Source organism: Sciurus carolinensis, chromosome 1 (genome assembly GCF_902686445.1).
Source record: "Sciurus carolinensis chromosome 1, mSciCar1.2, whole genome shotgun sequence".
Taxonomy (NCBI): Eukaryota; Metazoa; Chordata; class Mammalia; order Rodentia; family Sciuridae; genus Sciurus; species Sciurus carolinensis.
This window is the reverse complement of record NC_062213.1, coordinates 76,164,198-76,452,555: the sequence shown is the minus strand read 5'-3', so window position 1 is coordinate 76,452,555 and position 288,358 is coordinate 76,164,198. Positions and strand designations below refer to the sequence as shown.

At 38.0% G+C, this 288,358-nt stretch overlaps 1 protein-coding gene and 1 non-coding gene across 4 annotated transcripts; both read left to right on the top strand.

Annotated features, from left to right (window-relative positions):
* Nucleotides 1-18,012: 18,012 nt before the first annotated feature.
* LOC124968743 (small nucleolar RNA SNORA40) lies at nucleotides 18,013-18,139 on the top strand. The gene has a single exon (XR_007105831.1). It is a non-coding gene; the product is annotated as a small nucleolar RNA SNORA40 (small nucleolar RNA).
* Nucleotides 18,140-92,198: 74,059 nt separating this feature from the next.
* Nucleotides 92,199-236,694, top strand: Fam110b (family with sequence similarity 110 member B). Of its 3 annotated transcripts, XM_047529249.1 has the most exons (5): nucleotides 92,199-92,522; nucleotides 127,746-127,846; nucleotides 152,521-152,570; nucleotides 175,077-175,164; nucleotides 233,805-236,694. In XM_047529249.1, the coding sequence occupies exon 5, from the start codon at nucleotides 234,132-234,134 to the stop codon at nucleotides 235,233-235,235; it is 1,104 nt and encodes a 367-aa protein (XP_047385205.1). In that variant the 5' UTR covers nucleotides 92,199-92,522; nucleotides 127,746-127,846; nucleotides 152,521-152,570; nucleotides 175,077-175,164; nucleotides 233,805-234,131; the 3' UTR covers nucleotides 235,236-236,694. The 3 variants fall into 3 exon arrangements, with proteins under 3 accessions (XP_047385205.1, XP_047385213.1, XP_047385221.1); XM_047529257.1 differs by lacking the exon at nucleotides 127,746-127,846; XM_047529265.1 differs by lacking the exons at nucleotides 92,199-92,522; nucleotides 127,746-127,846; nucleotides 152,521-152,570 and adding an exon at nucleotides 170,091-170,316.
* Nucleotides 236,695-288,358: the final 51,664 nt, after the last annotated feature.

Here is a 288,358-nt window from a genome sequence, read left to right as displayed (position 1 = left end):
TCCAGCTTCTCGGAGCAGGCCCCCCAGTGAGAGCCTTTCTACACAGAGTCAGCCACGAGTCACCAAGCCAGCGGAGAGCTCCGACCCGCAGGCAGCCTCTGGGACCAGGGCAGGGCACCCAGAGACATCTCCAGGTGGCCCTGCCCCCTCCGGCCACAGGGTCTTTCCACGGGATGATCCAAGATGGCAGACTAGAGGGTGACTGCATCTCCAGTCGCTCCAGAACCCAGGATTCAAGAAGGGGAGGCATTGAGAGACTCGGACTAAAATAGAGCCACGGGGTGAGTCTCCCTCACCAGGTGAAGCTCAGCCTGGGCAGCAGGCACGGATAGGGGCTGCTTATCAGAGCAGGACAGGGCAGCTAGAGTCTTCCCCAGGTAGCCCTGTTCACTCCGGCAGTGGGCTCCTCCCACAGGGCCAGCTTCTCGGAGCAGGCCTCCCAGTGAGAGCCTTTCTATACAGAGCCAGCTCCAAGTCCTGGAACCAGTAGCGGGCTAGGGGCAGCTTTCTTCGGAAGCACTGCATTATCAAGTTTCTCCAAGACTTCAGGCTACTGAAGACTGGGAGGTGATAACTAGAAATCTACAGGGACACTATAAGTCAATAGAGAAAATCTGCGATACCTCAGAGTCCCACTGACATCTGACCAATATGAGAAAACAAGGGAAGAAAATGTTCCAAACAAACCTAGATACTATATCAATAAAACCCAATGACAACACTGCAGAAGAAATGTCAGAAAGGGAGTTCAGAATGTACATAATTAAAACAATCAGGGAAGCAAATGAGGAGATGAAAGAGCAAATGCAGGCATTGAAGAATGAGATGAAAGAGCAAATGCACGCATTAAATGATTGCACCAATCAACAGTTAAAAGACAAATACGGGAAGCAAGAGATCATTTCAATAAAGAGTTAGAGATACTTAAAAAAAAAAAAAACAGAAATCCTTGAAATGAAGGAAACAATGAACCAAGTTAAGAACTCCATAGAAAGCATAACCAATAGGATAGAACACCTGGAAGACAGAACTTCAGATATTGAAGTCAAAATATTTAATCTTGAAAACAAAGTTGGCCAAACAGAGAAGATGGTAAGAAATCATGAACAGAATCTACAAGAAATATGGGATATCATGAAAAGACCAAATTTAAAAATTATTGGGATTGAGGAAGGCTTAGAGAAACAAACCAAAGGAATGAACAATCTATTCAATGAAATAATATCAGAAAATTTCCCAAGTCTGAAAAATGAAATGGAAAACCAAGTACAAGAGGCTTCTAGGACTCCAAATATACAAAATTACAACAGACCCACACCAAGGAACATTATTATGAAAATACTTAACATACAAAATAAAGACAGAATTTTAAAGGCCGCGAGAGAAAAGAATCAAATTACATTCAGGGAGAAACCAATAAGAATATCAGCAGAATTTTCAATCCAGACCCTAAAAGCTAGAAGGGTCTGGAACAGCATTTACCAAACCCTGAAAGAAAACGGATTCCAACCAAGAACCTTATAACCTGCAAAACTTACCTTCAGATTTGACAATGAAATAAGATCCTTCCACGGTAAACAAAAGCTGTAGGAATTTACAAAAAGAAAGCCGGCATTACAGAACATTCTCAGCAAAATATTCCATGAGGAAGAGATGAAAAACAACGATGCAAATCAGCAATGGGAGGAACTAGCCTAAAGGAATAGCCAAATAAAGGAGAAACCAAATAATGTCAAAAAAAAAAAATGAGTCAAATGACTGGGAATACAAATCATATCACAATAATAACCCTGAATGCTAATGGCCTGAACTCATCAATCAAAAGACATAAACTGGCAGATTGGATTAAAAAGAAAAATTCAAAAATATGCTGCCTTCAAGAGACTCATCTCATAGAAAGAGATACCCACAGACTAAAGATGAAAGGATGGGAAAAAACATACCACACACACGGACACAGAAAAAAACTGGAGTATCCATCCTCATTTCAGATAATGTGGACTTCAAAACAAAACTAGTTAGAAGGGATAAAGAAGGACATTACATACTGCTTGAGGGAAGCATAAATCAGGAAGATATAACAATCATAAATATCTATGCCCTGAACATTGGCTCATCCATGTACATCAAACAAATCCTTCTTAATGCCAGAACTCAAATAGACCACAACACAATAATACTAGGCGATTTTAAACACCTCTCTCACCACTGGATAGATCCTCCAAACAAAAATTGAATAAAGAAACCATAGATCTCAATAAAACAATCAACAATTTAGACTTAACGGACATATATAGAATATACCATCCAACAAAGAACGAATACACTTTCTTCTCAGCAGCACATGGATCATTCTCTAAAATAGACCATATTTTATGCCACAAAGCTACTGTTAGCAAATACAAGATAGAGATACTATCTTGTACTCTATCAGATCATAATGGATTGAAATTAGAAATAAATGACAGAATAAAAAACAGAAACTTCTCCAATACCTGGAGATTAAATAATACACTATTATATGATGAATGGATAACAGAAGACATCAGGAGGGAAATTAAAAAATTCTTAGAAGTAAACGAGAACAAAGAGACATCATATCAAAATCTCTGGGACACTATGAAAGCAGTACTTAGAGGAAGATTTATTTCATGGGGCGCATTCAACAAAAGAAGTAGAAATCAACAAATAAACGACTTAACACTACAGCTCAAAGCCCTAGAAAAAGAAGAGCAGACCAACAGCAAAAGTAGTAGAAGACAGGAAATAGTTAAAATCAGAGCCGAAATCAACAAAATTGAAACAAAAGAAACAATCGGAAAAATTAACAAAATAAATAGTTGGTTCTTTGAAAAAATAAAAAAAAAATTGATAAACCCTTAGCCACACTAACAAAGAGAAAGAGGGAGAAAATTCAAATTACTAAAATTCAGAATGAACAAGGAAATATCACAACAGACACGACTGAAATACAAAACATAATTAGAAGCAATTTTGAAAATCTATACTCCAACAAAACAGAAAACATCAAAGACATCAACAAGTTTCTAGAGACATATCAATTACCTACACTGACGAAGGAGGACATACACAACTTAAATAAATCAATTTCAAGCAATGAAATAGAAGAGGTCATCAAAAGCCTACCAACAAAGAAAAGTCCAGGACCAGATGGATTCTCAGCCGAGTTCTACAAAACCTTTAGAGAAGAGCTCATTCCAATATTCCTCAAAGTATTCCATGAAACAGAAGAGGAGGGAACCCTCCCAAATTCATTCTATGAAGCCAATATCACCCTGATACCTAAACCAGACAGAGACACATTGAGGAAAGAAAATTTCAGACCAATATCCTTAATGAACTTTGACGCAAAAATTCTCAACAAAACTTTAGCAAATCACATACAAAAATATATTAAAAAGATAGTGCACCACGATCAAGTGAGTTTTATCCCAGGGATGCAAGGTTGGTTCAACATCAGGAAATCAATAAATGTCATTCACCATATCAACAGACTTAAAGTTAAGAATCACATGATTATTTCAATAGATGCAGAAAAAGCATTCGATAAAATACAGCATCCCTTCATGCTCAAAATACTAGAAAAAATTGGGGTAGTGGGAACATACCTTAACATTGTAAAGGCCATCTACACTAAGCCCATGGCCAATATCATTCTAAATGGTGAAAAACTGAAAGCATTCCCCCTAAAAACTAGAACAAGGCAGGGATGCCCTTATTCACCAATTCTATTCAACATCGTCCTTGAAACTCTAGGCACAGCAATTAGACAAACCAAAGAAATTAAAGGGATACGAATTGGAAAAGAAGAACTCAAACTGTCCCTGTTCGCTGATGACATGATTATATATTTAGAGGAACCTGGAAATTCCACCAGAAAACTTTTAGAACTCATAAGTGAATTCAGTAAAGTAGCAGGTTACAAGATCAATGCTCATAAATCCAATGCATTTTTATACATAAGTGATGAATCTTCAGAAAGAGAAATTAGGAAAACTACCTCATTCACAATAGCATTGAAAGAAATAAAATATTTAGGAATCAATCTCACAAAAGAGGTGAGAGACCTCTACAATGAGAACTACAGAACACTAAAGAAAGAAATTAAAGAAACCTTAGAAAATGGAAAGATCTCCCATGTTCTTGGATAGGCAGAATTAATATTGTCAAAATGGCTATACTACCTAAACTGCTATACAGATTCAATGCAATACCAATTAAAATCCCAATGATGTACTTACAGAAATAGAGCAAGCAATTATGAAATTCATCTGGAAGAATAAAAAACCCAGAATAGTTAAAGCAATCCTCAGTAGCAAGAGCGAAGCACAGGGTATTGCAATACCAGATCTTCAACTCTATTACAAAGCAATAGTAACAAAAACAGCATGGTATTGGTACCAAAATAGACAGGTAGATCAATGGAACAGAAGAGAGGACATGGACACAAACCCAAATAAATACAATTTTCTCATACTAGACAAAGGGCCCAAATATATGCAATGGAGAAAAGATAGCCTCTTCAAAAAAAGGTGCTGGGAAAACTGGAAAACCATATGCAACAGAATGAAATTAAACCCCTATCTCTCACCCAGCACAAAACTCAACTCAAAATGGATCAAGGACCTCGGAATCAGACCAGAAACTCTGCATCTTATAGAAGAAAAAGTAGGTCCAAATCTTCAACTTGTTGGCTTAGGATCAGACTTCCTTAACAGGACTCCCATAGCACAAGAAATAAAAGCAAGAATCAACAACTGGGATAGATTCAAACTAAAAAGCTTTCTCTCAGCAAAGGAAACTATCAGTAATGTGAAGAGAAAGCCTACAGAGTGGGAGAAAATCTTTGCCACTCATACTTCAGATAGAGTGCTAATTTCCAGAATCTATAAAGTACTCAAAAAACTCTACACCAAGAATACAAATAATCCAATCAACAAATGGGCTAAGGAAATGAACAGACACTTCACAGAAGATGTACAAGCAATCAACAGATATATGAAAAATGTTCAACTTCTCTAGTAATAAGAGAAATGCAAATTAAAACTACCCTAAGATTTCATCTCACCCCAATTAGAATGGTGATTATCAAGAACAGAAGCAACAATAGGTGTTGGCAAGGATGTGGGGAAAAAGGTACACTCATACATTGCTGGTGGGGTTGCAAATTAGTGCAGCCACTCTGGAAAACAGTATGGAGATTCCTCAGAAAGCTTGGAATGGAGCCATCATTTGACCCAGCTATCCCACTCCTTGGCCTATACCCAAAGGACTTAAAATCAGCATACTATAGAGATACAGCCAAATCAATGTTCATTGCTGCTCAATTCACCATAGCCAGATTGTGGAACCAACCTAGATGCCCTTCAGTTGATGAATGGATAAAGAAACTGTGGCATATATATACAATGGAATATTACTCTGCCATGAAGAATGATAAAATTATGGCATTTGCAGGCAAATGGATGAAATTGGAGAATATCATGCTAAGTGAGATAAGCCAATCTCAAAAAACTAAAGGATGAATGATCTCGCTGATAAGCAAATGAGGACATAATGGGGGGTGGGAGGGTTTAGCATTAGGGTTAGGGTTAGGTTTAGGGTTAGGGATAAGGAGGGTGGTAAGTATTGAGGAAGGAAGGACTGTATAGAGGGAAAAGAGGGGTGGGAGGGGTGGGGGGGAAAGGAAAAAAATAACAGAATGAATCAAACAACATTACCCTATGTAAATTTATGATTACACAAATGGTATGACTTGACTCCATGTACAAATAGAGAAATAACATGTATCCCATTTGTTTACAATAAAAAAAATGGCCATACTACCAAAAGTGCTATACAGATTCAATGCAATTCCAATTAAAATCCCAATGATGTACTTTACAGAAATAGAGGAAGCAATCATGAAATTCATCTGGAAGAATAAGAAACCCAGAATAGCTAAAGCAAACTTTAGCAGGAAGAGTGAAGCAGGGGGTATCACAATACCAGAACTTCAACTATACTACAAAGCAATAGTAACAAAAATGGCATGATATTGCCACCAAAATAGACAGGTGGATCAATGGTACAGAATAGAGGACATGGGCACAAACCCAAATAAATACAATTTTCTCATACTAGACAACGGGCCCAAAAACATGCAATGGAGAAAAGATAGCCTCTTCAACAAAAGGTGCTGGGAAAACTGGAAATCCATATTCAACAGAATGAAACTAAACCCCTATCTCTCACCTTGCACAAAAATCAACTCACAATGGATCAAGGATGTTGAAATCAGACCAGAGTCACTGCATCTTATAGACGAAAAAGTAGGCCCAAATCTTCACCTTGTTGGTTTAGGATCAGACTTCCTTAACAGGACTCCCATAGCACAAGAAATAAAAGCAAGAATCAATAACTGGGATAGATTCAAACTAAAAAGCTTTCTCTCAGCAAAGGAAACTATCAGTAATGTGAAGAGAGAGCCTACAGAGTGGGAGAAAATCTTTGCCACTCATACTTCAGATAGAGCACTAATTTCCAGAATGTATAAAGAAATCAAAAAACTCTACACCAAGAGTACAAATAACCCAGTCGACAAATGGGCTAAGGAAATGAACAGACACTTCACAGAAGAAGATCTACAAGCACTCAACAAACATGAAAAAATGTTCAACATCTCTAGTAATGAGATAAATGCAAATCAAAACCACCATGAGATTCCATCTCACCCCAATTAGAATGGCGATTATCAAGAACACAAGCAACAATTGGTGTTGGAGAGGATGTGGGGAAAAAGGAACACTCATACATTGCTGGTGGGGCTGCAACTTAATGTAGCCACTCTGGAAAGCAATGCAGAGATTCTTTAGAAAACTTGGAATGGAACCACCATTTGACCCACCTATCCCACTCCTCGGCCTATACCCAAAGGACTTAAAATCAGCCTACCACAGAGACACAGCCACATCAATGTTCATAGCTGCTGAATTCACAATAGCCAGATTGTGGAGCCAACCTAGATGCCCCTCAATTGATGAATGGATAAAGAAACTATGAGAAATTAATATATATACATATATACATATATATATATATATATACACACACACCATGGAATATTACTCAGCCATAAAAAATAATAAAGTTATGGCATTTGCAGGATGCAGGTAGAGAATATCATGCTAAGTGAGATAAGCCAATCTCCAAAACCAAAGGATGAATGATCTCACTGATAAGCAGATGATGACACACATAGAGGGTGGGAAGGGGGCAAGAATAGAGGAAGGAGGGACTCTATAGAGGGATAAGAGCAGTGGGAGGGGTGGGAGGGGTGGAGGGGAGAAAAAAAATTAACAGAATGAATCAAAACCTATTACCCTAGGTAAATGTGTGATTACACAAATGGTATGCCTCTACTTCATGTACAAACAGAGAAACCAGATGTATTCCATTTGTTTACAATAAAAATGAATTTAAAAAAAAGATAAGGGACATGAAGCATGTGGAGTGAAGGGAATATAGGAAACCCTGAGAGGGAAGTAGCATCATTACTAACTTAAAATGTTTAAATTGATGTAATTTCACATGCCTATCTTCCAGGTCTTCCAAAAAGTTTTAAAATAACACTTAATTTTAATCTCCAATTTTCAGGGGGATATAATGAAGAGAGAGAACCTGAATACTAGGTTCAAAGTCTTCCCCTCTCCCAATTTTCCTCAACACTTATTTTCAACACATAGTATAGAAATAGGCTATCTTTGAATTATATCACTTACTCTCTGTCGTACTAATCTAAGAGGTGGCTTTAAAATCTTTCACATGTACAACCATCTAATAAGGAAGCTACTACAAATTTAATGTAGGCCCTATTTGCTAGACTCTCATGTCCACTCTGTTCCTTTGCAATACAGGGAACTTTCACTTAAGAGATTTCCTGTGCCTTAATTTTTCCAGCGGAGGTTGAGCTAGAAATAGTATTACATATGAGAGGTTCTAAGGTGAGGTCATAAGGTCTATCCAATCCATGGAACACAGGTCAAATACTTCAGCTAATAGTAATTGCTATGGTTTGGATCAGGGTCCACTTGATTCCCAATCCATGGTACTACTGGGAGGTGGTGGAACCTGTAAGAGGCGAGACCTGGTAGGAAGTGTTCTGGTATCAGGTGTATGCCCTTGAAGAGAATATTGGGACCTCAGTTCCCTTCTACCTCTCTCTTCGCTTCCAAGCTAGTGAATGTGCTTCCTCTACCACATACTTCCACCATGATGTAGTGCCTCATCACAGACTCAAAATCAATGGGGCTAACCAACCATGGACTGAAATCTCTAAAACCATGAGCCAAAATAATCCTTTTCTCTTTATAAGTTGATTATCTCAGGCGCTTTGATACAATAATAGAAAGCTATCACAGTAACTTACAAATCTCTTTACTACTTCATGAAGGAAAGTAGTTATGTCAGACATGATCCAGCTGGTTTAACTGGGATACAAGTGGCAGTCATTATTCTTCAGGGAAGATGGATCAGTGCTCAGACTCACCTCTTTGAGTTTTGTACTAGGGCTATTTGCAGTTCAAATGATTGTATTTTTCACACAGGTTGAGACCTGTCATTAATGAGGCAAGTTTTACAAGTAGGCTCTAGAGGTGGATGTCAAGACAAAAATGGTATGCTACAAGGAGCCCTGAAAAATCCAGCTTCTGAAAGAACATTGGCATCATCTTACTGCCTTCTCTTCAGCCTTAGAAGAGCTCAAGGTTTGACAACTTACCCATCAAGCAGAATGCAAAGGCAGCTTCCATATTGAAAATAAAAGGGCAAGAAATGAAGGCCCTCTTCTCTCTTCAAACACCAGAAAGTAACAAGAAATAAGAAAAATAATACAGTAAATGCTACCATTGAGGACACAAGTAAGCCTCTGTCACAAAAACACAAATGCAAATGAAGAAGGTTGTCAACTGCAGCAAAAACTTGAGCAGTGAGCAGAATACTGATGAAAAAGCCCACCTAGCACACATCCCAAGCAGATCTGAGAAAGTACCCTCATCTCCAAGGCAGGCAGTACCACAGAGATCTGAGACTGTATGCAAGTTTTCAACAAATAGCCAATAAAACTGTAAAAGATGCTTGCCGATACTTCAAAATGAAAATCGGAACAGTCTCACTTCTGAGATTGGCAAAAAAAAAAAAATTAAGTTGGATAATCAAGTACGCAGTATGATGAAAATATGGAAGAAGGAATACCTGTTATAAGGATGATGGATTGGCGCAAAACTGCTCCATTAGGTAATTTGGCAACAGCTACCAAAATTAAAGTGACCATATTGTCTGAGCTGGCAGTCAAGCGAGTAGGAATTTAGTCTAAGGACATACTCAGACACGTTTTCCAAAAATGCATGTAAGACATTCTTTGTACCATGCATATATTCATTCCGCAATTATTTACTTGGCAACAACAATGTTCAGGGTAATGATTGTCAAAATGTAATTTTCAAAAAAATGAAAAACATGACTTTCAAAAATATAGTCTAAACATGTCACAGATTTTATTCAACTCATTCATTATTAAGACAAGCAGTAATAGAGTAAACCTGGCTCCAAAGAAACTTTGAGGAAAGCTGATTTAAATGATCTTTTTAAAAAGAAAATGTTAGCAGTGTTAAAATGATTGCTAAGGTATATACAGACTGAAATCCCACAGAGAAATGAACTGGAACCTTTGATGTTATTCTTTCTACCAGACAGAAATTATTTACATCTTAACTGGACACAAATCAATAAATTAACATGAGTTCTTATAGAGTCTGAGCCCCTAATTTGTAGCAAATATCAAACAATAAATAAATAATTTCTGGGTGGGTTTATTAAGTGATGTCCTTATGACATTGAAAAAAAATAGGCCATATGATTTGAAGTTATTCCCAAGTACACATAAGTTTCTTAGCATGACCTTTGTTCTTGAGATATAGCAACAAGCAAGGAAAACAAGAATCCACTTTACTGGACCAGGCAATGTTCATAATAGAAATGAAAAGATAAAAAGTAAAGGGAATAGACAATAAAGTGTTCCCATGTAGGGGTCGGTTCTGTAAGAGATAGTGTGTACATTCACTGTGTTAAAATAACTAACCAGGCCATTACACTGAGACAGCACCAGTGTCTTGGGACCCCATGTTAGCAAACCAAAAACCAACTTGGTATAAACCAAAACAAAACTTAAGCTTACCCAATCAGAAACCATCAAATAACCTCTCACCAGGGCATATCACAGTCCAAAAGGATCCATCCCAGCAATCACCTGGTAAGTAGATGGTGGGAATCCAGCAATCAGCAATCTCTGGAAGGACTTGTAGACACTGCAGATGTAAATTGGCACCTCCACTCTTTCCTCACTTTCACTTCCACATCAAGCTGTTCACAAAACCTTGCCAATTCTCTCAGAAATACCTCTCTGTTCCAGGATCACCATCTTTTTATTGCCATTGCTCTAATCCCAGGTCTCATCATCTGTTACTGGGAACCAACACAAAATGATCTATTTATCTATCATCTGTTTCTTTACTACATATGGAGGTCAGAGTTATTATCCAAAAAACCCAGCTGGCTCTTTAATACCTGAAAACTGAAACCCAAAATTCTGCTGAAAAATCTGGCTTATAAATGATCATTTTAGATTTATTTTCACTACCCACCTCTGTATACCCAAACTGAACTCAGTTCTTTTCTTTCTAGACTTTGCACACGCTATTCCCCATTCTTGCAACCCATCCCACCCCATTATTTATTTATGAATTCTTATACATGCTTTAATATCCATATCAAATATCACTTTCTCAGTAAAGCTTTTCCATATCCCCATAGTTAAATTTGTTGCCCCTAATACTGGTGTGTATCAATACTTTTTCAAGCAGTTACAATGTTACAAACTTTTTAAAAAATTTTTTATCATGTGTGACCCTAAAATGTGAGTTCTGGGGCAGAGGAATAGCACATTAGAAGGCACTACATACACATGTTCAAATGAAATGAAATATAAAGAGAACTTTTTGGAAAGGTACAAACAGTCAAGGATATTGAAGCAGAAGATGAATGCTTAAAAATAAAACCTAATTGAAAGAATATTCTGGGTATTTGATTTAACAATAAAAATAGGAGCTGTTGTACTGTCCAAGAAGTGGTCTTGGCACTTGCTACTGCACATTTGTGAGTAAAAGCAGGTCTCCAATATTCAATGTCATATCACAGATTTCTTCAACAAAGCAAACTCTTGGGACCCTCCTGGGGACCTATTCCTTATTCCTAGAGTCCACATTATGCTTTTCTTTTTATAGGAAAGCCCCATGCCCTATGTCATTCCTACTAGTCCCAACTTTTCATAGCCATAAGGCATCAGAAAAGTCTGTGAATGAATACAAAGATAATACATTCACATTTCAAATTTTTTTAATTGTAAAGAATTTTTAGCAAAAGGTTAATTCATTTTTAAATGTTGTTATCTATTACATTATGGTATCTATTTCATTTGTTTGATCCCAAATTCAGGATTCAAACCCACATTTCAATTTTCTCTGGACAGAATCCAGGGAGACTAAATGTTTCTATCTTGGTGCTTTCTAGTCTCTCCCTAAGCTTGTCCACACACTGCAACAATGTGGCTGTCCGGTGCAGAGGCCAAGGGTCAGGAGGAGAAGGGGCAGAGAGTGGTACCATCAGCTGGACCCAGGGCCTAGTCCAGAGTGAGGCAGCTGTCCAGGGAGACCATGGCTCTCAACCATTCTTTTTATCTCTGCAGAAGTTCTAGAGTGCACAGATTCCTTGTGATCTGTATGTATTATCTGAGCATGGTATCTCCAGATGCCTATGTAATCGATGGACAGAATTGCATTGCTGTATCATTGCTTTCTTTTGAAATCATATGAATTTTATTTGATGACTTAAAAACATCATCTTGAAGAAGGGGACAATGGCACAAAGACAAATTTCTGCAAGTATTTTTTATAAAAGGATCATATTTCAGAGGATACTTTGAAATACATTGCAAATTTCATGATAAATGCATTTTTTTCCTCCATTATGTTTTATGATTTTTCTTGTTCATTGCACTTAGTTCATTAATTTTGTAGGATTTCATTGTATGCTTAGGCCACAGATAGTTTATCCCTCTATAGTGAATAGGAAAGTTGAATTCATTGTTTTTGGATAATAAATAGTGCATGAGCAATTTTGAATATGCTTCTTTGTTCACACGAGCTTCTCTTCGACAGCTACATAGACATGAAATATTGCTATGTCAAAGAACATGAATAACCTCAATTTCTAGGACTTGTTTTTAAAAGTGAATGGGATAATTTACAGTTTTATCAATATGCATGAATCCCATTTTTCCCCATTACACCAACAATAACCTATGATTGTTTACCTACAATGTCACTTTGAGAAATTCAGTGTTTTCTCCCAAATGAAACAGGATCTAGAAAGCCAAATATTAATCTCACTGCTTTAAGGTAAGGTTTTTATAAGCTTGCAGGTAGCTTCTTTAGGGACCCCAATATCTCTTTCTACCCAATTAGCACTATTTTTTTTCATTTCTTCTAGGTTTAGAAGAAAAGTGACTAGAAAGTGAACTGCATGCTAACTGATCATAATATTTATTTAAATTCACCAGGCCCAGTTAAGGATTACCTGGTCAATTTAGTGCTTCAGGTCACCCTGTCTATGTGATATCCCTACCTGCAATGCAAAACAAGTCATTTTGTGTTAAGACATTTTACTATTTACCAATATTTCCAAAAAATGCCACACCACCTCATTTTCATAGTAAGTCTTTATGGTTAGAGTTAGTACCCCCAGTGCAAAAATAGGCCCAACCGTAGCCTGACCCAGCAAGAGAGTTCTGGAAGTGGGGAAAAAGGGTAGGGATTTATGTCCCATGCCCACTCTATGCCTCCATCATTGGTTAGCAACAAGCTGCCCATGGGAAGTGGGCTAATACTCCTAGGCATTTGGGGTTCTCTGGCATGGAGCAAATTGGGTCCAGGAGCCTAAGAACAGTCCTTCAGAGTTTTCCACAAATGGCAATCTTTAGAAGAAAAGGTACACAGAAGTTTAGGGAATGGTGCAAAGAAATGGTAAAAGGGATTCCAAAGAACTTGAGTGGAACATGGACATAACCTGCTACAAAGAAACTAAATGGCTTTCCCAAGCAAATCTGAAATTAAATATAGGTCTTTAAACTTAAAATATCACTATTGTGTTGTTTTCCATTGCTTATAAACCTCTTTTTTCAGAACATATGTCCCCAAAACCTGTCACACACTTTGTACAGATCCTATTTGCGAAGATACACCATCACCTATTAAACTCCAAAAGGTATTAAAACATTCCCTGCTAACTTGATTGCTAAATAATAATAATAGTAATAATAATAATGGTTAACATATTTTCTTATGTCACTGGTGATGACTGTGGCTTCCCTCAACATGTCACAGACTGGGACAGGAGACACCAATGACTATTGAAAAAAATGACTTAAATAGAATAGCTAATGCAAGATGAATTCACAGGAAATGAAGCTTCATTAGCTCAGATGCCTCCATATGGAACTACTTGTTGGGTCAAGAGCTTTCCAGAAAACCATATGAAACCCTGGGAAATGTCTGTTTTGGATGCAAGAAATCTCAAGGGATTTTATGGATTCAAATCTTTGTTATGGAAAAAGAAACTCTGAGCTTAGCCTGGGAAGTTTGCGTTCTGGGAGACATGCCAAACTGAAAGCTGATGTTATTTGCAATAACCTAGTTAATCAACCATAAAAATCAAGGCCTTATCATTTTTTAGAGATAATCACACACTATAATTTTGAATAGTAAGACTTATTGTAAGAAAACCATGTGCTTTAGCTAGGGTATATGTTTGTTTAAAAGACTACTAAATGTAAGAATCTCAGCCAAGAAATTTCCTTGTACATAAATATCCAATATATTCATGTCTTTAGACACCATTTGCCCATGTATTTAAAATATAAAGTGACTTGACAGAACAGTCATGACTTGAACTTAGCCTTAGTAATTACAGAATCATTTTTTAATCAGAAAAAGTGACTTTCACTGACAAAAGCAAGAAATTCATTTATCACTTATGTGTAGTATGAAGTTGAATTTTGTATAAACAAACCAGAATTCTGAAGACAAAATACAGGCAGGTACATTCTTACTAGTATGACTCTTTTTGAGACTTTCTCTTAGATAACCAGAAGTTTAACCTTTTTTTTTTTTAAAGACAGATTATCTGTGGTCCTAAGCTGATATTTTATAAAAGGCCTGGTAAAGCAATTTTGAGGGTCTTGAGATCAAAGAGGGTGAAATTGAAGAGAGCAGCAGATCAGAAATGTCAATCCCAAGAGAAATAGTGAAAAAAGCACAGCTGAGCTTTGGGTCCTCTCTGTTACCCACTTCAGCTCCCTCCTTAGTGAAACACCTAATTCTTTGAAGTCACTCAGGATCCTGCAAATATGCCCAGCATATTTGCATATTTTACATAGTGTAAAAGATAAATACAAGTTCCTGAATCTTCAAGTTCCCTAAGCATGTTCTAGATACACTTGGAGATCCCTGAGACAGTATTAAGAGATCATAAGGCAAAAACTGTTTTCACGATAATATTAAAATATTATTTTCCCTTTTCCTTTTATTTTTTTCTTATTTGAGTTTCCTGGAGATTGAGAAATATGTGATGTAGTAGCAGGTTAAAATGCAAAAGCAGATAAGAGAATCTAGCTCTGCTCTCTTGCCAGGCATTAACATAAAACAATGCCACTCTTCTTACTTACTATTATTTCTGTCTTTGAATATTATTATTGTTCATAAATATTTTATTCATGATAACATATGATAGGTTTATTTTTTAAATAAATTAATAAACATGTTCTCAAAATTTCTCAGTGTCACTTTAAAATATGGTAAATATTAATAAATATAATATTAATAAATATTAATAAAGTCAAATGCTGTGTAATGATATTTTGGCCAATAATGAAATATATATATATTTATATATATTGACTGTAGTATATTTATATATATATATATATATACACACACACACACATATATATAGCCTAGGTGTGTAGTAGTCTATACCATCTAGATTTTTGTCAGTGGACTCTATGATGTTCACACAACAAGGAGCTCTCTTAATGGTGCAATTTTCAGAATGCATCTTCTAAGGGACACATGCCAATAGAATTCACATAAACAGGAGTCCTCTGGAGGCTTCAATGAATTTTTAGTCAAAGTTATTTAAGACCAAAATATTTGAGAACTTCTAGCATAATAGAAGTCCCCCTGATGAAAAAACTAACATATTCTTCAATGAAATAAAAGCAGATTTGAAGAGCTTAAAGACAAGGTAGAATCAGGCATCCCAAGAGGCAAGTAAGCATCAAAGCCAGTTATGCTCTAAAGATTCCTGCTTAGTCCTGGAAACATTGGGCTTCTGTTTTGAAGAACATATAGGGGATAAATCTAGGGATATACTGATGTGGAAAGTCAAAGGGAACCTCTCCTGTAAAACTGCTATCCCAACCCGTATCTTCAGTGTTGGCATGAGCATAAATAAATCCACCAATCAGTATGCACTAGTCAAGAAATTTACCCCTTTTGATTTTGTTGTTGAGTGGATGGAAGGAAAGTCCCTCAAGAATTCATAACCACAAATGAGTTCTCATGACACATGGCAGTCCAAACTTATATCACCTGTGTAGTGTGAAAAATTCACATAGAGAATTTAATTTGAAGGCCTTTGGATGGTGGTACTTTTGGACAACTGGCAAACCTTAAACAGATTCTTTCTTGATAATAAAATTTTAATACAATTCCTTATAATGTTTAAATAACCATTGAGCAGATGTGAAAACAACCACATAGAAACTCCAGGAATAATATATATATATATATATATATACACACACATATATACATACATATATATATAATGTTGGTATATAACATATTACTGTAATAATGCACTAATATATATTATGTATAGTTACTGTATTATATATAATCATATAACTTATGAAATATAAGTAATAATATTAATATAAAATTTTATATAAAAATGTTAACAATGATTTAATAATAAATAATATATTAGTATATAGTATTTTAATATATAATAATAATATTATATATATAATAAATCTTAAAATTCAAACAAAGGCTTTCCTGTAGGCTCTATCACCATAGTAACAAATATTCTTGACTCTTCCACTGACTCTAGGGCAAGAAAGATCAGTTGAAGTCACTCATTCAACCCTTCCCAGCTGGTGCAGAAAGGGATTGAAGGTGGATTGATGATCTAGGAGCCTTTGACTGTCACTTCCAGGGAGAGATTAGCAGAACATTTTGGTCTACAGAAGGACAGATGTAGGACATAGGTAAGAGGACAGACACTGCCAAGGCCTGAGAAGGTATCCTGAATGAGGAGGAAGAGAATTCTGCATCAGTCACTCTGGAGATAGCACAAATCTGAGGAAATCAACTGCCACATACACCCTATGCACTATAGTTTGTACCTGAAGATGAAGAGAAATTGGTCAAGAATTAAAAAATTCTTGTGGAGCACATCTGTAAACTGAGTGTCACAGGCCAATAAGGAGTCTATCAAGAGTCAGTCCAAGAGAGAACTGAGTAACCAGAAATTGACAGTCTTCCTTTTTCTCTCCATACATCAGTTCATTAATAATGGGTCATGCCCATATTAAGACTTTTGGAATTAAAAAGCATTCCATGGGCTGACTAATCAATGAACCAGAAACACCTGAAGAGACATTTCATGATATATAAGGCTGATCAGAAGATAATATCCAGATGCAGTACAAGAAGAGAGAACAAAATTAAAAGTACAAAAGAGATTAAGGGTTGTGGAGGATAAAGTGAAAAGATCTACTACAGTCATAATTAGAGTTCTAGAAAAAATTATATAACAAGAAAGAGAAAATATTTGAAGGAAGACTGACTAAGAATTTCCCCAAATTATTGAGAGATATCATCAATCTTTAGAGTCTAGAAACCCAAGAACACATCTAGACACACCATTCCTAAACTAAAGAGCACAGAAAAAAGAAAAAAATAATAACTAAAAGCTATCAGAGAAAATAGGCAGTTAAACAATAAAAGGAAAACTTATATGAGTCACAAAAGGATAAATAGTTGATGATTTCACTTAAATAAATGATCTAAAATCATCAAATCATGGAAGTGGAGTAGAATGGTAGTTGCCAGGGGTGGGCATGGGGAAGTGTAAGTTGCTGTTCAACAGGTGTAAAGTTCCAACAATGTAAAACAAATAATTTCTAGAGATCTGCTGTATAACACTGTGTTAACAATATTATATTGAACCTTTAAAGCATATTAGGTACGTAGATTACAGATTAAGTATTCATGCATCAATATTATTAAAATTAAACAATAATTTGTATTAAAAGTTGAAATGAAATGGAAATTGAAAGTAGAAGAAGAAATGGAATAATATTTTAACCAACTTGAGAAAAAATAACTCTCAAACTCTTATTTTATATTCAGCGGGAACTTTTTCAAGAGAAAAAACAAAATAAAGACATTTCCAAACAAACAAAACCTCGGAGAATTTATTGCTAATAGTTTCTAAGAAAATTCTAAAAGAGATCCTTCAAACAAAATAAAATATGCCAAGATGGAAGGCCTGATATGCATCAGGGTATGAAAAGCAAAGATGCTGATAAATATGTGGGAAATGCAAACATTCTGTGATCATAAAGGACTAATAGTAAGTATGGGGTTTACAGTCAAAGTACAATTAGAATTTTAGACAAAAGAGCATAGAAAACTGGAGAGGAGAATCAGGGTTAGAATTATTTGGTGAGTAGTAAAGATACAGAATTTTCTCCCCATAAATTGCTAAATATGTGCATTAAAACTAGTTAGAACAGTAATTAAATAGTTGACATAAAGCATATAATTTCATAGCACTTGTGTGTGTTTTTGTTTAACTGTGGACAAAGACTTGTAGACAAGTGCAAAAATTAAATCCTCTTTTGAAACCCAGAACTCTTTGTTCAGTATGAGTTTTGATACATATAAGCAGGAATACTATACCTAAGATAGTTTAAAGTGATGGGATATTGATAAATGAAAAGGCTATGATCAGAAAATGATGCATTGGGTTGAAGATATATCATACTGCATTTAACTGTTGAATTGGCATTATTCCACATCTGTACTACTGTTATAATAGGAATAAATATGATTTGAACTCATTGATGTTTAGAAAGTATTAGCACTTGAGAACCAGGAAGATCCATTTACCCCAAAAGTATAAGGCTTTGTTTCTATTGTTTCTGGCTGCTTGCTTCCTCCTATTTGCTCCTAGGAGCCTAAAATCAATTACTTGAAGGAATTAAATCCCAAATATCCTAGATAAAGAATGGTGAAATCATCAGTATTATGTAATTCAAGTGGAAAAAGAATGTGGGCTGTTGGGACAACTAGATCAGCATCAGTTCTTTTAAAAAGGGTATCCTTGAGATGGAGATGGAGAACAAACAAATCACAATGGGAAATGCCTTAAATAAAAATTTATTGAACTTAAATTACAAATTTTTAAAAGAAATAAAACATATCATTTCAAAACAGGTATTAATTTTTTTTAATTCAAAAAAATACAATCCAGAAGAAGGCAAATAAAAATAAGGAAAGGACCTAGGAAAGCAAAGAAATAGGTAAGTATGGAAAAATAGAATTTACACAGTATGAAATAGACCTAAATGCACGAGAAATCATGATAAAAATAAACTATTGAGTAAAAGACAAAAATCAGGTAAAAATATTATTTTTAAGTCATGTGTTATAAAAGACTGAAAGAGGATTGGCAATGATAGCCCACAAGCTGTATCTGGTCCCTGCCTATTCATGTTTCTCTGGCTAACGGTTTATGGTTTTAAACGGTTAGGGTAAAAAAGAAGTATGTGTGACAGAGACCACATGTGACCTGCAATGGTTAAAATACTTTGTATCTGGTTCTTCACAGATACAGTTTGCTAATCACTGCTCTAAAATATAAATCATAAGATCCAAAGAGGAGAGAGATTGGAGCCAGATCTATTAATTTTAGAACACCTAATTCCTGTTAATATCCAATACTAGCTAGATACATGCTCATTTTTCTGAATATCACTTTTGTCAGCCTCCCTTGTAGTTAGGCATGGCCAACAGGAAGTGAACAGAAGTGATTTAAACACGTTCCAGGTCAAGTCTTTAAAACAAATGCATTCCCTTCCCATTCTATTTTCCCTTGTTTTCATAAAAGAGGAAAGTGGTGTTCAGGGTGGGATGTGCCATTTCCAATTATTTGCATGAGGTAATCAATTGAAAGCTAGCAAAACACCGAAATACAAGAATCTTGGATCCCTAGATGGTACATGAACACAGAAGTATCCTACAAACCCATCCTGCCCTTCCCTAGTTCATCAGAGGTCAACAGAAATTGTCTTCTTTCTCACTTAAGCCATTCTTAGGCAGCGATCTGTGTTATTATAATTTAACTTATATCCTAACTAATACTTCAAGCAAACATAGAGAAAGTCAGGTAGCTATCATATCAGACAAAACAGATTTGGAGTACGCAGAGATTGAAAAGTTCATGAATATAAAAGCTCCATTTTATTGGAAGGTGTTAACAACTCTAAACTTGTATAAACTTCAGTTAATGTATCTTACTTCACTTAATGTATCTTCACAGAACTATAAGAATTTTACAAATCTATCATCCTAGGGGAATATTTTACACCTCTCTCAGTAATAAGTAGATAAAACAAAATAAAATTAACAATAAAGTATTTAGAAATAAAAATGAATATGCTTCATTTAGTGAGCATGTAGAAAATTACACTCAACAATTAAAGAAGTTACCTCCTTTAAGAGTACCAAGAGAGTAGTTTTGAAACAACCACAGTTTAAGCCACAAAACTATTCTTAACAAATTTCACAGACTGGCAAAATACAGAACGTGTTCTCAGAGCACAACACACATTGATTATGTCAAAAACAAAATAAACCAAGAAAAGAAAACATATTTACAAATTTTATAAAATTCTGAACTACTCAGATCAAAGAAAGAATAATGCAAATTATAAATTATTTATAAATGAGCAATAAATAAAACACCATGCAACACAACTTGTGGGGTAAATGGACCAAACATCATCCAGACATTGGACTGTACTTACTTCATGTATGTTTTCTTTACTAAAGTCCCTGGGCTGGGGAGTAGCTTTAAATTCCTTTGCAGATGAGAATCCTTTCACTCTTAAAGCTTGGGTAACCTGTTCAGTAACAGAACTTCTAAAGGGCAAGCATGGAGTTTGAAGCTAGGGTTGTTTGTAATACTTAAGCCATGATAAGTCTACTATAACCAAAAATAAGCTAATGGAAATCTTTGTCTTAAAGTCCATAGTCAGGTGGGTGAAGTGGCTTGGCTAATGCTATTAGTTCCACAGCTGGCTTCACAATTTTTGTTTTTCCATGAATGAGTCTTTATCTTTAAAATCAAAGAACAAGGCATGTGCTCCCACAAAAGTCTCCTCTTACAAAAGGAATTTTCATAAATCCTATCTTGATTGGCTCTTCCTAAAGGCAAAGAGTAGGACTTTACAAATCTGGATAAATCTCTCCCTACATGGTACTGTTATGCATGAGCCTTGGCAGCAATTTCTTCTTTTCGAAGCATTAGTATACCTTGAATTCACTTGACATAGCAAGGCATTCTAGTCTGAGCCTTACTGATGAATTATGTCCCCAATGGATTTTTTAAAATAATGTTGAATGAGATTTAATCTGAGAACTCCACCAGCTGGCTTATTTCCTTTCACAAAGTACTAAACCAAATCTTTCTTTTGTCTCCCTTAGTTCTTTTCAGATGAGAATAACCTTTCTAATCAGTTCTATATCATTCTTGGATTTGAATAAAACCTTTAAAGCCTATGTGGTTTAGGATAGTAATAAACTGCTGAAATTTAGATAAAGGAAGCAAAAGTAGAAAGGGCTGCTGTTAGGAAAACGGAAGAGGGAGGGAGTTATTTTATTTCTGTGATAATCAACTTAGGCTTCTATAACAAAATACTATCAGATGGGTAGCTTAAACAACAGAAATTTATTTTTCACAGTTTTGGAGGCTGGATTTCTGTGGATGATTGTAAATTAAGTCTGTCTGACAGGAAGAGGACTTTCCCTGGTGTGCGTTTTCTTCTAGGATTTTAACATAAGTTTACATAACTCTTGATAGTTACTGACAAAGAATATTGCCATTGTCTTAGTAGATATCACACAAATTTGATGCATGAAAGTAATAACTTATGGTAACTTTTTATTCAAATGTTTATTCGCCATCTCCCACTCATCATATCCTAAAGTAAATTCACCAGCTTCCTTGTTCCTACTTTTGCCTCAAGCTAGTGCTCCTTCATATGTTATTTCTCTCTGGCAATGGCCTCACCAACCCCATACTGAACTTCGGAGTCAGCTAATTTTGCAGTGCCTTTCAGAGGAACTATGTAGCTAAGGGAATTGACTTTGGAGTCAGATATCCCCATCCTTTACTGGAAACACCCAGTGATCAAGCTATTTTAACTCATTGGAGCCTCAGTTTACTCATTGTAATACAGGGATTAAAAGTTAACTTTACAGAATTATTATAGGATTAAGTGAGATAAAACACAAAGAATATCCGGCACAGGACCAGATACATATTAGGGGTTCAAAGTTATTTTATTTCTGTGATAGTCAACTTGAGCTGCTATAACAAAATACCATCAAATGGGTGGCTTAAACAACAGAAATTTATTTTTTCACAGTTTTGGAGGCTGGATTTCTGAGAACAGGTGACAGAATGGTCAGGTTCTGGTGAGGGCCCTCTTCCTGGCTTTCAGATAGCCTCCTTCTTGCTATGTTTTTACATGGCAGGAGTGGATGATAGAGGAAAAGGTGAAAGGAGAGGAAGAGAGACGAAGAACACTCTGGTGTCTTTTCTTATAAAGGCACTAATTCCATAATAAGAGTTCTACCCTCATGACTTCCTGTAAACCTGGTTATCCCCTGAGGCCTCTACCTCCTAATACATTGGAGATAGTGCTTTAATGTATGAATTTGGAAGGGGTATGATTTAGTCCATAGCAGTTTCTTATTATGAAGAGAAGACTGACTCTTGAAAATATGCTTGCTTTTCTGTCCAAGTCATGGAGTGAAATAAATCAATCTGAAATCATACCAATAAGCTGCCACAAAACAGAAAAAGCTATTTCAAGGAAAGAACTTAACAGAAAAACTCAATAGGAAGGAAACATTTTGGCTCATATCCACTACTTTAAGTAGGTTGGCCTGGCTGAGAAGAGAAATTGCATTATGCTGAGCACAGTTCTCAAAGTAGGATCTGTTTTGGTGACCAGTCAGTGAAGAAGCATCAACTGGTGGACCCTGAAAAGCTCCAATAACACAATCCTTTCCTTGGGTCTCAAGAGAGGTCAATGCCTATTTCCATGGTATTTTTAATTTTGCCTTTGATTACAGGTTATTTCTTTTCTTTTCTTTTCTTTTCTTTTTTTTGGTACTATTACAGAAACCAAGGATGCTTAACCACTGAGCCACATCCTCAGTCCTTTTTTTATATTTTATTTAGAAACAGGGTCTCCCTAAGTTGCTTAGGTCCTCACTAAGTTGCTGAGGCTGGCTTTGAAGTCAGCCTCCTAAGCCTCTGGAATTACAGGCATGTGCCACTGCACCAGGACCCAGGCTCTTTCTTAGTGCCTGCTAGGTGACTTATTAAAGGTTAATCATATTTGATATTCATAAGCTAAAATGAGTGCATGTGTTTAACAATGACTGAGTCAGTATTCTACTAAAAAGTATCACTATCACTCAAATTCAGCAAATTGATGAGTTAAATTATAGAATTAAAGTTCCTGCAATTTTTAAGTCACTTTGAAATAGGAACACAATCTTCATTTTTTGAGTCATTTATAAAGAATATTTATTTTATGTAATATCTCCCTCATAGTAAGTGTTAATAAGTAGTGATTATCACTGTTATATAATTCTATACAGTCAATTGCCTGCCAAATCCTAGATATCTTCCACAGAAGTTTCCTCTCTCCATTTCTACCACTACCATCTTAACCATCTTAACTGCTCCACAGTTAGATAAGGAAATTCTTTCCTACCAACTTCAGTTACCCTGACCTTTGTCTTAATCAAGCCCACAGCTAAATCAAAATTCCCTGTAAACCACTCAAGAGTAGCATACATTGCCTCTCACTTTCTTAAATTATCTAAATTTAAATACATGTATGTGCCTGATTCTTAGACTACCCTCCATAATCTGTCCTTCCTATACAGCCTTCCTTCATTTCCACAGTTTTCCATTATAAGTTCTCCATTCCCAGTGGGCCAAGCTCTTCACATATTCATGAGTCAACTGGAATTTAGGGGGCGATCCTCTGAGTTGGGAAGACCTGTCTTTAATACTTCAACTATCCCAATCTTGCCAGTCATCAACAACTGCATTTTCTATTTTAAAATGTCTTTCCATACCATTCTAATATTCATTAATTTCCCCTCAAGACCTCAGAACTTTTAAATATTGGGCCATCTAATTCAGCACTTAATTAACTATTGATTCATAAACTTCTTTGACCAATTCATATACACTTCTTGTGTGTCTTTCCTCTCAAAAAGGTGATTTCCCTAAGAATGGAACCTGAGTTTGATTCACTTTCTGCATTTTAAAATAGTCATAGGCATGAAATAAGTTATCATGTAGTGTATAATTATTCTTATTAGGAAAAGAGTTAAGCATTTCAGCTGAATTATTAGTTTAGTATTATTTAGTCAACTTTTTTGCTGCTGTGACCAAAACATCTGACAAGAAAAATTAGATGAGGAAAAGTTTATTTAGGGGTCTCACAGTTTCAGAGGTCTCAGTTCATAGATGACTGACTCCATTGCTCTGGGCCTGAGGTGAGGCGCAACATCATGGTGGAGGAGTTTAGTGGAGGAAGTAACTGGGATATGGCACCAGGAAGCAAAGAGAGAGAGAGAGAAAGAGAGAAAACTCCTCTCACTACGGACAAAATATATACCCAAAGGTACACCCCAAATGACCCCACTTCCTCCAGCCACACCATATCTGCCTACGGTTACTGCCCAGTTAAACCCAGTCAGGGGATTAATGCACTGATTGGATTAAGGTTCTCATAGCACAATCATTTCACCTCTAAATCTTTTTTCATTGTCTCACACATAAGCTTTTGGGGGACACCTTACATCTAAATTATAACAAATATATATAGCAATTCTATTATTTTCATTTTAAAGATGAGTATTCTGAGAATTGAAAACAAAGATACCTGTCCAAGGTTGGAGAGCTAACAAACAGGAAAACCAAGTGTTGACATAAAGAATCGTTGACCTGAGTCTTGTTGATAGCAAGTATTCAACACAAACTTGATTGTCAGCAGCTCTTTAATACCAATTGACTCTAAGGCAATTTCAATAACTGCCACACCATTGTACCCAAAGAAGAGTCTCAATCCTCAAAAAATATTTGGTGGTTGAATGACTCTAGGTTACTGTCATATAATAATCTAACAAACCTTTAATATTTCAAGGAATAATGAAGCACAGAAGCACTGATAATCTTTTCAGCTTATTTTCAAGAACCTGTAGTTCTACATATTTTCCACTTGTAGAAATAAATGAAGACTACCCAAAAGGAACAATTAGAGGCAGGCTGTTTATTCTGGCCTTGTTGGAGCAAGAGAGTCAGCCTTCATCACTTTTGTTTGGCAAAACTCAAAGACAGGCAGAGGAGTGGGAACATTTTGTTTTGAAAAAGAGGAAGATTCAGGGTGTGCCCCACTGGAAGCTGTTGGCCTTGTGTAGCTTGGGACAACTACAGGGAAGCCTTCTATAGTTGGTTTGAGGGCATATTTGGCTTTCTTTGATTGGTCCTGAGTTGTTATGGGTATGACAGTGGCAAAAAGTAGGGCAATTGTCCATCGTTAACCTGACCTTTCTGGGCACATTGTCACAGAGCCCCTGGTTTGATTCTCTGAGTTGTTTTCCACAGACTGTGGATCTGAGTGCTGTCAACATATAGGTTCTGGCTATTATCCATTGGTGTATTCATCCTTCACACTTAAGTATCAGATACATTTTTCTCTAGTTTGTGTTGTGGTTATTTGGAATATTGCTTCTATTTTTGATTATAAAAAAGTCCAATTGAATATATATCCAAAATCATAAGTTTAATGGTTTAATAAATTTCTTTTTAGGGAATTCAATTTTTTGATTTTCTATAGAGGCTCCTCATTTTTAAAAAAGTAAGCTTTTCCTTTAAAAAGTATGAAGAAGCAATTAAATCAAAAGACTACAAAGGGCACTTTTCCTATATAAAAGCACTCCATGAAATTCTAGTGTCTATAAAGAATGTTAGTTCAGCAACCAAAGATTGAGAATAAGTACCCTGGCCTAGTTCCAACCTGCAATGAACCCTCTTTCAAACCTGTACTCAATGATCTTAAATCTATGAAAGTTTTAACATTTGAAAAAAAAATTGTTATTCTTGTCATTGTCACTTTTCTATTAAGTTCTCTAAAAGTTCTACTTAACTTATTTCAGGTAGTATTCAAAATATAAAATGCAAAACCTTATAAGGTCTCATTTCTTTTCTGATAACTCTGTACCAGCTCATTTTAATTTTTGCCAACAAGTTTTGTCAAACCTAGGGATTTAGGGACTTTAACCTCCAAAATGCTTAAGTTTTTTATATTCATTTTACTGAATCAAACTCATTTCCTCCTCTTCACTGTAAATTAAATGTACTACAATTCTCTTTATGCTGTTCACATCAAATTGAGAGTTAATTTCGTTTTATTCAAAAGCTTATATACCTGGGTTCAAGAAAATACAGCACTCCACTCTTTAGAATGGTGCCTGTTATTGTCTACCTGGAAATAAATGGAAAGTCAGATGATTGTCATCAAAAAGATAAGCCATTTTGTTAGGAAAATAGTAAAATGAAAAATTTTTTAAAGTTAAACTTATTCAAAATGGGAATCAATAAGTACATAACACTTTGTGCTTTTGAATCCAAAATGTTGGCCTGATTTTTCAGAAGTTTTGATGTCATCAAGGACCAGTCCTAAGCAAGCACACTGAAACCCCAGGCCCAGCAATAGGTAGAAAGGGGGACATGCGAACTACTGGAATGAGAGATGGAAAAAGGGCAGGCAGAGCAAGCACTAATTACTAAGAAGGAGCTCAATCTTCAGTCAGTTCTTGCTTTACCAGAAGCATTTAGGACCATGATTTATAGTGTTAAGTATTTCAAATACATTCCACACATCATAGGTGTGTGTAGTAACTCATCTGACAACATCTACTTAACTTGGTTTTAATTTCCAAACTCTAAATACTGTTCCTGTTTAAAAAAATAAAAAATAAAAAATAAAAAAATAAAAGCCCTACAGGCATAATTCAGACCCTAAATAGAGTAATAGAAGGGACATTTTATCAATCTAGCTGTCAATCAGACTATTATGCCCAAGGAAAGAATTTGGCAGACTGTCTCCCAACAGTGCTTCCAGAACAATTTTCTTTCTCCCTTTTCTTCTTCTGCCATGAAAAGCTAAAATTTCTTATATATGTGGTGTTATAAAGGCAAGAATATATTAAGTGACATGAGCATACACACACTCATGCCTCCCGCAACAGTATCAGCTTCTTCACAGAGTTGCAAGGGTGAGGGGTATAGTTGCAGGTATAGTTTGAAATTCTATCTCAGTTTGCTTCCTCTGGTTATTACTATCAACTAAGTCATATGCATTTAGTGTCAGCCCTGGGAGAGACAGCAAAAACTGTGTGCCTCCCAGCCACCTTTTCTTGGGGGGTTGGGGAATGCTTTCTCATCTCAATCTCATGCAGTCATCTCTTGGTTTGTCATCTGCCCCACAGTAGAATGCGAGCTTCTCCAAGGCAAGGGCAGAACTCTTCACAGCGAAAAATCGACGTCTGAGGGGTAGGAATCTCCTGTCCTGTTCATCTGCCCTCCTGCATTACATTTTTTCCTTAGAAAAGTCAAACTTTCAACTGGAAACTGTGTAGATTTTTGGCTTCTTGGATCCTGTCAAGTGGCTCCACAATCTTCTGGAGGTGTTCAACTGTGTCACTACTCAGCACAGCACAGTTCCCGCATAATTATTTAAGAACACTAAGTCTGATGCTTCCTGTTTATCAGTACTTGGGGAATAAGATCAGGACCTTGACAGCTGCATTCAGGCCGGGTTTTGATGATGAACTGGAGTAGAATCAGCCTGCCTCTGGGGTAGGACGCCAGGCCCCATCTGCTCAAGGCTGATTATGAATGAGTAACTGACAGTGGTTGACCAGACCGAAGTCATGTTCTGATAACGAGATGGTTTGGAACAGCAAGCACCACTTTTTTCCTAAGTATTAACGATAAATGGTATCTCCTTGAATGTCTGGTTTCTTGTTAGGAGCCAGTTTACATTTTTCTAATTAGAGTGATTCATTCTTGATTTCATTAGTGGCAATATAAAAAGAAAAAATTTGGAAAGAAGACCATACTGTTATGGTAAAGATACTTTAAAGTAAAAACAAATGATTTGAGAAGCAATAATTAAAAGTCAATCACTTTTCTCATTAAATTTAATATCAATACCATGATCAGGAAATGTAGTTAAGAAGAAAAAAATAAAGTAGGAGAGAAGGAAGGAATGAGAGAAGGAATGGAAGAAGGAAGGGATGGGGGAACAAGGGAGGAAGAAATGAGGGGAAGAAGAAAGGGAGGGAGGGAAGGAGAGAAGAAGGAGAAAGTTGATTTTGTATTTTTTCAGGTTTACCTTTCAGTTTTGTTTTTCTCAACACTCTAGCTGAATTATTAAAAGTATAGAATGAAAACCTACATGAATTAAGATGTGCACATTATGACACAGCAACCCAGATATGAGAGAAAGATTGAAAAAGATGAATTATGACACAGAAATAAGGTGAGAATTAGGAATCGAGGTTTTTCCAGTGGTAGATTAGATTTTCTAAGCCTTACAAAGAAAAAATGAAAAGTCTAAAATCAATCAAAGCAGTCAATGATGGACAAGTCTTTTAAAGATGTATCTATAAATTTAAACTTTCCACACACAGTTTTACAGGAGTAGGGTTATTGTCCCCTAATATTTCTAAAATATGTTACTCTGAGCTTTGCTCCATGCTGACAGTTAACTTAAGTTCATATCCATGAAGGGAAGCCTCTCCCTGGAGGGCAGTGTGGGATTTCTAGCAGGATGTCTGACTGTGTAATTAGCATTTTGGTGTCCAATCGCATTGAAGATTATTGAATTTGGATCATCTGTACAATAATTTGACAGCATTATCCTCCACTTTGTAATAATTTTTTTTTAATCTCTTGGCATTATAGGGATACAGATGTGGCTTGGTGGTAGGGCATTTGCCTAGCATGGGGAAGGTTTTGAGTTCAATCCCCAATATCACACAGGAAGAAAGAAAGAAAGAAAGAAAGAAAGAAAGAAAGAAAGAAAGAAAGAAAGAAAGAAAGAAAGAAAGAGAAAGAGAGAGAGAGAAGGAAGGAAGAAAGAAAGAGAGAGAGACAAAGGAAGGAAGGAAGGAGGAAAGAAAGAGAGAAAGGGAGAGAAGAGAGAAAGGGAGAGGGAGAGAGAGAGAGAGAGAGAGAGAGAGAGAGAAAGGAAAAAAGAAAGGTGAATCTCTTCACACTACAAGGATGCAGGGAAACTGAAATATTTCCAACACAAGTTCTAGCTCATGGGCATCTGTTTTTGAATACATATTTTTCATACATACTTGTGTTTTGAAAACATTAATAGCCATCAGCTTCTCATAAAGTTCACCACTGTAGTTTCATTATTCTTTACAATTAATCTATAAAAATGGAGATTGAAGAATCTAATTATAATTTACTTTGAGATAATCTATTAACAGATTATCAACAGAAAACCGTTAAATATGAATTTAGGTTCCTAAAGAGCATGGACTGTCAAAAAATCAGCTAAAGGTGTGTAAGATGTGAGTGAGTGAAAATGCTTAGGCAGAATCCCAATAAGTTAGAAACTTAATGACAGCATCTGTGGCACATGTAGGGTCACAACAGGGACCTGCCACCCAGGTCAGTTACTCTGAGCAGGAAGAGGTAGAAGAGGACAAACCTGTTCATGGCATTAAAAGCAAGATGCCCACTCACATTTCCAAGAAAGTGTCTAGAGTAGAGAAAGCACACACAAAATTTTTATTTGCTTCTAAAAATATAAGCATTTTAAGTTTTTTTTTTATTTAGATTATTTGAGTGAATCCAGTGAAGAGTAAATTTGATCATTGATGCAGATGCAGAGCAATTCCCTAGATGAGTAACATTAGTCAACTATGAAAATTACTGAAGTCACTCATAGCTCTAATAATGTCATTGGATAATCATGCTAAAATAAGTCAAAATCAAAATTAGCCTTGGTCACTTAATGTAGATTAGCAGAAAAGCATGTGCTACTATCAATGCTTGCTCAAAATTAAGTGAAATCAGAATTTGTGGGCTCTCTGCCAGGTTCTAAGAAGTCAAGAAGTCTATCTGCATGTGGTGCTGACTGGCTGCCCTTCTGCTCTGGATTGGATGTGGCTTATCCTCAAGGATTCATGTGTCGGGGCTTGGTTCTCAGAGTAGTGATGTGAAAAGTAGAAGGACCTTTAAGGGGTGGAGCTAGTGAAGGTCATTAGGTCATTGGGAGTGTGCACTCAGAGGGCATGAGGTAGTTCTTGTGATACCTTCAAGTCATCTTAAGAGTGTGTTATTATAACAGTAAGCCCAACCCTTAAATTGCTCTCCATCTTCCTGTTTGACAATGTGACATAACCCTCTAGGTACTGTCATGAGGACCTCACCAGAGCCAAGCTCTGGCTGGTGCCATGCCTTGGAACTTCCAGAATTGTGAGCCAAATAAACCTCTTTTCATTATAAAGTAGCCTGTCTCTGGTATTTCATTATAGTAACACAAAATGGATGAACCTCACTCTATCATTTCAGTCAGAGAATCCTGCCCAGTGGAAATTCAATGCTTCAATTCAAAGTCCCAGTGGAAATTCAATGCTTCCCTGATGACAGCTACCTTATATGGCTGAAGTGACCTCTTGAAATACTCCGAGGTATTCTCTAAAAGTTCCCTGTTCACAGTTTTTCCAATTCTTTGTGGCACCCATCCAAACAGCCTGGTCCCTTGATAACAAAAACTAACTTTCCAGCAGTTTTAAATTCCCACACATCTTTTTAAATTAAAAATTGCAGTAGTTTTCTGGTATATCCTGCTTACCATGGACTAGTGGTGGTCTAGGCACTTTAAGTGTATGAACTCACATCTCATAATGTGCTTGAGGTAGGTAGTATCCCCATTGTTCAAACAAAGAAACTGAAGCCTGATAAGGTTGGGTAAATTTCTCCAGGTCACAGAGTTTAGAAATGCTAAACCACCGCATATCTTTCACACAGAAAGCACCTAAGTCAAATTCATTAATGTTCCTAGATTTCATATTTGACGGAGCAACCAAAATCATCCATGGAGAGTTTACTTAAGTCCCCCTATCCTTAACAGTTGATTCTTGTAAGAGATATGTATGTGTAGGAAATCTATACCTATTTATCCTCATGCCATGCAAAGTAGGCCTCAGAGTGTTAAGACTTCGCACCGGACCAGTGAAGTTCTACCACAGGGGAGATACACCTGATATAGAGGCTTTGAACTACCTGACTTGTTTTTTATAGTGCAACGCTAAGAAGTCATTCCAGCAGTAGTTGCCTCCAGGCTAAACAAAAAAGTCATCCAGTGTGACTATATACATGGCCAACGTGGGATATCAGGAAAAAAAGTAATAGTGTTAGTTTTGGGCTCCTTTTTTTCTTTTTTTTTGGTTTTACTTTTTCTCCCCTTTAGCATATTAGTTCTTCTTACATGGTAGCAAAATTGTTAAGTTTATGCATTTTGTATTCATCTTTTAGTGCGTCAGGAATAAATCATCACAAACTTAAGTAACATGACAGGAATGTATTGGCTCAAAGTTTGCAGGTCAGAAGTCCACCTCATGGGCTCCACTGGTTTTCCCGCTCCAGGCTTTTGCAAAGCTGAAACCAAGGCATCAGAGGGACTCTGATACGTTTCAGGGGCTCTAGGGATGAATCAGCTTCCAGACCCACTCAGGTGCAGCTGCAGCGTGGAGGCCAGGTTTCCTTGCTGGCTGTCAGCTGGGGTCCTTCCTGACTTCTAGATGCCTTCTGCACTCCCCAGTTTATAACTCCCTTGCTCTGCTGTCAAGCCAACAATAACAGTGACAATAACCACAATGGGCTCAGCCTCTTCCACACTTGAAATCTCTCTGTGCTCCCCTCCTGGCTCAGCACTATGATTTCTGTCTTCCCCTTTGTCACTTAAACTCTCATGGAATTACACGGGGTCCATCCAGATAATCCAGGATGATCTTCCTATGTTCAGGTTACCTGATTGGTAAACTTTCATTCATCTGAAAGTCCTGTTAGAGCAGGATCTAGATTAGCTTTTGATTGAATGAGCAGAGGACCAGAATCCTAGGGGGCATCTGTGGAATTCTGCCAACCACACATCAACCCTCAAAAGATAAACAGAAAAATGTTTTCTTAGCCAGAAGAAGTTTTACTTTTTAATTCTGTTATTCCATATTCTGTATTTTCTATGTTACCCATTGAGACTAGGAATTTAGATGGTTAAAATTCTAATAAAAAGATACTTTATTCATCAAGTGTTTTTTTATACAACATTGCTTTTAATTTATAATATGCTGTGTGACTTGAATGTTCTGAGATATATATGATTGATATTAGTTGAATTGGATATAATGATAAACTATTCATGTTTGCATTAAACTATTCTCAAAATTATCAGTGACTGAGAAATATGGACAATATCATTATCTTTAGTGATACATTTGAAAATGGAAAACATAAGAGAATTTATGAAAACACTATACATTACTTTTACTGGCTGCTTTTTTTGACCATCTATAAAACTGCCTATAAAAATAACTTCAACATCATGACTAAAATTTATATGAGATTATGAATGTATCATTAAGATATATTCATGCAGAGAGAGTAAGATAAGGAGGATAAATACATATTTTAGAGATAAGCTAAATTAGCTTGCACTTTGTCAGAGCTATATAATGCTAATGAATAGTTCAAGGATTTGAGAATTTCATGTATTCTAAAGAAGAAGTCATGTGTTCCAAAAATCATTTTGACACTATAGGATATAAAGTAGTATTCAGTTTATGCCACTGAATAAGTGAATGATCGAGATTTGGTGGCAGTAGGAAGTTCACTGATTTGCTCTATGAAATAAGTACCTTACAAAATGATCTAAGAATTAATCTTTGTTTTCTCATCCGGGAAAGAAGATTATGATTTGATGTTGTCAAAGATCCCTTCTAACTTCATTCACATCCATAAGCATGATATACAATAATGTTCAATCCGAGTTCTCACCATTTCATCCAAGATATCCACAAATGTTTATACATAGCAAGAGAGTAAACAGAATGTTTCTGGGCAAAAGTTTTAAAATTTTGTCAGGGATTTTATCAGGAACATGAGAGAGGCAATTTTCTTTCAGTGACAAAATATGTTCAAAATGCTGTGAATTCTCACAAAATGGATCAATAGCTTATGTGGAGGACAGGCATTGTGGTGAGGAAGGAAGTGTCCAGCATTTCACTGAAGGTGTGGTCTTAGGCAAAGCACCTAACTTTTTTTGTGGAAAGCAAAACAAAGGAAAGGAAAAGCACTCCACTCTCCTTGTCTATAATACAGAAAGGGCTCCCTAAAAAAGGGCCATATTATTTAAGTCATCCATCTGCATGGGCTGTTTCCAGTGGCTGACATCTCATAGGAAGTGGGCTGCAGCCTGTCCAGGCTGGCCATGGGATTGGCTCCTAAAATTAAAAAAAAAAAAAAAAAAAAAAAAGATATTTGCAAATTGATGGTATTTATCTTCTACAAGCTGAATGGCATTGTATGCCAAGATCATTCGAAGAAGGCGAGTGTCAATTGTTTAGAAAACTCTAGCACTTATTCCAGTGTGTCAAACTGTGATTGTTCCCATTCCCTCTCCTCTGACTTTTCCACTGCTCTAACCAAAGGGCATTTCCTCTTGTTCTGTCAACAATGGAAATTGAAAACAGCGGCTCACCAATCCTTTGGTTAATAAGTTCTCTGTGTACATTGTGCTGTCAGGTCTTTAAGGTCACCTTCAAGACCAGAAGAGGTCAGAGAGGAGCAGAAATTTTAAGTTGAAAGGGACCTTAGTAATCATCATATGCAACTTCCATCAAGACAAACATCCCCTCTCTAACATCCCCCAGTCTTGGGCTGTACAGATACTTCCAGAGCAGCAGACACATGATTCTCCAAGGCAACACATTTCCTGTTTAGATCACTTGGGTTGTTAGAAAAATCATTCTATATTTCACTGGAATCTAGCAATAGTTTCTGAATGACCTTGCTTTGTTGTCTAGAAGCAAGAGAATTAACTGTTGTTCACCTACAAGAAGAGAGCTCTCCTGTTCCCCCAAATAATTTAGTCCCGTTCAAATAGGATCGCTTCTTCACCATTATATTTGGTTTACATTCCTCTTGCTTATTAATTTCTGCATGCTTTCTATTCTGTGAATGCCTCTCTTTTAAAAAATAATTCTAATAATGGAAAACTCTATTCAAGTTGTAAAAAATAAATGTCCTACAGATACAGACTGACTCTTACAAACTATTCAGTAAAATAAGCAGGACACAAAACAGAACAGCATATTTACATTCATAAAAAGTCCAAAACTAAGTTGTTTAGGCATGCTTATGTAAATGATACAACTGTAAAGAAAAATCAGTTGATTTTTATAAAAGACACAATAGTATTTACCTCTTGGGGAAGAAGAGAAGTTTGATCAGGGAAGGACCTGGAGCTAGGCTAAAGGATATGTCCGAATGACAGCAACGTTCGATTTCTCCATCCTCGTGGTAAAGAAAAGTGCTACCAAAAAAGTAATACTTGAACTTTGTCCCACTCATTCTGTTAGTACATACCTCCCTATTCTAGATGACATGTTTATACTGCTTCCTTGTGTGGCTTTAAACTTTATCAGTTGACTTCCCACTGCAAAAAGTGAAGATTTGCCTCTCCTTCACTAACATCCCCACCCACACTATATTCCTGTCCTCACAGTCTCCCAGTGTAGTTGTAGCACAATTTTGGTTCTAAATATTTGGTATTCACGTTATCATGATGGGGAATAATGATCTCAGCTGAGTCACAGAGTACCTATGCCCCAAAGTCCTTTTTGTTTTCCGTAGAGTTGGTAATTACTTTTGTTTGCTCATTTGCTTGGATTTTAATGTCCCTCACAGTTGTATAGAACCCTTCACAGTTCATTCAGTATATACTCTAATTAACTAACAATTGCTTTATGAAATTGTTCCCAACCTGGAACTTGAGGACTTTATTAAAAGTGAAATAAATCAGTAATAGATATGCAAATACCATATGTTCTCACTTACATATGTAAGCTCAAGCAGTTGATCTTATAGAGGTAGAGAGGATCCCAGGATGAGAAAAGGAGGGAGGGAGAAGACACCAAAAAAGGTTGATTATTGGGTTCAGGATGTGGTAGAATAGGAAGAATAATCTTTGCTCTTTTTAGATACACATGACAGTAGAGTGCAAATGACATATAAGATATTCATGGGGTATAACTTATTCTAATAAGGATCTTATTCTTGTGTTTACACATAAAGTGGAGTTACACTGGGCATTTGTTCATATATGAACATAGGAAAATATGTTCAATTCATTCTACTGACTTTCCTTTTTCTATCTCCCTTCCCTTTCCTTTATTCTCCTTTGTCTAATCCAATGAACTTCTGTTCTTCCCCTCCCTAGCTTCCCTTTTTGTGGGTTAGTGTCTACATATCAGAGAGAATATTTGCCCTTTGGTTTTTGGGGGACTAGTTCATTTCACGTAGCTTGATATTACCTAGTTCCATCCATTTACAGGAAAATGGCAAAATTTCATTCTTTTTTCTGGCCGAGTAATATTCCATTGTGTACATATACCACATTTTCTTGAACCATTCATCTGTTGAAGGGCACTTAGGTTGGTTCCATAGTTTAACTATGGTAATTGAACTGCTTTAAACATTGATGTGGCTGTGTCACTTTAGTATGCTGATTTTAAGTCCTATGGGTATAAATTGAGGAGTGGGATAACTGGGTCAAATGGTGGATCTATTCCAAGTTTTCTGAGGAATCTCTATACTGCTTTTCAGAGTAGTTGCACCAATTTTCAGTCCCACCAGGAATAAATGAGTGTGCCTTTTTTCCCCACGTCCTGGCCAACATTTACTGTTACTTATATTCTTGATAATTGTCATTCTGACTAGAGTGAGATGAAATCTCAGTGTAGTTTTAATTATGTTGTTGGTTTTGTGTGTGTGTGTGTGCCAATACCATGCTGTTTTTATTACTATAGCTCTATAGTATAATTTAACTTCTGGTATTGTGATGCCTCCTGCTTCATTTTTCTTGCAGGAATTAAGGATTGCTTTGGCTATTCTGGATCTCTTATTTTTCCAAATGAATTTCATGACTGTTTTTTCCATTTCTATGAAGAATGTCATTGGGATTTTAATAAGAATCACATTAAATCTGTATAACAGTTTTGGTAGTATGGCCATTTTGACAAAATTAATTGTGTCTATCCAAGAACATGGGAGAGCTTTCCATTTTCTAAGGTCTTCAATTTCTTTCTTCAGTGTGCTATAGTTTTCATTGTAGAGGTCTTTCACCTCTTTGGTTAGAATGATTCCCAAATATTTTTATTTTTTGAGGCTATTGTGAATGGAGTAGTTTTTCTGATTTCTCTTTCAGCTGATTCATCAACAATGTATAGGAATGCAATTGATTTATGGGTGTTAATTTTATATCCTGCTATTTTTCTGAATTCATTTATGAGTTCTAGAGACTTTCTGGTGGAGTTTTTGGGGTCTTCTAAATATAGAATCAGGTTCTCAGCAAATAGGGGTAGTTTGAATTCTTCTTTTCCTATTCATATCCCTTTAATTTCTTCCTTTTGTCTAATTGCTCTGTCGAGGGTCCCAAGGATTATGCTGAATAGGAGTGGTTAAGAGGGCATCCCTGTCTTGTTCCAGTTTTTAGAGGGAATGTTTTCAATTTTTCTCCATTTAAAATGATGTTGACCATGGGTTTAGCATAGATAGCCTTTACAATGTTGAGGTATATTCCTATTATCCCTAGTTTTTCTAGTTTTTTGAATATGAAGGGGTGCTGTATTTTGTCAAATGCTTTTTCTTCATCTATTGAGATGATCATATAATTTTTATCCTTAAGTCTATTGATATGATGAATTATGTTTATTGATTTCTGTATGTCAAACCAACATTGCATCCCTGGGATGAACCCCACTTGATCATGACACACTATCTTTTTAATACTTTTTTGTATGCAATTTGCCAGTATTTTATTAAGAATTTTCGCATCTATGTTCATCACGGATATTGGTCTGAAGTCTTCTTTCCTAGATGTGTCCTTGTCTGGTTTAGGTATCTGGGTAATATTAATTTCATAGAATGAGATTGGAAGGGTTCTGTCCTTTTCTATTTCATGGAATAATTTGAAGAGTATTGGTGTAAGTTAGGAAGAATAATTTCTAATGTTCTATAGCACAGTAGAGTAACTACAGTTGACAAATAGTTGTATATTTCAGATAACTAGTAGGGGAAAGTTTGAATGTTTCTAACACAAAGAAATAATATTTGAGGTCATGGATATGCCAATGATCCTGATCTAATCATCGCACATTATACGCATGTATTGAAATACCAACCTATGGCCCATATGTTCAATGTGTCAATTAAAAATTGTGTGTGTGTGTTTGTGTGAGATCAAACCTGATTAAACCTGATTACTCACTCAAGACCTCTTTATTCTTACTGGGTCTTCTTTTCTCTTCTCTCTTTTGTGGACTTTCTGCTGTCTGCATCCCACAACTTCCTCTCTCCTGATTAGTTCTCATTCCTTTGTACCACATTCCTCTGTACCTTTCTGTAGAGGGGTGTATGGGGAATAACCTATTTGAAATTTGGGGTACTGAAAAATGTCTTTACTGTGCCTTCTCACGTAATTAGTGGTTTTTGTGAATATAGAATTCTAATATCAGGAATTACTTTCACTCAGAATTTTGAAGGTATTCCTCCACTGTCTTCCAGGTTCCAGTGTTGTTACTGCGAACTCTGATGTCAATCTCATTCTTGGACTTTTATATGTAATCATACAGTTTTCTCTCTGACAGATGTTGTGGTCTCTTTTACCCCAGTACTCTGAAATTTCATGAATATCTGCCCTGCTGTGAACCTATTTTTACCCACAGCTATGGATACACTATGGATGCCTTTGGTCTGGGAAGCTGAGTTCTTCAGTTCTGGGACATTGTCTTGAATCCTTTCTTTAATATTTCCTCACCTCTGTTTTCATACTTATTTCTTCCTGAGATGCTGAAACTTCTGGAATGATCTTTTTTTTTTTTTTTTTTTTTTTTTTTCCTCCATTTTCTCTCCTTTGGTCCTCTGCCTTCTGAGAGCTTTTTTCAAACTTATTTCCCAGTCATTCAATTGTAGTTTCCATTTTTGCATTTATATTTTTAAGTGTCAAAATCACTTTTCTTACCACTTTGCATCAATTATGATCATGTAACTTTGTACCATTATGATGATGTAATTTATATATTTTTTTATATTTTAAATTTTTATTTTTAATTGATGCACAATTATTGTATATATTTTCAGGCTATAGTACGATAAATCAATACATGTATATGCAATGTGTAATGACCAAATCACCAAATCAGGGTAATTAGTCCTTCTATTTATCATGTCTTCGTGTGGGGAGTATTTGAACTCTAGCTAGAGTGCTTATTTTGATCCATGAATGTCCCTATTTATTTTTTATTTGTTGGTAACTCCCCATTCTTTTTTTTTTTTTTCAATGGATTAGTTTCCCTTATCTCTCTAATATTGGTTTTCATTTTTATTTTTAAGGTTATCTTCTTTCAGTTAGACACAGTGGTGCATGCCTATAATCCCAGCGGCTCAGGAGGCTGAGGTAGGAGGATTGCAAGTTCAAAGCCAGCCGCAGCAAAAGCGAGGTGCTAAGCAACTTAGTGAGACCCTGTTTCTAAATAAAATACAAACATAGGACCAGGAATATGGCTTAGTGATCAAGTGCCCGTGACTTCATTCCCTGGTACCAAAAAAAAAGTTATCTTCTTTCTATGTTACCTCCAATTACTCCAAATTGCCTTTCTTTTTCTTCTCTTGCTTTGGGCTCTGTGTTTTATATCCCATGATTCCTGGCAAAGCACCAAAAAGTTGATGAAAAGCTCAAGAAAAGCAAGTGGGACTTGTTAATTATGAGTGTCATTGTAGGGCGATCTAACTGAGTCAATCAGGGAACCTCCAATGTTAGTATGCTTAGGTCTTTTATACAGGGACAATTTGGTTTGACAGAGAGGAATTAAAAAACAATTCTCCCTCGAGAGAAGGAATCAGAGGTGGTGGCAACTGGTCCTTCATATTCTGTAGTTGCCTACCTTTCTGTACCTTCCTTGTTTTCAGCAGAGAACATCAGCACTCAGCTCCACCAGTAGTCCTCCTGCTCAGTTAGAGGCCGATTGTTTGACCCTCTCCAGAGACCAGCCTCCAGTCTTCCACCCCAGCAGGAAGGGAATCTGGGAGTTACTGGCTGCTTAAAGACACTTTCATGAAATCTTCCAGGTTCTGGCTCCATCTTTAGTCATCCTCCAGAGGTCCCAGTACTGCCGCTCCTCATTCTGAGGAATTTGTTCCTGTAAATCAGATGTTTCTCAGCTAAGATTCATGTCTTTGGGGTTTTTTAAATCTGTAATCATCTAACCTGCTTTCCAGCTTTACGGTTGTCTTCTCTTCTAATTTCTCTTGTTGCGTGGGTGTGTGTGGCAGGGTGTATGGATGGATGGATGGACGAATGGATAGATAAGACACATGTCTAATTTGCCATCTTAATTGGAAAACACCCATATATTTTGTCACATGATCTTCGTTCAAGTTTTTTTCATATATTTTATTCCAAGCTATTTCTTGAAATAAAAGTGGGCATATGTTATTTTAAATTTTAATCTTGTGCTTTCTTGCTTTTTGCCCATTATCCACTTCTCCCACTTTGTGTGTTGTGCATGCGTGTGTGTGTGTGTGTGTGTGTGTGTGTGTGTGTGTGTGTTTCTGGGGGTTTTACCCACACCCTCAGCAAGTTAGGCAAGTGTTCTACCACTAAGTTTCATCCCAGACTCATCATTTACCTTTTAAGGTCACTTGGAAACTAATTGTGTGATAAGAATGAAAATAATAAGAGGAAGAGGTACCATTTTAGGCATATTGGACACTGTATCAGATCAAAGTAATGTGTACCCCTCATAGTTCTGTGCTGGTCTGCAAATCTGATCATGGTATTCTTTGTCTGTATTTAGGTCATGAGTTGTCACAGTGCAGCCATGGCCTGGCTTGGCCTGCTGCCTGATTTAGAAGTTTTCTTGAGCACAGTCATGCTCACGTGCCTGCATATTGTCTATGGCTACTTTTGCACCTCAATGTCAAAGCTGAGTAGATGCAACAGACCAAACAAAGCCTGAATTATTTACTCTTTGACCCTTTGCTGAAGAAGTCTGCCAACTCCTGCTACAGCTTACTGATAAAACATATCCAATATGACAAGGCTGGACCTAAACCAGGGGTGAAGCACCAAATCTCTGCAAGGATGACATCGACTCATTGACCAGCACACGTAGACTATTAACAGTAAGCCTACCAAACCCATGATTTCTAGGTTATACATATCTAGTACATAAACTAAAAACATAAAACTTAATGCTGATGTTAAATAAATTGTTTTATGAGACGAGAAATTCCTATTCCTTGGTGCACAAGGACTGACAACACTCAAACACTGTAGAAGCTATGCATGTGCAAAATTCCTGAATCTTGTGCTTAGATTTTAGAGGATTCTAAGAATTTCAAAAATGAGTTATAAGAAACATTAGTTCTGCAGAAAGAAAAAAGGATTAGTATTACAATGAATTTGTGAAATATTGTCCACTACATTCTCCTTTCTAAAGAGTTACAATATATTATCATGTGAAAGATTCTAACAATTTTGCAAAAGAAGAATCTAAACAAGTTTATTTATGCAAATATCAGTCACTGGAAGTTACCCCTGGAAATTCCTTCTAATTCTTAGATTCTATGATCCCATCTTATCTTCATTCTTATTAAAAGAAAAATTGGCATTATCTTTGGTAATCGTTATCCTCAGTAATAACTAAAATGATTAATGATGTTTTCCATGGTTTACAGAAACTCCAACCATGTTATGGTTCTCTGTCTAATATATCAGTGTTTTATCTGGAAGCTAGTCCAAAAGAAACCAACAGTGAACAAAGACAGAGGCAGAAGACGAAGGCAAATGGTGTTTATGATTCATGGTCTCCCTCTCCCTTATTCTGTGCCCAGTGGAAAAGAATGAGAGGAAAATAAAAGCAATAGCCCTTTAGCTGGACAAACAGGATCACCAACTGCTGGAAGCAGTTGCTCTGAACCAAGCAGCTGACAAGCAGATAACAAGACAAGCCCTCAGCAGGCTTACTGGCTAGACTCAGACAATACTGACGACTGTATTTGTTCTGTAACCTGGTATACAGGTGTGCTGAGGGTCATTGAGAGATGGCACCTCTGTTATCTCTTTCCTTTGGTACAAAGTTCACTCTATCACACCTTTGTGTTCTGATCTCAGTTATCCCTTCCTGTTACAGGAGAGTCCAGTCATTGAAGAAAAGAAAATTTTTGAGTTCTGTATTTGTGTCACATACTTACATCTTTCTCCCCAATTGATTTTCACTAACACATAAGTTAAGAAAGTGCTATTTTTACCTTTGTTTTCCAGATGATAAAGCACATTCTCTAATGTTCCCTGACTTACTTAATGCCAAAAAGGTGGTGATGAGCTAAAATTTTATCCCAAAGATGATCGATTCCGCTACACCAAGTTATCCTGGGAGGATGTTTGCCCATATCAGGTCCTGGTTACTTTTCTATTCATTCCTAGATGATCGTTTCTCACAGATTTCAATGGTGTTTTGTAATTATGCCTGCAAATTATTTTACTAATTACTTCTTCCAAAGATTTCTTTCTTTTAGAGTTTCAGCAAGTTTTTCCTTATTTCTAAGAATGAAATTCTCTGTGAGAAAGAAACCTTATCAATAAGGCAATTCAGATATGTATAGAAGACACAAAGAGACAAGCTGTACATGTCTGCTTGCTGAAGTACCACTGCTTGTGATGGCTCCAAGCTATTTGCATTCTCTGTATTAAAACTGAATTAAAATAAAACAAAACATAAAAATTTGTGAGATAAAATCAAAGGAGTAAGATAAAGAAATTAAAACTTTAATATTTATATAAGTAAAAAGAAAATTTAAAATAAACAAGCTGAGATCCCACTTTAAGAAATTAGAACTAATTAAACTCAAAATAGAGGTAAGAAAGTAAAAAAGATGAAACAGAATAAATAAATTAGAAAATAGAAATAGATCAATAAACACAAAAGTTGGTTTTCAAATATGCTCAACAAATTATCTCTAGCTAGAATGACTTTAAAAAGAGGAAACACAAATTAACAATATCAGGAATGGAAGAGATGACATCAGGAACTATAGTAGACATCAAGAGAAAAATAAGGGAATACTGTCAACAGCCTTATGCCAATATATGCAACAACATATGGGCAAATTCTTTGAAAAAATACCAGTTGTCAAAACTGAATCAAGAAGAAAGAGATAACTAGAATTATTCTTCTTAATTAAAGAAATTGACTTTGAAGTTATAAACTTTCTCACACACACACACACACAAAATTCAAAAACCTATATCCATAATGTTTTTTCTGAAAAACTGTATTAAACATTTAAGGAGAAATAAAAGCAATGCTCCCACCTCCACCCAGCAACTTTTTCTTTAGAAAAATATAGAAGAAAATATCCCCACCTCATTTTGTGAAACCACTATCACTCTGATTCTTAAACTAAAGGTAGAAAGAATTTTGAAAGTTGTCAACATAAAAAAATGCTAAACATTTGAAGAATGGGTATGTTGAACCTCATGCCAACATAACAGATATATGCATGTATCATAAGATCACATGTACCCTATAACTCTCTGCAATTTTTGTTTTCATGTATTAGTTCAAAAAATAAATTTAAATTAAAAAGAATAGAGTATGGAATGTAGCTCAGTGGCAGATCACTGCCTAGCATGTACAAGACACTGGGATGAATCCCCAGTAACCAACACACATAAATATTGAACAAACAAACCAACAAAACCATTAAAAGGGAATAAAATGATAAGAATATGAAATTCAGTTAGAAAGAATAAATTCAAGAGGTCTATTCTACAACAGAGCAATTATAGTTAATAATACATTATATTCTTGAAAAATACTCAGAGTATATGTAACATATTCTCACCTCCAATATATGATGATGTGAGGGCTGGGCATGTGGCTTAGTGGTAGAGCACTTGCCTAGTATGTGTGAGACCCTAAGTTCAATTCACAACACTGGGGGAAAAATAATATATATGTTAATACATAAGTTAATTAGTTGAATTTAGTCATTTCATTTGAAGGTTGTATACATTCTTCAAAATCTCATGTTGCACACAGTAAATACACACAATTATATCTGTCGATTTTAAGAAATAAGTTTTATAAAAGAAAACTACAGAGATTCTGAAAGAAATCAAGCAGAAATCCTCAAAATGAAGAAATCAACAAACCAAATTAAAAATTCAATGGAACACATCATCAACAGACTAGACCACTTGGAAGACAGATCTTCAGGTGATGAAAATAAAGTTGACCAGGCAGAGATGTTAAGAGACCATGAAAAGAACTTCCAAGAAATATGGGATAACATGAAAAAACAAATTTAAGATTTATCAGGATACATGAAGTCTTGGAGATATAAACCAAAAAAAGGCACAATCTTTTCAATGAAATAATATCAGAAAATTTCCTAAACCTAAAGAATGAAATACAAAATCAAATACAGAGACTTACAGGGCCCCAAATGTACAAAATTACCACAGACTACACCAAGGCACATTATTATGAAAATGCCTAACATACTGTATAAGGATAGAATTTTAAAGGCTGTCAGAGAAAAATGTCACATAATGTTTAGGGGGAAAGCAATTTGGATTTTAGCTGATTTCTCAACCCAGACCATCAAAGTAAGAAGGTGTTAGAATAATATATTCCAGGCTCTGAAATAAAATGGATATCAACCAAGAATTCTATACTTAGTGAAAGATGAAATAAAAACCTTCCATGATGAACAAAAGTTAAAAGAATTCACAACAAGAAAGCCTACACTACAAAACATTCTCAGCAAAATATTCCAAGAAGATGAAATGAAGAAGAAAAATGAAAACAAGCAAAGGGAGAAACTACACTAAAGGAATGGCCAATCAAAGGAGAAACTAATACAAAACAAAAACTACAGTAACACAGCCACATCAGTGTTTATAGCAGCTCGATTCATAATTGCTAGATTGCGGAACCAACCTAGATGTCCTTCAACAGATGAATGGCTAAAGAAACTGTGGTATATATACACAATGGAATATTATTCACCCATAAAGAAGAATAACATTATGGTATTTGTAGATAAATGGATGGAATTGGAGAATATCATACTAAGTGAAATAAGTCAATCCCAAAAAACCAAAGGCCAAATGTTTTCCCTGATAAGTGGATGATGATATATAATGGGGGTAGGGGAGTGGGGTTGAGAGAAGAATGGAGGAACTTTAAATTACATAGAGGGAAATGAGGGGGGGTATGAAAAATTGTGGAATGAGACAGACATCATTACCCTATGTATATGTATGATTACATGAATGGTATGAATCTACATTGTGTACATTATGTACAACAATAGAAACAAAAAGATGTACCCCATTTGTGTACAATGAATCAAAATGCACTCTGTAAATAAAAAAATAAATAAATAAAAAACTAGAAATAAACCAAAATGACTGGGAATACAAGTCATATCTCAATAATAACCTTGAATGTAAATGGCTTAAGCTCTTCGATCTGAAGACATAGTCTGGCAGATTGGATTAAAAAACAAGACCCAAAAATATACTGTCTCCAAAAGACTCACCTCATAGGCAAAGACAACCCACAAACTGAAGATGAAAGGATGGGAAAAAACATATCACTTACATTGGTTGTGTAAACAAGCAGGGATTTATGTCCTCATATCAGATAAAGTGAACTTCAAGCAAAAATCAATCAGAAAGGACAAATAAGGACATTTTATACTGCTTAAGTAAATTATACATCAACAAGACATAACAATAATAAATATTTATGCCCGAAAAAATGGAGCATCTATGTACTTCGAATAAACATTTCTTAACTTCAAGAATCAAATAGACCACAACACAATAATACTGGATGATTTTAACATACCTCTCTCGCCACTAGACAGACCCCTCAAACAAAAATTAAACAAAGAAACTGTAGAACTAAATAAAACAATCAATAATTTAGACCTAACAGACATAAATAGAGTATTTCATCCATTGATGATTGAATACACTTTTTTCTCAGCAGCACACAAATTCTTTTCTAAAATAGATCATACTTTATGCCACAAAGCAACTCTCAGCAAGCCCAAAAAAATAGAGATAATACCTTGTATTCTATCAAATCATAATGGAATAAAATTAGAAATCAATAAAAAATAAAAATACAGGCTGCTTTAAAACCCAGAGATGAAATAACATACTACTGGATGACCAATGGCTAGCAGAAGAAATTGGAGGTGAAATAAAAAAATACATAGAAATAAAAGAGAATAGTGACACAACATATCAAAATCTCTGGGACACTATGAAGGCAGTTCTAAGAGGACAGTTCATTGCATTGAGCTCATTTATGAAAAGAACAGAAAATATCCAAACAAATAAACTAACATTACATATCAAAGCACTAGAAAAAGAAGAACAAATCAACACCAAAAGCAATAGATGGCAGGAAACAATTAAAATCAGAGCTGAAATCAATGAAATTGAAACAAAGGAAACAATTCAAAAAATTGACAAAACAAAAAGTTATTTTTTTGAAAAAATAAACAAAATGGATAAACTCTTAGCCACACTAATGAAGATAAAGAGAAAATTCAAATTATTAAAATGTATGATGAAAAAGGAAGTATCATGATGGACACTATTGAAATACAGTTGATAATCAGAAGCTATTTTGAAAATTTATACTCCAATAAAGTAGAAAATCTTGATGACATCAATAAATTTCTAGCAACATATGACCTACCCAAACTGAATCAGGAGGTAATACACAATTTAAACAGATCAATATCAAGCAATGGAATAGAAGACACCATCAAAAACCTACCAACCAAGAAAAGACCAGAACAGATGGATTCTTAGCTGATTTCCATAACACCTTCAAAGAAGAAGTAACACCAATAGTCCTCAAATTATTCTATAAAATAGAAAAGGAGGGAGACCTTCCAAACTCCTTCTGTGAAGCTAGTATTACCTTGATACCAAAACCAGACAAAGGGACATCAAGGAAAGAAAAGTTCACTTATGTGATGAACATATCTGCAACAATTCTCAATAAAACTCTGGCAAATCACTTGCAAAAGTGCACCATGATCAAGTGGGATTCATCCCAGGGATGCAAGGTTGGTTCAACATATGGAAATCAATAAACATAATTCATCAATAGACTTAAATACAAGAATCATATGATCATCTCAAAAGATGCAGAAAAAGCATTTGACAAAATACAGCACCCATTAATGTTCAAAACACTAGGGATAGTAGGAATACACCTCAACATTGTAAGAGCTATATATATATGCTAAGCCCAAAACCAACATCATTCTAAATGGATAAAAATTGAAAGCAGTACCTCTTAGAACTAGAAAAGGGCAAGGATTCCCTCTTTCACCACTTCTATTTACCATCATCCTGGAAAATCTAGCTAGAGCAATTAGATAGACAAAAGAAAATAAAGGGATGTGAATAGGAAAAGAAGCACTCAAACTATCCCTGTTTGCAGAGAACATGATTCTATATTGAGAAGACCCAAAAACTCCACCAGAAAACTGCTAGAACTCATAAATGAATTCAGCAAAATAGCAGGATATAAAATTAACACCCATAAATCAATTTGTGTTCCTATACACCAATGATGAATTAGCTGAAAGAGAAATCAGAAAAACTACCCCATTCAAAATAGCCTCAAAAAAATATTTGGGAATCGATTTAACAAAATAGGTGAAAGATCTCTGTCATGAAAACTATAGAACACTTAAAGACAGAAAATGGAAGAAGACCTTAGAAGATAGAAAGATCTCCCATGCTCTTGAATAAGCAGAATTAATATTGTCAAAATGACTGTACTACCAAAAGCGCTATACAGATTTAAGGCAATTCTTGTTAAAATTCCAATGACATTCTTCATAGAAATATAAAAGGCAGTCATGAAATTCATTTGGAAAAATAAGAGATCCAGAATAACCAAAGTAAACCCCAGCGAGAAAAGTAAAGTAGGAGGCATCAAAATCCCTTAAATTGTACTACAGAGCTATACAACAAAACAGCATGATATTGGCACCAAAACAGACAGGTAGACCAATGGTACAGAATAGAAGATATAGGGACAAACCCACATAAACACAATTATCTCATACTATACAAATGCAGCATAAACATACATTGGAGAAAATATACCCTATTCAACAAATGTTGCTGGAAAAACTGAAAATCCATATGTAGCAAAATGAAATTAAACCCCTATCTCTCACCCTGCCCAAAACTCAACTAAAAGTGGATCAAGGACTTAGGCATTAGGACAGAGATCCTGTGCCTATTAGAAGATAAATTAGACCCAAATCTCTGACACATCAGCTTAGGTACTGACTTCCTTAATAAGACTCCTGAAGTGCAAAAAGTAAAATCAAGAATCAAAAAGTGGGAAGGTATCAAACTAAAAGCTTCTTCACAGCAAAGGAAACAATCAATAATGTGAAGAGGGAGCCTGAAGAATGGGAGAAAATCTTTGCCACCTACACCTCAGATAGAGCGTTAATTTCCAGGATATACAGGTAACTCAAAAAACTTAACACTAATAAGAATAATAACAACGATAATCACCCAAACAATAAATGGGCAGAGGAACTGAACAAGCACTTCACAAAAGAAGAAATACCAATGATAAAAAATGTATGAAAAAATTTTTCAACATCTCTAGCAATTAGAGAAATGCAAATCAAAACTACTCTAAGATTTCATCCCACTCCAGTCAGAATGGCAATTACCAAGAATATAATAGTAAATGTTGGCCAGGATGTGGGGAAAAAGGTATACTCATACATTGTTAGTGAGACTGCAAAATGGTGCAACCATTATGGAAAGGAGTATGGAGATTCCTCAGAAAACTTGGAATGGATCCACCATTTGACCCAGTTATCCCTTTCCTCAGTTTATAACCAAAGGACTTAAAGTCAGCATACTACAGTGACACAGTCACATCAATGTTTATAGCAGCTCAACTCACAATAGCTTAACTACGGAACCAACCTAGGTGCCCTTCAACAGACAAATGAATCAAGAAAATGTGGTATATATACACAAAGGAATATTACTCATCCCTAAAAAAGAATGAAATTATGGCATTTTCTGGTAAATGGATGGAACCGGAGAATATTATGCTAAGTGAAATAAGTCAATCCCCAAAAAAACCATATGCCAAATGTTTTCTCTAATATGCAGATGCTAGTTTAGAATAAGGGGAGGGATAGGGAAGAATAGAGGTACTTTGGATTAGATTGAGGGGAATAAAAAGAGGGGAGGGGGTAAGGGAGTGTAAAGGACAGTAGAATGGATGGAACGTTAATACCCTATGTGCATATATGATTATATGCCCAATGTAACTCTATATCATGTAAAACATGATGAAAGAGAAGTTATACTCCATATATGTATAATATGTCAAAATACATTCTACTATCATGTTTAACTAATTAGAACAATCAAAACATTTGAAAATCTATCAAGGTAATTACCATATTAAAAGAATAGAAAGGAAAAAGTATAGGATCATCTCAACAGACACAGAAAAAGCATTTGGCTAAATTCAACACCTATATAAGGTAAAGCACTGAGTAAATTAGAAATAGAAGGGAACTTCTTTAGCCTGGTAGAAGACATCTAATTTTTTTTTTAAGTCATAGCTAAAATTGTATGTGCTTACTATATCTTTCTATTGAATGGCTCTGTTCTATAGATTCAAAGTAGTCCTAAACAAAATCTCAGCAGGCTTTGTTACAGAAATTGACAAGTTAATTCATACACAAACACACACTCATGCACACATGTGCACACACATGCACACATGTACCCACAAAAGTAAAGGGCCTGGAATGGGAAGAACACATTAGAAATAGAATAACAAAGTTATGGGATATATGCTCCCTGATTTCAAGAGTTACTGTACAGTAGTAATGAAAACACTGTGATATTTGAAAAAAAAAAAAGGCATATAATTGAGGGAAAAATATATTCCAGAATTAAATCTATGCTTTCTAGTTCTTTCAATAAATGGTGTTGGAATAATTATAGGCACATATGCAAAAATAAAATATTAAAAACAAACCTTGATCCTTACCTCACACCAAATATGTAAACTAACTTGAAATGGATCATAGACTAAAACTAAAAATGATCAATTATACATGAGAAAATCCATTCATGAAGTTGGCATCGGAAGAGATTTTAAAATAGAGCACATAAAAGCATAAATCATAAAATTTTTTAAAATGATAAATTGTATTATATCAAAATAATCATTTCTGATTTTTTAAAATATAGTGTTTTAAAAAATATGTACTGATAAGAAAATGAAAAGGCAAATTTCAGATTATAATAACACTGTGACAATTCACCAGTCTCACTAATAAACTATATCCAAAATATATAAATAAATCTTATTTTTCAGTAACAAGAAAAAATGGGCAAAAGATTTGAATAAGCCCTTCCTCAAAAAAGTCATACTGATGTGCCAATAAGCACATGAAAAACTTGTTCAACATCACTAGTTATTGGGATGTAATTTTACCATGAATTAAATCTATAATGATATAGTATTACACACACACTAGAAGGTTAAGATTTAAAAGACTGACAATACTAGTTGCTGATAAAGACATGGAGCTACCAGATTGCTGTTAGGAATATAAAATAGTACAACCACCTTGAAAAAAAGTTTGGAAAATCTTTCAAGATTTAACCTGCAGTCTCCATATGACCCAACAACTCAATTCCAAGGTATTTACCCAAAAAAGTTACAAAATAAATGTTCTCACAAAGATTTTTGCTCAAATGCAGATTATTCTTCTTCTTCATCTTTTTTTTTTTTTTTTTTTTGGGTATCAGGGATTGAATCCAGAGGAGATTAATCACTGAGTCACATCCCCAGCCCTTTGTTATATTTTATTTAGAGGGTCTCACTCACTGAGTAACTTAGGGCCTCACTAAATTGCCGAGGCTGGCTTTGAACTCACAATTTGTCTACCTCAGAGGCCCAAATAGCTATGATTACAGGTATGCACCACCATGCATGGCATCAATGCAGATTATTCTTAGTAGCCAAAATGATTTTTTTATAATACCTGAATAAGTACCTAAAATATGGGATATTCATACATGGAATGCACTCAACAGTGAAAACAAATGAACTTGATAAATGTAGCAATGTGAGTGAGACTAAAGGTGCATCCTCTATGAAATTCTAGAAAAAGAAAAAAACAGAATACAATAACAAAACAGATCAGTTCAAGCCTGATATTTCAGGTACAGGTGGGGGTTGAGTGAGTATTGAGAAAAGGGAACTTTTGAGAGTGATGAAAATATTATATATCATGGTAAGGGTGGAGATTATATACTGGTATATACTTGTCAGAACTCACCAAAATGCAACTTGAAACAGGTACATTTTATGTGAATGATACCTTAATAAAATTGACATCTTAAAAATGTATATGTAGAAATAGAAAAAAATCAAGAAATACATATATCAGAGTGGTTATGCCTATGTGGTAAGATTATTAATGATTTCTTTTCTTCTTTCTTTTTGGCTTATTGTATAATCTAGTTTTTCCAAAATGATTATATATATATATTAGTGAAAAAGATTAAAATAGAAGTGGCATCTGTTCATTAAATATAAAAAGTCATGTATGCCTTGATGTCATCCCCTTTAACAATTTTCTCTTCTTCTCATGGGAGCATACAGAATCATTCAATGTCTTACCACTTTCAAAACACAGCTTCCTCAGTAGTATTTGATGAGTTCAAGCGAATGTTAGATTCATTATGGTTATCATCCATACCTAGTCTCTAATCTGCTTCTTGAGAGCCATTTAGAATGTTGTCTACCAAATTCTTGTTCTGGGCCATATTTATTGTCCTACAAAGTCACTCAGTTTTAATAGCTCTATCAGGGTGTGTCAAAGAAAACCAGAACTGGACAGTAAAGGGGTAACAACAGATTTGACTCAGGAGCTATTGCAGGAGGAGAGAAAAGAGATCTCAGTATAGATCTGGGCCCAATTCTGAATACAATGAGGAGAAGTGAGATATATAGCCAAAGATCAGGGCACAGGTCGGTGGATAGAACATTACTAAGACAAACAAACGTTAACAATTGGAAGGGAAGAGATTCTGGCTAAACAGACTTGACAGGATTCTTTCTGAAGGCAGGCAGACCAGGACAATACCAGTTGGGAGTGATAGGAGATGAGGAATGAGATATCAAGATGGGGAATTATCACTAACTAATTATCACTAACTAATGTAGCAGAATTCTTGTTCTTGAGGACAAAAGTTCAATAATGGAACCTAGCCAAAAAGAGTTTATAGTGCACAATAGAATGACTATAGATAACCATAATGTAATATATACATATATATGCACATACACAAATAATAAATATACATATAAAATAATTTATGTACATAACATAATATGTATCTATATGTATATATGTATGTGTGAATATATATATAAATAATATATATGAAAGGATTTTGAATATTTTCTCCCTAAGAAATGATAACTGTTTGAGGAGACAGATGTTTCCCCTGGTTTGAACATTTTATGATGTCTACATGTATGAAATCATCAAATAATACTCCATAAATATGTATGATTTTTATCAGTTAAAATTATGAAATTAAATAAAATTTATATTTTTTTAATAGAGCAAGTTACAGAGAATAAACAGGGACTTAAGGAAGTCTGACTAAAGTTGGGTTAAGAAGAGTCCTGTCAGGTAATTTATCTCTTCCTGCTTCAGACTCCAGGTGACTGCCCTGTGTTGCTCTCCTGCCCTGTGAGACCCCAGCTGGTAGCACCCCTGTAGGGAGTCATCCATTGTGATGACAGATGACAGGCCCTTCTGCCAGGACCTGGTGAGAGAAGCCATCCTTCTTCAGATGGTCTTGTTACAAGTTTCCTGGAAGGAACCCCATACGGGATGGGAGCAGCCCCTTTGTGCAGTTTTTGCCTCCTACTCCTTTACCCCTTGGAATCTTTTTTCCTCCTTGGTCTAACTTCTGCCACTGCTTTTTGACCCTGGAATTCTTCCACTGACATAGATTGTTGGATGATATAGAAGTGTTACTTGATCCATTTCACCAGCTCCTTCCTCCAGCAGGCAGAGCAGGTTTATTTGCATCGCTGGCCTTGGGAAAGAGTATCTGGCACATCCTGCAAAGCTCAGGAGGCTCCTTCCAGGCCTGAGTGACAGGCCCAAGGAATTATGTCAGGGAGAGTAAGTATACTCCCACGCAGGGGAAGTACACTTCTAGCACACTGGGTAGCAGGACAGACATAAAGCAGCTGGCAAGTTTCCCTGAATGTCTTACCTTCTCACTCCCCAGTGCCCATACTGTTATTTTTCTATCATAATCTTTTCAAAGAATCACTGCAAAGAATTACTGGAGAAGTGCCACATTTAGAGACTGAGGTCTTGCAACTCTGTCCAGCCATGCTTTTGCTCTTAGAATGGAATGGGCTGGTGAGCAGGAAAGTACACAGTCCTAAGGTCCCTGAGCTGTTGGTGTGGAATTGACTGAAAGCTGTGACTAGTTCAGGGTTGCTGTTTGTTGTTCAGGTGTCGGAATTTTCCCAGAGACAAGTTTAATGGGCGGGATGTAGTTATTATCTGTTAGGTGTCTCCTCTGAAATGCATGGCCTTCTCAACTCTAAATACATGTCTGTGTGTAGAAGACAAGAAACTACAGCAGTCTCTACATACAAAACAGTTGCTAAATAATTTGCAATTGCTTTAGTTGTTTTGGAAAATAATAAATCTGAACGTAATTCTCATAGGAAAATCTGTGGGGCTCAAAATGTTCCAAGCCTAGTTAGGTCACTATCATCATGATCAATATTTGAAAAGAGCATCTGCAATTGATAAAATGGATCTTTGGTGGGAAAACAAACCCTCTGGTCCTGCAGTAGGTTTTCTCTGTGAGTTTCAGGACTGCACAGAGGAGTAAGTATGGGAGAGAAGCACCATTGATGTATCATGCCAAATTCAAAGCCAAAAGCTTGGCAAGCACAAGCCTCTGCTCTTTGCTTTTGTATTTTTTGCTATTGTTAAAGGAAGCCTTCTTAACACATTTCTGTCCAAGTCAGATTTGGGATATACAGACACATTCAACTGAGACAGTTGCTGACTGCTGCTCTTTGAAGATTTTTCATGGGGTCTCTTCCCTTTCAGCTCAATGTTGCTTTGTCTGTATAAGAGAAAGACACAAACAGGTTAATGAGGTGTGAGCAATGAGATTGCCCTTCCTCAGCTTTTAATTAGGTCCAAGATTGAAGAATACGTTCATTCATAGGAAAACCATCATTCTGCCTGCAATACATGACTTTAGAAACCATGAAAAATGTTTTTGATTCAAGATCTTCAGTCACATGAAACTAGGAAATTTATCTATTTTGAAAAGGAGAACAGTATACAATCATACAAATTTTAAAACACCCAAATTTTTAAAAATGCTTTGTTGTTTGTTAACATTTTTCACAGTATTGCAATAACTCAGGTTTACCCTGATAACTCTCAAGATAAATTACTATGTCACTATGTGCAAATAAAATAAAACTGAAAATTTATGTCAAATTCACCAACTTTCCTATTTCAACCTGAAACTATTTACTTTAGGGGTAGAAAATTTAGTAATGTGTTCTTCAGCAGACTTCTTCAAAAAACAAAAATAAAATTGTGCTTTTTAAATATAATTCATGTATTTCTGAAATTACTGATGAATACTTAAATCTATTCATTAAACTAATGAGATAAATAAGTTTGATATGTTGACAACTTAAATGTGTAATTTTCATTTTCATCAAATTTATGAGTCTTCATTCTGAGTGTATAATAAGTAGCTATTCTGGGATTGATTGGCACTTAATATTGAGAAGGGTAAAGTGGGATATGGTTAAGAAATCTCACATCTATGATAATATAAATCTGTCCAGAAAAAAGGTGTTATCAATGACCTAAGTACTAAATAAGAGTACTCTGCACAGATATTACTTAAAAGCATCATCCAGGTCTTCAATTCAGGACAAGTAAATCCTACTTACTGGTGCAACAAAACAACAGCCTTGAATGTTTTGTGTTCTCTATAGCTCATACTCTCCTACCTGTTGGGACAACACAATAATCAACACCATTTGATCTCTACCATAGTTCTGAATAATTGAGAAAAAAGATGATGCAATAGGTCAGATAAAGAATAAGGCATAAGTGTATAGTCATTATGGAAAACAGTATAGAAGTTCCTAAAATAATTAAAAGTTTGACTTATTTTGATTGCATAATACATGGAAGGTAAGAGGTTTCATCTTGAATGATAAATCCAGTTTCTTCTTGTCTTCCTGGAGCAATAGTTGGTCAGGATCCTGAAGACATGTGCATCCTCTACGGTCCAGAGGTCCAATGGATTAGTAATATTTGTACCTCATTGTATATAATTCCAACTCAAAAATGGAAGAGAGTTGTCTGTGGAAACCTAAAAACAAAAGAAAACAAAACACATTTTCTAAGACCTTCAGTTGATGAAGCCAAGACTTTAGCAATTCCCTTTGAATGTAACATTTTAAAAGTACTGAACTCTGGGGGAAAAAATAACAAAGCAAGGTTTAGTTCCATTTAAATTTAAGAAAATTATTGGGGGAAAATGAAGAAGATACATAAGAGTTCAACTCAATTCAAATTGCTTTCCTAGATTCTCTGATCCTCTCTTTCCTCTTCCTTCCATTATTGAAGTGAAATTTTCAATTAGAGTCAAATCTTAGTTTATGTGTGCTGACACTGTTCTTTATGGCTTTCTTCTCCATTTCCCTTTTCTCTTTTTCCTTCTTTTAACCTTTGGTTCCTCTTTTAACCAGCTTACCTCAAGTCTGAAGTATTTAGTTTCTAAATTTCTGAGTCATCATACTTTTCCCTCTGTGTTTAGAAGATTCTTTCCTGTAAATACCCCAGTAGGAGTGTAGTTTAGTGTTACACCACATGGGTAGCATGCACAAGGTCTTGGGTTCAAACCTAGAACAAATAAATAGATAAATAAATACTCCACAAAGGCTACCATACTTGCTGCAGTCATGGCCAGAAAAGAAAGACACTGGATATGCTGCTCAATCAGATGGAGTCCTCTCTCTTCCCCTCTCCCTGCCTCATGAACAGGAAGAGAATTGTCCCCATTTAACCCTCCAGGAAACAGGGTGTGCTTAAGCTTATCTTGATAGAGATTCAAGGAACTTGTTCTCACCTCAGTATGGAAAGAAAAACTTACCTATTTTACCAGGATAGTAGCTTCTGTGAAAGCTTCTCTGCCCTCAAAATCACCTTCACACCAACAGACACACACACATTCACACACTCAGCCTCACACTCCTGGCCAAACACCCAAGCTGACTTGGACTCATATAGCTAAGGGAGTACCACCTACCCTACATTTCAGGAATGCATCTAGAAGTAACTTCCTCACCTCTACCAAGCAAGTCAAGCATGGTTGAATTCGGAAAATTTTCCCAACAGAATTCTCAAACTCTAAACTGAAGTCTCCAAAATCTCATTTGAATCTAATTCATGAATTTTCAATTATAGAAGTGATCAATCCTTTTGCCTCAATTTGTGCCATATAAAAATACTTTGGATTTCTTAATTAGGTAGAAGAGCAAATTAATTAATTTTCCTGCTTGCAAAGTATATGTCAGTTTGTCTAGTTAGTCTAGCCACTGTCATTCACTTTAGAAATATCAGTGTGTTAAACAAATGCTCCTCTTCTGTCTTCATTTCAGTAGTGGTAGAAAAGAAAAAAATCAGTTGAAAGTTCCTGAGTTACACTCAAATAACAGAAAAAATATTTGCAAAGGATTTCTTAGTAAAAATGTTGATGTACTAGTTCTTAGCTGAGAAGAATCCACTTATGAAAATATTTTTAGAGGTCTGTGGAGCATCATTAAATTTAGAAGAAAACTCTTGGATAAAATTGAAGTATCATATTGCAATGCGTAACTTCATTTATATGATTGCTATTGCACTGATTTTCCAATCAATATTTCTGCAAAAGGAAGAAAGAAGTTTGCCTGACTTATAATAAATTCTTAGAACTAAATCTCCATTTCCATATCCACATGCCATTTCCAAACCCACACAAAAGTAGCAAATGAGAAAGCAAAGTTGGACATGAAAATTTCTATTACAGACTGTGCCTGTTATGGTAAGGTTAAAGTTTTAAATTCCTCTCCACACTTACTTCTCACAAATCTTCATTTTGATGCTTTTAAAGATGATGCAATTTTTAAAGTGAGTGCCAAGACTACCAAGAGAGCCAAATGACATTTTTTAATCTAAGGAGGTATGTATATAGTTCAGTGAAAATTAGGGCTTGAAAGATAAGCAGGCATTCCAAGTCTCGTGTTATATAAAAGGGATACTGTAAGCATGATCCACAAATAGCAACTTAATCTTAAAAACTGAACCCTTCCCAGGTGCCATGGTTTGGATATGGTTTGAGTGTCCCCCCCCCACGCTTCATGTATTGAAATATAACCCCCCATTGTGAAGTAGTAAATGGGTGAAAACTGATTCAACTATGGTGTTTGGAGATAAGGTTTGGGGAAGTGATTCAGAGTAGATTAGGTCATTAGTATGGAGCTCCCCACCCCAATTGAATTCTAGTGGATTTATAAGAAGAAGGGGAGAGACCAGAACTCACACATACTCTCCGTTTCTTGGAATATGATGTCCTGCTCCACCTTGGGACTCTGCTAGCAAGAAGGTTATCACTGGATGTGGCCCCTTGCCCTTGGACCAGAACCATGAGCCAAAGTAAACTTCTTTTCTTGTAACTTACCCCATCTGTGGTGTTATCTGCTAGATAAAAATGAACAAAAAATCCCAGACTTCTTGGTGCAGCTCAGTATAATGCTGGAGCTTTATTGGTTCCCTGACCTGTAGCTAAAGTTCAGCTGAGGAAGGGTCCTTTACAAATCCTGAATTTGAGAGTTTTCTCTAAGAAACAGAAAAATGGTGAATGTCCTCCAAGTGGGCTGGCTGGGTATGGGCCTCACCATCTTCAGAATTCAGACATAGTTGTATAGTTGTAAATCCTTCTCTAAATAGCTTATAACTCCACCACAATGCAGGTACACTATTGCTAGCTTAAATCTAAGAATAATAGTAGATGCAAAGATGCACTTGTGCATAGTCTGTTATTTTCATTAACAAACTGATAAACAAAGATTAACTTGGTTTTGTGGGTCATTATTGTTTGATGTCCATTCTGTAATACTATACTAAATGGTTGCCTAATATTCTGATAAAGTTATTCCAGTTAACGCAGAGATGGTGTGGTCATATGTGTGTGCTGGGCAAAGCTGTACAAGCTGCTCTGGCTAATAAGCTTCAAGGTCAGCACACTAATAAACCTTGTTCTGTTCAATCATATCAGCATCAAGGACAGGGCTTTGAAAGGCCTTGTTCTTTAAAATCATAGACCTTGAGAACTTTGTGTTTAAGACCATATCAGTAACTACAAGAACAGAATAAATGAGCTGTACCCTGGGGTTTATCAGAAGGCCAAGCCTGATAACAGTGAGCTACAGTCTGGGGGTAATGGAATTCCTTTCCTTCTCTGATGGAGCCCTTCATCTTTCCTCTTCTGCTAAGCTAATTAAAATCCTGTACATTTAACCAACATGATATATGTAATATTTGCTCACACGTTTGGAGAAACCATGTTGTAGTTTGAATATAACTTATCCCCCAAAGTCATGCAAGAATTGAATCTCCAAAGTTATATGATAAAGGTATTTTAAAAGGATAAAATCTAATAGGAATATGGTGCTTAGAAGTGGGGTCATCAGAAACTGATTAGAATTAGATAAAGTCATTAGGGCAGAGTCCCCAAGAGTGGAGGGAAAGAGACGAAACAATACCGATACACAAACAACCTCTCTGTTTCTTGTCCTGTGCTACCATACACCTCCTCAGAACTCTTCTATTAAGAAGACCACTGTCACATGAGGCCCATGGATACTAACCTCCAGAACTAAGAGTAAAATAAGCCTCTTTTCCTTATAAAGTAGCACACTTCAGATATTTCATTATAGTAATGAAAACAGACTAATATACAGTGTTTCCAAATGCTGGTCTTTCTTGCCCAGCAAATATAAAAAATTTAGTTTTGTCTTTTATTTGACTTTTGTATATTTCTTAATATTTGTTCTATGAAATATATATTTTTTGGTCAGAATTTGATGTGCCTATCTACACCAAGCAGAATAAAAACTTGGAGCATGAAGACATCTTAATGATACCTATTTGCTCTAAGTCAATATCTTAAACTTCTCTGAACTATTATGCAAATATAAATAAAAATTAATCATCACCGGATTCATTTTAGAACTAAATGAATTTTTAAAAACACATAAATATTTGGTAAATTAAAAAGTGCTTACAATTATAATCTGTGGTCACTATTATACTATATAAATGCATTCACTATTTTTCTTTAGATTCTGCCATATAAAAATTAATACTGCAGAAATAGATATTGTAAAAACGCTTATGGATTTTAAAATATAACCTATTATTTTTGAAGTGGATTTTATTTTTCAAGACCCAAACATTCACAAAATTGAGAAAAGAATAAAATACACACATCAATCACTTTTAACTATCATTTTTTTAAACATTTTTAGTTGTCGATGGACACAATACCTTAATTTTATTTATTTATTTTTATAAGGTGCTGAGGATCAAACCCAATGCCTCACACATGCTAGGCAAGCACTCTCCAACTGAGCCACAACTCCAGCCCTTAATTATCAATTTTAAAGCATTATTCACCATCTATGATATTTACTCACATCATATTAGATTTTGAAGTAGGCATACAAATGTATAAAAGATAACTCTTAATCTCAAAGAATATTCATTTCATTTAAAAAATAAGGCCTATCTATATAAAATAGAGGACAGTTTAATAACAAATGCCATGATCCAAACTGAAATCAAAATGAATCCAAATAAACTATTATAAATTAAAATTCAGTATTTCGGGCATTATTTTAAAATAAGAGACTTCTGCCAAGAAAGAAAGAGACCTACTGTGTTAAAAGAAATGACTCCTGAATCAGACTGAAGGCATTAAGATTCTGACTGTTGCATTCCAAGGAAATTATACTTGATAATTATTGTTGTCTTTAAAAAAATCTTTTATATATCTAAAAAACACTCTTTGAAGAAGAAAAATTTTACTAATTTGATAAAGAAACGACATTTTATGATCAAACAAGAAAAAAATTCCTGGGTTTAACAGTGTTACATAAATGTAGTCAAGTACTCTACTTTGATAGCACTGGGTTTCAAACCATAAAAATCATCTTAAAATGAAAATTTCTGGTCCTAGAAACCTATGCTTGTTGAATCAGAAACTCTGGGTAGTTTCCACATAAGTGAATATTTAGCAAGCACTCTGGAGACTCCATTGCAGTTTTTTCAGGAAAACACATAGAAGCACAACTCCAAAGACTGAAAAGAATTGATAGAGGATGTGGTCTCTTATCACTTAAAAGAACAAACATTCTCAAATAGCTTACCAGCTAGGAAAATATTTTATTTAATAGTTAAAAGCTTTACTCAAACCTTTAGAGAATATATGTGTGTGTATCTTTAGAGAATACACACACACACACACACACACACACACACACACACACACATATCTTAAACATGCACAGAACACTTAAAAATGTTGACATGGTCAGTATCAAACAGCAGCAGTGCATATTTATACAAAAAAGGGGAACATTTGAGAAAAATACTTGATATGCTTAGAAAATTTAAATCGTACTTTTAAATAGCAAATTTATTAAAGAAATTAAAGTATGAGGAATTAGAAAATACTATATAATGAAAATTGGAGGATATAGCTTAACCAGCACTTAAGGAGAAAGGCTGAAATTTGATGAGCTTATTGTCAAAGTTAAGATGATAGAGAAAAATAAAAATAACTAATCCAAAGAAAATGAAGGTAATGAGATGACAAAATACAAGCAAAAATTAAAGAAGAGAACAATTAGATCATATCGGGGCTTGATATAGTCCCAAACTGGGATTTTTTTAAAGACTGATAAAGTAAGCAAAACTCTCTACTGATCAAGAAAAAAGGAGATGGTGCATTCACACACACACGAACACATATTTTAACAATAAAAATGGAACAAAACCACTGGAGACTTAAAAAGTTATAATAATATGGATAACTTTATATTGATTAAGTTTAGATAAAATAAGTAGAATCTGAAAAAAGATCAGATCTTTTATCTTTCAGATAATGATCTGAAAAAGATCATTAAATAAGATTGTCTGATGGGGAAATAGTAAAACTAAACACTTTTATAATATTTCAAGAAATTGAGTCAGTACTTAACAAACTTCCCACAAAGAAAATGTCAAACTCAGTTCATTTATGAATTATTTTAATTTTATAGTGAATCTTACAAAGAAGAGAAAAAAAGGGAGCACTCTGAAATTCATTTTTAATACTAAAATTAACTTGGTGTCAAAATTATACAAGAACAGCAAATGAAAAGTAGGCAGGAACGGTGTCGCACACCTGTAAATCCCAGCTACCGAGGAGACTAGGGCAGGAGGATTGCAAGTTCAAGGTCAGTCTGGACAATTTTGTGAGACTTGGCCTCAGGAAAGCGGCGAAATGGCTGGGATTGTAGATCAGTGGTAGAGTGCTTACCTAGCATGTGTGAGGTCCTAGGTTCAATCTCCAGTACCACACCCCCCCCCAAAAAAAAAATGAAAGAGAGGAAGGAAGAACGGAAAAAGGAGTGAAAGAAGGAAATTATAAACCAATTCACTCATATACATCAACTCTAAAATATCTGGTGAAATGATTCCAAGAGGTGTACAAAAAAAGTATAATTGATCATATCAACATGTTACAGTTCAGAAATTCAAGGTTGCTCTAACATTAAAAGTTAATAAAAGAATTCCTTACATTAGTAGATTAAGACAATAATCAAATAATATTCTCAAGAGATTCAGAAAAGTCATTTAGTAAAATGCAAACCCTATCTATTACAAAAGAAATTTTACACTTAGTAAACTAAAAATAGAAGAGAGTATATACTGGTAATTTATATGAAATACTATTTCATGATGAAATGCCAACAATCAGAAGCAAGACAGTGATGTCTTCTGTCACCCTTCACCATTTTCACTTCAAGCAAGACAATGATGTCTTACCTTCTAGAGACTCTAAAAATAGACTTGCATGCATTCTGCAGGAACTTCCAAATGTCACTGATCTAGCAGCTGCTGTGCCAGCCAGCCATCATCACTGTGTACAGACCACAGCCTCCTAGGTTATAGGCAGATATGCATTTAGTACAGAGACCCAGTCCAAAAAATCTCCAGGGATCTAAGCTGATTCAAAATCCTTTACAGAACTGAAGAAGAATTAGACACCTTAAGATCCTTCAAGCAGAATACAGGAGATGGCTTGAATCACTGAGCTTGGTGGTAGGAATAATCCATGTTTATGAAATCTGTGATGTCCAGACAACCCCAAGGGATATGCTGTGCCAGTCAAGAGACTTTATCAGCAGCTCCTCTCCAATCTCTCCACATGACTGAAATTTCCATTTCTGATTTCTGATGAAACACAATCCCATTATATAGTCTGGATCTGGAATGTCCCCAAAGGCTCATGTGTTGAAGTGTTGGTCCCCAATACAGTAAAGTTCAGAGGTGAGGCTTTTGAGAAGTGATTGGATTATAAAGGCTCTAACCTCATCAACAGATTAATCCATTGATGATTCATAGCAGAATGGAGTATTGGGAGTATGGCAACTGTAGGAGGTGGGCCTGGCTGATGCGAGTGGGAACTTGAGGGTGCTCCCTTTGGTACAGTATCTTGTCCCCAGTTCCCTCCTCTCCCAACCCACTTCCTGGCTGTCATGAAGTGAGAAGCCTTCCTATACCACACCATCTCTCACGATGTACTGCCTCCACACAGACCCAATGGGGTCAGCCAACCATGAATTGAAACCTCTGAAACCATGAGCCAAAAGAAATCTTTCATCTTTTAAGTTGTTTTTCTCATGTATTTTGTCATGGCAACAAAAGCTAACTAACACTCCATCACTCCATGACAAAGTATCTGCAACAAATTATCACAAACTGGTGATTCAAAACAACAGAAATATATTCTCCTGTAGTTATAGAATACAGAAAACTGAAATTTGTTTCCTAGGGCCAAAATTAAAGTGTCATCAGGGTGTTTGCTTCTTCTGGAGACTATAGGGAAGAATGTGTCCCTGACTCTTCCAGCTTCTAGGGGTTGCTAGTATTCCTTGACTTGTAGCCACATCACTCCAGTCTCTGTCTCTGTAGACACATTGCCTCCTCCTCCTCTGTGTTTCATCTCTTTCTGTCTCTCTCTTAGGAAAGACACTTGTGATTGAATTAAGGTTCCACCAGGATAATTAGAATAATTTCCCTATGTTAAGATCTGTATTATGATTTGGATGTGAGGTGTCCCCCCGAAATTCTTGTATTAATCCAGGAATGTTCAGAGGTAAAATGATTGAATTGTGAGAGCTGTAACCTAATGAGTTCATCCTAGTTTGAATGGTCTGACTGGGTGGTCATTGTAGGGAGGTGGGGCATGGCTGGAGGAGGTGGGTAAATGAGGTCATGCCCTATAGGATGCATCTTCCTTTCCCCACTCCCTCTCTCTCTCTCTCCCTTTCTGCTTCTGGGTGCCATGAATGGAGCAGCTTTCCTCCACCACACCCTTCTGCCTTGATATCATGCCTCATCTTGGGCCCAGAACAATGGAGTCAGCTGACCATGGATTGAACCTTGGAAACAAGGAGCCAAAATAAACTTTTTCTCCTCTAAGTTGTTCTTGTCAGGTATTTTAATAACAATGAGGAAAAAAAGCTGATAAATGCAATCCATAACTTAATTGCCCAGAGGAAGACTTTTATTTTCCTTATAAGTTATCATTTACAGGCTTCAGGGATTAGAACCTGATGTTGTTGAGTGGTCATTACTCATCCTACTATACAGGTGACCAGGAGCAGTCTCTAAGGTGCCTGGCAAGACTCCACTGGAATTTACCGAGGAAAGTGGCTCAGTACATTTTGCATTGCTGTAACAAAATTTATGATGCTGGGTAATGTTTAGAGAAAAGAGGTGCATTAATCTCAGAGGTCTGGAGATTCAAAGTCATGGTACCAATATCTGCTCAGTTCTGGTGAGGCCCTCTTGGCAAATGGCATCTCAATAAAAGTGTGTGAAGAAGAGACCACACTGTGAGTCAGGATGCATGATAGGTTAATGAATGCTGCCCATCTCACTCTGCTCTCAGGATCTCAGGGCTGAGAACCTACTCCCACAAAAAAGCCTTAGTTCTTCTTTAAAATCTGCTTTTATTAGCCTCTACCTCTTAAAGGCCTCCCTTTCAACATACCACAAAGGAAATCCAGTTTCTCACATGTGAGGAGGTTTTGGGACACAAAGTCAAATCATACCTAAATCATAGCAGAGGGCCACCTACGAGCAGGCAGCAACATTAGGTTCTGCCTCTGTAGGACAATAAATGATAATAACTGTGGCAGCTATCACAGCAATATGCAGTCACAGGTATGCAATTGCTGCTGGAAGATATAAAAAGATACTTACTTTAGTTTAAGAGCACATAAGTACGCTCAGAATTAATTGACACTGGTTCACTAAATAGCACAAAAACTTGACATTTTAATGGAAAGTCTCCGAATGGTGTTTAACTGAGTTAAGAAATGCTGTGTTACTCTGCCAAGGAGATTGGATGTTTTGAGAAAATGGTCCTTGTTTATTTCATCATAGTAAAAAACAAAGAAAACATACCAGAGTACCAATGTTTCAGCAAGGCCTTTTGGGTTCCAAGGAACAGTAATCCATCCACTGAAGAACAGAGGACTGGATTGGGTTCTTTAAGAAGAAACACAATAAGGCTGCAATTGAACACCAGTCAGACCAAAATATATTACTCTTCATTCCTCTTTCAGACCATGTTCATCTGCCTCTATGCCTTTAGGTACACCAAGCTTTTCTTGAAATATGCTCACTTGATCATAATTCTGTGTGAGTGGGACCCATGCTGGTTGCCCTACTCGATTCGTTTCTGTAGAGCCAACTGGCAATTTCCTGCAGGGAAGCTTGCTTCAAAGATGCAAAGTCTGGTTGCATCAACATTTTTTTTTTTTTTAACCAACAATGTATCAGGTGTTATGGATCGATTGGCAGACCTTGGAGTCCTTGTCAATTTCCATCCAAGGGCAGGGTGGGGAAAAAATAAAACAGGGTCATGTGGTAAATAACAACAACAACAACAATAATAATAAAACCTTACCACCTGGGGTGCGAGGCACTGTGTGAGAGGAGGGGGACATCTTCCTCAATCACGTGTTTATATGAGTGAGCAGGCATCCTGATCTGTATTGATTACTATCTTCTGTCAGAAATCTGGGACTTTAAATTCAAATAACTCCTCAGAAAGCCAGAATACATGCAAAGGTTAAAAAACTTAGAAAGCAAAAAAATACCATCTGGTTGGTATATTATAAGCATTTACTGAGGAATGGATTTTTTAATATAATTATGCTCAAAATCTAATGTCACATTCACACTATATGAATATTCTCTCTTCATCTCTGTTTTTTCTAAATCTGCAAGAAATTTACTTAAAATTCTCTTACCTTTAATTGTACCTTCCAAATTCTTTTTCCTTCTCCCAATTGCCACCTACCTCACTAGCCAGGACAGTGAGGACAGGACATCTTTGCTCCACAGAGACCAAGGACCCAGAGAAGGGCTCCTTCCCAATCCTGTACTTAAACTGCCTTAGTCTAAAAAGAAAACCAGATTCTTCACTTTCTTTTTAATGGGTAGACTATTTTTAAATACCAAAGAAGTGACAAAGAAGAGAAACCAGCATAAAGTTGAAAATCCCAAATCACACCAGTCCCATCTGATTGCTGACATTGTGACATCAGCTGACACTGGCTTTCATTCACTCAGCATCACACATTGAGCCCCATCATGAACTGAGGATGGTGCCAGGCACTGAGTTAAGCAGAACAGCCCCTGGTTTTCAAGACCTTCCCCCAGCAATTGAAGCAGACGTGGACCAAATTACTACCCAGCAATGTCTATGCAGAAACAGAAGTTAGTTGGTATTGCATTGGTAGCTTAAAGGATTTGGGAACATGGTCTTATACATTTGGGAGGAATTTTACCAAGCTGAGATTATGTTTGGTCTTTGAATGATATTGAATAATTCCCCAGGCAGAGAAGAGAGACAAAGGGCAATCCCGGAACAAAGAAAAGTATGTACCCACATGCAGAAATACAGGGAGGCTTAGTGGTTTGGAACACAGTGTCTGGAATTTTTAGAATGTATATGAAGGGAGGGGTAAAGAATGAGGAAAGAACTGCAGATGAGGGCCTGGGGATAAAGGACCTGGATAAACAGAAAAAGAGTCTGGATTTACCTCGTAGTCACTGGAAAATGCCAAAGTTTTCAAAAAAGGAGAGATGACCACACTTAGGTTTGGTGAGGCCCAGATAAAACTAGAATGAAGGGAGTTCCTGGGGGGAAATCATATGGGAGTCTTCAAAATAACCACACAAAGAACTCATGAGGCTGGAATCAGGGCTTGGAAATGGATGTGGGTAAAGGAAGAGACTTGAGAGATATTTCAAAGGCAGCAGGTTTTTCTTGCTGGGTGAGAAGAGAAACACATCTTTTACCTGTACTTCTAATTTGATTGGAAGGTGTGAACAATACCACTGGCCAAACTACTCTCAGGAGAAAGGTGAAATGGACATAGGTTTGGAGAAGCTGGGTTGAGCAGAGGAATGGGTGAAACTGATGGTGAACTTGAACTGGATGGGGTAACAGAACTCTATAAACAAAAAGCTGCTGAATATATATTTGAATTATATGCTATATGCTATATCTCAATGAAGTTATGTAACCCTATCTCTTACCATATATATAAATCAACTCAAAATGGATCAAAGACTTAGATGTAAAACTTGAAACAATGAAACTACTAGAAGAAAACATATGGCAAATACTTCTAGACCTTGGTATGTCTTTTAATGAGACCTCAAAATCAGCAACAAAAGGAAAACTAAACAAATCAAACTAAAAAGCTGTTGCACAGCAAAGAAAACAATCAATGGAGAGGACAACCTGAAGAATAAGAGAAAACATTCAAAACTGTTCACTTAATACAGGATTAGTATCCAAAATATACAAGGAACTCAACTCAATTGCAAAAGAAAGATAATAATAACCATAATAGTAATATTTAGAGATGTTTAAGAACTAAGAATGGAACTCAGTGGAACAGTGCATGTTTAATTCCCAGAACCAAAAAAAAAAAAAAAAAAAATCGGAATAGACATTTCTCAAGAGAAGATATGTAAATCTATGTAAATACTGACAAGTATATACAAAATTGTCAACATTACTCATTAGGGAAATGCAAATCAAAACCACAACAAAATATCATCTCATCCATTAGAATGACTATCAACAAAAAGACAAAGAATAATGAATGCTGGTGAGGATACAGAGAAATGGGAGCTCTCTAAAACTGTTGGTAGAAATGCACATTAGTGCAGGTATTTTGGAAAACAGTACAGAGGCTCCTCATAAAATTAAAAATTGATCTACTATATGATTCATACCCACTGAGTATATATCCAAAGGAAAGGGAACCAGTATGCCAAACATATCTGTAGGCCTGTGTTTGTGCCAGTATTATTCATAATAGCTAAGATGTGAACTCAGTCTAGGTATCCAACCATCAATGAACAGATAAGAAATTATGGTAGATATACACAATTGAATATTAGTTACCATAAAAAAATGAAATCCTAACATTTGAGGCAACATGGATGGAACTAGAGGTTCTTACATTAACTAAAATGATGCAGACACAGAAAGACAAATGCTACATGTTCTCACTTACATGTAAAAGCTAAAAACTTTGATCGGATAAAAGTAGAGAGAACAATACTTGTTACCAGAGATTATGAAGGGAGAAGAGAGGGAAAATAGGGAGCTGGGTTACATGTACAAAAATACAGGATATTATAGGAGGATTAATTTCTAATGTTCTTTAGTCCAGAAACATGACTATAATAAGCAATAATTTATTGTATATTATAATATATCTACTAGGGAGTATTTTACATGTTCTTAACAGAAAGACATAATAAATGTTTGAGATTCATAGATATGTAAATATCTTGATTTGATCATTATACATAATATACAAGTATAAAAACATCATGCATACCCCAACAATATGTAGTTATTACAAGCTTGTCAATTTAAATTTTTTTAAATAATAAAGTGTTTTCTTAAAGGTCAGGAAGTAAACATTCACAAAAATGACAGACAAAAGAGAATAGAGAGACTTTCAAGGGGGAGATAAATATCCTTTTTCTCTTTCCCTACTTTCCTTCCTTCCAATTTGCAAATCTCTGCTCCTTTTCTGTCTTTCCTTATTCTATTTTAATTTCAAGTTTCCTATTTTCAAATCCTCAACAGGAAGGGCCTGTAACTGACTCTACTGGGACACAAATTATGGTGACTGATTGAGTATAAATTCACATGTGCCTGAATGTCTCATAAAGGGAGCTGTGAATGGAGAGAAATTGTACTTTTTATTTCATTGAGCATAGGCGGAATGTCACAAAAATTTAATGCACTATAACAAAATGAAATGTTTTGCTTGCTTAATTTTTTTTGTATTGAAGATTAAACCCAGGAGTGCTTTACCACTGAGCAATATTCCCTGACCTTCTTATTTTTTATTTTGAGACAGTTTCTCACTAAATTGCCCAGGCTGGCCTCAAACTTATAATCCTCCTGCCTCAGCTTTCACCAGGATTACAGGGGTTACTATGCCCAGTTTGTTTGCTTAATTAAAAAAATTATTTTGAACAACCATATCAGGGAATTTTAACAGCAAAACTTTTAATTTGATATGGCAGAATCATATATAAATACTAAAATATTGGCTCACAAAATTCTTCATATTGGATAAATGCATAATCTTGAATGTTTTTACACCAGTGATAAAGTATTGATTCATTCATGTGTATATAAGAGACAGGTAAAGTTATACCAAAATAATTTAATATATTTATACATGCTAGAAAGTGATGATAGTAAGTTTGTCACATAAAATAACTAAATTATCAAGAAAATAGCAATGAAATAATAATAAACTTTACTTTTACTTTTTAAAAGGAGGAGGCATTAGAACTGTATGTTTCTGTCTCCCTAAAATTCACCTCCACGATGATTATATAGCATACTATAAGAAAATAAAGACACTGGAGCTCTGTCTCTCTCTCTCTCTCTCTCTCTCTCTCTCTCTCTCTCTCTCACACACACACACACACACACACACACACACACACACACATACACACATACACACACATACATACACACACATACTGAAAACACAGCAAAAAGGTGGCTGTCTATACCAGGAAGATAGCCTTTACCACAAACTAAATTGACTGATACCTTGACCTTGGACTTCCTAGCCTCCAGAACTGTAAGTAAATGTCCATTGTTCAAGGCACCTGGTATTTTTGCTATGAAGCCCAAACTAAAAGACGAGACAGGAGGATAAAACCAAGTTCAAATGCACGTCAGATCATGGTCAGGGTCAGGTCATGCTATTGTTGGAAACCTTCCCAGGCCTTCTCTTCTCATTTAGAACAAAAATCAAGGGTTTTCCATGACCTTCCTGATCCTATGCTCCCTGGGCCATCCTTTCTTTACATGCCTGACCTAGCTTTGCACTCTCTAGTACCCAAATGATATGCACTCTATAAAGGAATAAAGTACATATAAACTTATTTTAATCCAACTTTTGGTCCAGCTCTGTGAGCATCTGTGTATGTACTAAATATCCATGAGAAGCTATTATGAACAGTGAGTAATGCAGAAACTCTATGACTATGTATTCCTGCATAAAAATAACTTTTAGAAAAAAATAATTTTATATAACCTCTTGAGTTCTTCAGCACATGAATATATGCTTCTTTTCAAATAAATTCTTACATTTTCCCATGTATTAAACTTCCTGCATTGCTCGATTAAGTGTGAATGCAGAGAATATCTTTGTATACTATTCATAGATTTTGCCAAATACAGTCAAGGGGATCCATAATATATGTTGCCAAATGTTTGAAAGTATATAAAGACAAGACTTAGAGGAAGCACCATATAAATGACATTATTGGAATAGTCCAGAGACCCTGTCAGGAAGATCTTCTCTCAATTGTTTCCTCTAGTACTATCTCTTCATAGAGCTCTGTTCTGATTAAATAAGCAAATAAATAATTGAAAAACCTTAGTATTCATAATCTTTGAAAAAAATAAATTCCTCAAGAGATATAAGCACACATATGTGCAAGCACATACGCACATGCACACGCACACACACGTGCATGCACACATTTTAATGAGACCTTCCATTTTAGAGTCTAAAGAACATCTGGTTCATTTGGAAGCACATATCATAATCTCAAGAATGTGAAGTGGCTGAAACCCAAGAGAATTAAATGAATGGAAAGTGTATTCAGCATTATTGGAAATGTGTTTTACTGCAAAACAGTAAAGATTTATAACCGAGTCTTGAGGATTAGTAATATAGTTTTCTCACTTTCTTTCATAAATAAATCATATTAACAATAGCTTTGTAAAACATCGGCAAGGTGCAGTATAATTTTTAAGTCACAAAATAAATAGTGACTAAAACATTACTAAACCAATTAAAATTTACATTCAAAATTCCCTAGTAAATTTACCTATAATTATTTTAGAGTCTGTGAGGAAGGTTTCCATCTTGCTGACCTGAATTTAATTACTGTTTAATGTATTTTATACACATCTGTTTAATATAAAAAAGTTTATGTAGATTATTAATTATATATCATATTCTTCCCATCTAGTTGAAGACATATTAAAATAAAGAGAATTAGCAAAGAGTGAAATTTGCTGTATACAGTTTCATGACCTGAATTTAACAGGGCATAAATATTTTTTTGTTGTTTAGAAACTCATTCTTCAAGTATGAATTCTCTGAGCATAAATAGAAGAGATTTATAATGTTATAAAAAGAAGGCTAGCATGAAGCAACAGGGTAATTAACTAAATGTTTATTATGGAAAGCAGATATTTTGACAAAATATAATGAAAGAAATATTTCAGTATTTATAACAAATATTCTGACTATCAATTTTGTATGATTTCCTTTTTCATGGGTTTAAATAATATGTGATTCTCAGAGCCTCAAGGATGGTGGTATACACAAGTAAGTTTTTCAGACCAGTCTCTCTGTACATTGTACCCAACTGAGCCCTGGAAACCTCATCTGTAGGTTCCTTTGTCTCTATGTTATTTCTTTTAGAGAAGTACAATACAAGTAATTTACAGAAATATGATGTAAATCTTAAGCAATGTTCCTCCAATAATTCTATGTTCAGATAAGAATACTTTCAACTAGATTTGCAGTATCTTGATATGAAGTTGGGAAGTATTGGGAAAAACTGTAGTGGGCCCCAAATATAAATTATCCTGGAGGAAGTTAACCTCCTCCATGATGTTTCTCTCATCCTCTTAGCACCAGATTATCACTGACTTCTCATTTAACATCTGTCATTGGAGGGCACTATCCAGGGAAGAGAATTCCTATGGAGAGAACCCTCCAAGTTCATTTGGGGATGGTTTCCATAGGACTTCTATTACCCAGAACCTCCTGAAGTTCTTTCCCTACCCTCTACTCACTTCCCTTCACCATTTGATCTTTTGGAAGCAGGGCCAACTTTATAGAGATAGTGAACTAAGTTGATATTATTCCTTCATGGATATCGGGCTGAATGTCCAGAAATTCACACCTTTGAGTTTCTATAACAGAAACACTAATGGAAGGATATATGTGTGTCTCTAGACTTTTGAGTCTGAGGGAAACAAGGACTACCTCATTTCTTAAAAGTTTAAGTTGCCAGCCTTCCCATTTAATAAGGAAAGGTCTGAGTACCACTTAGTTCACATTTTCCCAAATTTCCATTTATATATCCAGACAATATACAAAAGTACATAAAATCGTATACCTACATAGTAAACCAAGATTGACAGGTAATAGGCTATAGTCTAAGGCAAAAAGTTCACCATTTACTACATTAACAGAGCTCAAGTGAAAAGCAGAATCATAAGGCTGCCCCCATTTAAACCAGTACAGAAAGGCTAGAAGAAGAAATTAAAAGAACTCTTTGATTTACTACTACCACCTCTCCCTAACAAACTCATTTTAAACTTCCATTTCTATTGCCCACCAGGGACTAAAACTGCTAGGAAAAATACAGCCCACATCCTACAAGGCAAAGAAATTTTAAGAAAAAAAAAATCTTCTAGGCAGGAGAATAGAGAAAAGTCCTCAAAGAAATTCATGCTAGGAGATCTCATCTTCTATGTACCAAATCTGAACCAGAAAGAACTACTTCCTAAGCATGGAGAATGCAGAAGGTAAAAGAAACTTCACCTCTCACTTCGTTCTAAAGGAATGGTGCTGAATATATACTGTATTAGCCAAGACTCTTTCAGTGGGAAATGACAGAAACCGCCATCATCTTAAGGGAGGTGTATTGGTGCAGTGAGTCTGTACTGTGAAAGGGCAGAGGTGAAGTCCTCTCGGGGGCAAATGCATCCAAAGATCTCTCTTTCCTCTCCTCTTCCTTCTTCCTTCCCCTTCATCCCCTTTTCCTCCCACTATTCCTGCCTGTCTCTTTTTGCCCTGTCTTCTTCCCTTTCATTTCCACATGGCAATTTCACTCTAAGGACAGACTGATATCTTTCACATAGTGTTGGAACAAATCCTCCAGCACCTGTATTCATATTCTAAGGCTCTAACTGCACAGAGTCTTCTCTACCGGCTCCATTTTTAATCTTAAAGAAGAACATAGCTTGGGTTGCATGCCCCTCTCTGTGGCAGAGGAAAGTGTCATATGACCATCACATCCAGGGTCACATATCTCTGTTTCTATGACTGGAGAGGAAAACAGCAACCAAAAGAAGTGAGAAGTGCCAAAAAAAAAAAAAAAAAAAAAAAAAGGGTAAAAATAATATGTGTTCGCTGTATAGCATCAGAAATTTTGTGAGGTCATTTCTAACTGTTTCAGGTTGTATTACTCAACACTCCATTAGTATAACAAAACCTTAAGATAATCAACTTGTAATAAGAAAATCTTCATTTTGGCTGACAGCTTCAGAGGTTTCAGTCCATGATCAATTTGCCCCATTGCATTTGGGCTTGTGACAAGACAGCACATTATGGTAGAAGCACAGAGCAGAGCAAAACTATTCATTTCATGACCAAGGAGCAGAAGAGAGAGAGGAAGAGACTGGGCCCCATTATCTCCTTCTAGGGCACACCGCCAATGATCCAAACATATCCCACCAGGCCTCTTTTCTTAATGATTCAACCATCACCCAATAATGCCAAATTGGGAACTAAGCAATTAACCCACAGGCCTTTGGAGGATATTTTAAGTACAAACTATAGCATAAGTCTAATTGTTTATTTGGGGTTTTGGCAACTTTATAGTTATGTTTACCAATTAAGTTGATGGCATAATCAAAGTATAATAAATTTTACATATTTAAAATGTAAAATCCGATGAGGGTTTTTGCAGTTTTGTTTTGTTTTTGAGTTGGGAACTTGCTATGTTGTCTAGGCTGTTCTTGAACTTCTGAGCTCAAATGATCCTTTGGTCTCAACTTCCTGAATGATTGAGGCTATAGGCATATGCCAACATGCTGGGCTTGATGAATTCTGATATAGGTATACACTCTTGTAATAATCACAATTATCAAGAAAATAAATATGTTCATCACTCAAAAAGGTTTCCCCAGGCCTCTCTGTAATATGCCACTCCCTACACCTCTTATCAAGGAAACCAGGAGCCTATTTACTATCATTGTAGATTCACTTGCATGCTCTAGGATTTTGTATAAACACAATATTTTTGACTCAGTTTCTTTACTCAAGGTAACAAGTTTGAGAATCATCATTGTTGTAGCTTACATCAATAGTCCATTCCTTTTTATTTCTGGGTTATATTCAATTGCACAGATATGCCATAATTTGTTTATCTACTCAATGGTTGATAGATGTTTGAATTGTCTTCAGTTTGGTGCTATTTCAATTGAAGTTGCTGTATTTATATACAAGCCTTGTGTGGACAGATGTGTTTCTTTCCTTGAGTAATTACCTGGAAGTAGAATGACTGGATTATTTGGTGGGTATTTGTTAACATTTTTTAAGACACTTTCAAATTGGTTCCAAATGTTTTTACATTCCTGCCAAATTCATTTTATAGTCCCACCAGCAATGTATGAAGGTCCAGTTGTTCCAAATCACTGCCAATGCTTAGCACAATCAGTTTTTATATTTTAGTCGTTCAGTTGGATGGATAGTAGTATCTCATTATTGTTTGCAATTGCATTTACCTCCTGATTAATGATACTGAATATCTTTTAATGTGTATATTGTCCATTTTCAGTTATACATTCAAGTATTTTTTAATCAAGTTGTTTCTCTTGGTATTAATTGCAAGAGTCTTTTTCACGTTTTGGTTTTAAGTTCTTTGTCTAACAAGCATTTTGTAAATTTTTCTTCCTGGACTGTAACTTAATGGGACAAAGGTATCTTACAGTGTGAAAGTCTTGAACCTCTTTTGTTAGATTTATTTTATCATTTAGAGTTCAATCAGAGAAGAAAACCTTAAACAGGAATGTAATAGGATTGGATCTAATGCAGTTATGATAATCTCTAATGCAGAGATCTTTGTGTTTATGCTGGAGTGTGAATACAACAGGGCAGGTGAATATGAAAGGTCTAAAGTGGGGAAGAGCAAAGATAAGCTGGAACTCATGACTGCAAATAAGAATTTATCACTGAAGTGCCTGGAACCCACGGGGGCACACTGGGTCCTGTCAGTCCTCATGGCCTTCCCTTAATGAAGTGCTCGTCCTGCAGGGGAAGATGACACCCTGAATCACAGATCAGTACAGACCTGGCTCAGAATGAAAGTTGAAGGAAGATTTGAGGAAACAGCTTCAGCTTCAGGCCTAGGTGTTGCCCATACTGGTAAGAAGTCAACTGAAGAACAACAGAAATGAGCTACAAAAGGTTTCTGCCACAACTCCTCAAATATAAATACAAATAACCTGCTTCTTTACTTCTGCATTCCAAATCCTGCAAAACAACATCTGTGGCTTGCTCTAACCGGAAACACCAGAGAAGGGAATTCTGGGAAACAGTTCATCCTGTGTAAGTTTGCTCATTACATGACCACCCCAGTTCACTTCCTGTTAACTTGCCATCAACACACACCAACCATACTTAATTTCCAAATGGAAATAATAATAAATTCATGTTCACCAGATAGGCAACCAACAACAACAAGGTAACTCTTTTTCCCAAAAGTGGATACAAAGACCTTTCTTTGTCTCAGGTTGATGTTCATTCTTCTGATTCATATGCCTCATTTAATCTTTTGTAACTTAAATATTTAAATACTGAGACATAAAGAAAACTATTATTAACATATATTTGATAGTGTAAATTGGAAAAGAGAAGAAAACAAAAAGTACTAATTTTATATAAATGCAAATGTTCCTATAAAATAAGGAATGACTCAAAACGATTACAGTACTCAGTTCTTTACCTGGTCACATGTAAACCTTCCCACTATCCATTCTATATTTCCTTTGTCCTCAAGGAGTACCTCAGCTGGTGGTGGTTTCTTACCTCCTAGGTAATAGGTAAGCAAACTTTCAGTTTGGAAGTGTCTGGGCATTAGTAGTCCTGCCTGAATTGGGTTTTCCTTATTTCCATTGACTTTAATCTCAGAACTTGAAAGCACTTAGAAGAGCCCCAAGGGATCTCCTGCATTCCAAACATATTGCTTTCTACCCCCACTGTGAGTACAAACTAATTGTGCCTTAAGGGTCTTGATCAATCATTCCAGCCCATGTTCTATCTTCCTTTGCCTGTTGATTCACTGGCTAAGAATTCCAAGATGATCATGTGACAGTCTCAATGTCCAGTCCAAAGGAATCATTGTTGTGGTCCCTGGTGGAAGCTTTACTCCCTTTCAAGTTAAGACCTCTAGATAACAGATTTAGGTTGCAGGAACCTAACCTAACCCTAACCCTCATGGAGTCACAGGAAGACATTCCCAATCCCTGATTCCTCATTTGTGAATCCTGCATAAAATAGTATATGTTATGGCAAATCAGAATTCAAAATGGAAACTGAAATGGTAACAAATTAGACCTGTAAGCACAATTAGTGCACTTTAAAAAAAGAAAAGAATAAACTTACATTAACTCCCTGTTCTTCAAACATGCTGAGTTGATTCCTGCATTACAGCACTTGCAATTAGTTTTCCTTTGCTTGGCTGGCTCCTGTGTCTTGGGATCTTAGTGCAAAGATCACCTCTTCCTTGGAGTGGCTTCTTGAGCACCTCATCTTAAATAGCACCATCAGACCTGTAGACAAATTGTCATATCACTATATCCTTGCCTTTGTTGTGTTTGTCAAAGTCCAGCAGGTTTTCATTTCATGGAGTTAAGTTGGAATATGGCAGATGTTTCTCTTTGCCTGGTGCCCATCTCCCCTACAAGACTCTCTGATGGTGTTCACCAACAAGAGGCTCTTCATTTCTGGAATCTGCCTCCACTCAGTGTGTGCACTGATGATTCTATCTTGAACTTCTTTCCTTTTTCTTTTTTAGGGAGTTGCCCTCTCCAAGTTTTTTCTCCAACCTAGAAAGAGAGCAATTGGTGAAAGTGAGGCAAACAAATAGGGAAGTCATTGCCTGTTCTCTGAATGGTGCAGACTCTTCACTTCCAAGTGGCAGGAAGGGAGGGAGAAGCTGTTGAATTCCAACCTTTATTCTTGCCAGTAACTTTGTTCCATTTCATCTGACCAAATAGCTTCAGGCTAATCATTGCAGTTCTAATTCTACTCCTTTGATTTTTAAGTACTTTATGGAAAATTATCTCTAAAAATTGTCTCAGTCTTGAAATAAGTTGAGAGGCAGTTTGGTCTTTTTATTCTATTTTCATAGCTATTTTAGAGACAGGTAAATAGAGTCAGTTAGGGTTACTATCTGGACAACATTTTACACTTTGACCTGCTCTCAATCTTTGGATTTCTTTGAATGTACTGTTGACTACTTAAAGATAGTTTACTTGTTGTTCCTTGAAACACAAGAGAATAACTTTTTATTTATCAGTATTCAATCTTACCTTGTAGATTTGGTTTACCATTCCAACCTGTTGAGGTTTCTTTAGATTTGTTTCTGTTGTTGTTTTTGTTTTGTTTTTGCTTAATTATATGCAATTTTATATTTCCTGAGATGTAATAAGCTATGTTCATGGTTAAAAAGTTTGAAATAATTTAACCCCTCTCCTTGTACATTTTAAACAAAATTTTAACTGACAATTAGCTTACATGTGCTATTTGCATGCATTTAATTAAAATACAACATATACAGCTTTATACACCTATGTTTAAAGTATAACTTAATATGCAGATTTTATGTGTAAACTTACTAAATTATCACAAACTGAATCCCTACATGGCCATTACCATTGAAGAAACATCAAATTATTAGCATCTCTTAAGCCTCCCTTTGCTGTCTCCCAATTACTTGTGCTACCATGTTCCCCAGAAGTAACACCCATCCTGATTTCTAAAACCATCAACAAATTCTCCCTGTTATTAAACATTATGTAAGTGGAATTCTATGGTATATATTTTTGTATCCAGCTTTCTTTGCTTAATGATATGTTTGTGAACTTCCACTTTGTAGTGATACATATCAGTTGCTAATTTATTTTCACGCTGTTTAGAATTCTGTTTGTACCAAAATCGATTTATCCATTCTACTGCTAAGGGATATTAGTGAGTTAACAGTGTTTGTTTGGATCTTGTAAATATTGCTGCTATGAATATCCTTGGTCATGTCTTTTGGTAACCATATGTACATATTTCTTTTCTTTTGGGTCTATTCCTAGAAGCAGAGTTGCCAGGTCTTGGAGTATGGGAATACTCAGTTTTCTTAGACATGGACAGTTCATGTACACTCCTACCTGCTGTGAATCCACAGTCCAATCATCCCACAAATTGACAATTTTTGTTTGTTTGATTTTTAAACTTTAGCCATTCTGATGTTTTCACAGTGGTAAGTTAATGTGATTTGAATTTTCATTTCCCTGATATTAGTGAAACTGAGAGCAGTTTAAAAATGTGTTTACTAGCTATCTGGATATCCTCTTGTGTGATCCTTTTCAAGTATTTGTGACCATTTTTCTTTGTTATTTGATAATTTCATATTTTGTACATGAATCTTTCTCAGTCATAAGTATTGCAAAAGTTTTTCTTCTTCTGTTATTTGTCTTTTTGTCTTTTTTATTTTTGGTCCTGGGGATTGAACTCAGGGGCACTTAACCACTGATCCACAACCCCAGTCCTTTTCTGTATTTTATTTAGAGACTGGGTCTCACTGACTTGCTTAGCACCTTGCTAAATTGCTAAGGCTGGCTTTGAACTCATTATCCTCTTGTCTCAGCTTCCTAGGCTGTTGGGATTACAGGCATGTGCCACCACCCCTGGCTTGTTATTTATCTTTTTACAAACAGAACTTCCTGTTTTTAATTTTGTATATTTTATTCATTTTTTATCTTATGCTTTAATTGCTATAGCTTTATAAGTTTTGGTATTCAGTAGTAAAATTTCTTCAACTTTGTTCTATATTTTTTTACCATTTATTTATTTATTTATTTACTTAATTATTTATGGTATTGGGGATTAAACCCAGGGGTGCTTTACCACTAGCTACATACCAGTTCTTTTCTTTTATTTTGAGACAGGGGCTCACTTCATTGCCCAGACTGGCCTCAAACTTGTGATTCTCCTGCGTCGGTTTCCTGAGTAGCTGGTATTACAGGTGTGCACTACTGCACTCTGGCTTCTTATTTTTTAAGGTCATTCTGAGTAAAATTGTTGAATTATTGATTGTTTTCTTTGTTCAGTGTTTTATTCAAACAAGTTATATGCCACTAATAGGCAAGACTGCCATTTTTTTTGCCTGAGAAAATGACCTCCAAATTGTGAAATTTTCACATCTATGTGATAACATCTCTCTTCCTCTGTCTCCTTCTGTTAACTAGATTACAATCCTTGCTGGCCCCATAGTGGAATGAGCAGCATTTCTGGTGTACTTTGCCCTATACTCAGTCACATCTGGTAATTGGGAGAGTTTAAGTCTCTCAGTAGACACATAAGCCTATTTTAACATTAGAGGATCCTGTTGTCCCCGGCTTTTGATAGACACTCTTAATTATCTAGAACTAATTGTTCTCTAACTTAGTCTTATAGGGCTATAGGACTCAAAAGAATACTGAAGTATTTTGCTTCTTAAACCCACAAAGGGGTTCTTTATGTCAAAATAGAAGGTTTTCTATTTCTAAGTTATGTTGCTTTTTCGTACCTAATCCTTTACAGAAATGCAGAAAAACCAATCAGTCTTCTGTTTGCCCCACCTTCCAAACTCTCATAAACTTTAAGAGTTTTCTCTCTTCTCAGTTCTTTTGGGACCCATTTTCAATTCCCTTGAACTTGCTACCTTTAAAATGTGGCAATAAAAACTAGACAAAACAAAGTAAGGAAAAGACTCTTTCTCAGACTTTGAAATTAGCCTTTCTTTCAAAATTTGCATTTTCAGTATCATTTTGATGTTTTTAAAAATGAAAGGTCTCAAATCTATTACATATTCATTTTATGAGCAGTTCAGTGAGGTTGACTCTCATTAATGAAATCTAAAGGTGCTTTCATTACAGGGGCATTTAAGCAGAAACAGTGTGACCATTTGCTCATGATTGCATAGGCCCTTTAGGTATGAGGCTCTGTTAGACATCCTTTATGATCTAAGTCCAATACGAAATGACCCCCAAGACTTTTCTCACCCGCTTTTCTTAGTCTGCATTTATACTGTATTTTCTGTCGTCAGCATATTTATCACTTAGGGTTATCATTTTCCTTATTTTATACCTCCACATCTAATTTTCAATCCATCTTCAAGTTTTATTCCAAAAATACAACCTGAATTTATTAAATGTTCCTTCATCTTCATTACTGCAACTTGGTGCAAGATGCTTCCATCTACTTTCCTTGATCACTGTAAGTTCCCAAACTGATCTCCCAGCTTCTATTCTTACTGCCCACACACCCATCCATTTGTGATACTTCAGCTAGATTGATTTTGCAGAAACATAAAGCAGTTATACAACCTCTAGTGTTTTTCATTGCAGGTAAAATAAAATATAAACTCCTTGCTCTGGACTTTTCTCTTTTCCAACCTCCCCAACCACTATTCTTTGACCTTTATCTCAACACACTTAACTCACTCCTGCCCCAGGGGCATTGCAAAAGCTGTTACCTCTGCCTAGAATTTGCCTGCTTCTCATCTTTATATGGCTGGTTCCTTAAGGTCTCTGTTCAAATGCATCTGTACAATGTGATCTTTCTAACCACCTGATCTAATTAAACTTCATACCTCATAGTCACTCTCTATAGCATCATCCTATTTTTAAAAAATCAACAAATAAGCTCAACATTATTTGAAATTATTTTTACATGTATTATTTTTACATGTATTAGGTATACTTTACTTTTATTCTCCTACCATGGAAACAGGTAGTTTCATGAGCATAACAACCTTGCCTGCGACCCTCCTAGCAGCAAAGCCATAGCAGGGCCTAGACAAAGAAGTTTTGCAATATAGGTTAACTAAATGAACAAGGTATTCAATGCATATGAATTGATCTTTTTGTAGTGTACCCATTCATTCTGCAGTTTCCTCTTCTATCTTCCTCACAATCCTGACTTGCTATTTTAAAAACAACATTACATGTAATTTATGCTTATAGTTTGTCAAGTTCTTAACTGTTAAGGTTTCATCTTGCATTGTGAATTTGGAGTCTTTAGAGTCTATTTATGTACAATCATACAAACATTATCTTCCGCCTGCTAATGTTTTAAATTTTTATTCTTTGGTCAGTCACATTGTTATCAAATGACTGTCAGGCTTTGCTTATTTATTATTATTATTGTCATCAACATCATCATCATTCTTTGACATTGAATATTGAACGGAGGGTTCTTTACCACTGAGCTACATCCCTAGTCTTTTTAATTTTTTTATTTTGAAACAGAGTATCACTAAGTTGCTGAGGGTCTCACTAAGTTGCCCAGGCTGACCTTGAACTTGTGAATTCGTGATTCTCCTCCCTCCCACTCTAGCGCCACTGGAATTATAGGACTGTGCCACAGCACCTGGCCTTTTCTTGTCATTTGATTAAGCACCAAAGTTGCTTCCTACTATTGCTGCCCTCCAGGAAACCTTGTAAGTTTACTGGAATTTCTCTTACATAAAATATTTGTAGGTTCTTTTTGGAAAATTTTCTTATCACTGCAAAAGAAAGAAATCCAACTGAAATAAAAGGAACAGAAATGGGAAATATGCAGGCATATTTGTGGTTGTAGTTATTCTACTACTTGTACATTATGTGGTTTACCTCAACATGTGGAAAAATACATTAATTCCTTCATTTTGCAGGGTGTGGTTACAATATCATGTAACCTGCATGGATTTTCTTTCTTGCAAATAGTCTGTGATAAACACAATATGCTGAGATATTTTCCAAATAAGTAATAATTATTAATATTTGCCTAAAAGAATATACATTTTAACACATAAAATATCTTTTTTAAAAAAGTATATTCTTTCTTTTCATCTCTATCCCCAAAAAAGTTTCAAACCCACAAACATGGAAAAAGGCCTTATATTTTATTGAAGTCATTTATTTATAAGAATATTTGAAGTAAGTCAGACTTGCTCAGCAGGAAAGGCAAAAAGGAAACATTCAGAGTTGTTACCATAACAACTTTACTAACAACAGTAAATTTAGAAAATTTTTACTCTAGATAGCATGATTTTTCTGTTTTTATGGGAAAGGGTGAACTAATTTAATTTGTACAGATAATCAGAGTTTAGGCTGCATAGACTGCATTTTTCAATATGAAATATTGAAAAAAAAAGTTCCCAGAAATCATTAAAATCATTTGATTAATTTTTTAACACTTTCAGAAAAACTCACAAAATAAAACATTTTAGTATTAGGAATTTCTGTGTGCATTTATCCAGGGATGACATTTGAGGTGTGGCCAGTGGAGTGGGACAATGTAGGCTATGTGGTTTTATATGTCAACCCTGCAAAAATCAGAGAGAATATTAAGAAAGATATTGTAATGTTTTTAAACTTCAGTGCCCCTCTTAGTTAAGCAGCCTTGAAGTTCTTAGGGATATCTAGCCAATGCATTATGAGTTATTATGTCAAAATGCATAATAGTTCTTATCAATTTATTTAGTAGAAAGAAAAAACAAAATATAAGAATAAAAATTTAATTATTTATTTAAAACACATGTGAATAAAATTGTTTTAATGATAAAGCACAAATATATGACCAGCATCTAAATGTCAAGCATTCTTCATAGGCTAAATTATTTACAAATATACTATAACCATTACAATGGTATATTGTTTATAAGAGACTCACACCTCAAAATAGGAAAACACTTTTGTAATAACATTTCAGTCTTCAACTAAGGCCATCATACAGAAAAGTAAAAATTAATTATTTTTTACTAAATTTATGGCAAATTATGAGTTTTCATATTAACTAGATTTAGGGGGTCATTTCTCAGCTAAAAATAGTACTTTTTAGATATTTAACAACACATTAACATGAAACACATTAATACCTCAATTTTACTATCTCAATTTATTACTATATTATCAGAAAAAATACACTTTCTAACTTAAGGTCTTTTTTGATGTTGAGACATGGGAAGGCAAACATAGTATATATTTTATCAACACCTTACTTGGTTAAATGCGAGGTAATGGTAGGCTGTCTGTTTTTATATAATAACCTTCTCTTATGTATAAAGCCCCGTGGAAACTGCAACATTTCAGATAGGTTGTAGGCTGATGGAAAAAGGTGTGGTGTGTGTGTGTGTGTGTGTGTGTAGGTCACACTTGTTTAAGTAGCTGAGAACATAAACTGTAACTGTAGATATTAACTGCCTCACTGCAGTTATAATAACCCACAATGTATAAGAAAACAAATCTCAGAATCTGACAAGCTCAATAGTTCTTCTGCCTCTGCCCTCTGTATTTGGAGTTTGCAACTCCACTCTGAAAAAACTAAAACTACAACTTAATGAGATGTTAGCAAGGCCACATGTTCTGGGGGTGAGGGGAGGACACAGAAAGCTGAGTGAGCTGTCAGGTATAGCTAAAGAACATCTCTGCCTCTAGGTGCCTAGCATTCTGAAAAGTCTCTTTTCCTGCAGTCTCCCTATAAGGTTCAAGGCCCTGCCTGGGAGATTCACATTTTGTTTGGTTCAAGAGCCATCATCATAACTCTATTTTCTCAAATACAATTTTTGCATTTAGAGAAATATAGCAAAGAATGTCTTGCTATTCACATCCTTAAATATGTGACTTAATGAATCTTTCTGAATCCAAGTAAAGTTAAGATCTGATAATCCCTCATACCCATTCTCTTCTGGATTTTAATGGGTGTTCCAGGTGGGAAAGAAGTCTGGGTGTCTATTGGCAGTTGCACATAGATCAGGGGCTCCTCCAAGATGACAGTATATCCTGTGCTCAGGACTAGGTTGTATAGGAAATGCTGCAGTGGTGCAGAGTCAAACCAGTGCCCAGTGAGGGGAATCAAGATGACTATAAGGTGACATGATAATTATAACATTATCAGAGCACAAATTATTTCACTGAGTACTTGATGAGCCTGTGTTAGCTCCTCTGATTTTGCTAAATAGTGTGGAAATTTTAAACGAGGGCTTAGCTTTAGCTCCTGTTCTCATGTTGCTTACAGTCTGATAAGGTTCATAAGGAGCCATGCAAGACCCATTGGTATTATTAACCTACTTCATTGCATTGAGTCACTTATTAATGCCCAGTGCAGTTTGAGTTCTTATAAATAAGCCACAAAATCCAGTGTCACCTAGGAAGACCTTCTAAGGACAGTATGATTAAGATGTTTACTGAGAGTTTGGGAATTCAGCCAATCCAAAATTCATAAGATTATTATGCTTTATGATTATGAGAAAATTGTACCATTATTTAAAATTCGCACTTATTACTTAGCATAAACTCCTGCATAACAACAAAATAGGAAGTGGAGATTGTTAGATAACCATTATAGTTACACATGTTATTTTTGCAGTCTGTGCTGATTGTGTTCATCTACACTTCCATCAGAAACACCAGATTTTCAATTAATGCCATGTTTTTCTAAAAGATCTCAACATACTGTGATTTAGTCTTCCTGCACACTCTCTACGCTGGAGTTCAGAGGAAGGCTTTTAGATAAGTGGAGCCATGAGCTGGGGAACAGAGACACTTCCTCCCCCACAGCATTCTCTCTTCTCCTGACCTCCTCCCTCCATTCATTTCTCTGCCCCCTTCCTCTCCAATGACTAGCTGGCTAGGAATTTGCAAATGTTGACAATCTAAAAAGATATCTACTTAGAAGTCTTGGCTGTTAAACCAGCAGAAAATTAAGGATGTGTGTAATCTGTGAGTAAATAAGACGAGTCAGTGTCATTGAACTACCACTCAACAGATTGATCTGTGCCAATTTGGGAAATGGAAGAATGATCTTAGACGAGGTAATAAAGAGCACACTTGACTGACTATGTGATTACACGTTCAACTGGGAAAGCTATTGTACTAAGTGCAGATAAGACATGAATGATGAGATGTGTGAGTGAAAACACTGAAAATGAGAGATTTGGTGACAGAATGCGTGAGGGAGGCATGTGTGGGAGAATGAGCTAAAATTCACATCTGTACGAAAAGCACTCTGACATTTTGTTAAAATTTCCCTGTAATTTGCAGGTGATTTCTACAAATGTCAGGAAAACCATTGCTCATCTTTTACATTAATACCCGATGACTGAAAAACAGAAGTTCCTACCTGAAATTCCTCACTAAACATTTAGAAATCATACCATACATATTACACAGAGTGGGGGGAAATATACACACTGAACCCCAAGATTTACAAGTCCGTGCACCTACTTTAAATGTATTTTAAATAGAGGGAAATGGTTATTATGTGTGGGTACCATCTGTGACTCAGAGACCTAATATTCCCTACTTGTCCTTTTCTCCTCATTTTCTCATGCTTATTATCTATTTTACTCATTAGCATCCCTGCTATACAATGGTGAAAGGGAGGAGAAAAGCTTAAATTAGTTCATTTTCCTGGCTACTAATAAAAAAGTGGTTTAATATTTGATTAGGAAGATGTTTGAATGAAATTAGAAAATTCAGTTATTCATGTCACCCTTGTTTTTTGAGTTCAGGGAAAATGAGAATCTCTGAGCTCTGCTCCAAAAAGATGGATTATACTCCTATTAAGAATGTACTCTAATGTTCTAAGTTCACCTCACTGTGAATAGTTTGAAGACCCTCCACATACTTAGTACCATATTTCACATTGTCTACAAGAATATGGAAGGAATGTATGTTAAACCAATATTCCACATGTGATACCAGCAAATTCTAACAGCATAATCTTTTCAAAATATTTTAAAATCTGAACAGGTATAAGTCTTGAGCCAAATAAAAATAAGAGCTCACATATTTATATCATATAAGTGGATAGAGCATCTTGGTTCTCAAGTATAGATTGCTTTTATATCTGAAAAGGATCTGAACAGCTTCAAATCCACTCTCTGTAATTACCATACTATATAGTGGCCCCTCCCTCCCTACCGATTCCACATCTAGGTAGTCAACCAACAGCAGATCAAATATATTTGAAAAAAAATAATTGCATCTGTACTGATCATGTACAGACTTTTTTCCTTTCCATTATTCCCTAAACAGTATAACAACTTTTTACATAACATTTCCCTTATTTTAGGTATTATAAGTATTCTAGAGATGACTTAAAGTCTATGGGAGAATGTGCATATATTATACATCATTTTATATAAGGAACCTGAGATCTGAGGAGTTAGGGATCAGTGGAGGGTCCTGGAAGCAATCCAGAGACCGCAGGATGAGTGTAGGTACTATTTGGCAATCTAGAGTCCCTCAGGAAATCTTTTTATTTTGTTCAGTGTCAATAAAAGAATAGGGAAATCATAATTAAGCAGAGAGTATCTTTGTGCCCTTCAGAGTCTTGGATTCTGGGGGGTTGTCCTTGTTATTCCTGGATAGTGATCAGCTCCAGCTTCCTCCCGTGTCAGTGACACCTGCTTTCTTTACATTTGTTCTTAGGGTAACAGTTTCTTGTCGGTGTCAAAAGGTAGGTGGACTCACCTTTCAGTTTTTGATTTTTCCAATTTCTCTAGCACTTTTTTTATGTAGACACCTGTGTTAGATTCCTTGTTTTCTACTAGCTCCTGACTGATGCATTTGGGGGTAATAACACTTCAGTCATTAGCAAGTGGTAGTGATAAGTATTAGAGGCCTAGATGTGTTAGTTGGCGTTTCATCACTGTGACCAAAGTACACAAGAAGGAGGAAAAAATTAATTTGGCTCATGGATTCAGAGGTTCAGTCCATGGTGGGCCAATCTCATTGCTCTGGGCCTAAGGTGAGGCAGAACATCATGGAGGAATGGTGTGGTAAAGGAAAGCTGCTCAACTCATGGTGGTCAGGAAGCAGAGAGAGAGAGAGAGGAAAGGGCTGCAGAGAAGATGCAGCCTTCCAGGTCTCATCCCCAGGGATCCAACTTGTCCAGTCATGCCCCACCTGCCACCTAGTTAGTCCTCTCAAACTAGGATGGACTGATTGGGTTACAGTTCTCATAATCCAATCATTTTACCTCTGAATATTCCTGCATTAACATAGAAGTTTGGGGGGAATACCCTGCATCCAAACCATAACACTAAGAGAGAAACTGGTGGAGTGTTTAAGCAAGATATACTATTAACATAGACTAGACACATTTGTGTCATTACACAATGTTGGTCATTATAAATAAATTCACAGACTGCATCATTTTCATTGGCATTAATTAACTGAATACTGGATTCATGGTTCACTTGCTAGCCATGAGCAGGAAATCACAGGTTCTTTTATTTTATTTCGGTCTTAATCACTAATATCTACACCACTCAAATCACACATAATGCTTTACACAATTATGTGTGTGTGTGTGTGTGTGTGTGTGTGTGTGTGTAACACATATTACAAAAAAGCTAAGAAAGGGTTCAGAGGGACCAAAGAATTTCAAGAGGTCTCACTAAGAGAAGTCAGAGAACAGATATAAATGCAAAAGAGTCACGGCAGGTGGTCAGATTATGAACCAGTTAAAGAACTTGTTCTGGGAATAGAATTTATTCTAAGCCTGGGTCCAGTTGGCAGGCAGTTTTGAAGTGGACTGCATCAAGCAGGGAGGTGAACCTGAGCTGAAACCCTGGGGAGAGAGTAAGAAGTTCATCTCCTGTCCACCTTGTGATGTGTTCACTGGATGATCTGATAAGATCATGGACTGGTATGTGCCACTGTACAACTATCTTAGGTGCCCTTCCTTTTATGTGTTTCAAGTGAGGGTTTGCATCATTCAGTGGTCTGGTATGTTTGATAAGCTTGTGAGCCTGGTTTCTCTTGTATGGGTTTGATATCCTGCTGCATCCATGTGCTTCTGATGCAGTTCAGTAAGTTCACAAGTGGTTGTTTTTTATTAGTACAATTAATTTATTTGTGAATATGTGTCTTATCATTGTGCTTTACTGTTGGGGGTTATTCTTGTTGATAAATTCTGTAACTCAGGGCCAGGCACTGCTGTTCTGTACAACATGCAGTAACCCAGAAACAGCCTGATCTCCATGATACAGTGTTTGTTTTCTGTGATTTATTTTTATTTTCTAATCCATTGTAGTTTGTCATTTACACAAATACAATAAAATACAGTATCCCTGCAATGTAAAATTGCCATAAAAGTTTCTAAACACAGTCTTTAACTTTCTAAACTAATGTTGTCCTAAAGCACTCAAACAATTCACAGACTACTTCCAGTCCACAGATGGTTTTTGAGTAGCACTGGCCTAACAGAGAGGTAGGGAAAAAGGAAAACAAAACAAAACAAGACAAACAAATGAAACCAAACAACTAACCTCAAGATTATAAATAGAGGTGGAAGTTGGAGTGAAATTCCAGAGTCACAGGTGAATCAGTGGTGTAGTCAGCCTTCCATATCCATGTGTTCTGCATTCTGGGATTCAACCAATCACAAATCAGAAATATTCAAAAAAAGAAATTATGTCTCTACTCAATATGTACAGATTTTTCTTATTGTCATTACTTATAGTACAACGATTTACATAGCATTTATATTATTTTAGCTATTATGAATAATCTGGAGATGACTTAAAGTATATGGACAGATGTGCCTCAGTTCTGTGCAAATACTACACTGCTCTATATAAGGGACTCGAGCATCTGTGGATTGTGGTATCTGTGGAGGGTCCTGGAACCAATCCCTCATGAATACCAGGGGAAGACTATATCTGGAGACATCACAAGGACAGATGGAATCAGGATGGGGACAGAATGTTAACAGGCATCATAATTTAGCCAGTGGCAGGCAAGCAGGTATTCTGCGAGAAACAAGAAATAAAGTTGGAGGTCAAAGATGCCAGAAGGAAGAAGAAGCAGCACAGGCTCAAGAGCATGCCATGTGGATCCATGGAAAGGGGCTCCTTGCCCTATATGCTTTCCAGGGATACTTAGTCCAGTATGATCTGAACAAAGCAGGCACAGAAAAAAATTATACTCTTTAGGAAAAAAATTATGACAACAGTTAACATAAAGGGGTTGGAATAATTTTCTTGGAAAATTTTCAGTTACAGAAAACATTGCCATTAATTGATAATACAGACAACTATGTGAACTATACAACAGAACTTTTTGCCGTGATGAGAATGTTTTATCTTGACCATCTAGCAGGACAGCCATCAGTCACAGATTACTATTGAGCATTTGAAAAGTAGGTATGTGATGGAGAAAATTTTAATTTATTAGCATTTAAAGTTCAAAAGTTGCTGGGTGCTGTGGCATACACCTGAAATCCCAGCAACTCTGGAGGCTGAGGCAGGAAGATTACAAGTTCAAAGCCAGCCTTAGCAACTTAGTGAGGTCCTAAGCAGCTTAGCAAGACCCTGTCACACAATAAAAAAAAAAAAAAGTCTGGGATGTGACTCAGTGGTTAAGGTACCTAGATTCAATTGTTGGTACAAAAAATTTTTTTTAATTAATTAAAATAATTGTGTGTGTGTGTGTTTTTTGGGAACTGAAACCGGGAGCTCATGCATGCTAGGCAAGTACTGGACCACTGAGCCACATTTTCAGCCCTAATTTGATGAGTTTAAATGAAACTCAATTATTTCAAATGTCTTCAAAGTTTAATAAACTTAAATTTAAAGAGTCTCCCATGGCTAGTTGTTATTTCCTGGGATGGATGTTGTGTGATTCATGGGACCATTTTGTTTATAGTAAAAGATATATAGGCTTAGGGGTCACTTGGACTAGCCTTTCAATTCTGTAATTACTAATTCTGTGACCCTGGATGTGTTACTCACCTTCTCTGGGTCTGAATTTCTTGTTTGTAAAATGGACACCATAATATTTATGTTTAGGGCCCTTGTGAAAACTAAAAATGAAGCATGTGAACTGCCTAGCACAGATTAAGGATTTAATAAATGGCAGCTACTAGTAGTAAATGATATAGGTCAGTATTCATGAACATAATTTAGTTGTTTTGATTCCTCTGATCCTCAACCTGAACATGCAGTAGACTGTAAAACAAGCAACAGGAGATAACCACCAGGGGCTGTTGCCAAGGGTGGAGTGGCCTCTGGGTCCAGCGACTGACAATGCTTTTCAGTTAGCAATTCTCTTATCAGTCTTATGTGAGCTGCCCTTTTTCCTTCAGTGTGATTGCTTCTAGCAAATCCTCCTACTCCTGTGCATTCCTCTCCTTACTGCTTTTTCTTTATACAAGGAAGAACGGGAGGCTGTTAAGAAGAAAAGACAAATGGACCTTGTTCAATCAATAACTTTAATTTTACATACAATTCTAAGTAAATGGAGCCGGTCTGAGGACTGAGGGTTTCTTAAGTCTTTTTCTGTGGAAAGAAGAGCACAGATTCACAGATCTTATTTACTTTAACCCTGACAAATTGCTGCAATCTCTTGGGACAAGTTTCTAAAAAATGCAAATGCCTTTTCCTCCTTCCCCAACTTGGAGACCTGACAATGTCAGAGCACTCCAGGTGATTCTGTCATTGTTTGAAAATCACTGGGTTATGCCATCATACTAGGGGGAGTTCTGGAAAGACAGGGCTGTCTGACCTCTAGTTTACTTAGAGATCTCTGTACCATGCTTGGGCAAGCAAACAGCTCAGACATCACAAGGACCCAATCCATAAATGTTGGGGGAAATCTGAATGTTTGGCGGAAGTTCCCCCTGGGGACTTAGAGCCAATCATTCGAGCAAGGGCCACTCAGAATGTGCTTGGATTCCAGAATGCATTTTTCTTTCCTTTTCCTCTTAAGCTGCCCTGTCATGATTCCAGAGATGGTTCACTTCTTTGTACTCTCCTTTTTGGGGGTTCACATCTGTTTATGATACATTATTATTCAGTTCATGGGCTTTTATACATTTGAAATTTCATTAGTGGTAGACAGACTAGGTACTCATACAACTGGAGAAAGACTACTGAAAACTTTATCTCCTATCTTTTCAATATCACATTTTCCCACAATGAACAATTCCAGCAATCAGAGGTTATCACTAATACATTACCTTCATGTCCTTCAGTCCATTCCCACACTAGGACTAGGGCCACTAGTCACAGTGACCTATGAGTAATGGCTAATTAACATACTGATTAGTATGTGGATGCTTGTTTGGGTACTAATCAAATATTGTTACATACTTTTAGGAAAAAAAAAATCTCTGTGAGACAAAAGAATTCCAAGCATAGGCCAATGGCCCACTTCTGAACAATTTTTAGCACAAGAAAATTCCAGTAGAAAAAAATTTAATTTCAAGAGTCCCTTGAAGTTTTATCTACAAAAGAAGAACTATACATCAGCAAACGACGGGGAATATAACAGAACATTTTGTTGGAATAACTGAGAGAACAAAAATTTTACTGGAATGTTCTGGTTTAGATATCTTACTGTTTACTCTCTGGTTCTATAACTGCCTTTTCATTAGCTTTTGGTTTTGGAGAGGGCAACATGAGGATATTAAATCCACACTGGACAATAAAAATACCATAAATAAGAACCTTAATCTATTAAAATTTAGGGCTTCTTGACATATACTTAGGCAAGAAGTAACTTAGGCAATAAGAAGCTAGAACCCATTGGCTACATTACTGATCTTCAAAGCATGGATCATAGGGGAATCTTTTATTATTTTAAAAAGTGAATATTTTGAAAGACATCTACTTCCAAATAGTATGAGGGAGAAATAAAATATATTGGTGTACTTCTGCAGAAGTCAAGGTGCTTTGATTGGTTTGGAAGATGATTGCCTGGAGGGGGTCACTGATGTCATTAAGACTTCAGCCTCCATCACTCACTGAGCTTTCCTTCTAGTTTGGCTTTGTTCTCTGCTAGGTTACCTTCCCTACAGTGGCCTTACACAGCATGATCTCAGGTACTGCCACATCTGTCAGGAAAAAGGTCCCCAGTCTTCCTAATTAGATCATATGTCCTCCCCACTGCCCATCTCTATGTCCAGAGGACGTGAAATACTTTAATTGGCAGGCCTGGGTGACTTGCCACTGAAATGGCAAGGGGAATTGTGTTCTGGTCATGCCCAATGGGAGAAGTGATTCCTAACAGGAAGGAGTTGGGGCAAAGAAGTTTCTTTAAAAACTACTTTGGAGGGAGTAAAGCTGGTTACATTTGCTATGGCAATGATGAAAAATAACTTCATTCCTTTGTGACATGAAATTTGGACTTCTGGAGTAATGGAGACCACAACATAATCTGTGACCACAAGGAATGTATCAGTATGACAAAGGAAAGTGTCACATAAAGCTCTGAATCACATCACTTCTTAAAATGGCACTCTTGTGAATAACCCAACATTTAATACAGAACTCTGAGTTTTATTTATTTGTTAATTTCTGAAATGGAATGAAACAACAGTCACATGATTTAAATACATATAGATGACTTTCCTGAAAAAAAAAAAAAAAAAAGAGATGAATGCCACCATATTTCAAATATATAATAAAGGTGAAAAAAATCTTTGCTAAATATTTTCGAGAAGAAATCATTATTTCGTGAATCCTTACCTTGTTCAGACTCAATCGTTTTGATGAACATGGATTTCATCGTTTAGAATTCCCAGTAGCAAAATAAAAACTAAGTGAGAGTAAGTTTAGCTTTCTCAAAGCAACTCTTTCCCCCAGAGAAAACCAAGTTATTAAGCAAATAATACACTGAGATAAATATGAAGCACCCCTCCCCACTCACATTTACTTAACTTTGAACCGTCAGCTGGCCCACACTCTAAAGGCAGTAGTACATCACCTTTGAGATTTTTCTAAATTCTTTATTAGTTTCTTCAAACACTTGATACTAAAACGCCCATCTGAGTATGTGAAAGTTAGAAAAAAAAAAAATTGCCAGAGATCAAGAGTCTCTGGGCTACCAGGTGCGGTCCTGGCATTCGCAACCAGGCTCCAGTCGCCAATAGGGAGTGATTGGTCTGAACCAGGATGGCAAGCTCAGATCCAGGGGTAGGAGCTGGTGTGCAGGTACTGGTTTGGCAAGGAGGGTGGGATTGGGGTGGGGGAAGTAGGAGTAGGGGTGGCGGTGGGCGGGGAGAAACAGGAACAGGAGTTGGGGTGAGGGAGGGGGTGGGGACCGGGCAGGTGGGGTTGGGGCGGGACGGGGGCGGGGCGGAGGCGGGGCGCTCTTGGGGGCGTGCACACTCGCTCGGGGACACGCGCTCTCGGCCACAGCAACTAGCTCCAAGTTCCCTCCCTCGCTCTACTGCAAAGCCTGCCTGAGCCCTCCCATTCTGTGCAGACCGAACGGTCGTTGCTGCCGCCAGACGAGCCCTCGGCGGCCGCTAGTCCTGGGCCCGCTCCTAACCCGCTCCGCCCGGTTGCCCCGCGGCTGCGGCGGCGGCGGTGGTGGCGGCGAGTATTCGGCGGCCCTGACGCTCGCGCTCGGCCTGCCTTCCCTTGCCGGTCCCGACTCTCCCGCCTCATCGCTCACAGGGTCCTGGAGCCCGGCTTGGCCCGCGCCTCCGGGGGCCGGGAGCGCGGCCGAGGTAAGACTGGGCCGTGGGGGACTGCTGGAGGACTGCCGGTGGGAGTCCGGGATTCGGGTCCCGGGGCCCCGCCGCGCCGCAACGGCGGACAATACTGAAGCCTCCGCGGCCGGGCGGCGCGGAGCGAAGTGGGTGTGCGCCTTTGCCTCCGCGCCCAGCACGGGGCGGTCCAGCCCGGCCTGGGAGCCTGCATGGCCCAGTGGACCCTGGCGTCGTTTCGGCCCGCCAGGAGAGGCGCTCCGCCGCTGCCCGCCTTGCGCCCCTTCGGCGTTGGGCTGCGCGTCCCGGGCTCGGCGAGGAGGCCGGGCACGGCGCCGGGGCCCGACCGAGAAGAGTGGAGGCTGGCCGCGCTGCGAAACCGAGGTGGGCTCGGAAAGCGCGCCTGCAATTTACTGCTGGGGAAGTGGTCCGCAGGGACGGGACCCCCACTCCATGCATGGCCACTAATCTTCGTGCTAAATAAATACTTTCGGAGTATCTGTACGTCCTAATCCTTGGGTGGGAGTTATTTCAAGAAATGCCGATTCCGAGACTCTGAAAGTTTATTTTTGGTTACCCACTCTGTCCCTCCCTTGGCCTCAATTGTCTTTACTTTCTTTGAAAGCATACAGATTGGAAATTGAATTAAATTCTTCTTGGCTCACTCGTACGCCCATAACCCAGCGGAGCACATAACTTGGCAACAAAGCCGCGTGCTGGCTTTGGGAAGCCCGGCCCCTGCCTGCCCAGCCCGGTGCCCTCCTTTTGTTAGAACAGGAGCGACAGTGTAAATGGCAGTGACAGGTTGCCCCCCCAGCCTCCAAACTGGCTGGTGAAGAAGGAAATGGGAGATAACGTTGCTGTGTGGCTTAAATTACCCTAGAAAGTGGAAAGAAAACACCTGGTGCCCGGCTTTTTAACCCTTTCAAGTTGTTATTCAGATTCACAACAAAAATGAGCAGTCTTTTCTGCCTGAAATTCAGTCAAACTCTGGGTTTTTCCTCATAGCCAAGTTATGTCCTGTGCAAAATCTGGCATACATCTGTGACAACATTGCATGGCTGGCCTTGTGAGGACTGCTAACTAGTCTATTTTTGCAAAGAGGAATATGATAGTAGAATCAGCATTTTTGCAGTATGAGTAGTATGACTTCCATTTTCTTCATTTCCCTTGTTGGTGTGGAAGATATTTATTTAGCGTTTCCTCTCCACTTCACCCTGTGGTGATTTGTTGTACTCGTTTTGTGACATTGAGACCCCTGGCCATTCAAATGAGTTATTAAGCATAGTTATGGTCAAATCCCATTGATTTAATGTATTGGATTTAACCTGTGATATTGTTATAGATTGTACACAGTGAAGTCAGTCACTGAGTGGACAGAAAGGTGTTGATGCTTTGTGATAATCTGTAAAGGGCCTTCTCACAGTACCTGGTATATAGTATGTCAGCTTGTATTATTTTTGTTTTTATAATCAATCCAGTTTTTTTTTTTTTTTTTTGGTTTGGAAAAATGGGTTTTTTATTATTGTTTAATCCCAGATTTAAAAAATAATGGTCTACTTTAAGTCTTCAGTTAATTTTAATTCAGTAATTGTTTTGCTTAAGACTGATAAGCTGCTGTGTGTATTTTTAATGCCTGGTGTGGGTTGCTTTGGTACATCTTACCTATCTGACCATAGGGGTAACACAGCAGTCCTGAGCTCTATCATGTCCTGGTTCTTTTCATAATGAGAATTGCTTATGCTTAAGGCTTAATTGAATGATCAGAGGCCTAGACATTTGGGAAAACAAGGGACTCCGATCCCTATCCTTAAGCCACCCCCTCCCTTGTTCTCTAGCTTTAGAATAAAATTTCCAGTTCCTAGTTGAAAGAACAATGTTGGCATAAGCAGTTAGGTAACTTCCACTGTTAGAAGATGATAGGAGATAAATATGTTTACTGTATAAACATCTATCACAGCATACAATTTCTTATTTGTGCTTTAAAATCTTTAGAGCTGGATTTATATAGCTAGAGTTTGATATAGCTGGATTTATAGTTTAAATAGCTAAGAAAAATTAAAACTGTTTACTTGCTGCGTGTCAGTAACCAAAAGACTATGTTTATAATTAGATATTTTTTAAGATTGTCAGTGTACTCTCGTTTTGAGCCCTGTCCCACCAGTTGACTTTGAAATGACATCTTTTTCATTCCTAATAACTTATTTAGCAAAATCAGTGCTTTGCATTTATTCTTGGGGCCCTGCAGAACCTGAGCTGCTGTAGGCACAGTGGTATGGCAGTAGGTGGTGCTGTGGATAATGCTGGTGGACAAGGTAAGTGGAATTGGAGGGATTAATTGAGCAATTCTGTTGCTTGCCCCTGCCTCAAACATAATCTCACTACATAGATATCATCCTTTTTTTTTTTTTTTAAAGTTTTATCTTTGTATTTTCAACTTTTTTTAGATATTTACTTGCCCAAATTTTTCTTTCTGTAAGCTCTAGTATTCTAGGGTTTAGAATAAACATTGCTTGTTGAAATATTAGTCAACTTTATTTTTATTGTCCCATTCTGCTAACCTGGACTCACTCCCTACATGTAATTAAACTTTTAACATAGAGAAACAGATGTTAATAATTCTACTTGCATCTTGAATTTATTTAAGGAAACAACTTCCTAGGGTCAGTTCCTTTTTTTTCTTCTTGTTTTTCCATTTTCTTGATTCCTGGTATGAGGCAATGGGAATTGATATTCAGGGTGGTGAAAACTCTAAAGCTTTGCAAAATCATGGTGCATCTGAAAAAAATATAATTCATTCTATGCAGTGCAAGGCACTAAAGCTAGAAAATGGATACATACACTCAGTAAAGAGGTTTTCTAGTTAATAATAAGTTACACTGAAGGCTGGTTCTGGGAACTCCACATCGCTGTAGGTCGTTGACACATCTCTAGGCTGTTGTCAGTGTATTTGTTCTCTTTACCCCTCCAAAGCCCAGCAGTTACAATCATTTGCTTAAGTGACTTGTCTGAGTCACATAGCTCAGAAGTAGCAGGGTGCGTTTGCCACCAGAGCCCAAGGATCTTTCCACCTTGCCATGAGAAATAGTTTCTGCCTTGCACGCTCAGCTGCTAGAAGTATCTGCCACCTTTTCTTTTGGGGTTTGACATCAGCAAATCTCCATAACTCAGTGGTGGGTTCTGAGTGATCTGGGTAGCATTTGGTCATCAAAGAGTCACATGTAGGAGAAATGAAGCCGTTTTTCATTTTCAGAGGAAACCTTGAAAGATTTCACCCTACCTTGTTTAAAGGTTGCTTGTTTTCAGAAAACTGACAAGAAGAATGGCATAGTTTAGCTTCCTTAAACTATGTGAAGGCCAGTAAAAATGGCTTAGCTGTTGAAGTTGTGTGTTACCTGGTGGCTTCTGGCTTTGTTGCTTAGATGATCTAGGAGCAGTCACAGGTCCCCTACCCCAGCAACTTTCTTTCCCTTGGGTTAGAGCAGGTTTATTCATCGTGTTCATGTAAGCACATCAGAGGGGATTATGATGATTAATGAAGACTTCCATCAAATCTCCCTTCTATATAGTCATTTTTAAAAATTTTTATTCCATGCTTTAGACAGAGCCCAATTAAATATTTTTAAAATGCTGGTATTTTTTGAGTTGAAAACATTATAGAAATACCAAAACAGTAATATTTGAAAATTGTTCAGAGGAGTAAGCAAATTGTACCCAAAGTGTTTATCCAAGAAGCTTAATAAAGCATTGATTCTGGACTTTGGAAGGAAAGTAATGGGATGATTTACATAGATGATTTCGGAAATAGTTGTAGGAAATTGAGTTTTTCATTGTTGGTAAATATTGTCATCCAAATGAGTGACTGGAGATAATTAAGATATAGGCCAGGCTTCTCCACTGCTCCAGAATAGTTTTTCATCTTCTTTTTAGACAACCTGGTTCGTTTCTGAATGACCCTTTTGTGATATAAAATTAATGAACCTGAATCATGCATATGCCTGTTCTGATACCCTAGGTTCTCCTATTTAAGGAGGAAAAGAGACTAAGAGGGATTTTATGTTTTTAACATTTTGTAGTTTGTCTCGTAAGGAGACTCACATAAGAATCTCTATTCAAAGACATGAGACTTGGTTTTGGTTTTGGTCATTTATTTTATATTTTATTTATGTAAATCTTAGTAGGTAAAGCAAATTCCTTGCTTTTTACAGAATGGTTGGTGATAAAAATAATGAACATGTGAATGATTAAGCAATTTTAAACAGATACTGAAACTGGGATTTTAAACATTGTAAACACTTTCGAGACAAGTTCAAAGGTCAATACCTAAGTTAAAGGAAGCTGAATGTCATTTGGCAGACAGATTTCTGCAAGAATTAATGGAATTCTGCAGTATGTTTTATACATCAAGCCAAGATCAGTGGGCTTTGAAATTGCACAGTTCCAGATAAGGCCTTTTAAAGTACAGTTCACAAGCATATGGGAATTTTTGAGTGCTTATGTTGTAATTCAAGGCATTCCCCCCCTATAATCCCCCTAGAAGTTTACTTCATATTTTTAACTTTTTTAAAGAAGGAATTGCAGATATTCTTTAAAATGGTCATTCTTTTTTTTTAATTTATTTTATTGTAAGCAAATGGAATACATCTTTTTTCTCTGTACATGAAGTAGAGGCATACCATTTGTGTAATCATACATTTATATAGGGTAATGGTGTTTGATTCATTCTGTTATTTTTTCCTCCCCCCCACCCCTCCCACCCCTCCTACCCCTCTTTTCCTTCTCTACAGTCTTTCCTTCTTCACTTCTTGCCTCCCTCCCATCCCCCATTATGTGTCATCATTCGCTTATCAGCGAGATCATTCTTCCTTTGGTTTTTTGAGATTGGCTTATCTCACTTAGCATGATATTCTCCAATTTCATCCATTTGCCTGCAAATGCCATAATTTTATTATTATTCATGGCTGAGTAATATTCCATTTTATATATATACCACAGTTTCTTTATCGATTCATCAATTGAAAGGTATCTAGGTTGGTTTCACAATCTGGCTGTGGTGAATTGAGCAACTATGAACATTGATGTGGCTGCATCACTGAAGTATGCTGATTTTAAGTCCTTTGGGTATAGGCCAAGGAGTGGGATAGCTGATTCAAATGGTGGTTCTATTCCATGTTTTCTAAGGAATCTCCACACTGCTTTCCAGAGTGGCTGCACTAATTTGCAACCCCACCAGCAATGTATGAGTGTACCTTTTTCCCCACATCCTCTCCAACACCTGTTGTTGCTTGTGTTCTTGATAATCGCCATTCTAATTGGGGTGAGATGGAATCTTAGGGTAGTTTTGATTTGCATTTCTCTTATTACTAGAGATGTTAAACATTTTTTCATATATCTGTTGATTGCTTGTAGATCTTGTTCTGTGAAGTGTCTGTTCATATCCTTAGCCCTTTTGTTGATTGGGTTATTTGTATTCTTGGTGTAGAGTTTTTTGAGTTCTTTATATATTCTGGAGATTAGTGCTCTATCTGAAGTATGAGTGGCAAAGATTTTCTCCCACTCTGTAGGTTCTCTCTTCACATTGCTGATAGTTTCCTTTTCTGAGAAAAAGCTATTTAGTTTGAATCTATCCCAGTTATTGATTCTTGCTTTTATTTCTTGTGCTACGGGAGTCCTGTTAAGGAAGTCTGATCCTAAGCCGACATGTTGAAGATTTGGACCTACTTTTTCTTCTGTAAGATGCAGGTCTCTGGTCTGATTCCAAGGTCCTTGATCCATTTTGAGTTGAGTTTTGTGCTGGGTGAGAGATAGGGGTTTAGTTTCATTCTGCTCCATATGAATTTCCAGTTTTCCCAGCACCATTTGTTGAAGAGGCTATCTTTTCTCCATTGCATATTTTTGGCCCCTTTGTCTAATATGAGAAAATTGTATTTGTTTGGGTTTGTGTCCGTGTCCTCTATTCTGTATCATTGATCTACCTGTCTATTTTGGTACCAATACCATGCCGTTTTTGTTACTATTGCTTTGTATTATAGTTGAAGTTCTGGTATTGTGATAGTCCTTGCTTCACTCCTCCTACTAAGGATTGCTTTAGCTATTCTGTGTTTCTTATTCTTCCAGATGAATTTCATGATTGCTTGCTCTATAAAACGGCCATTCTTGCCAGTGATTTCTTTTTGTAGTATTAACAGAAATTTAATATAAGAAAGAAATTATGCAAAGGAATATAATTTAGTCATTTCTTCTTTTATGATGGTTATATTAAAAAGAAATTTATGAAGGACTTATGTGTCAGGTACTTTGTATAAACAGTGGCCAGGACAGTCCTTACCTCTTTGGGGCTTTATAGTGTAAAGTGGAAAAACAGATAATTAATATAATTAATAAATAAAAAGCTAATTTAAAGCAGTAATAACTGCAGACAAGAATAGGGGTCACTTTCCCATTTGTACTGGGTTGACTGGGAAGGCCTTATGGAGGACTTTAGAGCTAAGAGTGAACTAAAAAGAAGACAACATTTGGAAGGTCTCTGGGCATAGATGTGGCTTGTACAAAGACCCTGTGGCAGGCAGAATCTGCTTTTGTGAGGAGCAAAAGACGACAGTAAAGGAACCAGGTCAGCAGAGCCTTGTAGACCATGGTGGAGTGGGATGGAGTTTTTCAGTTTTTTATTATTACAGTGGGAACTGCAAGAAGATATGATTCAAGGAGGACCAGGCTCTAATTTACAGGTTTGGAAACATTCTGCCTTGTGTGTGGAGAATAAATTCGTGGGGAATAGTGGAATCAGGGAGTGAATTAGGAAGTTGTTGCATTGATCAGTGCCAATTCGACTGGAATAAAGCAGAGGAGATAGAAGAATCTCATTGTATGCAGAATTCTGAATTTCTCCTCACCTAACACACCATTGATTTTGAAATGTGTCATCAATTTCTAAATCACAGAGAATGAAAACACACTGCCAGTTAACGGTGATGTGCAACTCATTGTGATATGGATCCTGATTTTAGGTAATGAAACTGAAAATTAGGTGTGTTTTGCAATTGGTGACACATGGCATATTCTGGACTTGCAGCCTAAAGATCTTGGTGATTTGTATTTTATTTCTGTTGTATCTGACTGATACGAGTTGAATACAGTGTTTGGAAAAACAGTTGGAAGGAAGTGTGGGTATTGTAGAATCACCTGCCTGCAGATTGGAAGCAGTGGGCTTGGTTGTGGCCATTGGGATCACAGGCCAAAAATGTAGTTGTAGGTCAGAAAATGACCAAGTAGGTTTCTGAGGGTCAGAGAGATATATTTGTAGTTGAATCTGTCTGGGTGAACAGACCAGTTCTGTGTGAAGTTGAGCAAGTTATTGAGGCTTCTTGATCTCAGTTTGATGGTCGGCAAAATGGGGATGGCTGAACTCACTAACCGCCATATAGAAACATGGAGGTTGAGGAAGATGATACTTGCACAATGCAGAGCGCTCCGTCGAGGTGAGTTGCTCTTACATGTTTCTGTCTCATGAGTTTCATGTGATGTTCCATCTGTCTCATACTCGCATCATGTGGGTCACAGGACAAAAGTTATTGTTTCAGCCTTGCTCTGACTGTCAAAGCTAGAGCTCCTCTTCCCCAACCACTCTGTCCCTGTTGTCCTGTCTTATTTTATTCTCAGTTCTCATCACTCACTGAAATCGGCTAATTTGTTCTTATGCTGACAGTACCTTTCCCAAGTTGATAGGTGCTCTGGCATGTCTGCTGCTGTATCTGCAGGGTCTCCGTGGCCAGCTGTGTTGCATGGCTGAAGAGGTAGTCGCTGAGTGGCATGTGTTGCTTCCGCTGCTGGTGACGTTGACTGTACCCTCTAGGATCCTGAACACATCTGAAAGGCCTACTCTGATGCAGTGTTCTTTTCTCAACTTTGTTTTTTTTGAGCTATGATATGATTGACTTTCCAGTTGAACCGTATACACCTGAGGTCTAGTGGGCAGGTTCTAAATAGTCTTTAGATGATTTGGGGGAAGGGGTTGGAGGAAAGGAAGCATGGGTTTTCTGGGGGTAGTAGGACATGCATGTGTAATTTTTTTGTGGTTCCAGAGAGAGTCACTTGCTTGGTCTTTAAGCTAGATGTTACCTGAGGCTTAGCTAATGCCTAAGATGCTGTGTATGGATACCTAACTCATATGAAAACCACAGGAGTACTTGTCAGAGAAATGCAACCTTTGTAAAAGTGCCCGATACTTGTTAAACTGCCCTGGACACCCCAGAAGCCAGAAGTACTACATTCTCCCAGCACTGAAATTGGGGCTTGTGTTAGCCAGCTTTTTATCACCATGACCAAAATACCTGACAAGAACAACTTAGTGGATGAAAGATTTATTTTGGATCACACTTTCAGAGATTTCTCCCCATAGTTGCCCAGCTCCATTACTCTGGGTGTGAGGTGAGGTAGAACCTCATGGTGGGAGGGAATGGCAGAGGAAAGCCGCTTCAGCTCGTGGCAGCCAGGAAGCAGATAGATAGAGAGAAGAGCTAGGGATAAGATATAGTCCCCAAGGAAATGCCCCCAGAGACCTACTTCCTCCAACCATGCCCCTACCTATCCATGCTTTCTACCACCTTCCACTAGTTCATTCAGCTCTCAATGAATTAATCCTCTCATGAGGTTAAAACCCTCATAATCCAACCACTTCCCAAAAGCCTCATCTCTGAACATTGCTTTTCTGGAGATCAGACCTTCAGCATGATTCTTCATGGATATTCTAGGTATAAATCATAATGGGCTATAACTAGAAGCCTGATAGACCCTCAGCTGGTACTCCTGACTGTGGATTATTTCCCAATTTCTGCTAAGATGTTACTTATGATACTGGCTTCTCATTATGATGGTTTTTTGGTGCATTGATTTTTGATGCTATCTGTATTTTTTAAAAAATGCTCACTTTAAGGAATATTTGTATATTTTTCTGTAGGCTTTTAATTTTTCCACAATATTTACTTTGCTTTGTGTGAAGTTTATAAAATAAAAAAGTTATCATCAAACCCTTATATAGGTACTCCATAATCAGAGATGTGTGTATACATTTAGTCACTACACATGTTCAAACATATTAGTCAGTTTTGTTTCCCTGGCTGTTGGGGTCCACCATGAAATTTTTGGTCAAAAATAGACAGCTGGAAATTGAGTGCTTGGCAGTGAGAGGATAGCATTTCTGTGTTTTGTCAACATAATTAGAAAAGGTGAATTAAGAGATTCACTGACTATGAATTGGGGATTTAAAAAAAATCCTTTTATTCTCTTTGTTATGGTTTGGATATGAGGTATTCTCTTCCAAAGCTCCTGTGTTAATGCAGGAATGTTTGAAAGTGACTGATTAGATTATGAGAGCTGTAATCTAGTCTAACCTAGTTTGAATGAACTGACTGGGTGGTAACTGTAGGCATGTGGGGTGTGGTTGAAGGAGGTGGGTTACTGGGGGATTGCTCTGGAAGGGTCATCTTCCCTGTGGGCCTGTCCCCTTCTGTCTCTCTGCTTCCTGACCCAGCCATAAGTGGAGCAGCTTCCCTCCCATGTGCCTTTCCACCATGGTGTTTTGCCTCCTCTTGAGCCCAGAGCAATGGAGTAGGCCAACCATGGACTGAAATCTCTGAAACAGTGAGTCAAAATAAAATTTACCTCCTTGAAGTTGTCCTTGTTGGGTACTTTGGTCACATGATGTAAAGCTGACTAACACTCCACCTCTGACCTGTGCTCTTTCAAGTGATTATTAATTGGAATGTTCTGATTTTGAAGAATCAGATGTTTTTCTTCCTAATACGTTTTCTTATTTAATGACCATGATTGAAGGAAAGAAATCACTGTAGTCCCAGAAGCTTGGGAGGAAGGAGGATTGATATTTCAAAGTCAGCATCAGTAAAAGCAAGGTGCTAAGCAACTCAGTTAGACCCTGTCTCTAAGTAAAATCCAAAAATAGGGCTGGGGATGTGGCTCAGTGGTCCAGTGCCCCTGAGTTCAGTCTTTGGCACCTCCACCCCCCAAAAAAGAGAAAGAAATCATTGTGTTGGTTTTTAAAAAAAATTTTTAGATGTTGATAGATCTTTATTTTCATTTATTTATATGCGGTATTGAGAATCAAACCCAGTGCCTCACACATGCTAGGCAAGTGCTCTACCACTGAGCCACAACCCCAGGCCCCATTGTGTTGGTTTTTAATAAGATAGGTCATGAATTCTCTTCCCAATTTCTCTGAACAGCAACATGAGCCAGATGTACTTATTATAAAATGTGTTTATTATAAAATAATAAATAAATATATAAATTATATAAAATATAAGATGTGCTTATTATAAAATGAACAATATTATAATATTTTGGCCAAAGTGAACTCCATCTTTAAGAGGATAGACTGACTGAATTCCATTCTTTAATCTAATGAAGAATTTATTTTCTTTTAGTTCTTGGTTGTATATTTATATTTTTTGTTCTTACAAGAAGAGAGTATTACTGCTGTATAAATATACGTATTTTTAGATAGTTGAAGAGTTCTTTTAGGTAGGACGAGAGAAGGTTTGGAAATTAGTTTTAAATGAATTTTTCTTAGAAGTGATGGGAATCAGAAACAACATGTATCCCATTTGTTTACTATAAAAAAAATCTCAGATAAAAAAAAAAGAAGTGATGGGAATCCCCTACATGACACAGAACAGTGTGTGTGTGTAGCCAGAGTTTAGTGCTGAGCATCACAGTGGCCACATTTTTCCAGTTGAAAGTGATTCTGATATCACAGTGTGTCATGTGTTTCAATTCAGAATTTACCAGCACAGGACTGAACTGTTTTGGTTGTCAATACCTTGATGCTATTTCCACAAGCCTTTTCCATTGTAATTTGGATGTAATTTGCTACTTAGAGACTCTGAGTTAGTGCTAAAGAAATTATGTCATAGGTCCTTTTAATTAAGCTTACTAACACATCATTAAATGTCTTTATGCATTTAGTTTCTGAAATACTTAAGTGTCTTCATCTTACTTTGGATTTTTCATTTTATCTGATAACATTAATACACATTCCTTGTGCTAGGACAGAACCAATGGGATAATAAAAAAGGATTTATAATAAGGAGACATTTCACATGATTAGGATCATCTCCCATGATCTGCGGTTGAAACCTGGTAACCTAGGAAGGCAATAATGTAAGTTTCAGCATAAGATCAAAAAAACAGATCTCAGTCAAGCAGTTAGGCCAAAAGAGAGGTTTCAACTTTCTCCTATCTTTTTGTTCTATTTGGGCCTTCCACTTGTTGAATAATGCCCACCCACACTGGAGAGGACATCTACTTTATTCAGCCACCAATTCAGTGCTCATTTCCCGGAAACACTCACAGCCACAACTAGAAATAGTGTTTAATCCAAATACCTGAGCACCCTGTAGCTCATTCAAATCCAACACATAGCATTAAATTGTGTTCAGAGCATTTATATGAAAGTATACTATTTAAATGAGCTGCCTCCCAGAGTGTTGAGGCCAGGCCCCCTTCTCCAAGTGCTACTTCTTTTCATGAAGCCTTCCTGGATTGTGCTAGCACACTTTTCCCTTCCTAGCCAACACTCCCTTCATTGATTTAATCTATCATTGCCTTTTGTGGCATGTCTTGGTTTTGTGTGTGTCTCTTCTGTGAGACAGTAAGTTCATCAGGAAATGGAGACAGTCTCTGTGCTTTCCCATCACAGATTTTGTCTATGAAACAGAGGAGTGGTGTCACTGATACCTCACTCCTCCCTACTCCACGTGCCTGCAGAAGGCACAGAGATGGTGTTCACGCCATGAGCAACTCTTCATCTGCACAGACTGTGTCCCCTTATGGTTTTCCTCAACACAACTTAGATTCAAGTCTAAATTCATAGTGGTTACTTTGTACAGGTTTATCAATTTAGTCTTTATTTTTATTCAATCTCACATTTCAACTTGGTGGGGAAACATTTTGAAACTTGAAAATGAACATTTTCTGACATCAGCGTAAGGTAGTTGTTTGACTTGGCAATAGATACTGTTTATTACCTTCCATGGTGGATATCAGGAAGGAACTATGCTACACTTTTTTTTTTCAAAAACACTTGATCATTCACAACTGATTTTTTTCATCCATGAGCTCAAGTAAATAGTCATAAAAATAAAGATAATATCATTATTTGAAGCAGATCTTACGTAGTACTTGTATGTCTCTGACACTGTTTCCAGCACTGTACTAATATTCTTTGTATTTGCATGATGACACCATTATCTTGTTGTTGGAATACTTCATGCATTTCTGCTGATCAAGTGAAATGTTAGCTTTGCTTTTTGAGACACTTAGCTTCAGGATGGCAGGAACTAAGCAGTGGCACGTAAGTAAAACTTCCTAGTTTCTCTAAGAGTTCCCTTTTAGATTCACTTATTTAGAGCTCTGGGCTCTCTGATGGCCCCCTCATCTGTTACTCTTAGGGTCAGAAGTTTGAGTCTGAAATTGACCGCAGACAACAGCTGGCCTAAGGGAACAGTAACAGTCATGGGTGGCTACGTGACCCAGTGGAGTGACCACAGCAAAGTCTAGTAGGCTGACAGTGGGTCTTCATCAAACCCTGGGGAAGAGTATACCAAGAAACCTGATCTCCTAAGGTGAAATTGCTGGGTCCAGGTGTACATTGAGCTAAATATCTTGCCAAGGACATTTCACCATTAGGACATGAACCCTGTGTGTGGTTGAACTTTTTTTTCCACCCCCAGAACCAATGCTCACATTTCAGGCAGCTGATAGGGTAGTTGGTGGTGTTGCTATATCCTGCCATCTCTTCCAGTCAATGAATATTTGGATGCCTGTCAAAGTGCTGGGCGCCTTGCTGCTGTCTGGCAGGCGGAGTCAAGTCTTCGCTTGTCCTGAACTGCTGGGCTGCCTTCCTTTTCATCTTTAGCCATCTCTTAGGCAGAGAACTCCCTTGGTTCTGAACCCCAGTTTACTGCCTGGTGTAAAAGCATTGAAGTGCCCCTGCCCTCAGTGCATCTGACCTGTGCATCTTCTGAAATATTCAGGTGCCTTATTAAGAAATGGTTTCAGAGCCCTATTGCATTGTTGAAATTGTCTCATGTCCATGAGCTTACGTGTGACCCAGTGTTGCCTACTGCACAAGGAAGATGCAGCAGTAATGAAGTTTAAAAATAGTTTTTTTTTTTTTTTTTTAATTATTGGGAGAAAATGAGGTTTTATAGCATTTATAGCTTTCTTTTCACAATTAGTTTTTGGGGGGGTCTCTCCCTCCCTCTGCTACCATCTGAATATTGCATCTTCCCTAAATTTATATGGTGAAACCTAATCTCCATGGAAATGGTGATTGATGCCCTTATCAAAGAGGCCAGAGAGAGACCCCTCAATCCTCCACCATGCAAAGACACAGTGGGAAGGTCCTGGCTTCCAACAGGAAGCAGTCCCTCATGAGACAGCAGATCTGTACATGCCTAGATCTTGAACTCCCAGGTTTTAGAACTGTGAGAAATAACTTCTCTGTTACTCAAAAGCTACCCTGTTTTATGGTCTTTTGTAATAGCAGCCTGAATGGACTACCCTCTTTGAAAAAAAAAAAAGCAATACAAACAGTATGTTGCTAGAAAGCGTTTTTTGTTTGTTTGTTTGTGTGTGTGTGTGTGTGTTTTGCAGCGTTTTGATAGGCAAAGTAACAAAAAAAAAAAAAAAGATTTTTTTTTCAGCCAAGGAGAGGGTAAATTCCCTAAACCAAAAGTAGAAGATATAATAAAAGCAAGACAACTTTAGTGTGTGTTCAGAGATTTGTAAAAGATTAGTTGCAGCTTTGTGGTCTCATGAAGCAATGGTGTAGGAAACATGGGAAACTTTCCTTGGAAATGAACGAATTCTTTGAGCCACAGCTAGCACCCTATGAACTGTGAGAAATAACTTCTCTGTTACTCAAAAGCTACCCTGTTTTATGGTCTTTTGGAGGCCGACCCTGGAGGCAGAGGACAGGCCTGTGTTCCTCAGATTGTATTTCTGCCATCTCATGCTTATTTAGCAGCTTACCAAAACCTGAGACTCCTTAGATGTCCCCTCTTCCTCACTTTCCCCTTTGTTTGACCCTGAAACATTGCCTGCTTGTTCTTCCTTATATTCCTTATATTCCTTATATTCCCAGGGCACCCTGCACCTTAGTTCAGGCCTTGGCTTTCTTTTCCTTTCTCTCCGATCTCCCTGCCTCTACTGTACCTGCCTCTAGAATGAGCTGAGAAAGCCTGTTACATTCCTCAGCTTCTCAAAGACACCCTGACCATTGCCACCAGGTCCTTGCTGGCTTGCCTGGCTTCCCCTCAGCCCTCTCTCTGGATGTCTCCCTATGTTCACACCTGTTCTTCCCTTAGTTTGAAGTACTGTTTGCTGCTTCTCTGCCTGCCCTGTCCTAAAAGCCTTTATCTGCCTCCTCTCTAATTCTTCTTCTTGAACTTCTGTGGTCTGAATAAAAAGAATAAAAGGAGATATTACATTTTCATGATGCTCAAGTAACTTGAACACAAAGATATAAAGTACACCTCTGCCTGGCCACTAGCCTAGGAGACTTGATAGGGGATGTCAGTCCTATTTGAGTCAGCAGAGTCTGGATATCTGTTTCAGTCCTCCACCTCTCTTCTGCTCTGAAGTTTGTGTCTGAGGGTAGAGGTGAATAATCATTTCTCTCAAGTGCTAAAGGAGTTTGCAAATGCAGTTTAGGAACCACTGTTGATAATTCCCTGAGAGACTGTGGAGGATACAAGAGTTGTCCCAGTGGCAGTGAATGCCCTGCTTTTCAGAAAGGACCTAGAAATCCTACAACTTGTGCTGTTCAATATGGTGGCAGACTGAACACTGGAAATGAGACTGACCTGAATTGAAATGCCCTGTAAATGTGAAAACACCAGATCTTTAAGATTTAGTTTGAAAAAAGAATGTCAAATAGCTCAGTCATTTTTGTATTAATTACATGTTGAAATGATAATATTTTGGATTTATTGGGTTAAAGTAAACATTAATGTCAACTGTTTCTTCTTACTTTTAATATGGTTACAAGAACACTTGGTAGCATGTGTGGCTCACATGTGTGGCTTGTGTTGTATTTCCTTGGGACACTCCCATTCTAAACTGTAATTCCTTGACTTTGTTTCATCTCCTTGGCAGCATTCTGAAACATACTGTTAAGCAGATGGCTGTGTACTGGTAGAAAAGAAAGTAGTAGTAACTCAAAGCAAGAATAATTCCAGTAAGACCAAGTCATGCCAAGCTGATTTCATTTTTTTTTTCTTCTTCTTTCATAAGATTACTGGGCTAGAAGATCAGAACAGTTTTTTATAGTTGGATTTGGATTTCTGTACTACATCTGAAATGTTTCCTCTGATTAGCTTGAGGACAGTTTAGAGAACAGAGAGTAGTGGTTTGGTAGCGTGATTGCGTTTGTTGCTAGAGAAACTCAGTTCTCAGAATATTGAGTATTGATTGCTGTGTCAAGAACAGCCTGGGGATGCTCCTGGGCTTCCCATGGAACCTGTTGCATTTCAGTTGTGTGAAGGAAGGTTAACTAATCTCATTTGTCAGGAGGTCAAGTTAGGTCTAAAACAAGATTATGTCCCAGGAGCCATACTCTGCCGAGTGGTCTAGAGTTCATTCAGTGAGCATATTTCTTGGGCAAGTATGTGGCTAGGTGCTATGTGAAGTTGTGGGAATAAAGATGAATAAGATACTGTCCTTAACCTCAAAACTTTGTCTCAGGGAACAAAAACCACTTAAATAAAATTGTACTCCTATGGGTAGGTAGCTTTGATAGATGCTTGTATGCATGGGGTGCTGTACCACACAAGGGATGTCACCCCCAGCTCTGCAGGTTTGCTGACAAGATTCCACTTGGTCCTTATTTCTAACTTGTACCTCAAAGGATGGCTTTCTATTAATTGATCTAAAGCTAAAATCATTATCTTCAATGATTCATATTCAACAATTTAGTGTATAGCAAATGATAGGAATTTTTTTTATTATGACAAAGGTGGAAAACTCATTAATATCTGCTTTGCTTTGAAAAATTTCCAGGACAGAATCATCCTGACCATGTATTTGGGGGAATTTACTGGGCCCTGGTACTGTGACCTTCAAACTATTAGTTCTCAAAAGAACATTCTGACTTTTCCCGGTAGGTACCTCTTTGGCCCCATCTCTATAGAAGTGAGTAGTTCTTTTTTTAGTCAGGTGTTTTCAACTTTGGGTAAAAGTAGAAACCTACTGCTCTTCATCTAAGAAGTCTGTTTATTCTGGAGTTCATGCTTTGCTTCTGTCAACTTTGATCTTCCAAGTACTCAGTAAGCTGCCCTCAGCGAACTCTAGGGGGGAAACAGTGATCTTAGACCCTCTCAGAGTCCTATCCTGACTGAGCAGCCCTCATATCCATCATGGATTCCCCTTTAGTTAAAGGGTATCCCAGAGATGGCCCCATGACACCTCCCACTGTGTTCGGTAGAGATATTGTGTGGCTTCTCGTGTGTTTTTACCATGTGACTGGGCTTTCCTTACCAACAAGAATTTAAATATCTATCAGAATTGTGCAAGGCAAATAATTTGTTTAAAATAATAAACAGTAAACTTCAGGCAAAGTCCAGGCACAACTGTAGCAGTGACTTTCTTCTCTATCGTGACCTCTGGATGCTTAAATTTTCTCCATGCCCTGAAATTTTAATTTTCTGTTTTCTTCTGATTTTACTTGCTTATTTCTCTTGAAGGTATCCCATGTATTTTTGTAAAAGAAGGCAGTGTTTAAAGTAGAATAGAAGCTTTCTTAATGTTATTTTTGGTGTCAGGGTTGGTTCTGATCAGACTTTTTATACTAGGAGGGTAGGAGTTAGCTCTTTGACCTGTTGACACTTGCGTATTAAATGTTTAAATCAGAGATGGTCCATGTATATACATACATATATGTGTACACACACACACATTTATATATATAAATATAAATATACATGGAAAAGAAAGGCATGACCTCTCAATATATTTTTTACCATATATATATTCAAAATTAAAAGTTTTGAGTCCTATGGAAAATATGTAACTTCTTAGCACTGAATGTTCTATTTTGGGTAGAAAAATCTCAAATGGGGACTTGGTGCTGAGTTTGGAGGTGAACATGGCTTACTCTGGGGTGGTTGGGGTGAGCAGTACGTGGTAGCTGTGGACCTGTTGTTCCTGTGCTCACAGAGGTCTATTGGAGGACATTTGGGATTATCCCATCTCTTTCTCAGAATAATCCTGCAGGATTGGTAATTACTGATTGAGCATCCCTAATCCAAAAATCTGAAATTCTATGAAACCTGAAACTTTTATAAATATACCCACTCAAAAAGTTTGAGATTTTGGAGCATTTTGAATTTTCAATTTCCAAATTAGAGATGCCCAACTAGTAAAATTCATGTACATCTTGTAAAATGTGAAAAAACTCTAAAATCTGTAACACTTTTGGTCCCAAGCATTTTGAATAAAGGATACTTAGTCTGTACTGTGGTCCCACTTGAGTAACAGGGTCTTTGGGACAGGGAGGTGAGATGGATTCTTCATGTCATTTCAGGAGTGGCGTAGGTGGTAGCGGAAGTGTGCTGAGTGACATCTTCCCTTTTTTGGGGTCAAAGGTCTCATTCATCTGAGCATGCCTTGGTGGAGTGGGCATCCCAACAGGTTCACTTTCCCAGCTGGTGCCTCCCTGCCCTGGTTGGTTCTCAGAGGCCCTGACTTTCATTCTGCCTGCGCTGTCCTTTCTACCAATCCCTCACCATGAGTCTGGGAGGGATTGATGAAAGCTCCCAGTTGGGTTTTTTTTAAAGGTCCCCCCGACTTTTAAAAGGTTGTGTTTGTAATTAGTGTTCTGGCTCTGGACCAGAGGCCAGCTGGTCTTTACTTACCAATAAATATTGCCATGTGGAACTAGATGGTAAATAATTGATATGACAGAATCTTTACCCTAAGTGCAAGGAATATCATAGCAAGAAATGTCAAGACCAGAGTGTGAGTATGGGGAGGAAAGATTTGGATGTGTCACGGCTGCCCTTAGGCTCCCACCAGGGGCTCATGCTGCAGGGCAGGTGCTGGACTGTCTTCCTGTGGGAGTGCTTCCAATCGGGCATGGACTAGGGCTGAATCAATAGTTGTTTCCTGTATCAAAAAGGCCTTTGTAGGGTAGAGGTATTAGTGAATCATATGTATTCTTCACACTGCTGAGCCAAAACTTTTGAGGAAAAGTGGTAGGGGGGCAAGTTTTAACCTAATGTAAGACTGCAGGTGTCCCAGACCAGAATGGGCTGCCATATTATAAAGGGGACTGTATTGTTGCAGGTGGGCTTATGGATCCAGGGGGCTGGACAGTCATCTTTCTTTCCTACATGCCCAGATAGAGTTTGTTTTGTCCTGAAACCTGTCAGCCTCACCTGTGACCTATGGATGCTGTTCTATTTTTAGCACCACATTTTTTACTTACCATTTTGGTTTTATTTCATCATGCTTTAGAGCCTGTGAGTCTACTCCATGGTAGACTTAACAAAATCTATTCAGGCCACTCTCAGGGGCACAGTGTTGGAAAATAAGGTCACTTCTCCCTTTAACACTGAAATAAACTGATAAATGCTTGTAAACAGAACACAGGAGGAGTGCAGTCCTCACCTTCCATTCTGGGTTGTGAATGTGACTGAAACATGGGCCTCCTGTGAACAGGGTTTTCCTGTGCATTACGATCCTGACATCCGCCTGTGGGAAGAGTTATGGTTTTGCCGTCCATCCTCTCTGTCTTGGAAAAGGCCCAAGCAAAATGAGAACTATCAGGGCTGCATTGGCATAATAGAGATCAGTTCTTTGTCCAAAGGCCCTTCCCGGTGACCTACTTTAGTAGTCTTGTTGACGCAGTCAGAACACTTGGGTTTCTGTAGTTTCTACGGTCTCCTCTCACATGTGAGGTTGGTGGAACATCTGAGGGTGCTCCCTGGTGACACTTAGGCACAGGTCACTTTAGGAACCTTGAACAGTGTGCAAAGCAGAGTGTCCCACTGGGAGAGCTGTTCAAATACAAATTATAAGTCTGCCAGAATTCCTGATTCAGGAGGTCTAGGGAGGCTTGGAGGGTCTGGGAATTTTTATTTCTCATGGGTTTCCTGGTGATGTTGAGCTGACCTGGCCTATATATCTCTCACTTGAAAAGTACATAGACTGAGACCTGGGGTATGATCAACTGTGGGATCCTGAGCAGGAGGAAAGATGGTAAAGGTGGATGTCTTATGGAGAAAAGACTGCAAAGGGTAGAAAGAATGGTTAGAGTCCTACCAGAGAAGATGCCCTATGATGACATAGGCTTTAACTTTCTCATCAGGAACCTCCAATGCTGTCCTGAATTTCTTTTGACTATTAATATAACTCTTGTGCTTAGTAAGCAACATTATTTATATTTTTCCCCAACCACTTTGTACTTGTCTATAGTCTTTATTAGATTTCTATATTTAAAATTTCAGTTCAGTTATGATTTGCTTTTGAGAGATCATTTATTAAACATGTTAGACACTTGAACAAACCTATGATCTTTATTTTTTGATTTTAAAAGAAACTTTTTATAGCATATTTTGCTATAATAAAGTATTTTAAAATGTAGTGGTTATAAGAAATTTTTATTAACATCAAGACCTAAGGCCTTGAAATTGTACTTATATCCTTCAATTTTTAAAACAAATTATCAAATAATCTTTTCTTAGAATGTTAACTTTTTTAGCTGATGAATTGATGTTCTTTGTTTTTGGATGGCTTGGATGGTTTTTGTTTTAAGGTATGTTATATTTATAACCTTGGAATATTTTTTCTTATTTCAATAAAACTGGCAGGTAACTATGATATTGATTATAACGAAGATAATTTCTCAATTTAGTCTTAGGCCTTTAAGTAATAATACCTTCAATGAACTAACACATGATTTTGAGAAATTACGAGCATTTCAAGTGAAATCTAGTGCAGTATATATTCTATATAGGTCCTGTTGGGAAACAAATTTAACTCCTTGAGTGTGGAACTATTTTTTATTATGTTATTCCTTCTATTTCATGATTTGATTATGTCGTTGACCCATTTAATCTGAATATCTCTCAAAATAAAACTAGCTAGAGTATCTTTTAATCAATTTTAGCATTTGAGCATTTAGCATATCTCTTTGGTAAGTATGGCTGGAGGGAATTAGAACATGTTCTCTATGCTGCTTTGATGATTTTTTAAATCTGTGAAAGAATAGATAAAAGATTATTTTGAACAAAAAAAGCACTAGGAATTGAATTAAAATCTGCATTACTTATTGTTCCAAAACAAATGACCCCCAAACTTAGCAGCTAAATGGTACCAGTTTCCTTACCTCATCTTCTGTGGGATTTCAGGGCATCTTCACTGGGAAGGGTCTTTGTGGAGGTTGCTGTTGAAGTGTTGCTAGGGCTGTGGTCATCAGGAAGCTAGGCAGGCTGAGGCTTCACTTCCTGGGTGGCTCAGGGAGGTGGCTAGAGAGTTGCTGTTGGCTATTGGGTCAGGTGAGCTTGGTTCCTCCCTATCTTGAACCTGGTGGTAGTGCTGGAACTGTCTCCATTATAGGTCACATTTTGACCAGGAATATCTTTCATAATGACCCAGAACAGTTAAACTACCTGATTGCATGTATTCAGGAAGTGTTTCCTGAGGTGCTGCTTTATGCCTGGAAATGCCTCAGATATTGCCTGTGACATTCAGTGTGCCACTTAGGGGCTCAGAAGCTATCAGGGAGAAGTCTGAGTTCAGTAGAAGACAATGAAGTAAGCCACAGTTGGAGGAGTATACCCAAAAAGGCTTTCTGAAGGTCAGATTTTAGCTGAGTCAGATCCATCTACCTTTCAAGGGAAGTTAGTATTATCTAGGTGGATAGAAGGACTGGGAGCAGGGATCAGGGAAAGAAACTCAGGAGGGAAATTCTAGGGGACAGGTCAAATCAAGGGACTGAGGCATTAAATAGCATGACATAGCTGGGGAACTTGAGCAGTTTAGATTTGCAGTGTCAGGTGAAGCATTTTAGCTGGGCAAAGAAGCAAGGGACAGAGAAACCTAGTATGGCAGGTAAGGAAGGGAGTTTGGACTTCATCCTGTGAAGTCCTACTTTCAGCCATGCACCTTGCCTTCTGTGCATATTTTCTCATTCATTCCTTTAACAAAGATTTGAACATCTACCAGGTTTAACACATCATACTGCTTCATTAGATCCTGCCAGATGGATGTTTCTGCATGTCCTCGATGGGAGACGTTGAGGAAGTTTCATTGACTTGCACAAGATCATGTGGTCATTGAATAGCAGGACTGAGTGTTGTCCTGCATTCATGTGGAAACCTGAAAGTACAATTAATGTGCAAGTGAATTTTTCATAAGAATCACTGGAATACATATTTAAAGAAGAGATTTTAGGGCCCCACATTAGACTTATTTATCGCTAATAGAAGAGTGTCAAGTGCTGTTTATGTGCAAAGCTGAGAGCTTTGCTTTTGGTTTGAACTTGGCATCAATGAGGGTGAAGGAATTGGGTTTTTCCTTATGAGCTGTGGGACACAAAGACCAAAGGATAGAAAACTCTGAGGGCCGTTAGAATTGTATTCTCTTTTTTTGTTTTGTGATGTTGGAGTTCAAACTCAAGGCCTCATGGTGAGCATTCTACCACTGAGTTGTTCCCTAAGTCCCATATTCTCTTTAAAGAGCTTCTTAGAGTCTCCAAAAAATAAATTGTGAAGAAAGATACCTGTAAGCCTCAGTATCTTGGAAAGCAACAATTTGGTCTTTGATCTTTCATTTGATTTCATATTTAGTATTCTATTTGATTTGGTATTTCATGAGAGTAGCTGAAAGGTGCTAATGAGGTATTTAATACTGGTAGTGAAACCAAAAGCTAAAAAACACTTGACCAAAAGAGCCCAGATAAGTAATCATGTCCTAGAGTGCCTTAGTACTGGAGAAAAAATCATAAAGAGTAGAATTACTAAGAATTACTCAAAAAGTGTACTTTGTTTTTCAAGATTGCTTTGTATTTCATTATGTACTGTTCTCAACTTCTTACATGTATTAAATCATTTCATCCTCAAAAACAAAAATATTCAACTTCTATTTTCATTTTATGGGCTATAAAATATGAAGAAGGTAATATGTATACTAACTATTCTTATGTTTTTAGATGCTCAATAAATGTATTTACAATTTTTGTATATTTATCATTTTTTGATCTACTTGTTTTTTTGATTATTGAATGCAGAGTGCTAAAAATCTCCAACTCTGAAGATTTGTCTGTTTCTCTTTTGTTCTGCAAATTTTTGGTCATTTAGTTGGAGGTCCTAAAATTAGGTACACATGTTTAGAACTCTCATGTTTTTGTGATGAATTGACTCTTTTGTCCTTAGCGTAATTTCCCTTCTTATCTCTTTAAGATCACTCGTCTTAAAGTCTATCCATTATGATATTAGCATAGCCACACCAAAATTCTTAAGATTAGTGCACGCATGTATGCACACACACATGCACACACTACATTCTCTTTTTGCTTACCTCATCCTTGTATTAAAGTGTGTCTCTTATAATAGCATATGAGCATATAGTTAGATGTTGCTATTTTATCCACTCTTGCCAAACTCTGTTTTAATTGAAGAGTTTAGTTCATTTACATTTAGTGTAATTGACATAGATATTAGTACATGTTGACATGGTTGACTTATGTCTGTTGTCTTCTTATTTGTCTCTTACTTGTCTGATCTGTTTGTTTCTTTCTGCCTCATTTTGGACTCATTGTTTACTGATAGGTGCAGGGATTACAGTTAGATAGATGTGTAGGTATTATACACAAGTATAGAATCACCATTTATATCGAATTTATACTGTCTTACTTCATATTCAATGTAAGAATCTCACAACTGTGTAGTTCCATTTACTCCCCTTCTATCCTTTATGCTATCATTATATATGTTCTGCATATGTTATAAATCTTACATTAATTCTTTGCTTTACAGCCAATTATGATTTATATAAAGTTAAAAAAAAACTTTTTAAAAATATGTATCTACACACTTACCATTTCTGTACTCTTCATTCCTTCTTAAAGATCTGAGTTTTTCAGTTTGGTCTTATTTTCCTTCAGCCTGAAGAACTTCCTCCTCTCACTTGTAGGACTGCTGGTGAGGAGCTTTGCTAGCTTTCATTTAGGTGAAAACTTCTTTAATTTGCCTTTTTTGAAGGATAATTTTGCCAAGTAGAATATTTAGGTTATCAGTTCCCCCACCCACTACTTTTGGCACTTTTAATATGTTCTGTTCTGGCCTCCCTATTCCTAAGGAGAAGTTGGCTGTTGTCATTATCATTGTTCCCCTGTACTAAAGCCTTTTCATTTTTATTTCATAAAAATTAAATTATGCCTTATTTACAGCAGTTAGGCTATGGTAGGTGAGTTTTTTCTTTGTATTTATCTACTTGGAATTCTTTGAACTTCTTAGTTGATAGGTGGATATTTTTCAAATCTTATATATTCCATCCATATTTCTTCAAATATTTTAAATTCAAATAATTTTAATGTTATAGTTCTCCCTTTTCCCTGTAGTCAAATATTTTATTATTTGATGTTATGTTGCAAATCACTGATAGTTCATTCTTCCCTTTCTTTAATTTGGAAAACTTAAGTTTACTGATATCTGTCTCCCTGCAGTATCTACATTGCAAGCCCATTCAGTGAATTTTTTATTTCAAATATTGTTATTTTTAGTCTTAAGTTTTATTTAGTTCTATTTTACTTTTCATTTCAGCCCTAAAATATTTCATCTCTTCTCCCAGTAGATCCATATTTTCCAATAAATTCTATAACATATTTGTTATGGTTGTATTAAAGTCCTTAACTACTAATCTCATTAACTGAGTCATCTGCAATTCTGTGCTTATTGACTATGTTTACTCTTAATTATGGATCAGATTTTTCTGTTTCTTTGTATGTTTTGTAATTATTTTTACTATGTTCCTTGTGTTATGAATATAAATAGTAGACTAAAAAATATATATGTATGTATATATATATATGTACATATTTATTTCTTTCTTCTTTCTACAGTACAAACTCTTTCTTAATGGACATTAGGGTAAGGGGCTGCACATTCAGATTTCTAAGAGTTAAGCTGAGGTTCTAGTTGTACTTTTAATTATATTTACTTCACCTAATCAGGCTTTTAAAAAATTTTTGTTAATATTTCAGCTGGGAGAGGACTGAACTGTAATTCTAGATCTTTTGATTGAAGCATGATGAGAGTTTATGGGCCACATGATTTCTCTTGGATCTCTAACCTAGTCATGGTTTGAAGTGGCGGTGGGAGTGTGGGGGTAGATCAGAAAGCTTATTAGAAGAAGTAATTTGCTTTGGTACTTATTCTTTCAGATTCTGGACCAGCCTGCCTGTTCATAACCATCCTCTAAGGCCTGTCTGTTGCCTTTCTGTGGGCTTTCCCCTCTGGTACAGTCAGTCCTCAGATAAGAAAACTGATGTGGTTTTCAGCTCACTGAGGAAAGGCTTGTTTCTTGTTGACATTGTGATCATCAAGTCTCCTTTGCTTTTATTACTCCTTGCTAGACCCATAGAAAGTTACACTTTTGTTTGTGTGGATGAATTTACTTATAACCATGAGATCCAAGACCTTTAATCTGCACCTTATTCTTATTGGATATGAAAGTCTCATATGCATTTTTAAAGCATGTGCCCCAAAAATATGGAATGGCAGTAAATTCTCTTACCTTTCAAATTCTGTTTGGGCTTCACTAGTGGAAAGTATGGCCAATGATCAGTGCCCAATTGCATATGTGACATTTTTCTAATCCTTATTTTATCCAGGTCTAAAATCTGTGATATCTGTGCTAATTTAACAAACCACCACTGGTGAAAGATCCTTGTTACATATCTAAAAGAGAATCAAAATAAAAGAAACTAAAAATAAAACCAAATGTTCTTCTTTGGACTTGTCCTGAAACACTGATTTTAGTTATGAAACCTCCCAACCACATGTAGCAGGTCAGAAAACATGAAAAGCTAAATACGTATAATTGATTAGCATTATTACTACTAGTGGTTACAATATAATCGATTATTTACTGGTGTTAAATAAATTATTTCATATTCAGAACAACCCTGAGTAGAACTGAGATTCCAGTTTGGGGTTGATTGCAAAATGTATACCTTTGACCACTAGGTTCTAAGTGCCATCTTGCTCAACCACTTTTTGGTTAATCAGCAGTATTTTATCCAGTATCTACTGTGTTGATTTGAGAGTGGAGCATGATAAATATGAAAGAATTCAAAGACTCTGTTTGTGAAACATGTAATATAGTTGGGGAAGTAAGGCTTACACAAAACAGTTAAAGAATGCTATAAAGGATCATATGATAAATGCTAGATTTTATAGAGCGAGTTGTATTCTTTTAATCGTGCAATTTAGTATAGGCTGAGCATCTCTAATCCAAAAAGTTTAAATGCTGCAAAATCCAGAACCTTTTGAGGGCCAAAATGGTGTCAAAAGTCTGATGCTTCAATGTATACAGACTTCATTTCATGCACAAGAATTATTCAAATTATATAAAATTATATTTAGACTGTGTGTACAGTAATATAAAACATAATGCATTTTGTGTTAAACTTGGATCCTGTCCCTGGGAGTCTCACTATCTATATGCAGATACTCTCAAATCTGAAAAAAATCTGACATCTGAAACACTTCTGATTTCAATCTTTTCAGATAAGGAATTCTCACCTTCTGTTACCAGTAAGATAGCAAAATTGCCTTCAATTTTACGGTGGAGGCATTAGTTTGAAATTTACGCAGTCTCTTTCTTGACCATTCACTCATATCGATGTTGATTTCCTTGAAGCCATTAAAGACAGGGTGTGTGCGACAGATGTTAAATGTGGAATGTTCAACCCTCAGTGAAACTCTACCCTTACTTATTTTATAGATGTGCCTTGTGGCCCAGCTCACATACTTCTCTTGCTGATCTCAGCACTGAGGTTCTGGGGTACACCAGTGAGCAGCATTCTGGGGTGCTATTGATGCTGTCAGACTCTTGTTTTCATAAATGTGATGGTTTATATTTAGCCTGCCCATTCACAGGGGCCTTGCTGGTGATAAGTGTAGTGCTCAGTGGGCTGCCTGGTGAGCAGATGCAGGGCGGCAGATCGTCAACTGCCCACACAGCGCTCTGCCCGCTTGAACCTGCCTGGTGTCGCCTGACTGAGGCAGGCAGCAGGCAGGCACTGGGTTTGCCCTGCATTCTGGTTCTCACCTCGGGCCTTGGGCAGCCTTGACCAGAGCACCCTACGACCTCGGGGGCCGCGGCGGGGAAGGCAAGGAGGCAGGACAGCACCCCCAGCTGTCAGTCTGCCACCCTAGCCAGCCACTGGTCCATTTGTCAGCTTGTGCTAGGCAGCCATTGGCTTAATCCCTAGCCTGCGAGTTTTAACTGCTCAGCAATTGGCCTGATCGGCAGGGAAATTCAACTACTTGAGGAAAGCTCCCCACCACGCCCTCTCGTGTGCGCTCTCTCTCTTCAGGGCAGGCACTGTTCCTCTACCTAAAAAATCTCTTGTGTGAGTTCCCATCTGGAGTGGTTTGTCTGGGCACCTTTTCACTTTTCAATAAGTACCTGGCTCTATGCTTCTATCCTGAAGTTTTGGTGCTCCCTGACATGAGAAAGGGGAAGTGCCCCGTGGACACACACTAAAGTATAGAGAAACCAAGGGACTTGATGCTGAGTGAAGTAAGCCAGCCACAAACGGAAAAACACTGCATGATTCCACTTACATCAAGTACAGAGTAGTCAGTGGTGACAGGAAGTGGAATAGTGGTGGGCAGTGCTGGGGCAGGAAGGAGGGGAGATTTATTCAATGGGAACAGAGTTTTCGTTTTTCAAGATGTTAGGAGGGTTCTGGAGATGGATGGTAGTGATGTGAATGTACTTAATGCCACTGAATGGTACACTTAAAAATGATGAATGTGACAAATATTATGCTATGTGTATTTATCACACTTTAAAAAAATACAATGATATAAAACACAATGTCTCAATAAAATCCATGTTTAAGTTTTTAATAGGAAAAGAGAAGTGCCCAGCTGATTTCGTTCCATTTTGCTCACATTATGCAAATTCTGGTGTTGATGTTGGTATAATTCTACAATTGCTTCTTAATGTGACGAATAGCTTTTCTTAGGGAAAGCCAGGAGGAGAGGTTCTATGGGCTGCCATCATTGCCACATCAGCACTGGGGAGGTCTCTATTCTCCTAACACACACAAGAGACAGGCCCAGGCTGTTAGTGATTAGTCTCTCAAAGAACAGAAGACCAATGTGGGAAAGTTGAGCCCTTCTGCACGAGTAGAACCAGAGCTTGTGTGTCTTTCAGACAGCTTGAGCCATACCAGTCCCTGGCCCAGAGATTAAATTTTATAAGGGAAAAAAGAAAAGGAACACTTTGATTTTATCAAAATTCTGTCTTAAGTGGTATTTGGCAGGATGGAAAGTTGCCAGTTTATAATCATAGAAAACAGAAATTTGTTGACAAAATTTCTTGGCATGATATTATAGGGTTACTTAAATATTATATAACTTTTTTCCAGCAACACAGTGATTGGTTTAATAACTAGTCTTTTAAAAATAATAATCTAAAGATCATCCTTGAGAATATCATTGCCTTCTGCCTTAGGTAATTGGAAGTTCCTTATTTCTGTGGTTTTTTTTTAAGGAATATTTCCTATAATTTAAGTTAAAAAAATTTGCATGTAAAATCTTAGTAACTACAAAGACACGTTTTCTTCAACAATTTCTGCTAGATAAAGAGGTACAGTGACTTCGAAGAACTATGCTGACCTTAAAGGAAATATCTGTTAATGCATTTTGGATGTAGGAAATCTCTGGGGCTATAAAAATTTAAACATTTTTAAGGATGTGGCTCCTCCTCTGTTCCCAGAATGGCTTGGTCATCCCACAACTATTTCAAAGTCACTCTTGCTTACATTCATATATCTGGATCTAAGTGCATCTGCTCCTGGCAGTTTGGCAGGGAACTTTATATAAACTCTAGGTTTACTTTATGATTTTATTAACCTTTTCTAAATGAGTTGTTATTTCCAGCTACTGACTCATAATCTTTGAAACCTTAAGGAATGACAAAATTATTAATTGAATCACATCTACCTAATAATGTGCTAGTTTTAAAATCATGTGTTTGTATAATAAGAGGTGTGTTCTGAGTGCCATTTTTAGGAGTGTTAAAAATTAATGTTTGAGATATATAACACTCTTTTTTAAAAAACGTGTTCTTTGCAAACAGGTGTGTTTATTCTTAATTTACAGCCAATTAATTTATCCTGAAAAAGTGGAATAGTGGTGGGCATTTTTTTTTTTAAAAAACCCAGAGAAATACAGGGGTCTATTTCAGCTCAGTCTAAATAAATAAATTATTGGGAAACTTACAAGGCTTCTTTTAAAGGTGTCTTTGCAGTGTGTGGAGAACCTTACAGTGAGGTGATGATGGTCTTTTTAATTTGAGCCTCATGAAGATACCTTTCATTGTACGATCTTGCCTTTTTTGGAAAGAAAAGGAAATTGTCTAGGTAGTTCTGAAATTAATGATCCATAATCAAAAGGGGGATAGAAAAATCCTTTGTTAAGTGACTCCTTTGTGCATGGCATTTTTATATGTTATTTTGTCAAAATACCTTTCTCCAAACTAGTAATTGTTTTCATTTGTGGATGAAAAAGCCAGTTGCCTGTTAGACTTGTCCAGGGCTTATAACTAGTAACACTGGCCAGGATTTAACCTCAACTCTGCTTTATTTGATACCTCTAGGAACAGTCAGCTGGCATTCAGTGAGAGTGTCCTGGGTGGATTGCTTTGCCAAGTCTTTCTAATACATTGCCATTTAGTCCTCACAGTGACCCTTGGAGGTAAGGACTGTAAGTGTCTTCATGTTACAGATCAGGAGACTGGGACTTTAAGAGGTTACACTAGTTACTCAAGGTCAAATAGTGCCACAGAGGCAGGATTCAAACCCAGCTGACTTCAGAATGCCCAGGAGTGTTCACCTGGTGATCATTTTGGCTCCTGTACTGTATTCCCACTACCACTGCCTGGATCATCTGGAGAGTTGCTCACCTTGTATCATCCGTAGTCTCAAGATAACAGTATTTTCAGGGGCTTACTCTGTACCTGTTGCACAACCAACGTTGGTACACTGCTGATGATTAAGACCAGACGGGACAAAAAAAAAAGTATGGCTAACTGTGCTGTCTTGGAATCCCTGACTCATTCATAAATTTCTATGAAGTGTCATATCCAGAACTAAATCCCAGGGATTGAGATAACCTGGCGGGGCTTATAGGTTAGTAGGGAGATACAGCTGTACCTAATCTTTAGATCTGGGGGAATGTTTTCATGGAGATAAGTAGGGTGCTGGGGCATGGAAAGGAGGAAGGGGTAGAAGCTTGGAATGCCTCACAAAGATGGAATCGTCTGAATGAAGGATGAATGGCCTGAAGACTCCAGACACACACCAGGATGCACGAGGGGTGTTTCAGACAGCAGATGGCATATGCACAGCGTGAAGGCAAGAAAGCTGAACCTGATCAGCGGGCCTTGCAATAGTTCTGAATAACTAGGATATAGCATAGGAGGGGCAGTGACTCATGAGGCTAACTCCATAGGAGGCCTGGTCTGCCATCCAGGAGGCTTTTTTGCTTCAATCCTGGAGGTGTAGAGGAGCCCTGGAAGAGCGTAAGGATTGTGAGCAGGGGCAAGGAGGGCTGCCATGTGGAGGTTGAAAGCCTGGGTGTTGGGAACCGAGTTGGGAGGAAAGGTAATCATCCAGGGACCACATCAAAGGTTAAACATTAGAATTCTACCTGAATTCATAGCTGCTGCCAGGTCTCTCTGCTTTTTAAGGTAGTCCATTCAAACGTGAGATTGTCCAATTGCTGGGATGCCATACTGCTTCTCTATAATGTCTACTGCTCAGAAAGTTTTTTCCTCCACGTGGTCATCTACCTTCCACTTTGAGGCCCTTCCCTAGAGGATTTAAATGTTTCTAGGTCCCCTTATAATCTGCACATACTTCAGTTTGTCAAGATCTGGTAGTTCTTGGCACCGTTATCAGCTGGGAGGGTGTAGTAGGTACAGATTAATGAATCATCTTCAGGATTTAGTAGTAGAGTGTTGAAAACACTCTAAAAGATTCAGGCACCTTTTTCTGGTGTTAGATGGGGGGCTTGTGAGTTCTTTCAGATCACATTAGAATGTCACCATTATTCCCTAAATGAATTGATCAGATCAAACCACAGTACTACTTACATAGATTTGAACTGAACTCTCTACTTCTGGTAGTTCAGTCTACAATTTCACTGGTAGTCATGTCATTGTTAACAGTTGAGGGACAACTGCCTTTTTCACATACAGTGAATTTTAACTTCTAGCACAAAATGCAGGACTTACATTTTCATGTATGATGGACTTTGTGTGGATAAGGACTTTCTTACCCAGTCTTGGTGTCTTTTTCCAACTAATGTAGTGACCATCATGTGGTAGTCCTGCAAAAATGTTCGTTACACGATGCAGTTGGATTATTTTTTGACTGATATTTGACATTAATACTATAAAATTATTGTTCCAATTTAGCTGTTTCGACATGAAGTTGTTGTGCAACATTTTCAACCTTGAATCACCTGTAATTTTAATAAACTTGTCTTTAGTCTTTATTTACATTATAGATAAGGATATCCATTGAACTCAAGGACAAAGCCTGGTGGATGTTAAGAGGTGTTTCCCACTTAGTGTATTTTTAAAAGTAGTTTTGGACTTGATTATTAATCTGTCTCTTATTTCTTCAAGTTTTCAAACTTGTGTTTGTGCATACTTTTGTTTGTTTTCAAACTTGTGCACAGTCATGTACCCTCTGCTCCAACTTGAACACATCCTCTTATGCCTGTTTTCATTCAGTCCCATCCCCACACTTGAATCCTGACATTCCTTGATCTGCTTCAGTTGCCGCCATTTTGCTTTCCTTAAAATTTCTTGTAAATAAGATTAAAAATTTAGTCTTTTATATTTGGGTTCTTTCCCATAATGTAGTGTTCTTGAGATTCATTTATATTGTTATATATTTCGATTATTCTTCCTTTTTATTGCTGAGTAATATTTCCCATTAGTAATACACCATAATTTGGTTATCCATTCACCAGCTGATGGACCTTCAGGTTCTTTCAAGTTTGGGACTGCTGTGAATCAGGCTGCTGTTACATTTTCATTCAAGTCTGTGTGGAATCTGTGTGTTTAAATTTCTCTTGGGTTTAAGCCTAGGAGTAGAACTGCTAGATCATATGGTAAGCATGTGCTTAGTTGATGAGAAACTGCCAAATGTTTTTTTGAAATACCATAGCATTTTAAATTTTCCATCATCATTGTGTGAGAATCTCTTGTAAATACTTAGAATTTTCAGGTTTTAAATTCAGTCATTCTAGTTATAATGGTATCTCATTAAGGATTTATTTACTTTTTTCTTACTAATTATGTTGAAAATCTCATTCTGTGCTTGCATGGTATTTGTTTATTTTCCTTCTTAAAAACGTGTTTGGAAATCTTGTCTCCCCCACCTTAGTATGGTTGTTTGACACTGAGTTTTTTTTTTTTTTTTTTTGACACTGAGTTTTAATGCTATTTAGTGACATTATATGAAGAAATAGAAGGAAGCTATCATTGGCGCTTGATGTCTGCAGGCTGTTGGTTCCAAGACTCTTCTTGGATACAAAAATCTGAGGATGTTCAGGTTCCTTATATAAAATTGCACAGTATTTCCATAGAATCTATGCACATCTTTCCATATACTTGAAATCATTTCTAGGTGATTTTTAATACTGTAAATATTATGTAAGTAGTTATTATATTGTCTTGGTTAACATCTGTACATATTCAGTACAGATGCAAATTTATTTTCCTGAATATTTTTGATCTGTGGTTGGTTGCATCTGCAGATGGGAAATCTGCAAATTTCCCATCATAACTAAATTTAATTGCTTTCAGAGTTTTTATAAAGATGATCCTTAATGGCTATTTTGTTCCTTGAACTGTTTTTGCTTTGGGGGACAGGTGTAGAGAGGTTCTTCTGTCATCTCCTGGCCTGTTTTAGCTTGTCTGACCTTGCTTCCTTATATCTACTCCTCCATTCATTTGAATCTGTCAACTCACAGTCTCTGGAAAAACCACCTGTGGATTTATTAAGTACAGCTCCCCTTGAACACACCCTCACACATACACACTCATCCCACGCAAACCTCGACTCCAGGGCCACGTGAGGGCCTCTCTGGCCCTTGTCATTCTTCAGTCTGCAGTGGGCAGCGCAGTTTCTTGCTGTTCGGATCCTGTATACCAGCACTGTGCGGGATAAATAATGGAGGAGTCAACAAATGACTACCCATGAAAATAAACTCTTGACTGTGAATATCGAATGCCCTTGAGTGCGTTCCAGAGTTTTAGAGAATACAGGTCCTGTCTGATATGATGGACCTTATACTAAGTCATTTTGAATTCTTAGTTTAAAAACTGCTTTGACTATAGAATATTTTATTTTGCTCCATAGGTATGGATAAAATTTACTTGAAAATGTATTGTAGAAACACTATGATTTGACTATAAATAAGGGAGGAAAATTATATTTTTAGAGTAACCATATCTAGGTTAGACAACCTAGGAGTATCCCAAATTTTATTTCAGATTTCTCATGGGCCTTAATTGCTTATTAAGCTTTATCATTGGAGTGAAAGGTACAATGTGCTCTTGATAATTTTAAATAGTGCTTTATATTGAAATAAAGTTGTGTTGATATGTCTACTGATGTTTGTGTTAGGTAAGGATAATTGCTTTTGTTTTACATTAAAATAGATGAAATTTTCAGCTCTTAAGAGGTTCTTTATGGAAATTAAAGATCAGCTATGACCTATTAGAGCACTGGGTTGGCATCTAGGGAATCTGAGATCTAAGGTGGGCTTAGCAGTGTGGTAGTTACTTAACTATTCTGGCTTTCTTCATTTGTGAAATTAATCAGCTGGAGTATATGACCATAAGGTCCGTGAGTCTTAAGCATATTTACTTTGAATTAGATTTATTAGGAATGGTTTTGGTTTCAAATGGGAATTTTGAACATAAATCAAACTTTGAATTTCTTCATTTGTGGTATTTTTTCCCATTACATTCATAATTGCATGACTTTTCTACCTCTGAATCATTATAGTCAGGGTAGAGCTCTTCATTATTTTCCCTCTTAAAAAAATGTGAGAAAGAAAAGGCAAAAATAACGAGAAAGAAGAAAAAGAATTTTTGATCCAAGTTTTGTTCAAAATAAAATACTGGTTGCAAAATACTATAGTTCAAAACCATTTTCTTTGTTATGGCGGGCCACAGTAAAATTTAAACAGGTTTAAGCATACATTAAAATTTCTCTAAAGTAATATTAAAATTATATGATCCTTTTTCAGTTTGAATTTCTGAAATGCCATCCACTGTATTTCAACAGGCAAATAAAGACTTAAATTACGTATACAGAAGCAACCAAAAAGAGCCCTGGAACTTGGTGTCTCTATTTCTATTTTAATCTAATACTAGATATCACTCTGTTCTTGTTGAACATTGTTAGGCAATGAAACAGGAGTAAGTGGTTTTGAAAGTTTTATATGTGAAGAGTGGGAAGTATTAGCCAAGCTTTCTCTCTTGTTTCTTTGAAGCTATACAATATCTAGGTCAAGATATTTAGCCTTACTAATACATTTCAGGCATATCATTCATTACACATGGTTTCAGAACAGAGATAATGATGATTGGGAATCTGGCATAGATCTGAATGAAGAACCACTTATCCATCATCTGTTTCAGTCCCAAGCACATCCTTAAAATATTTTACTATTGGTTACTCCTCTAATCATGCAAAATATACACTGAATCTCAATAAAGAAGATATCTATTGCAGCCAGAACATTTTCCTTCCCTGTCTGCTAGCTCCCACTTTCTTTTTTTTTTTTTTTTTTTTTTTTTATGTATTTTTTTTTATTTATTTATTTTTTTTTACGTTTACATAGGGTAATGATGTTTATTATATTTTTCCCCTCCCCCCACCCCTCCCACCCCTCTTTTCCCTCTACACAGTCCTTCTTTCCTTCATTCTTACTGCTCTCCTTAGCCTAACTCTAAACCTAACCCTAAACCTAATGCTAGCCCCTTCTTTCAAGTAAACAAAGATTCAGTCATTTGCGCTGATGGCATCCAACAAAAGCAGATGCGAGAGAGAAGGCAGTGGAAATCTCCACCACAGTCTTTTCCTTTGAGTTGCCAGATGTCCAGATAACCATCACTTTCATGATTCAGCCAAGTGTCTCCAAATACAGTAACAGCCGTTAAACACATCCCATAGACCTGGGGAAGGGGCATGTCTTAAGGTGCCTCCATTTTTCATGCCCTTTGTAAAACGGAGCCCTGTTCTTTCTGGGCCAGTGATGTGCTTACTCGGTGTTAATTTTTTCCCCTTCCTGAAGACAAAATGTGGTTTACTTAGAATTTTGGATGGTGTAGTCTCCTAGATCTGTCCTCCACCCAGGAAGAAAGAGCCCAAGGATAGGCAGGAATGTGTTCCTGTTTGTGAGTGGAGGTCAGGACTGCATTTGGGGGACAGGACAAGCTCCGGTACTTATCTTGTAGTACTTTCTTCTTTGGCAACATGAACTAAGTTCCTAAAGCACAAATCTCTGTTCCCTTCCCCAGTTTCACTGCGGTTTGTCAGGAGGCTTCATTTCCTGCCTGATTCTATGGACTGGGAGGGTTGACAAGTTTGGTTGGGGCATGTTAAGTTTGGAAGGATGCAGAGCCAGGGTCTTTGGGCTAATAGCAATCCCCTGGCTCTCCTCAGGGTGTTTTTCCATTGAATACACAAACAATCCTATCCCATAGTTGATTTTTGTTTTCTTCTGGAATCAATTTAAAGTTTACTAGAGCAGTTAAATTAGAAAAGGGCTTTGAACCCAACTTTTCCCTAGTTGTATTAGGAAATCTGTAATTCCATGAAAATCAGTTTCCTTTTAATGCTACCTTTAAATCACTTTTATTCTCCAGCATAAGTTTTAATCCATGTCCATTTGCTTTTAGAAATCCCTGATTTGGACATTCAGAGCACCATTCCTGTTTTTTCTGAGTCTTGAATCGGAAGCTACCAGGACACTCTTTAAGACCTGAAAGCAATATAAAAGGTAATTCAGTTTAAAAGTTATACCAAATTCATGTGTAAATATGATCATAAGTAAATAAAACCCTCTATATGTTTTTTTTGGTATCCTTCCCCATTTTTTTCTGCCTTTTCCATTTTTTATTAATTTTTCCTTCCCCTTTTCTCCTTGTGTCTCCTGACCTCCTTCCCTCTACTTTGCTCCCTTCTTCCCATATTCATTTGGCACACATTTGTGGAGTCTGTTCTGGGCCACACACACTTGACCCCTTGCACGCTGGCTGTCACGGGTGAGAATGGCAGAAATTGTCTCCGTGAACATGGCTGTTTCCATCCTGTGCCTTCTGCGGGGATAGTGCTGCTGCCATTGGTCTGGTTGAGAGGCTGGTCCCAGCACCTGCCTCTCGCCTCCACTCCCCCTCTTGGCCCTCAGATGTACTCACTTCTCCCAGCTGAGCTTGCCTGGGTATTTGCTTGCCATGACTTTTTCTGGGAATTCTGAACCCTCTTTCTGTTTATATTTAAATTCCCTAATTTGGAATGTTAGGTCAGAATTACTCAAGGGATAAGTAAAGCAGCAACAGTGTATTGTTCCCCAACTAGTGAATATGAGACTGTTCCCACTGGATGCAAAACCTGGTGTATTTTTTCCAAACACTATCATAATATATATGTTGCAAAAAATTAGTTACAGGTATGGAATAGAGAATGTTTCTATCTACTTTAAAGCCACTTACCAGAGAAAGTGTTGATTAGATATAGGTGCATAAACTTTAGTTATTATTCTCTTCATGCAAATACTATTGTTAATAAATGTGTTTGGTCTACAATAAGTGCCTTTACCCTAAAAGTGAAAATATTTGGGGTAAAGGTGTTCTCACAATTTTTGCTCCATGTCATGCCTTATTCTTGTTCTTGACCCTTGCTAATTTAAATGGTAATTTTTGTGAGTTTGGGGCCACTGACTTGGGTTATTTTGATGGTGTTTTTTTTTTTTTTTAAATAGCTGTACCTTGTCTGCTGTTTCACTTTCCAAGGTTTCAGTTACCTGTGGTCATCTGCATTTGGAAAATAGTAAATGAAAAATTCTAGAAGTAAACAATTCATAAGTTTTAAATCATGTGCTATTCTGAGAGACACTTGAATACATGAACTCTGTTACTGCAACAGTTGATCTGATGACTGAGATGACTGCTAAGTGACTGACAGTGCATTGTGATGGACAAAGGGATGATTCACCTCGGGTGGGATGACAGTGCAAGATGTCACACCCCACTCAGAATGGCTTTCTAGTGATTAACAGAGAAGCAATCAACAGTAGCCTAACCCTACATCACAGTGCCCACTCATTCACCTCACTTCATTGTGTCTTCTCATGTCATCATAAAAAGGGAGAATTCTGTATAAAATACTGACAGAGAGACCAGCCACACACGTAACTTTTATTGTAGTACATTGCTATAACTGTTCTGTTTTATTATTGTTGTAAAACTCTTGCTGTGTCTAATTTATAGTTTTAAACTTTATCACAGGTATGTATGTATAGGAAAAAACTTGCCGTGAACAGGGTTCTGTACTCTCTCTAGTTTCAGAATTCCTCTGGAAGCCTTGGAACATATTTCCTACAGATAAGGGGAGCTACTGCAGTCAGCTCATATAGAGGGGTGCCCGCTTCCCCTTGCACTAATGCATGCCTTGTTCCAGCGTTCCCTGGAGAACCTGGACTTGGGTGTTGCCCAGTCACAGTGAGTACCCTTACCCTGGGTGCTGGGCAAGAGGTGTGAGCTCCTTGGCTGTGGTACCTCCACTCCCATGTGGCTTTTGAGGTGTTGATTTCATTCTTTGCAGGGCCTCCATCTGTCCTTAAGTCAACAATGTAAGTTAGCCACGCATTTGTCAGTCTAGTGGTTTCCTTCTGCAGCAACTTCCTCTTTTTTAAAATATTTTATTTGTTCTTTTTAGATATAGATGACAGTAGAGTGTATTTTGACCTGTTACACATACATGGAGTATAACTCTCTCTAATTGGGATCACATTCTTGTGATTATACGTGATGTGGAGATTCATTGTGGTATATTCATATGTGAGCATAGGAAATTTATGTCCGGTTCATTCTATTGTCTTTCCTATAGTCCTATTCCTAATCCTAGTCCTGTTCCTACCCCTCTCCCCTTTCCCCTTTGTCTAATCAACTGGACTTCTACCCTGGCTTGTATTCCATCCTGGGAGGACAAGTGTCCTCTCCCTTCTCTTATTCAACTCCCACCTTTTCCTTTTAACCTTTATTAACCTCCTCATGTGCCCTTAGAATTGACCACCTCATCACATTATTTCCCCCAGCATGTCCAATGTTGTCCTGATTCCAGAAGTTCATTGACCCACATGTTTGTCTGGGTTCCTGCACTGTCCCCTCCTGAGGCAGCTTCTGCCTTTATAAGCTCAGTTACCAAGGACCTACTATGGTTGGTCCAAGTATAAAGTTGACCTTAGTAATCAAGTGATGGACGACTGTTGAGTGGACATGTAAGCTCATTATTCTGGGATGTTCACACTCCAGCAAGTCAGAAGCACTGTCCTTTCGTTTATTTTTCTAGGGACCATTGAGCTATGCCAGTTTTGAGGTAGGACTTCTGTTTTCTTGTGGTGAGTTTCTTCAGGAAACCTGGGGGAGGGTGTTCCACCCAGATTTATCAGTTGACTTGTGGGGTAAGGTCTGGCTCTGCCCAGACCAACTCAGGCCTCCTGGCCATCTGCAGTCACAGTTCTTCTCATGGACAGGACTCGGGAGCCACGGTTCTTACCACAGTGGGTGAGAGTGTGGGCTCTGGTGTTGAGGAGGACCTGGGTCAGTACCCAAGCTCTGCCACAACACATGTGGCCCTGGGAAGGGTGTTGACTCTCTGTGCTCCAATCTGTGCTCAGTCTAATCAGGATAATTATGAGTGCTCATATCCTAGGATTCTTGTGAGGACAAAGTGAGTTAGTTGCTACATGGCCTGACACGTGGGAAATATTTACTATAGTTTGAGCATTTCTAATCTGAAAATCTGAAATGCTCCAAAATCCAAAACCTTTTGAGCACTGATGTGATGCCAACAAGTGGAAAAAATTCCATACTTGAACTTATATCACAGGCAAAAGCAGGAACCCTAAAAATATTGTACAAAATTACCTGCAGGCTGTGTGTGTATGGTGTATACAAAACATAAATGAATTTCATGTGGAGACTTGAGTCCCATCTCCAAAATATCTCATTATGTAAAGCAGATATTCCAAAAACAAAAACAAAAAAACTCCAAATCCAAAATACTTCTGGGTCCAAGTATTTCTGATAAGGAATACTCAACCTGTACATGTTCATAGTTTTTGTTACTATGATCTTCTACAGTACAGATGATAAAGTCTACTTTGTAGTGTTGCTCTGAGCAATGAATGAGTTGGTGTGTGCAGAATACATTGTATCAGGTACAGAGCGCACACTATAGAAGTGGGAGCCCTCTGTGATAATGGTAAAATAATAATAGCATCATCAGAACATGGTGTTCGTGGTAGGACAGATATTGTGACCCTGAATACTGACTAATATCTAAAAAGTATTAGGGAAGAATGGCTACAAGTTCAGTAATCTCATCATCAGTTTATTAAATCATTGTCTATGTTTTGGTCACAAATGTTCATTCATAGACATTTGATTGTGATTGGCTATTGGAGTGAATAGTCAAGTTACATACTCATAAAATCCTTTTGTTCTTATTAATTCCCATCTTTTTAAATATAAAAGATAGCATATTCTTGGATATTTATGAAACTTTAAAACCAACTTAAGAATTAATATAGTAGATCTTGAATAACATTAGATTACATTAGCCTACCCAGGTCTTTGGTTATATTATATATATGTAATTATTTTGGTCTGATTAGATGATATCTTTTGTTCTTCTTAAATGTGAAGTATACTAAAGTATTATCACCCATTATTAGGTTGTTCCAAAACGTTAAGAGGGGAAGCGGACTGAAAGCTACTGACATTCAAATCTACTATACCTAAATTAAATGAGACTTACTTAAAAACTTTGGCATTCTTTCCTCTGTCTTTGAACCAAAAACACATTTGATTCCTTGGCATATTAGGGAATTTTTTCACCACTTGTTTCACATATTTGCTTCTTATCATTTGAAGCAAATGACATTGCATGTCTTCAAACTGTCTTTTAGGACTGGAGATATAGCTCAGAGGTAGAGTATGCTTAGCTGCATGCAACACTGGGTTCAATCCTCAGTACCATCAAGAAACAAAATCTTTTAAAGAAAAGAGCATGTGATTATATAATTCATTGTGAATCACCTTAGCACGTGCATGTGTCCAAGCCTTTCTGGCAGTGGAGACCTGTCTTGTTATCTTTGCCCCGTGTCTGGCATCCGGCTTATGTAGTGCAGAGCAGATGGAAACTGAATTGAAATCGCAGCAAGGGAATTGGGCAAGTGAAAACCCATTTGATAGAATGCTGAGAACATGATGAGTTTTCAAATTTGCCTTTAGTATTACTGAGATAACAGTTTAAACCATCTAGAAAGACATTGCAGTGGAAGGGTCCTGTGTTTGTGAATGCACTTAGCCTAGTTCTTTGTTGTATCCTGTTTAGGATTCTGATGGGCTGGAGTCTCTGCTTTCCTTCTGCATTTTCTCCCTGCTTCCCTCCTTCCCCCTTCTCCTCCCTCCTCCTTCCTTGTAATTGAGACCTTAAACAAAAAACCCTGCTCTTGCAGTGCTTCAGTGGCCTGTGCCTCTTCAGAGAAGGTCCTGATGAAAATTCCATGGAGCAGCAGCATCTAGCCTGAGTAATGATGCCACTCCCCTGTGTTTCTGCTATTGTTGTGACTTGCATTCTGGAAGGCACCTTACATGGGCTCCTGCAGGGGAGGCTGTAGTCAGGCACTCTGGGAATCCACAGTGGCACATCTCTGATACTAACTTCAATCCACTTCTCTGAGTGGTTTCATCAGTGCCTTTGCTACATCTTTTCTCACCCAATTAGGGAAAAAAAACATTCTGCCTCTATTAGCATCACTGTATTCTGGCAGAGAACAGTATTCTGGTTGAATTTCTGCAAGTCTGTTTGCATTTCACAGGAAAGGACCAGACTTAGCCAGGGCTTTTTTATTCTATTTGAAATCAAGATTGATTATCTTACTTGATAGTGCTCATTCTGCATGGTACAAACCTGAAACTGAACTTACTGAAACAAGTGTTCTTCTTCCTGACAATAGGCACCAGTCCCTATTTGTTATGAGTTTATAAAGCGAATTTGTACAACTTTAAAATTTTTACTTTATTATATGGCTGCAGACAGGTTATGGTGTCCTGAGATTCAACCAGAAAGAACAATATGGCTAATTCTCAAAACTGGTAAAAGTACCAGGTAAAAGTTTCGGCAAACCAGGGAGTAGTTGAATTGCTGCTGGGAATGGAGTAGGTTAACGAAGAGGCCCCTCACCCCTGCACATTCCCAGAGGTAAGCTTTGATTTCAGTTCTCATTAAGTTTGTCTCCTTATTTGTTTTTGGTATTGATCTGACCTGAGTTTCATCAAAGAGCAGACCATGTAGTCATGAATACATTTTAATAGGTAGTGAGACACAGTTTTAAAATCCTTCAAATGCCAAGAATTTTACTTTTTTTCTCTTAAGTACTAAGTGCACTACTTTTCCGAATTTTTGTAATACAAACATTGATTTTTCCAAGACCTAGTTTCCCTAATTGATATCCAATCATACTTTTATTACTGTGGTCCCCATTATCCACAGAAAACCTGTTTCAAGATGTACAGTGGATGCCTGAAGTGGCAGGTAGTAAAGAACCCTATATTTACTGTTTTTTCCTATCCATACATACTTCTGATAAAGTTTAATTTATAAACTGGATACAATAAAAGATTGATAATAATAATAAAATAGAACAGTTATACTAGTACACTTCAATGAAATAGATATGTACACACCGGGAAGATTCACTTCCCAGATGGCATGGAGCAGGATGGCATGAGGTTTCATTGCACTACTCTGAGTGGCATGCAGTTTAAAACGTAGGAATAGCTTACTTCTAGAATTTTCCACTTGTATTTTCAGACCATGGTTGATTACTGGTAATTGAACTTGTATAAAGTAAAACCACACCTAAAGGAGGAGTACTATATGATTATTGTTAACCTTATTTCACAGTTTGGTTGAAGGAGAAAAACAGCTGATGGTATGTTTTGGTTTTCCAGGGTTTTGAGGCCATTAAAATATAAAGAGGCCTTTCATATGTTAATGGCATGAAGGTAAAAGTATGTTAAATTAAAAAAAATAGTCTATAATCTCGACCGATTAACTGGCTACAAAGCCTGCTATGTATCATAAATGAATTCTTATCTTACATAGAACTCTTTGGTAAAAAACATACCTTCATTTTTTTCCAGGTGTTTGTACACAAATGTATAATTTTGCTTGCCTTTTCTAAAAGGAAGTGCTTTTATTTTATAGATTTAAGATATTTCTAATTTAAGTTGCACACGTCAGTCATAATGATCAAGTTCTGTTTTAATAAGGAATTTTATTTACAATCTGTTTAATTTTTTAGTGGCGTCTCCTTTCAGTGAGTACTGTTCTTGGCTAGGTTTTCTGACTTGTTTCCTCAGTTAATTAGAATTGGAAAATAGCCGTTTCTTCTCATTGTCGTCAGTGGCACCAGACCTCTCTGTCTTGATTTTTCCCTCTGTCCCTCCACCCACTACAGTGTGCTTTTCATCTCAGGCTGCTCTTCTTTCTTTGGAGCCTGTCAGCTGAGCAGATTGGCATCACACAGCACCACTGAGGCGAGGACTGTCTGGGATTGAAATATAGGGCGCTGCAGACCAAATGAATTCTAGATTGTTCTGCTTAGTAGCTTGCCCAGTTTTTGTGTCTTAACCTTCAAAAGGTACTGCTTGGGGGATAATTGCACCTGTTGAAAAATCATGCCAGCCCTGTCTCCCTGAGTGATTGCTGGTGACACATAAATGCAATGTAGCCTCTTCACTTAAATATTAAATCTTGGGTGTTAGTCACTCTGGATCAGGTAACAAAGCTGCCATCTTTTCTGGCCATCAGTCCTGAGACCATTGTCAATGACTGTTCTATGTTCAGAACTGCTATATTTTGCATATGGAGATGTTCCAGATTTTAACACAAATGCCTTGATTTTACAGTGGAGAAAATTGAGACTGTTTTGTAGTTGCCTTCCTTTAACATCTTTATAAGAATGCAGCAAGGATAGCTTTTTCTACATTTATTCCTTTTAAATTTTTTATTGGTGTGTTATAATTATACATAATAGTGAGATTTGTTGTTACATATTCATACATGCATACTATATAACAAGATAATTTGGTTAATTTCATTCCCTAGTACTCCACCTCCTCCCTCTTTCTGGTTCCCTTCCTCTACTCTACTGGTATTCTTAGTATAGGAATTCTTCATGCAATCAAAATAGCTATAAAGGTAACAAATGCATCAAATGAGATTAGAAGTGATAAACCCCTGTATTACCCATGCAAGTTGGAGATAGATTTGCCTCATCCAGATGCACACAGAGCTTGGCTTTCAGGAGTTTCCTAAATAGCCATGTATTTGTGTTTGCCCATCCTGTGGCTCACTTAACCAATATACTGGGGATCCACATCACAATGCTGAAAAGATATGGCTCTTATCTTTGAGAAACTTTTAGGTAATCTGCTGAATTTACTACCTAATCTCATAGTTTTATAAATTTAGCATTTAACTGGGCCAACTGGGATTTCTTGTTTGTTCCTTTGTTTGAATATAAAATCTCCGAGGGAGCTTTATTAGTCAGCTTTTTCACTGCTGTAACTAAAAGACCGGACCAGAACAACTGTAGAGGAGGAACAGTTTATTTAAGGGCTCATGGTTTCAGAGGTCTCAGGCCATATACAGCCAACTCCATTCCTGGGGCTGAACATCATGGAAAAAATGGGGCAGAGGAAAGCAGCTCACATGGTGATCAAGAAGGAGAGAGAGACTGCACTCTCCAGATATAAAATATATATCCCATAGCCATGCCCCCAATGAACCACTTCCTCCAGCCACACCCTTCCTGCTTCCATTCGCCACTCAATTAATCCCATCAGGGATTATTTCGCTGATTAGGTTAAGGTTATGACCCAATCATTTTCCTCCAAAACTGCTTGATTGTCCTATATGTGAGCTTTTGGTGGAGACCACATCTAACCATAACAGGAGCCTTGGAAAGCCTGTTGGAACTGCCAGAGTCTTTCAAATGGCATTCCTGTGGGTTGTCCCCACAATCCTTCTGGGGCAGTTCTGCTTGGTGATGACCACTTTGCTTGGGATGAGGTTGGGGTTGACCTGATTGGACTGCCTCTCCCTGGACCTGCCTCTCCTGGGCCATCCTCATTCTTAGACCCTTCTTGCGTTTGGGTCCAGCTAACAGTGCAAAGAGCTATTTTAGATTAGGCTGAATCTTGACACCGACAGGGAGGCCCATTGCCTAAATGATGTAATGTGTCCAGTCCCCATTATACTTTGCAGGGGCAGAGGCAGCAGGAACAGAGGCAGCCCTGACACACTGTGGGGTTTTATCTGGGACCAAGAAAGTCTTTGTCACCAACCTGTTCTCTCTTCCTTCCCTTTTAACTTCTCCCCATGGTTTCAGAGACAGTCTTGTGGTGGATCCCACTGACTTTATGTAATCTTGAAATTTTATTCCCTTGTACTCCTTTCACAATTAATTATAATATTCATTTAGGAAGTTGTTTTTTTAAATGGCTATGCTAGGTGCTAGGCCTGTTTGAAGGGTTAGAAGTGCTGCAGAAATTTCAGAACTGTGTTTCTGGTCTGACCTGTGATGGTGGCTTGGGTCTCCAGAGGGAGGCGGGTCTCCCCCTTTGAAGGTTGCCTCCTGGACATACTGTACTCACTCCAGCTCTCCTTGGGTAAACCTGTCCGTCCTCTTTTTTATTTTTGTGTGAAATATTTACCTTTTCCTACTTTGCACAAATAACAATGTCCCCAAAGCAAATTTGTCTGCATTCTGTGACAATTTATTCAACACATGACAAGCAAAAGCAGCTTGCTCTAAATACTCCATTTTACTGACATCCAAAATATATCATGAAGAGGGACTGATGATGGTGACCTTGGGAACACTGGGCTTACGTGTATTGCAACAGCTCTCCAAGAGGATGATTTATGTCTCTTGAACCTTTGATGATTTGTGTCATCTTGTCATCTTGTCACAGGCACCACAGAGACCAGGCGCTCCTGGATGGCATCCTCCTAGATTAGTTCTGGAGGAAGAAGGAATCCAAAATCCAGTAGCAGTGACCATCAAACCAATTAAGGAGACTGCCTACACCAGATGCTTCTAAGTTGTATGGAATAATGCTTACTTCCATGCAATTTCAGAAGCATGTTCTTCTCCCTGTAGTAATGCTTACCATTAGGAACTTTAAAACTATTTTTGAACTTGAAAACCTACAGACTATATGTTAAGTGTAAAAGGAATTATAAAAAGGCAGCACCAGCATTTTTTTAAAAAATTCAATTCTTAATGAAACTGAAAATGTCCACTTAGGATATGTTTTCTTTCTGTGTTACCCTTATTTCGGCAACCTTGTTGGCATATGTTGGTTTATTGCTCAAATAAATTGTAGCAATAAATGCACCTGTGTTTTTTCCCTTTGGAGTACATTTAGAAATAGGAATATCTTAATTACTCGAGCATACCAAGGTAACGTAACCACAGGAATGCATGAGAGAAAGCGTTCATTCAATTGAGAAATTGTACCTCTAGTTTAATCTGAAATGTGAAGATATTTCCTAGTCTTCCCCCTAAAGTCCACATTTATCCAAATTCAAAATACCCTTATGTATCATCGGTGGGTGGTCCCTTCCATTAACTGCTGGTGGTATTTCAGCCAACATGTTAGCAAACGTTTTCTGTCTCCCCCTCCCTCATTTCAATTTGTCATTATTTTGTAGCTCCTGCCTGTTTGGGTAAGCCACAGTCAGAGAAAATCACAGCAAGTGGGAGTCTTGTTGCCACGTAGAGAAATGATGAGGGCATTATTCTGGATGGTGAAATTCATTCACTGTGGTAGCCACCAGCTGCCACCAGCCCAACCTTGATGTATTATGCTACAGTGGTTAGCAGAGGAAGATTTGAGATGGGAAGCATTTCCAGGTATTAATCATGCACTATGTCGGGACTTTTCCTAAACTAGCATATGTATCTCCATTCCCTTGGTTTCAGCTATAGGACTTGGTAATCCTTCAGTGACCTGACCACTGAATGGTTGACAGACAGCTAAAGGTTAGCAGTCCAGGAAGCAGTACTAAGAACTGAAATTATTTTCTTAGTCTCTGTTCTTTCTTGTATGATATTGGCAGGAGCCTAGCATGACTTTTTGGTGGGATGTGGTCTCAGGCTGTATAAACTCCCTAAGCCTCAGTTTCCTCCTATTTACCTGGGAGAGACTGGGTAAAATAGAGTATGGTTTCTTTGTTTCCATCAGACATCATTTTTTATTTGACTTTTATAATCAGGCACTAAAGTTAGAACAGATAATGCTGTTGGACTGAAAACTCCTGTTCCTTCTTTTCAGAGAACACACACTGGATCTAATGAATTGCTTTAATTGCATTTACGATAAAGAAATTCTAAAATCACAGATGTTAATTAATTTTAAAATAGAACATATGCATGTTTATTAAACTGTTGAGATACAGGGCTGGGGTGCTTCTTCCGGATCTTTCTGGCTCAACCTGATGATAATGAGAATTGGGGGTGCAATGTCAGCATCATGCAGAGATGATATTGTGGGACCCATTGTCCTGTGTCTGCTTTTTGCACAGATTGTTTTATAGAGCGTATCTGTTTCTAGTCCAGTCAAACCTCTAGTTTACCTGTAATTTTTTGCTATGTGGATTTTACTGTTGCTCAGTGATCATCCCATCTCATTTCTTAAGAGAGAGGATTTAGTTGGGCAATTGATTTTAAGAGGCAGTGTGGACTGTTTGGGTACAACCAGACAATGCATGTACTGCCGTCTTGCGGGTAGAGTGCACTTTTCTAGAATGCTAAGTGTAGGTCTGAGAGAAGCTTGAATTGTTGCATACATATATGTGCTTCTTTTTAGAAAACATGTTTCTTGTGTGTGTTATTCTGTTTTCCATTTTCTAAAAACTACTATTTGCATCAAAACCGATTACCAAATCTCTTGGGATGCTTATATAAGATTGGAATAGATAAAAAGCATCTGCCAGTTAACAGGCAAGGACTATTTCTGATTTTTAGCTGTCCCACTTCATGCTTTGGAAGTAGGCCTGTCTCCCTCCAACCCAGGAAACTTTGCATCTTCATAACACATTCTTCTGCCTTGGGGTACCAGAACCCGGTGCTATTTGCACTGCAGTGAATGAGATGATGTTCTGAAGTATGAGAACAGTGCACCAGGGATTGGCTGATATTTAAAGAACATGAATGATAGCAGTAGCATACCACCGGGGCAGAATGCAAGAGCCTTTGGACAGTTATTCCCTCCCAGGACTGAATTTGAGTCTATGGCTCATTATCTACCCTGGAGTTGTTTGCCCACTGGGTCTTTCTCCCCATAAGGGAGGCAGCCAGTGAGCATCAGCAGGAGGCAGCTGTGCAGTTACCAGCTCAGGCTTGGCATGGGGAAGGCCATGGAACTAGTGAATGCATTCAGGTGTATAGACTGTGCTTTTCAGACTGTCACCTCCGGTCATGGGCTTTGCCTTTGACAGAAAGTTGTAGTCTTATGAATACTTTCCTGTAAAAAAGGAGCTTTTATTTTCATTCTGGAATAAATCACTGAGCAATTCTTTAACTCATTACAAGTTAGTTAATGTATTTTGGCTTTGATTTTCTTATTCAACAATATTAATACCAAATCAAAAAACTTGTATAGCAATTACTATTACCAGGTCCTGTTCTAGGTCCTGTTACCGCATTTCATCCTCACAACAGTGCTAAATTAGGTACTCTTATTATCCTCACTTCATAGATGAAGAAGCTGAAGCTTAGAGAGGTAAATCAATTTGTCCACTGTCACACAGATAATAAATTGTGATATAGGACTTGAATCCAATTGGCCTAGCTCTAGGATTATCTTTCATTACCACTCTGCTGTACTTCTTGTTTCTCTGAAAAATTAATATATTACATGATTCCTTTGCATTTGATTTGATTGGGCGGATAGACGTTTATCCTTTTATGGTAGATGTTTGAACCAATGAATGTCAGTACTATTTCTCTGGTACTTATATGTGTTTGAGGTGTCTTGCATAAAACTTCTTGTCTATGTTTCATAGGAATTACTTTCTACAGCTGCATGAATTCATACCTAGACATCTGTATTGCTCAGAGACTCCACACACATTTATACCAGTGAATTATGTGTAGTCCTAGGGATGTCACTCTCAAAAACTACCATGGTAGCGACACTTCAGAGATTATGCAGTATTCACACTTCACAAACTAACTACCTTATTTAGATAACTTTTGTTCATAGGTAGAAATAGATTGTACCTGTGATAATAGTTCATGCTTTATAAGGTGAGCTTATAAGGTGAACATCAATAATACCTTTTAGTTGAAATTTTCCGTTTGTATGAATGAAAAATTAATTGTATGTTTTTATGTAGCACATTTCTATATTAAAATGTCATGTGAAAGCAACTACAGTGTAAATACATGAACTTTCAGAGTTGCAAAATAGCAATCAAATAAATATCTGCACCGATTTCTAATGGTAGGTAGACATTAGTTGGTCAGACTGTAAACATTCTTCTTAACAAAATAATCAGCCTAGTAGTTATACAAATTATAGACTTCCACAATAAAATCACAAAAGCCAATTTTAATTTACCTTCAAACCTCACCCATCCTTGAGATTTTAGGAACTCATAGCTACTCTTTAATGAAGTTTCTGTTGTTAGCAATTGGGCAGGAAATTCTCATGAGACAGGGTAAGAATACTTTATGGATGAAGGGAAACAGAGCCCTGGAACTGTTTCATCAGCTAATATGTTCAGTATTAAATAGGTTTATATAGAATTTATGAGGTTTAGTTTTTGGAAATAATGGCTGGTTGGCTAAAAGTTTTTAAAGACCTCTATTTAGGCAGTTTTAATTAGTTAAAAGTCAAAGCTTAATAGTCTGTTAGAAAGTTCCTTTATAAATTAGTGAGATTAATTGTAAACGTGACCTTTAGATGGTATGTGTTTTAAGTCTGTGCAATGAGTTTGCTACATTTATTTACTTATTTTTAAAATATTTTTAGTTGCCAGTGAATTTTTTTATTTTATTTGTTTATTTATATGTGGTGCTGAGGATCTAACCCGTTGTGTGTGTGTATATATATATATATATATATATATATATATATATATATATACATTTAATGATCCATTCATCCGTTGAAAGGTACCTAGGTTGGTTCCATGGCTTAGCTATTGTGAATTGAGCTGCTATAAACATTGATATGTTGCCACATTTATTAAGGGGCAGCAGAAGAACTGGGCCTCATGTGTGTGGTCTTAGATCCCAGTATTTTGATGCTCAAAGCAATGCAGAACATGTCATCAGGAATCTGGGCCACACAACAGGGAGTTCAGTTTCTCCCTTGCTGCTGTATCTTTGTGTCTTCAATTAAACTAGTAGAACTGACCATTTAAGCATCTTGAGGGCAGGAAATTTTGTGTAACTATTGATTTCTCCATCTCTAGATTGTGGTATGTAGTAGGTACTCATAGAATCTTCACAATATGAATGAATTAAGCTGTTGACTGACCTAACTGCATGCTGCATATTCAAGAGTGATAGCTCTTGGATGTTTTCATGAATAGCCTTCCTACATGTGATGTCTTTTAGTGAATCAAGCTGATTTTACCCTGTGCTTTGAGGTCACTGAGCCCTGAATTCTAATAGCCATGTCTGTTTGCTTACAGCTATTTATCAGTCAATTTGAATTCAAGGAATGAATTGGCGGTGTAGCTTAGTGGTAGAGCACTTGCCTAGCATGTATAAAGTGTTGGGTTCTATCTCTGGTACTACTGCAAAGAAAATCAAGGACCATTAGTCATCTGTGAAAACCATTGTTTTAATCACGAACCATGGGATATTTTTGTCTTATGAAACTATATTATGATTTTAATGCCTGAACACAGAGGTCAGGCATTCCTTTAAAGAGTGTATCATAGTCTGTGAGACTGCTATAACGAAATACCTTAGACTAGGTAAATTATACATAACAGAAATTTATTGCTGACAGTTCTGGAAGCTGAGAAGACTAAGATGGATGAACCCCAGATTCTGTGACTGGTAAGGGCTTGTTTTTCATAATGGAAACGTCTGTATCTCCTCACAAAGCAGAATGGGAAAGGCAGCTGGGGCTTCTTTCATAAGGGCACTAGTCCCTTGTGATTAGCGACCTAATCACCTCCCAAAGACCCTATTTTCTAATACCATCACCCTGACCATTAGGTTTCCACCTAAGAGTTTTGGGGGACATACAAATATCTAGACTATACCTGAGAAATTTTTCTTCTTTCAGCTAAGAGTATTTTATTAACATAAGAAAAGTAAAATGTGATATAGCATGGTGACCAAGTTAACATATCAGTTTAGCCATAATAGAATTCTCATTGTTTTTGCAAATTCATAATCACCCTTACTAGTTAGTAAGATACAATTATAGACTTTGGTATAAAATCATAATAATTCACTTTTCTAAGACTTCTAGGTTGTCAGAAATCTTTTGTACATTTTGTGAACATTATGAGAAGTGCCCATTTTACAGATGAGATGTTATGGTTTGGATATGAAATGTCCCTCAAAAACTCCTGTGTTAACATAGGCGGTGAAATGATCAGATAATGAGAGCTATAATCGAATCAGTGAGTTAATACATTTGGTAGATTTGAATGAACTAACTGGGTGGTAACTGTAAACAGGTAGGACCTGGCTAGAGGAGGTGGATCACTGGGGTTGTGCCTTGGAAGGATTTATCTTCTCTGTAGCTCCCCATCCCACCCCGCTTCTGGATTACCAGGAGGTGAACAGCTTTCCTCTGCTATACACTTCTGGCCATGATGTCTTGACTCATCTCAGACCCAGAGCAGTGGAGTCAGCTGACCATGGACTGAGCCTCTGAAACCATGAACCCAAGTGTACTTTTCCTCCTCTAAATTGTTGTCAGGTATTTTGGTCAGAGCAATGAAAAGTTGTCTAACGTACAAGGACATTGAGTCACAGAGTGGTTATGAGGAGCCAGTACTGACAGATATAAAACACAAGACTCATGATTTCATGTACTACATTCTTTCCAGTACACTATATATACCCAGAATTCTCCTTAAGTGCAACATAGTCACCCATTAACAAACTCAAAATAATCAGAAAATCTTTGGACCATAAGTGTATAAGTATATAAAATTTCCTTCTTGTCAGTTGAACTTTGGAAACTCACGTAGAGCGGGGATCCAAAGAAGGAAATCTGTGTGCATATCTTAACCCATAAATAGCAGCATTTCCTAATCTTCAGCATGTTTCATCTGCTCATACTGACTTTTGTGAGAAGAGTGATTGATGTCACGTAAGATGATCGTTGGTGGCCCAGTATTGATGTATTAGCAATTCTGTCTCGAGTCCTGAAGTAGACTGTGCCATTCTGCTGATGATGGTGATGGTTGGAGGGCGCGGGGGAGGAGGGTCACTATTTACTGTGGTGATCATAGTCCAATTGTGCAGTGTTTTGTGACTTTACAAATACCGCAGAGAACTTACACATAGTACATAGATTTTAAGGTCTCATGTCTTAAACTGAGGAGACTGTTACATGTGTATGTATGGCAGATTTCTGGAGCTAGTGTTGACTTCTGTTGACACATTTTGAAAGCAAAGAAAGTGGGTGGGAAGAGTTATGAAAACAAAATATCAATAATGGTAGAGGGCATTTCCAAACAATACTGATATAGTATCCTAGGAGTGAACCTAATTAAGCAGGAAATGGAAACTCAGTAGATTTCTTTCCTGTGCAATAGTGAAGACTATACAAGAAGAATGAGCTACTCTATAATTTTTGGAGGCAGTGAAGTAGCATTCTGTAGAATATCAAGTCATTTCATAATTCTTAGGGATGGGTGAGCTAGTTATGGAGCCTCAGCCTGTCTTAGAGCAGATGTAGGTATCTAAGTACCTGGAGCTTTGGCTCTGTGGTTTGTGTTTGGTGAGGATGTGTGTAGTCGAGGTTTGGAGTTATGGGATGTTTTCATAAACTGTAGTTATATATGAACTATTCCTGGAGTGTGCCAGTTTTGTTTCCTCTGGGAATTGCACGATGATCTCTTCCTGTTCTTGCATTCTTGAGCAGTGGCTGCCCTGATGACCACTGGACAGGGCTGGGGTTCTAATCACTGAAGCTCAGTGGATGACCAGAGGCACTGTGGACCCCATGGGACTGTAATTGATTGTCCCATTTTCTACAACCCCTTGTGCTCTTCCTATATGTATATTTGTGTGTGTGTGCGTGTATGTGTTCCTGTGTGTGTGTGTGTGTGTGTGTGTGTGTAAATCTGCCATGGTACTCATTATCAAATAATAAGATAGATAAGAAATCTATCTTTGTGCATAGTGTACTTTTTTTGGTAAATGATTTAATTTATTGTAAAACATGAGGATTTCTTCTGTGCTACTGAAAGTGCAGAAGAATATTGAGATTTTAGGGTTTTTAAAACTAGTTTCTTCGTGTAGAAGTGAGTGTGCTTGGTAACCAATATGTGAATTTTGAAAAAAAAAAATACAAGATAAATGTCAAAATAGGACTTAATTTAAATATTAACTTCTTTCACTCTCTTCCAACTTCTCTAGAAGTTACTAGCATGAAAGCTTCATATTTCACATTCCTGGGGTTATGTGTGTGCTGAGGAAACTCAGTGTTGATTCTCAATACTTGCTTAATTATCATCAAACCCTGCCGGAAACTGTAGGGTGCATAAGCATAATTCAGCATAGGCAAAGTCAGTCCTTGGCAGTGTGTCCTTCAGCTGACAGTATTTTGCAGTGCATTCCCCCACCCCCAACTTAATCCCTTTCAGAAGCATCTGCAAACGTTTTTAGGAGAATCATCCATTTATATTGTGAGGATAAAAATAGAAGCACTGAATGTTCCTTCAGCACAGGTTTTGTGGGGTTCTTTTGGTGGTGCTGGATCTTTTATTTAAAAGGAATTTTAACGTTGACCTCACCATGGTAATCATCCTGCTGATCCTGAACACCTTCACCCCAACAGAGGAGTTTCTCTTTGTTCGAGGGGTCCAGGCCCCAACCTCTATCTGCCACCCTTCCTCACCAGGTCTCAAGGTGTCACATCTGAGTATATTCTGTCATCTATCCTTGCCCCTCCTTCCCTCTGCCCTCTGCCTTTTTAAATTGTGTAAGAACATAAAGTGTCATCTTAATTATTTATCTAAATTATTTCTAAGTGTATATATAGTTTTTTTTTTTTTTTTTTTTTTTTTTTGTGATGGGGTTTCTGTGTTGTCCACTGGCCTCACACTCATGGCCTCAAGTGATCCTTTTGCCTCAGCCTCCCTGTAGGTGGGACTATGGGAACACACCACTGCATCTAGCTGTGTTCTTACTTTTTAATTATTTTTGTGTTTATTAGCCACATTTTTACATCTGATATATAAATCACTGAAGGGTTTGGGCCACGATTATCACTTTTTTTCTGCATTTGATCAATGCCATCATCACCTGGCTGTTACTTCCAAGTCCCATGTTTTTGCATTCCTGACTTTGTCTAGCAAACAGCAGATGTTAAACATCTGATGCTGAATTTAAGAAATTTCTTTTAAGAATAATTTTCAGCAGTGGATCTGAAGACAGTTTGTGTGAGGAATCAGTCTCAGCCTTTTAAAAAATAAATGTCTTAAAATAAGACACAGATTATTATTATGAGTAAACTTCTCACTGGGGAAAAAATCATTGTAAAATAATAGGGATTAGGATTTTTATTTCCCTTCAGGACTAGTATGATCAGCACCATATGTGTGTGCCTGTGCTTATGTTTTCCTAAACCATAACATCGAACACTTTCTATTAATCATTCTGTCTTCTCAAGAATAGTTGTTGTCAAGTGTGGTGATGCATGCCTGTAATCGCAGCGACTCAGGAGGCTGAGGCAGAAGGATCACAGGTTCAAAGCCAGTCTCAGCAACTGAGCGAGGCCCTGTCACAAAATAAAATTTTAAAAGGTCTGGGGATATGGCTCAGTGGTTAAGTGCCCCTTGGTTCAATCCCTGGTACCAAAAAAAAGCAGTAATTGTCATTTCACATTGCTTGGTCAAGAATGAAAGGTTTGGTGCATTTGATTCATGTCCAGAATTCTCATATACTATGTGAGGAGTTAGACTGGTTTTGATACAACTTTCTTTTTGGAAACTTTTGAAACTAGTGAGTGAAATAGCATCCTTTGCAAATGTAGACAAAATTTCATGATATCTAGATAGGAAACTTAATGGTAACAGATTTAGAAACTGTCAATTGCTTTCCATATTTAAGCTGCCAATGAATAGAAATCTTCCTTGAAAGCTAGTTTTCCTTTTTAAAAAATGTAGTTTGTCATGAACCTTGGACACATACAAGTGTCAGGACTGCTCTTTGTTACATCAGAGGTTTTATCATAGTCTTGGATGGATGGATGGATGGAAGGATGAAGATAAAAACATCACACAGAATTCCCACACTATATTGAACCTTAAACAGTACCCATACCACTAATATTGTACTGATTGAAATTACTTGTTTCAGTTCCTAATAGGTTTATTTTTCTCTTTCTTAATAAAATGTGCCTAGAGCTGGGATTGTGGCTCAGTGGTAGAGTGCTTGCCTAGTATGTGTGAGGCACTGGTTTCGATTCTCAGCACCACATATAAATAAAAATAAAAAGATTCATGGACAACTAAAAAAATATTAAAAAAAAAAAAGTAAAATGTGCCCACAGAGGAGGGACTCAATGTTTTGTTAATGCCTGCTATAGAATAGACAGGGAACAGGGATCCACAAATGAAATAATAGTAAATTCGCTTATGGAAAAATTAGATACAGAGTATTTATATTTTAGTAGGTAATGTGTACTCTCAAAAAAGCAGCAAACAAACCATTCTTTAATGTTTCTCCTTAAAATAATCTGTGAATTTTTATGAGCATTCCATAGAATTTTTATACTGTTACAAAGGATCTTATATCTATAATGGATAATCAGTTAATGTTTTGATGAATAAAAGATAAACACTTTTCTAGCTTCACCTCATGGAAACCTGAGTAAATTATATTTTTGATGTTCTTATTATTGATACTAACATTAATCAAATATCACAGAAGGACTGATTCCCATTTTAACATCTTTGAGAAAAGTACTTTACCCATTATGATCTTTAAAATAGTCTATTAAGACAGACTAAAAACCAGTCATTGTCATAACAGATTTCACATTCTCCTTTTTCCCAGATTTCATAGTTGTGTAGGAAGGATAGACTTTTCCTCCAAGGCCTCTAACGCTTTTCTCTCTTTTCTACCTGTTAGCTGCATGTTTGTGCCTGTGCAGAGAGTGGACAATGCTGTGCTTTTGGGATAACAGTATTTTTGTGAGAACAGAGGGTAGGCTTATAGGAAAGAATGTGAGTCCGGAACCCACTCGATTGGATCCTTCCTCAGGGTCAAACAGTCAAGGTGCTGGCCAATCTATGTTCTCAGGTGAGGCCCTAGAGAAGAATCTGTTCCTAGGCTCATTCAAGTTGTTGGCAGGGCCTCAGTTCCTGTTTCCTGGCTGTTGGCTAGGGACTGATTTTAATTTCTAGAAGCTTTTAGAAGGCATTTGCAGTTCTGAGCCATATGGATCATCTTGGGAATGTTGTAGCCAGCAACAGCATCCCTTGTCAAACTCTCCTGGAACTTCAGATGTCTTTGGTTTCTCCTCAGTGACAAGCCAGGGAAAACTCTGTTTTAAAGGGTCAAAGGATTAAGGCAGGCTCATCTAGATAATCTCCCTACCTGAAAGCCAGTGTGCTATATAATATCTTAATCATGAGAGTAAAATTAAAATTCCTGATACTTACCATTGTGGGGAGGAGAGTGGGAGGTCCTGAGGCCATTTGAGAATTCTGCCTCAATTCAGTTAGGATGCTTGGGAGATGCCAGATTTACCCCGATGCTTACACAGTCACAGGTTGCTGAATAACAGGACCTTTTTGTGAACTGTGTTGATAGGTGATTCTGTTGTGTGAGCATCACAGAGCGTGCTTACCCAAAGGTCAGACACATGACGTGACCTCTTGATGTAGTCAGGTGACGCAGTAAACAGGAAATGTAGGAGGCCGCTACTGGCATAACACTGCATATTGAAAAACTTTGCATTTTCAATGAGCAGTACACTCTAAAATAATGACAAAAAGTATAGTTGGTAAATACATAAACCACCACCAGAGTCATTTATTATCATTATCAAGAATTATATACTGTACACAATTGCATCTAGAGTTTTCAGTGACTGGCAGTATGGCACATCATTTTCACCAGCATCACACAAGCATGTGAGTAATAATGCGTTGTGCTACAACCTGAAAAAGGTGGCAAGGTCACTAGTGGATAGGCATTTTTCAGGTCCGTTTTCATTTTATAGGACACTTTCAGATATGTGTTCGTTATTGACTGAAATGGCATTATGTGGCATATGACTGTAACACTGTCTCTTTGAGTTGATGAAGACTGGGCGTTGTGGACTTTTTTCTTTCTTAACCTTACTGTGTTTCTGCAGGGAGAAAAGCAGTTCTGTCCTTTGCACATGAAGATGTTATTAAATTGTCATTGGTAGGGCTGAGAAATGATGTTTGTGATTTTCATTTATTGATCTGTATCTTTCAGCTACTCACCCCTGGGTTAGCGGTGGCCACATGAGAACTGGAGTCAACTATTTAGTCTTGTAATTAACATAGAAACCAAACTGGCCCAGGCTAAGGGCTTAACCTAGGTCAACAGCATGACAATGAGGTCATGGAAAAGGAATGAACTTGACAAGCTGGGCCGTGGGGAGCCACCCGAGTTTATAATCAGAGGAGAGTGACTTGCCAAAATCATTGTTTTTGGCAGATTAACCTGGAAATTATGTGTTTGCTGAGAGTGAAGAGGCCAGACACAGAAACTGTCAAGCAGTTCAGAAATGAATGTTCATCTGTCAGTGACAAGGGAGATTTAGAAACATATTATGTTCCTGAATTGCATTAATAGTAGTAGTGCTGGTAAAATAGAATGGGAAAGCATAAACAAGATACAAGAGAAAAATTAGACTGTCTTTCAGGACCTGCAGTTGCTAGGGCAGTCCACTTAGGTAGTCTTTGGGTACTTTTGGAGGTGGGGGGGCATGTGTTTATCAGGTATGCTATCAGGTTAATCATCAGTTTATTCTATGGAACTTGCTTTTGCAGCTGGGTTTATGAGTATTTAAGTGAATATACATTTGTGGTTTTTAAAGTCACTTGAAAAAAGTTGTTAACCAGAGACACATAGGTTAAAATGCATACCAAATATGTATTTTACAAGGAGTGATATTTCATGTTCATGGCATTTGGCCTAGCCTTCTCTTTTACCTCTTGCAAAGAAGCAGCATTCCTTTAAATGAGATGGATAATGGATCCACAGTATTGATTACTCTAGTGATAGGATATTCATTGTTTCTGAAGTTCATACTATTCTCTGTTGGAATCACAGACCTAATCATATACTGGTGGTTTTTATTGGAGTCAGTATTCAAAGAAAGTTGGGCACTTACTTCCTAATTCCTTCTACTGTTCCACCAAAGAATTTTTTAAATAAAAAAAATAAAATTCAGCAAAAATTATCTGTGAGCCTGGGAACCAGAGAGTGAATACATCTGTTTTTACATAAGTCCTAAAATGCTGGTTTTCCAAATATGCTGTGTGGCGTGCTCAACCACATAGTTGGGTAAAATTTTCCATGTTTGCCGTGGAACTTTTAAGTGAAAATAAAACTGTATCTCTTTGTTACCATGGGAAGGATAACATTTAATTTCATCTTTTGGGACTAAACAAAGTTCTGATGCAACGTGGTGACAGTAAATAAAGGGCATAGAAATTTGCAACTTAGCAGCACAGTCAGAGATGCTGAGGTCCTGATGGTTTTAAGGCAAGCCGACATAGTAACTAATGCACTGGTTCAAGTCCACACATATTCAGAACCGTCTCTGAGCCAGCCACTGTTCTGGAGGCTGGGGATACAGCAGTAAATAGAGAGACAGCAGGTTCTATCTCCCTGGGACTTTATGTTACCGAGGTGAAGCAGAGAACACAGAAGAAAAATACATAAAATATTTAGTATTTCAAATGGTAACAAGTATGGTAGAAGAAAGTAAAGCAGGGACAGGGATGGGTGTCTGTATTGTAGGGTAGGTGGGGGTGGCAGCTTTAGAGAGGGTAGCGTGGGCAGTATTCTAGATAGTTCTTGTTTGGGGTGAACAGGCCTGTCTAGCATGGTGAAGATGTGGGGCTATCACTCCTGTGACTGGATGACCTTCTGGTAGGCCCCATCTCAGCAGGTGGGGTAGAGATTCTGCTGCTGTCTTGTCATGTTTATAAGGGTCTATGAGAACACATATGACTGGGGACTATGACTATAACTTTTCCAGGATCTGAAAAGTAGGCCTCAGTCTCTTAGCTGCAAGGAGCTTGATTCTCCAAGTACGCAGACCCCAGGCCTTCAGAAAAGAAGATGGCCCAGGTGATCACAGGATCCAACTGAGCCATGTTGGACCTCAGCCCACAGAGACTATGAAATTAATAAATGATGTTGGTTCAGGCTGCAGAGTTCGTTACACATCACAGAAAACCAGTGCGCTAGGAGCCAGGAAAGGCTTCACCGGGATGGGATAGTTGGGTCAAGACTGGACAGGGCAGTAGGTGAGTCCTGTAGCTTTCTGTGGGAAAGGCATTTCAGAGGACAAAGCCCCTGGAGCAGAGGGTGGCTGGCATGTGCAGCCAGAGCAACCAGGTGGGTAACTCTTATGGTTTACGGAGTGAAGGAGGGAATGGTGTCATGCTGCTGGTAGTTAGGTCGAAGAGTTCACTGGGAGCCAGAGTGGAAAGAACCATTGAGCCATTTGGAGGTTTTTATGTTTGCTTGAAGGTGATGGGAAATCATGTGGGAGTGACGTGGTTTGACCTCAGTTTTAATAGAATTCCCCCCAGGTTGCTATACCAAGAAGAAAGGCTGTGGAGGTTTTTGTGTCTTCAAGAGAGCACAGTCATGAAGAGCATAGTGATAGAATCTTGGGCAAATGTCTAGCTGTATAGGTGGTGAGGAATTTTTAAGACTTCTACATGTAGATAGATCTATTTTTATAGAAGTAATTCCTTTAGTTTATCAGTTTCTTTGGGGGGCTAGTTATATATTTACTCCTGTATCTTAAACATTATTTAGTAACACCTTTGCAGTTCTTTTTTCTCTCCATTTTTCTATCCAGTATTATCAGATGGGCTGTTCCATCTGGTATTGAATTACTACTATTAAATTCTCTAAGTTGTACCTTTTTTTGAGAAGAATCATACAGAAGGTGGAAGAAATCTTTGGGAACTGAGGTAGTTACTTTTACCCTCTCTGGTTCTAGAAAAGACTCCAGGCAGCAGCCTTTGGGATCTTGGGTTTCCCATAGTTTGCCTACTCTAATGAGGTCAGCAGCCCTAGGCAGCCATAGTGGACTTGTCATCCAGGATTGTTAACAGCAAGGTCAGAGGGCAGCAGAATTTCAGTGTATGCACTGACTATACCGAAAACTGTAGTACCCAAAGTCCAGAGCAGCCATTTACTTGACCTACCTGGAGCATTTGGTCAAATCTGACCAGCCCATGTATGGTTCTTGGAGTCTTATTGTTATTGTTGTTTGATCTCTTTGTGACCAAATTGTATTTTTCCTTCAAAAAATTGTAATCAAGTATTAATTTCATCGGGAATTTATACCGCAAAACAGGAAATCCTTCACATTCATTTATATTTATTATAGAGCGCTGTCATCTTTAATTATGTTGTGAAGGTGACTATATAATGCACCTCAAAATTGCAACTCCTGAAGATGGTAAGATAGCATAATTGACTGTATAAAAATATAAACTCTAGTCTATACTCTGGCTTTTTAATTAGCAATATTAGCAAAACATATGATAAAATACGAGTAGATTATAACATAGATAGGTGTCCCCCTCTGTCTTGTCCTGTGAATCTTGCTTTAACTGACTTCATTTGAATAGGTTTGCTCTTTTAGATGATGCAGTGTCTTTTTGCCTTTCTTTTTCCCTTCCATTTGGGGTTATACTCCTTCTTGGTATTTAAATAGTTGCCATTGCTGATCTGAAGATTACATTTTAATTAATGTTCCTTTAGCCTGTGAACACACATGCTTTTGTGTCATTTGAGAAGGACACATTGTGCTTTTTCTCTGCTCCCTGTACTGCTTTGTGTTTTTCAATGTGTGATATTTTCAGTGGTCTTTTGAAGTTGAGTGAATCAATTATACTCTTAAGTGACAGAAATGACTTTTTTCTTTTCAGGGTGCACTGGACCTGTTGAGAATCAAACCTGGTCATATGAAGCACTTCTTGTAAGTAGCACATTTTATTTACCCATCTCAAGTCACACACGGGACATACTACAGAATTGATCAGCATTGACACCTGTTAATGTGCACTGGATATTAGTCTGTTTTATGTCACTGTGACCAAAATGACTGACAAGAACAGTATAGAGGAAGAAAAGTTTATTTGGGCTTATCATTTTAGAGGTTTAGTCCTGGGTCTGCTAACTTCATTGCTTTGGGCCCCATGTGAAGCAGAACATCATGATAGAAAGGCATGGCAGAGGAAAGCTGCTCAATTTATGGCAGCAAGGACAAAGAGATGGGGAAGAGCAAAGGACAAATCCCTTCAGTGACCTGCTTCCTCCAACTGTGCCCCACCTGCCTACAGTTACCACCTAGTAACCCATTAAAATTAGTAATCCATCAAGTGGATTAGTCCACTGATTAGGCTACAGCTCTCACAGTCTAATCTTTTCATCTCTAAACATTCCTGCATTGTCTAACTCTAACATGAACTTTTCAGGAGACGCCTCATATTCAAATCATAGACACCCTCAAATCTTATGTTTTCTGATAAAAAGTAGCAACTTCCAGAAACTCGAGAGAAACTTTGCCCATACCTAACATATAGTTGTATATAAGAATTTGCTTATTTTGGGTTCTTTTTTACTCTGAAGTTTCAATTTTCAATATATATTAGAGACTAGAGTTCTACACATTCTTTTACTCTAATCTACCTCAGGGATTTCAGAAAATGGCCTTTGGGACAAATCCAGCTCACTGCTTTGAAAATGAAGTTTTACTGGCACATGGACAAGATCATTCATTCACATCTTGATTATGGCTGTGAGATATAAGATTTTTACTATTTGGCCTTTTACCAAAAAAGTTTGCCAACTCCTAGAATAGAATATTTAACTTTTTTAAGCTAAAAATTTTGTCATTAATTTTGGAATAATTGATACTTTAGCTTTTAAAATTTGTCAGGATGAATCCATCTAAAAGTTAGCTAATGTTTTAAAAAATTAAAATTTAGGTGTTAATTGGCTTTCTGGTAACATTTCAAATTCTACACTTTATTAAAATGTATTCATCTTAAGAAGCATAATGTAGGGAAATGTAAATCAGAGACATCAAAAAGAATACAATGACATTTTATGTGAACCTAAGTATTAGGTTGCATTTTTCATAGAGCTAGATAACACTTAAAACTAAAACATTCATGAAGTCATAATTCACTTGTCTGCTGAGGCTTCTCTTATAAATCTCCCATGGTGACATGTTTATGGCCTAAAGTGAAGGTTGGATTTGCTTTGACTAAAGTCAGATGAGAGCTTAAGTTTGTTCAGGCTTACGTACTTCTGTGTGTGTGTGTGTGTGTGTGTGTGTGTGTCTCTCTCTGTGGTCTCGACAGTTTTTGTTTTTTGATAGGTTAATTAAATTTTCTTATTGATGCAAAGTTTATTTGAACTGATGCTTTGTTCTCGGTGGACTTTTGGTGGTTAACATACATTCCAATGTGATAATGACAGCCACCCTCCCCTCTGCCCCTATCTTTCAGTCCCACTCTAAGAATCATTGCAGGGTATTGCCACACAGTCTGGAACCCTGACTGTATGAACTGGTGCATGTTCTCTCCTGGCAGTCTTGCACTTTAGGGGCTGAGGGAGAACACAGGCTCAGAGTGAGGAAGCTTGCATTTTTAGTGGGAATGGGCTGTCTTTCTTTCCTAAAGTTGGTAAATGAGGGTGACAGAAATGCTGCAGAATCTAATTACTGTTTGATTTATTTACGTCATGTGGTCAAGGGCAAGTTCATTGCCATGAAAACACACTCAACTGGTGTCCCTGCCATGCAGCCTGGTTGTGGGCAGTCTGTAGGGCTCTACTCCCCTCTGTGGGCCCTGGTGGTGGGTTCCTGCCCCTCTTGGCCAGAGCCCCGGGTGGTGGCAAGCTCACAGGTCCCCTCAGGCAGCTCCTTCTCCTGGCCAGACCGCTGATGGCCCCTGGAACATGCCACTGACTTGGATAAGGACGTGTGGCGCTTTTTGTAGAGGGACCTGAGTGAAGCTAGATTCACATGTTTATATGCACCCCACACATACAGGGCATGTTTAGGCAGCTGAGTATAATGTTTTTGGCAGGGCCACTCTTTTCTATTTCCTGGACTCTGGTAAATTAGACTATAGTTTATTTTCTTAAGGTATTTTTTGACTTAATAATTTTTCTCATTCTTTATTTCTTCTTATTTTAAAATTTTTCGTATTTCTTATACTGCTACAAATCAACTGTTAGTATCCAAATTCTCTGAAACAAATTTTTAAAAATCATTATGCCCCCTTTCACACCCAACCTCTTTCTAGTCACCTTCTTAAGACCCTGGAAAGGCCCAGTAGCTTATAAACAACCTTGTGGCTTCTTGGTTCAGAGGAATTTCTTTGGGGTTCACTGCCAGTGTGCCCTCAGTTCTACTTACCATTGGTTGACTGGAGAAGTTAGTGATTTCTCCATCACTTTCCTCCACCATAAAATGGTAAGCATAGAGTCTATTTCATGGGTTGGCTGCAGGGACTGAATGGCTAATGCCTTCCAGCATGGGGCCACACATTTGAAAAGTATTCCCTGGGGCTTACTATTCCTGGGCCTCACCTGGGGCCTGTGTTGCTTTTCCTCCTCTTTCACTCAGGGGTGGTGCCCCCCTGTTTGCTTTGAATATTTTATGTAGTGTCCTTGGAAAGGTTTACCAACAGGGAAGCTGTTTTGTCAGTGACAAAACAGAATTCTCAGTAGGTGTCTTTTTATTGTTTTTAAATTCTCTACAGAGAAGACAACCCCTTAGTTGCAAGGAGAACAGCTCTTACCTCCCCTCCTCTTTTGAAACTGTGAAATAGCTATTGTGACATCAGTAGTTTTTATTGATGAGGAAACTGGGTCTTAGTGAAATTAAGCAATTTTACCTCAATTCCTATAACTGTAGGAAATACAACAGATATTTAAATCTAAGATATTTATTTATTTATTTGGTACTAAGGATTGAACCTTGGGGTACTTAACCTCTGAGCCACATCTCCAGCCCTTTTTTAATTTTTTATTTTGAGACAAGTTCATCTCACTAAGTTGCTTAGGGCCTCACTAAATTACTGAGGCTGGACTGGAACTTGTGATCCTCCTGCCTCAGCCTGCTGAATCACTGGAATTACAGGTGTACACCACCATACCTGGCACCAAGATTCTTTTTTTAAGTCTTTTTTAACCTCAAGAAACATAGCTTATGAGTTTAGGAATAATATAGGAATCAATAGGAAAAAAAGTGAAATATGTATAAATAAATAAATACACATATATATGTATTATTGCATATATTTTATTTGTATAAAATATACATTGATTTCTTCCTGAAAACTGCTTTATTACAGACATGACACAAATAAAAGAAACATTGACTATGTAAAAGCTAAGCAGTTAAAATATTAGTTGAAAACATTAAAGAAAGCTATCTTAAGTGGATGTTAACAATTTAAACATCCATTAAGTGATAAATTTTATAATATAGCCTACATATGAATAGAAAACGTATTCTCAAATTTTCATGAAGTAATCTCAATACAAGGCACATTATGATACTGTTGCATGGATTTCAAGTGTTATAAGTGAATATGGGATTGAGAGTCATCATCTGTTTATAGATATGTAGTTTGCTAATAAATAAAGATTCAAAAGAATTTAAAATAACTTACTAGAATGATCAGATCAGGAATAAAACCTTTAGTAAAACTTTATAACCATACTATATTAGTCATTTTTAATACAATAAAGTGTTTTGAGATTAAATTCACTGATACTAAGTGTGCAGATAAACAAGTTCTAACAAATAAAGACACTCAGATAATAAATAACCTTCATTAAGATATAGAACATTTGCGTCATCCCAGCAAATTCTGTCTTGCACCTTTCCTGTTAATTCCCACTTTACCAGCTCTGGAAGAAATCATTGATCTGATTTCAGTCTTCATGAATCAGTTGTTATCTTTTTAAAATTTATATGAGTGCAATAGTACAGCAGTGGCTCTTTGTGCTGGTTCCTTTCCTTCAGTATCATGTCTTTAAGATTTGTCTTCTTTGTCTTATCTGCAGATCATTCCCTTTCACTGATAGCAGTATTCCATTGTTTGCATATACCACAATTAATTTATCTCTTTTCCTGTTAATATTTGTATTGTTGTGCATTTTGAATAAAGTTCCTACAAATGTTGTTTAGTAAGTCTTTTCAGATATATGTTTCCATATTTCTTGAGTAATACCTGTGATTGAAATTGCTGGGTCAGAGGATAAATGTTTCAGTAACTTTCTGGAAACTGTCAGGGTTTCCCTTAGCAGTGCCAGAGGGTTCCATTTGTTCCGTATCCTCACCAACATCGGAAATTTCTTTATTTTCAGTGATTCGAGTGACTATGAAAAGTGTCATATTAAGGTTTTTAATTTGCATTTCCTTGATAGCTAATGATGCTGAGTGCCTTTTCATGTACTTGCAGATCATTTGCTTCTTCTTTGTGAAATATGTTCAAACTTTTTGTCCTTTTTTTTAAAAGTTGGATTGTTGTTCTTTTATTATGGATTTGTAGGAGTTCTTTATTTTTTCTGGCTAAATCTTTTTTCAGGTTTATGTATTAGATCCATTTTCCCCCAGTTAGTATTTTGCCTTTTCAATTTTTAAGTGTCATTTGACAAGCATTTTTAATTTTTTAAAGAACAATTTATTGATTTTTTAATAATGATCTTTTTGGGGACTTCAGAAAATGGTTACCCTACAAAGTTGCTCTTCTTATTCTAAATGCTGCATAGTTTTGTTTTTGACTTTCTTGTGTGTGATCTATCTCAGGTTGATATTTTTGGTGCAATGTAGGGGTTCGAGTCTACTGTTTTTTCCAAATGGATATTCAGTTGTTCCTTCATCATTTGTTGAAAACGCTTTTTATCTTCTTTTGAATTGTCTGAGTGTATGTGTCAAAATCAATGCTATGTATGTGGATCTATTTCTGGACTCTTGTCTTGTTTGGGTCTGTTGGTTCTTATTAACACCACTATTTGGATTAACCTTGCCTTTGTGGAACAGCCTAACTGTCCTTCTCAGGGAGGAGGATATTTTCTTATCAATGTGAATGAATGCAGATCACCGCCCATCTGGCTTCCTTACAGTGGCTCACATATCCACAAAGTGCACAACATCACTAATACATGATTCTGACATTGAATTTTGCAGGTGGAGTGTGTTATGCAGTTGAATGACTTCAGTTTGTTCAAATACAAAAAATTTGGTGCAGTGCATTCCATTTCACTGCGATTTAGGTCAGAGAATTATGCTGAAAAGAAATATGTTGAAGGCATGAGTGAGCACAGTCTACCGAGCGTCCCAAAACTGTAAATCAAAAAGGAAGATAGATTAACTGAATTTCCAATTAATTTCACAGGACTGAGACCAACTGATATTTTAAATAACGATGCTTTCGTGTTGCTTTTTCTTCATTGCTAATAGAGTTTTTTTTTTTTTTTTCCTTTCTTTCCATTCCTGCAAAATACATCCTCCCAAAAGGTACACAGCATGGAGTGTATTTTTAGAGAAGAGAATTCTTTTGCAAAAAGAACAAGGATATAGAAGAAATTCTATATAAGTTTTATTACTGAAAACAAGGGCATTCTCAGAAGAATGACAATCATGAATCAAAAAGGGTCATCCTGCTGTGTCCTGGGGAATGAGGATCAGTCCATCAGTGCAGACTCTATTTCTATGTCACCAAGGGTATCTATCCCAGAGACTAGGGTGGAATATTCATTCTCATTAGCTGCACTACCCATCATTACTATGGGGAAGCAAGGCCTGTAAGATTTTTCTATTCCTTTCACCCAGAGAAGCTAGGATCCACTCTTTTCTGCATGGATTACATTCAGACAAAGAGAAATTAACTAGTGCTTTAGTTTGACTCTAGAAAGTCCACTAAATGATCAAGTATTAAAACCTTGGTCCTAAGCTTAGTGCTCTTGGGTAGTGGTGGAAACCTTTAGGAGTTAGGGCCCAGTGAGAGGTCTTGGGTCATTGAGGGGCATGCCCTTGAAATGGATAATGGGATTCCAGCCTTTCTTTCTTCGTTTCCTGGCTGCCACGAGGTGAACTAGCCGCCACTTCACCCACTTCTGCCATGGTGTACTGTGTCACCACAGACCCAAAGCAGTGGGACAAATGGGTCATGGACTGAAACTTCCAAAACTGTGAGCCAAAGTACACCTTTCTTCTTTTTAAAGTTGATTATCTCAGATTTTTATAGTAAAACTGACTAGCATAGCTAGGAACACTCATATCCCTAGTGTCATCTCCTCAGTGTGATGGGATACTGGGTTCCATCTTTGTAAAGTTTATCCTTGTTTGTGTTTTTAACAATAGAAATAAACCTGAATTTATGCTTACCCTTTGTGGGGAGATATTGAAAACTAGAAAAACTTCTTTAGTCTGTAAATTTTGCAGAATATCATCAAGATATTGGGTGGGAAATTGCTATCACTGCCCTCTGGACTTCTGTAGTTCTTTTCAACTAATCTGTTAGGATTCTGGGTCATTTATTTCTATTATAGAACATTTCTGGGACATTAATTTAAAAGACTTCTATATAATTGAGTACAGCAATTGCTTGTGTAGGCTTGACTCAAATTTTATGATAAAAAACATCCATCATATTCCTTTCCATGTAAGAGGAATTTAAGCTCTCTTCTTCATGAGAAGACCTGTCTGTATTGGAATTAAAATAATTTCTCCCTGAATGGGAACACTGACTTGGCAAAGATCATGAGCAGTCATTCAAGAGGAATGCAATTGAATACTTGAAATTTAAATTAGCTTGTAATCTGACTTTGAAAATAAAGGAAAAGAGAAACCCAAGGAAGTTTCTTCCAGGTGAAGAAATATCCTTCAAGTCACTTCCAGTTACAAAGCTAATATCACACACATGATAAAAGTAATGTAGCAATAAAACTTACCTTTCTCATGTGCTTGTTCTCCCTTATACCTTATAGCTGTGCTTGGGAAAGGTGCCCTACATAGGGAGAACTCACATCTACAAAAACGACTTTCAAATATCACCAGAGATTTATAATCTGTCCCAGCAATGTTTGGAACAATTGCCTTTTTTTTATAGTGTCCATAAAGCATATATTATTAACCAAAGAAAGATCCCTAAATAAATGACACAGATTTTCTTCTTTATTTAGAAGCTATTCTGAGGTTCATACTTTCAAAGGATTCTTTCTTTTTGAATAACTTCTCCCTCATTCTCCAAGGACACAATATTATTCTTGTTAAAAACACCAAGCGATAAATGTTGCAGGTGAATCACATTCCTTTAATGAAAATGTTCCTATAGTTATTGTCACTGCCTTCAATGGAATTATATGATGAAAATTGTTTCTTTACTGTAGAAGAAGAACACAGAATTGCCACATATGTTATTATATGTAAATAGAGAAAAAATAAGTATTCTAAATAGTCACAATTTTTGCAAAAATTTAATGTTGTAAAATGAAACTGGTAGGTGATTATTTTCAGTGAAAAAAAGATGTTTGGTCTATACAGGTGATTATACACTTAACTGGTACAGATGGAACTGGGCTCAATTTGCTTGAAGGCAAATATCTGTTAAACAAATCCCATTTGCTCATTAATTTCTAATGTGGAATTTTAAAAAATTGATCTCTAGATATAATAAAATTAACCATAAAACATATACATGTAAATGGAAATATCTTTCTGATACTTGAAACCTATTGAACCATTATATATTAATGATACTGAGCCATGATTCACACGATTTTTAAAACCGTGGAAGTAAGAATATATTCAGTATAGGTTGACATGCTGAAATATGATTGCTTTGTTTTACCTTATTTTAAACTCGGCTCCTACCATTGCTAGTAACAATCCGTAAAGCTTCAGAAATGTGCCAAGATTCCAGTCCATCTTGAATCACACTAATGTTTCCAACTTTATATCCAAAGAAATTATTTTCTATTTTCCCCATCACTTAAACTTACTGGCTTCTTTCCAGACACTTAAATCTGACTGTCTTTTCCAAGTGTAAAAGAATGACTTTAGATAAAAAGACTGTCCAAATAACTGAAGGATGACATATCTGAGGCTTATTTAGCCATGAGGACTTGCACCAATGCCAACAGAGGCTTGTCCTAATGTCTAATAATAATTAGCAAATTGGCTGACAATTCCAAGCAGAGCTTTTGGTTTCCAACCTAGTGCTTTGACTGATGGCTGGGAATGGTTAGCCCGTCAAAATCCTGTTTGCTAGGGCTGACACTTACATAGGGGTTAACAAAGCTGAGCTGCACTGTGTAGGCTGGCAGCAGGCCAGACCAGATGACGAGGGCATGAGGCAGCAAGAATCTTCAAGTCTGAGATTTTGAAAGGCTACTTATTAAAAACTTGCCACCTGCAAACTGGAGTTGTAGTTCAGTGGGTAGAGCACATACTTAGCATTTATGAAGCCCTAGGTTCCATACTTAGCACCAGAAGGAAAAAAGAAAAATGTCACCTACAGTTTTTATTTCTTTGTCTTGATTAGAAGTGAGAGAAAAAAATACCAAGTTTTTATAAATAATTTATGCTCAATGTTAGTAATAAGAGTAGAAAAATGAAACAGTTTTGACAAATTAGCCATCTTTACCATGCAGAGGAAAACCTATTCATATTATATATTTGTTGTAGACCCTTTCTGTGTATGTATTCAAAGTATATATGTATTTATATATATATATATATATATATATATATATGCAGAGAATTTGAACTAAACTGGGAGTCCTAGTGTATACACTAATATATAACTGTTTCCTAATATTCAGTAGTCCCATTTAATAAATACTCATCCATAATATCACTAAAATAATTATAATGTTCACTCAGTCCTGTTTACACAGGACTAGTTATTTATTTAATCAACTGACTATTAGCGAAGGTTAAAAATTTATTCTTTCCTCTACAAAGGAAACTGATAGATACCTTTTTTCATTATTTTGTTTTGTTTTGGCACATAGACTGAATTATTTCTCTAAAATGATTTTCTGAATATCTAGGGATAAAGGTGTGCATATCTGTAAAATTTTTGAGAAGTTTTTTTCCCCAGACTGTCCCAGGATTAAAAAATTAAATTCCCAAACTTCTAAATACATGATTAAATTATTAAGAGAGTAACAATTTTTATCTGGATAGTGCTGAGGGTTTGATCATTATGTATTTATATTGCAGACTTCTTTTTCTGAGAGAAGTTGATTTTTCTGACAGTGTTCTTATTTGGCCTGAATTTTTCCCTTTTTCTATCAGCCATCAGGAGAGCTTTCATGAGGTTTGGGAAGTGCTGAGCACCCCATCAATTCTTTCTATATCTAATAACTCATTTAATTCACATAACATCATCATTCTCATGCTAGGGATGAGAAAATGGAAGCATAAGATGGTAAGCAGTTTACCCCATGATACCATCTAGAAAGAAGCTAGACTGGGATAAAATATAATTAGGTGGGAGAGAAAAATATGGTGAATCTGTTCTAGCTATGTAATTTCTCCCAAGAAATATCATTCAATACACAATATCTGAAGTTTTGATGTGGCCCTTTTCAAAACAACTATCCTCTGGACTCTATCAACTTAGAACTCTCAAAAAGACTCTAGATGAATTTCATAACAAATGATGCTCTGTAATTACATATTTGTTTTGATACCGGTCTAGTCATTCAAACTTCCTAGTGTTAAAACATAATTATGCAGGCTTATGTCATGCATACTTGAAGTTTCCCATGAAGCTTTTCCTTAAAATAGCAGCATGTATTACTCATGCAAGATTGTGTGCTTTGGTTGTGGACAAGAAGTACAGAAATGCATTCAAGATCTGGTGCTGATGCTGTTTGGGACTATTTAAAATGAGAGGAACCTTCATGTGACTGAAACACTTGGGCATTGCACTTTAGGACAAGAGCTAAAATTTAGGGCATTTGCCTATTTATTCTGTTTAATTATCCCATGGCCAATATATAGAGTTCACTACTAGGTTCTGTAGGGAAAACAAAGAGTTTCCATGAGATCAGCACTTTCATATTCTAGAAGATGTGTTATAGTTTAGATGTGAAGTGTCCCCCAAAAGCTCATGTGTGAGACAGTGCAAGAGTGTTTAGAGATGAATTGATTAGTTTATGAGAGCATCAACTTAATCAGTGAGTTAATTCTTGTTAGAGATTAACTGAGTGGTAACTGAAGGCAGGTAGAGTAGCAGGTGGGCACCAGGGGCATGCCTTTGGGGAATGTTTTATATATGGTAAGTGGATTTTCTCTGCTTCCTGATCATGTCCAGAGCCGCTTTCTTCTACCACATTCTTTCACCATAATATTCTGCCAGAGGAATGGAATTGGCCATCTATGGACTGAGACCTCTGAAACCATGAGCCCCAATATAAACTTTCCCTCCTTGTTCTTGTCAGGTCTTTTAGTCACAGCAGTGAAAAAACTGACTAAACCAAAATGCCTGTTAACATCCAAAAACATGATATGATATGAGGATAGAGGGAAGCTAAAAGTATGACTCTTACAACCTAATTCAGAACTCTTATTAGATAATAGTGTTTATTTATTATTATATTACCTTGCCTTATTAGATTATTATATCTATTAGATTCTATTACATGCAAAATTATTTAATAATATCTCTTGTGCCAATGGTATGATAATTTGTGTGTGTGTGTGTGTGTGTGTATAGGAACAAACATGATGTTAGTGAAAAGAGGAACCAAATAGGATGGAGTTGAATCTGGAGTCCCTAAGTGAGTCCTGTAACTGCCCATTGCCTCATCCCTAAAATACTAAAAAATAATAATAGAAAAAAATAAGAAAAATGCTTTCCTGACAACATTTAGTGGATTCTAAAACCAATACTGTATGTGAAATTTTCTTATCAAATGCAAAGCCTTATTAAGGTGTATTCTTTGGTATTGCTACATCTGGTTCCTTTTCTGTCACATGATAGACAATAAGTACTACCTGTTATAATGAGGAGAGACAGGGAGAGCCTCAATGACAAGGAGCCCTATTTGGAGCCGCTACACTGCAGTCTAATTGCAGAGGGTGCTTGTGCTTATCATGGGGCCAACTGACTCCCCAGGACCAACATTATTTATCAACTTCCCTAACAAAGGAAGGAAGGCCTTCTTTGTACCTTATGGGCCAAGACTGTCTTATTCATCTTGTTTATAGCACCTTGCACATAAAAAAATACTAATGTTTGCTGAATCAATGGTGCTACACTTATGATGGAGTTACTTTCTGATAAATTTAAGTGGGAAATATTAAGTCAAAAATTTGTTTAGAACACATAACCCACTAAATAGTACAACTTAGTACACTGTAGAATGTCAGGTTCCACCCCCTCCCCGATCCTGGGCAGGCAGCTCTGACTTACTGCTGCTGTCCAGCATCAGGGACTTAAAGTGCTGGCCTCTGATGATTCCAACTCAGAATTCTACGTATGGTTTCTACTAAATGTGTATCTCTTACATACCATCATAAAGGTCAAAACCATTTAATCAAGCTATCATATGTTAGCAATGCTCTATTCTGGATATTCTTTCTGTTTTATATGAATTTCCCCCCTTTTGGTCAAGAGCCTTCATGTGTTGCTCTAAACAATATGCAAATCAAGATTGCCCTGTTTTATATGAAAAGTCTGAAGTGAAGGTAAAAGAGTAATTTTTTTATAATTCCTAGCAAAAGTCAAGAGAGGACAATGACAGCACATCTTCCTAAAATGAAAATGTGGTCTTTGCTTCTTTGCTTTGCCTAGCTACGAGGACTAAGTAAAAGACCTCATCTGTGAGGAATTCAAAGATGTCCTAAGTTGGGGCTTTTCCTGCCTTCAAACCTTCTATTGTGCTGTGTGTCCTTGGTGTCTCAGCTTTGTCACTGACCAAGGTGGTGAACACACTAAGAGTAGTAAGTAGGACAGAATTCTGTGTTATGAGAAATGGTAGTCCTAATTTGGTGGCTTATCCCCTTTCTAAATACCATCCTTCTGTGAGGCTCCCAGCTACTTCCTGCCTCAGTCACCTGTCATGCATCCCAACCAGTGATCTTAATTTAGGCCAAGACGTGCTGAGTGCTCACCAGTTTCTGGTGCTCACCTCAGAGCTAGTGTTCAGTACATGTATAAAAAACTTCATTGCAATATATATAGGGAGCGTATTTTCTGTGGAGGAGAAATGGCCTGGCTAAGTGACTTTAGGACAGAGAAGGTTTGGATCTAGGCTGCTAAGGTTGTGAGTTCTTGGTCATTTTGTACCCTGGGGACAGAATTTTATATTTTAGGAAAAGGTTTCAGGAAGGAAATAAAGCATATCCAATGCACACCTTAGTCTGTGTAGATCTTTTTGAGGGTTATTCCCATACCTAAGATTTTTTTTTTTCCTTACACCTTGTGGCCAGAAGAATGAACCATGTCCTTGATTGCCTTCATGTTAGTGGGGTAATCCTAATGCATATCAACCTAGGATAAAATAATTTCAAGGTTAAAACTACTGACTACAGTGACTTTTCATTGGGCAGTGGGGATGACAAAAGATAAGAGAGATTGGGGTCACATAAAGTTCCATAGTTATATAGAGGAGTGTAGCAGGCAAATAGCTCTTGGAAATGCGGAGATGATCTTTCCAAGCACTGTGGTCAGGCTCCTTCATTCAGCTCTCTCTCTGCAGCCGGATGAAGGCGTGTGACTCTTGAGAAGTCTTTTAGGTGTGCGAGCTCTGCTATATCTTCAATTCTTAGATGCAGTGTTGGAGATTCTTAGACAGCCCAAGGTTGCCAGGGTTTCTGTACCATCGTATGATTGCAACCACTAGCTGTTTGGGGCAGGCCTCCGAGGAACACACCTCCTGAGCCAGCTGGCCTCCTCTCCACTTCAAGCCCATCCTTCCCACCCTCTTCCTCACCCTCCCATCTCTCTTCTCCAGTACTATAAAAAATGGATCATTCCAAAAAAAGAAAAAAAAAAAATGCTGGTTGTTGAGAAGGCACTACAAAATGCACAACTGGCTTCTAACCCAAATTCCCCAGAGCTGGTCTGCTTGGGTTGCCCAACAGGATGATTGTTCAAACATATCATCCTTCCCAGCTGGCAGATTTCCAGGAGGCTTGAAGAACGCATGCACATGCAGTGCACTGGTGCACAAAGGACCCTCTGGGGATCTACTCAGGCTTTGGTGAGGAGCTTGGGATACTGGGTACCTGTGAAAGGAGCAGGGAGCCAGAGCCTCATGTGGTGTTGGGAGCAGCTGGAGTAATTTCCAGCAGTCTGTCCAGTCTTAGCCCAAGCATGTTACAACTGAACTGAACACCCAGCATGGCAAACTCTTCAAAAAGAAAAGCTGCTATTTGGGTGTTAAGAACAGAAAAGGAAGGGCTGGACACTTGCCTTCTGATTGTCCTATTTCTGATAGCCCGAGAGCCCTCTCAGTCCAAGTATCTTTTCCTCTCTGTGGCTGGGGGTGGTCCTGTGATCTGGGGCAACTGGTTCTTGACCTGTCTGCCCAGCTCCTTCTGCAGCAACTTCACACTGTGGCTTGAATTCCCAGGATAGAAATGCTGCTCATCAAGGTCTCACTCCACACTTGATGTAACCTGGGACCCTGGCTCATTCTGGAGCAGGGCTCAATTGCTGGTCTCTCCTCCTGCCTCCTGCAGAGCTGGGGTACAAAACAGGACTCTATCTGCCCCCCACCAAAGAAAGTGGAGACACAATACCTGAGTGACAGGCTTGTGACTTGGCATCCCTCTTGGGGCCAGGTGTTGTTCATCAGAGAAACTGCACTCCTGGCCCTCTCTCAACAAAATAAGGAGTTTGATGACCAGTCTGAAACCAACAACCTGAATATTCTGATTGTAAAGATAACTCCGAGTCCTGTTTTTTGCTTTTTGTTTTTCCTCCTCTTATGGGGGGCGGGTACCGGGAATTGAACCCAGGGGCACTTAACCACTGAGCCACACTCCCAACCCTTTTTATGTTTTATTTTGAGAGAGGGTCTCCCTAAGTTGCTTAAGGCCTCCCTAAGTTCCTGAGGCTAGTTTTTTAATTAATTAATTAATTAATTAATTTATTTTTAAATCTTTATTTTTACAGACTGCATTTTGATTCATTATACACAAATGGGGTACAACTTTTCATTTCTATTGTTGTACACAATGTAGAGTCACACCATTCATGTAATCATACATATACATGAGGCTGGTTTTGATCTTTTCATCTTCCTGCCACAATCTCCTGGGATTAAAGACCTTCACCACTGTGTTCGACTTGAACCCCGATTTTTAAAGGCATCATTTTTAGTATGTGAACCCTAATTTTTTTCTTCCTAAGGGGAGAAAAGTAAGAGAATTCCACCTGGAAATTCTCAAAACACCAATGGCTTGCTTTCCTTTCTTCATTCTCCCAGGTCGGGAGAATCCAAACAGAACTTGAGGAAATCCATGCTGTGGGGCAGATGGTGTCTGTGGAGAGGCTCCTCCTCGCCTTGTGCGGCAAATGTAAAATGTATGTGTTCTCATCCTCTGTGCCAGGCAGGCAGGGGACACTTTCAACTGGGAAGATAATGGGAGTCTATCACTAGGAAGAAGGAGATCTTGAAGGAATCAGTTGGATCAGCGACTGGACTTGCAGACGGCTTGGACCCCCTTTCCCTTCTTATACTTATGCTGTTGGATCTCCTTCCTCCAACTTCATCCTCTGGCCCCAGTGGCCTCTCTGTGACCTTCACAGCTCTTGAAGGTCACTACCCACAGGCCAAAGGAAGCCAGAATGCTCACTTTGAGCCCAGTCCTGCCTCTTGCCCCACTCAAGTGCCGTCACGGCATCTGGCACTGCACTGCACTGCACTGCAGTTTACCCACCTGGTCACTGTCGCTCAATCACTTAATAAGCATCTTGCCCTTTAGGAGTCAAAACACTTTTCTTCCTCCTACCAGTATTTTCAAGGCCCAGCAAAAGTCCTTGCATCTAGCGTGTGCCCCAGACTACTATTGATGGAGCAAATGAATGATTTTCATCATGAAGGATAAGTTGACTGAAGTCTGAAGACAGGATTCCCAATAAGTGGGTGTGTAGCAGAGTGACTGTAGGAGAGATCACCAGTGAACTGTTCCTTTTCAAACCAAACATCAAGTCAGAACATGTTGGAGGATGAGATCTAAGGACAGTTGCTCCCTTCCCTCAGAAAGTGTCTGTTTAATGTCTTATACAAAACAAGCACGAAACAAATTAATCAAACAGCTTTTTAGTGCCTATTTTGAGCTAGCAGTCTGTTAAATGAAGAGGAAGGCAGAAGCCGTTAGATGTTTCCTAGATAAATGCCTGGAAGTGTTACTAGTTGGGATCCCGACAGCCTCCAGGGAACCATGCCTCAGGCCAAATCGCTGAACCCAGTACCTCATGGAGTTTTCCCTCCTGATAGTGGCGATTGCACTTTGATAATCCACGTGCGTGATGCTTCGAGGTAGCACATGCGGCAGCTGCTTTCTCTGACAGATTTGTCTCCATCCTGGAGGTAGCACATGCGGCAGCTGCTTTCTCTGACAGATTTGTCTCCATCCTGTTTTTCTGAGTTGGTATGTGTCTACGTTTGTACACAGTTTTCAGTCTCAAATGTGTGAGCCATGAGTGCCTGTGCTTTCCCCTGAAGTTCATGGGTCATATCATTCCTTTCACTGATTTAATTCCCAACAGCTTTTGATACACAAAGATGGAAGGATGAAATGCCCCTAGGTCAGTATTCATTTTCCACGGCTACTGACTTCTCCCTAGGAATATTTGGTTTCTTAGAGTAAATCATGATGCCTGTGGAGTAGACCAGATTTTTGTAAAAGGTTTCAGCCAACAGTCAAAGGAAAACAAACCTGTAGAAGTGAGAGGTTTGCATTTCATCATTGGATTGGAACCGAATTGGGAGGACATACTAGTGTCTAGGAATTATGAAAAATAAATTGAACAGATTAACAGTTATGCTTCATATCAATCCCAGATGGACAGTTAATTCCATAGAACAGAGAAGACAAAAATGACCTTAGGGGAAAACAAATAGATAAACAAATCGCAGGACCAAAAGTTGCATTTGACTAGCTGAGTTCTCTCCCTTTTTTCCATAAACTTGTCATTTAAAATTTAATCCAACTTCTCTTTACAAACATTCCCCAATTTATGTTCCATGCAAAAATACTTTCGAAATGTACACAATTTAGTGTGTACTGTAAATCATTAGTGAAATACAATTATATGTCTATTATTTTCTGAATATTTCTTTTAAGATCTGTTCATGTAGAATCAAGAGAAATTAGTGATGATTACATATCCAAGTAGAAGCAGGGGAAATGACTTGCCCTGCTACCATGATTACCAGTGATGGTCCTGCGTTGTAAATCAAGCCTGCTATTAGCTTGTCACCATTTGTTACTTCTGAATGATGCTTCTGACAAAACTGGACAATAGACAAGCATTGAAGCTCTTCATTTGAGTATTGTGGTACTGGAAAGGAAGGTGGGCAATGTGAAGTTGTATGAAGATCACTCTTAGGAATAATTGCTTAATTCAGAACTCAGAATCAAACCACCCCTGTGCAAACTGCTTAAAACTCATTGACAGTCCTTCCAGTTGACTCCAGACACAGAGGCATTCAGTCACTTGCCCAAGGTCACACAGTAAGTAAGTGGAGGCTCTGGAACTTAAACCCAAGAAGTTTGGTTATTAGAAAGCATACTTTTCACCTATGCATCAAACTACCCCTTAGAGTTTTTGTCTTCCAGAACTAGTTTTCCCATTAAATTGTGCAGTAGGCACACCTTTACATATTTTTTTTTCCAGTGATTTCTGAGATGCATTTCCATGCTTTGCAGCTCTAAATTATTATTAATCATTGTAGTCAAGGTTATGATTTTTGACACCCTGATTAGACTTTTCCAGTGTGGGTGGAAATTTGCATGGTATTTTAAACTATATTGAAGAGAGATTAATTACCACTCTACAACAAATAAGTGGCACATTGCTGATCAGGGTAAATAAGGTGAGACTTGGATTTTATGGCACATTCGCTATTATTTTCATCATATTGATTTGGTGATTTATTCTTCAGTGCTGGAATCTGTTAGTTAAAGGTAAGTGAGCAGGAAGTACTGTGCATTGATTTAACCACTCTTTGTTTCTCTAGATTGGGGGGAAATAATGCACTTTAAAAATTGCTTACAGTTTAGAAGGTGACACATTAATCCTAAAAATGACAGGAAATCAAGATGATTTTGTCTGTGGGGTTTAATTTATTAAAATTTAATTTGCTCCTATGCTTTGCTTCAGTAGCTCTGTGCTAGCAAACTAGCTATAATTAGATTAGCAGTCTGCTAAGCGCTGGTGACAGCCTGTGCCTCAGAGAGCATGTGCTGGATTCTGCATGTGCCTTGTCCTCATTGGTGGTTGGTGTTGCTGCTCGCCCGTTCGATAGGTTTCCACAGTAATCTTTATGCTGCATTAGAGACATAGATACAGAGGTACTGTACTGTGTTCTTGCAACGGCAAGGTGCTTGGCTGGTGATCTTAAAGAAGGAGTAAGGCACGGAAGAGCAGGCGTTCCTCTTTGTTGTAGAGCATCGGTGGTTAAGGACCTCCAGCTGCAGGAGGTCAGCGAGCAAGTCTCAGTTCATGGTAATTACTCTAAGTCTTTATCTCTTATGAAAAAACACAGCCATGCATGAAATGAGGCATGTTTGTCATGCCATCTATTTAATTTGATCTTGCTTTGTTGATATTGTGTGTACTCCTGCATTCCATACAAAAATACATTCTCTCGCAAAAGGCTTGCCTGGTAGATTAGCCACCCTGTTCACAAAAGACTGTTGTTTTTACCTGGATTCAAGGGTGCATGTGCTTGGGAGTGATTCTTATTGGTCCCCTTCTGTTTTGGAAAGCCCGATGCTGCATGGATTTGGGTGTCTTTGTGGGTGGGGTCAGGACTCAGTGGACTTTGTTTGCATCGAGTCCATACTCTCCCAAATAATTAGTGATCAAGGAAAATTTAGTGAAACAATTTAATTAGAACAAGGCAGCAACGCCCCTGATTCGATGCTGGTCTTAGCAGAAGTAATGTGCTATTGTTTCTTCAAAGATGCGTGCAGCCTTCATTTTGGATGGTTTTCTTTGTCTCACCTTTTGTAGTTTTCATGAAGCTTTTTTAATAGAGAAAATGTTGACATATCTCATTCTGCCAAAATATATGTAGGTATGTATTTAGCTGTACCTGAAGGAGAAATTTTTGACTCCTGGCTTTGTTTAAGAGAGACACTGTTTTTGGAGTTGACATGTCATCACAGGAAGGTGGGGTTCTTCTACTTACTTTGATGACTGTCTGACAATGTTTTTTTTTTTTTTTTTTTTTCTATTAATGGTTACCTGGATTATTTTCTGAATTGAACAATAATCTTAAGTTCTTTAATAAAGGTGACACATTCTGAAGGAAAAATATTTTAAGTCAGTAAAGCTGAGGTTCAAACACATAAACAAATGCAACGTGAGTTTGTGCTTCTCAGCATACCTCCTATTTTATGCCCAGAGAATCCCTGCTTCCATTTAGTCCTCAAACTTCAAAATTAATATCCCCCCGGTATCAGACTGTGGAGTCCACAGAAACTTGGGCACTGACTCACCAGTCACAGGGCTGGCTGGCTGCCACCATGCGTCTGCTTTCAGCGGAGAGTCCTCCTGGTCTCTGAAAGCCCTCAAGAATTATTTCCAAGCTCCTGAAAAGCCAAACATTACCACTTACATATTTTGCAAAGGTAACTGCTCTGATCTAGAACTGTGTCATGGTTGAAGGAAGTCAGTGTATTCTTGAGCAGAGGAAAACTTGAGGTTACTAACTGTGCTTCACCATTGCACTCCCTCGTCCATCCTGGGGGCAAAAAGTCAGCCACTGTCTGAGTTTACTCAGATGACAGTTTTAAGGGGGAAAACCAAGGAATATTATCAAAGTCTGCCACGGACTTTAATCGAGTCTGGTACATAGTAAGAAAGTTTGGTAGCTGTTGGTGGCAGTGCAGGGTCTCTGTGACTTAAGGTGGTCGGTGATTTCTTAGGCTCCTTGGTTGGTGAAATGAACGTGAGTCTTTCCACTTTATTTTCCATCCCCTGGATACAAACCAGGCCTCGTTCCCATGGCAGACTGTGCATACAGTGAGAGCGCAGTTTCAGCTAGAATGGCTTTGCTTGTCCTCAAAAGTCCAAACTCCTCTTTTGTCTCCTCTATGGTTTTTTTCCTAATAGTATCCCTACTGTGATCGTGGGCAAAAACCTTTCTGCCTCTGGACACTTAGGCTTGGTCCCTTGTTTTGGGAAGGATAAATTGATGCAATTCTGTAATATCCTTTTTCCTTCTCTTTCAGTCTCCTGAAATACTTCCTAAATTATCTTGGTCTTGGAGAGTTTGAAAGAAATTGACTGCTATAAGAGTGAATTGTTGTTGTCCTCTCTTTTAGCCACTATTGAATATTTGGGTAAACATAAGCATCTTATAGTCTTCCTTTTATGAGCAACTGTATCACAGAACTAGATGGGAAGCAGGTCTCACCGAGGTCCATTCTCAAGGCTGTGCCTTAAAGAATTTTTGTGTCTGAGGGACTCCTTAAAAATTTACATATAAATTATGTAATGCACAGACAAGCCTATATCCTGAGCTATATGGCAACCCAAAGAGCCTTTTAACATGATACAAAGGAACATTTTAATTTCAGGACTACATAAATATTACTAATGATTTTACAAAGTAACCGAAATAGGCATGTTTACCTTCAGATGCGTCACATCTTACTTTTTTTTTTTCCTTACCAAATTAAGGGAAATTTACGTATTCCTGAAACCAAAAAATTAATATGAATTTCTTGACACTTTATAGTTTTGTTCTTTCCCTTTCTAAATTCCATAACCCATTACTGATGAGAAAATGACATTTTTCACCAAGCAAAAACAGATTTAGCAGCATGAGCATAAACATTTAATATTTTAAAAATTTATACCTTTTCTGTCATACAGTACTTTCTTTTTCTCCTAGAGGCTTATAATCACAGCTGGCCAGGTAATCAGTTTAAAAACAGAAACTCATCCCATGTAGAATTTGATGTGCCACAAAACAACACGTTGAAGAGGGGCTGAAAAATAGTGGTATAAAGATGAGCGGTGGGCTGTGTAGGCTATTGGACACGGGTCCTAGTGGCTTTGCGACTGGCCACTGACTGTGATCTCAGAAGAACTGAGAGAGATCTGTCATTAGCAATTGATGTGTATTTCAGGCTTGGCCCTCCTAAAGTTGGATTGAAAAAATATTTAAAAGGACACTAGGCCCCTCATCTGAATGTAGCTTTTTTTCTTTCTTTCATTATTTTATTCTATAGTTGTGGGTACCCTCCATGAGCTAGGCTCTGAGTTTGGCTTTATTGAGAAGAGATAGAAGGCACACTCCTGTCCTGCAAGAAGCACCTACTGAGCAGGAGAGCCAGCTAAATAATTAATAATAGGGGGAGGAGGAGCAGACATAGGCATCTGGTTTGGTGGTAGCAAGGTGTGATGACCAAACATTTAGAAAGAGGAATGGGGTGCCGGAGAAGACCTCAGGAGGACTGAGATGGGATTTTGTACCATCTTGACACCACACCCACTTCTATTAATGCTGAGCAGAGGCTGGTTTGGCCACAGATCTGTCACACACTTTGAAGTGTCACCATGTCGTCTTATTTCAGGTATATAATAAATGCAAAGAACCATTTATTTTCTTCTCCTTATTAACTCTTCTCAGAATCCATACTAGATTGTTGTCTGGAGGTATTTTTATGTTTAATATGTTTACATCCCTGAGATTTGAAATTCTCAAAGGTACCAATAATTTAGAAATGCATCTTAGAGGAATCACAAAACACTTTCATTACTACTGTACTCCAAGTACTTTGATGATTACTTTTGAAACTCTTTGCTTTGCCAAGAAGTAAACTTTTGCTCTTGTATGCCTCTAGACCCTTGAAAGTTAATTATTTCAAATGTGCTTATTAAACACAGGCTGGACTTGGATTATAACATTTCACCTCACCACATCTGCTTTTTGTATACATTTAGAAAATAAGTTCTAGGAAGTTTAGATAATTTCTTATATATTGAATTTAGGTATCTTAAATCTTGCCACATTTGGTGGTGGTGGGGCACTTTAAGAGTCACACATCTTCACTAGTTCTTGCCACCAGTAAAATCTCTACATGAGAATAGTGTGTTTCTGCTTCCATGGGACCTGCAGTCCTAAATCTATCCTGCTTCATGCTGATAAGCTTTCACACTTACTCTGTGGAAGCTTTGCTGTCCCATGTCCTCAACCCACCCCACTCGCTGAGTTAGCAGGATCCACCATCCCTCCCACCCCGAGCCACGGGCTTCAGCTGTCAGCAGCTCTCTGACCCTCCTGACCTCTGCAAACAGCACCCTCCTGTAGTCCTCCTGTCTCTGATTGCTCCTTCCCAGTCTCCTTTGCTGCCTGCCTTCTAAACAGACACTTGCCAAGGGCTGGCCTTTGCCGGCTTCCTGTCCATGCTACCTCCTTTCCATTGGTTTCTCATCCCCAGCCATGCTGTGTCCACCATTCTCCTCCCCTCACTCCTTACAGCCAGGCTAGCCTGCCTCAGGGCCTAGGCTGGTCTTCTTCCTGGAATGTGCTTCCCCAAAAGTCCATGGCTTATTCCCACACTGCCTTCAGGATTTTATGGGAAATGGTGCCACGTCAGTGGGACATTCTGAGATCATATCTATTGTTTTTATTTGTTTTTTCAGTCTCTACTTTCTGGAATATAAATTCCATGAGATCAGGCATTTTTTGCCTTAATCCCCAGAACTTTGAAAAATGGCTCAGTCAGTATTCATTGAAAGAATGAACAAAGGAACAAATGATTTCTGACATCAGAGTGCTAGAGTACTCTTGTAGCAGTTGAGATCTCTGCCCTAGCCAAATGATTATTGGTGAGCTCCTCACCTTGAGGGCCTTAGTTTCCTGCTCTGTAGATGGTAAGGGAGTACCAGTTCAGCCCTAAGGCCCTCTGAAGTGCTAATATTCTTATCAGTTCCAGAAATGAGGTAATGTCCTATAAAATGTTACTTATGGGACTTCTCACAACTTGATGTTATATTTCTCTTTCTGTATAATTGCTATCTGTGGTTAAACATAAGGAGCAATTGAAAGAAGCAAAGTGCCTGTCTTCTAGATGAAATATGTAAAATCGAATGCATTTGGGTTTACTGACATCTGCTACCTGTTTTTAAAAAAATGTATTAGCCAATTTTTAAAGGAATTCTTATTTTCAGTTACTAAATATATTTAATAGTCTGTCTGTTTTTGTCAAATTAAAAAGAATATTTATCTTCTTTGCCTGTGTTTTTAGTTATTTCCTGCTACAGAGAGCACATTAAAAAAGGAAGTCTTCTTATGACCTCTGCCTACCATCCATAAAATACTCATTCCTGTTTTAGGTAAGTGTATTGCTCTTCTTTGATACATACTGAGCAAAAGGCGTTGATTTCTTTCTTAACACTTGCGTCATTATTACAGTAAGACAATGACAGTGAGGTTTCAGATGTTTTGCTATCTGGCCAAAAAAAAAAAAAAAGAAAGAAAGAAAAGAAAAGAAAAAAAGAGAAAGAAAACAAAACAGTCATGAAAAAGTAATCCCAGACTTTGAGGTCCCTGCCAGTAACAAAATACCATGATGGATTTGCTTTTCAAGGCTTTCTGCATATCTGCTAGTAGTTATAGTTTGTTAAATGCTGTGTGATGTGTAGTTCGTAATCCCCTTTTGTGTGCATGGATTTGAAGACAACTTTAAAAATAAACATCCTTACACCTAAATAGGTGCCCTGTCTGTGGTGAAGGAATGAGATGGTGGGGTGCATTCAGCAGCAAAAGCAGTGGGAGTTGGTGGGGGGAAAAGGTCACTGCAGATGGCTACCCAGAGAGGTGGAGTGGAGAGGGTGGAACCTGGATACCAGCCCAGGGGATGAGATTGGGCAGGACAGGTGTAGGAAACTGACCAAGCAAGGAGACCTGGAAGTGCACAAGGTGCTTTTCCCCATGACCACCCATTGCCAGAATTCCTTAATTCCTTTCTGGTCTCTAGTGGATCAGAAGAGCCCAGAAACATCCTTTCCAGGTCTCTTCCTTTTGCCAGACCTCTTTTCCTTTAGAGAAACTGAACAGTGGTCAAGGTACAGGTGGTTTCCCCCTCTATGGAAGGAACACGTGAGGAGGTTGGGAAAGCTTAGGAAAATGGGAGCCAACTCCTCTGTGAGTGGAGAAGTTATAAAGAGCAATCCTCATGAGAAGAGTCTGAACCTGGGGGCCCACACTTGATGGACAGCCCTCCTCTAGCCTCCTTTCCAGCATCCATGAGCGTTCATATGTAATGCACCCTTGCTTATATAGTAGGCCATACATTTTCTAATTTATTTTTATTGTGTTGTGCAGAATATTGTTTAGGTAGATTTTATTGCTGCCCAAGAACTTCAGAATCTAACTTAGGCTGCCAAATAAAAATTGACCTGTGCCAGGTAGAATTCTGCAATCTGTGGAAAGGGAGGAATTAAAAAAAAAAAAAAAAAAGCTAACAACACACCTCAGTGCTGTACCTTGAAGACCATCACGCTTAACACCATCTTACTTGTCTTCTTATCCCAGACATCAGTTCTGATGAGAAAGCTAGGGCTCCTGTTGTTTGGAAGGAACCCACTGTCTTCTGTCTGTAACCCTGGTAGTGCTGAAGTTATAGAATTGCTCCTGACCACAGGTGGATTTAATGAAGAGTGCTTTCCAACAGGGCCCGATTCTCCACTCTGTATCCCTCTAGGGATCCCACTCATCTCAGGATGCCCACAAACGAGGGGTTTCTTATGACATAAGACTTTCAGTTTTAACCCTGGAAATTGGAGCAAACTAGGACATGTTGGTCCCTTTTGCGATTCCGTCACTCCCACTTGTTTGGACATGGTTGCTTGGTGTACCTGCTCACCAGGTGACTTCTGACATCAGTTGAATTCGAAACCCTGGTGGCCAGGAAAGAAGCTGAATAGATCTGGAGGTAACCTCAACTCTGATGCTCACTAACCTTGTAGATGAATTGGATCTTGTTGCTTTAGTTCTGTGAGCCTCTGTTTTCCATATACCAAATGAGAATACCAGCAAGCCAGTAGGGATGTTGAAAAGGTGACTAGAAGTTGCCTGATTCAGCATAGGCACAGGAGGAGTGGATTCGTCTCCCCTCTCACTGTCTAGAGCTGACATTTGGTTACCTTCACATGCTTCAGTAACTGTTTTGAGTTTTATTGATACTATTATTAAGCTAGATCCTGTGTCAGGAAGGAATTAACCATGTGACCCATCAGTACAATGTCTACTGTAGACACCAAATCTTAACCCTTTTATCTAACTCTCACATATTTGATCATCATATTTGTGCTGATTACTCTGTTATTATGGTGAGTTTTCTTATAGATGATATAGAAACAGGTTTTTAAAAGTGCTCTCTACAAAATGTAAAAAGCATAGTGTAAGAAAAATGTGGCTCAGCTCTGGTCCCAAGGCAGATCAGACCCTTAAATCCAGGGAAGCAGGCACTCTGTGTGTCCAGTCTGAGTCGCAGTCCAGCAACAGCACCAAGAAAGCCACTCCGGACACGGGAACTTACACCAGAGATTTTATTAGGCAGATGACTAGAGCATCTGCTGGGAGCTGGAAAGAAGGAAAAGAAGAGAAATGAGTAGGAGCTTCTCCCAGATTGGAATCTTGTGGGCTGGCAGGAACCAATAGTGGAGGAGAATTCTTGCAAGCTGACTGATGAACCAGTGGCTAGCTAGGATGTTCAGACTGACAAACTAGGTTGTAATTTGGGAGGCGGGGAAATGACTGCAAGCGTAAAGGGCGGGAGGAGTAGCTTTATATTATACATAGTCTTACTCATACCCCATTGCTTGTAATCTTTCAGGATATTACTACATTTAAATTTCATTAAAACTTTGTTCTTTTCTAAGCTCCTAAATTACAGATAAGCAGCCTTATGGATGCATATGTATTAATAGCATCATTAGCATTTTATACTACTCTAAATAGTGCATTTAAGATTACATTGCTTTTAGAGTGTAAGTTGGGCCTTTAAAAACATAGTCCCTTGTTTAGGAAACTAAAAAGGAAAATGGAGGCATGAAATAAAACGATCTTGTGATGTTCCTTTTGTCAAATTCTTTTGAGGTTAGTCATCTTAAAACATGAAACCTGAGCATGTGTCATTTTTAAATGAGTATATATAAACACTGATATCTATGCTTTATTCATGTCATTGCAATTTCAGGAAATAGAAGGTTCCCTTTGTTTTTAGTTTCTTGTTATCTTAATCAGACTTAACTGATAATGGTGGTTTATCCTTAAAAGGAAACTTTCAAAATACCTCTACAACAGGTTCTTGCTCTTCCACAGTGCTAGAGGCCTGAAAAATTGCTGGGAGCCAAAACAATCTTGCAATTTTTTTTCTTTTTTCTTTTTTTTTTTTTGTCCTGTGTTAAATGGTCCTGACCAAAAACACGTGCTAGTTTTCCCCAAACACTTTTTTTTTTTTTCCAATTCCATGTTTTCTCCCAAGCAAGTGGTCTATGGCTTGCCCATGACTCATCTTCCTTTCATGCCAGCATCTCTTACTTTTGCCTCTTCCCAGATTAGTTTTTTGCCAAGAGAATGACTCAGAGCTCAGGTTCCCCCATACAGTCAGGTGGGGCTCCTCTGAGGCCATCTCAGCTGACCTTGAACAAGGTCTGCTCAGGAACCAGGGAAAATCAGAATGGTAAGGAGACCTGCTATGCAGCTCACCCAGCCAGCCTGCTCATTGTGTTTTAACGAGAAGGGGGAGACACAAGCATATTCACTGGGAAAAGTAACTAGGATTTTAGAACTTTCATTTTCCTTAATCACAGATTATATAGGCTTCTGTAAGGATACAGGAGGGATAGTTCCCTCTCTAAAAGAAAATACTGCTCTGCTCAGAAAGAAAGAATAATTCCAATTCTGAGAATCTAACACATATTTATTAGGAAGTGTAAGAATTATTGATTACTATTTATATTGTTATGTTACCAAATAAGTTATTTGACATATTTAGATATTTTTATTTCATCAAGTGAAAGACAAATTGTATGCAACTACATGTGCATAATTGTTTTTAATTATTAATGACTATTACAATATGGCCATCATAGTCACTGATTTTCTTACAAAGATTAACAGAAAGAAAGGATGGTCTGCAGTTGAGTTTCTAGTTTGTGAAGGATAGCTCTGAGCACTGTACAAGAAGCAGCACATGCCTCCTGGGCAGTCTGCTTGCCCTGCAGAGAAAGAATTAGAATCTTCATTGGGTAGGTGAGATATATGGGACTATTAGCTATAATAAGTTGCCTGAGTACATTATAAAGAGAAAAGGATCATTTTGGCTCACAGTTTTAGAGATTCTAATCCATGATTGGGCAGACCCATTGTTTTAGACCTCTGATGGGATTGCCAGATGGCAATAAATGGGAGTATATGGCAGAGAAAACTTCTCACCTCATGGCTAAGAAGCCAAAGAGGAGAGGAAAGAGCTGGGTTCCTGTACTCCTCTTAAAGAGCAAAAACCCCTAAAGATATGCAGATATCTCACTAGGCCCCACCTCCTAAAAGTTCAATCACTTTCCAGAAGCAACACCCAAAGAACTGAGCCTTTGACACACACCTTTGGGGGACATTCACCATCCAAACTATAGCAGGGATCAATGAGGATAAACCTCAAACCAAAGGGTGCCCATGTGATTAAACAAAATCCTCCCATAGCTCTTCCATCAAAGAGACCTGCACACCAGTTGATTTCCTTACAATAAGGATCCTAAGGGCAGTGGGAAAGTCGACTGTGGGAAGCTGGGCAGCAGAGGAATTAGAATCAGAAGGTTATACGGAAACATGGTGGGAGGGTATTAGAAAAAGTCAAGTCTCCATTAATAAAGAAAGAGACCAAACAGTCAAGAAATGAGGGAAGGAGACATGGAACACACAGGTCAGAGAGAGGAGACAGGTATGGAGATTGTGGTTTTACCAAGAGGAAATCAAGAATTTAAAGGGCTTCCCGTCCTCTTTCCAACCCATTTGCGTCTGCTGCCATCTCCAGGTGTGGACTGAGGAAGTGTTCCTGTGTCCCGGTAAGTTCAGAGAGGCATGATGCTCCTGGGACTGCAGGATCAGTGTCCTTTCCACGTTGGCTTCTCTCTTCCAGAGCATAGGATTCAAGTGTATCAAGTATTCAGTTCTGTTGTTATTTTTAATAATCTAAGTGTAAAGATGCAGCAGAAGGTATATTATTTTTAATGATTCTGGGTATAAAGATGCAGCAACAGACATGAAAATAACCCTACTCTGCATTTCTTTATCTTCTCTTCAGCAAGGGAAGAGGACATATGCTTGGTCTCTGTGTAGTTTCATATACTTCTCTTGAGTTTCATATAGCTCAGGTTCATCATTGTCCCCAAATACTTGCCTCTTCAGTTCCATAGGTCTAACTCTTTATAGGGCACACTTAAAACCAAGCCCTCCATCTTCCTTGGTCAGAGAGGGACTGTGTGAGAGTTAGTGGGAGAATCTTCCTCTGGAGGCAGCCTCACTGAGTGACTCTTCGTCATATAGCTGTCCATTCTGGTAGCAGACCTTGCTGACCCTTCCTCTGAGCTGTCCTGCATTGGGATAACCACCTCTTCCTCTCTGACCAACTCCATCACTGACTTAGCCCCATGGCTCATGAGAGCTTATGGACTGCTTCCAGCCTGGAATCCTTTATCAATTTCTTTTCCTTAAAGTTCAGAAGTTCCATTGAGACACATTTCAAAATTACTCCTTCTGGTTTAGAAAAAAAAAAGTTTTTAGCAGAATCCAGGAATTTTTATAATTTATTCAGTCATCCATTCAGCAAATTCATAATTAATACAACATATTTCTTTATAATTTAATGTATACCATGAGTATTAGTCATCTTTCCATCACTATAATAAAATACCTCAGACAAATCTTTTAGGAAGTATTGAAGGTTTTATTTAAATTACAGTTTTAGAGGTTCAAAGGTATGGCACCTGCATCAGCTTATATTTGGTGAGGACAACAGATGGCAGCATGTCATGGTGGAAATGAGTGTAGGAGCAGTCATGTCTCAAATCAGAGCAGAAAGAGAGGACAGGCAGGGCTCTCAGTCACCTTCGAGGACTCACTTCTAATGACCGGAGAACCTCTCTAAGGCCCCACCTCCTAATGGTTCACAGCACTGCCCCCAATAGTGCCATTGTGGCACCAAGCACATGAATCTTTGGGGGATATTCAGCAACCAGACCAAAGCACCATTATATTTCTAAGTAGTCTTGAAATTATTCTTGCTTGCTTTATTTATATGCTTTATCTCAAATTATATGATAATTTCATTTCAAAATCTTCCTGTGAAACGAAGAACCTAGACCCTTACACGTCAGAGAGGATGACCATGAAAACCGAGCCTCATCACACATTCTGCATAGTGCCCAGCAAGAACAGGGGTGGAGGTTCAAATCCTAAAGATTTTGGATCCTTGTGCCACATCAGCACTGCCCTGTCAACTGATGAGTTTCCTGAAGAGGAAATGAAGCAATTTTGCCAATCCAGGAAGCCTTTCTTGAGAATAAAAATTTCATTTCAACACTACAGAGTGGGAAGCTGATATGCATTCTTAAATGTCTTAGAAAGATGTCTTAATGGGCATGTAAGAAACACAGCAGGAAGATAACAGCATGTCCTCTAGAAGTAACACAGACCCACTGGCAGCAAGAAGTGTCACAAGTGGAAACTGCATCAGCTCTGCTCCACTGTGGATTTCCTTTTCAGTGTGTAGCCTACATATCCCTAAATTTCCATTTATTCAGAATCCACATTCTGTCACAGCACCACAAACATATAGACAATTTACATTCTGTGTACCGAGTCCCTTATGATTGCAAGTACCTGGCCTGTGCACTTTTCAGTGTATAATTACATAAAGTGCATTTATCACAATCTGATTTTTGTTACAGTAGATGTCTTCTGCCTCTTTCTGGTAGAAGACAAGCAAGTTGAGGGTAGGAATTTCATGTTTTAGCTCTGTATCTTTAGAATTCAGCATAGAATCTAGCACACTAAAGAGGATTTAAAATTGTTTCTGGAATTTAACAAAACCAAGACTTATGAAAGAAAGTCTTGTATATTTATTTCTCATCTACCTTGTTGGTTACTGCCTCCCTTGTGTGTTGACAGCAGCATCTTCTGGTGCCAATCTCAGCAGGATGGGGGGGCCAGACAGGCCAACTTCATGATTTCACAAAAAGAGGGAGACCCAGTCAATCAGAGAAAGAAGGAAGAAGAAAAATAAGTTAGAAACCACAAAGGGAGGAAAAAACAAACAAAAAAATGGATTGTGTGAGGCTGGTTGTCTGTTGAACCTCATGGTATAAATATGAGTACTATAGTTAATAATTGAGTATTATATCCAGAAATTTTGCTAAATGAGTAGATTTTAGCTGCTCTTACCACAGGAGGAAAAATGGATAACTGAGATGATGGACATGATTATTTTTTTTTCTATTAGTCATTTTGCTATCTATATGTATTTTATATTATCATGTTGTATACCTTAAATATACATAATAAAATTTATTCAAAAATTATAAAATTTGGTTTTGAACTTTAAACTTCTCCAAATGAGGAGTAATCAAGGCATATTAGCTTCTCAAAAGGCTTTTTAAAGGGCTGAGATCTAGCTCAGTGGCTGACCATTTTCGTAGCATGTGCAAGACCCTGGGTTTGGTCCCCAGCATGGGCAGGGGAAGCCCGGGCAGCAGGTTTCTTGAATCCAGTCTCAAGATTTAAAATGTGGTTTTGTTTACAGAACTCAGTTCACATACAGTTGTGTTTTTTTGCTCCAGTTGGTTGTCCTCTAAGGATTCAAAGTTCTCAACATTCAAAGACACTATTATTTGTGATTGGTCCCATGTTCAATGACTGCCTTCGTTCTGCAATTTGAGGGAGGCACCAGGGCCAGTAAAGGATGTGGAGTGCTGGCCTTCCTCACCTGGCCTTCCTCACCTGTTCACACCTCACTTGGGCTTCTAGTTCTATGTGTGTTAATCCACTCAGCATTCCATGAGGAACTGTTCTCCAAAGCTGAGTGCACCAGGGGTGAAATGGAGATTAAGATACCTGGTAGCATGATGGAGTTGTGGCTCAGGGGTAGAATAATTGCACAGCGTGCATGAACAAGGTGGTGGGTTCAACCCCCAGCATTACAAAAAAAAAAAAAAAAACAGTCAATGGGTACAACTAAAGAACTAGTAGCCGACAGTAAAAATAAAAAGGCAGAGCTTCATTTCCTTTTATTCTCTTTTTTATGTTTTCTGGTATTGGGCTTTGATCCAGGGGCACTTTACCCCTGAGCCACATCCCCAGCCCTTTCACTTTTTTTTCTTTTCTTTTTTTAAATTTTGAGACAGTGTCTCATTAAATTGCCCAGGCTGGACTTGAACTTATGATTCTCCTGCCTCAGTCTCCCACGTCGCTGGGATTACAGGCATGCTAGTTTTATTTGTAGTTAACATTTCATGCCATGTTTTTAAGAGGAATAGAGAAAAGCAACCCTTTTGGGGGGAGTGATGACCCTCCCATCAGTGGGAGAATCTTGAGAGACTGATAACACTTATAGATGAATATTTGAACATTGTCATGTGAACCCCAAAAATGCATGTGTGGAACTCAGGCCTAGAAAAGCTTCATGTTCATTTTTGTAAGGAATTCTTCCAGAATACACCTGGCACACTATTTACAAAGCATTTTGAGACTGTGTTCGTGTCTCCCCCCTGCAGATGTCTGTTTTCTCTACCTTAAAGCTTCCACAGGCTGTGTCCCTGTTATGTAAGGTGCTGCACTCTGCTTGTGTGCGGTTCATCCCTGCTGCAGTCTTTGGGCACTGGCTGTTGGCACACAGAGCATCGCCCACTCCAGGGTGTTCCTCAGAAGGTGTTCCTCATCTGTCTGCAGTGGTTCCTTTCTTAACCAAAGCTTCAGCCCCTCTACAGCAGTTTGTAGGAGTGCTGGCCAAAGCAGACTGCTTCATTTGGAGCCATTGTTTTTTGTCGTCTTTGGTTACTAAGCATTTGATTAAGAGATGTGAAGTAAGATAAAGAAAAACCGTTATGAATATGTCACTTTAAGTCTCCCATTAAGAAACAGGAAATTAAGAGATCACTTGAAAACATTTTATACCAAATCAGTGGCATTTTAGGGTTTGTTATTGTACCTTCATAATGATACTTGACATTATACATGTTTGCAATGTTTCAGAGCATTTTATGATTATTAGACATTCACATTTTATTGGTATCTTATTTTTAAGACTATTGAAACCTGCCTTTGAAGTGCTATCTGAAGTGTTCTTATGCCTCAAACTAATAAGTCACCTCTTTATTGGCACTTGGCCCATACGTAAGTAGGACCACTGTGCTTCCTAGGATATTCCATCAAGAGTGCTACTTTTGTTTTAAATTTGCTGAGATATGTAAAGTACTTTGCAAACTGCCACCTTTGGTTTCTAGTCCCCTGACTTTTCAGTGACACTTGGTGATTTTCCTAAGCATACATTTCAATACTGGTGTGTTTCCCAGAAAAGGCAATGAAATGTTTATCGACTAGCAGCTCCATAGAGTAATGACTTAGAAGGTGTTGCACACATAGAAGATTATGGAGCTGCTGTTCTGCCTAGCATTTGTTCACTGGAAGCTTCCCAGGGCTCATCATGCTAGAGAGCCCTCCTCTATGAGCATCTTCTCCCTTCATCCTCACAACAGGCAGTTGTTAGAACAATATTCTTTAAGCAGATTAGATTTACTAGAGATTTCTCTGAACAAAAGGATGAAACAATAGAAGCCTAAGAGAAAAGTGAACTTCTCAAAGTTGAATGAGTCATAACTAGAAAAGTCAGACTTCAAGCCCATCCACCTCCTCCTACATTACTACTCCAAAACAAGACATCTGTTGGGACCAGCACCTCTGGGCTCTGCAATGTAATAAATAAATTAAACCCCATTATTGATTTTCAAACTCTGAAATAGTAGAGGTCTCACAGTTGACAGGGATTGGGAGTTGGTGCTCTCCTTCATCCAGAATCATCCTGTACCTGTGTATTTTACATACAGGTGTCCCCCATTATCTTTACTTCAAAAAAGCCTATGCAGCTTTAAAAAAAAAAAAAAACTTTAGGGACTAGTGCCACTTTCAAAAATCAATGCAACTAATATAAACATGAGTAAATTGCCAATGAGGAAATATGATGGTGGCTTCAAAGGTAATTTGTAGCTTTCCAAAAATATAACTGTTAGGTGAGACCAAGCAACTCTCTTAGAAATAAAACTTTTTTGTTTGCTTTCAACAGTGTCTCATTAAGTTGCTTAAGGCCTCTCTAAATGCTGAGGCTGGCCTCCAACTTTCCATCCTCCTTCCTCAACCCCCTGAGTTGCTGGGATTACAGGTATGTATCACTGTGCCAGACATAAAACTTCTTAATACCTAGCTTAGTCCCCAGTTCCTACTTCAAGCCCTTGACTAACTTAAGAGGAGCCCAATAAATTTTGATAAAATAGAATTAAATAAAAAATTAAATTTTATTATAATACATATTTTAAGAAATGCACAGAATATCAAAATTTACTTATTTTGTACCTGTTCTAATACACTAATCATAAATATTTCAGTTAATTTTAAAGGCTAATCATAACTTTAGTTTCACCATAAAATCTTACTTTATTACTTATATATGCACATCCAATGAGTCTGTATAAAACAAAGACTCTTCCCTCTCCCCCAGTCACTCCCTAATTGTCTGTATCATTTTACCCATCTGATGAATTCCCAGTTTCAAATGATATTTAAAGTCATATATCTAGTTTAGAACTCCTGCAATAAAATGACATTTCTAGACAGGATTCTCCATCTTTCCTAATTAAATTCTGAATTCTCCTTTCTTTCTGTACTACCTTGTCTGTGTTCTCTTCATTCTTAGAAGAGATTTGGGTAGAGAGATGGTTTATGTTTCTTTTTATGGGATGCTATGAATATGAACACTTAATATAATAAAACCAAATTATATTTCTCTCATTACCAAACTTCAGAAGGATTTATGGTTCTTGATTGATGGTGCACACTAGAATTTGTGTGGAAGTTATCAGGAAACTGAACAGAGTTATGCCTCAGAGTTATGCCTTTATTCTCAGGTCAGAAGAATTCTTAGCATGAGAGAAGCAGGATGGAAATGATGTGAAATTTTTGTCCAAAATCCATCAAGAACAGACTTTGTTTTAATACAGGCTTTTTGATCAGAGGGTTTACAAGGTGAATCCCATGCACATTGACTGGCTGCCTTGTAAATGGGATCCCTTGTAAATCTGTGGCATTTTCACTTGTTAGAACAGTTTTATGTTCTCATGTACATAAATACTGTCTTTGACAGGATAAGAGACTAGTGCCATGAATATTCCTTTAGCAGCGGTAAAAACTCTGCAGTAAAGCTTTGAAGTTTTAGGATGGCAATCAAATAGTCCAACAAAGGATAGGAGAAACTAAAATAAAAACCTTCACAGGTGAGTGGTTTTGTTTCACATTGACTGTGGGTCTTAATTCTGCCTATCACTCTCACTCTTTTGCATCATCCTCACAAAGCCATGAACATTAGTGTATGAGGATCATAAAGTATCTTGTCACCTGAAGGTCATCTGTGGCTAAGCTATAATTCCTGCAGTTCTGAGAAAATTGGAGCTATCAACCTTATCTTTTACTTTGGGTGTCTATATGTAGATTTTTAATGTTTTGAATTTGGTTTCTGCTTTTCTTCATTTTGTCCTTAAAACAGGGTATCCTCATTCTCACCAATTTAATTTTGTGACTTAATTTACTTTTGAGTGCCTTCTTAGGGTTTTGCTTTTGCACAAAAAGCTATAATAGAATGTGAGCTCAAAGTCCTTACCTTCTACTACTCAAAGTGCTTTACTTTGCTACTCTTTTTTTTTTCTATTAACAGCCATATTTTACTTTGTGATTATTTGATTCAGTATGATAAATGGATTAAGAAAAAATAAGGATCAAAATCACTATGGCAATTTGAAGATACTTCCTGAGGGGGCAGGGAGAGACTGTAAATTTTAATAATTTTATAATGATATGATATAAGATTTTGAGAAATAGTTATAATGTAGAGGCATTGGTGGTGTTTTGCTTCTGAGTTTTCATTGTAAAAGTCACATAGTGCCTATTTGTTTTTAGATCCATAAGCATGTCAAGGGCTGAGGGTGTAGCTCAGCAGTAGGACTCTAGCATGCATGAGGTCCCAGGTTCCATCCTAGCACACACAAAAACAAAAAAAGTAGAAGAAAAATGTATTTCATGGAAGTGAAATGCCATCCAAATTATTTTTTGTTTTAAAGACCTAACTATTGCCATTATAGCATTGCTAAGAAAATTGTGTCCTTCATACACATGTAATATGTACACACATACATATTACAATGTGTGTAATATGTCTCACACATTTTCAAGATTGAGTAGCAGACCTCTGGTTAGCTAATTTTATTCTGAATGAAGTCTTATAAGCCTGTATCTGTAGACTCTTCCCAGAGTTCCTCTCAGCTCCTCATTTATCTCATCATTTGTAAAGATTGTGAGTTTTTCCCCACAAGGCCTAGTAGAGGACACCCATTTTTAGTATGAATGGTATTAATAACATTAACAATAGTAATTTAGCAGTTAACACTTACTGGATGCTTGCTGTCTACTTCATTGTCTTTTAAGCATTTACCTGGATGTTCCCACTTAATCCTCACAAGATCTTCTGTGTACAGAGAGGATAGTGAAGCACCTTGCAGGTCCTGTGGGGCTGCCTTCTCCTGATGTGTCTTGCACTGCTGGTATGGCTGTTCCCTTGCCCCCTCATCAAGGAACTGTCTACTAATTGGGCACTTTATTTGACCAGCTAATCTCTGTAGTGGGTGAATGTTAATGCTATTCCAAAAGGTGAGCACCATAAGAGAAGGGCATTTTCATGCTCATCTCTTCAGCAGGAATTATATTTGAAGCAAAAAAGAATGAAAGCATTTTCTTTAAAGCAACTGCCTGCCAGGCACAGTGGCACACACTTATCATCCCAGTGGCTCAGGAGGCTGAGACAGGAGGATCCCAAGTAAGTTCAAAGCCAGCCTCAGCAACTTAGCGAGGCCCTAAGTAACTCAGTGAGACCCTGTCTCTAAGTAAAATACAAAGGAGGGTTGGGGATGTGGCTCAGTGGTCGGAGTGTCCTTGAGTTCAATTCCTGGTAAACCCCCCAAGAAAAAGATTGCCCAATGATGACCCCCCATTCCAGGATTTTCGAGTGCCCCCACTTCATGTTTCAAAGCATCCTTTGCATTTGTTTCAATCTGGCAAAGCCTCTCCCTCACCCAAGAGGAGTGTGGGGTTCCTTGTCTTCATGTGGGCATTTACCACAACTCACCCTTTCCTCTGGTGCTCCAGAAACCCTAAATGGATGGCAGCCACTTTCTGCAGCACAGTTACACAAAGGGGGTTGAAAACTTCCAGCATTTTGACCCTGCCCTTCCTCTGTCTCAAGATTCAACATCAGGATTTTATAATCAGGTTGGTCCTAATTCACAGCATGGATTAAAGTAAAATCCATGGATGACCTTATCACTGCCATATCTCCATCGGGAAACGTTTCAGATTTCTCATAGTCATTGACTAAATAATGGAAAAAAATGTAACCTTAGGTAACTTTTATACATTAGTGCCAGATGTCCCATTCAATACTCTTATAAAAATAAAACTCTACCAAAAATCATCATAAATACCCTAAAAACTCAAAATGTGGGATCTCTTCTTCTTGTGTGGTCTCTGAGTTATACAGATTGTGTGAAATGATCTCTCCATGCCAAAGCAGCCAGTTGCCATGGAAACAACTTACTAGTTTCTAAACCCTTCTGGCTAGTTCTGAAGTATTAACTCTATACTAGTTCTAAAGAATTAAAAATAAGTCTAAGATTGTTATCTAGCTTTTCAATGATTATGATCCTTGAAAAATACATATCAAATTACAAATTGGCCTATGTGGATAATATGCATTTCATGTTATTAATATTAATACTTACATGAGCAGAATAACCACTGCTGGGAGACTTGGATTCTGTCTGTGGCTGTTCCTTGAGGCTTGCTTTTTGCCTGTCACAGTTTGTATTTGTCAGTAGTTCTTCTGGAGGAATAGAATTTTATTTGACCATACTTTGCTGCTTATGTTATTTGTGTCTTTAAATCTCAACATTCTTATGGAGTTATGCTTTATTTTTCATGCCTATTGTCCCTGTTCAGACAGGATGCATAATTTTTCACTCTTCCCATTGACAATAGCTTTTGTATACAATATTTCTATTCCAACTAATTTCTTAATTGAAAACTGGGAATAATAGTTACACTTAATACAGTTTAAAAAATTGAATGCTGAACTAATTGCAGTATTTAAATATATCTTTGAGGAAAGTTTTCTTATTCAGTGTATTGGGTACTTACTTAATACATAGTTCTGCTTTTATCTCTCCTGTCTCTTCTAGGCAGATTTAGTACTCTCATATACTACATTAATTTGAAATATTGTTATTAATATACATGTTGTTAAGATTAATTTCTTGATGGTACTCTATAACATTCTAATTTAATCATGGCCGGACTGTGTTGCCAGTCAGTAAGACAGCTGAGATTCCAAATGGCAGACGTCGTCTCCTGGTACACCACTGTTTGTACCTCTTGGTACCTCTGGTCCAGAAGCTAAAATTTCTGTGTAGCCATGAGGCAATAGAAACTGTCTCAGTGGGAGTTCCAAGCACAGGCTTCATTTACTCCCACCAGAAGACTCTAAAGAGTAATTGGGGCTGCAATATTTGCCAACTTGTGTTTCTATTACTTAAAAGGTGCTCAGCCCCTGTATTTAAAACTTGAAAGTTTTAGAATACGAATGCTGCTTTGAGTTATCTTTCAGACCACGACATCTTACTTTTTCTTTCATTCAACAATGCTGACTTCTTCACCAACACTTTTCATACATAGATATGAAAATAATTTCCATGGGTCTCATCTGTTAATGGATTTTGTACTATTTCTTCATATGTGGTTCCTGTTATGTAGCATATGATATTACACGTAGGTGACCTTCATGAGGGTTCTGTTTTACATGTTGCATTTTTATTTTTAAAAATTTGTACTATAGTAAAACTTGTTTTCTAAGTCTGCTTAGTGATTTACAAGCAGATCTTGTGTTTGGATCAAAATACCAATCAAACACAATTTTGGATGCATTTAATAAATAAATTCTTGAGCATTTATTTCCATGGCAAACTCCACTAAGTAGTTTGATCATTCTCATAGTTGGAGCATCCACTTATTTCTAATCATACTATCTTAACCTCATTTGAAAAATCAATTAATTCTTTCTAAACTTATGCCAGTGGTTGTTATTTCCAGATGGCAGAGAAATCTTTGAACATCTTCTTAACCTTTGCATTAAATGGTTATTTCATTTTAATAAAAAAATAGCTTTTTGTTTTCTTTTGTAAACATTTTGACCATAATGCCTATTTAATCAAAATAAGCCAAAGTATTATTAATTAGAGCTGTATCAATTTCTAATTCAGATAACTGATTTCCTCCAGAGTCTAATATTTTCCATTTTTTTAAGAATTAGCTTCTTGATAGTCTACTACACTATGATTTAATCATGGTGGATTGAAGTCAACAGCCAGTAAGACAGACATGATTCAAAATGACATATGGCATTTCCTGGCTCATCTTTTTTTTTTTTTTTTCTTTCTTTCTTTTTAAACCTCTTGGTACCTGTTTCCTTGAAATTATAGGACTATGCTTGTAGCCGTGAGGCTTTAGAGACTGTCTTTAGTTGTAGTCTCAAGGCACAGACTTCGTTTGCTCCCAAGGGGAGACACTAAGCAGTAATTGGAGCTACAGCATTGACCAGCTTGTATTTCTGCTATTTGAAAGGTACACAGGGACATCGGGATAGCTCAGTGTTAGAGCACTTGCCTAGTAATCATGAGGCCCTGGGTTTGATCCCCAGCACTGCTAAATAAATAAAGGTGGGGAAAAAAAGTGCAGAGGCTGTACTTGAACAAAGGAAATCTTCAGTATGAATGCACTTTTAGTTCTTTCAGAGACCTTGACATCTTACTTTTCCTTTCATTCAACAATGCTGAATGAACACTTCTTCATCAACACTTTTCAAGAATGTGTTTACATGACAGGAGAGAGAAGTTGTTAAGAGACCCAAACTGTAAATAAATTTGCCACTGCTTCAGTGGAATTCAGAGTGAGTCATCTGTCTCAGTTGCAGAAAGAGCAGTTCTGATTGACAGAACTTGGAAAAGAAGACCTACAATTCTGTTTGAGAGCAAGAAATTGGAAAATTATGAATCCATGGCATACCAGTTTCTTGTGTAATTTGATTTTAATGCTGTAGGACTTACCATTGTTTTATATAATTTGATGTTCAATAAAATTACATGTTCCTCAAGTCTGACTTTTTTTTCAAATTACATCTGTCCACACCTGTAATCCCAGGAAGTGGGGAGACTGAGGCAGGAGGTTTGCAAGTTCAAGGGCAGTCTCAGCAACTTATCAAGAACATGTCTGAAAATAAAAAGAATAAGAAGGACTAGGAAGGTAACTTAGTGAGAAAGCACCCCTAGGTTCAGTTCCCCAGTACAGCAAAATATGTGTCTGTGTACATATACAAATATATATTATGTATACATATGTATTGTGCATATACATATAAATGTATATGTATATATGAAAAAACTACCACAGATTTGATATGATTTTTAACTGGAAGGGAATTTATTTGGACCAGCATTACTATTACTATCAAGTTAATTGCATTCATTGCAATAAATATACAGTACAGATAGGTTTATGCAGTGAGCTCAATGAATGCATTATATAGAGAACGACGTTTTGAATAGGCAAACATGTATGTTCTTTTGCAGACACTAATCTTGATAATAAGCTGCTATATAGTAAACTTTCACCCATTCCAGGAAACAAAGGTACAAAAATAAGTCATAATAGTTTTACATTTTCAGCACAACCCATTTCTATACCTGGCAGTTCATAGAATGTATGTGAAGGTGACTATTAGAGTTGAAGGAATCTTCTTGTCCTTCAGAGTCCAGCTGTGGTGTCACCACTTTTGGATAGTCCTTCCTTGTCCCACCTCTCCCAGTCCTACATTGCTGATTTTGTGCCTTTTCCTGAAATTCTGCAGTGCTCTCTTCCTGAATCTAACATATTGTTCATTGCACTGAAATGTAATTGTTTGGTTGCCCTGCCTGGCTACAGCATGGTCTGATGGAAGATGGCCCTGTCTTATTTGACTAATTTCTCACTGCTATGTTGTGGGCTTCCTCCATATGTGTTTGTTAAGTGAATAAATGAAAGAGGAAGAAGACCACTTTTTTTTTTTTTTTTTTTGCTGTGGGATGGAAACCAGGCCTCACTCATGCTAGGCAAGAGCTCTACCACTGAACCATACCCCTAACCTCATCCAGAACTTTAGTTTTTGCTTCTCAACTTCATTATTTGATTTTCTTATGGCACTAGCCTTTCAAGGTTTACTTGTGAATTTAAGATGCAAATGGATCGGATAAGGTGTTTCTTGGTGTAGCATAAGATGAAATCATGGTAGGAAGAGACACTTTTGTTCTACTTGTTCTCCAAAAATTGCAACAAAATCTTTAGAATCTGATGTCCCTCTGGCTTAAGGAAGTTTAATAAAGAGGGTTGACGGAGCTCCTGAGAATAGGCCAAATTCCAAAACTAGAAAATCAACAAGTGAAACTACAAATAAAAAATGAAAAGTATGAACCATTTTCTTGCTTCCTTTTTGGTACCTGGGGATGATGAAGGGAAAGACTGGGTGTAGAGTGGAACTGAATTAAAGAATGGTCATTATTGATTTTTAAATAAAAAGAACTGCTTGCAATCTTCTGTGTTGTAAGACACCATTTTAACTAATTGCTCGTCACAATTTTTCTACTAGTAATTGTTTTTATGTGATAGATATTTTCACTTTATCATCATATTCTTCTGCCCATAATATTATTTAAATATTTGAAATTGTGTTTGTTTATATACAGATACAAGCAATCAGAATAAAATTGCATTCTTTGAAATAATATTCTGAAAAAATTCTCAGATGACATGACTCATTGGTTTCTTAAAGGATAGAAAACCATTTTTTTTTTTTAAGCATTGGGCATTAAACCCAGGGATGCTCTACCACTGAGCTACATCCCAGCCCTTTTAATTTTTTTTATTTTGACATAGAATCTTGCTAAATTTCTCAGGCTGTCCTTGAACTTGCAATCCTCTCGACTCCATCTCTCAAGTGTGTTTTCACTATGCCTGGCTTAAAAAAATAAATAAATAAATAAAAAATAAATTCTATTAATGGAGAAAACCAAAAGTCCATCTTCTGGGAATACAGGTTGAATTTTAGCTGAACTTTGTATCAGTCGCATCCTATTACTGGCACACATTAATGGCGGAGTTCTATACCAGCAGTTCTTATAGGAAAAAAAAAAAAGTCTTTTCCATTTCCTGTTTAGGAGGTAGAAGCTTGGATAGGTAACCTTCAAGTGTTCAGACCAGAAATTGTTCCCAGAAAGTGGACTAGGTTCCTTGGGATAGCTCTGCTTTTTGTATTGGGGACTTGGTAGTTTCTAAGACTTTTATTATTTTCTTAAAATTGCTTTGGGCTCCCTATTACCTAAGCTGGGGAATAAGATCTGAAGCCAGCGCCCCTAGGTTTCTTAATGACTCTATTGCCTGTTGGTGAGATGATCTTGGCAGGAAACCTAGTTGACTTATATAAGCCTCAGTTTCCTCAGGGTTGTATATCGCCAGTGAGACAATGGATATAAAACATGTAGTGTCTGCTGTAGTTTTGTTGGCCCATTTTTTTATCCCATTTAAAAAAATGACTGAATTATTTTTCAAATTTTTTTCATGTTTTCTATATTCAGATACCTTTTCCAACTCTAGCATTTTTATGCAAAGCTTAGGAATTTAGTTGTTGCCTCCACAAACTATTGTGTTGTAGCCTATAAACTAAGAAATGTCTAGTTGAATTTCACCTAATTATTACTCCGCTGTACATGGTTCCAATCTACATGAATTTCTGTGACTATGCTTTAGCTCAGTGAAATCAGTTCCCCAACACCATAGTTCAGATTTCAGTTACCATCATACAGCTGTAATTGCATAAGGTATAAACCCCCTGGTTAGGTCTTCCTTCCACAAATCAGTACATAAAGAGCAGGCGCTCAGTTGTGATCAATAGCGGATCCCGGCACTTCTTTCCAAGTCTGTCAGTAATGGATCTCTTCTCATCACTGATTTCATACACATTCAGGAAGGAGTATATTTATTTTGCCTCATGTTCCCACAGTGATAACTCATGAGTTTGTACAATGGATACTTTAAGGACTGGGGTTGTAGCTCAGTGGTAGAGTGCTTGCCTAGCACATGTGAGGCTCTGGGTTTGATCCTCAGCACCACATAAAGATAAATAAACAAAATAAAGGTATTGTGTCCATCTACAACAAAAGAATGTATATTTTAAAAAATGGATACCTTAGAGGGCATGGATTAACAAAGCTGAAAATGCAACAGTAAGTGATAATGCTGTTGGAAGTGAAATTTGAATCAAATGTGTAGAGAGGAAATAGCAGACTCTGGGGATGTTGACATGGTCACAGTTCTAGATCTTATTTCTAGAGACTCTTGACATGTGGAAGAAACTTAATGAAGGTGGACTTACTGAGGAATGTGACTATGACAATAAGGATAAAGCTATCCCAGGGCAAGTGATGCCATCAGCAAACTTCACATTAAAGGAATCCTTAGAGGCAGGTATTCATGACACTGAAAGCAAAAAGAGTTCATTGAAAACTAATCCATACTTTGAAAGGACACTCTCTTAGTCAAGTATAGAAAAGATACCCTGAATTTATGCTTTTTGATGGGAGAAGGCAAGCACCATTTAAGTTTTTACAAAAAGAAATTAAAAATTCTCAGCGATGGTATTTTAAGTCAGCGCTTATTCTGACAATTCAAAATTTTAAAGACTTTGTGTGTGGGGGGGTAGTTTTCTTTTTTGTTTGTTTATTTCTTTGATACTGGGAATTGAACCCAGGGGCACTTAACCACTGAGCTACATCCCTGGTTCTTTTTTGTATTTTATTTAGAGAGAGGGTCTCACTGAGGTGCTTAAGGTCTTAATAAGTTGCTGAGGCTGGCTTTGAACTCACAATCCTCCTGCCTCAGCCTCCGAAGCCACTGGGATTACAGATGTGCACCACTGCACTCAGCCAAAGTTTTAAAGTTTTGACAAATTTTTTTCAACATTGCAGAACAATTATAAATTTCGCTATTAAGTACAAGTTGAATGGCCTTAGTCTATATGGTTATTTTTATAGTCATAACCTTGCAAGATAGGGATTATCTGTAGTGAAAAAATAGTCATATCCTGTTGTTATTTGGATTTTGCATTACTGAAAAATAAATTCACACATACTCTTTAATATTATCTGTATTTTCAAACAATTCCCCATTGGTGTCTGTGCATGATTGGTGCCAGGACCCCCCTTGAATAACAAAATCCTCTGAAGCTCCAAGTTCTCAACATAAAATAGCATTGTATTTGCGTGTAACCTACATTCATTCTCCTATATACTTTAAATCTAGATCATTTATAATACTTAATACAATGTAAATGCTGTGCAAATAGTTGTTATCTGTATTGTTGAGGGGATAGTGACCTAAAGAATAAATAAAAGTCTGTACATATTCAATGCAGACATTTTTCCCCAAAATTTTTGATCCACACATGGTTGGATCCATGGATGCAGAACCTGCAGATAAGAAGGGCTGAATGTAATCATCAACAAGGATTGCTTATGGAATTTCTTTGATCCTCTAATGTTTGTTACCTTTAATTTTCAAATAGTCCAAAACTGTGTATTCAGAGACTCATTTTGGTGTCCTGTTAGTGGAATATTTTTACAATGCAAAAGTTTATTTTGCTCTTTTAATTTTAAAACCAAGGTTCCACTGGTATGCTTCATAGGCGAATAGCCAAATTATTGCATTATCCAGAGCAAATTTTAAGGACAGTTTTAGTCTCTTGGGGGAGTGAGAAACGTATTTTTCCTTACTGGTATAAGTAAACAAGTTGTGGGATTCATAGTGTATTTTGTAATATGCATGCAGAATGTTTTGATTTTTTTATTCTAAAATAATTAAGAGTTGTATCATTCAACCTTATAAAGCATACCTATAATTTAAAACCTCAGAGTTGGTTGGTTTTGATAGACACTAGTATAATGAATAATGCAAAAAGCCTCTGGATTATTTTTGATGCATCAGACCCTATACCATGGTCTGTGTAAGAGAAAGGAGACTTGATTATAGTTTGAGAGACTGTTCCCAGTGCCCCCAGCAAGCCCACAGTGGATACCACATCTTGATGCTGTGCTCCAAGGGGCCTCATACAACTACATGCTTGGTTACATGCGGTAATGAAAAGCCTCGTTTAGGCAGTGTTTGTGCTTTTAAAGATTGCTTTAATCACGTTCAAGGAATGCAACTGATTTAAACATAGCACAGAGTAAATCTGAGAATGGGAACTTGGAGTCTGCACTGTTTTTTCCAACTTTACTGAAGTAACTTCCTAAGCCGACATAGAGTGAGAAAGTAGTTGACTTAGTTCTTTGTTCTTTGTCTACATGAATTTGCGTGTTCATATAATATGTTTTATCATATTCATCATCTTTATTGCCCCCAAACAAAAAACCCTCAAAGTTCTTATTCCAAAACATTTTGGTCTGAATCTGGAATAAAGATTACTGCGAGGGATGAGTAAGCAACACGAAAATGCAAGTGAGAGTGAGTCGGAAATGTTGACTTTGAAGCTCCTTTGCTAATTCTCAAATTTGGATTTTTAACTTCCATCTACAGTCAAGGTCAATTTCAGGAGTAGGAAAAACAGGAGAGCTAGGAGCTGAACCAGAACCATCCTGGCGGGGCCTTCAGAAGGGTTGTAGGTGCCCAGAAGGACAGCTGATGTCACTTCCCCACAGGCTTTAACCTCAGTCCTGACCTAAATAAGCACATAGAGCCTATGCTCTGGCTTGAATCCCTCGTGGGGTTTTCTGGCATATTCAGGACAATGGGTGTCTTAGAATCTTGCTGCTTCTGCCCCAGAGTCATAGAGCAACCCCCTGTGGGCTTCCTGGCCTGGCATCCTCTGCTCCCAGTGCTGCTACTTGCCAGGAAACATGAAGCTCTAGATGATTCCAGGAAGAGAGTCCATTCTGCTACAGCTCTTCTCACCTCATCCAACAGCAATGATCCCTACTCTTCAGGGTCTGACTTTTTATGGGTCCCAACTTCACTTCAACTTCTCCATCTGGCCAGAGTATCTGGCCCTTCTCCCACTCCACCATTTAGTGAGCCACAGTTAATGTGGAAAAAAGTCTTTCCCGCCCTTTCCAGGAACTTCATTATTTCTTTATCTGGGTTTGGGAAGTAATTCACCCTTCATACCTTCTCTTTGTGGGGTACCCACTATGCACAAGGCACTTGCAAGAATGACTTCAACCCAACCAACAAGGCTGTTCAACCCTATTACAGATTCTAAGAGGAGAGGAAACAATTACCCTGCTCAGCATGTAGCTAGTAGCAAATAGTAGAATTTGTGTGGAAACCCTTTTCCCCATTTACCTCTTTTATAGCATATCACATATTGCTTTATTGTCATCTGCCTGCTTTATTTTTTCCTTACCCACCAGACTGTGAAATTTTCTGTGCCTTATCTCTTCCCTTCCACCCTGCCCCAAACATCTGTTCTACAGCCCTTGTTCCATAAACAGGTGTTTATGGGAGGACCAAATGAGTGAGTGAATGAAAGTTTGGACCAATTACCAAGTAGCTTCAGAGGAAGAATGAGGCAGCAAGAAGGACTTAAAATCCAGTTTGGCAAATTAAACATAATACTTGCAGTAATAATTTTTTGCTATACAAATTTGACCATGGTGAGAGTCTTTATAAATAAGACTCATAAAAGACCCCAGGACTTAATTTACTTAGTGGTCTTTCTTAGAGAAAAGCACAGTAGCTATTTAGCTATTTCTACTAATGTCACTGAAATATAAGAATTTCAATTTCGACAGTGTTAGTACTGCACATGTACCTTTCTGGTTACATACCAGGCAGTATGCCAAGGCAATTTGGGAAGGAGGACTTGTTGGCATTTGAAGTGACTGGTCACTGTGCTCCATTGCCACATTGGAAGAAGATGGACAGAGAAATGAGGTCAGAGATTCTGGACAGTGGCAGAGTGCCTGGGACACCCATGGGGAACCCAAAGGGCCAGAGGGCATCCCCAGTGCTAGCAGAAATGCAGAAGGTTATAACATTGCCAAAGCCATTGCCTGCCATGGTTTTTGACCCTTAGACTAAATAACACACTGCAACCTTCATGTTACTAACGTGCTTTTTGTGCAACTAATTCATTAAGGGAATGAGTCAGGTCTGGAGAGGACAGTTGTCTATGACTTAATTTGCTTTTCTGTGTGTTTTTTTGTTTTGTTTTGTTTTTTTTTTTTGCACAGTGCTGGGAATGGAACCCAGGGTTTGGGTGCTAGGCAAGCCTCTGCCACTGAGCTACACCCTCAGTGCTCACTTTACTTTTTTCAGAAACTGCAGTGAGTGACTCAGGATAAGGCCAGTTGGAAAATTTCGAACATCATGCCCTCTGTTTCCTGTAATGGTTCCTCTGTCCTATTAGTATCTACAAAACAATATAGTGTACAGAATTCCCTCAAAAATTGAGATATAGAACCCTACAAGTACCTGAAGTTTCCAATCCAGAGAAGTCATCTGTGATTTGGAGCTAATGGGAATTCAATCTCCTGTCTTAGTTTAGTGTCTTTTTAAAAGTATTTGGACTGTTCAAAATTATTTATACAAGAAACCCTGCAAGGTAGATAATTCTATTATCATTTTCATTTGTTTTGGCAGGGATGGGGTAGGGGGAAGAATATACTTACTAGTCTTACTTGCCCCAAACCAGAAGTATTAATAAATGCTATGATTAGAAAAAGAAGAAAGAAATCAGTGTTTATACAGAGAAGAGCTTACTTTATGGCATTATTATGCATTTTAAATTCTAGAGAGAAAAAGGAAACTGGTTGAGATGATTAAAATTTAAATTTCTTCTTCAGAGAATCGATGACTGATGTAAATGGCTCTGATGGTATATGTGTTAGGATTATAGCTGCAAGTATTAAACAAATGTTACACTGATTTATGTATAATGAAAATTTAATTTGGTTTTAAGTAAAGTATTTCAAGTATATTTTACCTTCTAGTTTTCTTTTTCTTATTATTTCTTTGTTTTATTGTAAGTTGACAATTTGTAATTGTATGAACTCATAGGACACAAAGTGATGTTGCGATTTATGAATACAATGTGGAATAATTAAATCAAGCAAGTTAACATACCCATTACCTCAGGTACTTGAATGGTTTTTTTTGTGTGGTGAGATCATTTGAAATTTATAGTTATTAGGTATTTTGAAATGTACAAGATATTTTATTACTTGCTATGTTCACTGTGCTGTGCAATAGAACCAAAAAAATATTTTAAATACATATTCTTCCAGTCTCAGATTTAGACCCTTGACTAAGGGTTCTTTTTATTCTGGAAAACTCATTTAACTTGATATCAAGAGACTGGGGATGGTAGATCATTTGTCTGGTATGCATGAGACCCTGGGTTCAATCCCAGTACCACAAAAAAAAAAAAAAAAAAAAAAAAACTTGACTTCAACTGTTGGTGACCCAAGTCTTGCTCTTCCTTTTTTCTTTCAAATGCAGAATCATAAGGTGAGAAAATTGATTAAAACAACCACTTTTTTTCAGGTTTGAGAAAATTTCTACAGAAAATCAATTATATATTAGGCATATTGTTCGTTATTTGAACAATAATGTTGAATTGTGCCAAACATGTAAAGGAGAGAGATACATGGGGAAACAGATGTGTCATTATCCTCAAATAAAGTAGCCATAACAAGTGCAATAGGAGAGTGGATGGCAAATTGTAATAGTTCAAACTAAAACCTTCTAAGTTTTATTTTAGAACTCTTTTCTGGAAACAGCCTGATTCCATGTGGAACACCAGAAATCTAGAAAAGTAGACATTGAAAGTATTTATGTTTATTGTAAGTAATTAATAGTCACAAATTATCAATAATCAGAGACATAAAGCTACTTCTAAGGGAATTGGTCCAGGGTTAGATACCAAAATCTGTGGATGCTTAATCCCTTAAATAAAGTGTCATATGATTTTCATGTAACTTACACACATCCTCCTGTATTGTCTGTATACTTTATACTTGATAAGTCATCTCTAGATTACTTCTAATACCTAACACAGTGTAAACTTTGTGTAAATAGTTGTTCAACTGTATTGCTTAGAGAATAATGGCAAGGAAAAAGTCAGTACATATTATATACAGATGCTATTTTCCAATATGTTCTATCTGCAGGTTGTTGAGTCCATAGATACAGAGGACTGACCATATATTAACTACTTTTTAAAGATCCCACCAGAAATACTGATTTAAACTGTTTCCATCTTTAAATAAACAAACAATGAATGAGTGAAAGAACAGACTTCTCTTTTCTGGGTCCCCCAAGTGTGCCCAGCTCCTCACTCTCCCACAACAGGAAGCAACTGAGGGGGAAGCACTAATGTTCTCCCACTGCCAGTGTGACTGGCATTGTGCTAGGCACTTTGCTTGGCTCACTGAAAAGACACAAGTGGAATAAACTCACTTGTGTATATTCATAGTTAGTATTAGTTACACTTCAAGCCAAAGGCCAGAGATTAAAAAGTATAATCTTGTTTGGGTTCTTCTTAGAGCAATTTAAAATTATAGCAATATCAAAGTTTAAAATTAGTATATCATCACATCAACAGCTTACTGATTTTTACAAGTACATTCTAACTCATATTTGTTGGGAAAATTGTGACTATCAGTCTTTATAAAGTTAGACTTCCAAAATCTGAATTATCACAATCTGTATCTTGACCATTTCTTTATAGCATTAGCAACAACCCCCACTTGTCTGCACCTAATCTCACTTGGGTGGCGATTGAATTTCGTCAGGTTGTGAGATGATGCTGATGGTCCACTGGGATAGGCTCCTGGGCTCTTCTAGTAGGTTTGAAGCCCTAGCTTGTTGACTTGCCCCAACCTGATTCTCTCCTGTTCCAGATGAATGCTGGTTGCCATTAAGCCTTGGGAGCTATTTCCAGCAGTGTGTTCCTAGCAGCAATCCCAAGTGAAATAGTATCTGTCTTCATGATTTTGATGGAGCTTTTAAAGTTTTCTACAAAATTAATGTCTTAGTCCATTTGAGCTGGTATAACAAAATACCGTGATCTTGATTAGCTTCAACAGCAGCATTTTATTTATCACAGTTCTCGAGGATGGGAAGTTCAATACCAAGACACCAGGAGGTTTGGTGTCTCATAAGAGCCCGCTGCTTGATTCATAAGTGGATGTATTTTTACTATATCCTGACAATGTCAGGGAAGAACTTGGTTTTCTTCAGCTTCCTATACTGAAACTAGTCTCATTCATGAGGGTTCTGCCCTCATGACCTAATCACTTTCCAAAGGTCCCAAGTCTTAGTACCATTATTTTGGTGATGAGGTTTTAACCTGTGAATTTTAGGGGAGCACAGTCAGACCATAGCATAAAAAACAAACCCCAGTTGGGAGTGATTCATTAATAAGTATCTACTGGCCACAGCTCTCTTTAGTGGCATTCCATTGCTTTTCATATCTGTAATTGCTTTAGATTCATGTCTTAACCAATATTTCATAAAACAGACACAATATAAATGCAAAGGAGAGGGTAAATGACTCCTCATTGTCACATGAGGTTTAGAAAGTTGCACACTCACTGATAGCCTCTTTTCCCTTTATGTTGATGTTCTGTGTTTTGGGGTACTCAAAACTGCCCTGTTATTAGTATCATCTGCACATTTAATATGTTTCCTCTAGCCTGACCTCTGTGTCTTCAATGAGCATGCTCTGACTCTTTAAGAAGAGAAAACTCATTAGTAACAAAAAGGCCAATATTTGACCAGGTAGGCTGTATTTTCTAGTGTATTGCTATCATGTGAGACAGATGCAAAAGTCCTGATAGATTCCACCTATTACTATCACCTGTGTCCCAGAAAGAGATTGTATTAATCTGAGATGCTTTCTTCTATAATACTATAAATCTATTTGCTTTATATTGGATAGGCACTTGTAATGATAATGAGACAATAGCAAATTAGTTATTTCTATAAATTCTCAGAATTCTTTAAAAGGTGTAGTTACATATAACACTCAACATATGTAGTTACATATATTTAGTTACATATGTAGTTACATGTAACACGCAAGTGTGTTCATCCCAACCTGTGCCCTCCATCACCATAGCCAGACTCACAGAGCTTTCTGTTCTTGATAATGCTATTCCAAGTTCATCTCTTTCTTTTAATTTTTTTTAATTCTTACAGACTGCATTTTGATTCATTGTATACAAATGAGGTACAATTTTTCGTTTGTGTGGTTGTGCAGGATGTAGATTCATACCATTTGTGAACCCTGAGCATATGGCACAACACTGGACCCAACCACGAAAAAGAGATCCCTTTCTTAGTTACCTAAACAGGTTGTGGAGGGCCTCAGATATATAGTAGTCCCCTCTTATCCATAGGGGACATATTCCAAGAACTGCACTAGACACCTGAACCCCTGGATAGTTGCAAACCCTATATGTAAAGTGTCTTTTCCTCTACATACCTATCTGTGATAAAATTTAATTTATAAATCAGGCACAGTAATATTGAGAACTAATATTAAAATAGAATAATTAGAGCACTGTAAGTCACCTGTAACTAATATCAAAATAGAATAATTACAAAAATATATCATAACAAACATCACTGAAAATTTAGGAGTTGTTTATTTCTGAACTTTTTCACTTAACAGTTTCAGACTCGTATTGACCACTGTTAAGAAGGGACTGCCATATTTGCTGTCACAGAGGTGAGAGACCACACCACTAGGTGAAGTTGGATGTATTCAGTAAGGGTGAACTGTCATCAGTCAGCCAGGCACTGTTCTAAATGTTTGCCATGTGCTGATTCATTGAGTACTGACTTCACAATCCTAAGGAATGAGTTATATTGTATCCCTGTTACAGATGAGCAAACTGAGACACAGAGAACTTGAGTAACTGCAGCTTGTCATGGAGAGGTGATATTTAAACCCAGCAGGTTCATCTTGGTTTCGTGCTGTGTTGCCTCTGATAATGGGTAATGTGGGAGATGGCCTGAAATCAGGCCAGTAGAAAAGCCTACTGTTTGGGGGCCACCTGCTCCTCTCTTATTGAAAAGTTGGTTGGTTTTATTGTTTTCTGATTTTTTAAAATTTGTAATTTGATCACTATAAATTCTTGACAGATCTACTTGGTTCAGTATCTGCAACTCATCTTGCCTAACACTATTTTCTAAAATACTGCATTGCTTACCTGCCTGTGCCACCCCCATGCCCCACCCTGTAAAGTCTACTTTTATGGTTCATTTTCTATATTTTTAAGAACTACAAAAAGGAATTCCCTTTGCATGCACTTTGTCTAAATAAAGAGTGCTATTAATATACTATTTTGTCACACAATAAATTCTGGGAAGAGCACACATACCCTCATGCACACATGCACATTGGCCCAAAGCAGAGCTAGGGTCTCATCAAAATATGTAAGAGTTTTTGGGGACTGGCCCACCTCTGACCCTTGTTTTTCATGTCAGTACTGTGCAGCAGATCAGTGGTGATACAGTATACATTATTCAGATGTTGAAAAGTGTATTACACGGAGCACAATTTAGAGTGGGGGGAAAAAACTTTATTCCTGATTAAAAATAACAAAAAAGTAGTGTTAACAGAGGCAGAATAACATAGTGATTATGGGGCTTGAAATTCCAAAAGGCAGCTTGGAATTCTAGCTCAGCCACTTAGCTGCACTTTGACCTTTTGCAGGTTTGTTCACTTACTTAACAGACTGAAAACTCTGTTTACCAGGTACTGTCATAGGACCTGGGGTTCAGGGGGAAAAAAAAGCAAGGTTATTCAAAGGAACTGACATTCTAGTAGGGGAGATGGTAAATAAATAGATGCATGGTGATACTATCAGCTCCATCTTTCATCTCCCCAGAAAGTGACCAGTTCTCTCCACCACCATCATGATCCCAACCCCTTGAATCATTGCATTAGCCTTGTTTCTCTGTAAGCCCCTTGCAGCTTATTCTCAGTAGAGCACCCAGAGAGCTCCCCCTAACTCATGTGTCCTAGCCCTCTCTCTGGACTCATAACTGCACAGTAGAGTCCCAGTTTGCATGGAGCTGGCCATGGTCCTTATAGCAGCCACATGGTCAAGGCCCATTTATCTCTGTAACCCCTTCCCTGCACTGACACACCTCTGTGCTTGTCTTTCTACAACATCTCTGTGATTACCCCTTCTCCTCCTTCAGAACTGTGCTCAGATGCCCCCTTTCCCATGAGGCCTTCCCTGTTCGACCTGCAGAGCAGCACCTAACTATGGAAGACACTGGCCCACCTATTCCACATACAAATGCACCAACCCCAAAATGCAGACCAGCTGTAATCCATAATGCTTCTAATGCTTCCATAGTCCATCAGTAGCCTATTTTGAAGGCAAAGGGGGTCTTTTTCCTCCCTGACATTTAAATTTAGATGTCCTCATAGTAAGTGAACCAAGAGATTACAAACAAATGAACCTGTACCTTCTTAGAAAGAGGTAAGAAGAAGATAAGTTACCATATTTATTCTTGTCCAGAGTATTTTCCATTTCAGTCTTACAACTCTCAATTCCAAAGGCTGGAAGACAGAACAAATTGTAGAACATTAGCAATGGTTTGTTAACTCAAAACCTTCTCAAGCTTCTTCTTAATGGGAGGCACACAGCATTTGTGGGCTGCGTCTGGGATTCTAAGCCTAGGTATTCCCTCAAGGCCTAAAGGAAAAGCAAGTGAGAAGACCAGGCAGTGTGTCTCTCAGGACCTCCTGGGTTGACTGAAAGCAGAGTCTCTTTTGTGGCAGGTTTATTTTATAGTATTTTTGAACAACTCTGTCCAGAATCCCTTAAGCAGGAGCCCTGGGTAGGAGGCAATCAATTGCAGGTAAACCAATTATGGAATCTAAGTGAAGTAGTGTATCTGAGTCTAATAAAGCACAAGGCAAGCTGAGTTACCCTAAAGGGTTGATGGATTCAATGTGGTACTTTCTTGGTGACTGCTGGATGCAGCTACAAGAACCAAGAGGACTTGGTTCAAGGGTACTCCCTGGTGGGATGATCTTGGAGTCAATATTCAAGAAAAAGCCAGAGAAAATTTAGAAAGGGGAAAGCTGCAGAGATCTCAATGCAGTTGTTACATAGAAGCACAGAGCCAAGAGTAGGGGTGGCAAATTTGCGGGAGGCTTTAACCTCTCAGCACTTCAATTTCTTCCTTGACCAAATGGTGATCACGAGAAGCATCAGTCCCAAAGCCAGCTTGCCTGATTCAACTTCTAGCTCTTCCTCTTGATAGAAAAGGTAGACAAGCATTTTCTAGGGAAAATTTTTGAACATTCTAACATCTTGTGTTCTCAGTTTCCTCATTTGGAAAATGAAGGGTATTTGTAACCGCTACTTCATAGAATCTTGTAGGAGTTATCATATTAATATTTCTAAGAAGTCTAATATTGTTCTGGTGCATAGTAGGCAGTGTCCAAGTGTTTTTCAATGATCATGTAGTATGTACCTAATGAATATGTATATTAATAAACATAGTCTATCTTTATAACCACGGGGCATTTTTACAATTTCCTTATTTAATCTGCATTATAATTAATAGACTAGAGACTTAGGTTCTTTTATCCTCTTTCAGTAAACTATGAGACAGAATACATTTTTATGTACTTAAAACTTAGGTTCAAATGCAAGATAGCATTTTCAAAAGGCATCTATCTCTATAGATAATTACATACTACTGTGAAACATCTCACCTTCCAAAAGTTACCAGAAAAATGGTTCTAGAGTAAGATCTTTGCATGTGGAAAAGATAGGTCCTCTGTGCATAAATTTCATTAGCATTAAATTTTTAAAATAATTATCCAGTTGTCATTAATCTCTTATTTGATAATAATACCATTTCTATAATCCCAAGGGACTTAATTCAGTCTTCCTCTTTCTTCTCTCCACCAACCTGTTCTGTGACATCATTTTCAAACATTTGATGAATGAATGCATTCTGTCCTGGAAATGCCAGTCCTCACTAGGCAGCCATGCAGATTGATACAGCCAAGAAGCAACATCAGTCAAGTCTTGAGCACCTCGACCTTACTGTCCTTTTGTGTTGGGCGTGGATCACTGAGTGGCAGCAAAAATCTTGTTACAACCATTTAGAGAGAACCCTCACCCCCGACCTTCAGTATGTGATCATCCTCAATATGTCATCAAATTCCTCATTCCACTCAGTGATTTTTTTTATCAACTCTACTTCTTCCTATAAATCCCCACAGGATCCATGCAATATTCAGAGTGGAATTCAGTTCTATACTGAAGTCTCTTTTCCCAGTAAATAAAACCTCCTAAATAAAACCTGGTCTGTAGCTCTATGAGAGAGAGGCAGACACAGAGACACTGCCCGACTATGTGCCAGAAGGCTCTACAGATATATTGACCATGGGAATGGAAACCAGCAACATCCCAGAGTATTCAGATTTCAAACACTGTTCCCATTAGAAATGGGCCACCTTGTTTTTGCTTTTGTTGTCAAGTCAAGGTGTTTATCAGAAGATCAGTGGTGGGAAGTTCGGTTTCTTTATGATAGCTTCAGGAGAAAGCTTCCTCCACCAAGGTTGCTTGTAAGCAGGGGCTTCTTATAGGGGCTGCAGCTGTGCTTATGGCTGTGACAATGACTGTGGTTCTCCAAGAGAGATTGCACTAAGGAGGATGTTTATACTTAGCATTCTCAGCTATTCAGTTGCAAAGCAGCAGGGCTTGGTGGGAGTGTCAGTCTTGGATATCATTCAGGTCACTTTGGGGTTAAAAACTCCCCATATTTCTTTTTGAACCACAAAAGTACTGTTTCAAAACTTTTTTTTTTAAAGTGGATCAGATTTAGTTTGGTGCAACCTAGGGAAAACTGGTCCCCTTTATTACACTACAATACATAACAATAATCATGATGATAAAGGTAAAGAACCACTCAAGCATACAGTCTCACAGGTAGATTTTCATTTCAACCTTGCCTGCAGATGTTATTATTATCTATTACTTTAAGCATTCATAATTAATACTGTTTCTGGACAACGGGGATAATGGTATCCTTTAGAAGCCAAAAAATGACCACAATTTTAAGGGCTCCTTCCCCTGCCTGCTAACTCAGGGTGGCTGGAGTAAAATTCAGGATAAAGCCAGTCAAAAGCTGGCAGCATTGCTGGAGAATGAGTGTGCATACTTACTCTTCTTTCTTCTTTTAACTTGTGTTCTCTTAATTGGACATTGGGGAAGTTTTTAACTTTTATCACTATGACCAAGATGTCTGACAAGAGCAACTTAGAGAAGGCAGGTATATTTTGGCTCAAGGCTTCAGTTAATGTGGGTCAGTTTCCATTCCTTAGCACTGGGCCTAAGGTGAGGCAGAACATCATAGAGGAAGTGTATAGTGGAGGAATAGTACTCAGCTCATGGCAGCTGAGGAGCAGAGAGCAGGAAAGGAAGGGACTGGAGAAATAATAAACCCTTCCAGGGCCCAACCCCAGTGACCTACTTATTCCAATTATGTCCCACCTTGCAGTAGTGCATTCTCCTAATAGTGGATTAATCCACTTGGTGGATTAGTCTACTGATGAGATCAGAGCCCTCATGATCCAATCACTTCCTAAAACCCCACCTCTGAACACATGAGATTTGAAGGGGGGAACATTACAGATTCAAACTGTAACAGGCGGTGTCTTATTTCCTGCTGCTAAAATAAATGCCTTAGTCAGGTTAAGTAATCAAAAAACAACATTTTTATTGTTCACAGTTCTGGAGGCTGAGAGGCCTCCAGGGGTCAGCAGATATGATGTCTGGTGAGGGCTTTCTGCTTCATAGGTGGCACTTTGTAGCTGTGTCCTTATGTGGCAGAGGGGCAAACACTCTCTAAGCCTCTTTTCTGAGGGCATTAATCCCATCTTATGAAGGTGAAGTCCTCTGGATCTAATCACCTTCTTAGGATCCCACCTTCTAATACTATTTTGTTGGTGCTAGGTTTCAACATATGAATTTGGCAGGGGGTCAGGAGGGGGAAAACAAACATTTAGACAATAGCAGAAGGGATAATGATATGTAAATTTCCTATTGTGACAAAAGATCTGACATTCCAAATAACTTGTTTTTCCTTGGCAAGATTCTTAGAAATTGCTTTAAATATAGTCTTTACTTCTTTGGAGACTTAGTCTTCTTGTTGAAATTGTCACAAAACATGTCCATACCACACTGTTGTGGCTCTTCCCACTACCCTGTCGACAGGCATCTTCAGGGATGCACCACTTTCCCGACTGGCCCTGGAAGGAGGTTGAGACGGCTCTGGTTGCTTCACTTCTTTGGCAGTAACTATGCCTGGCATCCTACTAAGTGCTTTGTGCACAGTATGTCAGTTTAACTTCTCAGCGATCTGGAAAGGTGGGTTATAATCATCATTTATTGATTATCAGGAAAATCAAGACTCAGATTTGGATAATTAACCTGTTTCAGGGACATAAAGTCAATAAGCAACAGAGCCCCGACGGAAGCCAAGGTCTCTCTGACTTCAGTCATAGTTTCCGTCAGTATTTGCACCGTGACTGTGAACAAGTGAAAAAAAAAAAAAAAAAAAAAAAAAGCCTCACACTCCAGACAGAAGTCCCTTACTTGGTGATACTAAGGACACCTTCCACAAGGGTGAAAGGTGTGTAGTTTCTGACTAGAGTAAGTCTGGGAGGAAAAGCACGTGACCAGAGCATATTTAAAGAAGATAGCTGAATGACATTTGCACATAAATATTTTATCATTAGATCAGATTCCCTGTATAAAGCACACTGCTTTCTTATTGAGATTGCTTTGGGAAATCAGCTTTATGTGTCACTTCTTCATCTTCCTGAGCTAGTTTTTCTTGCCTGAATTGTCCTGTAGACTATATAATAGTGAAGAATAATGGAGGATGTAGGAATAAGCCAATAACTCCACTCATACCCGTTGCTACCAGGAGAAATTCCAGGCAGAGCACCTCAGGAAATGCCTCTGCTATTTCGACAGATGAACATCTTTCTCTGTAATTTATTTTTGTATTGGAACATGAGCTTTCAGATTGCTGGATCCCGTCCCAGAAGTGGCTGCCCCTCCAGTGCAGATAAGGATAAGTGTTCCAGAGCTCCAAGGGTGGGACTATCAGCCCAATCGTTGCGGTTTTGATTTATTACCCAAGAGCTGTGTTACAAAGCAGCTTGAATTTTTAGTACATGCCTCTGGGATCCATGCAATTTCCAAGGTGAAGAAACAGAAAATGGCATAACTGGGCAAATCTAAGATCTGAAGAACAGGCGATAGTTATTGAAAACCCTTGGTAGGGGTTGGTGGAATTAGAATCTGCTGAGGCCCAGGTCCTCCCTGGCCAGACAGCACCCACATGAGGTTGAAGTTTGTGGACTGCTGATGTGGAGTCACCCCATGAGAAGTATTATTTCAGGGTCACCCAACATGAAGCTACTCCAGGTATACAAGTAACGTACTTCTTTGTAGTAAACTCTGCTCATTCAGTCACTTGAACATAGTAGACATACAGAGGTGAATAACAGAGACACCTTGAGGTCCTTGGGGATCCTGCTTTCATTCTAACCAGGAGACAGACAATAAACAGATGATTTCAGTGGCAAGTTTATACAGAAGAGTCAGCACTGCGGTAGGACGAGAGCCTGGGGCTGTGAGGAGATGCCACCTGAACAGAGGCCAGGATGAGAGAAGCCAGAGCCTGCCCTTCTCCTTCCCCCACTTGGAGACACACTGGATGCATCTGAAGTTGTCTCCCTGATACAACAGCATAAGAATGTCTTTGATGTATTCTCATGTGGGTCTGAGTAGTCTCACAGAGTTTATAAAGTAAGGAAAAGTGTTTGAGTGTTAGTTAATATTAACTCCCCAGATTTCAAGTGTTGATCTGACAATGCTTCATTTATGAGGATGCCATCTAAAGTATAGAATCTATACTGCATGCAAAGCCTGTAGTCATGTTTTAACTTCTGTTTGATTGTTATCCCTTTGAATTTCCTCACATATGTACCAGAAAGCAGAAATGATGCAAAATGGGAAGTCCTTATAATTAGTTTACTTTTTTAATTAAACAATGACAGTGCAACACATCTACCCATTTTAGAGAGGGAACTATGTCCTTTACTCCTTTCTTGTAGGAAGCGTCTATTTTCATAGTCGATGCCTCCTCTTCTGTGTTTTGCCTCATTTTCTAATATACCCAGTCTATTTATCCCCCAGTGGTCCAACCTTTCTGCCATATGCCTCTGAGTGATATTTCACATATACTCATACATAATTCTTCTTGCAGCTCTGTTCCTGGGGTCATTTTTGGGCCAGTTTGCTCAGCTGCTTAGCAGCTGCTCTTCTAAGTGGGTCCCCACTTTTCTTGGAGAGCAAATCTTTTTCTTTCCAGGTTTATGTTCTCTTGTCTTACCGAGGCATGTCCTCTAAGTTTCCTCAGTAAAAGTGGGAGGTATATTTTTGAATCTCTGCCTGTCTACAAGTGTCTTCATTCTCTCCTTGTGCTAGAAGGATTATCTGAGCATAAAACTGTACATTGAAAATACTTTTCCATACAAAAAAAGTTATTTCCCTTAATTTTGAAGACATTAAGTGCTGCTCTTAAATACAACTCCATTTTGATTCCAGTGTATGCTTTGTGTGCTTTCCCTTCTAGAAGCTTTTGAAAGCTCTCTTTATCCCAAGAAAGATGCCCTGAAATTGTATAGTGACCTGCCTTACTGTGGATTTTTGTTTCTTTGTTCTTTGGATTGATAATCTGGTACCTGGGACCTGAGTCTTTCTGACTGACTTTAGGTGTTATTTCTTAAATACTTTCTCCCCTTCAATATTGTTTGTTCTCTTTGACAAAAACTGAAGATTTTTATTTCTTGAATATTGGACCTACCAGATGGATTCTTTAATTTTCATCATCCTGTCTTAGCTGTTTTCTAACTTTTGTCATTTTATTCTACTTTCTGACAGACTTCCTTAATTTTTCTTCAACCCTTTCTATTGAGTCTTTTTTATTTTAAGTATATTAAATTTCCAAAGCTATTTTTACCTTTTTATGTTTTTTTGTTATTGTTGTTTGAGAACATTTGGTTTTTATTTTAGAGCTGCAATAGCTTCAGTCACTTCTCTTAACAATTCTCCTATGTCTTTTGATGTTCTCTTCAAATGTCCTTTGAATATCTGTATCTCCCTTACCTGCAGGTCCTTTTTCTTCTGTTTGATTATTTGGGCCTCTGACTTTCATGTTAGAGGCTCCACAGCCCATTAACACTTAAAAGGGAGTTCCTGAGCATCTATCAGGTCTCCTTGTGTGGAGGTGGGGACTGTTAGTGGTGGCATGCACAGTGTAAGATCATATGGTGAGCCAGCTCTTTCAGTTTGTTACCCCTAAGTCAGTAGGTTACCCCACCCATCCCTCCATAGAACCACATCTTCCCAGAGCCAATCAGTTTCTTCAGAGGGACAATTCCTTCCTAGAACGCCCTGTGACCTGCTCCTGGCTTTGTGGGAACTCAACAGAGGGACAGCTGAGGTCCCCTGACTCTGCAGGTGTCCTTTACTTGAGTTCTTTCATTCTGCTCCTGCCACCTGAGAACCCTGGCTGCCAGCACAAGTGTTGTGGATGTTTGTCTCACTGCCATGCTGGGGTCCAGGTCTCCAGCCTACCACTGCTGAATCTGGTCCACACAGGCTCCATGTTTTCAGCTTGGTTTCCAACCCTACACTATGGACCTCCCTTGCTCCTAGTGCCTGCCTCTTAGAGGGATTGGTGCCAAGCAAGTGCACCCACTTTCCACCTGACTCTTTCCCCAGACTCTTAACCTGTGACTCCCACTGCCCTGTTAGGTTCTTTGCAACTCATTCATCCACTTCTTATCTCTCTTATTCTTTCTTGCCTATTTATTATTATATTCGCATTTTAAGAGAGTTTTGGGAATGGAAAGGGACAAACAAATGAAGTCATGCTATCATTTAGAACCCAAAGTAACATTTGGGTCTTTTAAAAAGTCACTTTGTGTGTGTGTGTGTGTGTGTGTGTTTGTTTGCATGTGTGTGTGTGTATGTATACATTTTATATTGTTAAAGTGATAGAAATCAGACTTCTTAGCTAGTATTATATGAGGCTACAGTCTTTGGAACCTTTTGTCAGAAAAATGCTGCATATTGTTCATGAGCATGGGATGGTAAAGATCATCTATGCTGATAGTAATTATAAATTATTCAGTTCATCATGGCTTCTGCTTTATAAATAGCAGTTGAGAAGGAATTTGTCAGTTGTGCCAGACTTGTTTGCGTAGCTGTCCTGATTATAGATTCTGAGATACAGTTTCTTGCAATGCAGACTTTCCTTGGAAGACAGAATAAAAGCAGATTTCTAAGTTAATTAAGACTCTTTGTGACAGGGATTCAATTTTGTTCTATTTATATAGAGAATGTGTTTTTCTGATTTTTTGGAAATGAGAAGAGGCTAACATGCATGTAGGAAGGAAGGTCTTCTTAATTTTGTCTTCTATATCTCCGCTAATCTGCCTTACCCTTGGGAGGGGGGCTAGTTATCTAATAAGAGTGTCAACTTGGTAGAGGTGACAAAGAGGAAGGCCAGGCTCCCCAAGAACCTTCTTTTATTGTTCACTGGGTTAAATAATTGGGATTGACCTCTGTTCTCCCAATTAGAGGACATGTACACTGAAGAGTATTCACTTCTGGATTCATTGGGGTTCTCATTCACCCCAATGCTCTGGATGGATCTCCCAAAGCCCCTTGTTACTATGAATTTGTGAACCCCTCAGCTGCCTTGTCAGCTAGCACAGTAGACCATGACTAAGAGGCTCCATTCTTGGGCTCTACCGTCTACCAGTAATGCTTCAGTCTCAAAGGTGAACAGGTTTAACAGGCCAGTGATGGATAGGGCTAGGGATTCCATGTTACCCTGAATGCATAGCTCTTCTCATTGGGCATTTTCATTATCTTTGTTTACAGTTCTTATATACCCCAAACCTGAGCAGTGTGTGAGAAGGGAGGTGGAAGGTAAAGATGCATCCTAAACTTACCTGGTGCCTTTTTGAGATTTGTTATAGGATAAGAAATAGCAAATTTTCTTTTGTTATTTTTAACCAAAGAAACAGCAGACTTCCATGTTTAAATAGAACTTAAATTTCCAGTGTACGTATTGTTTTGAAATGTTACCAATTACCTTATGAACATCTGTATTAAAATAGATATTTAAAATACAGAATTAATGAAGGAGATTTAGGAAATGTCAAATATGGTATTGCTGACTTTTGTTCTTCTAAATATATTACAAAAATACTGAGGAATTTAAAAAGAAAAAGCTCTTCATTCCTTTTAAGTTTGGCAGATAAAGAAGCCTACTAAGAAGTCTGCCCAAAGTTATTTCTTTGATGCTGACTTTTAAAAATTTCTTATCAAACACAACTTTTAAATAATGCACTTCAACTTGAAATAAGAAATCACAGAAATCTGTAATTATTCTATTGGGATTATATGGAATTATTATAAAATATTACTGAGAAGTTATTTGAAAGAATACTGCCAATGTATTAAATTTCTTTTCTTTCTAATTTCATTGTCTCATATATTTTCATCTTTTTATCCTCATAGGCATGAGTAATTTCATATAATTGTGCCTTTGCATTCAGCACTATTTAAGTAAGATATTTCAATCTATGCCATATCCTGAACCATAATAAGGGATAATTACTTTTTCCAACAAAAGGTTTCATTTTAGAATTTTGGAGCATTTTGGGAAATATAGTTCCATCTTTCTAATTGTGAGGCAATTGTTTGCGCCCCAGTGGCAAATTTATCATTTTTTTTTCTTCTATGGACCACACTTTCAGTGTCCTACAAATGCTTCATCAAGCCAGGCACGATGATGCATACCTATAACCCCAGCGGCATGGGGGCTGAGGCAGGAAGATTGCAGGTTCAAAGGCAGCCTCAGCCTTATCAAGACCCTAAGCAACTTGGTGAGACTATGTCTCAAAATAAAAATAAAAAGTGCTGGACATTTGACTCAGTGGAAACACTCCTCCCCTCAGTTCAATAACCAGGGAAGGAAGGAAGGAGGGTAGGCAGGCAGGCAGAGGGAGGGGAATCCTTCATCAAACCCAGGGTCCTGAAAAATTTCCTATTATATCCTAAAAATCTGTAGTTTTATGTTTTACAATCATCTTTTTTTGGCAGGGGTACTAGGGATTGAACTCAGGGGCACTCAACCACTGAGCCGCATCCCCAGACCTATTTTGTATTTTATTTAGAAACAGGGTCTTATTAAGTTGCTTACAGCCTCACTAAGTTGCTGAGGCTAGATTTGAATTAGGCAGTTCTCCTGCCTCAACCTTCCAAGCCATTGGTATTACAGGCTCACACCACCAAACCTAATTCCTCCTTGTGTTTTTGCAGATGATGAATTGGCCAGGGGAATATTTTCCCCACAATACTAGATACCTTCAATTCTTTCAATTAGAAACAAATGCTGATATAAAAATTCCAAGTACACCTTTAGTATGCTGGGCTCTGTTCTAAACCCTTCCAGCCTCTGTGTCTTGTAACCTTCACAGTCACGTTATGACAGGGATGCTACTGTTCTTTCCATATAACAGATGGGAAAGTAGAAGCACATAGAGAATTTCCTTATTCAAGGTCACAGAGCTAGAAGATGGGAACCGATTCAAATGTGACCAACCAATCTGAGCCCAACTTCTGCTCTGCTGCCAGGGTTCCGTGCCTCCCTACCCGACTGCTAGATGGTCTTGAGATCTTCCTTGGTTTCACACCAAATGCTCTCCAAGAAAAAACTGCTTTTTGAAAATTCATTGTAATCTATATATTATTTTGTTCCCTAGTGCCCCACAAGGCACCATTTTGTATATTTCCTGTCTGTTATAAAATTCCAGTTCTGGCTGGAAAGCTGATCCCAAAGATTATATTAACTGGTCCAGTGAATAAGGGAACATCTGAGAGATACTTTTTAGGAAAAAAAGAATAATGTTTTTAAAAAAGTATTTTGATTAAGAACGCCCTTCCCATCTGTCAGAGAAGGATGACTGTAGATGTATTTGTCTTTTGCCCTGCAAGTAAGAGAAGCAGATTTTGGAATGACACATCACTTTTCTTAGGTGTCAGGTGAAGTAGGTCACTTTGTGCTGTTTATCATAATGTTTGAAAAAAGCTGGCATTGAAAAATGAGAAGTTGAATATTGAATGGTTCTTTGTCCAAAGACGAAATGGACTGCTGAAATAACTTTTCTGAGATAGACAATAACTTGTTTATACATTCTTTTATCCATTGTCTCCCTAGGATAAATTTCATTTTGATGGTCAATTGTGGCTTCATAAAAAGGAGTAATCAACTCTTTGTAAGCACACTAACTTCATTTATTTAAATGTTTTTTTCTAGATATACTTGTAAATACAGGAAGGCTCAGCCTCCTTGCATTCTAGAAATAACACTTGGAGTGATGCAGAATGCCTTAGTAAGTAAAATGGATGATTGTATAAAAGCCTCCATCTATCTTTAAAGCTATTGTACAGAAGAGAAAAATTCAATACCTTCCCTCTGCTAGTCAATAAAGAAAGAAGAATGTCACAGAAGAATTCGATCCCCTTTAAGCTAATGGAGGGAAATTACATGAACCAGAACTTCCCCTTGGAGATGCAGGCATGGCGCCCAGTGGTCTCCTGCGGCATCTCAGTTGGAGCCAGTGGCCTCCTGACTCAGTGTACCAGGTCTGGGTGTAGGATTCAATGACTTGATAACTAACCTGCAGTTGCTAGCTAAATATTTTCTAACAAATTTGAGATAGCATGATCTCAAAAGTAAGCTGATTCATTAGTTACAAATATAACATGACATTTTAGCATCCTTGATTATAGAACCATCCAATTCTTGCTGACTGCCTCTGACCTCCAAGCATCAGCCACCCACTTTGTGGCCCCTGAAGATCATCCTTTAGTCCAAGTAATGGCCCCTACCTGAGGGTTTCCTTGGTCAGCCTGTAAACTCCCATAGGTAGTTTTGGAATCTTTGTACCCCTGGAAGTGCTGTATACATTCTGTACATAGATAGATGCTGTACCAGTGCATGAGATTCAGGTCCATGAAGCATGTATGAGGCCCATACTGTCACAGATCTGTGTCCATGAGGACAGTGAGGAAGGAAAGGCACACAGCTCTCCAGGGGTCTCTCTTGATAACTGATAAAACCTTTTGCTTACCCTTCCTTCCCCTCTCTCTCCCATCCAACCCACTTCCTTTAGACCTTCCTCTTCTTTTTTTCGGGGCAGGGGTGTACCGGAGATTGGACCTGGGGTGCTTAACCACTGAGCCACATCTCCAGCCCTTTCTTATATTTTTATTTAGAGACAGGTTCTTGCTGAGTTGCTGAGGCTGGCTTTGAACTCAGGATCCTCCTGCCTTCACTTCCCAAGCCACTGGGATTATAGGTGTGCACCATGGCACCCAGCTGCAATTTTTCTTTTTATGCTTAATTCTTATTTCATTTTATCTTTTAAAATGTTCTTCTGTCTTCATGGTTTCCTCTGTTCATATTCCTTTCTTCTGTTTTAAATATTAAATTCAATTTAGGCAGTGAGAAAGAAAAGAATCCTAGAATTTATTGGAAGGGAACTTGACATTCTTCTGCCACATCTTCCCATCCATTACAGGAATACCATCTAAAATTTCTTGGACAAACAGCAAGCCTGACTCCTCTACAGGAACCTTTTATTCTCAGATAAAAAAGCTCACTTTTTTTTTTTATAAAACTATTCCAATTTTGTATAGTTTTGAATTGTTCAAAAATTTTTCTATTCATCAGCAAATGGCCTCCAAAGTCTTATTGCTTATCTGATAGTATTTTCTCCAGTTCACTGAAAAGAACAATGTCTAGTCAGGCACAGTGGCCCACACCTGTAATCCCAGTGATTCCAGAGGCTGAGGCAGAAGGAGCACAAGTTCTAAGTCAGTCTGGACAACTTAGAAAACCCTGTTTCAAATGACTGATTAGGTGGCACTACAAGCAGACACTGTACCAGGGGCTTTTTAAAAAGGACTGGGGATTGTAGCTCAGTGGTAGAGGACCTCTGACTTCAATCTCCAATACCAGGAAAAGAAAAGGAAATAAAGAAAAGAATAACATTTAACTTGCATTTCCCCCTGAACTAAAATGAGTCCTCGCATCATTCCATGGTACAGGTTAGAAACTTAAAAGTTTAAAGAGGTGACTGTTCAAGGTCACCTGGTGGTAAACAGTAGAGCCAGGATGGGAACCCATATTGTCTGACCCCAGACCCTCATGCATGAGCCTGGGCCAGCCCCTCCTTATGGGCATAGTCTGCATTTTCCCTTAGGATCCAACTATGGAATCTCACTACCTCTACTCCAAATTGTGCACTCTGTTCCCTGAAGTGTGTGTGTGTGTGTGAATGCCCAAGTATGCCAGGAGGGCAGGGAATTAACGTCTGTTCCAATCTCATCAGGGTCTCCACCCGCTGGCACAGTGTCTGGCATGAATTGCCACCTCATCAAATGACTGAGTCCCTTCCTTAGGTATCATATAGTCCTATTTTCTAGAGATCAACCTTAAATTTGCAGAAGCGATACTTTCTTCCTCTGTCTTGTAGTCTGTCAAATGATCACTTACCAGATGATTTGCTTTTGGCAGAGGAGACCTCTAGCAAATGGAAAGTTGCTAGAGTAACTAGTAGGTTTTACCTCTGTGACAATTTATAATCTGCACTGGAAGGTAGCCACTGCCTCACTGGTGTCTCGGAACATCCCCCCTGCAGCATCGCTGATTTTCTGTTCTTCCTTTGACCTCAGCCACGTGCTCTCTGCACTGTGCCCACCTTGGTACTTCCAGGAGTCAGGGTAGGCACATGCCTCAACCCACAGCAGAGCTTCTCCTTAACTTTCCTTTGGAGCCACTTTCATTTATGAAGGTCTTCCCTGATGAGCAATATGAAAAATCCCATCCCACCTTCTGACACCTGTAAGCCATTGTTCTCCTCCTGTGTTAAAATGTTTAGTTCCTGTTTTGTCCCCTGCTCAGTGCATGAATGAAGTCTGTCTTACATTATGTGCATTTTTCTTTCCATTGTATTGTTCCCATCAGTGCATACATATGTGTCATTTCTACCCTCCTGAAATAAACAACCCCTCTTGACTGCTTTCCAACCTCCAGCTACCCCTTCATCCCCAGATTTGAGAAGCAAGGTGTCTGTGATTACCCACCAGCTCCTTTTTCTTCCCATTCTCTCCTCACATCAGTTGCTTTACCAAAACTCTTCTTATGCAAGTCAACAGTAATTTCTACCTCAGCAAATCCTAGCTCAACTTTTCTACTCAGTGTCTATGCTTATCATGCTGGCTGGTATATTGAGTCGCTTATTGCCAAACATGTAAGCTCCATGTATTATTCATTTTGTTCCCTGCTTGGCATATAGAAGATGCTCAGTAAATACTTGCTGAGTGAACAGATTCACTACTGGTGTTTTCCTGCCTTCTCCTTCTCAAACCTGTATAAACTTGGTTAAATGTGTTGCTTCCAGGGACGTTCCTCCAAGGCCAGAACTGTGGGAACGTGTCTCTTTTGTATTGAGTGGTTCTCTGTGGATCAGGGATGGGCTGAGGCTTGATAAAAATAGTTCAATTTTACCTAATCAGGTCATGACTGGATTATTATTTTTCTTTTGCTCAGAAATAGGAAAATATTAGAATGTTTGTTTTCTACCATCCAGGGTGTTCCGACGTTTGAGAACCCCATGGGAGAATCTCACTGAAGAGCTTTTATTGTCACTTCCTCATATGAGATTATTGGGCCTATTTTTAGATATTATGGATACCTCTGCTTGCCCAGTTCTGAAGACATCTCCCTGCCTCTGCCTCCCCTCACTAGTTATCTATCCTCTGGCAAAGGAAGAATCACTGACTCCAGCTTCTTTCTGCACTGGGTGCACATACTTTCTCTACCATGGCGGGAGGAAGCGTTGTTGTGAAAGCAGCCTGGCGCCTGACATCAGAGGGGCTGGGGAGGGTCAGAAGGGTACCAGCTGGCTGAATTCTCTCCTCCCTTCCCTGCTGATTGATGTCCAAAGTTGGGCCCCCTTTGCTCCTTGCAGTCAGGGGTTTCTATGACTGTCCAGAGGAGCGTAAGGACATAGGCTTGAATAATGCCAACCTGAGGTGGGCATCTAGCCCCTGCAGTTCAGTGACTTCAGGCACGCCACTTAAAGCTTTCAAGCTCCGCTGCCCTTTCTGTTAAATTTGACCAAATACATGGAGGGCAGGACTGATAAATACGAGATGCCCAGAATCAAAAGCTTGAGACACCATGAGGCACTGCACATCAGCAAACTACCACAAGCAAAATTATAAATTATTCCTTTTTTTGTTTTGTTTTGCTTTGTTTTGTTTTTGGTTAAAACACAACAGAAAACTCCCACTTCTCAACAATAGCAGCAAAACTAAAGAAGGGAGCGGGAATTATTCTAAAAGCCATCTTTTTTAGAGAGTCACTTTTCTTTAGTAAACAGGAATGAGAAGCTTGAACGTTAACCAAGACAGAGGCAGATAGTGTCATTTTAAAGTGGTAGTACGAGGAATTGTAACAGGAGTGCATTCTGCTTTAATGCATATTGAAGGCAGTGTTTTCAAATTCAGTTAAGGATTGGTTTGTCATGCCAGCAACATCTGTAGTTTTTTTTTTTTTTTTTTAATATCAGGTTACTTTCAATGTGAGTTTTAGATGATCATAATTCTGAGGGAGCCTCCTAAGTGAACTTGCAGGGTTTATTTTTGTTTGTTTGTTTATTTGTTTTCCTTTTGGCAGCAGGAGTAGGGAGGAAGGAAGGAAACCAAACCATCTTGCTAATATATTAAATGAGGTTTCTATATTTTTCCTTATTTATCTGGAGGCACACATGTCATGAATGTACATACATCAGGGAAGAATCCCTCCAGCAGGTTCTGAACTCTCCACCAATACTGCTGTGTTGGGGCAGCAAGAGCCAGGCAGCTGCCCTGCCATGTCCCTAGTTGGGGAGGAGAGTTGAGTACCGCTTGCTCATTCATAAGGACAGTGAGGGAAGTGCTGGCAAGAGGGACGGGATGCAAAGCAATATGTTCCCAGTGGTTTTGGTGACTTTCTACACCTTGGAAGACTCAAAGAGGGCAGGGGGTTTGCAGGGAAGGAACAGAATGTGGAGCCAGGAGAGCAGGATGGACGGGAGCACACCTGTGGCCGCAGAACCTGTCATGGTTCCTTATATTCCCGCGCTCTCCCTGCCTCCCAAGGCCATGCCTGCCTCCAGATACAGCTAGTCCAAAGGCCAGCCTGCTGCCTATTGCTTTTCTTCCAATCAACTCAGATGCAGAACTGAAAGTGGCCTGAGTAAGGTGGAATGAACTTAGTCATTCATAAGCTTTTTGTCACTTGGACCCCAGAATAATATTTCTAGTGCAAATTGTGGTGAAGCCATTTCTTGTACCATTCAAGCCTTGAATAATTTTATATAATATGTGTTAAGTGCTAAAGAGATTAAAATAATGGGCCACCAGGAAAGAGGTGTCTATCTTCTCACATATCTTATTTTGAAAATTTGTTATTCCACAGTTCTGTCTGAATCCTTACAAATGAAAAAAAAAATTGAAACTGTTTGTCTTTTCGATTACACTTGAGGTTGAGAACTAGTTGTTCCAATAACTGCTATACCAAGAGCTCTTCAGGAGAAATGGGGAATAATTCTAGGTGTTCTTTGGCAAATGACATCAAATGTATCCAGTGTTTTTTAGTTGAACCTACTAGTTTTGCTGTACAGTTCTACTTTGCATTAATTTTCCTTTGCACCTTATTTGTGTTTTAAGCACAGAGTAGTGCTAATGTGTTTGTTAAGTTGTGAATAAACAGTTTCTACATATTTGCCTGCAATTGTACCATGATCTCCAACCAGAAGGACTGGAATATTTTGAGTATTATGTCAAATTTATAGGCATTCTTAACTCTCTTACCCCAATTTTTTATCTGACATTTATCACTGGGTCTTTACAACATAAAAGAGTGTACTGGGTATTCCACCAAGTAATCATCATTTTAGTACAACTCTGTGGACATATTTAGTGAGTGTCTACTATGTACACAGCTGAAGATTTCATAGAAATAACAACAAAAATTAGAGATTACTGCTCTCCAAATACTGTACACAGTAGAGTGAAACCAGAGTCTTACCTTTCCTATACTGCTTTTTATACAGTCTTAAATTATTGTCCTTTAAGTTCTGCCAACTCTGATAGATCTGCAGTCAGCTGTGAAAAGAAAGGAAATTCAAAATGTAAGGAACATAGTTTATAATATTGTACCCTCTACTTGTGCATTTAAAAGCTATTAACAAGTGGTAGGGTTATTTGATTTAACAAATGTATATAGAATTATTTTTCCCCTTCACTTTCTGCAAGAAGCTGGTGCTAAACGGTGACTGGCCAAAAAAGTACATTTCGGAACTAAAATATAATTAGTTGGGGGTCCTTGAGCCATATGACTTATACACATAGCATTTTTAAAATACATTCCCTGACACTGGGGCTTAGACAGTAGCTCTTGTAGTGTGTTCAGAACTCCATTTCCCCAAGACTATTAGCCCCTGTTTTATTAATATAGTTTAGTTCCCAACTTCCAGTGATTCACCTTAGGATATGTTATTGTCATTGTTCTTTTACTTTTTGAAGGCACAAAAGTGGTATGTATTCAGAAGTGCTGTGCATTCAGTAGTACTTTGAATTTGGAATTCTGATCTTTTCCTGGACTAGCAACATGCAGTGCAATCTTATCTGGTGATGTTGGGCAGTGACATCAAGCTGAAGCTCCTGTCAGCCACGTGATCATGATGGGACACAACCTGTACTCTAAAAGGTGGTGTGTTGCTAAACTAGGATGCTCAGTAGGTCAGGTGGATTAAGTGCATTTTCCACTTACGATATTTTCAATTCATGATAGGTTTATCAGGACAGAATCCCATTACGAGAGGAAGAGCATCTGTATTAAAGGGATTGAATTTTAAAGCATGTGAAAGGCATTAGGTCAGTTGTAGGATACCATATGTGCATAATAAGAGATGGTCATTATTAACAGATAATTTTTAAAGACCATTTTTGCAGAAATATGTCTAATACACTTTTAGCAGATGTGGTCCATTCTCCCCCCGGCCCTGCCCAAATGTTACTTCACGTTTTCTCCCTTCACATTTAAATGTTTCACAATTTTATTATAGCACATATTTTAATATGTATTTCAGAGTAAATGTTATTCTTTGCCCAAAGGCTGTTCAATAGAAATTAAAATTTTTTCAGAAATAAATATTCTGACTATCTGTATTGCCACAGTAATCTTTCTTATTGTATGTGCTGCAGTTGCCTCAGGGTACAAGTTTACACAGTTATAGGAAAAAGCAGTAATACGCAACGTGCAGATATTTGAATTCAATGTTGGTGGAAGAACTGGATGTGGGCCCCTTGTAGCCCTGGGTTGTAGTCTGGTTGTGGGCCATGCAACAGCACTCACCTTGTTTTATGCAAGGGAATCAGACCACCTCTTAAGCAGGAGGGTAAAAGAAGGAGTGGGAACTGCCAGCACAGTGCTTAGGATCTCCATGACTTGCTCCTGGAGTTTCTCATCATTAAGTTATTGCTGCAGCTAGTGGCTGTTCCTGATCCACCCAACAGGGGTACCAGCCAAGCCTCAGACCCAAGGTAACCAGCTAAATCTTGCAAATAGAGTGAACTCATCTGTAGAAAAGGACACATTCATGAACTCCACATTCATAGTTTGATCTTTGCTGTGCACATTGTCACAGCTGAACATAGAGCTACATGAAGTTCTGTGCAGGAGAGGACAAAACTGGGGCAGTGAGATCATTTTGTGTTTGTTTGAATAATACAGGCGGTCCTATTGGATTTTCATTAGGAATTCCAGTAGCCCTGCTTTTTAATTACTTGTAGTAATCTTCACCATCATATTTTGAAATGACTTTTGGCAGTGGCTACACACAGCTTCAATTTCTGTAATCCCAGGTTACTGGCAGAGCTCCCCCACATTGATACAAGTTGGTGGCCTTGTAACAACACATTCTTTACCGTAGACCAAGGAAGAAAGTTGGCCCAGAAATTTGATTTTTTGTGATTGTTTCTATTTTATTTTAATCATCATAAGTAGGAGTAAACCTTTCAAGAGAACCCATTAACATTTTTTATAATGGGTTTACTTACAAATGAAAGCAAAGCATGTGAACAAGTTTTCTAAATGACCTTGAAGAATGATATTAACCTAAAGAATCCATCAGGGATTGAGATCTGACCTCCTGTTTTTCTCCTACCAACTTGAGGTTTGATTTCATTTTTAATAGTGGCTTTATTGTTTACTCTAGCCCATTTCACTCACATAACCATTTGCTTTGAAATTTGAAACCACATATTTTCTTTGGAACTCAAATAAAAATGGGGTCACATGAGTGACCTTTTAGCCAGAAACTGCAGTCAATCCACTTTGGCAGAAATAGCACAGGCTCAATCACTTTAGAGTAATGGAATCATTTGAAGACAAAAGATCATTCAGTTATCGTAAAGCTTGAAATCTAATGATGGTGATTATCAGTGCCAAGTTGTGGACACCGGGGACAGCACTTAATAAAAGCTCACATTTACTGAACAACCCCCATGCTGAGGTCCACACTGAGCATTTGCCATGTGTTCTCACAGAACTGGTGTACCACCTACAGGAATCATGATTATCAGTGCTGCATAAACAAAGAAACTAAAGTACATGAGCTTTGAGTAGCCTGCCCAGGGTCTTAAAGCTGCAAGTGACCAAGCCAGGGAGTCAGTGCAGTTGACCCTGGAGGCAACTCAGGGGTTGCAGCCACAGGGCAGTCCTCAGAAGCCAAGATGCAAACACCAAGTCTATAGGACAGCAGACAGAAAACTGGAGGCTATTGTGTGGACCCATTTTATTTCCTGGTCTAGATTCATTCAGGATTAAGCAGAAGGTGTATTTTCCCCCATGGCCTAAGAATTCTTCTTTCTGTCCCTGGATAACATGTCAGGAAGGACTCCTAGCCTTTGCAGTTCTTAAATAATTTAGAATCCTCAGATCAGTTTCAGGTATGGAAGAGTCCTGCCCATGTCGAGGATCAAAACCCAACCTCACATCCAAGTTAAATTAGCTTCTCCCTCTCCTGCACATCCTGAGTCATCTTTGCAAACCTCTGTGAAGGAGGGGACTTAGTCAACCTTGTTTTTCCCTCTTCCCTCTCTCCATCTCCTCTCCCACTCATTATTAGGTGTCTTTCCAACTTCTTACAGGCAGGCCTTGTGTGGGTGTTATGTGCAAGGTTTGGGCAGAGTGTGAAGCAGAAAGTGGCAAGACTTCTGTCCTCAGTTCTTGTTCCTGAGTGTGATGTTCTCTGGGTGTGGTGCATTTAAGGGCTGGTTCTCTTTGGGAGCCTTTGGGTTCCCTGGATGAAACTGTTCCTCTCCTCTACCTGGTGGATGTTGACAGCCTTCCCCTCATGCAGGTCTTCAGGTGGACGTCCCCCTGCTGGCTTCCTTTGGGGAAGTTCCTATGATGATAACTCAGGCCACCAGTCAACTGATACCAGAGGGCCCAGCAACACCTCCCCCTTGTGCACATGGAAGTGCAGCTTCCGCTGCCCCCATGTTGGTTGGATAGTCCAGGACAGACTCTGCCCATTGACCTCTCAGACTCCAGGAATAAGCTAGTCTCCATACTCCTGAACACCAAGAGATCTGTGTCCATCTCCCTGGCTGGTTCTGCCATTATATACCCCAGCACTAAGCACAAAAACTTCAGAGTGCCCTGATGCTGTTCTAAGGCTGAGTTGCCCCTGTTTCAGGAAACTAGGCTCTTCTTTTGCCCACCCAACATTATGCAAGAACTTTGTGGGTAGCAAACTGTACCAGGTCCCATGTTAGGTATGCTCAACCCATACACACTGAATTATGTCCAAGTAATTTTCCCACAATGATCAGAATACCTGTGTACATTTTGTGCTTGTGTACCACTATGCCTCAGCATGCCGTGTGGGAGCAGTCAGGGTAGACATTGCCTGGTCCATGCATAAAACTTTAGAAGGTAAAAAAAAGTTGGCTTCCCTGGCACCTGTCTCTACACTCATCCCAACATCTGCTTCCCATCCTCTGGGACGTGTGTCAAAAGAAACAAGACCCAGTGAGTTGCTGATAAGGTAGGGGGATGGTTTTCCCATCTTGTGGAAAATTAAAATATCTGAATAAAACAAAATAATGGAAACCTAAGGCAAGAGGAATGTTTTATTAACGTTGGAAGATCTATTCTAGCCAACTGAAATAATAAACAAAAAAAAATTAACTGGAATACTGTAATCAAAAGTTAGAATGTTATTAGGAAAAGTCCATGGTTTCAAAAAATATACAAAGGGATTGTGTTGCTGATGAGATTATTTTATTTTACTTATAGCTAGGAGGTGATGACTGATGACTGATGGCAACACATAGGTCAGAAAGAAAAGATTCAACCATCAGAATTACAATGGCAAGGGACTCACTAATGAAGATAAGAAGGAGGCAACATATTATTCAGTAATTGAAAAAGTACAGGTCCTGAAAGGGTGGTAGTTTTGACTTGACATTTCCAGACAATTGACCTTCTAATTTCTTTTCTGCACAGTTTATAGTGTGCAAATTCATTTTTTGTGATGTGCTCTTCTTACTCCCCTATTTTTATTTTTTGTTATTCTCCTTTATTTTTGCATTCTTTACACATTTTTGTCACAGTATAAAATAGATTAATAAAGGTGATTACAGGCTAGAAAGGGAAGGAAAGGGGAAGATGTCAAAAAGCCTAGCATATTTTATTAATTGAAATGGACAAATCGGTGTCTTCCAAGTGGAATGGTATCACTTCCTTTAACCCACAAAAATGATTCTTATTTTGTGCATACACTTGAAATGTAATTTTTGTGATATGCACAGTACTATTAACTATTCATGATATATGTTAAAGGGGACACATTTCATGGAACTATTGGTTAGAAGCCTCCTGGGCAGAGGGAAGGGCAAATGCGTGAATGGCTGCAGCTGGCTTGGAGGGCTGCCCTAGTTTTGCTTGGCTTATGCCTGGAGCAAAAAGGAGGATGGGACACAGAATTGTGGGGGGCGGGGGGTACCATGTGTGCTTCCCACAGTCTGCTTTATAAAAGTCAAACCAGGAGCCCAGAACCATCCATCCTCAACACAGACCTCCTCACCCTCACATTCTGTCTCCCAGTTCAGCAACTTATAATCTTCTCTTCATCCCATCTTTGTATGGGACTGATGTGAATGAAAAGTGTTTGCATGCTGTAATTTAACCCTGTTAAAAACTCTGAAGAGGGAGGTACAGTCATCTCCCGTTATCCACAGGGCTTTGGTTCTCAGATGCCTCCAGGATACCAAAATCCATGATGTTCAAGTCCTTTATATGAAATGACCTAGTATTTGCATAAACCATTGCACATCTTTCTGCATCCTTGAAATCATCTCTAGGGTAATGGTAATATATAATTAAATACTGTGTGAATAGTTGTTATACTGCACTGTGCAGGGAATACTGACCAACAAACAAGCTTGCACATTTTAGGATAGACACAGCCATCCTGGCCCTCGCTGCATGGTGTAGGAATGAATGGCATGGGGGGCCAAGGAAGTGTAAAGTGAAGGAGGTTGCATCAGGGGTCACACTTCTACATTTAGTTTCAGAAAGAGAAACTTGGCATGTAGCAAATTCACATTTTATTTTTGAAAATTGTTTTTTCAAATATTTTCCATTTACACGTGGTTGCATCTTCAGATTTGGAGTGACAGATAAGGAGAGCTGAGTAGCACTTTATTCTTTCTATTTTCCAGATGGGGAGCCTGAGGCACAGGAAGGAGAAGTAACTTGCCCAAGGCTACTCATCCATTAGTAGGTAGAGTCAGGATTCAAAACTATGGGCAGTACCATGCTGGGGGACTCTCAGAACCCAGTGGCTACCTCCCTCCTGTGGAACAGCTTTGACTTCCACCTTCTATAGTCATACTTGCTGCCCTCTCATCCTGTCCCCACACTTGTTGGGCATTTTTAAAAAATACAAATGTGACTGTATCTCTAATATCTCTATCTTACCTATCTCTAATACTTAGCTTTTAATGCCTCCCATTATGCTGCATAAAATTCAAGTCCCCCTGACCCTCTCTCCCCACAACCATCCTCTTCCTCCTGTTCCCCAGCACTTGTACTGGCTATAGGGCCTTTAACTTTTTTTTAATATACCATGAACTCAGTTATGGGCTGCCCTGATGACCAATGCCCTGGCCTCCTGTGCCTTCATTAGAGTTTGTCCCCTTCTCACTGCTCCTTCATCTTCAAGTCCTTTGCAATAATCCCATCACATTTATTATCTTCATTATTCAATTAATATTCATCAGATGTATTTTCCATATTTTCCTAAATTGTAAATTTTCTGCTTCTTTGAGTACTGTACACATAGTTGCTCAGTTCATAATTTCTATGTGATTGATTGAGCACAGCCCATATTCAGGAAGTAGTCTTACATTTTGAGTGTATTTCTCTTATATTGACAAACTCAAAAGATCACACTGTCGTGGAAACTGATCTGACTCTGTTCTTAAATGAGAAAAGCTAAGAATGTAGGTGTGGGGAGTGAGTCCTCGTCAAATTAGAATCTTATGCCTAAAGTTGTAAAGATAAATGATACTGGCCAAATTATATTGTTAGGATGTATGCATGTACAAATAGATCCCACCATTATATTCAACTGCAGCGTAACAGTAAAAAATATGGGGAAAGTCATAAAAATAATTGGGGAAAAGAATCCTGGAGAGCCAAAGTACAAAATGTAATCATATATACTATGACCAAAAAGACAATATATAGAGATAGATATTCTTTCCAGAGGCCATATTTATAAAATAAACTTTTATAAAATTATAAAGCTTTTGTGATCCAATATGTGGGAAACTAAAGGACCCGGTTCTTCTAGACTCTTGTTAACGTCAAAGGTAAATTGCTTCCTTTGCCATGTACCCCCAAAACATTCCAATTCACCAGATTTCAAGGCATTTGTTTTTGTTGATAAGGAAATCAAGATACTACAATGTGAGGTGACTTAGAGTTGAATTAGTCAGGCTTGCTCTTTAAAGCAATATCACCCCCTTTCCTCTGCCATAACACACAGGAGAAGTGACCCATTTTCACCTACTTAGAAACCTCCGTGGGTTGTGCTCATTTCCCACGGTCCTTGCTCTAACTTCACTGGCTTTCTTTCCTACTTAAAACTTAGAAACTAATTTTCTTTTCATTTACCAGAAGCAGCAGATAAAGGAGAAGTAACAAAACAGCAGACCAGTTTTGGCCCACAGTGTTTTTCAGTACTGAATTTTAAAACCAGGAGAGTTTATTCAGCAACTCTGGCTTTGCTTCCGAGCAACAGTAAGCCATGTTCCCATGACAGCCCTTAGCTGGGGTCCCCTTTACTCATGCCAGGCACTCGAGTTCCCATCATCTGCCTGACTTTACAGGCATCAAGGATTACAGGCACTGCCTGGATTACAGGATCATCGGCTTTAACATTTTTCAAATAATGTGCTTGGAGAATCATTTTCTGTCCCTACACACCTCCCAGGTCGCAAATGTTCCCCAGTGTTTCACATCAGCTGAGGGTCCTTTACCTAACTGCCCCTGTAAATACTGAGCAAATTGGAAATTAGAAGAATTCAGGCCACTTTGGTGTAAAAAACTTCAGATAGCTATCATGGTAAATAGACTCCTTGCTCTCACAAGAGACAAGAAACCTTTGCCCATTCCCTCTGTGCTAGAGGCATTTCAGTTCTAATGGGGTGTTAGCCAGTCCAGGCATGGTCTTCCTCCCCTTGTCCCTTGCTACTCAGAGACAACAGTGTCTTTGGGGACCTGGTGAAACATGCAAAATTTAGGGTTTCACCCAAATCTATTGAATCAGACTTTACATTCTCAGATCCCTGGACCAGGCATGTTGAAGTTTAAGAAGTACCACTGGAGGGAGTAGTGAGAGATACCATATCTCCTCCTCATCCTGTGTCCTCTGTCCCAGGCTGACTCTAATTGGCATAAATTCTGCCACCAAAACCAGGACTCCATCACACATGATATGATGCTCTCCAACCCCACCATCATCCCCAGACCAGATTGCTTTCATCCGCCCTGATGCAGCAGGTCACTGTGTACCTCTGCTCCACCAAGTTTCTTCCCCCAATCCTTTTCATCCTTCAGTGCTATTTCCAAATGGATATTGTTCACTGAGTTAGAATGTAACCAGCATGGTGTGTGAGCAGAAGTTTCTCCCTCCCTGAGGCTTGTGTTCTGTCTCCTGCACCAGAAGACAGGGATCAAACAGTGCCATATAAGGGATTGGGGTGAAGTTCAGTGGTAGAGTGTCTGTTTGGCATGCACAAGACTTGGGGTTCTGTCTCTAGCACCATGGGAAGAAAAGGAAACAGGACTATATAGTTATGTTTGTTTGTGGAATTTTATGAGGCCCAGATCAAATTTTCTTTCTCTGAAACAACATGAAGCCCCTCTGACCCAGCAGTTGACTCAACCGCTCCGATCAGTACTTAGCCACATGGGGTGGGGGCGGCCTGTGCAAGACATCAGAGTTCATGTACTACATGTGCTAAGGCATTCACTGATGGAGTCCATGGATACCCATTTGTGACCTTGAGATGTAGCTCCAGGTTACTCACTGGGACATCCATATCAACTGGTCTTCTCTAACACACCTGATCTACATCAGGTCCTTTCTGTACTACAGAGTCTGTACTGCAAGACTCAGTATTTTTCCAGGCTTATATAGCTCTGTCCTGCCAGCACTGTTTTCCCATTAAGAGTAAAAGGACAAGAGCTAAGGATTAAGGTGTTAAGAGAAAGAGCAACTTAATCTACCTTTATTATTTTGAAGCAGATTTGGTTTTTTGTTGGCATTTAAAGTAGAAAACTTTGTGTATACTTATTATTATCTGATAGCACCAAAAGTTTCGACAGCTCTTTCTCTTACTTTTGAATCTTCCAATAAGATGTTTTCATTTTGTTCTTCTATTGCAGTGTTAAAAATTATTAAGGATATTGACAGTGGTAGAGGAAGAGAAAAGAGGAGTGGGAACAAAAAGGAAATGAAGTGTGAAGTGGTTACAAATAATTGCTATTTCAAACATAATCCTTTCATACCAGTTTTATGTCTAGTAATTGCTTCCTAAACTTAGTGGCTGTGGGAGGACATGGAGGGAGCCATCCCAGGGATATCAGTCCCATGAATAAAGAAAGTAATATGAGAGAAAGACAAGGGGACTTGGGAGGAATGCTTCTAGAAGATAGACTGGTATTGTGAATTGAAAGTAATGATTTTTATTTAGTGTTGCAAGGGGTACTGAAGCCCACCTTAGCAGTTAGACAGGCATGCAGGAAAGACAGGCCTGTGATGGTAACATTAGGAGCCTGTGATCCTAGTAGGATGGAATTAGAAAAGATGATGGTAAGAAGAACAGTCTGGCAAGAACTTTAGTGCCTGAGGATGTTACTTTTTAGCCACAAGTTATCACTCAAGTGTTTCCACAGGAATAGCAAAGGCAGAAACCATAGAAGAGCCCAGTCATTCACCATTATTCCAGTGTGCCATTTTGAAATTGGAAATAACTCCCTCATCTCAGCTGCTTAAGGCCATGTGATTTTAGAATGAGAAAGAACTGTAATAATTTCAACCAACCAAAACATGCCTCAGGAATAGGGATACAAGCCCACTGGATTGTGTTGGCATATGCTAGACGTTGGCTTGGTCCTTGGCACAAAACTAATGGGTTCTGATCTCTGGCCCTTCTTCACTCTGCCCCTAAATCTTCTGACACTGTCTCCACTGAAGGCATTTTGAAAGCTCCAAAGGTAATCAGTGATTACAGTACTATAGAGGCAGAAAAGGGGCTGAACCCTCTCCTGCCCAACATAAGGGTCATGGCTGACACCCCCATAACAAAAGGAAAAAAACTAACAAATTTATTTGATCATAATTTTATGTAACACTGGAGCCTTCAGGTTGAAGAAGTAAGAACCCAGAGTGAATTTTTTTTTTTTTTTTTTTTTTAATGCTTAAGTTAGATGAAGTGAAGCACAGGCAGTCACAAAGAAATGTGAAAGGACAAAAAGAGTATGATGTAATAGTAACAGACTGAGTGGGGAAACCAGCAAGGTCTGTCTGTCTGTTCAGATTTTTCCTGATCTCTCTATGTAGCATTCCTTCCTTCTAGATATAGGGCAGGCCCCTTCTGGAATGAGGATATTAAGACCTATAATCAAACCAGGTAGATCAAATAATTTCCTTATGACTAGCTGTTACTCAGACAGGGAGAGTTAGAGTAAGATTTTGAGGTTTTATAGTTGCTTTAGGAAAAAGGGATTCTGGGGTTCTGGTCAATAACCTGCCTTGGGAGGGGAATTCTAGTTTCTATAATTTGCCTTGGGGAAAGATGAGGGGTGAGAGAGAAACAACATAGAAAGTCAGAGGGACCGTTACTTCTGAGGCCTTCACTAGGGTATCTTCTGAGTCCTAACATGACATGGCTGCCAAGGAGATGCATGGCCTCACCTGGAGACAGCCCTCTCCCAAGTGTCCTGGGTGTGATCAGCAGGGTTGCCTCCCAGCCCTGACTCTGCTGCCTGCTGTGGCTCTCAGTCCCCTCGGTTCAGGGGTAGTGGGTTAACATTGTGCTTTCACCTCCAGGAGGGCCCCAGGATCACCTTCCCAGTGGCATGAACCCCAGGTGGTAGATGAGCAGACACAAAGTCTGTAAAGGAATTGGGGTTCCTCTGGCATTTTCATCCAAAATATGCATTCAGGGAAACAGTCTCATTTAATCTTCATGGGAGGTGGTGTTTTTTTAAAATTAAACTGAGGTATCAAAATAGAATTGCACAATTAAAGGAAATCATTATGTAGGAATTGCCTTGGGGTTTCTCAAATATTGCATAGGAAAATATTTTTATTAGAGCAAATCCCTTTGCAGATTACTAAAATTGTCTCCAATAAAATGTGATAAATTCTATTTAGAGATGAAGAGTTTCAGAAGATTATAAAGTTCCTGTCTTCAGTTCCATGTTCTTACTGAAAGCAGGCAATTTTAGAGTAATATCACCTTATGTGTTTTTTAAACTAATTCTTTGACATATTAATTGAATAGACTGCTTTCTTAATATTCCTAGTTATAACCAAAGATGCTGATAACGTCACATTAACCAATTGCTTTGGGATGCCAGTGATTGGGGAATGGTCTATTCCTGCAGCAACAGGAAATGAGAATTGTCCCAGGAGTAGATGTTACATTGTATTGTATAAGCGAAATAGAAAGCTCATACAATCCTATCAGGGGCATAGAAAAGTCTCAAAATGTAGTTTTTTGTTCTCGTTTGATTTTCATTTTTGGTTTTGGTAATCAAGTTTTTCAAAAAGCCTGTGAAAAAGCCCTATAAATGCTTAAAGCCTTACACAAATTTTCTATAATTTAAACTACACTAATTAGGAATTATTGACAATTTTAAGGTTTTATTCCATTTACCCTAGGGGATTTGGGAATACATGTGCCACAAAGAAATTTTTAAGTGTGAAAAATTATGGAGCATTTATAATCATTCTCTAATTTTTTTAATACTAAAAATTAAGCTTGGGTTTAACGAAATTAACTTCAGACACATTCTTGATTTCAGGAAAATGGTTTTCAGATGTATTGGTTGTCAAAAGTAAGGTGACTGTCACAGGTTGCCTTATTCGTAATCTTTTTGTATTTCTTGTCAATTCTGTTTCTCTCCCATCGTTTCCGTTTCTGAAGAGTTAAAGAAGTGATTGTTTCAAGTGTTACTGACAGATTTAATCACAAGTTTTGCTTCATTGCAAAAGAGATATGTTATAAATCACCCACGTTGCAACCTAAAGCAGATAAGGAATTCTTGGGAAGCCAACAGCATTTAATGAGCTGGGGAACAGAACCCCGCTTGGCTGAACCCTCCCTTCTCCATTCACTAGTATTTCCTGGGTTTCACTCTAAGTAATGCCAACCGGGCGTGTTCAGGAGGCGGTTCTCACCAATGGGGAGGCAGCTGGAAGAGTTCGCGCGTGGGAAACCTCAGCCCCTTTTTCTTTCTTGCAAACCCCCCGCATCTGGCGGCCGCACGCATCGGCGCAGACTCGGATGCTGTCCATTTCTTCCGCCTGGTGTGGTTAACCGGGAATTGCCTCCCGCGCAGGCTACAGCTACCCTCCGGCTGGCGGGCCGGCGGGGGCGGAGGCGCTGCGGGGTTCCTCTGTTGCTAGAGCCGTGATGTCACCCGCCCCTCCTAACCCGCGGTTGGTTGTTTTGTGTTTCAGCTCTGCCTGCAGTTGAGCACAAAGACCTGGAGGAGACTCCCACAGCCTTCAGGGAGAAGAAAGGAGGCAGCGACGCCGATTAAAAGGAACTTGTGGCTTGTGGCCTTTTTGTGTAGGGGCCTCCTGGAAGGGGAGAAAAGTGCATTAAAGCCACATTGGCAGTTAATGAGCTGTGAGATGAGGCGCTGCTGTTTCTGCTGCTGCTGCTGACACTGATTCCAGGATCCCTCTGCTGCCCTTTGTGCTTCATGTACATGTGTCTATTCAGGCCGGCCGGAGGCGCCCAGAAGAGAATCCACCACGGCTGCCGGGGAAAGACCGCCCACCATGCCCACGGAGACTCTACAGACAGGTAGCATGGTGAAGCCGGTCAGCCCCGCCGGCACCTTCACGTCGGCGGTGCCCCTGCGCATCCTGAACAAAGGGCCAGACTACTTCCGCAGGCAGGCCGAGCCCAACCCCAAGAGACTGAGCGCAGTGGAGAGATTGGAAGCCGACAAGGCCAAGTATGTCAAGAGCCAGGAGGTGATCAATGCCAAGCAGGAGCCCGTGAAGCCTGCAGTGCTGGCCAAGCCCCCCGTGTGCCCCGCCGCCAAGCGCGCGCTGGGCAGCCCCACTCTCAAGGTGTTCGGCAATCATGCCAAAACTGAGAGCGGGGTGCAGCGCGAGAACCTCAAGCTTGAGATCCTGAAAAATATCATCAACAGCTCCGAGGGCTCCAGCTCGGGCTCCGGCCACAAGCACAGCTCCCGAAACTGGCCGCCGCACAGGTCTGATGCCACCGACCTGCACCGGCATTCCTTCGCAGAATCCCTGAAGGTCTACCCCACGCCAGGCCGCGGCAGCCCGCAAGAAAGCGGTTCTCACGTGAGCAGGAGGCTGCTGGAACAGTCGGCAGAGTCCTTCCTCCATGTCTCGCACAGCTCCTCGGACATCCGCAAGGTGACCAGCGTGAAGCCCCTCAAAGCAATCCCCTGCAGTAGCTCTGCCCCTCCTCTGCCTCCCAAGCCCAAGGTCGCCGCCATGAAGTCACCCGAAGCAGACCCAGTGGAACCAGCTTGTGGCGTGAGCCGAAGACCCTCCCTCCAGCGGTCTAAGTCAGACTTGAGTGACAGATATTTCCGAGTGGACGCAGATGTGGAAAGGTTCTTCAACTACTGTGGACTGGACCCCGAAGAGCTGGAAAACCTCGGCATGGAAAACTTTGCAAGGGCTAATTCTGACATCATATCCCTCAACTTCCGCAGTGCAAGCATGATAAGCTCAGACTGTGAACAGTCTCAGGACAGTAACAGTGACCTTAGAAACGATGACAGTGCCAATGACCGGGTGCCATATGGCATTTCTGCCATCGAAAGAAATGCTAGGATCATCAAGTGGTTATATAGCATCAAACAAGCTAGAGAGTCACAGAAGGTGTCCCACGTGTAAGAGACACTGTGTGAAAAGGAGGGAGGGGCGGGTTTGTCTGTGCATACGCAGTCGTGAAGGTCGTGAGGTCTCCTTGAAGTGTTGTGAGCTTCTCCACTCTTTGTGTTGCTTGTTGTGCAATGTTTTCAAGTTGCATGCCTGTCAACATGGCGACTGGCCTGGCTTCCTCCTCACCATCGCTGCAGAGCCTGGCTGGACACTCATCTGCCAAAAGTTTCAGGCCAGATTCTACTTAGGGCTTTGCTCTTAAGCAAAACTGTTTACACACAAAAAAATGGTATACGATTTCTTCAATATTTATGTGGTTCTTGTGTTTTTATATCCCGCGCTATTGTGTCTTAATTAAAAGTTTTATCAACGGGCTTTTAAGTTGAGAGCAGAATGTTTTTGAAATAAAAAGCCACTTTGCCTACATGTGAGACCATAACAGTGAGCAAATCAATGAGTTTTGCTACCAAACAGATAGTGACTGACTGAAAATAGGACCAGGCTGGATTTTCTGTGGAATAAAGTGGTAAGCCTGCTGTGAGTCATTTACATGTTGAAACTTCGCTTGCCACTTAGTGGAGAAGTCAGTAGGTCAGCAGTGCTACTTTGTGTGTCCGAGTCAGTGTGTACATGTTGCTGGTTCTGTGTAATACTGACCCCAAGGAAGACAATCAGATATGACCAAGGATGGTTAAATCTAGGAGTTTGGAGATTTGGGGGTTTTGTTGATGTTGTTTAGATTGGAATAATTCAGAAATTTCTAGGACTGATCTTTCAACAGATATGACCAACCCTAAAGCTGAATGCCCTTATTAAAAAATTGTTTTATGTTTTGGGTTTTTATTGTTGTTTTGATTTTGGTTAAGAACTACTAATTCCATGCTGTTTCTCTTCCTCCCTTTGTTGCTGTTTTACTTGGGGGAGAGGAGAGAATCGTGTGCAGGTTGAGCTATCTGAAGACATGAACAAAAACGGAAATACCAGCCATATCAGTATAGAACCTCCCATCAACAGTGAATACATTTGGTGACTGAACCATATCTGAGCAATGTGATTCTGTTGTCTTGCTTATGTTATTCTCCCAGGCTGTGGATCCTTGTTACAGTTCTAGGAAACTGTAGAAACACAATACTCTGTAACTTTTCCATCCTGTGTTCTCTAGCGCTGCCTCACCTTGTCCCCTTTTCCCCTAATAACCTGTCCTCCAGGTGGTTTAGTTAGCTGCCAGCCAGCTGACGATGTGGTGTGGTAGCAGAGAGGTAACCATGCGGTGGTCTATCATTGCTCTGGTCATGCTCAGAAGTTCTCAGCAGCAGCACCCTAGACTTCATCATCTAATGGGAAACTTTCTGGTGTAAATGCTGTAAGACTTTGTACATACTTCACTTGTTATGAAATCTTTAAGAAAAAGAAAAAAAAAAGTTCCACTAATAAATAGCTCTCTGGTGCAGGCACTAATGGTGGTCGTTTCTTTGTCCTTTGTTTTTCTTCCTCCATGAATGACTGGGCCAGAAGGGCATTTTGGAGAGTCTTAAACATTTCATTAAGTTGTTTTCACCATATCTCAGTTATTCTGAACAGCAGCACCCTTAATTGTAGGTGTAGCAGCATGCTTTTGCAAAAATAGTTAAATCAAGGTCCCTGAATTATGCTGCTGCCTTTTTCTAATTCACACTTCTTTTATTTTTGTCTTTTCATTAAACATCAGGATTTTCACATCTTCCACAAGACTCTTCAGTTGTAAATATTCATGAGTTCTTACTGTGAAAGCATACCTTTAAAATGGCTAACCCTGTTTTCATTTGTACCAACCCAACATCAGGACCACTACACTACACAGGTCCATGCATTTCTCTACTCATTCCCCTTCTAATATGTCACTTCTTGAGTGACTTCCTTGTCAGGCATTATGGTAGGCACTAGCCTGCCATGGCCAATATCAGTCTCTACCTCAAGGAACTCAGATTCTCAACATTTATTTTAAGAAAATTATTACTCCTTTTATTGGATGTGCCCTATCTATCATTATTTGAACTTCAGGTATTCAGTGAGTATTTATTGGATCAAGGAATTTGAAGATAAATGTTTCTTCCAAGGTTCCACACAATATTTAAATATAAAAGGAAACATAATTTAAAATTAATTTTCAGAAACAAATGATAAGTATTCCCAATTACTATTGATAAGTTATTCCTTCTGAAAAGCAAATTTGGTTTCTTGACCCTTTGTACTGGTTCTGTATTCTTCCTGATTCTCTTTCCAGAAGAAACATTTTAAAATCCAGCTAAGAATGTTGGTGATACAGTGCATTCAAGGTTATAGAATAAAAATCTTAAGTTTTCTTAAAATAAAATTCTAACAATAAAAGTTTTATTCCCTCACCATTTATGTAGAAATGTAGCCTTTTAAAACACACTTGGCTTAGTATTTGCATATCCATCTCTTTTTGGAGCTACTGAAATGTTAAAAATAGATGTTATTTTCCTAAGGAAACCATTTTGGGGGAGATGAGCACTTCTTACCTACTTTAATATCACTGCTTATGCTATTTTAATCCAGAATTGTATTTGAATCTTAGTCTTTCAATAACAATGTGTGAGCTGTATTCAGACAGGACTATAAATCTTCCCACTATAATTCAGTCTAATCCTCTGTGGCCTTATTTGTACAGTAGGCAACTATTAGGCTTTTAGTTCCTGTGAAAGATGAGAGCTCATTATTTTCTTTTTGTCCTTATAAGTTTCTATAACTATTTCAAATGTTTAATATTAAATTCGAAGAATGAGAAATTTCCTAATTATAAAGTATTCCTTCTTCTAGTTCATGAAAGTATTGTGTGTTTGCACATGTGTATGGTAGAATTGGTATAAATATAGTATCATATAGTTCACATTTTTCCCTATACAATGCAGAGTTAAATGTAATTGCACTAAATGGCTCAGGATACTAGCTGCTGCTTTCTGAACTCCACCAAATCCAGTAACAATCTTTCCATATCTGCCCCTTTGACATTGCCTTAATTCAAGCTTTCACCATCTCTTACTTGGACTGTTACTGCTAAAACTTTCTAAGTGAAAGTTTTCACCACCCTCTCAACCAGTCTCTGCCTCATCCCATCTCATGCTGCAGGTAATAAAATGAATTCTAATCATGTCACTCCTCTGTGTAAAAAACATCCTCTGGCTTAAATAAGTTGCTGATAGGATAAATCCTAACTTCTCAACAGAACAGAGAATTTTGGGTATCTACCACTCAGACCTGAGTCACCCAGCCAGGCCCCAAGGCTCTGACCAAAGGCAAATTTCCAATGAAAACATATTACCATTGCATTTGTGAACTATAATAAAAATATCACCCCAAAAGTCAGAAACTTAAAACAATAATCATTGATTATCTCAGGAACCCTGTAACCAAGGCTAACCAAGTGGTTCTTGCTTGAGTATCTCATAAAGCAGAAACAGGAGGCAGCTGGGGCCGCATCATGCTCGTGGGCTGAAGGACTCCCTCAAAGGTGGTTCACCTGGTGTCAACAAGGCATCTCAATTCCTCCTAACATGTGCCTCTCCCTAGGTGTTTCCTGGGAGTCCCTTTTAACATGGCATCTGGTTCTCCCAGAGAGAAGAGCCAAAGATAAAGCCACAGTGCCTTTTACAATTCAGTGTCCTGAGTCACACACCTCTGCCACATTCAGCTCATTAGAGTGGTTCACCAAATACAGCCCACACACAGAGAGGAGAGTGAAGCCCCATATTTTAAAGAGAGGACTATCAAAGAATTGGTGAACATATTTTAAAGCCTCTACTGCTGCTGAGGTTTCAGTAGCTCATCATTCTGTTAGAAATGCTTTCTCCTCCTTCCTTGACCTCAAAGACATTTGCTCTTTCAAGGCTACACAGCAATCATTCAGTCAGAATTTTTAGAGCTTCTAAGTTGTCTTATCCTGTTAGCTGTAATTTTTATCATGGCCATGCTAACCTAAATGATACCTTTGTATGAAATTTTTAAATGCATACCTTCCTCATAATATTTTATTCCCTGTAAGTAAAAATAAATAAAAACTCTGTTCTAATGATCATAAATCCCCTGACTGATGTGAACCACAGTCCTAGGATTGGACAGCATGCAACAAAGCAGTCCAGACCGTACAACAGATGCTTAATAAGTGTTTACTAATTTTAATTATTTAATTTTAATTATGTATTTAATTATTTAATAATTTCTAAATTTAATTATTTAATACTTTATTTAAAATTATTTTAAATTTAATTATTTAATTATTTAATTAAATTCGGTTTGATGGTTGTTTACTTCAGGTTCAGTATCCCTTATCCAAAATGCTTGGGACCAGAAGTCTTTTTTTTTTCAGATTTTGGAATATCTCAGACTTTACTGGTTGAGCATCCCTAATCAAATAATATGAAATCCGTAATACTCCATAGCCTGAAACTTTTGGAACATCATGTTGGTTTCAGATTTTGGAGCATTTCAGATTTTTGAATTAGAATGCTCAGCCTGTGTGATGTTTACGCCCTGAAATAAACTAAAAATCTTACCACAAATAGACCTAAACTGTAGTTACTGTCCCCATTTTATAAGTAAAGAAACTTGGTTCCATGGAGATTAAGCCCCTTAACCAAGATCTCAGAGAAAGTAACCATTGGAATGAGACTTGAACTCATCTCTGATTCCAGCTCCGCCCTTTCTACAACCCTGTTCGAGACCAGGGGAAGCACAGGAGTTTGTGCTTAAAAACATAAAGGCCCTTAAATTCACCTTGATCATTTAATCTGCCACCAGTGTACAGAAACATATCTCAAAACAGTCAAAATTTCAGCAACTTCATCCTTACCTAAATGGTAGCCCATAAATTTAGAAAAAAAGACTTCAACTGCTCCATTATGAGTAACATACAACCCACTGAGTTCAAAGGAACAAGGCTGCTGGAATTGCATTTTTCCCTTTTTGAGTGTGCCGTATTTTAAAGTGGCATTCCTGTCTTTTTGGATCAAGGACATTTCAAAGGGTAAGCAATAGAGATAAATGGCCACAATTCAGCCATCAGGAAACACATTTTGACTACTGGATGAATCAGTATCATTCTGTTCTCTCCTATCCTTGAGGGTGTACATAGTGTTCTGATCAGCAGATACATCAGGGAAGGATTAAAAAGGTTAAGGGTGCTCCAGTTAAAACTGAGTAGATTGTTACTCAAGAGAAGACTGATCTCACCGCCATTTTGAAAATGTCACACCTGACTCCTATACTGAGTGCCCTGTAAAATTGCCAGGAAGTCTGTCAATTTCTCCCATAGTCTGAGGACACATTGCACTGTGAAGTGGCTGCAGTTCTGTGCCTTTACACAAGTCACCTTCACAAAGCTTTTTCTCCTATGTACAAGTCACTCCTTGTTGCTTTGGCAAAAATCCAGTAGAAGGAAAAACCAGAGCAAGATGGGTCTCAGAAACTCTTTCCTTTTAATAGCTGAGTCCCATCTTCCTAAAAGTTGACCTCCATTCCCTCACTCATGAAGTGGGGAAAGACTTCTTTGTACATGTTCCCTTTACCTCAGGGCTTTGTGATAGCACTGAGAACTAGTTTTGGAGCATTAGGACATCACGTGAAGAACATGAAAATTCTGGAGGCAGGTGAGGCATGATGGAAACCAAACACTTAACTGAATGGCATTTTGTGCACTACCCTATAGTAGTTGGAGTAGGGAGTCAGTTGGGGAAGGAAATGAAGTCTCTGAAAGGAACTTTCGTGAATGGAAAGGAGCTCCGAAAATTGAATCTCATTAACTTTTCAGGTTAACAGAAGCTGACAGAGTGGAATGTGGCCAGGACCACATCAAGCACAGAGCTTTGAGGGTAAAAATGATACAGTCTTTCACTAGATGAGCCTCCATTCAGCTAAGCCTTTTGTCACAGTATCTCATTTTATTCTCACAAGAACTTGAGAGGTAAATTACAGTCCATCTTACTGATGAGGAAAGGGGATTAAGCTACTTGCAAGCACATATCCAATAAGAAAAAGTGGAACACAAACACAAGTTAATAAAACATTCTAACACTCATTCTGTACAGAGGAAAATGTATTTTCATTATCTAGTATGACCCTTGTGGTAGGTTGCATTACACATGTCTCTCCAAAGTATAAAACACTATTGCACATACTAGTTTGTAATCCTTTCACACAATGAGTCACTTAAAACTATTCATCACATATAATCAAGGCAAGACCAAAGTTTCTGGGTCCTTCTGGAAAGGACACTAGAGATCCAATGCCCCTCTCTAGCCCATTGTAAGGACAAAACAAACCCAGAGAAATGAGGTGATATGACTCCCCTCAGGGTGTAGAGCAGGTGGACCAGGAGGTACAGCTGGAACAGTGAAGACTGCTGCTCTGACCTCATGAAGGAGCCAGGATCAGGGAATAACAGAACTACTTGAGGCTAAAACTTCCATCATACAGAAATAAAAGCAAGATGGTCATCCGTTTACAGTGGTTTGACTTACCATTTTTCAACCTTACAATAGTGTGAAAGTAATAAGCATCCAGTAGAAATCTGACTTTGAATTTTGAATTCAAACCTTTTTCCAGGCTAGCAACATGCTATAGAATACTCTCTGCAGATACTGGGCAATGGCTTTTAATGGCCTGCTTGTTCTTGGAAAAAGAACAAAAAGTGTGGTTAAGGAAATGGGAGTTCAGAATGTGGACCTCTCTGTACAAAGAGATTGTACCAGCAAATATTTCTCACACCTTGTGCAACTCCTTAGAAAAGATGGAAAGTCCCGTTTGCTGTGTACCTTAGCCTTAAAGCAGAGGGAAACTGCTGGAGGTGGGAGGAGGCATAAAGACTACTGCCGAGATCTTAATTTGAATCCTTCATATTGGACCCAAAGGACATTGAGTAGCATACCCCTTTTCTTTGCCAAAATATACAAGTGTACACTTATATGAAAATGCATCCTCCAGATAGCACCACTGGGTGCTAAGCATTGAAGCCCTCCTGGCAAACCGTCATCAAGCCTGATCTTGTTTAGAAACAGCTCCCCACTTTGCCCTTTCAGTATGTGCCCACTGACCTCTCAACCATGGGTTCACCCTTGTTCTTTGGCAATTCTGCTAACTCGGAGTAAAGCAAGCCATGCGTGAATGCAATTGCTCCCTCAATGGAATAAAACTGCAGTGGTGGCTCATAATTGATAACATCTGGAAGTTCAGTTGGGAGAAGGGAAAATGGGAAGGAGACCTCTCATTACACCAGCTCTTAAAATGCTTAGGTTAGCATGTTTCGCCTTCTTACAGGTATATAAACTTGAAACTTTCAGGGTTTTCTACACATGCATAACCTTTCCAGTTGTTCCCTCCTTCTCATTATAGATGAGTTATAGCAGCCAGGTGAGTTATTTGTGTGCATCACAAACCTGGCTTGGCAGACAGTAGATTCAAATGTTTCAGTTACATCGCTTTTCTCTTTTGAGTTCTAGCCCATCTTAAGGACTTGAGCTACTGAGTATTTTATTTTGGTGGAGAACAGTGAACTGCTCTTTTAGTAACTTCATGGGCATGTGGCTATTTCACTGAAGGCTATTCTTATTTTCTCCCAGTCAGTTGACAGCTGCCCGTGGTTTAGGAATGTGGGACCAATGTCTGTGTGGCAGAAAAATTGCTCCATTTGCTATGGACAAAGGCTTGATGTGTTTTATCCATATTTCAAATTTCTCAGCATCTCAGTATTCAAGCATCTGATGTAAAACTGACCCAGTCCCATGAAGACCCCTTGCTCTGAGTTTATAGACTTGCTTCCATCTGCTAAGAATTCTTTGGTGTAAAGAAACTATGAATTGAGATCTGCATAGCATTTTGGATTCCCAAATGTTCTTAGCATTTAATTCACCACCTGATGCCTTTTAATTCCAGATCTTTAACAGTTGAAATGGATTTTTTTACTTTTTGCACTTAAATGATTGTGTGCCCGTACACATGCACATATTGTATTTCTTAAGGAATTTATTCCAGACAAATGTGCTGAGGGTCACATTACGCTATGGTTATTTCTAAAATTAAAATCCTTATAGTTATTTTTTTTTTCGGGGGGTCCATTTGGGGGTTTTGACCAGCAGTAGTAGGACTGATTTCAAGTTGAAAAGGATATATTATAGCTTCTTGTTTCTTGACCATTTATTTGCTTTTACCTCTCATTTGCTGATAATTGGGTTGCTTTTTCACACATTCAGGTTTAGAAGAAAAAGAAAGAAAACAATACCAAGCAAACACTTTGCCTAGTGAGAAGACAAGCCAGCTGTTGCTGTGATGTGGCCGTGCTTTGCTTTCTTCCTCTTTCTGTCCACATACACGTACCCACTGGAAGGTCACCTCTCTGGAAAAAGGCACTGTTTTCCCAATACTCTACCACAATGCTAGTGCATTGCTTGTCGTGTACTGGGTATGGAGAACCCAGGACCACTCTAGAATTCCTAGTCTTGGGGTAGAAATCAGAAAGTCTCAACGGGGTGGCTTCCCATCAGCTATGTCCTGTTCCTTCTCAGACACCCCAAGCATGCCTGCAGTTGCTTCCCCCATTAACCTTCTCTATCTCATTTCCCGTTCACATGTTGCCACCACGTACCAGGCATGACTCCAGGTCCTGAAAATACAACAATGAGCCCGCTAGGCACTCTGGAATCCTTGAAAGAGAAGAGATAAAGTAGGCTAAATAAGTCCAATGTGTGGAATGTCTGATGATCACACTTGTGCTTAGGAAAAAATAATAAAACGGGAAAGAGATAGGAAGTGGCCTTCCTCAGAGCATCATTGAATAAAGACTGAAGGAAGTGGGGGAGGAGCTCTGCAGAAGTATTTGGGGAAAAGCCACCAGGGCTCTGCACATGACACAAGCCACAGGCATTTCAGAAGGGCTGGAGCAGGAGGGGCTGATCAGATAGGGCCTGTTACCTATTTAGTAATAATAGTCTAAAGGGGGGAAAACCCAATGTTCTATAATCAAATCTGATTGAGGGGAAATCCAGGTTAAATGATTTTAAGCATATTACCTGGTATCATCATTGGAAATTTTAATCTCTGAGAGGTAATTTTAGTGCAAACTATTTCCTAACTATGAGCTGGAAACCACTTTGGGGGGAACTTCAGGAACTCCTATCTCTAAAGATCATAGAAATCAACCTAGGGGCCTGGGGAATGGGTAACTAATTGGGCCTATAGCATAAAAATATTCAACCAAGGGAGTTAAAGAGAACTGGTGTGTCAGATGACAGAAACATTATAGAAACATCAGGTTTTCCTTACATATATTATTTGTTTAGTTATCCCTACTATTAATTACCACCAGTTGTCCCTGTTAACTAGTTTTATTTTTGTTTTTGTTTAAATAATAGCATTTATATAACAGAAAAGTAAATGATATGGGATACTACATGATTTCAAGCGAACACAGTCTTCATTATGTTTATATAAAAGTAATAACATGTATTATATATGATGTGCACATACTATATATGCATATATAACACATACACTCCATACATAGTTTATATATCATTATATGTATAGGTATATATGTGTGTATATATATTTGTATGATCTTGTCTTTCTGTTCTGGCTATGTCCTGGGTGGACTCTGAGAATTTCGTTCCCCTACCTAAACTCAGAGCTCAGTTTTAGTGGCAAGTTGGAGAAAGCATTAGCTACCAACACCCCCTGAAGAATAAATACAATGGAACCAAAACAGTGGATACCAGGAAACAATCCTGGACTGGAGTCTCCCAGCTAGAGAAATCAGGAATCTCAGCTGGATTGGGGAATTTCTGCGAGAACCTGGGGGTCCTACCTCTGCATCCGGGCCAGTGCCATCAGCTTACACTGCTTGCTCCTCCTGGGAAGTACAGAGTCTCCCCAACCTTTCCCTGCCCTTCCCTCCTACCAGAAGTCAGCAGGAAGGTGAGACCCGGTTTGATTCTCAGTTCCTCCTCATGTTGCCAGGAACCATCAGTAACTCTTTCGATATGCCTGAACTTCCATTTTGTCACCTGTGAAAGGGAGCTGCCATTGCTTCTCAGCTATAAGGATTCATCCTTTTGGGAGAGTTAAATCTGCATACACAGTGGGGCTTAGTGCCTCCCTCCTCCTTGCTTTCATGAGGGGCATTTCAATAGGTCAGCAGAATGTATTGTCACCATAAAGAGGGCCTGAGCTTTAGAGAGTGACTAGCCATGGGAATACTTCTTTCATTCCTTGAAATAAGATTTGCCCCTGCAGGCCAGGCTTGTCCTGGGCTTTGTAGAGCATCAGAAGTTAGGTTCGTAGGGGAGAGAGATGGCACAACTCCAGTGACATCCCACAACCTGGAGTTCTTGCCTTTCTTCTATTTCATTTCCAACTCAAATCCTAAGAAACCCAATTATGCTACCTCCTTTCCAAGCCTTCCTGTCACTGTGCACTCCACACACAGTGACCTCCCTCCTATGTTTGCTCATGACAATTATTTGTTGTAGAGAACATTCCCAATAAATCGTGTACAGCCTGGTGGCATGTATTCCCTTGTTTTTTAATTGTTGTCAAAAATCAGTGTTTAAATTTTAAATTATTCTGTTTAACTTTTCCCTCTGAGAAGGCAGTGGGAAAACCCACCCATCTAAATATTCCTACTGTGACTTCATCTGGGGAAAACCACTTCTCCAGCTGCCTCACCATTAATGGTAATGACAATTTACTTTGCAACATTTTCAGTTTAGATTTTTGTAAGTTTCAAAAATTAACTGTAGTTCTAAAAATTGTTTTGGTTCCAATGGGGTGTATAGGCAGGTAGACTTGTGCAGTTAATTAAAGACTTAGTTAGACAATCCATGCTCTGAATTGTGAATTTTTCTGTCCCTTTCGTTCTGGATGTCCATAGTCAGATACCATTTAAAGCAATTAAGGTTTCCATTATGTTTCACTTTTACAGGAACAAGAATTTTGGTGAACTCAGAAAAGGGTGAAGGAAGAAGGATGGGAACCAAGGAGGAGAGAGGTTCCTTTCAATTCTTATACAACCAGTCCTTCTCTGTGTCCATGAGTTTCTCATCTGTGAATCCAACCAAACTTGGATTGAAAATACTTTTAAAAAAATGCATCTGTGTTGACATTTATCTCCTACAGTTCTGGAAGCTGGGGAGTTCAAGATCAGAGAGGTTGGTTCTTGCGAGGGCTCCCTTCCTGGCTTGGAGATGACTGCCTTCTTGCCATGCCCTGATGTGTCTCTTCTCACTTTCTCTTTTTATAAGAACCGTAATCCCTTCACGATAGCCCCACCCTCAAGACCTCATCTAAACCTTATCACCTCCTGAAGGCTCCACCTCCAAATGCTGTCACTGTCACGTTGGTGATTAGGGATTTAAACATAAGCATTTTGAGGGAATAAAAACACTCTGTCCTGCAGACAGTTTCCTGGAAAGCAGACCAAGAGTGGAGACAGAGTGTCCAGAGTCATTTACATTACATCCCCTACCCCAGGCCTAGGGAGGTAAAGGAACTGCTGAATCAGCCAGTATCAAACGGGATTAAAGAATGTTCTAAATCCTAGTGGAAAGTGAACACTTTGGGAGATTTTGAAGTGTTGAGATCAATAGGGTTTTAAGGTTTTCTATGTGAACATCTCTCTCCAGATGTGCATGTATGCATGTGAAGTGTGTGTGTATGTGTGTGTGTGTGTGTGTGTGTGTGTGTACTTTTATAAAAGAAGTTTTGTTCTGCATTTTAAGGATTTGAAAGTGTGAAGAGAGGGGATAGGAGCCTGCTATGTGGGTTTGTTTTCCACTTATATTCATCATGAGGTGGGATCGAAAAGAAAATAGAAGATAGAAAGGAGACAAAGGGAAGGTAAGGAGATTGTAACTTTAATATAAAACCCTTGTGCTCCTCATACTCTCACTCCCAAAACCACCCTTCCTCCCAGGTCTGTCACTCTATAAGCCAGTATTTCCCCGTTTCTTTCAAATCCCTAGGAAATCTCCAAATCTTCACTCACAGTCTTAAAGTTACTGGAAATTCACTCACTTATAAAAATTGTCCTATGTACTTTTAATTATCCCAATAATACATGTATTTGTAGAAAAGACTAAGCAAAGGGAGATGTGAGACCTATAATATAGGGTGCTTTCCCAACATCATCTATTGACCAGATAATGGAGAAGACATCAGCCTAAGGATCTTGAGAATTGCCAGGTCACCATAAACCATCTTGTGATCACCAGACTGATGCCATCACACATACCTTCCCATACCCAACCTTTCACAAAATTTCCTTTAAAATGAAAAATCTGAGATCCTAAAAGAGAAAGCTTGCATTCTCTCTTGAAGACATACTCCTTTCTTTCCTAAATAAATATCTGTTTTGGACTCTATTTGACACAGTTTGAAATTCCTTTCCGTAGTGTTTGTCAAGGACCCCACCATCCTGATTGAGGTTCTCCCCTCCAGGACCTCCTTGGAGCCCCTTTGGTGACAATCAGGTACATTTTAAGCATGCTGATTTCATTTCTATCTACAGACCTTGCAGATATAATTGATATTTCTGTACATAATACACAAGTTTGCTGGGCATGGTAGTGCATGCCTACATGTAACCCCAGAGACTCAGGAGGCTGAGGCAGGAGGTTCTGAAGTTTGAGGCTGGCCTCAACAACTTAATGAGCCTCTTGGTAATTTAGTGAAATTTTGTCTCAAAATAAAAAATTAATAAAATGGCTGGGAATGTAGCTCAATGATAAAGCACCCCTGGGTTCAGTCCCCAGTACCAAGAAAAAAAAAAAAAAATCACAAGGTTGAATCCAAACCATGCAAGCCAAGCTACGGCAGCTGCAGATTTCCTCAGTGAACTGTCTTTTATATACCAATCAGTCACAGACCTGCAAAAACAATGAACCTTTTCTCCAATGAGAACAGGGTGTACTTCACAAGTTGTTCATACTCCACCAACAGTGATCTCTGCACAAGATGGCATTTCTTTTAAATGACAACGGTTTTTCCATTTGATAAAGGAGAGTGTATTCCTGAGGATGCCCAGATTACCGTGGAGGGGATACCCCTGCTGCTTACCACAGAACAAGGGGGAAAGTCTGTTCTGCAGGTAAGATTACCAAGCAAGTGTGAACAGAGATATCTGCCCAGGAATTTTAGGGGCATTTATGGCAGAGAGGACAGGCTGAGGACACTTCCATAACTAACAGCCTAGCCAGTTCCAGTAACCATCCTAGCATAGATTTTTCTTTTATTTTGTTTTTGTCTTTTGATTGACAAGTGCTCAGGGTATGTGAGCCTCTGACAACTATTCTTCTCTTTCAACTGCCCAAATGTTTTGTCAAGCCAAGATGTTGCTGATTGGGTCTGATTTTTCTGTGACAACATCAAGGAGTACCCCCAGAATGGATACAGCCAGATATAGAAGATACCAGGCTCCTTGCCCGTGAGCTCTGTCTGCACAGCCAGTAAAAGGAAGGTACAAATAAGAGGCCTGCATGCCAGTGTCCTTTTCTCATCAAATGTTTCATTTCTTATGAGGAAATTATAAACTGCCTGTTATCAACCACATTAATTTCAGATATTCCTGTACAACCTCAGAAGCCATGCTAGTGGACAGTGTTGGCTTTGCCTGTGCAGTGCCCACCGCCCTCCTCTTCTGGAAACAACACCCCTAATTTCCTTGAGGTACTGAGGCTACCCCCACCACTTCCCCTCATGCTGTCCAGCTCTCTCTGGCTCCGGCACTGGCTGAGGATGGGCCTATGACTCAGACAGGGATAATTATAATGACCCACTTCTGGGGCCATATGCCTGATCAGTCCTTTCTGTGAGGAGCTGGGGAGAGGATGCATTCAAACAAGTGGTGGGTGGTGATGTTGGAGCTTTGGGGGCCACCAGAGTGCACTCATGCAGGGACAAGGCCCACTGTCCACTCACAGTCACTTGTTCAATTTTCAGTTTTGTAAGAAAAAAAAATCTTCTCCCATCTTTTTTCATTAGTCAATTTGATTTAGTTTTCTGCCATTTTCAATAATAACAAAACATGTCCTACTTGAAGTCCTACCTGTGGTGTCTTTCAGGGTTTATCCAGACAATGGATAACTGTGTAGAACTGGATCTATTTCTTAGGCTCATGTCCTCCTTGGAATTTTGTTCAACAAAGACTTTACTGGTGACTACAGCAGGGCTCAGGGAAACTGATCAGCAGAACTGTTAAGAATCTTCTGCCAAAGACCACCACTTGACCACTCTAAGTCAAGGTCTCCCTCCACCAGGAGGCTAATTGCCCTCCATAAACTGTAAGCACTTTAAAACATAAGCTACGTTATTTTTATTATGCAAGTCAAGCATTGTAGTTATTTAAAAACTGGGAAAAAACTGAAAATAAAAATAAAATAGTGTGATTTCTTCATAATTCTCACTATACACACAGGTGAAGATGTTGCTAGTTCTTGTCCATCTGCCCATTGCACTATCAATTCTCAGTCAGGGCTCTGTCCTTTATTATCATAATTGCAAGTCCTAGCACTGTGCCTACCTCATAATGGGCATAATGATCAATAAAAATATTGAGTGAGTGAATTAATTAAATCATGCACTATGATATAGTACTTCCAAAGCCCCCTTGACATATCATATTTATAAGGCATTCAGAGATCATTGAGGCCACTCTCAGATGGAGGCAGAAACCTATGTGCCTGCTCAGCAGCCCTATGTCGGGCACATCTCATGCTAGATTTGAGAAGTTCTTGTTCTGGTTTTTTTTTTTTTTTTTTTTTGGGGGGGTGCTGGGGATCAAACCCAGGGCCTTGTGCTTGCAAGGCAAGCACTCTACCAACTGAGCTATCTCCCCAGCCCCTGAAGTTCTTGTTCTGAACAGCATCTGGCTTTGGGGTCTGACCTGCATTTGCTCTTGGCTCATAGACTTACTAGTCTTTGAGCTTCAATAAATATTAGAAGCAATTACCTCATATACTGGATTCTGTTCCCCAGAGATGCCCAACCCTAATTCTTCTAGCCACCCAAGGAACCAAAGCTGGACTGCATGGTGACTTTCCTAGTTCTCATCCTGGGATCAAGAAGCATCCTGAGGGTGAACTTGAACTCAGTGAACTTGAGCTTTGTCCTGGTCTGGACCTCAAAAAGGACACATTTCACTCTGGATGGAGCAATTTGATCCATTTTGAAATCCAGTTTAGAAATTAGGTCCAACAAAAGAATAATAATATGAGGGATCAAATTTTGGTTTTAGTTTAGAATAAGACACAATTATAGAATGAATGATGCATTGATCGTTCTCATGCAGTTTTTCTGACTGTATCTTCAGAACTATCCTAAAAACAGAACCCCAGAATATTTTAAGAAATGACACCTCTGTGTGAATGCATACATCATCCCCCACAGTAACTACTCTGAGGGTAAGTGTCATTTAGATGGATGAGCTTCAGCAAGCTTATTGAAAAGCATATGTCCTTATAGTAATACCATACAGCTGCAATCATTCCAGAAATACCCAGTCATCTTAGTTTGGGAATATGTAAAGTACTGCTTATAGTGGATTGTTTCTCTCTTACTGTCACATGGATTTATGGTCAACGACAGCATTGGCATAACATATCTAATGTGTTTGGGGTTTATCTTACCCTTACCCAATCAGAACCAAGTGATGAAGAGAGTACAAGGAACAATTTTCAAATATCTGCTTTTACGAAAAGCCCAACCACAATCACTAACAATTAGGAATAAACATATTCTTCATCTTTTACATTTACAGCCTTTAAGTCATCATGTGAACCTAAATTCACATTCTGCCTCTGGAAATTATTGGTTTGAAACTAAAACTAAAGCAGAGTTTAAACAATATGTTAGGGTTTTTTTTGATATGGTATAAAATTACACCAAAAGCTATTTTAATAAATACTACATTAAAATAGCATATATGATATGATGTTATAATATGTATACTAGTAGCATTCTATATTAGGCCATATTATATTATCCTAATAGTTGGTGTGTTATGCTATATTAATGAAAATCACCCAGAAATTCCCAGAATCTAAATGAGAAAAAAATAAAATAACTAAGGACACCAGAATTGAGTACCTCTGTATTCTTACTTGGGAGCTGAGGATCCCCTAGATAGGCATAATCATACTTAACCCTTTAAGAGATCTTGAGAGAGAAGTAGTATGATACACCAGTTAAGATTTATTAAGGTAAAATTGATGGGATGATGTATAAACCCAGTACCTCCACTGAGAGACACAAGCATATTTTTCTGGCAGGGCCTGTCTGTGATGAGAGGTCAAGGTCATGCAATGTTTCCCCCAATGTGATTGATAGTATCCTTCCATGTGGACAGAAATTTGGGCACAGTGACCATCAGTTCTGTGGGGATGCCTGATAGTGGAGGTAGGTGGCCAGAAAGGTGTTGGGGGAAGAAAGCCCTATGCAGTGGGGCACACCAAATAAGAAGGAAGCAATACTGATGGTCTACCTGAAAGAAATCACTCTCAGCGTCTGCCCATGGGATGGAGGGTCCCTTTGTTTGGAAGCTCCAAGCCCCTCAGCATCCCAGCCTGTTTCTACAGGTTTAATGACCATTAAAAAGCTTTCTCTGACACTCTAGTCTACTAGATCTACTTTTGGCAGATCTCACATATTTTTAATGATTTGCTATCCTGTTGATTGACTTATCTGTGCCATTAGGCAGTGAGCTCTCTGGAGAGAGGGACCATGGGGTCTGGCCCCTGCATACCCAGTGCTTCACCACAGACCCTGAGACATAGCTTAGAGTCAACAATAAGTATCTGTAGAAGGAATAAACTATGTAAGTTCCTGAGGCAAAGTCGCTGTCTTAGTTACTGTTAAATTAATAGAATTTAATTTAGGCAACTAATGAATGTGCAAGGAATGATGGCATTAGAATTTCACATTTTGCCACCAACATAGTGATAATACATTCGACAAGCATTATCAGTGGTTGCTAAAATTCATGAACATGTGTTTGATGAGGAACAGGGATATTCATACACCCTCAAAGAATCTTCCCCCCACACTCGAATTGCTTGTTAAATATAAAAGGACAAACAGTAACCTTATGGTGGAGAAACTACTATAACCCATAAACCCCATTGGTTAACACCACCATTTTGGGGACAAATCAACATCAAGTGACTCCTGGGGTGAAGTGCAAAAAGGGAGAACATCACCTTTGCAGAGTCTATGTGGAATAGGAACCAAGAGGTAGAAGGAGCAGAGAGACTTTTACTTGGTTCTCATGACAAACCCAGTGACATAGGAATCCTATGATACAGGAAGGGCTCAATTCCCATATTGTAAGTGAGGAAGCAAAGTCAGTGAAATCAAATGACTTGGCCAAAATCATTGCTAGAAAGTGTCAGAGCTGAACTTCCAACCAGGACTTCCAGCTCTGCCCCAAGTCTACCCTCCACTTCCTGCTGCTTCTCCCAGGGCCTTAAACTTGAAGGAAAGGTAAGTGGAAGAACTCCACCAAGGGGAGGGAAGTCTAGTGGTGAGTGCACAGAGACTTCCAGGCTCAAGTTCCAGTCCTGCCTACAGGAACACTGAGAGGGATCCTCACCTATATATGACGGAAGGGTTGGAATTCATCTCTCTGAGCTTCTTGCTGCTTCCATGAGTCTAGAAAGTAAATCTCTGTCATGTAAACTTTTGTTTCACAGACTTGGCAACTATTCATTTACAATATGATCTGGAAATTTGCTATGAATATTTGAGGAGGGGCAATTTACTTCAGAATCAGAGTAACTATAATGTCTTAGATTTGAGACAAGAACAGAGAAAGGAGAAATCATACCCCATTAGGAAAACTTTCCCACATGTAATAGTAAATGAAGTAAGACTCCCAGAATCCCCTAACTTGCCACATACCCAACAGGTCATAATCTTTCCCTCACTCAATCCTTCATTTAATCTTTTCTTTGAACCATAATTTCCAAAGTCACATCTCTTTTTTTTTAAAACCTCATTATATAAAAATCTTTTAGGGTTCTGAAACCTATGTCTTCATTGGCTGAACTAAACAATAAAAGAATACTGCGCCGATCCTGAAGAAGAAATAGTTTTTGTTTAAATGCCTTCATGCTGCTGATGTTTAATGAACACCTACTATGTGCAAAACATGTTCTGGGATGTCAGTAAAGGCACGTGAATCAGGGAAGATAGAAGATGGGTAGACTGTGCATGTGGAGATAGAGGTTAGGTTCTGTACAAGTAAGCACAATAGCTGGGACATATGGGAATTCTATAAGGAACCCCAAGTATATAGTCCCATTGTCCGTCAGAGTGTGTGAATTTCACTAGAGTGACAACATATGGGAAAGGTGGCCAAGGGTTAAAGAATTCTAACTCTGCCTTACAGCCATTTAGAATTCCTTGAGTAATAAAACAAACATTCAGAAACTTTTATGGTGAGTTGACATGGCTACGATATCCAAGCATATAATCAGTGAATTTGTCTCACTGAACAGAGTGGAGATAAAAAGCAAATAAAAATAAATCAAAATAAACACATTGGTCTGGACCTGAGTTGGTGCCCTGTCAGCAAGCAGCTGTGTCTGCCGGAGGACAACTCAGGATATGCTGTGCTCTTTTGGGAAGCAGGGTCCTGGACACTAAACAGGGATGAGACCACTTAGGCTTGGAAACTGCATGAAGATGGCAGCCTAAGCTTGGGGTCCAGGAATGGGATTCTTGATAACTCCTGGATTCCCCCATAGAGCCTCCCCCATGGACTTGGAGGAGCCCAGGGACCCTCTTGTGCATTCTGAGGATCTCATCCCAGAGAGCCAATAGCACCAGTAACAAGTTTCCCCAGACCTTAAGTCAGTTGGAACTTGATGGATCAAATATTCAGGACCTGGTGTGATAGCTTGAGACTCTGGCAGGTGATTTGGTGGTATTGACCCCACTCAAATCCCCCTGTCCTCTGCACATACCATGGGCCATTTCTAGGCCTCCTAGGAAATGATTATGTCCATGGGCTCTTGTCTGCCAACAACAGCAGCAACAACAAAAAAATAAACAAAAACCAAAAAACAAGCTGATCATTTCCTCAAGGCTAATTTTAACAGCAGTACTATAAGGAGCAAGAAGGAAACTGAACTTTGGTGGCTTATTCTCAACATGCTTTGAGTGCCAGCCATGTGCCTGCAGTCCAGGAGGGAAAACTGAATGTGGTCCTTGAGGAGCTCACACTTCGTGGGAAGACACACAGGCCAACCAACGTGTGCAACCCAGTGGGATAGTCCCTAGGAGAGTTTTATCCTAACTACTTCCCACCCTCTACAGAAAGTCTGCTACCCTTGGCCGCTTGAGATGCCTGGTGATGATGATGATAGTTATTGTTGAGCTTGACATTGTGTCAAACTCTGAATTAAACACTTTATATCCACTATGTTCTTTAGCCATTAGAACTCTCTGGCCCAAGTACCTTATTATTCCCTTCAATTTATAGGTGTGGAAGTAAAGGCTCAGAGAATGTAACACCTTGTCTAAGATCATAGATTTAATAAATGGAAAATCAGCCATGAACCAATGAAATCAGACAGAATTCACCAAATGCCTGCTTTCAAAGCTCAAACTCTTAACCCCACCTATATTGTCTTTGATTTAGCACTTTGGGCTTGCTTGTTTAGTGAGGGAGAAAGACTGAATATTTTGCCTTAATTTAACAGCTTACAAATGACTGGCACATAGTAGGTGATTCTGGTAGAACAGACTTTAGTTCAACAGATTTCACTTCCTCCATCTCAGCATGATTCCAAAGGTGTGAACATTCCTTTTCTATTGATGGTGAACCTAGTAACCATGTGTCTTGTTCAACCAATAGAATGAGGTCAGCAGAACTGATTCACCAGCTCTGATAGCAAGAGCAGGGCATGTTTCTGCTTGCTGCTCCTGTGCTTCTGCAAGAACCACAAGAAGAAACCTGGACCTCCACTGATCTAAGGAAGACGAGATACAAATGGAGCAGACCTGGACTAATTTCATAGCTGTGAATCAAGCTCAGCAAAACCAACCTGGATCAGCCAACAGCAACCTAACCTGTAGACATGTGCATATGAAATAAAAGCTTGTTGTATGACACTGGACCTTTTATAATTGCAATTGTTTGCTTTACAGCAATACTAGATTAGCAAAATGTTCAATACACCTTTGTTAAATAATGAAATTGTTGCCATGGGAACTTAGAAAAAGGTAACTGACTTAGTAGGTGGGGGAAGAAAGAGTCCTTGTAAAGAGCTCCCTCTTGAGTTATTTACATAAGTTTCCCATGAATGGATACCCAATACTTAACCCAGTGCACAGTACCAAACAATTAACATCAACTAGATGAATGAATAGCTAAAAATTAGATTAATATGGAGCAACATATCAGAACAAGAAAATACTTTTTAATTTAAAGTAGTAAATGTATTAATGCCAAAAATTAACAACTTGAAAGCATTAATGTCCTTCAAATTCAGTGTCTCAAATCTGAAGCTGCAGACTTCCCTTTATCCCTGGACAACCATTGATCTTATTGATTTTAACCAATGCTAAAAATACAGTCCTTCTTTTCTTTCTCTTTCAAAATGTGAATGTTTATTCACTATATCATACAGCTCTCTTTTGCTGCACCAGTTCAAAGCAGAAATGACAAAATTCCATGAGATAGACAATTAGCCCAGGATTGCCATTATAAAGCAAGCCAGAAGTACCGGCAGACTTCCAAGAAAGACTGCTCTCAAAAGACACTAGCTGGATTTTTGCAAATGCAAGAGGTTTAAATAAACATCTGAACTTTTGCATGCTTATCAAGACTAAACCTTTGAACCTGTCACATATACAAAGATCTAAAGCAAGAGACTAAGAAAGACAGAAATAGCTCATGAATAAAAATTACATTTAACTGTAAATGTCCCCCTTACTCCTAGTAGCTTCCCACAGAAAAAGGACAGACAATATTTTGAATGTATCAGTCAAAACCTTCAGCATAGTTGATTATATGTAAAACAAAGTAAATCTTACGTGATGTACCCTTAACATACACAAATCTTAAAATGTAGTAGGCTAGTGTGCTGTCGAATATCTAGAGGTATAGAACTTTTTTCTAAAGAATATACTTCTATTTGAGTTCCATGAATATTTGATGTAAACATATTCCTGGATTTTCAATTTGTCTGCTGCATAAGCAGATGGCTAATAGTATAATAACATGAAACTTGTTAAAATGTCTGAATCCTGAGCTATTTGGTTTATCTTGAATACCAAGTTAAGTATTGAAATGTTGTAAATTAAAGTGCATAACTCTCACCACCTTGATTAGATGCTTAAATTCTGTTCCCAGATTAACTAATGAAATCACAAATCATGGAAGTTCAGAAATAAGGATGATAGAAACTTTTTAAAAACTAATTTATTCCTAAAGATGAAAAAAGTAAAAATGTTTTATGCCAACCCCTTCTACCTTGATTATTTATATAACACACATTATACAGGAATCTTGTTTTTCTCAATGCCACTAAAAATGTTCTATTTTTATTGTGTATTAAAACAAGTTTGCCTGTTGCTTCCAAAAATCTGAATATGTACAATTTTACTGGTCTTGCTTACTTTTATGAGTGATATTCTCTTTCTGTCCCTCTTCTAGTTTTTCACCAATTCATTTCTTCCAATGTTTTCCCAACTTGTTGGACAAAGATACTGCAGATTAATGTCCTATTACATTCTGTGACTTTTCTGCAGGTGATGCTATACTCGCTTTTGATACAAAGAGCAAGTCATACAGGGACAGTATAAGTCAGGAAACTCCTCCCCTAAAGTACTTGGCTCCTGCTGTGATTGATCTGAATGTCCTCTTCTGCATGGTCATGTCTGGTGAAGAATTCCTAATGTTAAAAGCACCATCAAGTGAGCAAGCCCCCTTCCTTTGAGACCCTACCCTCCCCAGCTACCTTGTCTTATTTTCTCTGTCTGTCCAAAGCCAAACTTTGATGAATGACTACATCCTAGAACAGCAACTGACACATACCTATTTGTTGCATGAAGACCAGGGTTCTAGTGCTAACTTATATCCATCTCTTCCATTTGTTCAAATATGTAAATTCTCCCTCTGCCTCATATTTTATCAGGCACTAAAATATTTTATCCTGTTTATACTAAATGACTATCAGAAAAGGTGTTTTAACAAAAAAAGAAGGGAAGATGGAGAAGAAGAGAATAAAGGAGAAAAGAAAAATACATACAAGAGGACAGGAAGAAGAGGAGGATCACATGTGATCATACAAGCCAGAAATAATCAGTTATATTTTTTGTATTATTACATTTTATTGTAAAATTTCCTTTCTTGCTTTTAAAAATGAAGTTATATTGAAATATCTGATTTCATGGATGTTTTACAACCATCTTTCCATTTGTGTTCATCCAGGTTCTGATTTGCAAGCAACAGAAGTTGACTCTGGTTGAAATTAGCAGAAAAGACATTTATTCAAAGGATATGGAGGGCAGGAGATTCAGGGTTGGAGCTTCTCAGCCCAAAATAGCACCCGAAAATGATACCACAGAATTGGAAACTATGAATATAGCTATTACCACTCTTGTAACTCATCACCAGAATGGATTTTTTTTGCATCACTAACTTTCAATTCCATACATGAGTGACAAGGCCTCTGTTAGATGCACAAGTCTCTGCTGCAAGCAACTATCTGACATTTTCAGCTTTTATAGTTGAAGCTAAGTTGGGCCACATAAGATAAAGCATTTTGCAAGTGCAATTCCTCATAGATACTGCAAGACCTAAAAGGCAAATTTACACCACAGCTCACTACTTACACACACACACACACACACACACACACACACACATGCATGCATAGACACACAAAACAATTAAAATGCAATGTATGATTCAGTTAGCCCTCTTACAACTGAAAATATGCTCTCTACTTCCCCTGGAATCAAACCAAATTCTCATTAATTACTGTAGTCATCATTGTCCATAATTCAAAATTATCTCCATTTTTTCTTTAGGTCTGCTCTAATTCTGTCTTTTTATTCCTCAACCTATGGTCTGAATGTCTCAACTAACAGTTAATAACATGAATATATACACACATATACATACACACATGTACAAAAACACATACAAATGGATAAAGGGTAGAAGAAAAAAGAATAAAATAGTTAATAAGCATATGCATGAAAACAAAAGAAATAAAATGCAGTTACATGTACAATTCTCACTCCTCCACCATCCATTCTTTTGCCTTCAAGCAGCATTTTATGGGGGTAAGGGAACTTTTGTTTCTAAGGGCCCTTAGTGGTGCTTCTTTATAGGTTTTGTGTCATTTATCATGTACCAGTACAAATCTCCTTTCCACCTCTATTGTTTTTCAACTACATAATTTTGCCTGGAATTGACCACTCCAGTAAACATCATAACCCTATTTTCTTATCTGTTTGCCTACAGAATAGAGTTGGAAATAGCCAGGTAGCATCTTACTAGGAACAGATACATCAGAACCCAATGTAAAACAAAAATGCAGAACCCTTGTTAAAAATGTACAAAGAATTCCAAGATGGTAAGAACAGAGTGTTAAACCAAGCTTAGAACCTTTTTAATGCTGAAGCCCTGTGAAACAGGAGAGGCCACATACCCTTGAGCTGGCCCTGAGTCTCAGTTTTGAATTCAGTGTAACTGATGAAACTATTTTGCATCCTATAGATTTTATTGCTGAATTAATATATATTCCATTCTCCAAGTTCATCTTCTAGTGAGCCATTCACACTCCCCCATCAAGAGGTGAGATCTATGTTTCTTCCCCCTTGAACCTGGAGAAATGTTGGGAGAAATCCTACTTGGATGGCAGCAGTGAACGTCTCAAGTGTGTAAGGAAAACTTGCGGGGAGGAGGGTTCTGCTTCAGCTACCTAGGAAAGTAAACAGCTGCCCCAAATTGACTCTGTGTTACCAAGGGAACCCACATAGGAACCTGGTGGTCTGATCCCCCGTGGCACATTGTGATTGGACAAGAAACCTATAAAATGTATAGCTGTTCTCTCAATAAATGAGTTTGCAGGCTGCTCACCACAAGCCTGCTTCCACCCAACTCCCAGAGTCTGGTCTTGACTCTGTGCCCTTACCCAGCATATGAACTAGCCCAGCACAAGAGAAACTACAGGGAAATCTCTGTCATTGCCTTGACCAACATATGTTTCACTCTTTCTCCTCTTCTGTTCTCCAGTCCTCACTTCACTTACTCTGGGAGCTCTGAGCTGTCAAGTAAGAAGTCCAGTTACCCTGAAATTGCTTTACTGGAAAGATCATATGAAGAGACTGCAGATGTTACCACTTCTAGCTGTTCTGGTTGTCCCAGTCAAAGCATCTTGGGAATATAGGAGCCATGGAGATGAACCAGACTCAGCTACAAACCAACTACAATCTCACGAGAAAAAACAAACCAGATCACTCTCTATACTCAAGTTTCTTATTCAAATAAGTCAGGACAGATAATAAAATTATAATTATTGTTTTAAGTCATTAACTGTTGTCTTTTTCTAGAGCAATAGATAACCAAGTCATTTTCCTTGAGCAATAAGATCTCCAACCAGCAGAACCCAAGTCTTAGGTATAGGAAACAAAAACTTATGCAACAGAATCACTAAGTATGAGAGTAAGAGATCCCATTCTCCCTTACATCCAATGGTTCCCAGACCATTTTTATTCCATTTATAGGAAAAAATCACCATATACTGGGGATGGATTCAGATTTAATACTGGATCCAATAAGTTAACATTATAAATTAGACAGTTAAAGCTGTAACTGAAATGCCAATACATGGAGTGATCAAGTCTTTTATCATCCCAAACAGAACATTTTGAGAGCAAAAACGAGCATATCAAATAATTACACTCAAAAAAGAGGCATAAATTAAGGCTATCCTAGGTAGACCAAGGTACTTAGTCATCCTATCAATACAGTGCTTGAGGGTGATGGGATAGAGTAAGACCAGTAAGCCTTATGAACATCACTCATCACCTTACATCTATTGCTGTAGAGTAAGTTTGTTGGCCAAAAAGTATATTATGGGATACCATGACAAAGAATCAAGTCTTCAGCAAATCTGTGATTCTTACTGGCAGAATCAGGGCATAAAAAGCAACTTGGAATAGAGTAACTGTGTATATTCCAGTGGGGACAAATTGCTACTCTTCCAGGAGAAAAACACCAACCAACACTCAAGGAACCGACTGGACCACTCAAGATGTGGTCCTTTATTGAGTCTCACAGCAGCCACTGTGGCTACTGTTTAGCAGCCAGTTAACCGCAGTGCTTAGTAAGTGATGACTGGTAATTACAATTTCATGTTTCAATATCTGTTAGGGTAAGCTCTTACCTTACATTTGTTCTATGTAAACATTCTCCACCTACTGAGCATTTATTATTGTAAATGAACTTTAGAATTCTTTTCCAATTTCCAAAAATCCCCTAAGGGATTCTGATTAGAATTCCATTATGTTTGGAAATTAGTTTGGGACTTAATGAGGGCTACAGGGGAAAGGTCCATACTTACACATGCAAAGTAGTAAAGATCATTTTGGAACAATTCCCACTGGCTTATTTCATATTCAACATATTTAAAGGCTGCAGAACAAGTTCCTGCACACGCATTTTAAAATTGATGATTTTCAAATATCTCATGGAATTAAAAAATAAAAATATAAAGGAAAGAAGGAAAGAGTTTTCCTGAATAGCTTGTGGCATTTGCTCACAGAAATAATTCTAAGAAGAAGAATATGTTATAATAATCTACAATTACATAAAAGAATTAGGTATTTCAATGTGTCAAACACATTCAAGCCTGGGAAATATAATCAAGTCTATGGACTTAGGAGTGTTCTGGAAAAAAATAATCTTCAAAAGGTTCCCTTTGAAATAGGCCTTATATTCTAAATGAGTTGCTTTTCTGCTGTGCCAATTGTATTGACTTGGGCTACAATTCCTTTTCTGATATGCAACATTTTTCTGCTTAACAAAAGAAGTAAAATGTAAACAAAGGATTATCACCATTGATTTTTTTGGAGAGTGGGAAGATACTACACATGTAGTAGAATGGTATTTTTTAAAAAAATACAAAGTCTTTGAATATCAAAAATTAGGTTGCAATAATTATGGAGACATGAAGACTCTCAGTCTTTCTTGCTTCCTCTCTTGGGGCAACTTACTTCATAAGTAGATGAATTTATAGATCTTGTTAATTGTATTATCATCTAGAATAATTAATGTTAAAATTGATGTTTCTTGCTTGTCCATCTTAGAAAGTACTGCTGCTAAACTAAGCAATGAACAAATACACAAAAATGTATTTGTATGTATGGGATTTGCTGTTATATATTTGCCTTCACTGGGTTAAAAAAATCTACCAAAAAATTTACTGTGATTCCTTGAGACTCTAGTTAGAAATATCTTTCCTGAACTTTAAATATTTGGAGATCATAGTCCCACAGTAAAAGTTAACAAACAAGATTTAAGATTACATGGCTATATAAATATTAAAACAGAGACATCCAAATTAAAAAAAAAAATTCTCTAGTATTCACTAAACAGAAGATGTGTAGTTAAACTCACTGTTCCCTTTAATTTAAATTTTTATTGAGGTATATCATATATTCAGTAAGGTCCGTACATCTTGCTTGATGAATTGTAATATTTGTATGGACCATGAATACCCTCCCCAGCTCAAGTCCCAGGCTATTTTTAACATGCCAGGCGGCTTTCTCATGCTCCTTCTAGTCAATATTCTCCCAACCAAAGACCACCACTGTTCATTTTTATCACTATTGATTAGTTTTACCTGCTCTTGAATTTCTGGTTGGTGGAACACCATATAAATATAGTACATGCATTTTGCCAATTAGCTTATTCACTCAACACTTTGAGATTCATCCATGTCATTGCATGTAACACCATTTCATTTCCATAATTGAAGACAGTAAAAAATGTGAGTTTACAGAAAATAAAAAGTTAAAATGTGGTAGTTAAGCATTAGGTCTACAGGTTCATCTAAGTTCTAGATCCTCAAGTGATAAGCATTTTATTATTTCCTTTCTGTGCACATTTTTCACATCCCAGAATGTTCCTACATTGACCCTCCTGAGTTTCAAGTCAGACAGAACATGCTAGGCTGGACATATGAGAGTAAGGAAGAAAGACTATCGTATGGGGACTCATCCTGCAGGACTCGGACAAGGAAACAAATTTGCAAAGGTTATAAGAATACCAATATCAGTGCTGGCTATAGTATAGGGAATGAGTCATCTAAACACAATTAGTTGATTATAAATCGGTACTCTATCTCTTGAGAACAATTTGTCATACAAAGTAAGACTTCAGATATCTGTATACTCTAGTTCAGTACTTGTAATGTCTAGGGATTTATTTTAAGGAATTAGAAATGAAGACAATTATTCACAAAAAGTTTATTATCACATTTTTGAAAAAACAAAGATCTATAGAAATCAGAGAATTCTTTAATGAATACTATATAACCACATGATAGAATTTGATATATAAATTTTTTAAATTATTTTTTAAAAAATACTTTACAGCATGAGAAAATCATATTAAATAAGTACAGGAGGAAAAGATAAACAACTATAGCAGATGTCATAAATCATTTTCTGTCTGACTTGCATACAAGTTCATCTTCCAGGGTCATTGATGATCTTTCTGCAGAACACCATGTGATCCCCTGTGTTTGTGCTGATCAAATCCAGTAAACAGAAAGTGGCAAGTTATCTGGTGCCCTAGTAAGACACAGGGTGCCAATGAGCTAGGAGGTAAACCTTAGAAATATAGAAAGGCCAAACTGCAAAATTTTGAGGGGTGTAATGGTCTGGACAAGCCGTGGCATCCTCTTCATGATAAAGGTCAAGGTATTTTATCTCATATTCCCACCACTTGGATGTGGGGGTAATGTGTACCATGCTTGGGACTACTGCCCAATCCACTTATCAGATGACTTGGAGATCTGCCTGTTTTAAGTGTGATTCGCACAGGGAGATCTCATTTCTAGATATTTGACCCACTACTCAAGTCATATGCTATATACTTTAGCAAACCCAAGAGTGCTAAAGTATCTGTTGTGTGATAGTCCCCAAATCAAGAGTTGCAGCACAGAGCCCTGGAACTTTGAAGTGAGGCCCTCCCTTCTGCAGTACAAAATTTGAGGAATGGCAGTTTCCATGAGCCACTGGGCCTTAGGAGAGACTGGGCATTGATGATGGCATGTCATTTCAATGATACTGTCATTCACTGTGTTATGAAAATAATTCTATGGGGGTTCTTTTCAGATGAGTCCAGAGAGCACAAGGGAGACACATAAATATACTGAGTATTTAAATAGCTCATGCCTGAAAACTAAGGTTTTTCCTGGATTGACTCAAGATATTCGTATGAGTTGAAAATGAACTGCTGCTAACTTTGACAAATGATAGCATTCATGTAACCCTGCTTTTCAAAGATGGGAGTGTAGCTCATACATTGCTGGTGGAACTGCAAATAGGTGCAAAGACTTTGGAAAGCAGTGTGGAGATTCCTCAGAAAACTTGGAATGAAACCACCACATCTGGCCCAATTATCCCACTCCTTTGTTTACACCCAAAGGACTTAAAATCAGCATAGTGAGGCGGCCACATCAACATTTATAGCAGCTCAATCCACAATAGCTAAGCTATGGAACCAACCTACGTGGCCTTCAACAGATGAATGGGTAAAGAAAATGTGGCACATACACCCAATGGAATATTACTCAGTCATAAAGAAGAATAAAATTATGACATTTTCTGGTAAATGCATGGAACTGGAGACTGTCATACTAAGTGAAATAAACCAATTCCCCCAAATTAAAGGCTGAATGTTCTCTCCAATATGCTGACTCACAATAGGAAGGGATGGTGAGTGGCAGGGAAGATTCACCAGATTTGACAGGGCAGAGTGGGGAGAAGGGAGGGGGTATGAAAATGGGAAAGACAGTAGAATGAATCAGACATAACTTTCCTATGTTCGTATATGAATACATGACCAGTGTAACTCCACATCATGTACAGCCATAAAAATCAGAAGTTATACTCCATGTATGTATGATATGTTAAAATACATTCTACTGTCACATATAACTAAAAAGAACAAATTAAAAATTTTAAAAAGTAAAAGCGTATAGGCTAATCTCTCAAAAGTTTATGCTTCCCAGGAAAATGACATCATTCTATGATTGTAGTACAATCAATTGTCTCTGTCTTTATTTCTTGTAGCCAGATTACTTGTCTGGAATTAATGAACAAAACTTATGATTTAGCTAGTAAACCATCACTAGATCACTAGGACTCTCAAGTCAGTTGTTTTTTTGTTTTGTTTTGTTTTGTTTTGTTTTTAGTACTAGGGATTGAGAACGCAGGGGCATTTAAGCACTGAGCCACATTCCTAGCCTTTTTAATATTTTATTTAGAGACAGGGTTTCACTGAGTTGCTTAGGGTCTCACTAAGGTTTTGCAGCTGGTTTTGAACTCACGATCCTCCTGCCTTAGCCTCCTGAGTCACTAGGATTACAGACGTGGGTCACCACGCCTGGTTTCAAGTCAATTTTTAATGAACTTTAATATATTTTACATATGCATATTGGTATATATGGAATATATGTGTGTGTGTTTATTCTTGGTAATTTTCTGTGTTTATCAGGATAAAGATTTATATGCATAGTGTAAGATATATAATTCACTGTTCATCTATGTATGTGTATTGATCTATTTATCTATAATACTACTTTTTCTGGTATATTTTACCTCTGCCAGGGAATATTTTGAGGGGCACATTAACTTTTGTTCTTAATCAGAGATGTTCTGACTTCAAGTACTCATGGGGTTCAAGACAGTTTGTTTGCATTCAGTGACCAAAGGAATAAAGGGGACTTGTGACTGGATTATTCAGTGCTAGAGGCTGTTCTTAACATACATAATTTGAAATTTTCATTTACACAGCTGGTTCTATTTGCTCTGAGGTATTATTACAAAAAAAAATGGAAGAAGCACATGTGTTACACCAAGCTCAAGGCCCTTTAAACATTTTATCTTTCAAATCCTGAACTACAGTTGACCTCTTCAAAATTCAGGTTTGTACTTACTCCTAAAATTATTAAAATGCTTGTTTTTATAAAAAAAGTTGAAGAAAATCATTGTAAATAAAATTTGTCTCCCAAAGTCTGCTAAATAATTGTAAGTGGAGCTAAAGTAGTTGGGTTAATTTCCCTAAGTAATTCTACAGTTTCTAATGGAGGACAAAGAGGATGGGAAGGGGTGTAGGATGTAACTACTAATGGGATAAGAAAAGAGTATACAGAAGTACTACATCATAGGAAGAGTGAAAGAGGAATCAAAAGAAGTTGGTTGTTAGCATGAAAAAAGGGAGAAAGAGACTCTGAGGAAACTGGTAAACAAAAGGAAAATAGAGCCAAAAAATAAAGAAAAATTTTAAAAATTTTCAAAAAGGAGAAAAAAAAAACTTCACTATCAGTCTTCAGTAGCCTGATGCATGAGAGATACCTGCCAATGAGCTTCCAGTCTCCAGTAGGCATCTCAGGATGGGATTTGCCCCACCTAAAGATGGAAGCTTCTGCTTTCAGGATAATCCAAGATGGCTGTACTGGCTTTCAAATGTGTTGGCAAATGGGGACCTGCAGCATGGGGCATGGGACCGAGTCCATGTGGGGTACAATCAGTCAGGCTGAGGAGTCCTGCAGGACCTGACTGTTGCCCCAAAATGGCGGCAGCTACATGTAACCAAACCTGCAGGTACTGTGACAATGGACTTCTAGATAAGCAGCTGGTGATCAGCTGGTGGTCTGTGGGTGGCCTGCAGGCTACTGATGGATGATTGGCAGGTGGGCCTCAGGCGGTTGTTGATTGAGTAGGTGAAAGGCAGGCAATGGGCAGGCAAGAGGCAGGCAAACGGGCAAATGCCAGATGATAGGCAGCAGGCAGTGAGTGATCTGCACTCAAAAAGTTCCTAAGTAACTATAAAAAGATGTGTTAGATACACAAGTAAAATAATTACATACTTACTAGTCTTCCATTTGTTTCAACATATTCATGTTGGTCCTAATTCTTATCAAGACTCCTAATTCAATAATAATTCATGTTAGTTCTAACAAATTCAAAGGACATCTTGAGTTTTGTCCTGTCTTTAATATTAAGAGACTTTGAATATTTAGCCTTATGTTTTGGGAATGACTTTTTAAAACAGTATCCATTATGAAGCTGCTATAGGAAGACATATTGTGATGGAACCATAAAAAATCATCTAAAATTCATCCCATGGAGTAGTTCATATTAATCTCAAGACTAAAAGCCACTGAAAAGTGAGATGTTCTGAGGTAATAAATCACTTCTCTGGGTGTATTTTAATCCATTTTCATTTTAGAAAAATGAGGTGCGTTATTTATAAAACTATTCTTTTTACCCCCAAAGCACAGTTGATTACCTATGGAAACAACAGAAAACAGATCTTCAGCAAACTTTAGTCATGTGCATCAACATTAAATGCTGTAAGAATTTCTTCCTTTCCCACAATAGTCATTCTTATTTGTTTACTTAGCACATATTACTATGGTAGAATGGGGAAAGGAAGAAAAAGGAAGCTGATTCATGTCAGGGTAATGGCAGGACCAAGAACATGAAGGCAGAAGAGCATGGGGCACATACTCGGAAAGGGTATGACAGCACAGGAGCTGAAATGGCCAAAAATGATGGACCAGAACCATGCCTGGGATTGGCTGAGGTTTAGTTGCTTGGTTAAAAAGGCATATTTACAAATTGCTAGAACAGAGGCCACTTTGGGCTGAATGTTACCACTCAAATACAGAGGCTGATTTAGGCCAAATTTATTTCAGTTTAACAAGAGAAAGGACTTTGCTTTGTAGGCAACAGAGAGGGGTCATTGAAAGAATATACTTTTAAACAGGTTTTCAGTATAAACAGTACTAGTTGAAGATTATTCTAATACCTATTTGCTCTTTCCTTAAACAAATACTTGTTGAGCTCCTATTATGCACCATGTGCATCTTAAATTAGGGTGTCACAATGAGATCTCGGCATGGTCCTTTCTCTAATTCCAGTGAAACCATACAGGATAACTATGAGAAGCAAGATAATGAGGGCAACCAACCCAGAAGGTGAAATTAAGCTAAGGTAGTAACTATAAGAGGGAATGGAGTAACTGGGCTCAGTTTGAGATACAAACCCTTGGGAAATTGACAGAAATTGATAAATCATTTCATGTGAAAGAGAAAAAAAGGATTTCTTTAAAGTCCTCAATAATTTGGTAAATTGGAGATGCCATTAATATGAACATATGAACAGCTATACAGTGAGTGTACGTTTTAAGGAGGTAAGATTGAGATAAACTGAGTTTGGAGGTCTTATGAGATAAATAAGAGGGTCTAGAGTTAGAGCAGAAAATCATTGTTGTGTTAGAGCAGTGCAGCCATCTAATTTATCATCAAAACAGTACATCTTGGAGATTGGACAGAACACTGTTAGTAACAGCACCAGGACAACAGCTATAAATGGTAGCTATCTCAGGATGAGTGGTGACCCTAAGCTGTAATCACCCATGTCATATCATAATTGACTTTGTTAAGATAGTACAAAATTGTTGGAGAGGACAGAGAAGGAAGGAAGCAGAGGATGAATGGCCATAACCACCCAATGAGATAATTCATTCGACTGTGGATCAGGAGACATTGTGTTAGGTTACTTGCTAGTAAACTTTCCAAAGATGGATAAGAGACTTTGGGAGATCCAGAGTTAAATGACCCATTTGTTTTTAGAAATGTATTTTTTAGTTATTGTTTTGCCACTCACCAAAAGCATGGAGCAGAAGAAGAGAAAAATAGGTAAGTATAGTGCCTCTTTTCATTTTCGATTTTTATAACAAGTCGACATTAGAGGTGGGTGAGCCCTGGTCTGAGTTTTTGGGGCAGCATTGTGGGCATGTGTAGATAGGACAGGCCAAATGGAAAAATGCCTAAACTGGACATGCTTTTGATATGGCAGGTATGACCTGCAGAGGAGGACCTGTGCTCATGAAACATTAGGCATCCATAAAAATATGTTCATTCATAGGAATCATTTATTTCATTGCTGAGTCTCATTTGCCAGATATGTGTTAGAGGAGATGTTAAGACCTGTGAGGGAGGTGCTGAAAGAAATAGCATGTCTAGAAAGCATCTATTCAGACACAACAGATGTTAACTGAAAGTCTTTTTTTATTTAAATCCTTTAAAAAAATGAAGTCTTTTCTTTCCCTCATGCAGAATGCTAATTAAGTTTGAAAAGTCTTACCATGATACACTGGAGCTGGGTCATACTAATTCACAAGAATTGATTGCTAAGTTTCATAATTTTTTGAGTTTATTGGTATACATAGCCTTTACTAAAAATTACCTATTATTATACAATATCACATTATGGTATTATACCAAAATGTGTAAATACTTAAAATCAACATTTTCTAATACCTTTATTGTATTTTAATGTACTATATGCTAGAGATGCTCTTTACTATTATTTATATCCCCACAGTAGAATACTATAAATGGTGATTCTTATACATCTTTTTCCAATTCCACAACCTATAATGTCAGGATGGTAGTTTCAAATAACTCTGAAGAATGTATTTACACCACAGATATAGGTAAACCTACCAAAGCAGATCAATCTCCCTCCACCAATCCCAAGAGCTGGTAATATTTAAGTATTTATTTAGATGGATAGCAATTTTCACTTTTTATTTTATAATTATAATACTATAATGATAATTGCTAAATGTGTCTATAGGACCCCCTTTAATAAAATAAACTCTCAAGATTGACAGGACCACATTGACATTCATTATAGAAAACAAATATTTCAAAACCACCTAACCGTTTGCTTTAACTGAAAGCATTTTTTAATCCAGCATTTCTTTGGGAAATTTTCACTTTAGTAATCATAAATTCGGATAAAAAAGAAAAAAAGGAAAAAAAAAAACCCAAATCCTAACATGGACATTGCTATGTATCAGTGAATGTGAATTTTATTCTGTAAATCTGAATTATAGGCAATAAAATTTCAATTTTCTGGGAACTGGTGTCTTTCTAAATTAATTGTACATTCACAGGCGTACTTGGCTCCTCTAACATTCTGGGTTTTATTTTTACCCTTGTGTTTACTACCTATCACTTTGGTGATTCTTTTTCCTGATAAAAAACATGCTGACAGAGACAGCTTATGTAAAATCCAAATTAGTTTGTTTCCAACCACAGTAGTTTTGCCATGACATGTTAATGTGCCAGTGCTAAATGAATTCATTATTCAATTTTTCTACCTAATGAATGTGGACCAGATTTGAATAGCAGTGGCCCTGGTAACATCACCCCCAGGAGAGCAAAGCCAAGACAGGCTGCATTGCTTCATGTGGAATCTGAAGGAATTGCTAATCAGCTGATTTGGGTTATAGCATTACAGTGGTCTTTTTGTTTTCAGTGTAGATTTTGCTGAGTCTCCTTTATCAGATTGGGTAATCTAGCAATGGCTGAAATTGGCGGACTCAATTTTTTCTTCCTTCTAACTGGAGTAAGAGGTCTAATTAGAGACTTGTGTGCCTAAAAGGTGCATTTTAATCAATAAATTTTAAAATTGTTTTTAATACATCAATACTTAGAAGATCAAGAGCAAAAGTGATTTACATAATCTAGGATTATTTAAGAAAAAAATACAATTGAATATAACATTAAATGCAGTCATTATGTACAGTTGGCAGTTTCCAGCTCTAGCTCATACTTGTGGAACCTAACAGGAAGACATGATTATAATGACTCTCCCAAGACATATTGCATCCTGTTAACTATGTGGGCAATTATTTTATTATTATTATTATTATTACTACTACTACTACTTCTATTACTATTATGATTACAGTACTAGAGATCAAATATAGGGCTTGAACATGCTAGGCAACAACTGAACCACTGAGCTACATGACAGCCCCCATGTGGGCCCTTTCAAGAGGCTACCCATGTGAAGAGAGCCACGTCTAAGTTTCCAGAAGGTCTTTTTCTACTCTAATTTAAGCTCTAGCTAAGGCTCATGGCTGTGGCTCTCTCAGCAGACTGTGCAAACTTTGGACCTCCTCTTACCCTGATGACAGGCTCACTGACAGGATGTAAAGTCAGAAGTTACAGCAGGAGTCTTTTATAAGAGCACAGTAAAAACAGGAGAACAGTTTGAATATGGAGAACAATTGAATCTTCACTTTCTTTTCCAAAAGTATTTTCAGTGAGAGCTAAAAAGTGTTTGGTTACACTTTAAGATACATAGTCATTATCTGACTAATGTAGTCAGTAGTATCTATGTAAGAAGTACAAGCCCTGGGCAGAGAAATTTTTTCTCCATAATAAATTCTCCAAAATCATCTCAGTAATAAATGAATCATACAGATTTATACACTTTTCAGTAGATGACAGATAAGTAGGTAGGTAGAGAGACAGATACAGATAGACATAATTGACACTCTTTCTCTTCCTTTACCCTTTTCCTGTTCCTTATGGGATCGAGCAACATGGGATTTGTCAACTTCTCTCTGTGTTCACTTAATAAATTTCAAATGTGTAATGGAAGTATCTAAACAGGGTCCCCTATTAATTTAAGTCCCGTACTACAAAACATATGGCCACTTCCCCAGAATAAATAGACTTTCCAGGTAAAGAATCCATGGCTGCCTGCTAGAAGTCCAGATCAGCTTTAGGCATCAATTTCTGGTTTCTCTCTTCACATCCTGTACCTCTCCCAGGAAGAGTCTTTGCATTAGACATTGTTTTGATTAACGCCTCCTGGAAGGAGCATCTTAAATATAGCACATATGGAAGCACTTAGCAATAGCCCTCACCTAGGGACATGTTGTCAGTAAATCAGCCTCCTTCTATTGTAAAGTCCATTTCATGTTGCTAAGGAAAAAGCAGTCCTGCATCATTAGTCATCTAGAATATATGTTTCAACTTGGAAAGCAACAAAATGTATCTCTGAAGACAATCTGAGGCTACCTCTGCAAATTACACAAAGGTTTCTGAGTCTAGAAATTAGATTTAAAAAATTAGTTTTGCACACATTATGCTCACATTTTCAGGTAAATAGAAGCAGCACAGCACTTATTTCATACATAATCCCCAAGCCAAAAATGATAAAGGAGGCCTGTTGGATGAAGACAATTGGGAAAAAATTACAAAAATATAATGCTGCAAATGAAATATGAAAAAACCTCTAATCTGGCATTTTTTTCTCTTTGATTTTGGTGGCAAGGAAAGAAAATTATAAATACTTTCAGTAATGAATTCAAGTTCCATGCAACTGACAGTAGAAGTGAACTTAGCATCTATTTGATTGACATGAGACGTGTGTTCCTGTTTATTTAACTCTGAGTTACCATTATTGTGATATTAAATTAATAGAAAGGGAAAAGACATACCATCATCTTGTCAAGCTAAGCAGTGAAAGAGATCTGATTTCCTACTGGGAAATTATAAACATTCTTTTCTCCTGTTGGGATAAAATCAGAACTGTAGTTCATTTCCTGTTGGGGGTATGCTAGCTGTCTCTATAATACTGTAAGTTTAGAAGCAGTGAGATTGTACATGAGAGTGATGAGAGTGAAAAATATCTGTAGGAAAGACATACAAAGGGAAGTTGAGAGTATAGGAATAGGAGATAATCAAATGCACATGTGGGTACTTTAACTGTATTTTGACAGTAAACTATTTAATGTGTCTAATTAGCAAGTGCTTTGTTCAGATGGTTCATTTTTCTCATCTGAATATGTCATTTTCTTCTTTATGATAACTCAATGAGTGTTTTTGGAAGGCCAAGTTGTATTGAATTTGTACACTGAAATTATGGGCTTACATTTTTGTCATTGTTAAATGCAGTTTCACGCCTATTAGAAATGAAGAGTATTTAGAATTTCTGAGCTTTACAGGACAAAGTATGATCTGCAGTGTTCTTTTTTGAAGGGAAATCTACCACTATGAATTTGAACTTAATAGACTTAGCAGTTCTTGAGAGTTTTCACTCCCTTAAGGCATATTTGAGAGAAAATATGCATTTTTGCATAAAAGCAGAGTGTTTGATCACCATGTAGACCTGGGATAATTAACAAAATTAAATCTCTCAGATGATAACAAAACACGTCCCAAATGATCACCATTTTCCCCATGGTTCTACATGGTGCAGGTCAGTCTCCTTAATCTCCAACGACCCTTCTATTTTCCTTCCTAACAAGTTAGGCTGAAGTTCCCTGGGCTACAGAAATAATAAAGGAAGGGGTCTCTGCTATATCCTCAATGGAGAAGCCAAAACAAAAGTGCAATGTGAAGACGTAATGAGCTCCTAATAGAACAACATCAAGTCTTTATTTCCACTTTCCATGGAGTGTTATCGTTTCTTTCCCTATTGATATTTATGTTTGCACAAGTTCATTCTTCTCTGTATAATAATTAAAAGCACATGAAATTTAATATGAACTTTATTCATTCTTTCAAAAAAATTGTTCAGCACTATTCTATGTTTTAGGCACTATTTTAGGCCCCAGGATACTGAGGTAAGTTAGACAAAGTCAACAACCTCACAGGGTTTGCATTCTAGGGAGGATCCGAACAATAGGAAATAAATATGTAAAGGCCAGGGCCACAGTGGTAAATGCGCCAAAGAAAAACAGCAGAGTAGGAGGACAGAGGCTGACTTGGGAGAGGAGAGAGGTGATCAAGAGAGATTTCTCTGAGAAAGTGACTATTGAGTATGGACTATTTGCTAACCATGGTAAGATAGCAAGCCACATGAAGATAGTCTCAGAAAGAGTATCTCAAGCTAATGGAGTAACTAGAAAGAAAGAATCTTGAAGCAGAAAGAGCAGTAAACATGCTGATGAAGCTAAGATGGAGCAACTGATGCTAACTTTAAGATGAAATCAAACCAAATTCAGCCTGGGACGTCAGCTAGTGGTAGAGTGGTAGAGTGCTTGCCTAGCATGCACGAGATCATGGGTTTGATGCCCAGGGAAGAAAAAATAAAATAAAATAAAGACCAAAGTCAGATCGAGAAGAGGCATTCTAGGTCATGAGGAGGACCCAGCAGTATGTTCTCAGCACGATAGAAGCCTGTGAACAATTTACAGCATAGGAATGACATAAGCAGGCTTATATTTGAAATAAAATTCTCATAATTGCTAAAGGAAGAACTGAATGTGGGCTGGGACGAGGAGAAGAGAGACCCAGGGTAAGAGTTAGTCAAAGAAGGCCAAGCCAGAGATGATGGTAGAGACTTAGATCAGAAGATAAGGCAGACATCAACCTCAAGTGGTATAATCATTTGGATATGGGGTGTCTCCCAGTCTCCCCGCCACCCCCCAACTCCTGCTGCAAGCTCTTCTATTAATGCAGTAGTATTTGGAGGTGAAATAATTGGATTATAAGAGCTATAGCATAATCAGTCTGTCCTAATTTTAAATGGACTAACTGGGTGGTATCTACAGGCAAGTGGTGAGTGACTGGAGGAGGTAGGTCACTGGGGTATGCTCTTGGGTGTTATATCTTGTCCTCCTGGCTACTTCTTCTCTCTCTGCTTCCTGGTCACCATGAGCAGAACAGCACCCTTCTTCCACACTCTTTCACCATGATGTTCTACCTCACCTCAGGCCCAGAATGGTGGAATTGGCCAACCATAAACTGAATCTCTGAAAATGTGAGCCAAAGTAAACTTTTACTTCTCTAGGTTATTCTTGTCTGGTATTTTGATCATAGTGTTGAAAAGCTGAACCACACAGAACTGTTTTAGTGGAAGAACTGGTAAGATTTACTCTCGAATTGGATGAATAGTAGGGATAAGGATATTTGAAGGATTGCAGCTAGAAGAATAAAGTTACTATTTATGGAAACAAAGAATGGGAAGCAGTATGTTTTGGAAGGAGTTTCCTGTGCCCTCTTATGTTTGAGATACCTATTAAAGAAGTAGACATAGAGTTCAGAGAAATGGTCTGGGCTGCAGACATAGAATTAATAAATAGAAGGCTATCGATGGTATTCAAATCCATAGAACTGGGAAAGTCCTTTTAGGGAATTGGCATAAAGAAGAGGTCTGCTGAACCCTGAAGGATTCTGTAATTTAGTGATTAAGAAGAGGAAGAGCCAACTGTGAAGACTGAGATGACCCTGGGAGGTAGGATGAACACTGGAAGGGTGTTCTAAAAGCCTATAAAGAAGAAAGTGTTTCAAGAGGAAAAGAGGAATCACTATATCTTATACTCCTGAGAGGCTTGCTACCATGACCTCATGATCTTGAGAGTTATGTTTGCCATAGGGAGGCATGAGTAAAGTAAAGATTGAGTTGAGGAGGGAATAAAGATGAGGATGGACAAGTATCTGTAGTCTATGTTTTCTAAATAGATGACTTTAAGGCAACAGAGACCTGGGGCTGTGGTAAATCTTCGTAATGAGTCTTTCTCTGACACCAGCTGGGAATTCCTTGAGAATGAGGATTGAACGTCATTTACCTTGGTGTACATCTAGGCTAAGGTCTCACACAAGTTCAAGAATTACTGAGTTGAACTAAGTCTTGATTGCTTCATATTCAATAGTTCTTGCCAAAGTGGAGTTGAGGGGAATATAATGCCAATTAGCAATATGCCTGGTTACCTGAAGCCATACCTAAAAATAGAGTGAGTACAATATGCTCAAACGCCTAAACCATAGCTTAGTGAATACTGCAAACTCAAATCAACTAAAGGAATTAAAAAGTGGGAGCTCCACTAGACTCAGGGCAATTTTAATTTCTTCATTGTGGGTTTTTTCAACTTGCTTATAATTTATTTCCTACGATGCTTCCTCATCACAGAACACATGAACATTCATACAAAATCAATTTTTGAGGAAAATATTAGAAAATGCTAAAGTTGGTGTCTCACTTAAAAAAGTCATCCAACGCTATATTTAATAAGGAAAACAATGAGAAATAGATCACTGATATGTCAAAAATGAAAATGATCCTCAAATTACCTGCAGGGAAAGAGAGAGCCATGTGCCTAAACTTCACACTAAAATCGTATGTGTTATATCATTTGTTTCATATCAAGGGTCAGTGTTTCCTTTCTAAGCTCTAGGATGTGACATTTATATTATAATGGTGGTAGAACTCTTACTCTGTGGCCCATGTATATACAGAGGTGCTTCCTCACTGAGGACTCTTTTTCTTGCTCCAGACAATAAAGCTTCCAAATATGTGACTCACGATGTCCTCACAATGAAGTAGTAACTCTTGGCACTTACATAACAGTCCCATGTACTTCAAAAGATTTATTAACGTGAATCAGTTTGTCTCTGCAGCATTTCCATGGATTAGGTCTTGTGGCATTATTTAATTTTATAGCTGTGGGTTCCACTGATTAGGAACAGGTTGAGAAGAGGATAGGCATTATTCAGTGAGGAATTCCACCATGTGGTCCCATTCATTGGAAATTTACTTATTATTGCAACAGTTTTTGTAAAAGTTAATGAGTTATCAAAACCCCACAGAAGACACTAAGTCATCCTTAAATAGTTATCCACTGGTAAAAATATTACATTGGCTAATTGCCTGTCACCCTAGAGGATCTTTCACCAAGGAGACCCTCTAAGGACAGACAACACAGCTACTCTGCTCTGAGGAGGGCATGGCCTTCACTGTTGTTTTCACCAGTCCCTTTGTTCTCTCTGACAGTGCTATAAATGTGATGGTTTGTAAAATTTAGGAAGGAAAAGTGAGAATGTTTGGGGCTGCCTGGGAAGTGAATGGAAACAAGTGACCGAGGCACATGGAGAGTCACCGTCACTCTGTGCTACCTGAGCTGTGTTGGATGTGATCCTAGAAAGCAGGTGCGATGGTTAATTTTATGTGTCCATTTAAAGTATGTTTTGGATGAGATTAAGATTTAAATTGGTAAATTCTGAAGAAGTTGGGCATCCAGAATGTGGGTGGTCCTCATCCCATCAATTGAAAACTTGAATAGAACAAAAAGACTCACTCCCTGCTAGTGAGAGGGAATTCTCCAGCAGAATGCCTTTCTATTTACCTGCACCTTCAGCTCTCCTGGGTCTCCAGCCTATCATCCCACCCTGAGGATTTGGATTATCTTGTCTCCATAACTGCTTGAGCTGAATTATTGTATTTGTTTGTTTATTTTATTTTAAGGATAACAAGAATCCTATTTGGAGAGCTCTAACATGGTAGGATACTCATTTTCTGCCAGTCCATTTGTACCAATTTTTCATAAATACATTTATGGAACTCTGGAATTTGTATATATTGGTCTCTAAACTGAGTCCAAAGAATAACAGCCAGCAATTTTTTGCTTTTTTATTGCTATTTTGATTTACTTGCCACTCTGAATTTTTTTATAACCCAGTGAAGGAGCAGACCTGGATGACCATGATTTTTCAGGTTACCCCACTCCTTTGGCTGCAATTTATGGGGCCAGAGATTAATAATTGATTAATAGGCTTGGAGGGTAGCTAGTCCTTAGGTTTGACTGAGTCAAATAGATATTTGCTTTTAAAGATTTGAACTAAGATACATTGAAACAGGCAGTGTAGACATCACTAAAACAAGCACCTATGAGAAATTCGCTGCCATCTTCTAATCTAAGGTGATCAAAGAAGGCACAGAACACAGAGAGTGAGGGAGAGTAGAGCATGCCTGTGCTGAGCTACAGTGGAAACGGCCTTACACCAGCAAAAGGAGAATTATTCATTCCGTGTTCTATGTTGAATATGGTGTGCCCCTCCAAAGCTCATTTTGGAGTTTAGGCCCAGTTGTGAGGGATTAAGAGGTGGATACTTAATGTCCTATGGGAGTTAAAGTGGGACCTATGGGAGGTGATAAGGATTCAATCACAGGATGGGTTCCCTGTGATTGAATACTGATGGCTTTATAAGAAGAGAGTATGATATACATGCACACTCCCTGTCTCTCATCACCTTGGGACTCTGCTAGCAAAAAGGCCATCAGCTTATGGGGTTCCTCAATCTTGAACCAGAACTGTGAACAAAGTAAACCTCTTTTCCTTATAACTTTCCCAGTCTGTGGCATTATGTTTTTAGCAAAAAAAAAAAAAAAAAAAAAAAAAAGATTAATACACTCTGCTAAGAATTACCGTGCCCAAGAAATATACTATTCTCCAAAGCCACTGAGAAAAGTCTACACTCACCAACACATTGTTAATTTAGCTTTGGGCTCCAGCTATATCATCATTTGACCTTGGGTAAACCCTTCTCCTGGCAATAGCTTCCTCATATAAAATAAAAGACTTAACTATTGTGTATGGAGTTCTAGAAAATTCAGCACTTTTCAGTTAATCATATGAAATAGGGATGGTTTAATGGTGATCTCCTTTGATTTTATTAGATCCTGTATTCTCTCAGTCTCTGGTCATATGAAATAGAGATTGTTTAATAGTGGGTTTTCGTTTAATTTTATTAGGCTCTGTATTATATCAGTCTCATCTATGGCAATAATGGAATTGTTTTCCTGAGAGAGGTAATTTTTAAACTTTTCCTTTAACTTCTTATTGTCAGGAAGTACTTTGTTAAAAAGTGTTACAGAGAAGTTCAATCAAATAAAGCAGATGAAAGCCCAGAGGATCTGGTTAGAGGGACTGGGATGTGGAACTTCATACCCATGACCTTTCCCAATATCCACTGTCCCCTTGTATCCCACATCCCAAGCGCTGTTGTCTCTGATTGGAATTCCTTTGCCCTTGAAAAGCAACCAAGATGAATAAGAAAAAAGGGGAGTGAAATAAAGTTTAAAAACTGCAGGAGCAGCTGGGGACCAGCAGGATTTTAGAGACAGGCAATCTTGAAAGTGTTTCCTGCTGTGTCAGGATAAGCTCCAGCAAGGAGCAGAGTCAAGAGCCTCCAAGGGCAGAGGCTGAGAGGCAGCTGCAAAATTGAGGCCAGAGGTCAAGGTGTGCTAGGAGGGAAAATAGCAGAAGGAAACAGAATTACACCATGTGGTGTTCCTGTGTCCCTGGCTTCCATGACCTAAAAGAAAGTGAAGGAAACAGGACACTTTTCAAATAGGATTAGGAAATTTAGAAGGAGACTTTTTAAAGGGGTTCTATAACTACCTAGAAAAGATGAACAAGGAAAGCATAGGAGGAATTTTTCATATATATTTACTGGGAAAGATCATATTGGATGTTGTTTGATTGAAACCCCAAGGAGCTGAGGACCTCAACAGAAAAATTCTCTCCTCCATAAAGACAATGAGAATACTTGTGAAATGGTCAGAATTTACTTTTCTGAACTCTGGTCATGAACCCAGCAATCTGGAAAGCAACTAATCTCTGCAAGAACAGTGAGCTTTGGGGCCTATCAACTAGCCCTATCCCTCTTCTCCCCTCCTGATGTAATCTTGAAAATCTACTGCTGTCAATCATGGGAAATCCAGCACCCCCTACAGACACAGGTGGAGGCAAAATGGAACTATTGGAGTTTGTTAAGTCCTACTCCCAGAGAATTACCATTTCTTAACCATCCCTGGAATACCTCACTTGCAAAGTTACCTTTATTTGACCTGACCCAGAATTCACCCAGTACAAACAACCAATTCCCTCTTGGGCATTTGTTGGAAACAATCAGAGGCAATTGAATAGTGAGGCTTGCTGCCTGAAGCAGAAGATAACAGCTGGAGCAAACAAAAGCCTGACCAAAATGACTAAGAGGAAAAGATGGGGCAGGAGAGCTCTATGGGCTCTTTGAAAGTCTGTATTGTATTTTGGTAATCTAAGGACCTCTTGAATGTGGAGAGCAGTGTGCATGTCCAGAAAAGACTCAAGTTGGTCCTACACTCTCACCTTGGGTTGACCTTGAGGCTTTGCAAAAGCAAGAAAGGAAACTAAGGCAGGGTGGAAATTGCCTGGCTGATTGTTGAAGGCATGCCTTTGTACACATGCAGAGCCTGCAGCAATGATTCGGAGAATTATTAGTTCCAGGTGGTAATGGAAATCTCTACTCATAATTAACTGGTGAATATTCTAACCAAGCAGAGACTGCACTGAGGACACACCACAGAGGTTACAGATTTTACAGAGATTAGCTCAGAAAAGTCACCAATAAACAAACAACAAATAGTCAAAACCCAGGGAAGTGAAGAGAATCTAATTTCCAGAGTGTAAGGAAAAACGCAGTTCAGCTCTGGACAGGGCAGTTCTAGCCCCTCCCGCGCGGAACTGCTGCTCCGAAGGCCCATATCAGTTGTGGCTGGACAATATCTCCCAGAAAAATCCACGGTGGACACAGGGCCTCACCCAAGAGACTTTATTATGCGGACAACTAGCGCGACTGCATTGGGGTGAAAAGAAAGGAAAAGAGAAAGATGGCTTGGACACTTCTCTCAGATTTTGGAATCTCCCAGCTGGAAGGAACCAATAGCAGAGGAGAATACTTGCAAGCTGGCTGATGAACCAATAGCTAGCTAGCATGTTAGGACCTAAGGTGGGAAGCAGGAAATGGCTGGAGCGTAGGCTGGAAATTCCTGTAATGTAAGAGGCGGTGGAGCACAGATTGACAAGTGGTTGGGAGGTGGGGAGAAATGGCTGCACCTGAAATGGCGGAGTATCGGTTTTGTATTACACAGAGTTGCCACATTATATTATTTAAAATGCATAGAAAAGAAAGTATGGTCCATAGGTGAAGGAAAAACAAGTAATCAATAGAAATCACCTGTGAAGAAATCCAGACATAGGAAACTGAAAACATCTTTAAATCAGCTACTTTAAACATGTTCAAAGAACTAAAGGAAACAATATCTAAAGAAATAAAGTAAGAGAACAGAATTTTTTCAAATAAAGAGAGAAATTAAGAAAAAGAATTAAATAGAAATTCTGTAGTCAAAAAGCATAATACCTAAAATTTAAAAATGTACTAGGGAATTTCAATGGCAGATTTCAGCAGGCAGAAGGAACAATCAGTGAACTGGAAAAAAGGTCAATTTGATATTTTCCATCCTGAAGAACAAAAAAGAAAAAGATTAAAGACAAATACACAGACCAACAGATAACTGAGGGACACCATGAGACATATCAACATATGCATCATGAGTCCAGGAAAAGAGAGGAAAGAGAAAGAAGCAGAAAGAATATTTAAGGAAATAAAGACAAAAAAAAAAAAAAAAAAACACCTTTTCAAATTTTATGAAAACCATCAATCTATGCATCCAAAGTCTCAATAACCTCCAATAATAATCAATGCAAAGTTCTCTATCAAAACATGTTAAAATCAAATGTAGATTTCCATACCTCTCATTGGATAATAGGTACATCAACCAGATAGAAAATCAATACAGAAGTAGAGGACCAAAATTATAAACCAGTTAGACATACTAGACACCTACAAAACAGTTCATCCAACATTGGCAGAATAACATTCTTCTCAGATACACATGGAACATTCTCCAAGGTAGACTATACTCTGGGCTACAAAGCAAGTCTCAATAAATTTAAGATTGAAATTGTACTGAGTTTCTTCTCTATGATGGAATGAAGCTAGAAATAAAAAGCACAATGAAAACTGGAACATTCACAAATATGTGGATATTAAAGAACTCACTCTTAAAGCATCAAAAATAGTCATGATTAAAACTGGAAAATACTTAGAGACAAATGAAAACAAAAATACCAGGTATCCAAATTTGTGAGATGCCACAAAAGCAGTGTTCAGAGGGAAATTTATGTTTAAACATATCTATTAAAGAAAAAGAAAGATCTCAAATCAAAAGCCTAACTTTACAAAAACCTTAAGGAAACAGTAAGAAAGAGAAAGTAAGTTCTAAATGGCAGAAGGAAGGAAGAAAGGAATAAACTCTAGAGTGGAGATAAAGAGAGCGGGGGACAGAAAAATAAAGAGAATAAACAAAACCAAAAGCTGGTTCTTTGAAAAGATTGATAAGATTGCTAGAACTTAGCTAGACTGACCAAATAAAAAAGAAAGACCCAAATTACAAATAGGAGGAATGAAGGAGGGAACATCACTGCTGCCCTTACAGAAATAAAAGGGATTCCAAGGACAAACTGAACGGTGGTATGCCAACAGATTAGATACCTACGTAACATGGACAGATTCCTTGAGAAGCTACAGAGACTGACTGAAAATAAAAAGTGCAAATAGATTCATAACAAGAGATGAACTGGTAAATTAAAAACTCACAAAAAATTCAAGCACTAGATAGCTTCAGGGGGGAATTCTACCAGATATTCAAAGAAGAATTAACATTGATTCTTCACAAACTCTTCCCCAAAATAAAAAAAAGAAGGAACATTTCCTATCTCATTCTGTGAGACTGACATTATCCTGACAGCAAAAGCAGACAAAAATGGTTCAAGAAAACTGCAGGCTTTTATTCCTAATGAATATACAACTTCTCAACAAAATACTAACAAACTGAACTGCAATATTGTATTAAAAATAATTATATGATGACCAATTGATATTTAGCCCAGGAATGCCTGGTTGAGTCATTCAATCAATGTAATGTATCATCTTATCAAAAAGAAGAACGATCACTTCAACATATAAAGAAACCAGAGCTGGGGATATAGCTCAGTTGGTAGAGTGCTTGCCTTGCATGCACAAGGCCCTGGGTTCAATCCCCAGCACCACAAAAAAAAAAAAAAAAGAAAAGAAAAAAACCATTTGACAAAATTCAACACAGTGAGGAAAATACTCAACTGAAGTTGAAAGGAACTTACCTGCAATGGTAAAGGACTCCTATGAAAGGGGAACTGCTAACATCATGCTTATTAGTGAAAGAGAGAATGCAGTCCTCCAAGGCCAGAAAAAAGGCAAGACAAGGGTGTCTACTCTCACTGCTTCTTTTTACACTGTACTGGAAGCTCCAGCTGGGAAAATTAGGCAAGGAAAAATAAAGAGGCATCCAAGATGTAAAGGAAGAAACAGAACCATTTCTTTTTCCAGAGGACTTGATTTTACATTTAGAAAATCCTCATAAATCTCCCCCACAATCTCTCAGAGCTAATAAAAGGGTTTAGCAAGCCTTCAGGATTCAAGATCAATACACAAAAATCAATTGTATTTTACACACTAGCAATGATCAGTCTGAAAATTTTAAAAATTCATGTATGATAGCATCAAAAAGAATAAATGATTTAGAATTAATTTAACAAAAGAAGTGCACCAGTTCTTCACCAAAAAACTGCAAAACATCTTTGGGAGTGGATCTTAAGTGGAAATTCATCTGCATCCATTGATTGGAAGAGTTAATGTTGTTAGTAAGAAAATACTTCTACTGACCTATGGATTGAATGTAATCCCTATCAAAATGTCAGTTGACTTTCTCTTTTTTTTTCTTCCCCCCACACCCCACTCTCCAGAAATGGACAAGTTGCTCCCAATGTTCACATGGGAACATGAGACCAAAATAATGGAGAAAAAGAAGAACAAAGTTGCAGTTTCTATACTTTCTATATTCAAAATTAACTGCAAAGTTATATTAAGACAATGAGGTACTGACATAAGATTAGACATGTAGATCAGTGGAATAAAATTGACAGTCCTGAATGAAACCCACGTTTATGATGAGTGTTCTCAATGAGAAAGCTCAAACCATTCAATGTGGGAAGTTTTGCTGGTACAGCTAGAGAATGTCCATGTGAATACATGCAAAGGGGTGAAGTTGGGGCCCTACCTCACACCAATATAAAATTAATTAAAAGTGGATCAAAGACCTAAAAGTTAAGAGCTAAAAGTATAAACTCTTAGGGGAAAAAATACATATAAATCTATGTGACCTGAAGAAACAGTTTCATAAATAAGATACCAAAAGCACAAGAAAAAAGGAAATAAAGATAAATTATATTTCATTAAAATTTAAAAATTTGTGCATCAATTAATAAAGTAAAACATAAAACTCACAGAATGGAAGAAAATGCGAATTATATGTTGGATAAGGGACTTTTATCTAGAACTTAAAAAGAACTCTTATAATTCAATAATGAAAAGATAAGTCAATTAAAAAATGGACTAAGGATCTCAATAAACATTTCTGTAAAGATTTACACATGTCCAATAAACACATAAGATGGTCAATGTCATTGCTCACCAGAGAAATATAAATCAAAACAATAATAATGAGATATTACTTCACATCTACTAGAATGGCCGTAATAAAAAAGACAGGGAATAACAAATGTTAATGAGGATGTGGTAATATAAAATGATGTAGTTACTTTGGAAAACAGCCTTGCCATGCTCATATAGTTAAATATAGAGTTATTATATTTCCTAACCATTTCATTCCTAGGTGTTACTCAAGAATTAAAAACATGTCCACGCTAACATTTGCACATGAAACTCTAAGAAACAGAATTACTTATAAACAAAAAGTGGAAATACCCAAGCTGTCCATCCATGGATGAATGGAAAAACAAAATGTAATGTATGCATAGATGGAATATTATTCAGTCATAATAAATGAAGTACCAATTCATGCTACAATGTCAATGAACTTTGAAAACATTACAATAAGTGAAAAAAGGAGTGAAAAGAAGACCAAACATTTATGATATTATTTATATGAAATGTCTAGAATGAGAAAATCCATATAGATAGAGTGAAGATTACTGGTTGCCAAGGATTGAAGGATAGAAGGGAATATGTACTGACTATTAATGTCATAGAGTTTATTTTAGGAATGATGAAAATGTTCTGGAATTACATAGTGGTGATTGTTGTACAACTTTAAGGATACCCTAAAAGTAATAAAAGTATACATGTCAAGGGATAAATTTTATTGTTTGTGAATTTGTGTGTGTGTATATATATATATATATATATACACACACACATATATGCTCAGTTAATGTGATGGTTATTTTAATGCGTCCTCTTTATTGTATTAAGGGATACCTAGGTAGTTGATAAAACAATCTTTCTGGGTGTTATCTATAAATTGTTTCTGGAAGGAATTAGCATTTGAGTCAGTTGACCAAGTAAAGAAGTGTATGGGCTCAGATAAAACAAAAGGTAGGCTTGATCTCTAGTCTATAGCTGGGAAATCCATCTTTTCCTGCCCTTGGCATCAGTTCTTGGGGTTTTAGACTCCAGGACTTATACTAGTGGGCTCCCAATTCCTTAGGCCTTGACCTTGGACTAAGAGCTAGACTATTGCTCCCCTGGTTCTCAGGCCTTAGTATACCACCGACTTTCTAGGTTTTAAAGCTTGCAAAATTGACCTTGTCTACTGAGGACTTTGTGATGACGGTACCAAGAAAAGCAATATAAAAAGATAATTTTGCTTCACATTAAAAATTAAACATATTGTGAAATATACTTTTAAAATACTATGCTTTCTGTTCTGATAGTCTCAAGGATGATGCAAACTGGCAGAAACAAGAATTAAGAAATTAAACTGTGAAAAGGGGAAGAGAAGAACGAAAAATTTTTAAAGCAAAATAAAATTATTTATGCATATTTTGGAACATTTTACCTTGCTACAACTTCAGTTATATTATAAAGCTGTTATCCTTAACAGGAATGTCAGCCTTTCCTAGGTCAGAAAATACAATAATTCCACTATTTGTTCTAGCAACAATTTGGTATAATTTGTCCAAAGAGCTAAAGGAAGAGGTACAAGTGAGCTGTCATCGGAAGGCTGGAAGGAACTAAAGAAAGGCAATGTTTCTGTCCAACTTGAGCTTCTAGGGTTACAGGACACCATTGACTCTGTTGCAGGCCTGGCCATGTACAGATCTATGACAACCTACTTCCAGAACGAGGAAGCTGGAACAAGAGCAACACACTAGGAGGGAAGGGAAAGAAAACAAATGTCATTTGAGGTTACTGTGACAGAGACAGAAAAAGACAGAGAAAGAGAAAAAAGTATAACAAGGAAATTGAAATATGTGCAAAAATGGGAAGACAAAACACACTGCAGTATCCAGGAAGACCAGGTGCTATATGGTGAAATATTTAAAAGATCTAAATCAGGCTAACAAATATTTATTTATTCTGGCCTCCTAGTATGACAAGCATGCCTTAATAACCAAGGCTAGGTCAGATTTAGAATTTTTGTTCTCCTTGGAGTACTGCAATAAGATTTGCCCCATGGGAGAATCCAACAGCCTGCAGCCCTGCTCCTCTCTCTCTCTCTCTGCTCTGATTTATTCCCAAATGCAAAGGGCAGCCTGTACATCCCTCTTTATGTTTCAGACCAAATGGACCGCACCCCAGCGAACCACAGCCAAAAACCACCCCTGCAGTGCATGTTATATCTGCTCTCAAGAATGCCATCTCAGGGAAGAGACCTGTGTGGGTTCTGGAAGTGGGGTTGAGCAGGGAATTCCTAGGTTCCAGTTACCTTCATGTGGTTCAGAAAGTTCTGCAAGGGGCACAGAATCTGAACTGGCATATCTCCTTCTCATAGATTCCTTGCCCCAGAAAGAACCAATACCAGGCTCTCTGAAGCAGAGAGCTCAGGGCAGGGATTCTTCTAGTATGGGTCAAAGAATGGTGTTGACAAGAGAGTTTGCCTCAGGCATAAACCTCTGTTGGAGCAGACAAGGAGGCAAGAAAAATAAGTGAGATAAACCAAACAGTGAAAACAGATTTGGTTTGCTGCACAGCATCTTGGGATTCAAAAAAGGGCTTCAGTTAGAAAATTCTTCTAAAAAAGAAAGCATATTAGAAAGGTGGGAACAAGTCAAAAGGACACAAATCAAGGAGAGGAGACTGTTACAGATACTATGGCAGAAAAAATAATTTATCACACTCGAGTATAATCAAAATGCAGCTGCATTTAGAACCAGGTGGTGAAGGTGTAAAATATGGAAGAAAGAGATTTGGCAAATGCAATTGTGTTAGATGTTTTTGGTGTAGTCCAAAAAGCATTTCTGTTTTAGTTAGCTTTTTCACTGCTGTGACTAAAGGATCTGACCAGAACAATTTAGGAGGAAAAGTTTATTTGAGGGCTCACGGTTTCAGAGATCTTAGTCCATAGAAGGCTGGCTCCATTCCTTTGGGCTCAAGGTGAGGCAGAACATCAAGGCAGAAGAGTATGGTAGAGGGAAGGACATGGTGATCAGGAAGCACATGGTGATCAGGAAGCAAAGAGATACTCCACTTGCCATATGCAAATACATACCCCACAGTCAGGCCCCAATGAACCCCTTTCTTCAGTCACACCCCACTTGCCTCCAGTTACCACTCAGTTAATGCCATCAGGGATTAATTCACTGATTAGGTTAAAGCTATGACTCAATCATTGCTCCTCCAAACCTTCCTGCATTGTCTCACATGTGAGCTTTTGGGGGACATCACATCTAAACCACAACAATTTATCACTTAGAAGATTAGATTTGGTCATTAGGAGCGGAGTCAGGAAGAGCAAGACTGACTGTGGATGGCAAGGAGATATGGAAGGTCAGCTATATGGCCAGGGAAACTGGTGGTGTAGGAAGAAAGCCAAGAAAGAGAAAACTTTCCTCCTTTTGTCCTACAATATTTGTAGGACCAGGAGTGGAGAAGCAGACCCCATTGCAATTTGTCATAGAATATTCTTGACTATTATCTAAATAGCACTAGAAATAAATACATGTAGTTTAGCAGTTATGCTCATTCCTACTGTTCCAATATGGGCATACCGGAACAATTCTCTTTTGCATTATCCCAAATCCTGAAGAGCCTAAAGTGATTCTTGTCAGCAGAACTTAGCTGTAAAATGCCTAACCACTTAGGGTTAAGATTTTCCCCATTAGGCATAGCAGAGGGATCTATCTTATTTAGGAAAGGATGTTAATGGAAAATTTATTTCATAAGAAGACATTTCTCAGTTAGTTTTGTTAATAAAATATGAAAAGTTACTCTTTTATATTTAATTGCTATTATATGGTTCTTTATTTTAAACCTTAAACTCTGTTGAATTTAAGGCAAATATACATTTGCTTTGGGAATAGTGATTTAACTTACTACTAACTTAATTGATAATACTTAAAAGTGCAAAAATAAAAGGATAAAATTTGTGCACAAAAACAGAGACAAGAAAATATCCTCTTTTTATTGCAGCTGGTTATTCTACATGACAAGAAAAATTAAACTGGGATTTAGAGACTTTTTCTTATATTAAATAGAGTACTTTTACAATTTTACTTTAATTACCTTCGGATTTTTATTTGTTGTATAAATTAATGACTGGATGTTTTTGTCTTCCATTTATTGTGGTCATAGCTCTTGAGAAAAATTTCTTTCTTCTTGTCAAATAAAATATAAGCAAAAAAGAAATTTCTGGGAAAATTCCAATCATGTTTTCTAAATTTTCTAGCACATTGACAATCGTAGGGTACCCAATTTAATAATCTACATAGGTTCATGTTTAAATGATGAGAAATGCTATAAGATAATTCAAGCCTCTCATTTTTTTCTACTTTGCCTATCTGTGGATACTAACTATGTACTGTGGTGCTGGATTTGGTTAGCACTTTTCAGTAGAAACAAAGGAGCTGGTGACATTACAGATGTATTAACATTTGATTTCAACAGATAGGTTGTCACCAAGTCTTGGGAAGTTTCCAAATGTTTGCACTATACTTCCAGGTTTGTAAAAAAAAAAAAAAAAAAAAGAACCACTGTTAATACATTCTCAATACTTTTACACCTATAGTTACCATACAGTTTTTAAGCTTGTTACATATATTGACATACATAATCTTCACAACCATCCTATGGGGTGGTTACAGTATAATCTCCATTTTAAAACAGAAAACTGAGATACAGAGCGTTTAGATACCTGGCAAATGGGAGATTTGAACCTCAATGATCTAGATCCACCTCCCACACCTTTAACTATAGTCCTCCTAAGAAATTAGCATTAGTATTAATTCATCCACCTTTGAAAAATCTATCTTTTCCATAATCTCATAGTCATTACTTTGTATGGAAAGAGATAATTCAGTCTTGAAATAA

Coding starts and splice junctions, on each gene's coding strand:
- Fam110b (XM_047529257.1), top strand. CDS start 234,132: ATGCCCACGGAGACTCTACAGACAGGTAGCATGGTGAAGCCGGTCAGC.